The 208,447-nt window shown below is 44.0% G+C and overlaps 50 protein-coding genes across 50 annotated transcripts in view; 24 read left to right on the forward strand and 26 right to left on the reverse strand.

The window, feature by feature from the left end:
* Positions 1-10,357: 10,357 nt before the first annotated feature.
* INS49_006335 (uncharacterized protein) lies at positions 10,358-11,021 on the reverse strand (the record flags this gene model as incomplete). The annotated part of the gene is made up of 3 exons (XM_043167107.1): positions 10,358-10,557; positions 10,603-10,807; positions 10,884-11,021. The coding sequence occupies 3 exons, from the start codon at positions 11,019-11,021 to the stop codon at positions 10,358-10,360; spliced, it is 543 nt and encodes a 180-aa protein (XP_043028251.1).
* Positions 11,022-13,261: 2,240 nt separating this feature from the next.
* INS49_006336 (uncharacterized protein) lies at positions 13,262-14,669 on the reverse strand (the record flags this gene model as incomplete). Its single annotated transcript, XM_043167108.1, has 3 exons — positions 13,262-14,156; positions 14,218-14,335; positions 14,390-14,669. 3 exons carry the CDS (start codon positions 14,667-14,669, stop codon positions 13,262-13,264), a joined length of 1,293 nt encoding a protein of 430 aa, XP_043028252.1.
* Positions 14,670-16,134: 1,465 nt separating this feature from the next.
* INS49_006337 (uncharacterized protein) lies at positions 16,135-20,116 on the reverse strand (the record flags this gene model as incomplete). Its single annotated transcript, XM_043167109.1, has 2 exons — positions 16,135-18,959; positions 19,015-20,116. The coding sequence occupies 2 exons, from the start codon at positions 20,114-20,116 to the stop codon at positions 16,135-16,137; spliced, it is 3,927 nt and encodes a 1,308-aa protein (XP_043028253.1).
* Positions 20,117-21,715: 1,599 nt separating this feature from the next.
* INS49_006338 (uncharacterized protein) lies at positions 21,716-24,568 on the forward strand (the record flags this gene model as incomplete). Its single annotated transcript, XM_043167110.1, has 8 exons — positions 21,716-21,796; positions 22,030-22,246; positions 22,301-22,538; positions 22,627-23,112; positions 23,168-23,175; positions 23,315-24,194; positions 24,257-24,363; positions 24,468-24,568. The coding sequence occupies 8 exons, from the start codon at positions 21,716-21,718 to the stop codon at positions 24,566-24,568; spliced, it is 2,118 nt and encodes a 705-aa protein (XP_043028254.1).
* Positions 24,569-27,508: 2,940 nt separating this feature from the next.
* INS49_006339 (uncharacterized protein) lies at positions 27,509-30,606 on the forward strand (the record flags this gene model as incomplete). The annotated part of the gene is made up of 5 exons (XM_043167111.1): positions 27,509-27,595; positions 27,835-27,995; positions 28,049-28,440; positions 28,502-28,895; positions 29,004-30,606. The coding sequence occupies 5 exons, from the start codon at positions 27,509-27,511 to the stop codon at positions 30,604-30,606; spliced, it is 2,637 nt and encodes an 878-aa protein (XP_043028255.1).
* A 1,043-nt stretch (positions 30,607-31,649) lies between these two features.
* Positions 31,650-33,227, reverse strand: INS49_006340 (uncharacterized protein; the record flags this gene model as incomplete). The annotated part of the gene is made up of 3 exons (XM_043167112.1): positions 31,650-32,740; positions 32,799-33,106; positions 33,172-33,227. The coding sequence occupies 3 exons, from the start codon at positions 33,225-33,227 to the stop codon at positions 31,650-31,652; spliced, it is 1,455 nt and encodes a 484-aa protein (XP_043028256.1).
* Positions 33,228-34,979: 1,752 nt separating this feature from the next.
* Positions 34,980-36,173, forward strand: INS49_006341 (uncharacterized protein; the record flags this gene model as incomplete). Its single annotated transcript, XM_043167113.1, has 3 exons — positions 34,980-35,332; positions 35,397-35,943; positions 36,015-36,173. The coding sequence occupies 3 exons, from the start codon at positions 34,980-34,982 to the stop codon at positions 36,171-36,173; spliced, it is 1,059 nt and encodes a 352-aa protein (XP_043028257.1).
* Positions 36,174-36,376: 203 nt separating this feature from the next.
* Positions 36,377-38,476, reverse strand: INS49_006342 (uncharacterized protein; the record flags this gene model as incomplete). Its single annotated transcript, XM_043167114.1, has 1 exon — positions 36,377-38,476. One exon carries the CDS (start codon positions 38,474-38,476, stop codon positions 36,377-36,379), a length of 2,100 nt encoding a protein of 699 aa, XP_043028258.1.
* Positions 38,477-40,247: 1,771 nt separating this feature from the next.
* On the reverse strand, positions 40,248-41,249 carry INS49_006343 (uncharacterized protein; the record flags this gene model as incomplete). The annotated part of the gene is made up of 1 exon (XM_043167115.1): positions 40,248-41,249. The coding sequence occupies one exon, from the start codon at positions 41,247-41,249 to the stop codon at positions 40,248-40,250; it is 1,002 nt and encodes a 333-aa protein (XP_043028259.1).
* Positions 41,250-42,415: 1,166 nt separating this feature from the next.
* On the forward strand, positions 42,416-43,669 carry INS49_006344 (uncharacterized protein; the record flags this gene model as incomplete). Its single annotated transcript, XM_043167116.1, has 1 exon — positions 42,416-43,669. The coding sequence occupies one exon, from the start codon at positions 42,416-42,418 to the stop codon at positions 43,667-43,669; it is 1,254 nt and encodes a 417-aa protein (XP_043028260.1).
* Positions 43,670-43,849: 180 nt separating this feature from the next.
* On the reverse strand, positions 43,850-44,866 carry INS49_006345 (uncharacterized protein; the record flags this gene model as incomplete). The annotated part of the gene is made up of 1 exon (XM_043167117.1): positions 43,850-44,866. One exon carries the CDS (start codon positions 44,864-44,866, stop codon positions 43,850-43,852), a length of 1,017 nt encoding a protein of 338 aa, XP_043028261.1.
* A 945-nt stretch (positions 44,867-45,811) lies between these two features.
* On the forward strand, positions 45,812-47,325 carry INS49_006346 (uncharacterized protein; the record flags this gene model as incomplete). Its single annotated transcript, XM_043167118.1, has 4 exons — positions 45,812-46,237; positions 46,312-46,873; positions 46,984-47,176; positions 47,253-47,325. The coding sequence occupies 4 exons, from the start codon at positions 45,812-45,814 to the stop codon at positions 47,323-47,325; spliced, it is 1,254 nt and encodes a 417-aa protein (XP_043028262.1).
* Positions 47,326-48,974: 1,649 nt separating this feature from the next.
* INS49_006347 (uncharacterized protein) lies at positions 48,975-49,787 on the forward strand (the record flags this gene model as incomplete). Its single annotated transcript, XM_043167119.1, has 3 exons — positions 48,975-49,179; positions 49,238-49,621; positions 49,675-49,787. 3 exons carry the CDS (start codon positions 48,975-48,977, stop codon positions 49,785-49,787), a joined length of 702 nt encoding a protein of 233 aa, XP_043028263.1.
* A 2,711-nt stretch (positions 49,788-52,498) lies between these two features.
* INS49_006348 (uncharacterized protein) lies at positions 52,499-54,881 on the forward strand (the record flags this gene model as incomplete). Its single annotated transcript, XM_043167120.1, has 2 exons — positions 52,499-52,622; positions 52,690-54,881. 2 exons carry the CDS (start codon positions 52,499-52,501, stop codon positions 54,879-54,881), a joined length of 2,316 nt encoding a protein of 771 aa, XP_043028264.1.
* Positions 54,882-55,460: 579 nt separating this feature from the next.
* On the forward strand, positions 55,461-56,611 carry INS49_006349 (uncharacterized protein; the record flags this gene model as incomplete). The annotated part of the gene is made up of 3 exons (XM_043167121.1): positions 55,461-55,755; positions 55,816-55,933; positions 56,020-56,611. 3 exons carry the CDS (start codon positions 55,461-55,463, stop codon positions 56,609-56,611), a joined length of 1,005 nt encoding a protein of 334 aa, XP_043028265.1.
* A 464-nt stretch (positions 56,612-57,075) lies between these two features.
* Positions 57,076-57,993, reverse strand: INS49_006350 (uncharacterized protein; the record flags this gene model as incomplete). The annotated part of the gene is made up of 3 exons (XM_043167122.1): positions 57,076-57,110; positions 57,229-57,401; positions 57,545-57,993. The coding sequence occupies 3 exons, from the start codon at positions 57,991-57,993 to the stop codon at positions 57,076-57,078; spliced, it is 657 nt and encodes a 218-aa protein (XP_043028266.1).
* Positions 57,994-59,131: 1,138 nt separating this feature from the next.
* INS49_006351 (uncharacterized protein) lies at positions 59,132-61,715 on the reverse strand (the record flags this gene model as incomplete). Its single annotated transcript, XM_043167123.1, has 2 exons — positions 59,132-60,176; positions 60,250-61,715. The coding sequence occupies 2 exons, from the start codon at positions 61,713-61,715 to the stop codon at positions 59,132-59,134; spliced, it is 2,511 nt and encodes an 836-aa protein (XP_043028267.1).
* Positions 61,716-65,891: 4,176 nt separating this feature from the next.
* On the forward strand, positions 65,892-66,449 carry INS49_006352 (uncharacterized protein; the record flags this gene model as incomplete). Its single annotated transcript, XM_043167124.1, has 2 exons — positions 65,892-66,119; positions 66,171-66,449. The coding sequence occupies 2 exons, from the start codon at positions 65,892-65,894 to the stop codon at positions 66,447-66,449; spliced, it is 507 nt and encodes a 168-aa protein (XP_043028268.1).
* A 1,782-nt stretch (positions 66,450-68,231) lies between these two features.
* Positions 68,232-70,383, forward strand: INS49_006353 (uncharacterized protein; the record flags this gene model as incomplete). The annotated part of the gene is made up of 6 exons (XM_043167125.1): positions 68,232-68,356; positions 68,590-68,614; positions 68,711-68,782; positions 68,866-68,920; positions 68,985-69,763; positions 69,868-70,383. The coding sequence occupies 6 exons, from the start codon at positions 68,232-68,234 to the stop codon at positions 70,381-70,383; spliced, it is 1,572 nt and encodes a 523-aa protein (XP_043028269.1).
* Positions 70,384-73,495: 3,112 nt separating this feature from the next.
* On the forward strand, positions 73,496-75,322 carry INS49_006354 (uncharacterized protein; the record flags this gene model as incomplete). The annotated part of the gene is made up of 3 exons (XM_043167126.1): positions 73,496-73,655; positions 74,375-74,658; positions 74,783-75,322. 3 exons carry the CDS (start codon positions 73,496-73,498, stop codon positions 75,320-75,322), a joined length of 984 nt encoding a protein of 327 aa, XP_043028270.1.
* Positions 75,323-75,531: 209 nt separating this feature from the next.
* INS49_006355 (uncharacterized protein) lies at positions 75,532-78,085 on the reverse strand (the record flags this gene model as incomplete). Its single annotated transcript, XM_043167127.1, has 4 exons — positions 75,532-76,410; positions 76,483-76,612; positions 77,017-77,048; positions 77,105-78,085. The coding sequence occupies 4 exons, from the start codon at positions 78,083-78,085 to the stop codon at positions 75,532-75,534; spliced, it is 2,022 nt and encodes a 673-aa protein (XP_043028271.1).
* Positions 78,086-78,999: 914 nt separating this feature from the next.
* Positions 79,000-81,328, reverse strand: INS49_006356 (uncharacterized protein; the record flags this gene model as incomplete). The annotated part of the gene is made up of 2 exons (XM_043167128.1): positions 79,000-80,045; positions 80,095-81,328. The coding sequence occupies 2 exons, from the start codon at positions 81,326-81,328 to the stop codon at positions 79,000-79,002; spliced, it is 2,280 nt and encodes a 759-aa protein (XP_043028272.1).
* Positions 81,329-86,781: 5,453 nt separating this feature from the next.
* Positions 86,782-88,590, reverse strand: INS49_006357 (uncharacterized protein; the record flags this gene model as incomplete). Its single annotated transcript, XM_043167129.1, has 2 exons — positions 86,782-88,356; positions 88,429-88,590. The coding sequence occupies 2 exons, from the start codon at positions 88,588-88,590 to the stop codon at positions 86,782-86,784; spliced, it is 1,737 nt and encodes a 578-aa protein (XP_043028273.1).
* Positions 88,591-89,304: 714 nt separating this feature from the next.
* On the forward strand, positions 89,305-90,449 carry INS49_006358 (uncharacterized protein; the record flags this gene model as incomplete). Its single annotated transcript, XM_043167130.1, has 2 exons — positions 89,305-89,376; positions 89,448-90,449. 2 exons carry the CDS (start codon positions 89,305-89,307, stop codon positions 90,447-90,449), a joined length of 1,074 nt encoding a protein of 357 aa, XP_043028274.1.
* A 139-nt stretch (positions 90,450-90,588) lies between these two features.
* On the reverse strand, positions 90,589-91,879 carry INS49_006359 (uncharacterized protein; the record flags this gene model as incomplete). The annotated part of the gene is made up of 2 exons (XM_043167131.1): positions 90,589-90,690; positions 90,875-91,879. The coding sequence occupies 2 exons, from the start codon at positions 91,877-91,879 to the stop codon at positions 90,589-90,591; spliced, it is 1,107 nt and encodes a 368-aa protein (XP_043028275.1).
* Positions 91,880-95,687: 3,808 nt separating this feature from the next.
* Positions 95,688-97,565, forward strand: INS49_006360 (uncharacterized protein; the record flags this gene model as incomplete). Its single annotated transcript, XM_043167132.1, has 1 exon — positions 95,688-97,565. One exon carries the CDS (start codon positions 95,688-95,690, stop codon positions 97,563-97,565), a length of 1,878 nt encoding a protein of 625 aa, XP_043028276.1.
* Positions 97,566-97,924: 359 nt separating this feature from the next.
* On the reverse strand, positions 97,925-99,901 carry INS49_006361 (uncharacterized protein; the record flags this gene model as incomplete). Its single annotated transcript, XM_043167133.1, has 3 exons — positions 97,925-99,252; positions 99,324-99,563; positions 99,634-99,901. 3 exons carry the CDS (start codon positions 99,899-99,901, stop codon positions 97,925-97,927), a joined length of 1,836 nt encoding a protein of 611 aa, XP_043028277.1.
* Positions 99,902-101,847: 1,946 nt separating this feature from the next.
* INS49_006362 (uncharacterized protein) lies at positions 101,848-103,806 on the forward strand (the record flags this gene model as incomplete). Its single annotated transcript, XM_043167134.1, has 5 exons — positions 101,848-101,879; positions 101,931-101,971; positions 102,030-102,592; positions 102,671-103,147; positions 103,213-103,806. 5 exons carry the CDS (start codon positions 101,848-101,850, stop codon positions 103,804-103,806), a joined length of 1,707 nt encoding a protein of 568 aa, XP_043028278.1.
* A 5,906-nt stretch (positions 103,807-109,712) lies between these two features.
* INS49_006363 (uncharacterized protein) lies at positions 109,713-111,272 on the forward strand (the record flags this gene model as incomplete). The annotated part of the gene is made up of 1 exon (XM_043167135.1): positions 109,713-111,272. One exon carries the CDS (start codon positions 109,713-109,715, stop codon positions 111,270-111,272), a length of 1,560 nt encoding a protein of 519 aa, XP_043028279.1.
* A 1,822-nt stretch (positions 111,273-113,094) lies between these two features.
* INS49_006364 (uncharacterized protein) lies at positions 113,095-114,138 on the forward strand (the record flags this gene model as incomplete). The annotated part of the gene is made up of 5 exons (XM_043167136.1): positions 113,095-113,197; positions 113,248-113,341; positions 113,443-113,635; positions 113,750-113,765; positions 114,083-114,138. 5 exons carry the CDS (start codon positions 113,095-113,097, stop codon positions 114,136-114,138), a joined length of 462 nt encoding a protein of 153 aa, XP_043028280.1.
* Positions 114,139-114,372: 234 nt separating this feature from the next.
* Positions 114,373-116,032, reverse strand: INS49_006365 (uncharacterized protein; the record flags this gene model as incomplete). The annotated part of the gene is made up of 2 exons (XM_043167137.1): positions 114,373-114,830; positions 114,958-116,032. 2 exons carry the CDS (start codon positions 116,030-116,032, stop codon positions 114,373-114,375), a joined length of 1,533 nt encoding a protein of 510 aa, XP_043028281.1.
* Positions 116,033-117,763: 1,731 nt separating this feature from the next.
* INS49_006366 (uncharacterized protein) lies at positions 117,764-119,697 on the forward strand (the record flags this gene model as incomplete). Its single annotated transcript, XM_043167138.1, has 2 exons — positions 117,764-117,917; positions 117,986-119,697. The coding sequence occupies 2 exons, from the start codon at positions 117,764-117,766 to the stop codon at positions 119,695-119,697; spliced, it is 1,866 nt and encodes a 621-aa protein (XP_043028282.1).
* Positions 119,698-121,427: 1,730 nt separating this feature from the next.
* INS49_006367 (uncharacterized protein) lies at positions 121,428-121,977 on the reverse strand (the record flags this gene model as incomplete). The annotated part of the gene is made up of 2 exons (XM_043167139.1): positions 121,428-121,456; positions 121,551-121,977. 2 exons carry the CDS (start codon positions 121,975-121,977, stop codon positions 121,428-121,430), a joined length of 456 nt encoding a protein of 151 aa, XP_043028283.1.
* Positions 121,978-122,635: 658 nt separating this feature from the next.
* On the reverse strand, positions 122,636-124,237 carry INS49_006368 (uncharacterized protein; the record flags this gene model as incomplete). Its single annotated transcript, XM_043167140.1, has 1 exon — positions 122,636-124,237. One exon carries the CDS (start codon positions 124,235-124,237, stop codon positions 122,636-122,638), a length of 1,602 nt encoding a protein of 533 aa, XP_043028284.1.
* A 238-nt stretch (positions 124,238-124,475) lies between these two features.
* On the forward strand, positions 124,476-125,291 carry INS49_006369 (uncharacterized protein; the record flags this gene model as incomplete). Its single annotated transcript, XM_043167141.1, has 3 exons — positions 124,476-124,481; positions 124,686-125,092; positions 125,228-125,291. 3 exons carry the CDS (start codon positions 124,476-124,478, stop codon positions 125,289-125,291), a joined length of 477 nt encoding a protein of 158 aa, XP_043028285.1.
* Positions 125,292-125,981: 690 nt separating this feature from the next.
* Positions 125,982-128,375, forward strand: INS49_006370 (uncharacterized protein; the record flags this gene model as incomplete). The annotated part of the gene is made up of 3 exons (XM_043167142.1): positions 125,982-126,385; positions 126,445-126,620; positions 126,685-128,375. 3 exons carry the CDS (start codon positions 125,982-125,984, stop codon positions 128,373-128,375), a joined length of 2,271 nt encoding a protein of 756 aa, XP_043028286.1.
* Positions 128,376-128,905: 530 nt separating this feature from the next.
* INS49_006371 (uncharacterized protein) lies at positions 128,906-130,831 on the reverse strand (the record flags this gene model as incomplete). Its single annotated transcript, XM_043167143.1, has 1 exon — positions 128,906-130,831. The coding sequence occupies one exon, from the start codon at positions 130,829-130,831 to the stop codon at positions 128,906-128,908; it is 1,926 nt and encodes a 641-aa protein (XP_043028287.1).
* A 2,279-nt stretch (positions 130,832-133,110) lies between these two features.
* On the reverse strand, positions 133,111-134,076 carry INS49_006372 (uncharacterized protein; the record flags this gene model as incomplete). Its single annotated transcript, XM_043167144.1, has 1 exon — positions 133,111-134,076. One exon carries the CDS (start codon positions 134,074-134,076, stop codon positions 133,111-133,113), a length of 966 nt encoding a protein of 321 aa, XP_043028288.1.
* Positions 134,077-134,653: 577 nt separating this feature from the next.
* On the reverse strand, positions 134,654-136,794 carry INS49_006373 (uncharacterized protein; the record flags this gene model as incomplete). The annotated part of the gene is made up of 6 exons (XM_043167145.1): positions 134,654-135,229; positions 135,298-135,674; positions 135,736-135,816; positions 135,871-136,375; positions 136,586-136,680; positions 136,749-136,794. 6 exons carry the CDS (start codon positions 136,792-136,794, stop codon positions 134,654-134,656), a joined length of 1,680 nt encoding a protein of 559 aa, XP_043028289.1.
* A 252-nt stretch (positions 136,795-137,046) lies between these two features.
* INS49_006374 (uncharacterized protein) lies at positions 137,047-138,874 on the reverse strand (the record flags this gene model as incomplete). The annotated part of the gene is made up of 4 exons (XM_043167146.1): positions 137,047-137,654; positions 137,746-137,960; positions 138,442-138,605; positions 138,677-138,874. 4 exons carry the CDS (start codon positions 138,872-138,874, stop codon positions 137,047-137,049), a joined length of 1,185 nt encoding a protein of 394 aa, XP_043028290.1.
* Positions 138,875-140,749: 1,875 nt separating this feature from the next.
* INS49_006375 (uncharacterized protein) lies at positions 140,750-141,367 on the reverse strand (the record flags this gene model as incomplete). The annotated part of the gene is made up of 1 exon (XM_043167147.1): positions 140,750-141,367. The coding sequence occupies one exon, from the start codon at positions 141,365-141,367 to the stop codon at positions 140,750-140,752; it is 618 nt and encodes a 205-aa protein (XP_043028291.1).
* Positions 141,368-141,675: 308 nt separating this feature from the next.
* On the reverse strand, positions 141,676-144,179 carry INS49_006376 (uncharacterized protein; the record flags this gene model as incomplete). Its single annotated transcript, XM_043167148.1, has 3 exons — positions 141,676-142,143; positions 142,261-143,895; positions 143,955-144,179. The coding sequence occupies 3 exons, from the start codon at positions 144,177-144,179 to the stop codon at positions 141,676-141,678; spliced, it is 2,328 nt and encodes a 775-aa protein (XP_043028292.1).
* Positions 144,180-185,476: 41,297 nt separating this feature from the next.
* Positions 185,477-186,700, reverse strand: INS49_006377 (uncharacterized protein; the record flags this gene model as incomplete). Its single annotated transcript, XM_043167149.1, has 3 exons — positions 185,477-185,908; positions 185,982-186,111; positions 186,174-186,700. 3 exons carry the CDS (start codon positions 186,698-186,700, stop codon positions 185,477-185,479), a joined length of 1,089 nt encoding a protein of 362 aa, XP_043028293.1.
* Positions 186,701-187,447: 747 nt separating this feature from the next.
* INS49_006378 (uncharacterized protein) lies at positions 187,448-189,091 on the reverse strand (the record flags this gene model as incomplete). The annotated part of the gene is made up of 1 exon (XM_043167150.1): positions 187,448-189,091. The coding sequence occupies one exon, from the start codon at positions 189,089-189,091 to the stop codon at positions 187,448-187,450; it is 1,644 nt and encodes a 547-aa protein (XP_043028294.1).
* A 3,028-nt stretch (positions 189,092-192,119) lies between these two features.
* Positions 192,120-192,964, reverse strand: INS49_006379 (uncharacterized protein; the record flags this gene model as incomplete). Its single annotated transcript, XM_043167151.1, has 4 exons — positions 192,120-192,126; positions 192,211-192,383; positions 192,467-192,727; positions 192,806-192,964. 4 exons carry the CDS (start codon positions 192,962-192,964, stop codon positions 192,120-192,122), a joined length of 600 nt encoding a protein of 199 aa, XP_043028295.1.
* Positions 192,965-194,297: 1,333 nt separating this feature from the next.
* On the forward strand, positions 194,298-195,158 carry INS49_006380 (uncharacterized protein; the record flags this gene model as incomplete). Its single annotated transcript, XM_043167152.1, has 2 exons — positions 194,298-194,739; positions 194,803-195,158. The coding sequence occupies 2 exons, from the start codon at positions 194,298-194,300 to the stop codon at positions 195,156-195,158; spliced, it is 798 nt and encodes a 265-aa protein (XP_043028296.1).
* An 888-nt stretch (positions 195,159-196,046) lies between these two features.
* On the forward strand, positions 196,047-196,639 carry INS49_006381 (uncharacterized protein; the record flags this gene model as incomplete). The annotated part of the gene is made up of 2 exons (XM_043167153.1): positions 196,047-196,301; positions 196,373-196,639. 2 exons carry the CDS (start codon positions 196,047-196,049, stop codon positions 196,637-196,639), a joined length of 522 nt encoding a protein of 173 aa, XP_043028297.1.
* A 2,318-nt stretch (positions 196,640-198,957) lies between these two features.
* Positions 198,958-199,701, forward strand: INS49_006382 (uncharacterized protein; the record flags this gene model as incomplete). The annotated part of the gene is made up of 1 exon (XM_043167154.1): positions 198,958-199,701. The coding sequence occupies one exon, from the start codon at positions 198,958-198,960 to the stop codon at positions 199,699-199,701; it is 744 nt and encodes a 247-aa protein (XP_043028298.1).
* A 1,271-nt stretch (positions 199,702-200,972) lies between these two features.
* On the forward strand, positions 200,973-202,119 carry INS49_006383 (uncharacterized protein; the record flags this gene model as incomplete). The annotated part of the gene is made up of 2 exons (XM_043167155.1): positions 200,973-201,937; positions 202,005-202,119. 2 exons carry the CDS (start codon positions 200,973-200,975, stop codon positions 202,117-202,119), a joined length of 1,080 nt encoding a protein of 359 aa, XP_043028299.1.
* A 1,512-nt stretch (positions 202,120-203,631) lies between these two features.
* INS49_006384 (uncharacterized protein) overlaps positions 203,632-208,447 on the forward strand; it is a gene marked incomplete at both ends in the record, with an annotated part of 5,063 nt that continues 247 nt past the window's right edge. Inside the window, 3 exons of the mRNA XM_043167156.1 lie at positions 203,632-203,742; positions 203,809-206,853; positions 206,916-208,447. The exon at positions 206,916-208,447 is cut by the window's right edge and continues 247 nt beyond it. Of these exons, the coding sequence (XP_043028300.1) occupies positions 203,632-203,742; positions 203,809-206,853; positions 206,916-208,447 (4,688 nt within the window). The remainder of the gene's footprint in view (positions 203,743-203,808; positions 206,854-206,915) is intronic.

The raw sequence follows: 208,447 nt of genomic DNA on the forward strand, positions 1-208,447 counted from the left end.
TAATAAATATTTAAAATTAATAGTAATTTAAAGGAGGGATAGGGCAAAGCAAGCCTTGCTATAATTATTAATTAAGCTAGGTTTAGTAATATATATTGCAATTTTAAATAAAATGCTAAATAGCTTACAATATATTATCTTAATAAAAGTTATATAAAAGGACTTAAAAGATCCCTTTTTATTTTAAATACCTTATTATAAAAAAGTTATAAGCTTATTATAGCATTAATATAATAAGTAATTCTTAGCTTAGGAGCTATAGCCAGCGCTAAAACTAAAGCGCGCTATATGCATTAAGAGTATAATTAGCGATTTAAACCGCTATTTTAACCTTCTTAAGGAATTATTGCTAATTAAATATAATTGCCTTATAATAAATTCTATATTATAAGTTTTGCTAAATTCCCTTATTTTAAAGCATAGCTAATGCTAATTTATTAAATAACTATAACCTTATAAGTATAATAATATAAATATTAAAGATTGCTATTAAAATTAATTAAAGTATCTTAATTATATAATCCTTCTTTAAGGTTATTTTATTTTATTCCCGTTATAATAATATATTAAAACGCTATATTTATATCCTTAGGTAATATTAAAAATTATAATAAAAGAGGAATAAAGTTTTAGCTTATTAAGCTTGCCTTTTTAAAAGAAATTAAGGGCTAATAAAGTACTTAAGGTTTTTATAATTTATAAGTATTATAAATAAGCAAAATATACTTTAAAATATAAATAATTATACCTTTAAGGCTTTAATTATTATTAATAACTCTTTATTATAAATAATATAATTTTATTATATTAAAAAAAGCTTTATAAAGTAATAAATAACTAGGTAAAAAGCCCCCCCTTTTTAAATTAATAAGCATATATTAAAAGCTGTCTTTAAGTAATCCGCCTTTATTACTATGCCTAAGTTTAAATTCCATTTAATTAAGATTAATGCTTTTATAAATATTGCCTTAAGATAGCAAAAGGTTATATTTTCTTTACTTTTTTATTAAAAAGAAATCCCTTTAATAATAAAATAAAAGAAAGGGTTAATAATTTTAAAAAAGTTCTTAATAAAGTTATAATAAAAGTTTGCAAACCTTATAAAGCTTTAAATATTGCAAACTATTTATAATGCTTTCTATTTTTAAATTACCTTAATCTTTTTTAAGTTTGCTTAAATACTTATTTTAGCTATAATAATAAAGCCTAAGTATTTTACTTTTTTTATTATAAATTTATATTTATTTTAATTTAAATTTAGCTTAGTATTTTATAAATAGCATAAAATCTTTTATACCTTCCTTATATAGTTCCTTTTTAAGCTTAAGGAAAATATTAATATATTATTTAAGTACATTATTATATAGTTTTTTAAGATATTAACTAAAATTAAGTTAATATATTGCTAAAATATAGTGGGTGCATTAAATAAATTAAAGGGGTAAATTAACTATTTAAATAACTTAAATTAAATTTAAAATGCTATTAAATACTCCTATCCTTTTATTATTTATATTTAATAAAAAGCTATATAAATATTTAGCTTTATAAATTATTAAGCATTAAAAAGGAAGCATAATATTTCCTTAATAAAAAGGAAAGGGTAATAATTTTGCTAAGTTATCTTATTTAAGGCATAATAATTTATATAAAACCATTATTCCCTACTTACCTTATATATTAAAAGGATTAAAGCTGCTATAAGCAAGAAGCTAGCTCTTATTTAACTCTTATTATAAAGTTTTAAAACTTATTTTTATAGCTTAAGTAGCTAATTTTAAAGCATATTATATAATAAGCCTTATAGCAATGCTAATATAAACCTATTCTTTGCTAATAATAAATAAATATAATAATTAAATTAATTTTAATATAATAAAAGGGTAAAAGCTTAATTTTTATTAAAAAGGTTAATAAAATTTTATATTTCCTTTAGCAAAAGCTTAGCCTTACGCTATTTTACATTATTATTATTTCTTTCCTAAAAAGCTATAACTTAAAAAATTTATATAACCTTACTTAAGCTTATTTCCATTAAAATAATATTCATTATTTTATTATAGGATAAGCAATTCATTTATGCCCTTATAGCCGCCTTGGAAATTAATTAAGCTAAATTACTTATATTTTGCTAGCCCTCTTCCTTTATAATCATCTCTTAAGTCGCGTTAATTATTATATAGCTGTAAGCTGGGTTTAATAAGATATTATAATAGCATAATTAAGGTAAGCTTAGCAAAAGGAAATAAATTATACTTAAAATTATATAAATTAAAATAAAGACTTGCTATGCATTAATATCTAAGGAAAGCTATATTATATATATAATATATTAGCTTTATAATAAGTTAATAATTATTCCTAAGTTTCTTAAGATAAATAAAGCTATTAACTTTAATTTTGCCTTTTATACTTATTACTTACTTATAATAATATAATAATTATACTTATTATTTACTTAAGTAATAATAATATACTTATAATTTATAATAATAAAAATTAAGAAAAAAGGCTTATTTAATTTATTTTATATTTATTAATATTATTTCTATATAAATTAAGCTTATAAAGAAAGCTTATGCTCTTAAATAAAACTTTACTTAAAAATTAATCTTTTTTCTTAAGGCTAATAAGATCCTCTTTATAAGATATAGCCGGCTTTATAACTTAAATTTAGATTAACGTGGTTATAAGAAAGAGTTTATAATTCATTATAAAGTGCTCTTATTAGCCACAATATAAGCATGCCTTACATTCTTATTAAGCTTTCCTTTTAAACTTAAAAATCTAAAGCGCCTTAGCTTAGCTATTAGCTAGCTAAAAGAAAAAGGTGCCTTGCTGCCCTTATAGCCCCTTATTTTTAACGCCTTAGCCCCTTATTATACTTATTATAACTATATTTATTATTACTATATCTTAACTTATTATTTATTGCTTTTAAGCTAAGGGCTTTAAAAAGCATAAAGATAAGCTTGCATATTATTAACGCTTAAGATTTTATATTTTTAGCTTATAAGTAATTTAATAATATATATTTATTACCTTATTATAATTTATATATAAGATTAATACCTTAATAGCCTTATTATAAAGCTATAAAAAAAGCTAATTATAAAAGTAATTTAGCTTTACTTTGCTTAATTACTTAAGGCTTTTAATTTATATTATTAATTATTTAAATTAAATATAAAATTAAGCAAAGCCATTATAATCTTATATTTAAAATATTTTAAGCTTAGCTAAAGTAATTACTTATTAATATAAGTTTTTATAATAGTATTTTAAGTATTTAAAAAATTTATTTATATTAAAGCCATTTTAAAACTTACCTTATTTATAAAATGCTATAATGCATAATTATACCTTAATAAATAGCTAATTTTATAAAAAGATTTAATATTTTTAAAAACCTTTAATAAAGTTTATATTAATTCATAGCTTATATTGCATTATTATTTTCTAAATTAAGAAGCTATTTTAAATATTATTAAATAAAGGCTTAATTAAAAGCAGCTTGCATTAAATTAAGGGTAAGTTAAAAGGATTTATATATGCTTTAAGCTTTATAAATTAATAAAGCATTATTATAAGAAGAGATATAGCGATATTATTATTAACATTAATAAGTATTATTATAAATAGCTAAGAAGGCTAAGGCGCTTTTTAAGCGTTTTTATAACTTAATATTAAAGTAGGTTAAGGGATTTTTAGCTATATATTTTATAAGAAGATTAATATCTTAAGTATAAGGTTATTTACCTTTATAATATAAATATCCTTCTTAATATAGTTTAAAAATTATAATTTAATATTATAAGTTAGCCTTAAGTATTTGCTAAAAAGTACTTAAAAGGAGTTATAAATTGTAATATTTAAAAAGTAAGTTAAGCCTTAAAAAAGCTTAACTTTAAATCTATCTTTTAAGTATATGCTTTATTATGTAAGAGGGTTGAGTGCAATGTGGGCTTGATATAGGCATGCATTACAGCTTAGGCAATAGCCCAAGCTCATTACAAGAATAATATAAAGTTGCGGCTTTTAATTTACTAATCTTAATAAATACATTATAAGCATTAAGGAATAACTAAAAAAAAATATAGCCTTTATAAAATAAAAAAAGCTTAATAATTAAGCCTTTATTATATTTTTAAACTTAATATATTTAAGCCTTATAATATTTATTATATTATATAGAAAATTTTTTAATGCTTAAAAAATATTAGCTAATTAATTTAATTATAATATAAGCAACTTAATTATTTACTTTTTTTATTAATTAATAAACTTATAATATAAAGATAGCTTTAACTTATAAAGTTATTTAAATACCTTTTAAAATTTTTAAATAAAACTTTATATTAAAATTTTAATATTAAAATAATTAATTAAAAAGTTAATAAAGTTACTTTTTAAAAGCAATAAAATTAAAAGCTTTTTTTTTAATAATATTATTAAATATTATAAATAATATTATTAATAACTTAAGCAATTAAAACCTTATAATATTTTTTAAAATTAAACTTAAAATAATAAATATTATTTTTATATAAAGGTTAAATAATTTAAAGCCTACTTTATCTTTATTTAAAAAAGATTAATATTAAAACATGCAAAAAAGTTTATAAAGTTTACATTAATAAGTACCAACTTTATATTAAATAATAAAGAATATATTTAATGTTATGCATAAAACTTTATATTTATTAACTATTTATATATTAATTATATAAAGCTTATTAAATATAAAGTTAATTAAAAATAAAAAAAGAATAAGAAATAAATTATTATAAATTAAATTATAAATAAAGAAATTATTGAAATTTTTAATAATAATAAGAAAGATATAATAATATTATATGCTAATATTTTAATATATGTAATAAAGCTATTAATAATTATAAATACTTTAATATTATAAATTTTTAATTTTAATACTTTAAAGCATATAATAAAATATATAGAAAACTTTAACTTTTTATAATTATATTTAAGTATAATTATTATTATAAGCAGTAATTAACTTATTATAAAAGGCATTAACTTTATAAAAATCTTCTTATAATTATTAAATAAATTAATTATTAAAAGCATTTTTATTAATATTTTATATAATTATGCGCTAAGAAATATTTACTTATTTAATTAAATTATAATTTAAAAAAGGTTTTAATTAAATGCATAAAAAAATAATATCTTTTTATTATTAAAAAATAATAAATTTTATAAAATATTATAAGCAAAATTTTAATATAAAAATTTTAAAATTTAAATAGCAAGAAATAACTTTATAATGTTTATAATATATAGTAAATTTTATAAAGCTTTTAATTATAGTAATTTATTAAAATTAACTACTTAATACTTATATAAAGATAAAAATATTATATTAAATAAATTAATGAATTTTCATTATAAATTATATTAATTTATAAAGTTCGTTAAGAAACGCTTATATTTATTGCCGAAATGATAATTTATACAGCTATTTAAGTATATTTAATTTAATTTATTAAATAAATTCTTAATAAAATTATTAAAAGATTTTTAATACTTTATTTTATTTATTAATAACTATACTTAATTTTATTAAATTTACTTTATTACCTAAAAGGATAAAATTTTAAATATTATTAAGGAATTTTTAAATATAATTAAAACTTAATTTAGCGTAAAAGTTAAAATATTTAATTTAAATAATAAAAGTAAATATATAAATAAAATAATTATTATAATATTTTAAAAATGCAAAATTATTTATAAGAAATTACCCCCTTATTATTATAAGTTAAATAATATACTTAAAAGGTTTATATATATTATTATTATTAATGCTTATATAATAATTTATAATAAAGATTATTTATTCCTATAGCTTAAAGTAATTTCCTATATAATATACTTATAAAATTAAAAATTATACTTAGCCTTATTATATTAAATAACGCCATTTAAAGCACTTTAAAAATAAAAGCCTAATATTAAATATTTCTAATTATATTTTTGCTTTGCATACTTTTATATTCTTATTAAGGCTTATAAGCTAAAAATAAAATTATTAAATAAAGCTAAAAAGGTATACTTTATAAGATTTAAGGCTAAAGGTAAAACTATTTTTTATTTATTTATATTGCTTTAAAAAGTTATTATAATTATAATATTAAGCTATATTACTTAATTTAATTTAATAATAAAGATTATATAAATAATTAGCTAGCTAAATAAAAATATATTACCTAAGATAAAAGTATTATCAGCGTCTTAGCTAATAAAACTTATTAATAATGCAAGACCCGTAAACAAACCACTTAAACCTGCAAAATTCATTAATAAACCATTTAAACTTATAAAACTCATTAATAAATTACTTAAACTTATAAAACTTATATAATTATATAATTTTTAAGGGCAATAAATTTAGCCTTTATAAAAAGCAAAAGAAAATATAAACATTATTATAAAATATTTTAAAGATTTTAATAACTTAATATTAATTAATACAAACTTTATATTAAATCCTATTTAATTAACATTAATTAATATTAATTACCCTAATTAAATCTTTACTTAAGCATTACTTGCTAATATAATAAATATTAATAATATCCTTAATATATATATATAAGCTATAAAAAGCAATAAAAGGGATGCTTAATAATAAGCTATTAAAAGGGAACTTAAATTACTCTTAAATATAAGTATATAAATTAAAATACTTGCTATTATAAATCAATATATTATTAATTCTTACTAAGTATATATAAAGAAGTTTAATGCTTTTAATAAGCTTATTTACTATAAAGCTTAACTTATTGCTTATAAATATATATAAATTTATAATATAAATTATAATAATACTTATAGCCCTATAGCACGTTATAATAATTTAAAATTAATTATTACCATTATTATTATAATAAGCTAATAGCTTTAGTAATTTAATATTAAAATAGTATACTTATATAACTATTTAAAATATAATGTTTATATATAATTATTATAAGGGTATTAAATATTATTTAATAATTAATAAGTTATTTTAAAACTTTTTAATGCCTTATATAAACTTAAATAATTAAGCTATAAATAATTTAGTAGTATTTTTAAAAAGGAATTAATTAAATATTTAATGGAAATGATATTTAACTTTTGCGTTTTTATTAAAAACTAAATTATTATTACTATTTATATTAATAATATTCTTATTATTAAGAGTTTTTCTTAAGTTAACGAATTTTATATTAAGCTTATATAATGTTTTAAGTATAAAGATCTTAATCTTTATAAATACTTACTTGGCTTAGAAATTATATAAATTAATAATAAAATTTGCATTTCTTAAAAGAAATATAATTAATAAATTTTAAAATACTTTAATATATTTAATTGCAATTAAAGATAAACTTTTATAAATCCAAATTTATTTTTATAATAAGAGAAACTTAATAATATTATAAGAAATGCAATAATATATTAATTACTTATTAAATTTATTAATTTTCTTATTATTAAAATAAGATTTAATCTTATATTTTTATATAAAATGCTTTTAATATTTAATGCAAAGCCTGCAATTTATTATTTAAATATTGCAAAGGGGGTACTTTAATATATTTAGCATATATTAAATTATACCCTAAGATTTTTAAAATAAATATTATTATTTTAATTCATTATACTTAATATATATATTAATGCTTTTTATAATATTAATTTAAATAATTTAAAAGCATTTAGCTATTATAAGCTAGCCTTAGGTTGTCTGCCGTAAGGTGTTTAAATAGGGTTTATATTTAAAGTGCAAAGAAAAAGGTTCGCTCCCTATTTGCACTCGCGCTAAAGCCTATTCTTATAAGGCCAAAGCTTATTAACTAATTATAATAAGCAAAGCCTAAACTATAATATATCTTTCTTTTCTAAATTCTTATAGCGGGCCTTAAAGGGCAGCTATATAATAAAAATAAAGAATGCTATAATTTAATTATGAATTATATATTGCTCTTTGCTTAGCTATTTAATTATATCTTAATATTTCTTAATTGCATTAAAGGTTTAGCTTATTATTTATAATTAATATGCCTTAGCCTTTATAATTTAATATACTAGCTAAAGCAAGTTAATAAGAGATAATTATTTAAGCATAAGTTAGTGGTTAAATTAATAACATTTTTATAATTCTTTAATGCAAGCCTTTTATATAAGCTTCCTTACTTAAAACTTTAAGATTATGGATTTATTATATAATTTATAATTAATTAGCGCTTAATTATAAGTAATTTATTTTATTAATAAGAATTTCTTAAATTTTAAGCATTTTTATAGCGTTAAATTAGTTAATATATAATTAATTTATTTTAAGCTTAGGTTAATGCTAAGCCGGCATTGCTTTTAAGCTTTACCTTATAAAAAAAATTTTACGCCCCTTTAAATAAACTCCTTTCCCTTGTTAGCCTTAATTAATAAAAGCTATACCTTTATTTTTTTATAGTAATTAAGGTAATTACGCTTATAATAGCTAAGTTAATTATATGTAAAATACTTAACTTTACTTATTAAAATCGCTATAATATTAATATTTATTGCTTTGCCGTTTTAAGGTTAAGTATTATTCTCCCTTATTATAGCGTTAAAAACATCCTTATATTACCATAGGGTAAAGTAAAAGGCTTTAAATATATTTAGCTACTTCTTATAATTAAGCTAGGCTTTTGCTATAAAGGTTAAGCCATTAGCTATTAATAATATTATACTTATTTAATTAACTTTAAGCCTTTGCTATATAAGCTAATTAATTACATTAAGTAAGAAATTCTATTATCTTCTTCTTATAATGCTATTATAGTATAATTAAGCTAAGCTTAATATGCCTTTGCTTAAAAGGGTCCTTAAGCATAAAGCAAACCTTTTTTAAAAAGCTTTTTAGCTATTTTTTAAATATCTTTATAAAATTAATATAAAGTAAAAATTAATTATAAAAAGTTCTTAGCTAATTAAATATATAAAAGAATTAAGCCCCTTTAGCATTAATTGCTTTTTTATTTATTGCAAACTTAGCCCTTATCTTTATTAATTAAGTTGCTAAGTATTCCTAAGATAAGAGTTTCTTTAAATAAGGAAGGGCTTAATGGGCTGCTATTATTCTTTTTAAGTCTTGCTATATTAAGTTTTATATGGTTATATTATAGGTTTATGGTATAAAAGGACTTTAAATATATATTATAAGCTAGCCTTAGGTTGTTTGCCGTAAGGTATTTGAATGGGGTTTATATTTAAAGTGCAAAGGAGAAGGTTCGCTCCCTATTTATATCCGCGCTGAAGCTTATTCTTATAGGGCTAAAGCCTACTAATTAATCATAATGGGCAAAGCCTAAACCGTAACATTAGCAAATATATATAACTCCTTAATAGCAGCTTAATTACTTAATTATTAAAGCATTAATTTATTATTATAAAATCTATTTCTAAGGTAAAATATATAATATATTTATTAACATTATTATATCTTTATTAAATAATTTAAGCATTAAAAGATTTAAACATTAAGTATATTAAATATTTATTTATTTTATATATTAATAATTAGCTAGCATTAAACCTTATTTAAAATCATAAAGTTAATACTTAATTAAAATATATTATTATTTATTATTACTTTATTTATAAAGAAATTAAAGAAATATATAATATTTATTACATTGCATTTAAAGATAATTTTGCTAATATTTATATAAAAGCATTACCTTGCCTTACCCTTAAAAAAGCTTATATAAAATTAAAATTAAGATAAATATAAAATTTATATTATTAAAAGGGTATTTAAATAATTAATTAAAAATAATATAAGCAAAATATATAAATATTAAATAATATTTATATAATGGTTTTAATATAAATTATAGCGAAATATTTAAACTATATTTTTAACTATTGGAATAAAATATCTCTTATTATTATTAAAATGATAATACTTGTAATAAGGGGTGTATTAAAAAGTATAAGGGTTGTATACCTATATGCTAGCGCTGGCCTATAAATAGGCTCCTTCTAAGCGTTTAATAGCGGGGAGATTTCTCTCCTCAACAATAATAATCTACTATCGTTTGCTTAATTGCTTCATCACTGAGCACTGTCTATGCTGTGTAATGGGGTCAATTCACAATCTATTGTTACTGCGGCTGATGGAAGTCTAGCATTTCTACTTTCGAACGATGGCTGAATCTCATGCCTTATATACATTCTAAACTTGAGGATATGTGTCAAGAATGAAAAACCGCTCTCTAATGGATACATGTATCATCCCGTAGTAGCCCTGTCGTTGAAATAACTTGGCCACAACCTTGTTGCAATCTGAACCCCAACTTTAACCGCTCCAGCCATCGTCGAAGTAGCAAATAGCCTTCCCAATGTCTGAGAATCCAGGGTACGAGACCTGGTGTCCACACTTATCCTGCCCCTCCTGCGTATCATAAGGATAATTATTGTACTGGAAGCTCAAACTGCATCCCTGGTACATGCCTGCGGGAGGATTGTAGCACTGTGTCTCCTTGTCAGTTGGGTCTTCTGCGCAAAAGTAATGACACAAAGAAAGATATAGGAGGCACTTACCAGTCGCATTAGTTGGCGAGGAGAGGTACTTGCTGTTGAAGATACAGTTGGTGCAGAAATGGCCCGAATCTGTGTACTCGCAAGCATCGGGCACGACCTTGGCACCATCGCGGTCAATAAAGCTGAATCTATCAGAGAAGAACCCATAGCCGCCTTCTCCAGCACCGCCGCCACCACCAGGGCTGGGGATGATAGTCTCCTCGCACTTCAACCCCAATATTAGCACGATGTTTCAAGAATGGCCCGGCCCAGACCGACTTCTGAGAAACAAATACACATACCTGATAGATGAAACGCGAGTTTCCAGACTGATCGCTTGGGTCACGGCGGTATAGCTGCTTGGTGTTTTCGCTGTCCGCCGGGAGGGCACTGACCACACCCGCTAGCATAGTGAGGATGGTGAAGAAGTTGGTGTACATGTCGATTTTAGCACGGGTTGTGGATGAACAATAGTTTCAAAGATGAAATGCTGCAAGCAGGGGTTAGCTTATGTTGCGATGATGGTGACGAGACTTGGAGCATTGAGAAATTGATCATGTCCGTTTCTCTTATAGACGTCCAGACCATGACATCGTATCTTCACATCTCCACCAGAGCCTCATAAGTTGCTGCCTGCAACTCGGTGTTGCGCCGATTGTTACATGGTAGAAATCCCATGAGAGGATCAGTTGCAGATCACCATCGTGGTGTCAGTGTATTCCATTTGTTGTTGTGATGGATAGCCTCCATCATGGCCCAGCAATGAATCGATGATGTGGGTCACCGGAGAATTCTCCATGATTGCAATTCTCAGCCACCCTTCAGCCCTAATTGCCAAGGTTGCGCAACGATGATCGATCACCGGGGACCCAGCAGAGGCTGAAAACACGACTCCACAACACTGCAGATCGTCATTGGAACGCGCCGACAATCGGCTGAGGGAAGAACTTGGATGCCTAGAGTTCCAGGGTTCATGAACCGAAAAACAAGCTCATGGTTCACAAGATTTGGACGGAATCACTTCAAGTCTCAGTTGACTTTAATCCACCATCGCGGCCACTCCCCAGTTGAACCCCGTCCACAGCTATCCACTGAGCTTCTAGTGTGGTTATCCGGAAATTGCAAGTCCTGCGAATGCATAGACTACGTCTTGGACGCTTCTAATTGAAAGAATCGGAACATAGCCGCAACAACAGGAAACACGTGGGCGCCCTTTTCAGACTTTAAATCAGCCGAGAAAAAAAAAAGACAGGGCACCTAATATGCGAATGTTGCGCAGATTTCAAGTCTGAACAATTGCTTTCATGACCCTCTTCCACCTCTCTGAAGTATCACTCAAGTCTTCTTGCAACTTTTGTACTCGACTTTCGTTCCAACTCGATACATAATTCGGTGTTGAGAGAGAAATTTCGAGCCTCCGATCTCACGGACAGATCGTAGTCGGATCTACATGCACTATTGAACTCCTGCATTGAAGTGGGGACGGACGATCCTGGCTTCGAACGTAGTGTAGACATGGTGCGTAGAGCTTAAAGAGTACCCACATAACTAAAACATTAGAGCATCAATACTTCAGAAGACTTTGCTACGGCACGCAAAGAGCATGAGACTAAGTCCTCGAGGTGTATCCTTGGTTTTAAATCAGCCCGCATCATCTTCTTGACTGACGTCGTTGACTAACGTTGTTAATCAAGGTTCAAGATCTTTTTCATCTCCAACTCAATTATGTCTACACGAGCTTTGCTCAGGTGTCCGCTTCGCGACCACGGAATCTATGTAATGAATTTACATAGCCGTGAGGCCGTACGGCCCCACGGCACCTGCCAAATTTATTGCCCCCCCCCCTGTTTTTCTCTTTTCTTCTTTTTTCCAAGGAGTTGAAATCAAAGTTTTCTGGTGTAGTAAGGTGTGTTAAGCCACTTCTTGCTGTGCAGAAGGCAAGTAAGCCACACTTGGCTGCACTATGACGTCGCGAACTTTTTGAAAGTGTGGCGGTGTTGCGGGAATAGTTGTAGTGATGCCATAGCGAATAGATACACCCTGACTACCACTCTCGATAGCAGTCAGAGATGAGCGTTTGCTTGCCGGCACCAACGTGCTTACGTTGTGGGCGTTCACTTCCAAAGGCTGCATGTGCAGGACGTGCTGTCATGGCATTCACTCAAACGTCCCAGTCTCTGATATTTCCAGCAGCGTGAGGATCACAGAATGGAGCGCCGTAAATTGATCTACACTAGCACAAAAAGACGTCTCTCCCAGACAGAATTGTAGTGATGTCATGATACAAATTTGTCAATCCTTCAACATCCAGGTGCTCCATAATTCAAACTTGGGCTTAGAGGAACCCGGAACAAGCGGTATTGAATCTTGCAAACAGAGGAAACGTTAACGTTGCTTAATCTAGCACATAGCGACTGAGGCATTAGTTGCGCGGCACGCACAAGGATGACTTGTGGATCTGAAGCACATTCCAATCACAGAAGAGCTTGCACATGAACAGCAAAGTGGAAACTTGGCCATTCCAGTCAAGCAAAGGGTTACAGAAAGAGCCGACCATACACTGCTACACATTTTAGCATTGGACGGGTAAACAGCACTCAAGATTCTCAAATTACGCCGATAGATATTATGCATCGTGGGTTTATCTGACCTCAGGTCATACAATAGGGAGTTTTGGGACTCAACTCGACAAGGGCTTATTCGCCAGCCCTAGTCTCATGTTCCCCAGGTCAAATATCGCGTACTGCGCCTTCAGCGCGATACCCCCTACAATAGCAAAGTCGATGCCCCCCTGGGCCTGCAGCCCGCCATAGCACAGGGTGCCGTCGACCGTTCCATAGTTCATGTACCGTCCGGGCACGACGCCCTTGTACAGGCCGATCCCGTAGGTGAAGTCCGGAAGGACGGCGCTGCAGGGGAACAGCACCGCGGCCCACGAGGCGTCGTAGTAGGAGCCGGTGATCGGTTTCCAGTATGCATCAACGATGCTCTGAGGCAGCAGAAGCAGAGTCGTGCCCGTGTCTGCGATTGCCCTGAAGGGGAACGTGACGTAGCCCGAGTTGGGGTTGCCTGGTATCGTTGCGGGGCCTACCCGGTACCCTGTGATTGCGAACAGCCAGTAACTGGATGTCCGGTCGATAGGGGCGTACTGGATATTTCCCGAGTACGAGTTCGCGATGAAGCCGAACCCGTACGTCCCTGGTTTGCCGCTCTTCAAGTCGGCGGTGAACAGCGGCCTGGTCAGGGATGACTTTATGTTGTCCAAGAAGGTGAGCTGCGGCTGGGGCTTCACAGTGTTGCCACCGCTCATCCCCAGACCGAGCAGGCCCCAACAGTAAGGGTCGTCGGTGAACTCGGGTGAGACCTGGGTTGCTGACTCGACGGCCTGGCTGTTCGCAACGAAGCCGGCCACCTCGACCCGGTCGCGATACACAAGACCTTGCGCCCCAGAACCATCCCCGTAGCCGATCGAGAACGTATAGCCCGGTTGTAGTTGGGCTGTTGATGAGTTTCCGGGGGTGTAAAGATATTGGCCAGACACTTGACTCGCTTGTGTGTCCGATGAGAAGACCCATCTGGTACCATCAGTTGAAACGTTCAAAGTTTAGCTCCAGTATTCCTGGTAAAATGGCTTACAGATCTGAAGACCCAGAGTCAAAGTTCAAGTACATCGTCTGAGGCGGCGTGCCAATCTGGACAGGACTGACCCACTCATAGTCCAAGCCTTGTGGAGGGATCGCCTCAACAGTTTGTCCTATGCTCAACAATCAACACAAGGGCTTCATGAGAGAAGTGAGAGGATACCAACTCTTGCGAGATGCTGCGTAATGTGTATTGATCTGAACCGCCTTCTTCAACTGCGGCGTCAGCTCGACGCCGTACTTCTTGTACACATCGACCATGGCCTCCAAGCCGGACTTCCCCCTGTAGTGGGCGTTCCTCGTCTGATGTATCGAGAAAGTTCCCCCAGACTCCTCCCGGGTCTCTGTCGTGGGACCGGACCGCGGCGGGTGTAGATGGGCACCTCCGACGGCGTGAGCACCCAGCAGCATCACAAAGGATACTGTGAGGAGTGTTGAGGACGCCATCGTCTCGAGCCTGTCTGATGTATCCAATCCCTGGTGCGAGGAGGCGGAGCATGAAGAGAATGGACGGCTGAATTTGTCGGGAGGCCGGTCACCTGGGATTGACACTGCTACAAGAAAAGGTGGCGTACTGGCAAGTCAACGGGCAGGTGCATGAGCTTTGTTGATGGTGAAGGCGACGGGCCATATTAAAGGGAATTCTCTCCCTTCCAGTGTTTGTGCGGGTCAATGCCGCATGGAATGAGCGTCACTCGAAACATTGAAATTCCAGCATGCAAACACCCAAGCATTGGCAACGGCCCTAATGCGAGACATATGGGCTGTCGACTGTTGTGGTGTCTCAGATTCTGCACGCAGGAATCTGAACTCACCTATCAGGTTGGAACGGCAACGCCTCGGACTGCCCTTGATGCCACCCTTCGACTGGTCTGCAAAGCAACTTAAATCTCAAACGCCCTCGAGAATGCGTTCCCGCCACAAATTATTACTCCTAATCTCCAAGGCATTCTCACCTTTGCTGGTCCAGGCCTCCTTTTACCAGACCCTAACGGGTCACCGGGCAACCGTCCGGTGAATGGGAGAATATGCTCCCTAAATTCAGATCATCTTGAGAAAATACACTACTTGCCTACCGACCAACGGCAAACAACATCACACAGAGGCTCAGCAAGGACAGTGCTCTGCAACAGAGAAGACCCGACTTCTATAAGGCTCTGTGATATGGTGAATGGTGGCATTCATCCGAACCTCTGGCCACAGACCATTCCGACGAGTGTTTATAGCTTGGATAGCGGGCCATTTGGCCCCTTTTCGCTCTCACTTCGGTAGCCGCAAAGTAGCCACTGTTCGCCTGATTGTCCAGCTCACCATAGGCCCTCTCAAGGTGCCAGAACAGCATTGATACAGGAACATTTGACCATGAGTGACATGGCCAACCCAAAAGAAGACTATACAATACGTGAGGCGAGCCATTCCTGCCTCGGTGCCATTTTTCTGCTCTCGTTCGAGCCCGCTCAGCTCTGAGTCCCAGCTTGTCGGGAAACCAGGACTTTGTCCACGGACGCTCTCGCGTCTATCTTCAGTACATGAATCAGCAGTTCCTCTTCTCACCAACTGTTTTCAGTACTACGGTCGGCACAGATTGTGCCCATCATTAGGAAATACATGACCAAAATAAACATGGGGGAAGCAGACAAATTGCTGCAACCCAAAACGACACCCACACGCTTACAGTAACACACATTCGCAGACCTTAGTCCGCACACCATTACTCGATATTCCAATGGGATGGAAACTCCTGAAACGGTCTCATTGAACATAGCTTAAAACGGACATGTGGCCCATCGCCACAGATTGCCCCAGGGCGGTCGGCAACGACCACCAAGGCCAGGAAACCGACTCGTTGTCGATTCGACCTCAGTATCAGGAGTCCCGACTTCGAATCGCATCCAGACTCAATTGATGGTTTTCACGCATCATCTTCCTCGTCTCCATTTTCATTTCCCTCCATCCCAAAGCCCGTCTGGAGTTCGACGAGATGGTTGACGGCGCGAGAGTCGACCTTGGTAATTGCGTACATTGGCGATGTCAGCACAGCGGGCATCTTGCCCGCAGCAGCCTGTACTTCGTTCACTACTTGCCACTTGATGAAGCAAAGGTGCCAGCCTGCCAATTGCCAGACGAAGCGTGGCTTTAGCTGGTAGTACAGCTTGAAGGTTGTGCTGGCCTTGAGTAAAGCCCACTCTGAGGTCTGCGCATAGCCGCGGCGGAGACGCCGCAGAGTCGCTTTGGGAACATCTTCGCTTGGCTGGATGCCCTGCCAAGAATTGTATGTCCGTTGTACCATCTCAGAGAAACTGACAGAATCGTCGCTTGAAAGGATGTTCCACTCCTCGAGTACGTGGCCAATGTCTCGCTTCAAACAACGAAGGATGGTCCGCGCCGATTCTCTGTTGCCGGAATCGTCTTCCCATTCGTCGTAATGCCTTGCGGTGAGGTCCTTATCCCAAGGAACAACATTGCCGGCATTTTCCTCGGTGTAGAATTTGCGTAATTCTTGCTCGATAGCTGGCTGCGCAATCGCAAACTTGAGATAGTCAAGGATATGGCCATAATGCTGATCCGGAGGCTGACGCTCCTTTTTGTATAGCGGCTCTTCAAGCTGGTCGGGTAGGCTGTGAGAACGTTTGAAAGCCTTGAAGTCTTTGGCGCCAAATTCTATTCCCTGCTTCGGCGCGTCTACAAGCGTACTCAGGAGTGCACTGAGTTTTTTGGCCACCTCGTCATGAACATTCCCCCTGGAATAACACAGACGCTCTTTGTAGTTGGTAGCTTGTCCCAACATGTCTTTGGTCAGGTTGAAGGCGAAGCATTTCTCTATCATCTCCCCAATAGCTGCCCCGTATTCTTCGTTGTGTGTCGACAGGAGCTGGCGCAACTTGATTTTATCTTGTCGGTAGTAGTCGCGAAGATCAGGCTGAGCCTCCTCACTAGCATTAGCAAAGTTCCTGACCACACGATCGTCCCAGACACATAAACACTGGTCCCCATCATAGTCACCGCCACTGAGTTTCTCAGCAAGAGGTGTGTCACCTTTGGCCGAGAACACAATAACGTTTTGTAGTTGTGCCAGCTCAGGTTTAAAGACGGCTTTGACACGTTGTATGTCAGATGTGAAATGCGCTGGCGAACGGGCGACAAGTACATCCACGCCATGAACCATTGTTCCTTCCCAGTAGCCTGTATCTGCCCTGAAGCGGTCTGAAAACGCAATGTGGACTTCACCTTCCTCGAGCACGTCCTGGAAGTCTACCACCATGAAGAGATAGGCTGAGCGGCCGATTTTGATGTTGAGCTTCTTGCTGAGTTTCTCGCACATTTGAAACTGTGCATCGTAAGCCATCTTGTTGAGAAACATGTTACGCCAGGGATCGAAGCCTGCGTTGAGCATGAAAGCCATGATCTCCTCATCTTCCCGTGGCAGGCCACCCTGGAAGGGCACATGGCCGCGATTAAGCCGGTCTAACCTGTGACTCGAGTTTGCAGCTATCCATTTCTGGAATTGAATAGGGCTTTCGAGGGATTGTCTCTGGTCGCTGAGCTCCTGTCGAAGGTTGTCCTCCAATAACTTGCTTATGGTTTCACGCATCGCTCGCTTGTCAATGGCCCTGTCTTCTAGAACTGGGAGAAACTGGAGGTTTAGACTGGCAGATCGTAGCTTCTCTGGCGCCCAGCTGCGAATTTCCAGGGTCAGATGTTCTTGATCTGCAGTTTTGAGAACCCACTTGCGCTGGGACGGGTATGTTTCGATCCAGATATCATCTGTTGTATCGGTAACATCAACAATCCACATCCCTTTTGCAGAACCAAGTCGGCCCTGGACAGCACACGGGGGCGAGGATAGACCAAGAGCGGTCTGAATCATCTTTGCAACCTTTCTGCTCATTCTGCCCACTCCGTCGTTCATCACTTTCGTCCCATCAGTGGACAGCAGGTCTTGGCTCCGATGCCTGATTTGGTCTGGTTCGAAAACAATGGTTGGGGTAGTTTTGCTGAGAACAAGTGCCAGCCGTTGGAAGAGCTTGAGTACGGGCTGAGAGTCATTCCTGCCCCCTCTCAAGTCCAGAGCCCAGCTGATCATGGATTCGACAGGCGTCGATAGCTGGTCGTTTCTGGCAATATCAATGCCATCCTCGGCGAATAAGTAGACGCGGTCCGTGTACACGGGCTTAGGTTCTGGCCCGAATTGTAGATGTTTAATTGGCTTGCGCTGCCCGCCGCTTTTCAAGTAGAAAGGTCTGTAACGCCGCCCACAAAACGCGTGTGGCTCTTGCGTTAGCCAGTTGACAAGTTCTTCGTAGAAAGGCTTGTCTTTTATAAACCAGGGAAGATTTGAGGAGTCTGGAGAGGGCACAAGAAGCTCTAGGAAGCGGTCGGCGCCATATTTCCGGCCGAGGCGATGAGGTTGGTCGAGCTTGAGAGGTTGGAGTTTCAGACGCAGATGACCACCGGGTTTCATGCCGGCAAACTCGAGTGAGGCTGAAAACACAACATGCTGATTTCTGCCTGGTGAACAATTGGCTGCCATGGCCCAGGCATTCGGATCTGAGGCCGGCGGCAAGGGCTTGCCACGAAAAGCCTCGCCTAGATCACTGCGAAGGACCTTCTGATCTTTCCATCGCGGATCATAGGTTAGTGGTGCCGAATGCAAGTCAATTCCCATGTGAACACCGATCCGGAGAACCTCCCACGCTATAAAAAACGGCGCCGGCTCAAGCCAATCTGGTAAGGTTGCTGAAACAAGTTAGTGAGCTGAAAGGGGAGGACGTCTAGATACACCACAACGTACGCCATATGTCTTGGCCTAAGGAGGAGCCGGGGTTGTGAGCAGCCAGAGACTCAGTAACGGCTCGTTCGCCTTTGACCTGGGGCTCGTTATCGGGGGTGGAACGAAGAGCTTCCACCAGTGCTGATGAAGGCGGGCATGAGTAGTCTGTGGTCTGGGTTGGGGGGCAAGGGGCATTTTTGAAGCCTGTCTCCCTCGAGCGGCAATCGAAAGACGCCTCCTGGTCTTGAAATGATTCATTCAAGACATCCACCATAGTTGAGGTCGGCTGAAACTGATCTTGAGATGTTGAAAGACTCCTTCTCTGTTCCTGGGAGCTTGCCTCGACTGTTTCTTGCGTACTGAACTCCAGTTTGGCACTGGAAAAGACGAACCGTGAAGAAGCGTTGCTGGTGACACTGGTCGAGTATGTGGTGGATCTCTTCAATGCTTCAAGTGACTCTGGACGAGGGCCTTCTGTCCTGGCTGAGCCCTGTCGAGGCTGCTCGGAGGGTAGTCTCGGTGCGGCGAACAGGTCGCAAGTCTTCGGGAGGGCTGCTGGGTTAGGGACCTGAGCTGCACTGGCAGTTTGTCCTGCCGGCTTCGAACGCTTGATCGGCGATTTGGCCATATTGGTCTCAGCAGCCCTCTTAGGCTGAACAGAAGGGGATTTCTCCATTGAGAAGGCAGCCGGCCCGCTTCGAGTGCGATTGAAAGTTCTCTTTGGTTGGCAACGATCCAGAACTTTGTGGAAAAATGACTGCAAACATTCTCGCTGGACCTGGTTGGATGCTAGAGGACTACTGCCGGACGCAGGCAGCGTGTCAGGGTCGCCTCTGGGTTTCTTGACCCACTGAGAACAGGACTGTCTAGCTTCCGAGTCAAACTCCTTCAATAATTGTTGAAGAACTTCCAGCCCGCCTTGATAGAAGTGGACCTCAAGACGAATATACAGCCTGGTGGCGGGAGTCTCTTGCTCCTTTCTCTTGGAGGGGCTGAGGCCTGGATCCGGGATGGGCACACCCAGGTTGTACTTGACATTGAGCTCGTTAATGAAACGATGCAGGTCCTGTCGTGGGTGCCGTGGGTTTGGATCCAGAGCGTGAGGCGGTCTTGTGGCAGACATGGAGTCTGCAGCCTCGCAGGCGACGGGTCAGTCATTGGGCTCTCAGATATCCGCACACGGGCAGGACGGGGTTATGGGCATGACCGGTGGTAGATGTCAACATAGTGAGGTTGAGAGGAGGCAGGAGGCGAGATCGAAGTGATAGAATGTGGCAACCATCACCAGGATCCAGCCAGGCAGATCTATACCTACAATATCACTTGATCACCAGCACTGGATATCCACCACCTTTTTTCAAGGATCGAGCCAGGTCGCTGTCGTCTGCACAGGCAGACAGGATGGTGATGGGCCGGTAGCTGGGTTGGCTTGACAAGGTCCGACTGGCCTTCTCAGCCAGTGAGGGATGCGAAACCGGGTGGGCTGGAATGAACGCAATGCCGGAACATTGAAAGAGGCGATAGGTCTTAGCGTTTCCTGAGCTGGGTACAGACACGGAGGGCGAGTCTCACTCGAGCAAACGAGCAGTTGAGCAGCACTCACTCAACTCGCCTTGGGTTAATTGGATCTCGGGAAGAGCTGTTGGCGGGGAGACGAGTCAAGAAACCCTGGAGAGGAGGGGTGGAATCCGAAAAAGGTTAAGAGCGGGGTAGACTTGACCTCTCCTGCCCGTCTAGTTCGGTATCTTAGCTGGCAAGAGCAATCCCTACATCCATGTGGTGGAGCAAGTGCCGAGATCGATGCTCCAGACTAGCTTCTCTTTAAAATGGTAGCAGGCTAGAATGATGAGAAAAGGCACGACCTAAATCCCAGCACCAAACACCAAACTGACACAGCCTATCACCTCGGTCAGCTGAGCCTGGACAGCTTCGGCGCTGGGGCCGCCAGTGAGCTGAGAGAGAGAGAGCCTGGTCGAGCCTGGTGGTCTCCTGCAGTAGCGCAGACCACTCCAGGGTTCAGTCTTGGAAAGATCGATCTGGGACAGGGTACCTGGGTACATGCCGCAGCACAACGGCTGCCCTCTGCCTGCCCGCCTCCCGGCTGCCCGACTGAGAACCCCACTTCTGCGACGTCAGCCCGATCCAATGGGACCCGACCAGCGAACGTTGGAACCTTCCCAGGAGGCAAACCTTAATCAGCCAGTCCATGCCATGACAATGGACGGTCAGTTCTCACTCTGAGATTCAATTCGATGAGCCGTCTTGACCATCTTCGCCATCCTCGTGTTTCCTTACCACCACACCTCACTTCACCTCACCTCACTCAGCAACCAGACCGTCGTACGCCTCCCCAACCGCGTGCTGAGGAAGTTCATCTGTCGTGCCCTCGAGAAGCATCGCCGGCCGGCATCCGCCAGTCCAAACTCGCGGGTGGAGCAAAGCTTGCCGAGCTCATACACATCTCCACCCACTCACTCACTGACTGCACTGCCCCTCGACCGGCGTGAGTCTTTCTTGCTTGACCTGTGACGGCGCCACAGATCCGACTCGAGCTCTCACAAACCCAATCCGGCCCAGCCGCTCCCAGACCCTACCCATCCCGACCCGAATCGGCGCGACTCGGCTGGACTCAACTCGACTGGACTCGATCGACTGTGGCTTTGGACTCGATTGAACCAGTTTCTGGCCGTGGTTGCCGTCGCCGGCTCCGCGGTTCGCCGCCATGGCGGAGCAGCATGAGAGCCCCAACATCGATGACCTGACCCCGGAGGAGGCCAGCCGCATTATCCACTCGCACCGGAAAGTACGATATGGTACGCCGTCTTCTTTCATTTCTCTTGCCTATCTCCCCGGGCGACCTGTGCGACTCCAAGGCAAATTTCTTTCTGCTTCATCTCTCTGTCCTTCACCCGCTCATTGCTTGTGACTTGCCCGCGATATGTCTTGTAGCGCCTCTCTGAACTCGGGCACGCACCGTGCGAACCTTGCTTACGAGCCTTCTCTCCGTCAGGAACGGCGTGCTGGCCTTGCCGTCAGCGCAAGGTGAAGTGCGACAACAAGCAGCCATGCGAGAACTGTGTAAAACGGGAGCACCCCCAGCTATGTTCCTACAAGCCAAATCGGTCATCCAAGTCCACCGGAGGCTCAGACGTCACCTCGCACATCAGCAAGAAGAGGGCCCTTTCTCCTGATGACCAGGACACCCGCGAACTGAGCAGCGAAGCCAAATCTGATCCTGCCATGCGCGCTTTCGGTATTCCATTCCGCTCAAAACGCAAGGATTCTTCATCTCTGACACCAATCTCAGTTGACCCCGAATCAGCTGAGGTGACGAGGTATCTCGGACAGAACAGCATACCGGCCCTGTTGAGAGAACAGACCTCCCCCAACGATCGCCAAGCGGGTGTCGACAATATCCGACAAGACATGCGCTCTATCTTCGGCCTGGACAACTCGGCCCCGTTCCCGCTCATGTCCTCGCGCCACCTGGAGAAGCTAACCGCGGACATCTCTGCTGAGCTGCCGTCTGACCGCGAGGTTATGAAGTAGGTCTGGCCTGTGTGTGCCGCGTTGGTTCCGCTATTGGCGAGCTGGTAACGATCTCTCTCTGGCGTATGCATCTAACATCTCTAGGTTATTCCGAACGTACAAGGAGATACCGCAAGTCTTTTGGGGTTTTGTAATTGATATCGACGACTTAGAGTCGAGGTTAATGGTCTACCTCGAAGAGCGGGCAAAAAACGCCAGGAGTACGGTCAAGATTGCCAGGAGGCCCGTGTCAGCTTCCTGGCTCGCCATTTTGTTCGCAGTCCTCGCCGTGGGCTCGCAATACCACGACTCGCCCTACCATATACGGACCAGCAGTTCTCAGAAGTACCTGCAAATATCCTTCCATTTCCTTCGCATGGGCAACTTCCTCTTGCGCCCAAACTTCGACTCAATACAGGCTTTGCTCCTCGTGTCATTCAGTCTCCTCAATGATATGAAGGCAGAGGGATCTTGGGCCTTACTGGGACTTACCTGTCGTCTGGCATTGTCACTTGGTCTCCACAGGCTGAACAACAACGAGATCACGGACCCCGAGGCAAAGAGGAAGGAGATCATTCGACGCAAACTCTGGTAAGACCGGCGAGGCTGAACTCGGGGGAAAGGAGACTCAATGCTGACCTCACAGGTGGTGCTGTGTGTGGCATGACACTCTCACTTCGCTCTCATTCGACCGGTATGTCCATATCGCCCCCTAGAACCTTTTTCTGCAAATCTGGGCACTAAAATCTTGCAAGCTCTCCCATGACCAATATTCCCTGCTGTCCGATTCCAGTTTCACCGAGCGCTGAAAGCAACGGCCTGACCTATCTGGAAGCCATGTATCACCTCTGCCAAATTATAAATCGACGCCTCAACCCTGACGCTACTGCCGAGGCAACTTTTGTGCAGATACTCGACAACTGCCAGGCTACGGAACGGCTGCGTGAGAAAGTCATTCCGCAGATCCGGAGTAAAGAAGCCTGCAAGACCGCAGTCGACCGCCTCCAACATTTCGCCATCAGGCTGCACACCTGTTTTGTCGTATCCGTCTGCTGTCGCCCTGCCTTGAAACGAGGAGGAGAATCGGACGCCCTCGAGCCGTCCGAACGAAAGGTCTTGTCCGCAAAGTTTAGGGACAACTTGACGGAAACGGTCAGGATGTTCCTCGCCATGCACCAACTCTCGGTGATCCCGACCAGGTCCTGGGCGTTTACATACCACGGCCTGTCTTCAGCCGTGCTTCTGGGTCTCCTGCCCGAGACCAAGTCAGACCCTGAAATACGTCAGCTGCAAGGTGATCTCATCTCTGCATTGTCTGCTACTGCGGCCAAGGAGCAGTCCTCCCCGATCCCACACATTCAAAAGAGCGACAAGGACATTGAGCTTTCGGGACCATTATCACGTGCCCTCGCCGCGCTGAAGAACATTTACGACCACGGAAGTGTCATGGGATCTGCCGTGTTCAAGCGCGATAGCGGGACACGATCTGGGACACGCACGCCTCTGGGTATAGGTCAGCTGACGAACCCTGCCGTGGGCGCTTCGGACGGTCATAACCTTCTCCCCGGAGCACCGTATGCGACCTCTGGGCTTCAGAGTCTCGATCCTCATCAAGATGCGGCGATGGCGATGGCAGAAATGCAAAATGGGAGTGGCATGCAGGACTTTACAGGGTGAGTCTGACTTTCCCTCTCGCTCCTATAGCTACAATGCGACACCGCTGACTTGCCACCAGATTGCCATATGTCACTGGGGCACCGTCGCTCGAAGGCGCCGATCTGGCGCCGATTGATCCGAGCACCTATATCGAGCCTATGGAACTTTACGACTCCATCTTCTGGGGTAGGATGTCCTCGTGGACTCTTTTCACGCAGTTCACTCTCCTTGACTCATAAGCCCGTGTCACTTGCGACAAGGCTAAGCTGACCGTCCTACCACATTTGCAGAGTCCCCTGACCCGTGGAACTCGGGCCTGGATACCATGAACTTCGACTTCCTTGCACAACCTCCTCCGGGCCAGCCGCCACAACAACAATTCTATTTCTAAGAAAGGAAGGGGTCGTTGTCTGTCCTGTGCACTATGTAAAATTGTATTAGCTGTGTCCTCGTGAATCGTGTCTTGTCCGTCCTAGCCTCGGGGTGTTTTGGGTGGTCTGGAGATGGGAGCGGCTCCTGTCTCATTATCCTGGTGTTGTTGGCGGCGATGTGCTGGGGGATTACACTGTTATTCACACCACGCCTGGAGTTGATCTATCGCGTCGCGTTTGGGATGGACAAAAGTGGCTTTCTTTGATTCAAATATGGACCCGCAAGCTTTTCAGAATGCTGCGAAATGCTGATTGCTTTCTCGTCTTCATCTATTTGAAATGGGGTGAAGAGGTCACTCCATACGGTATTTTTGTTAATACTGTTGGACGCAGTTGGAACTTGTGGTGGAGGTTGGTCTCCTTCAGTATTCAGAACGGCAGGATCCTCAACGCAGTGCTGCGTCGAGTGGTGGTCTCTTCAATGAACATTGATATGACCACACACGATTTGCCTGGAAAGTCTAGTCTTGCGGGAGCCGTGACTACAGATCTGGGCTGTGAACAACTGAGCTTATGATATTCTACCCAGACACAGGAGCTTCTGTCTGAACAATCACGCCCAAGGTTACCACACAAAAGGTTGTTCTACAAAGTATCATCTGGTACGACAAAACATCCGTCCGGATGTCAGGCACGTCAGCAGCGTCAATGAAACCCTACTTGGGACATCCTCGTTTCTAGGATGCAAGAGTGTCACCTCCCAGACTGTCGGAAACCATGTGGCAACATGTAAGACTGCTATTATCCAAGGTTATAGATTATCCAGACAGATGGACACAGATGCAACTCTTCGGATCCACATTCTCGGGAATCTGGACCGATCACTACTACTATGTGGTAGTAATAAGTTGAGACGGCTGACCCGAGGACGACTGGCGGCTGAGCAGGTGGATACTGTATAGAGCACAGATGCAAGGTGACATGACAAAACCCAATGCGACAGCCTACCGTGGTAGCAGCAACGGCAGAGCTGTGTGAGGGTGTGTAGGTTGGCAGAAGCGGGGTATATAATGCGTGAGACTGCGCAGGTGACCGTCCGTACATATGCACGACATGTAAGATACATGCCTGAGATGTAATTATCTGCGGCCTTTGCCCGACGTCGAGGAGAGGATACCGTAGGCAACCACCATTAAAACGCAACGTTCTCGTCGGGGTGCGTAGCGTGGCTGTTGGCCGCCGGTGGCTTGCATCCGACGAGGACGTGGCGTCGCGGGAGTGGAGCTCTGGACTGTGTGTGTGTGTGCGGCAAGTAGAGGTTGGACTCGGGACGACAAGACAAGCCTTGAACGGTTGGTGAACTCGGGATGACGAGAAGCTAGCTAGTCGTCAGGCTACAGGATACACTGATATTCTTGTGGCAGGGCAACGTTGACTTGGGACAGAGGGTGTGATATTATGCTAAGCATAAGAGACAGGGAGTTGCTGGGGTAGCTAATCCCTTGGGCAGTAAATGTGAAGCCGCCGTGGAAGCATGCAAAGGAGAACTGGAATTGGAAGTGTCAAGCAAGGCAGATAGAAGTCTTGTCCTCGAGGGAGACCAACTGAGATCGTGAGATGGCGGCCGTTTCCCCAGAAAATGTTTGGGCAGGCACCCCAGCTAGCCGCACCCACAAGTTTACGGGCCAGATCCGGGGCGCAGAAGGAGGAGAAAAAGAGGAGGAGGAGGGAGGGGAAAAGGCTGGGGCAGTTGTCTGCGGGGAACAGCAAGGGGGCACAGACATTGCCTGACAGGATGGATCTCTACCCCCGCAAACTTCTCCAAGGCCAAGACCACAACGACACCATGGATACGAACCTCGACCCTCATTTACCGGTCTTCTCCCTGCGCCTAACGGCGGCGAGCTCCTCTTAGCGGCGAGGCGGGAACGCGTAGTTCGATATTTGCGTCCGCTTCCGGTCATCTCGACAAGCTTCTCATCGGCCCTTTTCGCGTCCCCATGGGCCCTGCCAGGCCACCATGACGCCCTCGTGCTCGCGGGCTGTCCTAAGAACATGCTGCCATGATACTGTTTGCGACACCGCTCGTCCAGCCTTGCTGCCCCTGCCGGCGCCCCCAAGAAGCCAATCACCGAGACATCCGCCGCGCGTGTGGGTACTGCAGTCGGGCTGTACGCCAGCACATCACACTCATAGGACCTGTCTCCTCATTCTCTCCCTACTTGAGTCTGTCTATACTTTAAATAATAAGCCTGACTGTAACAAGGAACGACTTGCTGCAAAACAGACCGGGGACATGCTGCGGTACCTGGTGTGCTCAGCTTGCCTCCAATCCCAACGCGACAGGAACGCCTGGGAGGCTCGGCTCGTGTCCACTCGGGCCTGATGCTACAGTACGCACACCCATTGTGCATCTCACTGCTTGAAGATGCATGACGGCACGGATGACGATGCGTCGCCAGGGATCTGGCCTGCCATGCGGAGAAGCCCCGGCCAAACTCTGATGGCTTCTGCCCCAGGCCGGCCTCCCCAATGCCTTTGTCCTGGCTTGGGGGACATGGGGGCCCTGCCCTCCACTCGGTGATTGGATCTCGTCCACTACGTCGCTTTTTTTTCTTGGGATGAACTATTCGCGTCTCCACATCAATATCCCACGCCTAAGACATACTTTCCACAACTTTGCTGCCTTCATGCGGTATGCCCAGAGTTTACTTAGTCGTCGAGTCACTCGCTCACCCCACCGAGAAACTCAACTCGCTTCTGGGCCCGGACCGCAGCGGCCTATAAATGATACTTGATCGCCGTTCCTCTCTCCCTCCCTGTTGTTTACTTGATGTAGAAGCTGCAGTCCGGCTCCTCGGTAGCACAACGTCGTTCCGTTAGGCTACTCGTCCACCCCAACATCACGGTAGCACCGCCGATACGAAATTATTGGCCGGTCCCTGACAACATTGGTCGCCATGAAGTCTTCGCCTGCTACCGCCCTTGTCTGGCTGGCGGCGAGCTGCGGCTCTGTCTCTGCCGGCACCATCGGTGGACCTGTAAAGGTAAGCTCCTGTCCTGTGTTGACGTCTGTTCGCGTCGGGTGCTACAAGCACAGCCTGCCAGCTCCGGCTCTCTCAAATTGGATTTAGTCGCTACCAGAGTTTGGACAAAGAGTTTACTCTGAGGGCCTCGTTGATAGCCCCCCAACTCCTTGGGGATTTCTAGCAACAACATGAGCAGTGTCAAGTCTCTGATTGCTGTTGTGGCTATTTTCCATCAGTTAGCTGACGCCTCTTCAAAGGTCCAACAGCGACAGACGGAGCTTGCTTACTCCCCTCCGTTCTACCCCTCGCCATGGATGGACCCAGAGGCCGATGGCTGGGCAGATGCCTATGCCCAGGCTAGAGACTTTGTCTCTCAGATGACGCTCCTCGAGAAGGTCAACATCACAACTGGAGTTGGGTAAGTGTTTTTTTGGAATCGTGAGCTTACACACAAGACTGACTGTAGATTAGCTGGGAGAGCGAAGTGTGTGTCGGCAACGTCGGTTCGGTGCCCCGTCTTGGTCTTCACAAGAACCTGTGCTTGCAGGACTCTCCTCTGGGCATTCGTTTTGCGGACTGGGCCTCAGCGTTCCCCGCAGGACTTACGGCAGCAGCCACTTTTGACCGCGACCTGATGTACAAGAGAGGCCTGGCCATGGGCGAAGAGCATAGGGGCAAAGGCATCGACATTCAGCTGGGCCCAGTCGCAGGCCCTATTGGTCGTGCCCCTACTGGCGGCCGGAACTGGGAGGGTTTCTCTCCTGACCCAGTTCTGACCGGCGTCGGTATGGCCGAAACGATCAAGGGCATTCAGGATGCCGGTGTGATTGCTTGTGCAAAGCATTACATCGCCAATGAACAGGGTAAGCGCTGCTCCTAATCACAAAACTACACTGGCGGCGCAGCTTCTGACGCGCAGCACAGAGCATTTCCGCCAATCCGGCGAAGCACAAGGCTATGGCTTCAACATCACCGAGTCCATGTCGTCCAACATCGACGACAAGACCCTGCATGAGCTGTACCTGTGGCCTTTTGCTGATGCTGTCAAGGCCGGAGTCGGCTCTGTCATGTGCTCCTATCAGCAGATCAACAACTCGTACGGCTGCCAGAACTCGAAGATCATGAACGATATCCTGAAGAATGAGCTTGGTTTCCAAGGCTTCGTCATGAGCGATTGGGGTGCGCACCACACTGGTGTCGGCGCGGCTGTTGCTGGCTTGGACATGTCCATGCCTGGTGACACAGCCTTCAGCTCAGGTCTCTCGTTCTGGGGTACCAACTTGACTTTGGCCGTCTTGAACGGCACAATGCCCCTGTAGTAAGTGCTTTATTCTCCAGCACTATCCTCCGTAATCCCGTGCTATATTGGAGGAGACTCTTGAGCAAGCCCCCAAGTCATCATTACAACATGCTAACCAGAGAGCAGCCGCCTTGACGATATGGCAATGAGGATCATGGCCGCCTATTTCAAGGTCGGTCGGACTGTCGACGAGCCTTATCCCAACTTCTCCTCTTGGTCAAGGGATACCTTTGGATACGTACACGCTGGCGCCGAGGAAGGATATCAACAGATTAACTTCCACGTCGACGTGAGAGGCGAACACGCGGCTCTGATCCGAGAGGTTGCCGCGAAGGGAACTGTGCTGTTGAAAAATACCGGTGCCCTCCCTCTGGACAAGCCCAGATTTCTCGCAGTCATCGGAGAAGACGCTGGGCCCAACCTCAACGGCCCAAATGGGTGCGCCGACAGAGGTTGCGACAACGGAACTCTGGCTATGGGATGGGGGTCAGGAACTGCTGACTTCCCGTACCTCGTGACCCCAGACACTGCACTCCAGAACCAGGCGCTCGCGGACGGAAGCCGGTACGAGAGCATCCTTGACAACTACGCAACTAGCCAGATCGAGGCTCTAGTTGCGCAGACCTATGCTACACCCATTGTTTTCGTGAACGCCGACAGTGGAGAAGGCTACATCAGCGTCGACGGTAACGAGGGCGACCGAAATAACCTCACGCTGTGGCACAGCGGCGACGAGCTGATCAAGAACGTGTCTAGCCTCAACAACAACACCATCGTGGTTATTCATAGCGTCGGCCCTACTCTGCTTACTGAATGGTACGACAACCCCAACATCACTGCGATTCTCTGGGCCGGTCTGCCCGGGCAGGAGTCAGGTAACTCGATTGTCGACGTTCTCTACGGCAAGGTCAACCCAGCTGGCCGCACGCCTTTTACCTGGTGTGCCACACGCGAGAGCTACGGCACAGACGTCTTGTACGAGGCAAACAACGGGGAGGGCGCGCCGCAAGATGACTTCACCGAGGGCACGTTCATCGACTACCGCCACTTCGACAGGACCAACGCCACCCCAATCTACGAGTTCGGCTTTGGATTGAGCTACACGACCTTCGAGTATGCGAACCTGAATGTTGCTAAGGGCACCGCGGATCCATATGTGCCAACCACAGGCTCTTCTCCCGCCGCCCCCATCATCGGAAGCTCCAACTACTCGACCAACTTGGAGGATTATGCCTTCCCCTCTGACCAGTTGGACTACGTTACCCGCTACATCTACCCCTACCTCAACACCACCACCTCTGCCGCTGAGGCGAGCCAGGATCCCTTCTACGGCCAGACGGCCGAGGAGTTCCTCCCTCCCAACGCAATCTCCTCCGACCCCATTGCCTTTGCCCCAGCCGGTGGCGCACCAGGCGGCAACCCGGGCCTGTACGAAGTGCTCTACACTGTCACTGCGGACATCACCAACACCGGCTCCCTCGCAGGCGACGAGGTGCCCCAGCTGTACCTCTCCCTCGGCGGGCCGGACGACCCTCCGGTCGTGCTGCGTGGCTTCGACAGGCTCAGCCTCGAGCCCGGCGAGACGGCGACCTTCAGCGTGGACCTGACGCACCGTGACCTGAGCAACTGGGACACGGTGGCCCAGGACTGGGTCATCTCCGACTTCCCCAAGACGGTGTATGTCGGGCGGAGCAGCAGGAAGCTGGACCTGCAGGCTCCCCTGCCTTAGCTGGGCGGGTGGCGTCTGAACTTGAACTTCGTTGCTGTCTATCTATCTGCCCATAGACCATCGTCGATCTAGTCTGTAGGGACTCGCCTGTCTGGACTACTAGTAGCGGTTGGGGCTGTTGGGAAGGAGTACATATTGTAGGACTACTTAGTAAACTTCTGTCTGTGCCAATATGGGTAGAGGATAGGCCTTAATAAATAATGATTCCACGAAACTTGCTCATCGAGCATCTCTTTACTAAGAATTCTCTGCTGCCTCATACATCATACTATTGACACGGAGATCAAACAAGATGCCCCCGCTCACCATCCGTCCAAAGCCAGTAGTGTAACTTCAGTCGCCTAGTGATCCATGAGAGCATGTCCTCTTGTTGAACAGACCGCACGTGATCCTTCTTTCTCTCATAAGTCAAGTCGACCAGCTTAATCTAGGTACGGCACAGTCGGTCACTCCCAGGGGAACCCCCATCCTATCATAACCCTTTCGCTTGCAACTCTTGCTGGGACTCGACTTTGTAAACATAACGTGTTCCTGTGGAATTGGGCTTCTATCTGATGCCAAATACGTCGAGGATGTAGTCGACCCATGGTGTCTGGGCCACAAGAAGCGCCGGGAAAAGTAGTGGATTGCTACGAACGGGCGCGCCACGCTGGTGAAGCTGTATGATTGCAGCCACATAATGTACAGGTACCGAATGGTGTATACACCAACATGATAATACAGTGTAAGGTACCTACCTTTAGAGCTTCGCCAATAAAAAGAACTATCCGCACAATATTGGACAGTATAATTAACACCAAATAGCCACCAACCTGCCATTACAACAGGCACAATAACGCCCGTGCCGCCCAAAGTCGAGCTGCTCCTGGCACGAAGGCGCAGGCAAGTATGCACAGACCATACGTGGACGTGGGAACGCGGATAGTTTGGCTGTGATTGTGTATCCAAATGGCATTTAAAGTATCTCCTGCCGTTCCCGATGGCGCTTCACCTCGAAGTACCAGGAAACAACAGCAGGGAGACACTGGTTGCCTTCCCACCATCTAGTAGACGTAAGGGATGATCCTCGAACGGACAGTCTTCTTGTACTTCTGCCAGTCCTCGCCATACTTGCGGTGGCACTTCTCGTCGTCGCGCAGATCACGGTGGACGAGCAGGACGGCGAAGTAAATCACATAGAAGTAGGTGAAGATGATGCCCCAGCCCCTCGCAGCGCCCTGGACGACCTCCCTGCCGTCGATCATCTTGAAGGCGCCCTCGGCGTTTGTGCCCGCGGACAGAATCAGGTAGCCAGCCATGCCCGTGGGCAGGCAGTAGGGCCACGCCTGCAGCCAGTCACCAAAGTAGTTGATGTGGCGGGCAACGCCCCACCAGCCGGAGGTGATGAGCCGGGACCCGGTCTTGGTCTCGATATACTTGAGGTGCGCGACGCCTGGATCGTTCGGGTTTGTGCGGAATGTGTTCTTCTGGGAGTTCGCGAGGCGGAAGATGGAGAAGCCCCCGATGAGCATCGCAAAGACGGCCGTGAGCCAGATCGGCCCCAGGGTGACGGGGTAGACCGACAGATACTTGGTCTGCAGGCTATAGGAGAAGGGCACCCAGACGAGATCGCCAAAGGCAAGCATGCATCCGAAGCCGTCGGTGGTAATGTCCATGGTAGTGAGGATAGCGGGCTCCATGAAGACGCCGTCCAGCACGTAAAGAGCCTGCACGACGGCAATGAAGACAATGCTGTCAGTGACGAAGCCATAGGTGCGGTACTGCTTGGCGACGAAGGCGCAGTTGAAGAGGATATAACCGAGCATGCCGGGACGCAGCTCCATGAATTCCTTGATGTCGATCTCGCCGATGAGCGGCAGGGTCACGCGGGGGTTCAGCTCGCGGCCGATAAACCAGTCGTATATAATGTTGCCGGAGTGACCGCCAGCTGCAAGCTCGCGAAGCTCCTTGTTGCCTGCCTTGACGGAGAAGGAACGAATGTATACAAAGGTGGCAAGCGCATAGGATATGAGGATGTTGGCGGTGAGGAGCTGGACGTAGTTGTCGGTGATGAAGGTCCAGACTGGGAAGTAGGCGCCCTGCTGGATGGTGCCGGCGAGGCAGACGACGAGTGTGAAGATGATGGAGCTGAAGCCTGTGATGCAGTGTTAGCGAGAGGCCTCTTATCGCAGTCCATCATCGGGCCAAATTACTGTTCATGCGGTACTTGAGCTTTCCGCCGCTGCTAAGCTCAACACCCTCAGCCTCGACTGCAGGCAGGACACGGTACAGCACGGCGTTGAAGAGGTAGTACGCCAGTGTCCAGCCAGTGACCTGCCAGCTTGCCAGGCCCCAGACCCCGTTGGCGGGCCATCCAACATCGCGTTTCAGTTCTTGGAGGTCGATGTTCTTCCAGTTGGTCAGGAGCAGCGGCGCAGGGCAACCGGAGACGTCGTTGCAGGCGAAGGAGAAGAGATAGAGCAGGATGGGCAGACCGAAGGAGACAGCGGCAGCTCCTGGGCTGTGTAGCGAGAGAAGGTTAGTCGGGGCATTGATCTCGTAGAGAGGCGGGGAGAAGACACATACGGTCCGCAGAACTCATAGCCATGGGCCTGGCCCGCGGCAGCAGTCTTGGGAGGCATCGCGGTGCAGCAGAATTGATTTCGCAGGTGAAGCTGCGCGGATGGTGTTGTCTGCAGCACTATACAGCTCGGCGCAGTGTAGCACGGGCAGTCGAGGAGTCACTGTAGATTAAAAGAGGAGGTGCTCGTGAGGGCAGCCGGATGCAACAGCTGCCGTTTGGTCCGATGTTGAGCGGTTGCTTGTTTGAGCGGGAGGGGACCCTGAAGCTCTTTGTGGTCAATCAATGCCAGCGACAAAATCAATGATGCAAACGAGACTTTTCGCCAGCTCCCTGCCAAATCAGGCTAGCGACAGGCGACGGGTGGAGCCGCCAGGCATTGGACCACCCCTGCCCTCCGCACTCGATGCAATGGTACTCTAGCACAGCAGCCGATAAATGGGGGAGCTCTCGACATCTTTGCCAACTCGCGGTACTCTCGCGGCAGCAGACTTCAGGTTGTGGGTAACGGCTGATAAACAAGAGTATCTAGCTGTCCGGGATGGGGAAGTAGGGGTCGAGATGTGAAAACCTCCTTGATACCAAGCCTAAAACATGGCAAGTGAGGGAGGGGGGCTGAAGATCCTACGCACAGCTCCGTACCACCTACGACCCGCCAAACAGAGAAGTCATAGGTCAATCAATATATCCAGATGCAGGTCCAGTTCCAAGTCCAGGCTCAAAATCAAGATCAAGACAATGTGCGAGCCTGCCGTGCCATCACTGGCTGCAGATACCCCCACCTGTGGCATGTGGGTGTACAGAAAGAAACATTACATGCACGTACTGCAGCAAGATCGGCCATCTGTACTGGATCATTCAATATTACTGACATCTGTGGGCACGATGGAGCGACTCGGCATGAGTGGGCCCTGTGAGAGAATTTAATGTCTGTTACGAGGCCCATTGCAGTCAAAATCCAATTCTGGACAGCGCCTTGCAGAAAGGCCAATATTGTAATGAGTCGGGCAGGTGGGAGAGAGGCTGTCGTCATTGGTGACGGTGCGTCGAGGAGGGAAACAGTGGAGGGGCTGGCAGGTATGTAGCTTTCGAGCCTGTCCTCTTGTGCCTCTAGGTGAAGCAATGTTCCGACATGGATTTCGATTTAAATCTTGGGACGACCATGACTCAATTGTTGGATACCTACTTCGATCATACCGTGGATAGTCATGGACCTAGGGAGAGCAGCAGAAGCAATGCGGTTGGCCAAACTACCTAGGACGAAGTGTGCCTGGGTACCTGGGTACCTTGGGGCCTGCTGTGCGACAGAGGGTCAGCCGTTGCTAATTCGGGCTACCGTCCTCCGTACTGTACTGTGGGTGAGTGACGGCAGTCCAGAGGGCTGTCACCCCTCGGCCCCTCGTCAGTCAAAATGCGACAGCTGTCCCCTGTCCCCTGCTCATCCCAATCCAACATGTTCGATGTTTCGGCTGACGACCTTGGGCTCCACGCAACGCCGCAAGCACTCCTTTGACCCAACATTCGACGACAAGACTGGGACGGACCGGACTGGACGAAGCACTCACTCCTTCATTCATCGAGCTTCCTCCCATCGCCGACTCGACTGCGTCCCTATCTTCAATCGCCACCTCTGCCAGAACATCCGCACGACACGACTCGTTTCCGCCACGCCGTGTCCACTCTTCACAATCCCGTCTAGCGGCCAGCACGGGGCAACTCGACGATCTACTACTCCACACTGGGCTGGATCTTAGAGTCCGATTCCAAATATCGAGCCAGATCGTACACGAACTCCCCAAGACACCATTCAACAATGGTCTCTCGATTGCGCCTGCTGCTCCTGACAGCGGCATTCTTTGGCGCTTCCCTTGCCGCCGACGAAAAGACCACAACCACGACAGCCTGCACAGCGACAGCAACTGGCGGAAAGGCATACTTCGACCTGCGACCGGACATCGCAGTTGCACCGACCAAGGATGGGAAGCACAAGCGCGCCAAGTCAGAAGACTACACGGCGAGGGGCTACGACTATGGCTACAACTTCACTCTGAACATATGCGAGGCTGTCTTAGAGAAACCGGAGAAGATCGTGGGCATCGACGAGGCTCTCTGGAAGAACGTCAGCGCATACTACGAGGGCAAGGATGGGAAGACATACTCCCTAGGGTAAGCCCTGCCTGGTCGAACGGAAGCAAGGGATTTCCCGAGTTTGCTAACCCACACGCAACAGACAGCAATCATCTGTCCTGACGCCAAGAGGAAGCCAGCTGGTCTTGCAATACTCCGGCGGCTCGCCGTGCGGCTCATCGTCAAAGAAACGAGACGCCGAACCCAACGATGCAACAGACGTCCCGCCGTCGGCCGACAGGGGCTCGAGCAACAGCGCCTACTCCAGCTCTCTGGATACCGTGACTATTGGAGACGATAACACCGTGTTGATCGAGAAGGCCGAGGAGATACGGAGGAAATCCGCAACCATCTCGTTCCGCTGCGACCGTGAGAGCGTCAGCCCTACCGCCACCGTCTCTTTCGTCGGCGCGGACCCGGATGAGTGCAACTACATGTTCGTCGTGCGCAGCCAACATGCGTGCGCTGGTGTCCAGCCCTCCAAGCCGGGGAGCGTAGGGCCGGGCGGGGTGTTTGCCCTCATTTTCCTCATTGCGATTGCGGTGTACTTTGCCGGTGGTGTCTTCTACCAAAGGACGGTGGCGAACGCCCGGGGCTGGAAGCAGTTGCCGAACTACAGCCTCTGGGCGGGGATCTGGAGCTTCATCTCGGTGAGCAATCATCCGGCCAGTGTCGTACGGAAGCGGAGAAGCTCGAGCGGCTAATCAATGTTGCGCCGTAGGATACCTTTATCATTCTGACCTCGTCATGTGCCCGTTTCATGCCCAGCCGGAGGGGCTACTCATCGCTTTCAATATCACCAAATGGGCGCGGGATGGGAAGAAGCAGAGAAGACGAGGACCGACTGATCGGCCAACTGGATGAGGAGTGGGATGACTGAGAGGCGTACCCACGACCAGAAATTGGCTCTGGGGGGTGTTGGATTTGATAGACAAATTGCACGGCGATTTTGATCGACTTGGGCATCTTGGGCCGTTGGAATATGGCGTTCACAGGGTAGACGGCGCAGGGCCATTGGTATATACATTTTCAAGCTGAATCCAAAACATAGGTACAGATTCCTTCCATCTTGGTCTTCAATTCTTAGAAGACCTTGAACTCCACGAGACGAACCTGTTTCCCAGCTTGCGGTACGAACACCAGCCGAACGTTGTTAGTCGTGGCAGATTTCCACTCGACGTTGGTGATACCGTTGGCCAGAGGCTCGTCCGCCTTGGTGGTCGTCACGTCGGTCCACGCGCCGCTGCCGTCCTGTATCTGCACGGAGTAGCTCGCCGGGACCGCGTACGTGCCCGTCACGCTGGCATAGGTGCCGTCCACGTAGGCGTACGTCCCCGGCTCGTCGCCCTCGTAGAAGGCGATCTCGGCGCGGCTGATCTCGGTGCTGGCGCCAAAGTCGACCGCGAACCACTGCGACGCGTTACCGTCGCCGACAGCGGAGTTGTACCCGTTGACGACGTCGGTCCAGAACCAGACCCGCCCGTCGATGGCGTCGTGGATCTGCTGCGCGTCGACCCCCGAGACAGAGCTGCTGCCCGCGGGGTACTGGGTGTCGCTCTGCAGCTGGATGGACTTCGCGAGCGGCCTGTCGATGGCCGGGGCCGAGGCGGCGGAGATCGGGGTGACGAGGCGGGCGAGCGTCGGCGACGAGGCCACCTCGGCCCCGTCGACCTCGACGACCAGCCCGGCGGAGCCGCCGAAGTGCGACCCGTCCACGTCCCACTGCACGCTGACGTCGTGCCCGTGGTACGGGACGTTGTCGACGCGGAACCAGGAGATGCTGCCGTCCACCAGCGGGTTGACCTCGAGCGAGTCGTCCGCGCGCGGCCGGATGCCTACCAGCCCAGACAGGATCAGGTCGACGTAGCCGGAGTGGAAGTAGTGGGGGCTGCGCGCCAGCCCGACGAGCGCGGAGCCGTTGTTGGGGTAGTAGTCCTCCTCGAGGTTGAGAACGCCCGCGCTGTCGAAGTGCAGCTGCGTGTACTGCCTCAGGAGGTCGACGTAGTCGCCATTGGTGATGACTGACTGATTGTAGTGATCGAGAAGGTTGGACATCGCGCCCAGGGCCTGGGTGGTCTGGAAGGGCCAGATTGGGCCGTTCCACTGGCACTCCTTGAGCTTCGAGACGCTGTCGTAGCGGTACTGCCGCATGTAGTACTCGTAGCTGGGCTCAGCGGTCCGGAGGCCTGCCTCGCCGCGCAGCTCGTCCGTGGCGAGGGCGTGCTTCCACGCGGCGTTGTAGTCGACCTCGGGCGTGGACGCCGGCACGAAGTCGAAGTTCCAGGGGACCAGGCCCACGAGCTCCCGGCCGCGGATGAAGTCCCAGTACTTCACGTACTGGTTGTCCACCTTGAAGCGGTCGATGAAATGCTCAAAGGTGCTGTTCCACATGCTGGTTGTGAAGTTGCCCTGGAGCCAGTCCGCACGAGCCGTGTACAGCTGCTCCGTGGCCGAGTCGCCCGTCAGCGCCGCGATGCTCGCGATCGCCTTGGCATTCGCATACATGTAGCTGTTGATACTGGGGCGGAAACTTTCCCCGCCGGTGAATCCGTCCTGGCCACCGCTGGCGTCGATGCTGCTGATGGTGTACTCTGTCGCGTCGGCCAGGGGCTCGACCCAGTACAGGCCCTTGCTGGAGTCGAAGTGGTCGTCCCACTGGTCGTAGATGGTCTTCATGGCGTCCAGGTGCTGGGAGACGGCGCCCAGGTCGCCGTCGACCAGGAATACGCGCCACGAGGAGTCTGCGATGGCCTCGCTGAAGTGCCTGTCGTTGCCGTAGGTCGAAGTCTCGGGATGCAACTTGTACATAAAGTCGACATAGTCGTGGGCAAACCGCCTGTCGCGCGACCACCGGCCCTCACCCAGGTGAAAACCCGTAGCGTCGTTGAGCGCGGCGAACGGGAGGAGCTCCCACGACACGTCGTCGATGAACTCGGTCGAGATGTAGCCGTTGGCGCCCAGGTCCCGCTGGTGGGCCCGGAAGATGTTCCAGCGGTAGTAGTACACATCGTTGAGCTGCGTATCACTAGACTGGAAGAGTGGAATCCGGGGAATGTACCATGCTGCATCGTTGCCGAAGTAGCTGGTGCATATTTCGGTGGCATTCAGCGGGGTTGACTGGGCGAGGACATGGACAGGGAGGAGGGCCAGCAGAGGGAGGGCAAAATTGGATAGGGAAGCCATGATGGGCTATGGACGAGGGTGGGATCACGCTCCTGAGTGAGTCGTGGGGATTCAACTATCTATCGTGAACGTGAAGCGGAACAAGGTCCTCTTTTATGTATGGCCCCTGGAGCCGGCACCGGGGGCCGATGCTTTCACCGTCGCGTGCGGGACTGCGGCAAGCACGAAATTAGCATCTTTCCCCATCTTGATCATCAGGCACAAGAGGAATTATTGGCAACGGCGTCGGCAGGAACGGGGGGACCCAGTGGAGTCGCGGGCAGATCATAGCAGCGATTGTTGCACCGTTGCAGGGCTTGGACGAGTTTAGTGCCGGGAGACCCACCCCATGGGGAGGTGCAAGATCTGGGGAAATTAGCCTTATTGGTGCGCATCCCAGGAATAGAATACGACGTCAAGGAACACGCGCGTCATAGCAGCTGTCCGGCTTGAGCTCTCACGAACATCGCTTGGCCCGAGGTATCTCAAAGACGCCGAATTCTCTTCATGATGGCAGTGCTATTAGATCGGAAAATTTGCAGCCCCCAGCTTGAGCAAGTGTTCCCGTTATGTGGTCTTTCGAGCAGTATTCCGTCCTCGACGCAAGATGTAATGCTGCCCCTTTTGTTGACAAGAAGCGAGTCAGTGGCTTTCCCTCCAGGGATTCCTCCGGGTGACCTTTTCCACAGACACGCGCATCATCGCCAAAGAAGAACTCATCTTCGCGTCTAAGCCAGTTGTTAGTGCTCTCGTTTCCTCGCATAGTCCCACTAGACTACTTTTCAGGGCTAGTGTGCAGCGTGATACGAAAATGGTTGTGCTAAACCCGTTTACAGCCATGCTTAATGCAGCGCCATGGGGTCGTCAGGTTCTACACAGCACGCCTGCCTTTGATTACAGTTGGGAACATCTTTGCCCAGGCTTGCACACCCGAAAGAGGACCAAGGTGGTCGCTGGGATGTAGGACTGGCGAGGCTCCTGTCGCCCCGCCCTCATGGTAGATGGGCTCCGGGGTCACCCTTTCATATATGAGGCTCTGCTGCAATGCACAAGGGGAAAATGTGGAGGATGAGTCTTGGCTGGAAAGCATGGCCGCGGACCTGCCAAACATCTCCAGGAATATCCAAGTCCCGACCAGAAAAGGACATGGTGACAGCATGCAGTGATAGCTTCAAGTGGTGTGAGCGAAGATGTCACCTGGGCGTATGCACTGGGCTGTCTTCGTAATTTAGTATGGCAATGATATCAGCTGGTATAGTCCTATGAGACTCCGTTTGACGCCCTGTTAGCTATATGGCACGGCCGTTCCTAGCCCGATACGTCGCCACTAGAGCTACAGTTGTTCACACCATGGCGATAGACGTGACAAAGATATAATTTCTACGCGTGCGGTTCAACTCATGTGTGTAGAAGTCCCCTACCACTGCTTTGGTACATCATCCTCTTATTATAAAATGTGTGAAGACAGCAGCTATAGCCACAAGTAGCTAAAGCATTGACTTGCTGCGACGATTTTGTGGTGATTTTCCAAGTCATGTGCAGTAATGTTCATGAGCGTTGTGTTCTCGAAACTCTCGAATGAAACAATAGTAGTGCGTACAGCTTGCGAATAAGCATCCTAAATATACTCATTGCTCAAATTATAGAAAAATGCCATTCAACTCTTGACACGATATAGGCGAGCCCTGAAAGATTTGAGCTTGTGATCTTGTAATTTCACCTGTGCGTCGAATCGTGGTTGCAGATAATGTTCACCATTACAGCTCATTAAAAAGTCGCTAAAATAAATGGACTACTTGTACGAAAACGCCCAAGATGCTGCCCTGTCAAACTGCGGCGTGTAATGCTCAAGAAAGGCACCCTTCTCAGCAGCCGCGGATGCAGCACGATCTGCAGCCCAGTTCATGTCTCTGGAGACCAGGAAGAAAGATATCTCGCAAGCCTTGTCTGCATACGACCCCATTATTGTCGACAGCTTCTCCCACAGGTCCCGGTCCGGTCTGGGTCTCCCGTCGGCTGTCTTCCACTTCTCCTTCCCAGCCCACTGACGCAGCCAGCCCGTGGCACCGTAGGAGAGCATCTCATTGTCGATGATGAGCACGACGCGCTCCCAGCCCTCTGCCCACCACGGCCGGAACTCCAAAGCCCCAATTATCGCCCGAAGTTCAGCTCGGATGCTGGTGGGCGGGTACGGCTTTCCGTCCGGGCCCCGTTTCTCGAGGGGGAAAGAAACGGTACTCGTGCTGCCTGCACCGTAGACGAACCCACAGCCGCCCTTCGCATTTGTCTTGCCGGCATCGTGACAAGCGCCGTCAGCAAAGACGCACATGGTTTTGATCCCACAAACTTGAGGGGCAAAACGTCGGCGAATGCAATAGCGCCAGCGGTATCGGCCATTAACTGAGGTATTGATAGGAAAGGACTTGAAAAAGTCCTTCGGCGGCGCCGCGATAGCTCGTGTTGGTGAGAGGGCAGAACCGGCGGACGACCAAGGGTGGAAATGGGTAGCCGTCCAGATCCCAGATTCTCCGCTGCCCATCCTCTGGCGGGTTCGCTTCACGGCCTCAATTCCCGGCACCGGCTGGACAAGTATGACACAGGAGAGATCTGTCCCCTTATCCGGATGGATCATGAAAGTCTTGGGCAAATTCTTCAGGCCATCGGCCAGTGAGAAGCTTCCATCGAGGTCCAGGACCTTGCGGGGCTGCTCTTCCGCGTCTCCCAGGGTTTCTTCGTCGCCATGGTCCAGGAGCAGCTGGGGAGGCACGTTGATGCGTTTCGTGCTGACACTCATCTTTGCAAAATCAAAGAGATGGAAGCGCCTGGAGGAATTCGGGTCACGATGATAACAGAGACAGCCGTCGGACGACGTCTTTCTCAGCGGGGCTAGACAAGTATATACGGTAGCCCTTTGACGCCTAACATCGTTCAAGGTTCTGGGTGTGCAGGTCTGTTTCAAAGTCAGCCACCGGCCTTGGTCACGAATGCTACCTTCATCCACCACGCTACATCTCGAAGGATGTGCCACACGTCCTTCATGCTGCATCCCTGCCAGTCATATCTTCGATCAGTAGCAGTGCAGGAACCCCAAAAGCGAATTCGCCAGTGTGGCTGAACGGGCCAATTACCCGAGGTAGTATCCGCAACGCCATCTGTGTGAATGCGACACGACTTTCATGTACTGCAGTCCACTCAATCTCCACTCGTCCAAGCAAGATACACAAAGCCAAACGCTGTCGTGAGAGGTAACTCCATGACGGTGGCCGACGGGGAGGCCATCTCGTCAGGATTGGCTGAATCCCAGCTCGGGCCTCTGATTGTGGGAAAATTAATATATTGAACTGCATTGTACGCCAGATACGGCCATCGACGTCGTATCGATCTCATATCGTGAACTCGCCACCCCCTCCGCAGTTCACAAGCTTGCACAGTCCGTGTAACTGACTGACGAGCAGCACGCCGACGCGCCCCAACACATCTCTTAGCGGGCGCGAGGGGCGGCCGTGAGTGATTTGAGGACAGTGCTGGGTGCTTGGGCCTTCCTTGCTCGTCATAGGATTCAAATAACCTTACGGCTTTCTCGGCCGCTTCTTGGCTCAATCGTGCATCTGCGACCGCATCATGATGTGCAGTGTGGCACGTGCCCATGCGACAACCTCACACGGCTTTCCGTTGCTATGTAAATAACATTCAAACACCGGAATGTTGAAGATCGCGGGAAACGGACAACTATTCTTGTCCGAAATCCGTGGAACTGCAGTGGAGGCCAACACCTGCAGTGCCAAGGATTGCCCGCTCCGCTTACATCGAGTCACACCGAATTCACCGTGACAAGAACCCCGGAAGGGTCGGAGGGCGTATAAACAGCATAAATATGTGGCATTCACGTCGCAGACCAGACCTGCTTGCAAACTTTCAACGACCCCCAAAACAAGTCTACCGGTCAACTTCTGTAACGCCATGTCTGAAATCCCTGTCATACAAGTGCTCGAGAAGGAGCGATACTTCACCCAGCACTTAGTCTCGCTACCTGATGCAATCCCCTATGGACCACTGGGCCCGTCTTCCGTCCGATTGCGGACGAAGGTGATGTCCCTCACCTCCAACAATATGACCTACGCAAAAGCTGGGTTCCTAATGAAATGGTGGAACATCCATCCCCTCCCACCCTCGACGCCGGCACCTTTCAACGACGCCACCAAGTACGGCCGCATCAACTGCTGGGGCTATGCCGAAGTGCTCGAGTCCACACATCCTTCGGTCGAGAAAGGCAGCTACCTCTGGGGATACTGGCCGATCGGAACACTCGCGCAGGACCTTGTGCTGGAGAAGGGGACGGTCCCGGGCCAGGTCTTCGTCAAGAATGAGTATCGGCAGGACATCTTTTCCATGTACAACCGTTACTTCATCTCCCCCCCTGATCTTGGTAAAAGTATCGAGGCCCGGGCGGAGAGCATCGCGTACGACGCCATCTTTCGCGTGATGTACGAGACGTCGTACTTGGTAAATCGCTTCGTGTTCGCGCCTGACCCCAAAGAGACCATCATCCCTGGGTCGGGCAGCGCGGCCTGGGACCCGAGCAAGGCGGATATCAAGGGAGCGACGATAATATGTCTTGCCCCAGGCGCCAAAGTTGCCCTGTCCTTCGCGCGGGAGTTGAGACATGGGCAGAAGAAACCGGTGGCAAAGGTTATTGGTGCGGCCAGCCAGTATTCCATCGAGTTCGTTAGGGGTACTGGAGAGTACGACGAAGTCATATCAACGGGCGAGGAGCCCTCCGACGTCCTGGCCAGAATCCCTGACAGTGGCAAAGTCGTCTTGGTTGACTTTGGCGGCCGCGGCGGCGTCGCCCAGAAATGGGCTGTGGCTATCTCTGAGGCTAGGAAGGACTTCCTGCTGCTGAACTGTGGCAGAGAGATCTCTGAAGAATCGTCAGCCAACGTCCTGGGTAGCTTCCAGAAGGCGCAGTCCGCTCCTCCGACATACGAGTCTGCTCAGATCAATGCTAGCGACATTCGGGACCTTGCTATCGCGAAATATGGAGAGGAGCTTTACTTCAAAGATTTTGAGGAGGCTTGGGAGGCGTTCAAGAAGAACCCGATAAAGGGCTTGAAGATTGCTTGGGGAAACGGCATGGAGGATGTGCTGAAGGGGTGGAAATCACTCTCTGCTGGAACGGTTAAGCCCAATGAGGGCCTTGCTTATGTGATATAACACTCTTTGTGTCCACGATGAGACCGTGAATCTTAGGCCCGGAAACAGTTTTCTCAGGCAGCACCACTACAGGCGGTATTTCAGAGAGAAGAATGAAATTGAACCATTCTGAATTCAAGTTGGGTATATTTCAAGCTGAACGCTAAGCAAAACAGGTCTATTTGAAGCGACTGGGCGCCATCAGAGATTCACCGCCGTGGCCATGGCAGCCACGAACACTGCCAGCAGCGACGCACGCAGAAGACCACTGCCGCTCCCACTGCCTCCAAGGCTACTCGCACTGCCCTTCATGCCCTCCTCAAACCCGGCCTCCTCGCCGCCCAGGTACAGAGCGCCGGCGTCTGTCAGCCCACCGTCGTCGTTGAACAGGGCCACGTTATCGCCCACCCATCCATTCACATCGTTGTCCTTCCGGAAGGCCCCAAACCAGGAGTAATGTTCCACATAGTCAAGCCCATCGAGGTAGGTCAAACTCTGGTTCATCATGGCCACCGTGTCGTCCTCGTCCTGCTGCGGCAGGGCCATCTCCGTGATCCAGAACTTGAGGTTGTCTGGGTCCACCGCGCCGCTATCCGACGAGTTGGTATAATACTCTCTTATCGTACCTATCCACGACGCCAGGCCCTCGAAGTTGCCGTACCAGTGCAGGGCCACAAAATCGGTCGGACAGCCGTTGTCCGGGTCGATGTCCCAGCAGGCCTCGTTGAAATCCCGCAGCCAGTCCAGCCCGTTCCCGGACCCCGTCACGCTGGGGTGGGAGATGTTCCAGCTGCGCGAGGATGAGGTTCGTAACGGGACGATGTGGTCTATGTACGACCGTGCCGCGTCTGAGGGAGAAATGGAGCTTCCACCACTGGAAGTAGTTCCGTCGGGCTCATTAAACGCGAGCAAATGAGTCGAGGATGCTGGAAGGGCACTGATAGCCCCCTGGACGTCCGGTGATGATGCATCGTCGACGCCGTGGATCAGAGGCACGAACGCGAGGGTCGAGTTCACGTTCGGGACTTGGCTGGCGGACCATGTGTAATACCACGATATCCTGGAGTTGGGAGAGAGTAGGAGGTTGACATCGCCCTGGTGTGAGTCGCCGATGTATGCAAGGCCTCGTTTTGATGCAGATCCCGATGCCTGCGAGATAGCCAGAGGCAGGAATAGTATGCTTGCCCCTAGGGCTGATGTTGCTGTTGTCCGCTTCATGATAAACAGAAAGATTGGCGCTCAAGTTGTTGCTGCTTGCATATGACCCGGTATTGCGGGAAATCTGGGGCCTGGCTCATATAAATACTCGGTGGCTGTTATCTTCCGCCAAGTTCACGGTGTCATTCCAAGAACCCCAGTGCTCAGAATCCCACCACTCGGTGAGCAGCGTGGTGGTGTATCCATCGCCACAACCTGCTTGGTGACGTCACGCGCGAACCCAGGGTCTATTATCATCTCATCCAGGGGTCCAGCCAAGGCACGCGGCACGCCGACAGGGTGAACACATCATCAGCAGAGCCCGCTCTCATCTTGTTGAGGGAGCCTTGCGAGCGAATCGATGCAGCAAATAACACTGTCCGGGTTGAGTCGCGCTTGTGCAGTTGCATTGATGAACAGGCGCCCAGTCTTGCTCCACTGAGGCGGCAATGGAATCTAGAATCCGCCAGCTGTGCCTCATCGCAAGCGAGCCTCAGCCAAGCGCGTGTGGGGAAAGTAGTTGTGGCCAGAACAAATCACTAGAAACCTTTTGAAAAAGAACGTGTAAGTTTCGTTAATCTAGACAACTGAAGACAGTGAACACGAAAACTCTTGATGCACGAAATATATGCAGTAGACCACGCTTTCTTCGCCCGCGGTTCATCCGAGCAGGCACGCGGGGCAGCATACTTCCGGGGAGCCGGGGCGCCCGGGCGCTTTCGGCAGATCGACCACCATCAGTAGCCAACCAGTCATCCACAGTGTTCTGATGGGGTTCCTTGTCCATGTGGATACACTACGACGAAGCACTGAACAGCCGCCGTTTACCCACAGCAGTATGGCGCCACGCCCTATTCCCAGGAGCCCGCGCGCCTCGCCCGAGGAGCCGAGTCCTGATTGCCCGCATCTCAACCGGTCTGGACTCATGGGCCTGCAGACTTGAAAACACATCCTAGAGCTACAGAAATGGACGACAATAATGCAGGCAACCTCCCCTTCGCACAGCCCCAGCCGGACTTTGGTACCCCGGCTCGGGGCCAACAACAGGACGAGCTCGGAAGTGGTCGTACGTTCGCCAACTCTGGGCCGACACCAAGTGCCGAACATGGCAGCGAGGCGGCCTTGAGCAATCCGGCAGGCCAGGCGCCACTATTCGGAGCTGGAAATGCCAATGTCCAATTTGACCCGTTCACCGGGGAGGTAGTTCAATCTGTCCCGGCCTTGGACTTCAACGGATTTGTACTCCACGCCGCGCCCAAACCGGTCCCGGAAGAGCTCCAGCGAGACCCCAGTGGGGCCTCCGTCGCGGAGCCCGACTCGGTCTTGGACGAGGAAAATGGACGGACATATCATAATTATCACGAGGGCAGGTACTACCTGCCGAACGATGCGGTATGCAATCAGTGACCCAGCAACGTCACGGTCCCCCAGGCACCTTGGAACTAGCGCTGACAACGTGACTTCAGGCAGAGCAAGACCGTCTGGACTTGCAGCACAAACTGTGGCAAGTCCACCTGGACGACGCTCTTTTCAAGGCACCCATCCAGTTGCCGCCCAAGAACGTCTTGGACGTTGCGACTGGGACGGGCATCTGGGCCATCCAAATGGCAAAGATGTACCCTGACTCAAACGTGATCGGGACAGATTTGAGCCTGATCCAGCCCGAGGGTCCTCCCAACTGCTCATTCATCAAGGAGGATGCCGAGCTCGACCAGTGGACCCTTCCGGTCATGTTTGACTACATCCATTTGCGGATGGTCCACACCTGCTTCGACGATTACCGGGCGCTCTTCAAAAGATGTTATGACAATTTGGAGCCCGGGGGGTGGATTGAGTTACAGGATGCCGTCTTCAAGCTGATGTGTACAGACGGCACAGCCGACGGCTCGTACATTGAGAGATTCTCTCACCTGATCTTACAAGCAGGCCAGTCTATTGGTCGAGACCTTGATATACCCAGCAAATATAAGGATATGTTGATCGAGGCCGGCTTTTTGGATGTTGTGGAGGACATTGGCCCTGTTCCAGGTAAGACGATCCAGTCAGTGCCTCAAATATTGACCACTTTCGTTTTCCCCTCCTCTTTTCATCCTTTGAGGGCCAGCCGAAAGGCGTTTCGAAATACTGACTCCTCCCAGGAAACCCGTGGCCAGACGAGGCCAAGTTCAAGTCACTCGGGTACTGGCAAATGATAAACTCTCATAGAGCTCTCCGCGGATTCGGCTGGAAGCTGTTTCGAAAACTTGGAATGGAGCCGGACGACATCGAAGAACTCGTCGAAAAAGCCAAAACAGACATCACAGATTCCCGCCTGCATTTCTTTTTCCCGATGTGAGTTGGGCTTCCCCGCCGCACCCACCGGGATCCATCCAGTCCACGTGAGAGGGGCTACTAATCATGTGCAAAGATATGTTGTTTACGGCCGAAAGCCATACGAATGGGAGCTGGAGCAACCCCCTCAGAAACGAGCGAGGACGTAGCCGATGGGAAAAGCCGGCACGAAATCAGTGAAATGCAAGGCGGGCTGTAGACATGAACAAGACTCCGTTGATGACCAATGCAAGACTGCCAATCACTTATCGACGATTGATGCGAGCTTGTGAATGCTGACAACCCTCACATCTCGGTCAGTAACCGCTGAACCAAATATGGCTCAGAGTGATCGCAAAGGCGGCCCGTAGCCAAAAATTTAGATTCACCAGGAGACTGGCCGATTGTTTATATCCAACCAATACCATGCATGCCCTTCGATGGGTCTTCTAAATACATAGACATTGCTCAATGTCATTGGGGCACCTACTTGAATGAAATCGATGATGCCATGCAACCCGAGATCTGGCACATGAGGGGTTGTGAGACAACTTTGGGATGATAAGAAGGAGTATTCTATGCAGTTTAAATCGTGTCCGGCGCTTGGTTCGGTCTAATTTGGAAATGAATCTGAGCGATTACAGGTGTACTATTTATATTCTCGGAGACCATTCCCGGCAGATCAATGTGACAGCTGATGGTGCGCCAGGCGAATCCGGCCAATTCAAGCCTGGCCACTGGTAATCAGTGTGGCAACACGTAGAAAGTCCATGGGACTTCTGAAAGCTTGGTAGTGGCATCGTCTAGTGATCGTCATTCTCAAAGGACCTTGAATGAGTTTCCCGAAGCTGCCGGTCAGCCGTCGTTGATTGTAATATGCCAGTACTCGTGACGGTGAATAGCCTCGAGACTTGGAGGGGAAAATAACAATTAAAGCAATGGTGATCTAGTTAACCCCGGCAATAGCCGTGTTTCCATTTATTCGGGAGAGTTTACCAAGATAAGCTACTATTCGGCAGAGAGGTCGCTGACATTCACGCCTAGCGACGACTTTTTCGTCCATTACAATCCCAACGCTTGGCTGTTTACTTTCGAACTTCCCAGGCTCTCATACAACTTTGGAAATCTGTGGGGATCTCTATCAATTTCTCCGTATAATCGGCCGGATTCCGCCTCGGCTCTACTTGCCGAGTAGAATGCCAAATTGGCTCTCCTTATCTAGCTATGTATGTCTTGAAACAGCCAATCTGTGGGCAAACAATCTGGAACAGATGATCCAGTCCAGCCTCACCCTCGGAGGCCTTATTGCCGTGAACAGGCCAACTGACCCACCAAAAGCCACTGTTGAATAGGATTCTCGGAGACCTCGCGCCGCATCCCAAATCATGCACAGGGAAGTGCAGTGGTGTAAGAAAAGCTTGGCCCCGTGTGCGCCGCGCTCATTGGCGACGGCGCTCTGGGCATGACGATCTGTGCCCCCTGCGGGCCCGTGAGTCGGTAGTGCTGCCGTTGCCAAGACGGTTTACATTGTTTATTTAACACCGGCTAATCAAGGATTATTGGGCGGATGAACTGAACGCCTCCATGCCTAGGATTCTGGCCGCCACGGCACAGCCGTGAGTGGTCCAGTCTCGAGGCTCACGCGCCCCATGCGGGAGAACTTTGGTTCCAGACAAAGAAGCCTTTAAAAGCATGGATGCCCGCGGTGTTAGATCACGGGTTGGCATGAGGCACCCGTGAACTCAACGTCTCTTCTCGACAGCCTTCTCGGATTAATATATGCAAAAAACTCTGACCTGCTCCCGACAACTGCTGCAAAATGAAGGCTGGACTCTTTCTCCTTGCCGCCGTGACCTCGGTCACAGCACACGCCACATGGCAAGAGCTGTGGGTTGGGACGGAGGACAAAGCCTCGACCTGTGTGCGGACCGTCAAGGACAACTCTCCCATCGCTGGCGTCACTGATGCCGCGATGGCCTGCGGCCGTAGCCCTGCAACCTCTTCCGGAATCTGTGAGGTCAAAGGTTGGTGTCACACTCGTATGACCAGAGGCCCAAGGTGAAATACTAACGCGTCCTGCAGCTGGCTCCAGCCTGACCGTCGAGATGCATCAGCAGCCTGGTGATAGGTCGTGCAGCAACCCGGCAATCGGAGGAAACCACTACGGCCCGGTGATGGTGTACATGGCCAAAGTCAGCGACGCCAAGACGGCCGACGGCTCACAGGCAAGCTTCTTCAAGGTTGCTGAGGATGGATACACTGGCACGACTGCTTCGTGGGGAACTGAGATCCTCAACGCAAACTGTGGCAAGCGAGCCTTCACCGGTACGATTCGCCTCCCCCGTTCAAACACGTCAGGAAACCCACGACTAACAATCTACAAGTCCCTGCCAGCATCGCACCCGGGAACTACCTGGTCCGAGCCGAAGCAATTGCCCTCCACGCTGGCGCAGGAAACCCTCAACCGTACGTTTCTTGCTTCCAGATAAACGTCACTGGTGGCGGTTCCGCGAACCCAGCAGGCGTCAAGTTCCCCGGGGCGTACAAGACCAGCGACGCCTTGTTCTCGACCGCTATATACGACGCCAACTTCAAGTACACTAGTGTGGGCCCTGCCGTTTACACTGGTTGAACACGTCGCCACGGACCGGAGAAGTGGTCAACCGCATGAAGAATGAATATGCCTTCTGATTCTGTACATACTTCGGACTACGGATAGAATATACTAGATCAGGTCCTCATGGCCTGCTGACATGGTGTGCTTTTGTTCGCGTGACGTTGTGTTCGAACTGGCCCGGTCTCCCTTGATACCATGTGCAAGAACCTTGCTTGGCACTTGCAAGTCTAAGAGTGATAAAAGAGTTGTAGGTGTGCGTTTTCTAATGGCTAGGTAAGCAAAGAAAAATATACCTAGAACCAGCTACATAACAAGCTCAAAGGACCTTTATACCGCCTTTTGTTAAAGCTTATTGATCATTTAAGCATAAAAGATTTCAGGCTAATACGCATCAGCGAAGCTATTAAATAATAAAAGTTGAGAAGATGGTGTTCTGGAGGCCGGGTTTGGCAAGGGCGGGATCCCGTTTTCTGGTGGCACGACAGCGAGGGAGGCGGGTAAGTAGGCGGTGGTTGCTCTCACGTACTCGGTACTTCGACCCCACCTGCTTAGATGCTGGCCTAGTCGACGCGGCCGCCCGTCTATTGTGCCCCGATCACCCCTTGCTCATGAGATGCGTTTTCTGCCTCCATGTGATCTAGTGATGAAGGCAGATGATGCCGCAGAAGCTCCAGGAATAAGTGGATGCCGTGCCTCCAGGTGGGAGCAGGCATGGCATACTTTCTTTGGAGTTCCGGGCTGGCGGACGGGTGCTTTTCTCATTCTTAATGCGGGTGGACTTCTCTAGAGAGGACTTCTTGCTAGGCTTCTCGCCAGGCTTCTCGCCAGGCTTCTTGCCAGGCGTCCTGCCTGGTGGGTGGCTGGGTGGCGTTTAGCGGTACACAGGCAGCTAAAAGAACGTGCAGTTTTGCTTTTGATTCCTCTATGTACGGAGTAGAGAGCCTGGCGAGATCACACCTGCAGACCGCCGGGGCTGTGCTTGTTACGCAACATGTTGCAAGGAACAGCGCCTCGGGCAAAGCTGCCTGGTCAATTGTTACACAGCACGTACTAGCAGCCTATATGGCAATTACTGGGCGCAAAGCGCTCTCGTTCAGGCTGACAGGAAAGCCCATAAGAAAACAGAGGACATTTGATGGGGCATGAACTGCCCGACAAAGTGATCGCATTACCCTGATCACGTTTCGGTTTGTATACCACAATACATATCGCCTCTTGTCTCGTTCTTTTGCCTGTCTCGCCTGTGGCTGATAATGCACCATGATGAATGCTAATCAAGCGGCAAGAGAACTGATATCAGAAATCTGGAAGGAAAACACTTTCGGCGGCACAATCGGGAGAAACAACTCCGCCAAGAAGGCAAAAGCTTCAGTAATAATCTACTGCTTGGATCATTTCCGTCCAGTTCTGCACTATGAGGGCTACTTCTGCAAGGACCAATCACAAGCCGTAACATAAAGAGGGCCAGCTAGTTAAAGGAGAGATAAGGGGAAGAGAGATAACTAGATATAATACAAGAGGGAAAGAAGTTAAGAATACTTTCAAGGGACACTGGCATTGGGGAGACTGGAATACCTTCAGTATATCTGTAGGTGGCTGCTACTAGGGATGCTTAAGTAGCTGCGTGATACTGCACTAGGAAAGAGGCTTAACCCGGGAGGTGCGACACTGACTTCTCGATATACAGATAGATGTATGTGTTCTGAGGCCGTGTGGTTTGATCACGCTCTCTGCTGGTTTGCTGACACAATTATGAACGGCAAATGTGAAAGCTGGTAGACCACACGCATTGTGCGTAGGGAGTTCTTCAACAACTCTGGCCGTGCGTGAGTATTTCTCCATAGAAGCCAAGGTCCTCCTGTTGCCACTGCATCCTTGATTCGATTCGAGGTCTCTGGGAGATGATTACCCGAGTCTTTCCCGGAGGATCTTTAAACACAAGTGGATGGCTGACGCGATGACACAAGTCCCCAGACTTGATGCAACATTGGTTTTCAATAGCCGTCACCGTCGTCACCGCCCATCTGCACAAAGCGCGAATCTCCTCAGTCTCTCGCCCACTATCTCCAGGCCAGTGACGAGTGATGCCTTGTTCGGGGGCAGGGGCAGTGGATCTCGCAGACTCGCACTCAACATTCGTGCCGTCAAGGCAATCCGGACAGACCGGTCTGTTGACAAAGTCTGATGATCAACTGATGAGCAGAAGCCAAAGTGGACTGAGTCGCGCCAGTTCGTCCTTTCTCTCCATCTGATTGAGTTGCACTCTCACCCCGCATGATCCTGGCCTCTCTCCGCATTCAGGTTCCCACTCCAGTCGGCCCGGAAGTCTGGGCATTGATACAGTTTGCTTGTTCTGGATCCATAGGGACTCCACCCCTAAATGCCACTAACCCAGCTCCTCGGCTCGCAGTAGCAACGGGCGAGAGGTTGGACCTGCAGCACAAGTGCCGGATATCTTCCGGCTCACCAGGTACCACCATGTTGGTTGTGTGGAGGCAATATTTAGCCATCGCGTCATTCTCCTCACGGATGAGGGGCACGATAGGTATGGAGCCTCACCCGATGCTAGCGTGGGCAGGCCACGCACGACGAGAGCAAAAGCCGCCGTCACCGGAGTCTGACGATCGAGTCCAATGCTTATATGAGCTATGAAATTCCTCTGGAGGCTTTGTCGAGACAAGCTCTCTCACCACACGGCTCCATTGTCTCCCTGAGCTCTTGACAACATGAAGGTCCAAGCCGCCTTGCTCGCCGCCGTGACGGCTGGTGTCGTTGTAAGCCAAACCAACGACACGGGGCCTCCTTCAGAGGTGCCTTACTATGGCCTCAGCCCACCGGTCTATCCATCTCGTGAGTTTACCACTGCCCGGCCAACAAAATTTACACAGCGGTAGACGATACTAACATTTGCTCACAGCCGTCGGAGGTGGAAAGACCAGCCCACGATGGTCCACCGCCTATAAACGGGCAAGAGCTCTCGTGGCGCAGATGACCCTCGAGGAGAAGGCAAACATCACACGCGGCTTCACTGGCGCGTGTGTGGGCAACACCGGCAGTGTGGCCCGTCTCGACATCCCGGCGCTCTGCTTCGCAGACGCCCCAGACGGCATCCGTGGCCAGGAATTTGTCTCTGCCTTCCCGGCGGGTATCCACGTCGCTGCAACGTTTGACAAGGACCTGATGGAAAAGTACGGCCGCGCCCTGGGAGAGCAGTACTACGCCAAGGGCATTAATGTCGCCCTCGGCCCCGTCGCTGGGCCCCTGGGCCGCATGGTCCGCGGTGGACGGAACTGGGAAGGCCTGTCGAATGACCCCTATCTGGCCGGCATTGGAATGGGCGCTATCACCAAGGGTATCCAAGATGCCGGCGTTATTGCCACACCGAAGCATTGGCTGTTCAACGAGCAGGAGCACCGACGTATAGCGGGCCCGGAGGGTGCTGCCATCAGTGCCGACGTCGACGACAGGACGCTCCACGAGCTATATGCTTTCCCTTTCATGGACTCCCTTCGTGAGGGAGCTGGGGCCCTAATGTGTGGATACAACCGCGCGAACCAGAGTTACGTATGCCAAAACTCGAAGCTGCTTAACGGGGTCCTCAAGACAGAGCTCGGGTTCGAGGGCTTCGTCGTGAGTGACTGGGATGCGCACGAGTCCGGCGTGGCCAGCGCCAACGCGGGACTTGACATCGTGATGCCCGACGGCGGGTACTGGGGCAAAAACCTCACCCAGGCCGTCAACAACGGCTCTGTCAGCACCGCTCGTCTCGACGACATGGTCACCCGCACGCTGGCCAGCTTCTACTACCTCCGCCAGGAGAACACATTCCCCAACCCCTCGGTCTATTCCAGCACGCAGAAGCACTTTGCCGTCAACGCACAGGCATGGGATCACAATGAGCTTATCCACGAGATCGGAGCCGCGGGGACAGTGCTGGTCAAGAACGTCAACGGCACGCTGCCCTTCAAGAGCCCCAAGTTCCTCAACATCTACGGCTACGATGCCACCGTCAAGGCCCAGGCGTGGGAGAACCCGTCGCGGTTCGGAGGAGGCTACGAGGTCAACTTCGGATGGGAGACGTTTAACGGAACATTAATTACAGGTGGCGGGTCTGGCAGCAGCACGCCTTCGTACGTCTACGACCCATTCATGGCCATCTCAGAGCGCATCCGCAAGGACCGAGGCACCCTGCGGTGGGACTTGTGGTCTGAGAGCCCAACGCCGGCATACTACAATGCCGAGCACTGCCTGGTCTTCATCAACGCTTATGCCTCCGAGGCCTTCGACAGGACAACGCTCAAGGATGACTTCAGCGACAATCTCGTGAAGAACACTGCTGCGAACTGCAGCAGCACCATCGTCGTCCTTCATTCCACTGGCGTCCGCGTGGTGGATGAGTGGATTGACCACCCGAACGTCACTGCTGTCATCTTTGCTGGCCTGCCTGGCCAAGAGACAGGCCGCTCGTTGGTGTCCGTTCTCTACGGAGACATCAACCCCAGCGGCCGCTTGCCTTACACTGTCGCCAAGAACGAGTCTGACTATGGTGACCTCCTGAACTCGACCGTGGTCGACGAGTACTTCCCTGCCACCAACTTCAGCGAGGGCCTGTTCATCGACTACCGCAAGTTCGACAAGGAGGAGATCGAGCCACAATTCGAATTCGGCTTTGGGCTGAGTTACACCACGTTCGACTACAGCGATCTGACGACCTCGCTCGTTGGAAAAGCCTCGAACGAGAGCTTTGCCGAGTACCCCGACCCGGAGATTGCTATCGTCCAGGGCGGGCACCCCGAGCTGTGGGACAATATTGCTGTGGTCAGGGCCACCGTCGAGAACTCGGGCGACTTGGACGGCGCCGATATTGCGCAGCTGTACATCAGCATCCCCGCGGAGGGCACGCCGGCCAGGCAGCTGCGAGGCTTCAAGCGGGTCGGTCCCCTGGCGCCGAGCGAGAGCAGGCGGGCCGTCTTTGAGCTGACGAGGAGGGACCTGAGTGTCTGGGACGTGGAGAAGCAGCAGTGGAGGCTGGTGAGGGGAGAATATGGCGTCCACGTTGGCAGGAGCTCTCGGGACCTGCCACTGACGGGGTCATTCACGATTGAGTAATATTCATAATCAAGTAATAAGTTAACCATAATGTTATTCCAGCCTCATTCTGAGTCCAGCAGCCCGGGCGTGGTCAACATGTCGGCATGGGTGGATGTTGTGAAGTGCTGTCTCATGCGGCCCATCTTGTTTGTGATCGGGTTAGTCGAGTATGTGCATGTGTGAAGTAGATGGGATTGTGCATTTCGGTTGTAGTCCAAGTCTTGGTCTCGCGTACAAGTCAAGGTCTAAATGGACGGGCGCAATTACGCCGGACGGGAGGAGCGCCGAATCGCCCCAATTCGCGATGCTCTTGGCATGAGTAACTCCAACCCAGGCTTAAGCCGATTGGGACGCTTAGGAATGGCTACGCGCACCCATGTAGATCACCGGAGAGCCGCTTCGGGACGAAGTTCGCGATCAACAATTACACCAAGTCGAGCCAATATTTATGCGTCAGCCCCAGTCTCGTTCCTCTATAAAGTTGTGTGTTCTCCGGCATCATCTGTAAAGCGCCCAAGAGTGGTAACTATATTGACTGATACTGTTCTCGAGCTCTTTGCAGTAGTGCCCGATTCTTTCCCAAGTCATTGCTTCAACATGCAGGCGTTCACATTACTCTTTACAGCTGCCTCAGCAGCGCTCGGCGTAGTGGCCAGCCCGACGCCAGTCAACACACGTCAGGAAACCAGCCACGTGGGATACCTCATTTCAACCTTTTCCGATGCCAGACCCGAAGTCCAACAGTACCTCTCCAATGGGAACAGTGCCTCGAGCTTCACCTTTCTGAACGGTGGCCAGCCTATCCTCGCGTCAACAGTCGGCACGAAAGGTGTCAGGGACATCTACCTCACAACAAATGATGACCGGTCTCAATATTACCTCATCGCAACTGGTAAGTGCTCTTTATTGTTAGTAGGCACATATATCGGCTGCTAATAATTATATCTGGCAGACCTCGACATTAACGCAGCCGGGTTCTCGTGGGACCAAGCCACCAGGACGGGAAGCCGCGGTATTGTTGTCTGGAGCTCTACAAACCTCGTGGACTGGTCTGAGCCTTCACTAAAGACGTAAGTGGTTCGCAAGAAGATGCTGCACAGATAGACATTTTTTTTTTCTTCAATTCGCGCAAGCTAACTCTTCATCCCGAATGCAGCATCGACAGCGCAACGGCAGGCATGGTCTGGGCGCCGTCGGCCGTCTACAACACCGAGGACAGCCTCTTCTACGTCTTCTGGTCCGCACGCCACTACGCCGACTCCGACACGGCCCACACGGGTACGGCGACCCTGGACAGGATTCGCTACGCGACGACCGCGGACTTTGAGACTTTCAGCGCGCCGCAGGACTACCTCGCGCTGCCGGACACGCCGCTCATCGACCAGGAGTTCCAGTATCTCGGCACGAGCGGCAACTACGTCCGGTTCCTCAAGAACGAGACCGTCAACCAGGTGTACCAGGAGACCACGACGGGCGGGCTGTTCGGGGAGTGGACGCGGATCCCCGGGTACGTCAGCAGCCTGAGCCCGGCCGAGGGACCCGCGGCGTACGCAGATAATGTGACGCCCGGGCTATATCACTTGCTGCTGGACGACTACACACAGTACAGGCCATTCGAGACGTCGGACATCGAGGGAGGATCGTGGTCCGCCTCCAGCACAAGTGGATTCCCCACTGGTCTGAAGCATGGTTCTGTGACGCCGGTAACTCAGGCAGAGTATGATGCTATTTCGGCTAAATACTTGTAATCATGTCTGTACTATGTCTTCTGTATCTATAGATGAGGCATTCCAGGGCTCAAAGCTTGAGAACATAGGTCTATAAATTGGATCTCACAACAGATCACGTTATATATGTTGGCCCTGTCCATCTCTTATATCCCGCACACGCGGACAGTTGCCAGCGTTGTCAACAACATAAGTACCCCCCGAGACCACGCTCCCAATGTCTTTGGTATATACATTGTGACTGTGCCACTATCTTGCATTTCGTTTGTGACCAACAGTCACTCATGGCGGACACGGTCCGTTCACATTTAGCGGGTGCCCAAAGTACGTCAAATGGGCGTTGTTGATCCCGGAGCCATTCCTCCCCTCTCCGCACTGCCTCTGCGTCTGGAAGTCGCTGGTGCTAGTACACACGAATGTGTTGTTGGCACCCACGGGGTCCCGCTGCCAGAACGAGTTGCGCGTCGAAGACTGATACCCGTCGCTCACGCCTGGGAAATTGGGACACCGTCGTCTTCATCTGGATGTAGTAATGAGCGATGGATTAGCCAGTGACTGAGACCCAAGATCTCCCCTGATCTGCAAGCCTATCCAAAACGTATCATGTTGATAAGTTTAGGAGGTGTGAATATGCTTACGAGTGGAACGGAAGTACCTCGTCGTACAAGGACTCGACGCAAGGAAGTTTGTCTCCACTGCCTGGACGTAAAGCGCATCGCCTGTTCGAGGCTCACCAAAGGTATACACCGTCAGGTTCGGGAACAGCGGCTGAAACTGCGTGGCAGCAAGTGATGCCATGGACCCGCCGAGACTGTGTACCGTCATGTTCGTAAGCTATTGACAACAAAAAGATAACGATCGCTGCCCACTTGTCTCGCTAACATAAAAGACACAGAAACAACGCTGGCAGAGGGAGACTCAACACACCTATGCCCAGTAATAACAACCCCATACCCAGGAAACTCCCCCAGCACCCCCTGGACCAACCCAAGGACCTGCTCCCGCGCCGCAGTCCACGCGAGGTAGAACCCCCCATGGACACGACAACCAGCGCAGTTCCCCGCCGCCGTCTCGAACGGCGCCAGCGTGATGTTGACGTCGACCTGGAAGTTCTTGTCGCTGGCGGTGCCGCGGAACACGACGACGGCCTCGCGCGCGGCGTCGTCGCGCAGCACCTGGCCCTGGATGTCGTAGGTCGTCTCGTTGATGAAGCCCGCGCGCGAGAACCCGGATGGGGCGTTGCACAGGGCCCCCGTGTAGACGTTCATGGAGAGGGAGGCCATGCGGTCCAGGCGCGCGAAGAGCGCTGGTGTTACCCCCTGTGTTATGTCGCAGAGGGATGGGGCCCAGAGGAGCGGCGTAGCCGCCAGGGCTGCTGTGAGTGAGGAAATCGAGGCCTTCATTATCGTCTTTGGTAGTCTAGGATTCACAGTCGTGAGCTAGTTCGGGCCGGGTGCTGGACTGACTGTGAGGAGGAAATTATCCGCCCTTATAGTTGCACATTGTTGTGTTCAGGGGCGACAGGTAGCTCAGCGAGGGCCATGTGGTTACATAGACCGTAGCAGAGTGTCGTGCGTCATCTCCTCCCCTTCGCTGTGTGTACAAGAGCTTCCATGTTATTAGTTGCTCTCCTACCCAAGCTCCTTCCTCTCGGCCGACATGTTCTTCTATCGTTCTTTTTCTGATCCCTGCCCTTATGCGAGACCTCCCATCTGCTTCGGCAAATATACCACCAATGACGTGGTCCGAGCCTGTCCGGGGAACCTGCAACGGCGGGATTTTGGAGTCAATTAGCACGTGGAGAACGGTTCGAAACATTTTTGGCCGAGGCCGAGGCTCGAATGGCACGGGCGAGCTGGCTGGGAGCAAAGGGGCTGGGTAAAAAAGCATAACTCGGGTTGATAGATGTCACGTCCATGAGCAAAGCTGGTCTGCAGATGCATGACCATGCCATCCGATCTGGGTCGTTCGTGGAGGTCAGAATGCCAAGCTCCAATCGCATCCCACACAGGCAGAAGAGGACGTCAACACAAGGAACAAGACATGCAAGGCTCTTATTAGAACCCAAACTCATCTAAATGTTCTGATCTATATGCTCGTAAGAAGAATGTAACAAGCGTACAATTGAAGCAAGTAGCCCGCCGCTCGCTATGCAGATAACCTCCTCCCAAGTTCCCACTTATTATGGCCGCGTATGGCCGGCCGAGGGAAAAAGCAAGAAAGCAAGTCCAGTATTGACAATAATAATGCCATGCTCCACATCCGAATCAGATTCTCCGTCCCAAAAAACGATTCTGGCCTCATTCGACGACAACCTGGAGGCCAAAAACCCGCAGCGCCTTGCGAAGCCCCTTCCTATGTGGGACTGACAGAACGGAAAGAATGATGACCGTGTTCGATGTTGCTTAGTGGTGACGAAGGATGGGACTTCTGGGGTTCCGTCGATGGCACCCCCCCTCCCCTTCGGATTTGATGGCGCATGCAGCTCCACGAAGTCGTCTGTACACCATGGCAGCTTCACTTTCCACCCTCAATCCATCCTTAGATGTATCCGACATCCTCCTGGACCTCAGCAACCGCCTTATTCTCCTCCATGGCGACTCTGTTAGCGGATTCACTTTCGAGCATGTCGATTCCCTCAATGCCGGCACCAAAATCCATGACCAAGATCTTGGGATCCTGTCCAGTAGACACGATCCTGCGGTAGTCGGATTTGGCGCTCAGCACCCAGCTGGCGTGCCATCTAGGGAAGTCCAGCAATTGGCGGCCTGACTCCATATCAAACACCTTGATGTCGGTGTCATAGGAGCCCGAGATGAGTCGTCCCGAAACACTATCTATGTGCAGGGACCGCACCAAGCTCTCGTGCGCCTTCATTTCTCGGAGGCATTCGCCCGTGTTGGCGTCCCAGATACGAATCACCTTGTCGTTACCAGCGCTGGCCACGTATCTGCCATCCTCGCTGAACTGGCTGCACGCCAAACCCTTGGTGTGGCCCTGGAACTCGCGGATCTGCTTCCCCGTGTCGATGTTCCACAGCTTGACTCGGAAGTCACCACTGCACGAAACAACTGTATTGCCGCGCATCTGCACTGCATTGACTGGCCCGCTGTGACCTCTGAGTTGTTTCAGCAGTTGGCCCGTCTCCCGATCCCAGACGCAGATGCTGATGTCCTTTGAGCAGGTCACGATGTGCTTGTCATCGAAGCAAAGGTCGAGGACGGCAGCGGTGTGGTGGCGCAATCGTCGCACGGGACGGTAGCCGCCCTTGACATCGTACACGATGCATGAGGCGTCGGAGCTTCCCGTAACGAGGATATTGTCGTCGTACTGGAGGCAGAGAATGGACGCTTTGTGGTGGGTCTGGAAGGAGACCGTTGTCGGCACCGAGGTCGTGCGGTTTTGGTCGGCATGCGCTCCAGTATGAGGCTCATGGCTCGCTGAGTGCGTTGGGTTGCCGTCCTCGTCGTAGAGCAAGGCGTTGTCCTTAACAACCTCGGGCGGACCAATGACCAGCTTGCACGCCAGGGTATGCATGTCCCAGATGCGGATCGTCTTGTCGCGGGAACCAGTGATGATCTTTTGCCTGTGGGGAAATGGTCAGTATATAATACGATACTCCCAGACAATATAACGAAGAGAAAGAGGAGCAGCCATACTCATCGAATTGCAAGCAGTATATGCTGTCCGAGTGCCCGTTGAGATAGATTGACGTGGCATGGCCCCGTTTCCATCTCTTGCCCAGCTCCTCAGTAACTCTGTACGCGTCTTTCCAGGTGATTTTCGGCTGGATGGCGGGCACACCTAGTCCTGTGCCTGGCTGGACAGGGCTGCTCGTAGCATACGTGCCGGTCTTCTCACGCAGGTAAGACTCCCTCCAGATGTGCTGAGTGGAGACCATGTCCCGCCACGACTGTGAGACTAGACTTGACCTCGCCAGATCTGCGGCATCGAGGTGGGCGAGCACTTGGATCGCCAATTCCGCGGGCAGCCTGTCGATGAAGTCGATCCTACTGATCTCTGGGGCACATCCATACAGAACCTCTGCACCGTCTGACGACACCATGTCCAGGTCCTGCGGGTCGCCAGCGTCAGACTCGGAGCTGGTGACAGCGATGCCTATGCCACTCTCCCGGTCGGTCTGGGTTGAATCGAGGGTCAACCGCTTGTTCTTCAAAACCGGCATCTCGGCTCGTCCCTGAGGGTGCACAGTGGGAAACATGTCGTGCTGCCAGGCGGCGGCGGCAGCCCGTGCGCCCGAACCCCCATTCCGCGGTATGACAGGCGGCTCGCCGCCCACTCCGGGTCTGGGAACCGAGTAGGGGAGGTCATCTTGTGGTTGGTAAGGGACCTCGTGGGCGTGCATTGTAAAGTCGCCGTACAGGACACGAGAGTGTCGGAAACTAGTAGCCTGTCGCAGGCGGTGCCACGTCGCATTGATGCCGTGGCTTGTCGTCGGACGAGACTGCTGTGTGCTGATTCGGGAGGGAGAGGAACCTCCCAGGGGCGAGGTTGGAGTGGTTTGGATGTGGTGATGTGAGTACGAAGGGCCGTGGCCCGATCGCTGCTGCTGCTGCTGGCGGGCCGTGTCGCGTGGCTCTTCGAATGTGTCGGTAGCGATGGATGTTCGACGGTGGACCAGGCCCTTGATGGAGACAGAGGCGCGTCTGAAGATGCCACTTATCCTTCCCTTGCCCTTTCCCTTGACAGTGCCTGTGAAGTCCGACGGCGTGGTCTCGTCATCAACGAACCCACCCAAGCCTGGAGCCGGGCCGGAGGCGGAGGCCGAGCTAGAGGGGGTGGCGGCCAGTTGAGCGGCCGTGTTGGCGCGTTCGAGGGAGAAGTCGCGGAACTTGGCCTCGATGGCGTCGGGCGAGATGATCTGGGACTTGGGCCGCCAAGGCAACGACATGCTTCGGTGTTGTTTTGTGGTGTGGCTGCGCCGGGGCAGGGGCGCGCAGCACGAGGAGGACGAGGGAGAGGGCGTGTAGGAGGACTGGCGCGGCTTGGTCGGGAAAGGGAGAGTGTCGATGGACGAGTCGTTGTCGGCTTCGGAGTACAGGGCCTCGTGGGCAGGAGCCCAGTCGGAGATTGGGAAGATTCGGCGAGCGGAGGGAGACGCCATGCCTGCTCTTGAGTCTGGGGCGAGGGAAGCAATGGCCCGAAGTGGGTATGTGCGAGTGCGTTACTGCGGTGTGGTGTGATGTGGTGCGGTGCAGTGCGAACTGAATGTCAAGGCTGTAGAGGAAGGAGCGGTCGTTCGGGTCCTTGCCTCTTCTCCTTCGATCTTCAGTCCTCAGTCCTCCGTCTTCCGTCTTAGTCTTCCGTCTTAGTCTTCAATTGCTGGCCACTCTGGCACTGGGGCTGGGGCGAGGATCGATGACAGTGTCGTTCGGTCGCGGATGCAAGTGCAAGGCAGGCAGGCGCGAGACGACACAAGGCGGAAGTACAACAAGACGCAACACGACCCGGCACGGCACGACAACGACAACAGGGCGAGGCGAGGCGATGATATACAGGGCGGTGCGAGACGACTAGATGGTGGCACGGACAGTTGGGCGGACGACTAGACGGCTAGGCTATCTCGGTTACATGCGAGCCACTCGCTGCGGTTTGTGGATCGTGGATCGTGGATCGTGGCCGTGGTGGGGGAACGATAATGTGATGATGGCAATGGTTGTGGTGGTGATGATGGAGACAGGACAGGGTAGAAACCGGACACAGCAAGATAAGGACAGGAACCGGGCCAGGAACAGAGGCGACAAAAGAAAGAAGAGAAAGGGGGAACCACTGGACGGTGACGAGATGTGACTCGATGCAATGCGATGCGATGCGCTGCGCTGCGCTGCGATGCGTTGTGACTGCGCACTGCTCTGAAAGAGAATGTGAAGATGCTGGCTGAGACGAGACACAGCCGGCAACACAGACAGACAGACAGGCGGGCAGGCAGGCAGGAGGGCAGGCGGATTCGGATTGGTAGTCAGACACACGTTGTTGACCCTTGAAAAACATACGAAAGATGCATGCAGTCTTGGTCCCGTCTCTCAAGCGACAGCCACCCAGTCACGGCTATGCTATGGCCACTGCAACCTGCTACATGCTATTATTCGCGCCTGCGTCTGACGTGCCATTTGCCCTGCACTGACCGCCCCGGACAAGGGGTACAAGGGGGGTTGGGCAGGGGGCCAGGGTGGCAGGGGTTGGGCAGGACTGACTCCGGCTCCTGCCTCTGAGGGGGACCTGAGCCGGGCCTGCCTGGACGTGTGCTCCTCCTTTGCCTCACAATCACATGTGGCTGCTGCCACTGCGCACTGCGCACTGCACTGGGCTCTGCGCTAAGGTATCCCGCCCGAGAAGGTTTAGGCAGGTCAGGCAGGCAGGGGCAAGGGGGCACCGATTGGGTCTGAGGGGTGTTCACTGTTCGGAAGGGCACAAGGAGCGACGCAACACGCTAGCAGGAATCGCAGGGTCCTGCCGCGAGCAGCTCCGAAGATCCAGCACCCAAGGCTATCCAAGGGTTAGGCGAAACCAGAGGGAGGGAGGGGAGGGTGGTCTACTGAATCCAGCATTCCAACTACCAGAAAACGGTATTTTGGGCATGTCAGCCCTGGCCTATTTTTACTCGTCTGTGCCGTAGACTTGCCCTGCATGGATTCTGACGAAACCCATTATGGACTGCATTCCCTCTGCGAGTTACAGACAACCACACGTACCGCACACGTCAGTGCCAGAGTCTTGTCCGTGTTTCGCTCCTTGGAGATCGACAGACATAACCTCTCGGCAGGCAGGTTGACAGCTCGGAGAAGGAGAGGCGAAAAAAAAAAAAATCATCAATAATTGAAAACGTTGCAGAGTCAGCAGAGTCATGTCATCGCCGGTATCAGACTGATTGTTCTCGCCCCAATCGGATCCGGGTCTGTGGGCGAAGGGGGCAAGAGAAACAAATTCAATGAGAAACAGGCCAGACTGCAATGCAATGCATTGGTCCATGTCTTCGATGGTCCCGGCTGGTCCAACCCAACCCCTTTTTTCCAACTGCCACCCGTCGTGCCGTTCCAGTTTGTCCCTGGACTGCTTTAGCTGGCGCGGCACAGATGGCTGCAAGCTAATAATAATGAAGCAGACGAAGAGAGCCCAAGCCTTGTCGATCCCACCTGGATGCCATGCACGCTTATTACAAGGCTAGCGACCCAACATTGCGAGGCAACGTTAGCTGCTGTGCCCTGGCCGAAAGCGGCAACTCGCAATTTTTTTATTCCAAAACAGAAACAGCCGGCAGTCGGAGCCGGAGGGGGTGGGGGGGCAAGCATCCACGCGTGCCAGGTGTTGACCGGGCCCCAGGACCAGGATCAGGATCGTGAGGATCTGTACGTGCAGTTAACTTGCATTCGCTGCCGGGTGCATGCGACTCAATCCATCCGGGGATCTTCGACGGTGAAGCCCGGCCTGCATGCGATTGCATGCCCAGCCGGCCAGCCAAGCGTATCGCACGGACACTGGCGATGGCGATGGCTGCAGCAGCGATGACGATGGCGATGGTGATGGCGACGGCGGTGTCCTTGTCCTTGGGACCAGCCCCGATTCAACGCGCGGCAACCGACCGTCGACAACCCGGCCAGACGAGGCGCGCTGCTGTGTGACCCGACTCGTGCATCTCGACCGCTTCCTGTTGGTCTGCTCTGGCTGCTCTGGCTGCCCTGGTCATAATTCGCCGGGCCATCCCATCGTTGACGGAGGGAGGATTTCGGGCTTAGCCGCGGGTCGTCAAAACCAGACGGTCCGACCTTCGTCTTTGCGCCAGCTGTGATTATTGGCTGCCCCGCAAGTACGTTACAGTGTTCTGCAGAGTTCGACCACTATCACCACAGCCCACGTGCACGGGCAGAGGCCGAGACGCATCCGCCAGAGGCCATTCCTGCCGGTGCCGAGGCCTGCGCAACGTGGTTGCGTCCCTCACCCCGTCCTGGATTGCAGGGCCGCAAACAAGCGTTCCGGCCTCCCCGGGCGGTGCAGCTCATGGTGCGCCAAGAGAGCGGCCCGTCCTGGCGGGTATGTATGTATCCCTCGGCGTACCGCATGCAACAAGCCGCGGCCAAGTCGGTCACTCTATCCTCGGATAATGGGGACGACCACTCAGAAACTTGGGCCGCAACGCCGGCGTGTACATCATGGTGCGTGCTGTTGTCTTGGTGAATATAACACGGCCTATCTGAGTTAGCTGCGAGAACGTACCTCGGCTAGGCGGCCAGCTCAGGGGCAGCATCGATGTTGCCCCCTCTGGGTGACAAGCTGAGCTGTAATACCGCACGCTGTGCCGAACTTGAGCTCGTGGCACCGCTCTGTCTGGGCTCGGCTCGAACTCCGAGTCGGTATCATGGCGCGGTCACTGCATATGGAGCAGGAGCTAATCCTAGACAATCAGGTGTTCCCGGTTATATAACAAGTCACTTTTGATGCCGGCTCATTGATCATGACCACAGATAAACACGGCGGCTTCCCGCAGCAGACCACACGTTGCAAGTGGCTCTAGAGTAAATAAACAAAACAATGCCCCAACGAGAGGTTCTCAAGGCCTCAGGGAACAGGTTGCCAACAACCATTCTGCTTACAAAGCAACTTAGGCTTCTTTGACTCTTGAGGTGCCACAGTCTCGGCGTGCCTTCTGTGCTGTACGCATGAGCTGAGAAGACTACGAAGCCTATGAAACTCCAGCCTCATAGAAACTCAGGCGAATGCCAGCCAGAGCATCTGAGAGGACATGGTCCATAAACCCTGTCCTCTAGATACAGCTTTTTCCCAGGTGTATCAATCGGAACGCGGATTAACCTGGTCGGAGCAGGGCGATGTGTAATGGCTCCAACGGACTGTGAACCCCTCCTCCGCCCTATCCGTACGAATATAAAGTTCACGGCTACCCACTTCACCGGATCGGCCCTTGTTTACTTACCGTACCGTGGATTTGGTTCGGATATAAGACAAAAACCGTTGCTGTTTACAACTCACTGCCTAGGTACAGAGAGTGTAAGTATGTAACAGTCAATTGCACCCGGCTCAAGGCTTGTCAGCATATCAGCCCATGAAAGAATCAGTGAACTGCATCACGTTGAAACCGTCACGATCCATTCCAACCATGCCTCTTGGAAGTCTATCTGTCAGCGCGGAGGGCGTGCCAATCTTCGCACCTGCATAAAGATCCATATACATTCATCATCAACAGAATCCTGAGCGTCTCGTACCGGGTCGCCGCATCGCAGGTCCGGCATCTCGTGCCAGACATGGTGAGCTCGAAGACGAGCCGCTGATGACGTCCTTCTTCATCGAGTACGGCATGACCCTCGTGGGGTCCTACAAGGAATACATCCACAACGTCGAGGTGACATACAAGGGTGAGAAGTTCAACTACAACGTCATCCTGATCCTCGACAACGAGTCCGCCATCTTCGCGGGCCGCGAGCAGTACGGCTTCCCCAAGGTCTTCGGCAAGGCCGAGATCGAGCCCCGGACCGGCGGCCGGCTCGTCACGGCCAACGTCCAGAGGCCGGCCGGCCGGACCGTCGTCGATTGAGAGTCCATCCCCGAGGCACTCGTCAACAACCCGCCTGCGCCGAAGAAGTGGTCCCTCAACCTCCGAAGTATCCAGCAGCCACACCCGGGTATGGCGGCCCCGATCCTGGAGCTCGTCCCCGTGTTCATGGATATGCACCTCACCGAGGTCTGGACCGGGAAGGGCCGGGTCGACTTCCCGCGCCGCTCGGCACATAATCCTTGGTGTGAGCTGGATGTACTGCGGTACGAGGGCGGCTTCCTGGCTAGGAATGTTACAGCCGCGCTTCAAGTCCGCGGCAGCCTTCCGTTTTAAAGGTGTGTTTTGATGGATGTTGATCTCTATGCCAAGACACAAGTTGGCACGGTTTTCAAGTAGGATAATGGGGTTCCGGGGATATTACGCAGTTGAGAGGAAGATGGAGGTGATATAGTTATCTCAACGCGCAGTTGGCATGGCCGCGAGATTGAATACTAACACATGTGTCGTTTCCATATTTTTCTTGGCTAGAGAATGGCACCTGAATCGATAGTAAGAATGATGATAATGTAAGACCGTGTTGGAGAAGCCTGGGCGAGACTCAGACGCACAAAAAGCTTCTCCTTGATATAGGGCCGTATCCTGTATATCTCGGTAGAACTGCAGGCAGTAGACTGTCCCAGAGCTCGTCATCATCTTTGCAGGTGATCCAAAAAGAGCAATAGGTTGTGATGATAGTACTTGTTCCAACCATTGATTTGACATTTCTATCCATAAATACTCCCATTCAGCCATTAAGCAGGATCTCTGCAGAGATAACAACTCCAACAAGGAAGACTCATTTTCGAAAAAGTTTCTGATTTAGTTTGTTAGCCTCTTCCTGTGGTAATTGTAGCCTGCGAGCAATTTCATAGCCAGTTGATTTATTACCGAGCTTCGCAATCCCTCCTAATTGCATTCGCCCCTTGAAAGGCCTTCCTGCAACAACATCTTGACACTCGCGGATACAGAACTTGGCAGTTAGAGTCTTTCAGATGCTTTTACCATATATGGAGGATAAGCTGAACATCAGTATTGTGGATCAAGCCAGAATCAGAAGTGGACCTTCCATGGTGCTCAAGAATAGCAGAGGAGGGAAGTCAAGTTGAAGGAGAACACTGTGTATACGAATTAGCCAACAATTATTTCGATGTGAGGAAGAAATGGGAACATTCAACGGCCTTGTAAGTATCCCTCCATTGCTCCTAAGAGCAATGTTGACCACTTGAGCACATGCGAGGCGGGCTTTTGACGAACCGTTGGACGACACTTGGGAAGAGAGGTTGTTTGGAGTCTCTGGGGATGGTCCACCGTCCGAGAAAAGAATGATGGGTCGGAACAAGCGATGATAGAAAAGATCGTCTGGAGTAGAGGGACGGTATCATACCCGTTACCTATCAAACGACGCTGAGCACTTGGAGAGACAGCTTCTACTCTTGGTTCCCTGGAGCACTTTGTTGATTTGCATGTGGATGGATGGATATTTAGTGCGCCACTCTAAGCCCGGGGAGAACACATAACAGGGAAACATAGTGCTGGTCGGAGTACCCTCCGCATGAAGGCCTCCATGAAGGCCTCCAGCACATGTATACTGTCGTCAGTGATCTGAAACTTGACAGTAGGCCTGGAGATGGACGACAAGGACTTACTGTTACTGATCTGAGGGCCCTTGCTGGCCTGCCACCCAGAACCTCCAGTCACTGGAGTTGTCCCCCCTTATCAATGCACTTGCAAGATGGATACGTACCTTTCGCTGCACAGTTTCTGCTAGTGAATGTTAATTTTGCCCATAGGCTGCCACTGCAAGCTGAAGCCCCGCGACTGCTCGCCACTTGGCAACCGCACAAAACTTCGCCGGACTCACTGTTGACCTCCATCTGATCCCCCACCACGAATCCACCTTCCCCCCCCCCCCCTCCCTTGCGTGCCGCGAGTTCAAGAGTGCCGCATATATAGCGACCTCTTCTCGACCTCCGGTACGATTTATATATACAATCTCCCTCAGAGCAACACGAGCAGCAGCCATGGACAACCAGAGAAACCAAGGAAACGATGGTCCCCCACAGCAAGGAGGCCAGAATGGTCGCCAACAGCAAGAAGGACAGAATGGTCCTCGACAGTAAGGAGCACAGGATGGTCCCCCACGGCAGGGATCACAGCGACCTAACCTTGGCAGAGTCACCCCTGAGCGCAGAGACCGCCGAGTCGAAGAGTGGTTGCAATACCTGAATAGAAGTCCTCCTGTCAATAGAGCCGGTCAGGGGATTGACAATCAGGTAAGACTCAATTGATTTTGATCCATACTTATAGCCAAGTCTTCTACTTTACCTGGTTCTCTCTCCCATAGGCGGATGTCTGTAACGGCGCCTACGCGCCACAGATATCAACCATTCCCTGCATATCTTGTTATGTTTTGTCTAACTCCGACATCCCCCAGGGACGAGGCATGGGCCAAGGACGAGGTATGTTCCAGGGTCGAGGTGTGGTCCAGGGACGAGGCATGGTCCAGGGGCGAGGTGTGGATCGGGGACGAGGCATGGTCCCAGGACGAGGCATAGGCCAGGGACGCGGTATGGGGTCGGGACGAGGTATGGGGCCGGGATCCTATCCCTATACCACTGGAGTCACAGGTAAGCGGGCATTTAGTCAGCCTGGGAAGATCTGAATTGTTGGCCGGACACAAGAGACTGATAATACTGAAGGAAATGGCCAGCCGCCGAACTTCCCACCGACGATGCTCCATGGTAATCCGCCGCCGCACTACGGAAGTACGTAAAGGACCGAGCCCTGCCTCTAAAAATCACGCGAATTATGATGCTAACGGAAGAGCAGCCGTCGGCTTCCCTCCTGTGCCCTTTGCGTCAGATCCTCGATCTTTTGGCCCCTTCTTCCAGCCTCCTTCACTACAAGGGATGAACAATGGCCCTGGTGTCCCAAACTTCCCGCAGCCGGGCCAACAAGGGGTCCAACAACCAATACCTCCCATGCCAATGGGAAGCCAAGGCAGCTGGCGAGGAGCTGGAGCTGCCTGGAACCCAGCACAGGTCGCCCAAGCGGCAAGCAACCTACAGCCGCGCAACCCAGCCACAGATAATGCGGCTTCCAACGCTCCAGCAAACATCCAGCAGCCTTCTGGCGGACAGCCTTCTCAGAATAGAACTGCTAGCGCAGCACCCGCTGGAAGCCAGCCGGCTCCAAAGAGACGGGCTGGCGAAGAGCCTTCTGGCCAGAAGCCTCCTCCGAAGAAGCATGCTGGCGGAGGAGCTTCTGGCCAAGAGCGTGGCGGAGGAGCTGGTGGAGAGGGACCAGCCGGCGAGGGATCTCCTGACAGTGAGCCTGCCAGCAACAACAACACCCGTACTGCACTGCCAAGCAATGCTCCTACGATGAGCATCTCAGAGCGCTTGGATAGGGGCCTGATCACAGATGTCGCTGGTCTTACCCGTCCAGAGCAGGATGAGCTTCTCGTTTGGGCGCGTGACAAGGGAATGAAGTGGAAGGACATGCCTCGCAAATTCAAGTTCAAGGTCAAAGAGAGCACTCTTCGAGGGCGATACCGCATACTAATGAAGGGCCGGCCCCCACGCAAGCCCCAGTTCACAGAGCGAGACGTAAGCTACCTCCTCGTATTCCGCTTTCCTTCGTTTCCATCCGCCATAAAACTACACAAATATCTCCTTCCGTATGCAAAGATCTCGAACTGATGTGTAGCCAGATCGAGCTCCTCCTTGAGGCGGTCGAGCACATAGCCGGGGGCCATCTTGACGACGTCGACAACACCAAGATCAGGCGGCTGTGGGTTAGTGCGCAGGAGTACATCAAGAAGCACGGAGGCGAGACCAAAGCCGGACCCTGGACGCTCAAGAAGAAGTACAAAGAGGTTACCGAGAGCACGGCTGGAATCCGTAAGGATCTGAAGCCGAGCAAGGCCAAGTGGGACCACAAGGCGTACAAGAACTTCAAGGTCCAGGGCCAGGAGGAGGCTTCTTTCGACGATGATGCGGAGGAGGAGCCTGCTGGAAAGCGCGATACCCGCAACGGTGGCGCCGGCAGAAACTTGAAGGCGCCGAACAAGTTCGAGTGGGACCACGCCGAGTACGAGAAATACGACGTCGAGTACGAGGAGGGCGCCGATTTTGGAGAGATGGAGGAGGACGAGAATGAGACGCCCGACTACGAGGAGGTAGAGGAGGAGGAGGAGGAGGAGGAGGAGGAAGACTCTGACGCATGATCTCTCCGAGATCTTCGGCCGGATAGACTATTCTGCTTGGGCTTTGGCCTGACCTGTGAACCACGGCACACATTTTGGACCATTATTTTGCAGCATACTCTGCTCCAGCGCTGCATATCGATCGCAGGCACCGTAAAATCATTAATTCCCTATAGAAAAGAATATAATTACTAGACAAAAACCCAGTTGAGGAGGAGCTGTCAATATTGCACAAGGCTGGGTCGCTTCTTGTGATGCACCATCTTCATAGACTGTCGCAATGGTGATGGAGGATACGCAAGAAATTGGCTGGGCCTGCATTTATCCACGACAAATTGACTGACGTATTGGTGAGAGCCACTCCCTGCGATCATCACGTTCAGCGCTCTCGCCCGTTTGGTAGGACTGGATAGGGCTAAATTTGTGAGTGTGTGGCCGCACTTGCATACCTTGCCCTACCCTCGTGACCCCCTATTTTGGTTTCGTGCGGATCAAACAACCAGACGCAACACCGCACACAATTTGGTTTAGGCCGATAATCAACGTCACTTCTGAGACGATGCCCCGCAACCCGAGCTGAGCCTCTGAGGTGTCACGAACACAGAGCTGTCGCAGGGTGCCCTTAGAGAGCTGTTCAAGTGTCCTGTACAAAGTCATAGCGGCCTTCCTTGACGAACGATGGAGATGATTAGCAGGTCCTGGCGAGCTCTCAGACGATTTATGCTGTGAGACAGCTGCAAAAACAGCCTCAAACCTCAATGTCTCGGCAGAGCATCTTCTTTCCAGCTGGCGGCCGTTTTACCGGGAGGCGAACCACCTGAACGCTTCCGCGATGCCGATATGGTAACGGTACCTGTACCCGAGGGCCTCGTCAGTGGGGCCATGAAGTTCTGGAAAATTTGAAGCATTCATTCCTTAAGACCCTCCTTAGACACCTATGTTGAGGTACAACTGCAGAATGCCAACCCGATGACCATGGGTATGGACCCGTACCTCCTTGATGCCTACCTGTAGACTTGGGACAGCAACGGCGGCAAGTTTGAATATTGCATCGCACCAGCAAAAGTACTACAACCAGTGCATGTGCGATGTAGCTTAAGCTTCAACAAATTGCCAATCCCTGAGAGAGTCATCAAATCTGTGGAATCCCAGAAAAGTTGGAGTACTGAAACAGCTGCCGACTTCAGAAGGCTCCACTCAAAGTTGGCTACCACGGCTCAGCGCCCGGAGTGGTTCACCCGTACAACGCATACGCCCACATTGTGTCTGAATAGATGATCCCACAATGTCAGCGCAGATTTAGGAATCATCGTAGATGTTTGAGACCCTCTCCTTCGTCCGACTATTGCGCTTGACAGCAGGCCGGCTTCCGTGGCCCTCTTCGTCCAGTCGTTTCCCACATCTATACAATACGAGCTTGGCGGGTGGACAATAGCTAATTTACCTTCCCTCATTATCACAATGAATATTCATGCGACCAGGTATTCTAGGTTATGTCAGCCACCAGCTACCAAGATGCTACGTCATCACAAATGGGACACTCTCTGTTCTCCTATCCAATATCGGATGGCCTGCTCCGTTCTTCAAGTCCCTCTCATCATCTTCCATTCCATTGTACTTCTGAGGCAGTGCTCTCAAGTTAAGCTCCACTCATACTTGTTAGCAGTATACTGACCGGAATACATGTGCCTGCCTTCTGTCATCATCCCTCATTTGGCAGGTAAATCTAGCGCTGGTCATATTCCAGTTATTCTCTACAAGCATACAATCATGGTCTCATAGGTCCTTCAGCATTGGCATTCTGCGTCAGCTTCTTGATACTGTATATTCTGTGATGTGACAGTCTGAGCATTAGACAGATTCTGATGCTTGACATAAGAACCCGAGTCTTTTGGTTGAGAAGTAGAATGCAGCGTCCTCGGAGGCGATGATACCTTTCCGGCCGAATCTCCGTTCACTTTCATACTATCATGAGAGTTTTTGCGAGGCTCCGATGTGACAGTGCCCATCCGTAAATATGAATCTACGCAGACGTTACCCATAAACGATAGAGGAATACCAGTTGCTCTCGCAAAGTAGCTTCTGCGCTTGTGTTCTTGGCACTACCATGGGTAGATGAAGTAAAATCCACGGAGAGCCCTTGAAGCCAGCGAGAGTACCAGAAACGGCTTAATCAAATTGCACAATAGAATGGTGTAAAGCAGTACGGAGCTGAAGCAAGGAAGAAACCCTCGTAATGGTTATCTGATGCTCCCAAGTTGATATCTTCGGAGCTCATTGGGCACCTGGGAATCTGTACCAAATGGTACAGCAAGGAAAGGGTGAACATGTAAAAGAGACCATGGCATGATCAATTTCGTCTTTGTCAATTAATTGGGTACATCTTTGGCACATCACCAGGCTTCTCACAGGTTCCTGGTGTGCACTTTTCTGGCACAGGACTCTTGGTACTAAGCGAGAGCAGCTGTCTGTCTTCTCATTCCTTGTCCAATACATGCTCCTCTGTGTATTGCCATGAGCTGAACCAGTAGATTGAATGCCTTGTGTCCTCCTTATGAATTGCTACAAACTCTTCATCGCGGTTTGCATGACCAAGGGCTCCAATTGGTCCGTCTATCACGAGTCTGAACGGTGTGGACTCCAGATCGCGGACTTTGACCAACTCTGCCCGGGATTGGTCGATCGTCAGTGACAATACCAGGCCAAAGGGACCTTGCTGGCTCCACCGGTCACCTGATCAATCTTTCAAGACATCTCTTACTTCCTCTAGAGTACTTAAACCCTCCACTACATCCAATCTGCCATCCTCCTCAACCACAAGTTTGAACCACCCCTCCGAGGCGTCTACGCCCTTGTTGGTTTCTCCTCTCCCCTGTCCTATCAACCACAGGGTTGGACACACCTCCAGGACGCATCACACCATCCTCTCTGCCTCTCTCTCGTCAACCACAGGGTTGAAGCAGACCTCCCGTGCCCCTCACCACATCCTCTCTGCCTGTCTCTCGTCAACCACAGGGTTGAAAGACATCCGGAACGTCTCACGGCATCTGCCCTACCATTCTCCTGTCAACCACAGGGTTGAACCAATACTTGGCGCCTCCCAAATCCCCCAACAGCTTCCAACAGCCCCGGAATGGCCCCGGAAAGGCAGCCAGACCTGCTAGCGGAGCACCCGCTGGCAACCAGCCTGCTCCAAAGAGACGTGCTGGCGAAGAGCCTTCTGGCCAGAAGCATCCTCCGAAGAAACATCCTGGCGGTCGTTGGCTCCAGAGGGAGCCTTTCAAACGCGTTCGGTAAGTCTCAATCTACTGTCTCAAGACGATAAATTCCTTAGAGATGTCAACATTGTTGGTGTAGTCTTCGCGTGCTGAAGAATTCCCGTCCAGCAAATAAAGATTCGGTGAAGAATGACCAGTCATGAGTCTCCATCGCATCTCCAATGGCCAGCCATGCGTGATGGATCAGACGGATCCACCCGGAGTCACTGGGATGCCAGTGAAGCTGGGATGCACAATCGTCAGTCACGAGGTGAAGATGGAACGTGCATGCCTGGGAGGATTAGACCTGGACCTGCAATTATAAAAAGGCACACCTCCCCAGGCAATCCTCCCCTGGATTCTTCCTACAAGGCATAGACACTCGACCTGGGGGCTCCAGCAAGATTCAAGAGCTTCACTAGACACTACGGTGACGTCTCTTGACAATCCACAGGTACGATGGACTGACTCCCATTTCTTGACGGCTGGTATCCTACTCCTTCACTGTCACACACCAAATGGCCCTTCGCTTCTTCCATCACACAAACTCTACACATTGACTTGGGCATACAGTGGCGACCGATTTCTGAGGGACTGCTGTCTGAATCCAAACACTCTGCCTTCCGCTTTATGCCTCACTCTGCTACCCCCCACCCAAACGTTGACCCTGGCTCGAGTAACAACATACCGTCACCAATTCCAAACATACATTCAGACCAAGTTCGACTGACAATAGCAGACCTCAGCCTCCCTAGTCAAAGACCTCAACTCCGAGAGCAGCCAAGACAATACAATCAAGATGGCTCCCCGTACGATCGCCGAGCGTGCTGCTGCCGGCGAGATCCAGAGCGTCCAGGGTCTGTCCCGCGAGGAGCAAGGCGAGCTGCTCCTCTGGGCGAGGAGCCGGCAGCCGCAGATGACGTACGCAGAGATCATCCGCCGGTACGGCTTCACTCTGACCGAGGGCGGCCTCCGCAACTGGCACTATTTACTCGTCAACAACAACCCCCCACGCGAGGCGACTTTCACCGCCGACGACGTAAGTTTTCCCAATTTTGCCCTCAAACTATTCACTACTATAAGTACCACCTATCTCTACCACTCCCGTTCACACTCCCATTCAACATATAAGCAAGGAGCTAATACGAAGTCCTATGGTACAGGACGAGCTTCTCCGACGAGCGGTCGCACTCTTCGCGACCGGCCCTCTCGACGACGAGAACAGCCTCAAGGGAATTTGGCCCTCGGTCCGCGACTACCTCCGCAAGAATGGAGCCGCGACCACAGCCGGGGTCCACAAGCTGAAGGAGCGCTGGGAGCAGATTCGCAACCAGGGAGGCGCCGCCCAGGCTGGCAAGGCCAAGGTCCGTCTTGCCAGGTCGTTCAAGGTTCCCAACAGGGCTGGGCAGAGGCAGGCATCTACTTCTTCCCAGACTTCCACCAGCCAGGCCGGAACGTCCAATGGCAACGGCTCGGCCGGCGCGGGGGCCGACGCCGACCTCGCCTGGGAAGAGTACGATCCTCTCTCCGAGAACGAGATGAGGGAGGTGATGGGAGGTGGCTCATCTGACGATGAGGACGAGGGCGAGGAGGATGGAGCCGAGTGGGACGAGGGCGAGTACGAGCCTCTCTCGGAGACCGAGATGAGGGAGGTTCTGGGTGAGGCCTCTTCTTCTTCTTCTTCTGAGGACGAGGAGGATTGAGCCGACGTCGACTAGGACTAGAGAAAGGAGACACACTGCTCTGGATCCCGCAAGGGATAGATGGCCCGTCAGTTCCGGCACAGCAGGGGAGGAGGACAAAAGGCGTATGGGAGGTAATACTATATATAGACCCTCGGAGACTCCCTCTACTCTGATAAAAATGGCACAAGCCGTCAAAAACCATCATTCTATCCTCTACCAAGGTAGACTCATCGTGTGGAACACCCAATCTTGCCCAAGATATTCCGCAATTGGTCCGGGTCGGCCCGTAGAGCATCCCACTCGGCCTCGCTCTTGACCAGCGCAGTACCCGCCAACACCGTGCCATTCAACGCCAACCGCCCGACTTCCCTCGCGTCCCTAGACCGGACTACATCCCCTTCAGCCACGCGAGGGCAAACCACCAAGGAAGTCCGCGTCATCCCGAGGTTGTAGCTTATCCTCGCCGGCGTGTCGTCAGCCGCGAGGTCCCCCAGCTCCCTCTCGTCCAGCCCCGCCGCGGCACACGCCCTGCGGTACAGCCTGAGGTACGCCGACCGCAGAGCCTCGGGGTCGACGTCGCCAGCTATCCGCTCAGCGAACGTGGCGAGCGGCAGCCCCGCACGTCCGTTACTTTCTTCACCATCCCCAGCGAGCTGGTCAGCCAGCACCGTCCAGCCCGCCTCTCCGGCGTCCTCTGTGGCTTCCGGCAGACCCTCGCGCATCTTGTCGACGGGGAGGAGCTGCAGGTGCCTGTGCGGCTGGCTGGCGCCGCTGTGCTCGCCCGAGTTGAAGAAGACGAAGAGCCCCCCGCCCCCGCCGTCGTGATCATGGTAAGCCCGTACGCACCCGTGCGCCGCGGCCAGGTCGTCCGCCCCCAGGAGGTGGGTCTGCTGCTTGAAGGCGCGGGTGACGAGGATGAAGTGCTCCGGCACGACGGCGAACTTGTTGAGCACGAGGCGGTGGCCCGGCGTGAGCTCCGAGATGAGGGCCGTGGGCGGGGGCTCCTCGAACGGGTTGAAGGGCTTCGCCTTCTTGTCTGGGCCGTCGCTGGCCGGCGGAGGGCCCTTGGGCTTGTTGGCCAGAGACGGGGAGAAGCGGAGTTGGAACTGAGGGGCGTTAGCAGGTCAGAGAATCCTTCTGGGGATTGTGGTGGTGTGACCGGGGCGTCTGAGACATACCGGGACTGATCCTAGCTTCAGGACAGCGACCTGTGTTGGGTAGAAGTTGACATCGCCGTTGGCCCTGGCAGTGTTGAATTTGGCCCTCACCAGCTCCGGTAGATTGGCGGGAACCTTTATTGCTGACATCCTGGCACGTAGCATCCGTCTATGAGCCTGGAATGAAGTTGTTCTAGAAGCAGTCCAGGCTACTTGTGGCCGCCGCACGCGACTTGAGCGCGCGCTTGAGCATGATGGCGAAGTTGAAGTTCAGTGGATTTCGGAGTATGACGTAATCGGGGGCAGGGACTCTGTGCGCTCTGGACGGCCATGAGCTTGAACAGGACGAGAGAATGACAGGGACGGAAGAGGGCAGCATTAATTGAGCAGTTTTGTCTGATATTATGGGCACTTGGGTATCTCCTGCGTGCGTATTCTGTTCTCAAGTATTCTCTATCCATAACATTAACCACATTCCAGCCTGTCTATATTCCAGGCAGGCCAACTATTGCTCTCAGGGGCGGCGCGAGTCTTGGTAGGATGTAGATGGCGTACAGACCCGCAGAGGCGACCAGAAGACCGGTAAGCTGTGAGAAATGGGTTAGCATGAGCGGCGCAAGGAGGTACAGAAAGACGAGCATACCTTCTCGATCCACGTGTGGAAGAAGATGGCCGTCATGAGGATCATCCACAAGCTCAGCACAAACACACCGCCCGCGAGTTTCCCTCCCAGCGCGAGCGCATCCCAGGCACCACGCGGACGGGCCGTGTCTCCCCCCTCCGAGTGGTCGCGCTCGCCCTCGACGGTGGCGCTCTTAACGGCCCCGTCGTGCATGATGATGCTCCTCTCGTCCCTCAGCTCGACGACACCGCCGGCGGCCCCTCGCCTCCAGTGGTTCAGATACACCCAGCCGACCTCCTGCAGCAGGAAGTAGCTCCCCAGGACCAGCAGGAAGACGTGGCCGCTGATGTCGTGGCCGCCGCGCCACTTCCCGCCGGCCGTCTTGCACGCCACAGCGGTGAAGATGTCCCTGCCGGTGACGCCCGCGCCGGCCTCGAGCTTCGCCTCGGCGAGCTCGCACCTGCCGCCCGTGAAGAGGAACGACCGGTCGATCAGCGCGGGGCCGAAGCACCACTGCGTGACGAGCACCCACCATGTGGTCACCAGGCCCCAGCGCACCAGGGCGCGGGTCTTTTGCTGGCCGGTCCGGACGGCCGGGTGCGTGAAGAGGAAGACGAAGAAGGCGAGCGAGATCCAGGCCCAGCCGCGCTTGACAAAGTAGACGTTAAACACGTTGGACTTGCGCGCAAAGTACGACGGCGACAGGCCCGGGTCCTGGCTGTGCGCCTGCATGGCGGGGAAGTAGGGCGCGTTGCGGACCTGCGGTGAGAGCAGCGAGAAGAGCGTGCCGAAGGTCAGGATTATCGGGTACAGCAGGAGCGCGGCCGCCTCGAGCGGCGTGGGCAGGAAGGGCGGGTTGCGCGCCATGGTCGGGCGGCGGCGGGAGGAAGAGGAAGAGGAGCTGCCGCCTTCGGATTGGGGTGATGCAGGCCGGCTGTCGTCGGGGACGGAGAAGGTCGTGCCCGTACGTTGTCTAGTATCCCGGGCTTGTGAGCCTTCCATGGCAGAGGCAGAGGCAGAGGCAGGGGCAGGGGGCCGGTCGGGAGGGAGGTTGGAGGTTTCGAGGTCGGACGCGAGAGAAGATCGGCAGAGGCCCCAAGCCGTGGGCTCGAGGTCGCAATGCACACGCAGCTCCGTAGTCTTCGTACAAGGCAGCAAGCGTTGCGCGTCGTACTTGGTCACCGGACTCGTTCTACAGCTGGGTAAGGTTGGGGAGGCGGCGAGGGTGAGCGCAAGGGGACATGCAAGATTTGGCCCTCGCCTATAAAACGACAGTCGCCTTTGTTGCCAGTCCTATTCGAGCTATGACGTTGCCGAAATCTTGGGGCGCTGCCACGGAGCTCGCTGGCCTCCCAGAAACTGGTGGGGCCTGAGAGAATCCAAGCTGCACTAACATTGTCTGGGTAAGCATCGGTGCAGCACTGTTAGCAACTGCCGGGCTAAGGCAGGCTGCCTCCACAGAGCACCAGCAAGGTCTTGGCACAATTCCTCGTCTTTGTCACTGACCGTTGCAGCATGTTCTACATCTAGAAGCATACCGTGACACACTGAATTTCAGGTTGAACATTTCAGGTCAGACAAGAGGCAAGGCAGTCATATTTGTTTGAGAGTAATCCATTGATCATCCTATGTACTGGCCCTCCCATCAACCGACGAGAACGGGCACACTGTGACCCTGGCCTTTTTCTATGTACTGGTCCTCCCAATTTGAATTTTTGAAAACAATCGATGGATTCATATCCAGATGGTATCTCCAGCTTCCCTTACGAACCGAAACGCCTTCCATGCTACCCACGAAGGGCCTTCATGGAGAAAGAAGAAGAGAATCGTGAAAAATGCCACTGTGGGCCGATCATAAAGAAGTGAAGTCGTCATCGCACAAATGCGAGAAGGTCTTGTGCTGCGCGTGTGGCACCCTAGGCAGTGCTGAAGTAGCTGAGCGTCGCGCAGAAAGTGCTGCGGTTGTCGGCGTCAAGCGCCTTGGACTCGCCATCGACAGTCACCATGTTGGTGGCGGCCTTGGTGGACAGGCCGAAAAGGTGCACCGCCGAGCTCTCGATCGAGACCATGTTGCTTTGGCAGTCCGCGGTAACGAGACACTCCTGGTTGTAGTCGTCGAAGAACGAGTACAGACCGGCACCGTACACAAAGACATCCTTGGAGTCCACGACACGGAGACCCCACGTGCGAGCGTCCTTGGATGCGACGCCGTCGAAGTTAGGATCAGTGTAGGTCGCGTTGATGGTGAAGGGTGTGGGCGCGACTGGGTTGCCCTGGAAGTAGGCAGTCTCGGTCTGGATGAGTGCCATGTAGACGGCCGAGGCGTTGACGAGCTGGTAATTGTAGAGGACGGAGTGCTCAGATGAGGTGCCGTACAACCAGACAGGGCCCTGGGACTCGATCAGAACGCCGCGGCCGTTGTAGATGTCGATCTGGGCCGAGTTGGCAGTGGGCTCGAGGTCATGGTCGGCAACCCAGAACCAGGTGTTCTCCAGGTAGACGTCAGCGGCGGAGCTGGTGACGTGCATCATCATGAAGGCACCCTCGCAAGCCTCGTTGGCGCCGTGGGTAGTGCCGTTGTTCTTGGCGCATTGTCCGACCAACAGGTCGGTGCCAGCGGAACCACCAATACGGTTGTGAACATCCCACATGCCCGCCGCACCTTGAGAAGAGGCCTTGAGGTTCCACTCGATCATGATGGCGCCTGGGGCGGGACCGGCCGTCTCAAACATGAGGTCGGTCATCTCGACGGCACCAGTGTCACCTGGTTGGCCGACCTGGAAGACAGGGCGAGGGGCTTCCATGTTGGCGAAGTTGGCTCCCTTGGCCATGATCAAGGGCCAGATCTCACCGGTGATCTTGATGTCCTTGGGAACCTTGACAGTGTCGGTGATAATGTATGCGCCGTGGTCGAAGTAGAGAATCTGGTCGGCAGTCAAGCTGTCCATGGCCTTCTGGATGGCTGCCGTGTCGTCGGTCTGGCCGTCACCCTTCGCGCCCGCGGACTTGACCCGAAACAAAGTTGGCAGCAGGAACGGTCTCGTACTGAGGCTTGCTGCGTGTGAAGACTCCGCCAGCTGAGTTGAGCAGAGACTCGGGCTTGGCCGCGGTCGACTGGGAAGCCTGGACAGCCTTGACAGGAGTACCTCCGGAGACGGTGTTGCCCTGAACGAAGTTTGCCACCTTCTGGTTGCCTGGAAGGATGGTCGCGCCGCTGCTGGAGTCCTTGACGGCAATGTCCACGCCAGAGCTCATGTCGACGTTCTCGATGATCAGGGTTCCGTTCGTACCAGTCTGCGTGGTGGCGTACGAAGAGTTGACGCCGATCGGGGTGTTGGTGATGGTGCTGTCAAGGAACAGAGCAGATCCGACAGTCTGCGCACCGGGGCCGCCCGTGCTAAGGTCGAGACCGAGTCCGCAGCTGTCGATCTTGACGTCCTTGAGCGTCCAGACCCAGTTCCAGTTCATGTAGATTGCGGTGTTACACTTGCTGAAGGTCAGGTTACGCGTGGTGAACTGCTGGTTGCCAATGAACATGCCAATACCGCCACCGGTGAACGACAGGTCGCTCATGAAACCGCCAGAGCCGTTGTCCATGAAGATGCCCTTCTGCTGGTTAGCAGCGTCACCACCCTGAACCATGTTGAAGTGGATGTTCTGCAGCGAGGTTGCCTGAGCCACCTGCCAGTGAATGCCCGCACCCTTGGACTGGTCGAGCCCGGTGAGATCGATGTTGAAGTTTCGGATTTGGCGGAAGAAGTTGTTCTGGTTGGTGTACCAGTTGCTGCCATCCTCGTAGTTGTAGGGGTCAGCATCGATCACGGCCATCCCCTCGAAAGCAGGCAGGGCCTTCAAGGTAGGAAGCTGGACTGCATCACCGACGAGCTGGGTGTAGTAGAATTGCACGATCGGCTCGCTGACCATGTAGGTACCGGGAGGGAAGTAAACGATGGCAGGTGTGGTCGTGGACGATCCACAGCCCTGACCACAGCGACCACCGTCCGAGATGGCCTTGTTGATGGCGGCAGTGTCGTCGGCAGCACCGTCACCAACGGCACCGTAGTCCTTGACGTTCCGGAAGACCTTGTAGTCTGCCGTGCCGAACGCCGGGGCGCCGTTCCTGGCGATGTCGGCGAGCCAGTAGCTGCTGCTACCCGAAGCAGCAGCATCAGAGGCCTGAGGAGCTGGAGCCGCCAAGGCGGGGAGCGCCAGCAGGACGCTCGTGATGAGCTTGGAGAAGATCATCTTGACGTAGCACAGCTATTCGTCTATGTCTTGTGGATGAAATGACTTGGAAGGAAAGTAAAGGTGATGTCTGAGGTGTCCGATGTCAGTAGGTTGCAAAATACGTGTTACGGATTGCGCAGTGTAGCTGTAAAGAACAGTTGCAGAATGTTTCTGGCTGGCAGAATCGATCTTTTTGTGAAAGGAAACAACGATTTGTGGATGGAAATGGGACAGTTGTGCAGAGAAAGAAAAAGTGAGATGTTTTGTATGGCAGAGGATTTCAAATGGTGAGGACTCGACTGGTGGTGAGTGAAGGGAAGGTAGAAGTAGCAAGCAGGCACAATAAACAGCACAGACACGGCCCCCATTGAATCACAATGCCATGGATGATTGTGACAATGCTGTTCTTTGTGCCAGGTCTGCCAAACAAAGCTGCCTCGATGGCATTGTGGGCAATGCCTTGCCAATGGCCCCAATGTGTGGTAACAATTCACTCGAGGTCGAGTCACCCGCCACCCCCACATGATCAGATATGAGACAATAAAGCTCAACAGGACAAGCTGCTCGCTTGCCCCCGTGGTTGCCCTTGCTTCAAGGTGTTGTTGACTTGGGGGGCGCAGTGGCAGATGATGGGGGTCTCGACACAGGGCAGGGACAAGTGATGAGTTGGATGTCTTGGTGGTTTGCAGCGGGTCATGACGAGGACGTCACAGAAGAAGCAAGAATGACTGTGATTGACGGTATGAATACTCACATGTAGAGGGTTTTTGAGACAGAAGGCTGCGATACTGCTTACTGCTCTGCAGAGTGGCGGATCGAGGTGGGAGGAAAGGAAAGAATGACTCCACAGGAGCGTGTAGCTGTCAAGAATGAATGAAGAAGATGTGATGAAAGTGGCAGAAGGGAAAGGAACTAAGGGTTGTAGTTGGGTCGCGTCGTGTTAAAAGCAAGGTGGGAGAGGCGGGAGATCCAAGGTGGCGGGCATGGTGTTGAAGGGGCTGCAGGGATGTGGTGATGGGAGGGAGGGTCCCATCCAGCGAAGGCGCCCACCCTGACTGTTGCGGCGCCAGAGCTCAAGCTCCCCTGAACCAGTCAACCCATCCCGGCTTTTTCGTGTTTCCACCTGTTCACCCCCTCGGTGCTGTGGCAGACCCCACCCGCGTGTCGAGTCGCTATTGAAAATATCCCGGAACCCTGCCCTATACTGTTCTATTATTCTGCCTGTTTGGTCCTCCGGTGTTCCTCGTCTGATGGTAGCGAGAGCAGTGTCCCTCATGCCCCCTACACTTTCGATCTGGACCTGTCCTTGATGCCTGTCACGAGCCGTGGAGATACTCACCGTTCCGCCGGACTTTCTGGCCCGAAATCAAGATCCAGGCATTCTCCGTGCCTAATCGGAGCGATTCTGGAGCAGGACGGGTATTTTGGGAGACGCCCGCGGGCGGCAACCCGCGAGCATCCAGGTCCGGGCGGCAGATGTCAGGTACCACCTCAACGAACGACAAATCTAGCACATCGGAACACGTATCTACTGACTGGTAGCTGCTAATCTACTTGTTAGCTGGCTGTACGGACGTACGGCGGGCGTATTGGGGCGATGCGGCATGAAGAACTCACCTGGGACCTGCCACCTGCCATCCCAACGCATGTTCTCGCACGCACACATGCAGACAGGCTGCATGCACGAACACGCACACGCACACCGTACACGTCTCGCAAGCAGGTGCCCAGCGTGGACAAGCTGCCCCTACTGCGTGTCAGACGAAGCTTGACATGGGACCAAGCTTCAGCAGGTGGTGCTGTATCGTGCTAGAGAAGAAGCCATCCCGGCGCCAATCAGCAGCGCACAGATCCAAACTCTGCCCAACCTTGTCCGGTGAGCCAAGTCTCTCTTTTCATGGTTCTGCCGCCACGGGGCCACGGCGATGGGTGGACATGGAATGTCGAAAGTAAAGTGAGGTTAAAGATGGGATGATGCAGGGTGCTTGATTGAGTTGCCGTCGGCCCACCGAGGACGAGTTCCTGGCCTGTCGTTGCGTGGTTCTGCAGCTCTTCTCATGCACCCGTCCCTCCCTTCCAAAAAGGGCAACCCTGCCCGTGTGCCGTGATTCGCCACGGCTCAGTGCCCCTGGATCTGGACTGCATCTGGACTCTACTGTAATTGTACACAGGTAGCGAGGCATCTCCTGCGTATCCCTGATCATAGCACTGATATTTCCCTTCATACCGCCCCCATCTGGTCTTCGCCTCGCTCGACTGCCAGTCAGCCAGTTGTGCACTTCACCGCCTGCAGCTTGTTAACGCCCCATCGTCAGACTCCGTCGGTTGACATAAGCACCGTCATGGCGCTTGCCCTCCCAAAATGGAACTGGTGGTCAACCTTCCGTTTCAGAAACATCCCGCGACAGGGGTGGTCCGTCACCCCTGTCGACTTAGCGCCGTTTGACAGTTTTAGTTTCCGTGCCTTGCAGGCCGTTGTTTGGCTAGCTTGGACCTCGCGGCTCGGTGGGGAGATTGAGCCTGTCAATATGTCAATGCAGGCCATGTTTGTACACAAGTCGTGGGCCCCCTTTTCGCCTCCTCCTCACCTCGCCTCTCGCCGTGCTGCTCGACTGGGCCACAACCAGCTCTTTGCCGAGTGTGACTGCCCCCAGCTGTATGCGCGTCAGGGCAGCAATGCGGACAAAGGCACGCGGCCGGGTGCCCAACCAAGCAAATCCTCTATCCGGGCTGCATGGACAGAGAGAGAGACGGCCACGTCAATTGATCCCGCTGGCCTAATCTGCTGGCCTCTGTTCGGGTTTATGCCTCACTTTTTTCTTTGCGCCTACCCGTCGACGAGTAAGGTTACCGGGCAATTAAGCCGTCTTGCCGTGGAATGGACGAACTTGTTTCGAGTTGGGCTTGTTTCGACAGCCTTGACTGGCTCGCACTGTTGTTTCTCACTCTAAGGTTAAAAGATTCCATTCGACAGCATCTTCGGATGAACGCTCGGTCACTCTCTTCCCCCGAGACGCTGTCACTCCTCGTTACGGGGAACAAGGGAGTGTTTTGAAACATCCCCACATCTGGCCTATCGTAACCTGCCGTCAATGCATGAGGGACCCGCACGGCCGCTCTCCCACTTGGGCATCCGAACCTGCAGAACTTGATGGCACTGCACAGAGCCATCTGCCAGACCAGGAGAGCAAGTCATGTTTCGAAACACAAATATACACAAACAATGCCGTATGGCCGTCTGCTTGTCTGTCCCTTGATGCATCGTCCGCCGGCCAGCCTTGCCCGGTGTCAGGGATTGACTGCTGCAGGCCCTCTGACTCGACCAGCACCTACTTGACGCCCCCGCATGCCTTGTATCCGTCGTGGCTGATCAAGGCGCCTGCTGATCCCTTGTGATTGTGCCCCAGACGACGACGCAATCCTGATTTGGATCATCGAGCCTGGAAGCCCACAAGGCGATTGCTCGCCCTGTCTGCCTGTCTCTCTCAAGAGGCGCGCTGCATTTGCCGCGCGTAATCGCCGCAAGGGTCCATCCAGATCGGCACACGCCCGCCCCCGAATGCGACGGGAGGCTCCAGATCTTGGCAGATCTTCCTCTCCGGCTAGCACAACGTCGCAGGCACTTCCCTGGCATTCTCCAGAGCATGAATTATTTTCTCCGCACAATCTTGTCTGATATGCGACCAACGACGCCTATAGCCCCTACATGCAAGGTGATGCTTCGACTCATGCATGTTTGCCACTGCCAACATCCGTGAGAGACATTTACCAGATATGGTAGTCGATAGTAGTCGATATTGCGGGGGATCTCGGTCACCCGCATAGACTATAACGCGGTTGCCCATAGGTGGCACAGACAGCCTGCCCATTAACCAATGCCTTGGCGCCAGCGCTATGCGTTGGTGGATGTGATGGCCCGAGTGGCGACCCTGCGTGTGCGACGTGGCGCAAATCGGTAGGCAATATGTATCAACAAAAAAGCACAAATTGTTTGCAGCGGCGCCGCGAACGGGCCGTTTCTCTCAGATCTGCCATCACACGCACCTAGTTGACGTGACACGGCTGTGTCACATGTTCCGGGCTTCTGCATGGCCGCCGATGGGGATGCTGTTCGGGAGCTTACTCAGATTCCGGTTGCGAATAGCGTCAGCCATTGGAGCCATTAGTACGATTGTAGCCGCACCGCGAGACTAAAGTGTAATTTCTGTAACGGCCGACGACCGCTCCAAGGTAAACTTACAATTTTAATTGCACCTGCGGCCTGTCTGGCCAGTCTCGTGACTCGAAAATCAGGATGTCACACTACGTTGGCTGCCTGACTGCCTGTCGTGTGATTCCCGAGGTCTTGTCTCCAGAGCGTCGCTTCCATGGGTCTGACCGGTTTGGATCTGGCCCTCTGCACTCCCTCTATAACCATGCCGTCTCGCAGGCTCAAGATGTTGTCAGGAAGCATCGTGCACACTTGGTTGTAGAGCGTACGCAGATCGTCTCATGCGCACAGGGTAATACGCACATACTGAGTAGATCCTCGATCAGCCCTCAGAAACTTTATGACAAGTAATCTACTTGTAGAAAATGGAGATTTACGGTATGATTACATCGTGAACATATAGCAGGACTAAATTTTAACTTCCTACATGCGAGCAAAGAATGTATAGACCTTTTTCGATATTTACCTTACATCTAAGTCCAGGCGTTCATATTGAGAACGGATATTTGCAAACGGAGGGTACACCCATACATCTAATTTACATGCCCAATTCGCATATTCAATTCATACACCTAGTTTACATATCTAATATCTATATGCCTCATTTGCATATTTAATTCATATGCTTAGGGCTAATAGGTATGCTAATCAAGTGTGTAGATTGGGTGTATGGGTGCTGGGTGTGGGGGTGCTGAGTGTAGGGTGTGTAGGTGTGCGAATAGGCCTGGGTGATGTGCTCTGATGAGCTGCAGCTATGGCGCGAGTGATGAGCGGGTGTACCCTCCTTTTTGGCGGGTACGAATACCCGTTCTCTTCATATTCATCCCGTGTCTTTGGGCTTTGAGACTCCTGGTTTATCCTGAATACAAGTCTTGCGAACCTGTTCACGCAGAACTAGCAGAGTAGATGGTTCGAGAGACATTGCGAAGGTGAGCCTTCCCACATATACACAAGATGAGAACACAAGGTGTCGCGTTATAAGGACCCGGGTGTACTGTGCATTAGTGGCGTCACTTTTGTCCTTATAGTATAGCGGCCAAATTCGTGACACAAGGCTTCTGGATTCATAAATGAGAGTTGGGTGAGGGGAAAGACATAGTTCAGAAGAAGATCGTCTCAGTCGATGTATGCAACATTCTGTAGTTCTATTTGTTATCATTCTAGTTCTCTAGGGATACATTGGCCACCCCTTTCTATATGTCATAGTCGCTTCAAATCCACACATCTCTGAAACCAACTCTGCATTATCTTGGCAGACTTGCTAGTCGTCTCTCAGACTACCTGCCAGGCTTTGTACTCGCCCACTTCCCACCTCCGCATCCGGTAGCAGGAGGTTCAAAAACACCCCGATTACGGCGGCAATGATGAAAGGCGTTTCCACAATCAAATTGACGCCTTGTAAGAAGCCAGACAAGCGCACGTTCGAGCCGCTGTAATCGAGTACCTGGCTGAACCAGGTCGGCTGTACAATGTCCATGAAGCCGATGGCCAGGGACGTCGACAGAATGAAACGATTCCGCCTCGTCCAGGGTATCAACGCCAGCACCCGCACGCCAGCCACGGCAATGGTGCTATACAGGAAGACTTGCATTCCACCCAAGACCGAGGGCGGCATCGAAGCGAAGATGGCACCGAACTTGCCGAATATGCCCATCAGTATGAGGAAGCCAGAGGCGCACCACCCTGCTCTCCGGCTCGCGCAGCCCGTGAGCACAATGACGCCGTTGTTCCCGGCCTGGCCAACCATCGGCCCGGCCGTTCCCAGCGCACTAAACAGACTACCCAGGCCGTCGCAGAGGATGCCTCCTTGTATGCGGCTGTTGAACCGGGTCCCCTCGATCTCGACGCCGGAGATCTCGGCCGTGGCCAGGACATCCGGCATGGTGCTGACGCCTTGGCAGATGAACATGATGAGTAAAGGCAAAATTAGAGCCCCATCTACCGAGAGCTTAAACGTCCTCACCCAGAGGAACGTCACCACAGGCGCCTGCTCGATCTGACTGGGGCTCCAGTACCCCGTCGCGCCCGAGATGGCACACCCCACCGCCAGCCCGCAGATGACGCTCGAGGACTTCATCAGGGGCGACCCGAAGAACTCGACCAGCACGATCGTCGCGAAGACGCTGAACCCGAGGCCGATGAGCTTCGGATCGCCCCAGGGCAGGGGCCGCGGCGCGTCGACGCTGGGGCAGAGCGCGTAGAAGCCCGTCCCGTCGTGGCAGCTGCTGCTGCCGCCCCAGTTCTGCATGCCGTTGCCGATGAGGTAGACGCCCACGAGGAGCAGGAGCGTGCCGGTGACGAGCTTGGGGAAGACCCTGTTCAGCAGCCTGGGAGGGACGAGCGACATTGCGATCTGGATCCAGACGGTGCACAGCAGCGAGCCGAGGAGGGCGCCGTAGGCGTCAGGGCAGGGGAGCTGGGTCCCGTCTGGGCCCGTGGGGCAGGAGCCGCTGGCGTACAACTTGGCCGTGTAGGCGATGGCGATGGCGATGATATCGAAAGTTGGGCCAACCACGGACAATAGGCCGGTCCCAATGAACAGCGGCGTCTTGGCTATGTGGATGCGCGTCACCTGGAGGGCAGTCGCGATGCCTGTGGTTATGAAGGAGGCGGAGACGAGGTACTCGGTTGTCGCCGTGTCTAGGTAGAAGGCACCGCCGGCGAGGGCAAGGATAGGAGAGACGACGGAGCCGATCATTGTCAAAGCGTGTTGTAAGCCGAGGATTATGGTTAACAAGATAGGCACCTCGTCGTTGAGACCGTAGAATGGAGGCTCATGATCCTTGTAAATCTTGTTCATGGGCCATATGTTTGGTGTAACGAGGTAGAGATAGTCCTTGGGAGATCATTGTCAGTGATGTCTGTGCGTGCACAACTCCAGGCTGGGACGGAGCAGACTACAACGTACATAATTCCCAAACCATCCCTCCTTGCTGGTAACGTATTCCCTGACATTTCGCCATCGAGAAGACTTCTCAGTCATGCCGCTGCCGCGTTTGGACGTTGCGTACGACTCGTCAGTGTTGTCGTCTCCCTCGCGCTTCAGGGGTAACTCGGACAGCCATATCATCACCACTTTTGCTTCGACCTTCTCGAAGACTTTCTGTCGCAGCTGAAAGTTCGAGGAAAGCCGGCTCTGATTTTGGTTTTGAATGATACGCTGCCTTTGGCAATTTTCTTATCATCCCCCTCTCGAAGGTGAAAGCCCTCAACCAACCGGAGTACTCCGAGGAACACGAATCCCCCGCCTGCCGGACGACTGATTGCTTAGAAATGCCGGAGAAGGACCGCATGAATGCAACTACCGACATGATTTTTTAAGATTTTAACTCAACACTGTGTTACACTGAAGACGATTACGAACACCGAGACTCGCCTCGTTTTAGGAGCCATGATGTCTACACTTTACCAGCATGCCACAATCATCACGGTCAACAATAAGCGCGAGATCATTCTTGACGGTGCAATTTTGGTTGTTGGCAATCGCATAGCCTTGGTGGACAAATACTCGGCCGTTACTGCGCATCCTGAGTTCCCAAGAGATCAAGAAGTCCAAATAGTTGACTTGGCTGGCAAGATCATCATACCTGGTCTGATCAATACTCATTGTCATACGGTTCAGTCCCTCCTCAGAGGTTTGGCCGAGGACTTATGGCTTCATCCATGGATGTGCGATGCCATCTGGCCTCTAGAGGCGTCTTATGACACAGACGATGGATATCACGCAGCTCGGTTGACGATTGCTGAGTTGCTCAAAGGAGGCACGACAACATTCCTCGAGGCGATGCTCACGCATAGCGCCGGCTTCGACAATGTTGTACGAGCTGTGGGCGAGTCTGGAATTAGGGCCTGCCTGGTAAGCCATAACATTTGCAAGGGACTTGAAACATGCCAGAATACCAGGATACTGACATATTCCCTCGCCAGGGCAAGTTGGTAAAACCACAGAGGACCGCCGCCGACACTCAGATTTCCGACGTCCGTGACAGGGATTTGGCGCAGATGTCCATCAAAGCCGCGCTCGCAGCCCACCAAGCCCACAACGGCTCCTTCTCCGACCGGCTCCACGTCTGGATGGCAGCCAGCACGCCCCGAGGGTCACCGCTCTCCGAGCACCACGCCATCGGGACCGCCTGCCACGAGCACGGGGCCAACCTGACCATGCACTGCGCCGAGGCGTCGCGGGACCGGGAGATCTACCGGGACTGCTACGAGGGCAGGACGCCCGTCCAGTTCTGCGAGGACGCGCGCCTGATCGACGCAGGCCCGGAGGGCTCCTCCTTCAAGACCGTGCTCGCGCACATGGTGCACCTGGACGCGGCGGCCGACCTGCCCCTTCTCGCGCGGAGCTCCCGGGGCGTCAGCGTGGCGCACAACCCCACGAGCAACTGCAAGCTCGCGTCGGGCGTCGCCGCGGTCCCGGACATGCTGGCTGCGGGCGTGAATGTCAGCCTGGGGACGGACGGCGCGCCGTGCAACAACACCTATGACATGTTCCGCGAGATGCACATGGCGAGCGTGCTGCAGGCGGGCACGAGGATGAAGGCCGATGCTCTGCCTGCCACGACCGTGCTGGAGATGGCGACTATCAATGGTGCGAAGGCGTTGGGCCTGGATGGGGACGTGGGGAGTTTGGAAGCGGGAAAGAAGGCGGATTTTGTGGTGGTGGGTGTTCCGATTAGTGCGGCACCTTTTGAGGAGGCGCAGATCGTCGAGGGCGGCATCGGTCCAGTGACCGTGGTGGTGCATAGCTGTACCGCGGCGGACGTGGAGTCCGTGATCGTGGGCGGGAAGTTAGTCGTTGAGAAGGGGCAGCTGGTGAACATGGACGAGGACGAGATCAAACGCAACGCAACAACAGCTATCAGAGGCATAAGAGACAGGTCAGGTGTGAAGGCTCGACCGTTGGCAGGTTGGGTAATCAGATAACAGGGGCTGTGGGTATATAAAGACTAGATCGAGAAGAAGAAAAATCGTTTCTTCCGTGGAAGCCATGAGCCATTCGTAACCAACACCGCACACGACGAGCACTTCAAAGTGCCTTTCCTCGTGATCCAGAGCCACTCACTCAATTGCTCTTGGACGAGCCACGCGTGAGCATCGACCTCGTGTCAGAGCCATAGCTTGGACTGTCCCTCCTCCTTTCGAATTCCTTCAGCATAGTATACACCTGGACCCAAGGTATTAGTTATGTTTGGTCTAGGTGACGACAGGCGAGTTAAGGGAATGGGCGCGACCAGGTAGGGCAGTTCCAGGAGCTTGTGACTCTGGGGCCGGGGCTCGTGCATAACGAGTGGATGCCCTAAGCGCATTTGGAGGGGGAAAAAATCAAGGTATCTTGAGGGTTCACTTACTGTGCCCAGTGGGATGAATTTTTCGATCACCTTCCTGTATTCCTCGGGAAAGTGGGCAGTCGCCACGTCGATCAACTCCTCGTTGCACCGATTCCACCGCAGCACCTCGGACCAGCTCACGATCTCGTCACCGACCAGGAACGTCGGGAAAGTTGCCAGCGCCAGCTCGTTCAGAATCCAGTCTCGCTGGAAGTATGGTCTCTGGAGGAATTTCGAGAGGGCGATGACGTTGGGCAGGTCGCAGAAATCCGTCATGCCCTCGGGCATGTGCCACAGGGGCTTGATCTCCTCCATCCAGACGTAGTGTGGTGGGTAGTTTTCCGGGTGAAGCTCCTTGTCCTCGGGGGTACCAAAGTGGTGCGGGAGGGCTCTGTCACAGGTTCGGATGACGTTGACGGCTATGTCGCTCATCTCGTCCTTGGTGCCCAGCCATCCCACGACGGCCTTGGCGTTCCGGTATGCGTTCGACATCATCCTGTGCTGTTCCTTCTGCTCCCGTGCGTCTCGCCGGTTGACGCAGACCGCGTCCAGCCAGACGAGCAGCGTTGTGCTCTGGTTCTTTGCGCGGTCAACTTCGGGTCGTTGGAAGCCAAGGCCGCGGAGGATGTTGCCGAGCCAGCGAGGTGGTTTCTTGTCGGGCTTTGGATCCTTTGACCTCCTCGCCTCCATCGAGGACCCCTCTCCTTCGGAGGCATTCGAGCTCGTGTCGGACTGCGAGAAGACTGCCCTCGCATGTCGTAGGGCCTGCCCTAGGTTGGCGGGCAGCGCGATGCGCTTGTTGTCTATCTGGACTTTCTCTGAGACATCAGTGTCCCCGTACAGAGCCGACACTCCGACGTATTCCAGGTCAGGAGTCAGCTGTCGGTTGACGAGGCGGGCGACGATTATGTCACTGATGTCACTGGCGGGTTGGATTTCCAGGAGGCGGATGTCGTGGCGGTCGCGGGAGAGGTTCTTGTAGTTCAGCTGACGAGTGGAGTTGCTGAGACCCTGCGCCGTCGCCATCGTGTCGTAGAGTCGTCCTGACGGTTCGGAATTAGTAAAGTGTCGGACGAGTATGAGATGTAATTTTATGCATATTGCTAGCGTACGCCTGTGTTTTGCTTTGTTTGCGGCAACTCCTCTGGCCGTCGATGGATCGCCCCTGGTTTCCTCGACCTGGCTTCTCCATTTTGATCGTGTTACGACCCCCGGGCAAAGGCCCTGTACTTCAAATACCATCAAGCCACGTGCCAGTCATGCCAGAAATGATGTCAAGCTCTATCCCTGCCGCCAGAGCCTGATCTGCGATATGTTGGCCCCAGGTTGGGGCGCTTTGGAGCGTGGTGTCACCCACAGTGGATCTAAATTCCCAGGGGCCCACCACCATCTTCTGGATTTTCAAGCGAGGAGCTCCTCTCATTGTGGACAATCTGCTATGGACTGACCGCCCTGATCCACTCTGGTGCGTCGAAGTCCCGAGGTCGCCTGCAGCACGTCCTCGACCACAAGGTAGAATATTGCTAGGCTGGTTGTTTTTGAAACTGCCACTCGGTAAGACCGGGCGAATAAGCAGGCGAGACGTGTGAGCCATGGTCCTCGACAGGAGGGCGGGAATGCTATGACTTGGCCGCTGGCACTTAGTTGGCCTTTGCCAATGCGAACTGGGTCGTTTGGCCCATCGTAAGATCTTCGTAACGCTGGCCTCGAATGCAACGTCAAGCAATTTATGCAGAAGATGGTGCAGCGAACCGCTGGTGGCTTGCAGGGTTTCTGACTAGATACTAGCCAGCGGCTTGGGTCCACTCCGTACTGTCATTCTCGGGAAAAAGCCTGTCAGTGGGCGGGAGCAAAACCCACATCCCCCTTGAGGTGATGAACGGCTTGCCGCTGCGGCCAAAAGGATCAAGATAAGAGTCTTGCCCTGCTGCATTTGTTCAGCTGCTCCCTTGGAACGGCGATTGATGCGGGCATCGTGACCACGGCGTTCCACCATACACATGCATCCGTGACCCTCAGCAGCTCAACGTCGACAATCGCACCGGGATTTTCGTCACAAGGTATCAAGCCTTGCTAGGCCCGAGGACGTCGAGACCCTGGGGGGTACGTCTTGTGCGAGTGAAGTGGGGACTCCCATATCTCGCAGTAAGCAACTCAGGCTTTGTCGCGACTCAGTGTGCAGGTCGCCATTGGACGCCCGCTTTTTCCCTGTTGAAGAAAAAAAAAAGGAAAAATCGGAACAACCACCGAGGAATGACGGGGACAGCCGCAGACGAACACCCTCTCGAAGACTGCGAACCAATTCCAGAAAGTTTCAAAACATGGCAAAAGAGAATGGTGAGTCCGACACGGCTTATAAGGTGAAGTCAGAACCACCCGGCACTCCTCGGAATTCAAATAGCTGCATCGATGCCGTTGACAGAAACGCAAAAGTACAGCTCGATTGTGTTTCCATAATTACACCAGGTCTAGGGCAACGACAACGAAAACGACAAGCTGATCTGAATTTGGAGGCGACGCCGTCGACAACACCCCGGCAGGAGTGGCCCGTGTCTCCAGCGGTCTTTGATCATCTGGACTACAAATTGCAGAATCGATGGGCGATATTGTGGGATTGAGCCTATCACCGGGAAGAGTACAGATGAAAGCGCCTGGGACAGGGAAAGGCAAGGGACAGGGTTCACCAAGACTGACCGGCTAGTGCTATTTTAGTCATGAAGGGTCCTGGTGCCGCCTTCGACTGAGGAATAAGTCAGCTGATTGTGGAAGTGAGGGTGGGTGAGCGTACTCACCGCTCCCGACGAAGCACGATTTCTTCCGTCTCGGTTGGACCGATGGTCTCTTTGCAGTCGATGACTCCAAAGTGCTCAGCCTGGACCCTTGGCGTGGGCTTCTGCTCGCTACCTGGACGGGTTTGATCGCGCACCACGAAGCGAGTGCGATGGCTTAATGCAGCTCGAGATTGATCCTCATACACGCTCTCGGCAGCGCTGAAAGAATGCAAGGCTGGTAAGATTGGGGAGCAGTGCAAATGGGGCAAGATTGTGCTGGGGGGGGGGGAGATCTGCCGTGTATTTCAAGATTTCGGAAGATCAACGAAGCTCGATCGTAAAAATGACGCGGTGAATCTTGAATGGCGTGAGCAGCATCGTGGGTATTGACTGCCGAGCCATCCCGTTTCACGCGGGCACAATCCGCTCCCAAGTCTTTTTAGCTCGACGGCAAGCACGATCACGCCTAACCCCAAGGCCCCCATCTTTTAACCTTAGTTGCGTCAGCTAAATTCGGTAATCTCCGCCTGCCTCACACCACTGGCGGACCCCTAACCCACACAAGATATATGACATTGAATGTGACAGACGTCGACTGTCACATAGACATCACATAAAGATAGCTGGGGTCTATCTTGGCGGCGGGTATCGTAAATCCTCCGGATTTATATTTGTATTCCATAGGCTGTCAGCCGATGATACGCATCCATAATGCGTGGACATGTGCTCGACGAGAGATGCAAGCCGGCACTATGAACCCTATAACCTAACCACAGCTTAGCTGTGTGGAATAAGGTAAAAGTCCTCGATAACTGGGGCGTTGCGAACCAAAAAATTGTTGAGAGTGAGAATGTGACTGGAGAAGAGCTAGTTAGCTGAAATGAAACCAAACAACGGGGACTGTCATGTGTCTTGCCAAACTTGGGTTGCCGCGGAACACTTGCGAGGATGTTGAGGCATCTCATCGAACCATGTCGGTTGAAGTTGAAGATCGAAAGCTGAGAAAGGATGTATTAATTTTGTGGTGGATCTGAAGAGGAACTTGAAGAGTAGTAAGGCAATAGCTCATGATATCCTGCTCCACAGTGTGCTTTGGACACCCTGCTTCATAGGTCAGATTACCTATGCATCTATTGTCATACATGTACATGTGCCTTCTTTTGTGAACGAATGTTGGCAGTTTGCTTGAAACGTGCTCGAACTGGCGTAAATGGTATCACAGCCCGGTATTGTATTTGCTTCTTGTATATTTTTGTCAAGATTGTCTTCTAGATTAGTTCATGAAATATTTTGTTGGAAGCCAAACAGACCAGTGAAGACGACCTAGGCCGCCTCTGGATCGATGTCCTGAGACGCGTTCATATGATCCGCCACGTGCATCATCTCATCTTCGGCCTTGTTTCTCAATCATTCACGTGGCCAGGTTGTCCAGACCTCCTTGGTCGCCCTAAGCAGGCATCACGAATCATCGACCTGGATCGCCTCGAGCTACTGCCCGTGTCTCCTCAACCATTAGCAGCATTGGATTTTAACAATCCGATATATGGGATTTCCATCAAGCATTTGCGCTGGATCGACGTTGCATGACGCGCTAGGTTCCGCCATGCCGGTATGGCCTAGACGCGATTTTTCAGCTAAAAGCATTCTGGCCCTCGTTAGCTGTCAGTGGCTTGCGCCATTCGTCATTGACGCACGAGTGCCGCTTGTTAGTGTCTCAGAAAGCGCACACCTAACCCATTACAACGCTGGCCGACAGCTCCAAGCGGAATGGCTCTAAAGAAGCGGCCCAGCTGAGGACAATCCACACGGCCGATCGTGGGAACGACATCATCTGTGGCTGGTCAAGCTGCTGTTGTGATGTCACGAACACTGCATGTCAATGAGCTTGGCTAGCATGCTAAGACAAGCTCGACATTGCCTGAGGAACGAGGTGGTTGGAGAACAAGCTTAAAGGTACAACTTCCCGTCCATCGCCTCAGTGTATTGTGCCCTCATCGTTCCAAGACAACCGCTCCACCCCTCATAACATAATCTGTTCCCCAATTTGAGCCCCTCGATCCATCATGAGCAACCTCGGCCAGAAGATCAAGGAGGCTTTCACCGGTCATCACGACCAAGACAAGAGCGATGTCAAGACTCCTGACGTGAACGCCCCTGGCGCTTTCCCTTCCGACGAGCCTTCCACCAAGCATCATAGCGATCATAACAAATTGACAAAGGAGCCCCCGCATGCAGGACACACTCATCAAGACAAGTCGGAAGATGTTGAACGAGGAGCGCTGCATCATACTGGGCACTCTCATCATGATCCCGAGCCAGAAACGAAACAAGCAACTAGCGAAGCTGGCAATTACCCCTACTGGGGAAACCTTCCCCGTGAGGGTGGCGAACACGTTCATCGTTCCGAAGGGCCAGACAGCGGTGCCACGAAGCAGCAACATGGGCTTGGCAAAGACTCAGGCCTTGCTACTGGTGCCCTGGCAACAGGCGCCAGCACAGCTGGTGCGGGATACCTGGGCTCGGAGGGCTCGAAGTATCAAGACACCAACAGGGCGGACGAGATAACTCGAGCTGATGCAACCGAGGACTCGAAGTATGACCACTCCAAGAGAGACGCCGGGGTTGCTGGAGCCGCAGGACTTGCTGGTGCAACCCATCTCGCGACCAGAGACAAGGATGATGCCGACAAAACTGAGAAGAAACCGACTCACGAGGTCTCGAAGACTCCAGCACATTCGGACACGAGCAAAACAACTCAACACACAAAGACCTCGACTACTACGCAAAAGCCCGTCGAGACTGCCACTCCCACCAAGACGACTTCAGCGGGTGATAACGAAAGTCACAGAAAGGAAGAAGCTCTTGCTGCTGGAGCTGGGGCCGCAGGTCTCGCTGGAGCAGGCTACTACGCCTCGCAAAAGGAAGACAAGCCGCACGAGGCTACGCGCGATACTGGTTCTCATGGTACACAGGGAAGCACCATCCAGTCTCCTAGCCAGACTGCCACTTCCCGTCATGACCCAGTGACCGAGGCTCAAAAGGCCACCAGTGCTGCGGGAAACTACCCGTACTGGAGCAACGACGACAATGCAAACAGAGCCACGCAGAGCACTGGGATTGCTGAGGCTGCCGCGCCGTCTAAAACGACCTCTAGTGGCGACAACGAAAGCCACAGAAAAGAGCAAGCCCTTGCAGCAGGTGCTGGAGCCTCGGGTCTAACCGGAGGAGGATTGTTGGCGTCGAACAGAAAAGAGGAGCGCAAAGACGAGGTGCCTAGCAGCACACGAGAAACTACCTCAGGCATAGCAGCTCCAGGCAGTCGAGCTCAACGTGACACTACGAGCCGTCAAGATGACCCTACGACCAGCGGTGGTATCCACAACACCGTCGTCGGCGCAGGGAGTTCCGAGTACTCGCCCCCCGTGGGATCCTCCACCACCACTGGTGCCGGTTATCAGACGCAGGCCTCCAGCCAACCAAGCCAGCCTGTGGCTCAAGCCGCCGCCCAACAAGCATGGAACAAGCAACAGCCCGCTTCTTCCAACACCGTTGGAGACACAGGCAAGGACAACAGGCACTCGGATCTTGGTTACGCAGCTGCAGGGACAGCTTTCGGTGCAGGGGCTACGGGTCTTGCCGCGAATTACGGTCAAGGCAAAGAGCATGAGACGAACCCCCGGACTGACACTTCCGAGAAGGTTGCAGATCGCGCCTTGGGCTCAGATGGCAAGCCGCATGCGCCGTCCTCGACAGAGGGTTTCAGCGGTGGAAACGACAAGACTGCGTCTTCTGGTTTGACATCAGGTGTTGCTGGCTTAGCTGGGCAGTCTGGGTCCAGCGGAACTGGGTCGAAGGTTCTTCACAAGTGTGACAACTGCGGTCATGATAATGACATCAGTCGTTATTTCAACAAGGATGCTATCTTCAGGTCTCAGCAGTAGGGAAATTTGAGGGTTTGGATTTGGGATCAAATCAAACAGGCCCACAGGTGTTTGGTGACGTCGGGAGGGATGGGTTAGCGGGAGTGACCTTGATCAGCGCGGATTTGCCTCTTGTGCTCCTTACGCTCTTGTGTTTCAAGTCGAATTTTTCATTTTCGAGTCTTATCACTCATTGCCATTGGTAATTACGTAGCGAATTCAATGATGAGTTCATGAAATTGAGTGGTATCTCTTCTCTTGCCATTGTTACCTTCTTACGAGAAGAAATCGGACAGGTCGAGCTCGAACGCTACAAATAATTATATACTGCTCAGGTCTAGTACCGCACGAAGCGAATCATTCAATAGTAAATCCTATCCTCAAACCACCGACTTGTCGAACTTTTCAGCACTGTCGGGGCTAGTATGAACGTCCACGCGCCTCTGCCTCAGATTCCCAGCTTCATCGTGATTCGCGTCCCACTCTGCGACTTGGTCGCGTGGAACGCGGACCAGACGGTGAGTTGTAGCGCCCCTGTTGTCGACATCCACGAGAATCTCAGGTCGTACTTCGTACTTGCCCAGTCGGGGCAGGGCATACATCCAAGCAATGTAGTAAAGACCACATACGATGAGGATGCCAATGCCCACAACACAATACGTGGCGTACCAGAAACTAACGTCACCAGCATATGGGCCCCCTTCTGGAGGGAACCACGGCATCACCAACAGGTAGACATTGGTCAGCAGGTAGAAGATCACAGCCACATCCCAGGCTTTGAACTCTGCACGCTCGCGACCGACTCGTTTGTAGCGGTATCGGAAGATGTAGACGCCTAGTGTCATCGCGACGAGGAACATACTGTCCGGGTATGTCTTCAAACTCACGACTGCATAACGGGTCAGTGTCTCGAATGACTCGGAAAACATGTGGGGCTTTTCAGACTCACCGAATTGGAAAGCATCTCCTGCAGGAGGACCAACAATCATGATGAACGTGACAGCCCATTTCAACAAGTAGGGTCCAATAGGGGTGCCGAAAGGCCTCGTAGAAACCCAGAATTGAGTCCAAGGCAATACACCTTGTCTTCCGATTTCTCGAATGAGGCGGGACTGTCCAATCAAAACCGCAAGCAGGTTGCCGAACGCGCTCAAGAGCACAAGCACGTTGAGCGCCTTGGAGCCCCGTGAGCCAAAGACAGCAGTAAAGAACACGCCGGCTGCGATCTCCTTGGACGCCGCGAACATCTCCTTCGGAACCGCCGCGAAGTAAGCGATGTTGCACAGCATGTAGAGCACGGCAACCAGCAGGACAGAGATGGTGGCGTATTTCTTCAGGGTCGGGATCGGGCGCTTGATCTCCGCGACGACGTTGAAGGCGTTCTGGTAGCCCGAGTACGCGAATGCGATATTGACCATGGCGCTGGACAGGTCGTTCCCGTTGGTCGTCGTCCCCTCGAACGCGTTGTCGAAGTTCGCGCCCGGGTTGGGCACGCTCGTGTGGCCGCCGAGGACCACGAAGCCGGTGATCGAGATGACAATGAGGAGCGCGATTTTGAAGACGCCCAGGACGTTAGTCGCCCATAGTGAGAACTTGTTGTTCGCGATCACGCAGATGACGGCCAACGTATAAGCAGCGACTGCCACGCCCTTGGATTCCCAGTCCGTGGGGGTCTTCTCGGCGATTCGCCAAATATAACGGGACAAGACTGGTTGGTGATCTGTTAGTACTTTCCACGCGCTCCAGAGTCCGTGTTCCCCTCCCAAGGTGCAAACTTACCAATAGCATTGCTGGCGCTGAAAGAGAGAATCACAGACTGGACCGCGAAAGCAATGGGGAAGAAGTGCTTGGGGCGCGGATAGGCCTGCTCGAGATAAACGGTTTCGGAGCCGCTGCGGTTGGGAAAATAGGCGGCCAACTCCAGGTAAACGGCTAATCCGGCTGCTGCCATGATGAACCCAATGACCCAGTAGAAGAGGGCCAGGCCAATGGAGCCGGTGCTACCCAAGATAGTTCCCGCTATGGGCCGCCGACGAGTTTAGCCACTGCAGTGTACCCATGAACCACGAGTTGGGATTGGAGCACTCACGCGTCGAGAAGATACCGGTGCCAACCATCTGGTTGACATTGAGGAATATTATAGTTACCCAGCCCACATTGTATCCCAACGGCGAGCGGACCTCAACAGGGGCGCCCACAGCCTCTTGGTACGTTGCCCCGGAGTCGTTGCCAGCTTTGGCGCGAGTGTAGGCGAAGTCGCCATCGTGAAGAATTGACGGCTCCGAGTCGGACGTGTAGTTGTCGACAGGGACCTCGGTCGTGCCCGCCGTGGGCCGGTTCCAGAACTTGTACGACATTATCGCACAAGAGAGGCGGCGCTCTGTGTCACAGCCTTTGATTGAAGACTCTAATTACTGCTCGAGCAGGACCCAGCAGTGCCACTGTCCCCTAGATCAGGTAGGACGAGTGGGTCGCACGGGAGTCGGTAGTCAAAGTCGAGGCTGGCCTGTGTGTGTTTCACGAACTATGCGGGCACGCGCGTGATAAGCGCACCCACGGACACGTCCTGGAGCCTACTTTATCAATGGCTCCCGACTCGCCTCCCACCTCTGATAAATGTCTGGGCTGGATTGCATAATCCTTAGCGCCTAGACCAAGGTTACCTTATCAAGCGCTCGCTTGAGCATGTGCTGTGCTTGACCTTCCGAAGTGAGGTGCAGCCAAGAAAGCACGCCATGAGTGCAGGGCATGATGAATGCAACGGGTCGTGTTTTTGGTAGTGTCTGAGTGGGCAAGCTCACAGCTAGCGTGCCTGGGATTTGGAAAACAGTCCTCTTCATCCCACAATCCCCCCACGGGTTGGATGTTGGTACGCCACTTATGCAAATTTGCAAGATTGTTTGTGATCCTTCATACTACATCAGCCGACACGAGGCTCGGCGAGCTGAGTGGGCTGGTATCGCTATATGAGTACATAAGAGCCAAGTCTTCTATTCAACAGCCCGAGTCGAGACTCAGCGGCCTGGCCGGATCCGAGGTGTGAACCTGGCTGACTTGGCGCATCCGTTTGAACCGTTTGGCTGGACTGCAAGGGGATGATACGGACAGGCAGTGGCAATGTCACATAACCTTGGAAGACCGCCACCGACGAGAACGCTGATCGCGCTCGAATGCCTCGTATTCTCCATAGATTATAAGTTACTTAAAGGCTTGCCCGGTTTTGTTCATGTACCTGTCTCTCACATGGCTTACAACTTGACTTCTATCATCGGCCACAGAGAATGTGTAGACACAGCTCTAACCTGGTGCCGGCGCGTCCTTCGACGACGCATCCCACACCGAATACACAGATAATGGAGAAGCGGCGCCCATAGTGCTGTCATCTTGGAATTTAGGTGCCAAGGAGCCCAGAATTGATCCCAAAAATGAGCGTCTGACGTTCCGGACGCAACTGCACCCTGCAAGTGACATTCACTAAGGGGCCTCTTGTCGACACTGTTTGAGAACAGGTGATCAAGAAACCCCATTCAGCACTGACTAACATTAATTCTGAAACTTTATATTGACCAAAACAGACTACTAGTACTTTCGAGATCCAAGAGAATGGGAGGATTGGATCCGGACTCGCTTCATCTCAAAAAGTCGTGTGCACGACAGGATGTGTGTACGCAGAGGCTCTCCGTAACTAAGTCCGTACCAGTGATCTACCGAATACTGTATTGACTGAGTGTCTGTGGAATTCAATAATTGTACTGTGCACAATTGCATCACCGGAACTGAGTATTTACATTATTGCTCGAGACTTGCCGGTCTTGCCAGGCTCGACTGGCATGTGTTTAGAGCCCGTCTGTTTCATGCCCTAGTCGTCAAGGTTGTGCTAATTTCCCCCTTCTTTACAACTTCTGGACCAATGAAGACTTCTATTTGGATATCTTGTTGGCATCATGCAAAAGCTCAATTTGAGGCAGCTCTCCTCAAATCCGGGTTTGCTTTTACCCATGAGAGACTCCTCTGGCCCCCGCATCCTCCCACCTCGAGAGCTGCGATTTCCATCCGGCTTCCCCCACAACGCTGCAAATCAATTCTAGGCCCCGCTCACCATGGAACTTCGACGTTACGACGCCACACGCCGAGAAGAGCATGCGGATTCCCCATGCACAACGACTTTTCACCTCCATGCCCATGACGCGTCCACCCCGGCGATTTGCCAATCTGCACAGTATCTGGCAATTCCGTGCTCGGATCTCGGACCTGCGTGGTAAAAACAAACATCATGGGATCTTTGACCGAATTTGGTCAGAGAATGGAGTATAATAGGTGGAGTTACGCTTTAAGGTTATTCTTCTAGCAGCCACTGACAAGCATCAGCCTCTCCCCTTCTATCAGCCCAATTGGAGCCACTACCAAACCCCATCTTGTGGTTAACGGTAAACAAGATGAGGTCTTTGTATTCACACACGGCATTTCTCGCTACGATTCTCCCAGTAGCCCTGGCAATCACCCTGGACGATGTTTGCACATCCTCCTATGTGGCAGCGCACCTACCGGCCAGCGGCTACTACGGCGATTATGCGATCAGCGTGAACGCAGATTCCGTTACGGCAAACCCGGTCACCAATTACACTGTTGGCCCTGTGGACTCGCCCATGTTCCCAGCCGCTAACTTCGACCATTGTAATGTGACCTTCACATACAGTCACGATGGCCGCGGAGACGCCGTGCTGTTGACTTTCTGGTTGCCCGCGCCCCATGCCTTCCAGAATCGATATCTGGCTACTGGCGGAGGGGGCTACGCGATCAATTCGCGGCTCGGGTCACTTCCTGGTGGTGTGATGTACGGTGCGGTGGCCAGCCAAACGGATGGTGGTTTTGGCCAATATCAGACAGATGCGTTATCTACCTTTCTGATCCAGAATGGCACCATACACTGGCAGAATGTGTACATGTTTGGGTATCAAGCAATACGAGAGCAGAGCCTGCTCGGAAGGGAATTCTCGAGACTCTTCTTCAACTTGACTGAGACAGACAAGCTCTACAAGTATTACCAAGTAAGTCAATTCAAGGCCTTGGCCTGCGAGTGAATCCGCCTTCTCAATGCACGCGTATCTGACTAAACGAATCTGCAGGGCTGTTCCGAGGGTGGCCGTGAAGGTTGGAGCCAAGCGCAGCGTTTTGAAGATGCCTACGACGGGGCTGTCATCGGCGCTCCAGCCTTTCGATTTGCCTTCCAACAGGTCCAACATCTATATGCCAACGTTGTCGAACAGACAATGGGGTACTTCCCGCCCCCTTGCGAGCTTCAGAAGATCATGAATGAGACCATCGTGGCCTGCGACCCTCTCGATGGGAAGGCTGACGGTGTAGTCGCACGCAGGGATTTGTGTACCGCGAACTACAACATCAACGCGACGCTAGGCCTGCCTTACTCTTGTGCTGCAGCGCCAGCGGGGCCGTTCACTTCTGCCACTCCCGCACAGAACGGTACCGTCTCAGCCCAGGGGATTGCCCTGGCACAGAAAACACTGGAGGGCCTGCATGACGACGACGGCAAACGGGCGTACTTCAGCTACACGCCGTCCTCCAGCTTTACTGACGCCCAGACGGTGTACAACAGCGAGACGGGGGGTGGGCAGGGACTGTCACGTCTCTTGGCGGCTCGTTTGTGCAGGTTCTCCTTAATCTCGAGGAGGGCGAGAACTTGGCAAATCTCGACAATGTCACGTACAGCACGCTCCGCGACTGGATCTGGAAAGGATGGAATCGCTACAACGACGTCCTCATGACCAACTGGCCCGATATTTCCCCACTCAAGAACTCGGGCGCCAAGATCCTGCACTACCACGGCGAGTCTGACTTTTCAATTTCCACCGCGTCTTCGGTCCGGTACTACGAGCCTGTCCGCTCGATCCTGAACCCGGGCGCAACATACAATGAGAGCATCGAGGCGATGAACGACTTCTACAAGCTGTTCCTCGTGCCGGGCGGCGCTCACTGCAACTACAACCCTTATGAGCCGAACGGGCCGTGGCCACAAACCAACCTTGCGCTACTGATCGACTGGGTGGAGAATGGCAATGAGCCTCTCACCTTAAACGCGACGATCCTGCAGGGCGAGAACCTGGGCCAGAGTCAGCAGATATGCGCATGGCCTCTCAGGCCGCTCTGGGCAAACAATGGCACCTCGCTGGAGTGTGTGTACGACCAGAGCAGCATTGACAGCTGGAAGTATGATCTGGATGCATTCCCTATGCCTGTGTACTGAGTGTGGATAGGGTCGAGTGGATGGAAAATGTTGCATGCACTGTAATTGTAGGACCATCGGCCCAATCGAACTGAATCATGGGGAGTTGAAGTGCCCTACAAACAGATATTGGCAGGGCGTTATCTCTGACTCACAGACCTCCCTGGTGGCGAAGCTAAGTGTGGCTTAGGGGCTGCACTTACGTAAGGTATAGCTAGGGAAAAAGGGGCGGCTTCGCGGCCAGAAAGGTTTATAATTAAATTACCACCCTTATAAGGATTAAGGTATACCTATTTACCCTCTTTAATTTAAACTTAAATTCCTTTCTTATAAAATTTTTTAAAGTTATATAAGTACCTTTCCTAAATTTAAAAGCTTTTATTAATTTATTTCTCTTAAGTTATACCTTTTTTATATAAAAATTAAAAAGTTAAGATTTAAAAATATCTTAAAAAATAATTAAAATATATTTTTATCTTACTTTATTTTTTTAAATTTAAAAGATAATTTAAAAGAAGTTTAAGTTTTATAAATTATTATAAATTATTTTATTAAATTTTAAAATTCTTAATTCTTTTAATTTAAAAGTTAAATATAAGTAATTAAAAATAAAAAGGGTGCTTTTTAATTCCTTTTTTTTTTAATTATATATATTATATTTTATAAAATTGTTACGGTTTAAGCTTTGCCCATTATAATTAATTAGCAGGCTTTAGCCCTATAAGAATAAGCTTTAGCATAAATATAAATAAAAAGTAAATTTCTTCCTTTACACTTTAAATATAAACCTTATTTAAGCACCTTATAATAAATAACCTAAGGTTAGCTTATAATATATATTTAAAGTTTTCTTATATTATAAACTTATAATATAATTATATAAAACTTAATATAGCAAAACTTAAAAAGAATAATAATAGCTTATTAAGCCCTTCCTTATCTTAAGGAATTTTTATCTTAAAAATACTTAGCAACTTAATTAATAAAGATAAAAACTAAGTTTATAATAAATAAAAAAGTAATTAATATTAAAAAAACTTAATTTTTTTATATATTTAATTAATTAAAAACTTTTTATAATTAATTTTTACCTTATATTAATTTTATAAAGATATTTAAGAAGTAATTAAAAAGCTTTTTAAAAAAGATTTACCTTATGCTTAAGAACCCTTTTAAACAAAGATATGCTAAGCTTAACTTAATTACATTATAATAATATTATAAGAAAAAAATAGTAAAATTTCTTACTTAATTTAATTAATTAACTTATATAATAAAGGCTTAAAATTAATTAAATAAATATAAAATATTATTAATAATTAATAACTTAACCTTTATAATAAAAGCTTAACTTAATTATAAAAAGTAATTAAATATATTTAAGGCTTTTTACTTTGCTTTATAATAATAAAAAGGCATTTTTAACGCTATAATAAAGAAGGATAATATTTAACCTTAAAATAATAAAGCAATAAATATTAATATTATAATAATCTTAATAAATAAAGTTAAGTATTTTATATATAGCTAACTTAATTATTATAAATATAATTATTTTAATTATTATAAAAAAATTATTATGGTTTAGGCTTTATTTATTGTAATTAGTTAATGGGCTTTAGCCTTATAAGAATAGGCTTTAATATAAATATAAATAGAAAGCAAACCTTTTCCTTTATACTTTAAATATAAACCTTATTTAAATACCTTATAATAAATAACTTAAGGCTAGCTTATAATATATATTTAAAGTCTTTTTATATTATAAACTTATAATATAATTATATAAAACTTAATATAGCAAGACTTAAAAAGAATAATAATAGCTTATTAAGCCCTTTTTTATTTAAAGGAACTTTTATCTTAAGAATACTTAATAACTTAGCTAATGAAAATAAGGGTTAAGTTTATAATAAATAAGGAGGTAATTAGCGTTAAAGGAGCTTAATTCTTTTATATATTTAATTAATTAAAAACTTTTTATAATTAATTTTTACCTTATATTAATTTTATAAAGATATTTAAGGGGTAGCTAAAAAGTTTTTTAAAAAAGGTTTATTTTATGCTTAAGAACTTTTTTAAATAAAGGTATATTAAGCTTAGCTTAATTATATTATAATAGCGCTATAGGGAAAGAATAATAAAATTTCTTATTTAATTTAATTAATTAGTTTATATAGCAAAGGCTTAAAGTTAGTTAAATAAGTATAAAATATTATTAATAGTTAATAACTTAATCTTTATAATAAAAGCTTAACTTAATTATAAAAAGTAGTTAAATATATTTAAAGCCTTTTACTTTGCCTTATAATAATATAAGGGCGTTTTTAATGCTATAGCAAAAAAGAATAATACTTAACTTTAAAATAATAAAGTAATAAATATTAATATTATAGTAGTTTTAATAAGTAAAGTTAAGTATTTTGCATATAGTTAATTTAGCTATTATAAGCATAATTGCCTTAATTATTATAAAAAAATAAGGGTATAGCTTTTATTAATTAAAGTTAATAAAGGAGAAAAGTTTATTTAAGGGGGTGTAAAGTTTTTTTTTATAAGATGGGGCTTAAAAGTAATGCCGGCTTAATGCTAGCTTAGGCTTAAAGTAAATTAATTGCATATTAGCTAATTTAGCGTTATGAAAATGCTTAAAATTTGGGAAATTCCCGCTAATAAAGTAGATTGCTTATAATTAAGCGCTAATTAATTATAAATTATATAATAAATTTATAATTTTAAGGTTTTAAATAAAGGAGCTTATATAAAAGGCTTGCATTAAAGGATTATAAAAATGTTGTTAGTTTAGCTATTAGCTTAAGCTTAAATAATTATTTTTTATTAGCTTGCTTTAATTAATATATTAAATTATAAGGGCTAAGGTATATTAATTATAAATAATAAGTTAAGCCTTTAATATAATTAAAAGGCGTTAAAATATAATTAAATAGCTAGGTAAAGAGTGATATATAATTTATAATTAAATTATAGCGTTCTTTATTTTTATTATATAGCTACCCTTTAAGGCTTATTATAAAAACTTAGAAAAGAAGGATATGTTATAGTTTAGGCTTTGCTTATTATAATTAATTAGTGGGTTTTGGCCTTATAAGAATAAACTTTGGCGTGGGTATAAATAGGGAGCAAACCTTTTCCTTTGCACTTTAAATATAAACCCCATTTAAACACCTTATGGCAGATAACTTAAGGCTAGCCCATAATAAAAATAAGGATATAACTTTTATTAATTAAGGTTAGCAAGGGGGAGGAGTTTATTTAAGGAGGCATAAAATTTTTTTATAAAGTAAAGCTTAAAACTTATTAACTTAATGCTAGCTTAAGCTTAAAGTAAGTTAATTATATATTAGCTAATTTAGCATTATAAAATATTTAAAATTTAAGAATTTCCCATTAATAAAGTAAATTACTTATAATTAAGCATTAATTAATTGCAAATTATTGTAATGGGCTTGGGCTGGAAGCCCAAGCCTTATATAGTGTGGCTAGGTAATTTAAGGGAGCTTGGATTATTACATACCTTTTGGCCTAGTTAAAAGGTTGCTGCTTTACAGCTTATGGAAGAAGGCGCTAGCCAGCCTGCAGCCCCTTTAAGGCCAGCCTATAATAAATAATCTAAGCTTTAAGGTTAAGGGTTTAAGTTATGTTTGCCATAAATGCAGGCACCCCTTTTATAAAGAAAATCCTTAGCTTAAAAGGCAATGTTATAGGTAAGCCTTAGAGGTAATTATATTACTATATAAGGAGGGAGCCCTAAAGGAAGGGGCTATGTAATGAGCTTAGGCTGGAAGCCTAAGCCTTATATAGTGTAGCTAAGTAATTCAAGGAAGCTTAGATTATTACGTACCTTTTAGCCTAGTTAAAAGGTTATTGCTTTGCAGCTTATGAAAGAAGGCGCTAGCTAGCCTGCAGCCCCTTTGGGGCTAGCCCATAATAATTATATAATAAATTTATAATTTCAAGGTTTTAAGTAAGGAAGCTTATATAAAAGGCTTAAATTAAAGGATTATAAGAATATTATTAATTTAGCCGTTAATTTATGCTTAAATAATTATTTCTTATTAGCTTACTTTAATTAATATATTAAATTATAAGAGTTAAAGGTGCATTAATTATGGAAAATAAGTTAAGCCTTTAACGTATTTAAAAGGCATTAAGGTATAATTAAATAGCTAAATAAAGAGCAATATTTAATTTATAATTAAATTATAATATCCTTTATTTTTTATTATATAGCTGCTCTTTAAGGCTTGCTATAAAGACTTAAAGAAGGAAGATATATTATAGTTTAAGCTTTACTTATTATAATTAATTAGCGGGCTTTAGCCTTATAAGAATAGGCTTTAACATAAATATAAATGAAAAGCGGATTTCTTCCTTTATACTTTAAATATAAACCTTATTTAAGTACCTTATGGCAAACAACTCAAGGTTAGCCTATAATAAAAATAAAGGTATATTAAAATAAAAAGAAATATAAAAAGTAAGTATAATTATTTTTTTTATTTAATATATTATTTATATTAAGATTATTAATTAAGAAGGTTATTAAATTAAGAAATATTTATAAGGCGTTTTTTACATTTTTATATAAAGTAATATTTAAATTAAACTTTTTTTGCATTTTAATTTTAAATATTTTTTTTATGCATTTAAAACCTTACTTATTTTGCTCTTTTAGCATAGCTACCTAAATTACTAAGAAAGCTTAGGCCTTAAGAACTGGCTAATTAATTTGAACGTGTGAAAAGGCATCTGAATATTTGAGATAAGCAGGGCGCTAGTTTCCCGCCGAATTTCTCCACCTGGCTCTGCTAAGCGGTCTCACATTAACGCTCTCATTTCTCCGTGGCGCGCTTCGGGGATAAAGCGCCCGAAATACCACCTAGAGGGGATGACCAGGAAGCCGAATGCTCCCGGCACCTGAATAAATTTCCCACCAAATTCTAAAAACTTAAATTCTATATAAAATCTTTAATACTTACATAATACTTTTAAATTAATTTTATATATAAAGGCTACTTATTATTATATAATATAAAATATTTTACTTAATTCGTTTTAATTTTTTAATAAAATAATAAGAATTTAAAATTAAAAACTTTTTAAAAATTTAAAATATTAGCTTATTAAATTAATTATAAATAAATCTTATAATAAATATATTAATATTAATATATTATAAAATACTTATTAAATTATAAAAAGTATAAACTTTATGTAATTTAATATTAAATTTTATATTAAAGTTATAACTTAAAATAAAATTTAATAAAAAAATAAGTTTTTTTTATACCCCTTTTTTTTAAAAGAAATGTTTTTTAATTTTTTTTTAAAGAATTTTATTACATTTTATATTTTATATATCTCTTTACATAGGAATTTTATTATAATTTTACAATAAAGTTTAATTTTATTTCTTAAAATTTCAAGACTCTTTTTTAATTATTTATTATTTTATAATATATTTATAAAAATGTATAATTTTCAAAGAATTTTATTCTCAATCTTTAGCTTTTAAATAATAATATAAGTATATTGTTTTATTATATTTCAAGGTTAAAAAGGTAATAAATAAGGGTTAAAGCTATAGAGTCTAAAAGCTTATTTTTGGTGGGGTTTGCACCCATTCAGGTGCCGGGACCATTCGGCTTCCTGGTCATCCCCTCTACCAAGAAAGGGGATGAATTACTACTATTAGTGGACGCTCAGGAGCTGCACTTGGACAATGTTACGCAGGATGGTCTTCTTCCATGCCGAAAGCAGAATGAATTCATAGACATTCACTTCCAGGCTTCATCCATGAGCAAATACTACTTCTAGGCGCGCTGGACGTTGTTTTGCTTCACTTTTCAAGTTGTTTTGCCTGGCGTCGCTCTTTTGTCTCTTGATCCACAACTCCCGAGATCGTCATGGCGCGACTTCTATCTCATCTTCGAGCGTGGCTCGTCACGGCTTCAGTAGCCCGTGCAGCCCTCCTTCCGCTCGAGTCTCGCCAGAGCAGCACCACTATTACCTCCACTGGGAATCCCATCTTGGCCGATGGCACGATCTACTCGGCAGATCCGGCGCCACTTGTGGTCAATGACACGGTCTACATCCTGGCCGGTCGCGATGAGGCTGGCCCGGCTGAGAACTCGTTCAGAATGAACCAGTGGCAGATATTTGAGTCCAAGACCGCGACACCCTCAGGTGGAGAATGGACATTGCACCAGAATGTTGCAGTGCCTCAGACAGTGTTCAAATGGGCGAGCCAGGGCACTGCATACGCCAGCCAAATCGTCCGTGGTCCGGATGGCCGGTATTATCTCTATGCGCCCGTCACCCAGGCCAACTCGCCCAATTCGGACCCATTTGCTATTGGCGTTGCTGTATCGAGCAGCCCTCTTGGGCCTTTCACAGATGCCCATCCGTCCGGGCCTATCATCTCCCAGAGCGTGCCAGTGCAGAACAACATCCAGAACATCGATCCCACGGTGCTCGTCGACACGGACGGCAAAGTGTACCTCTACTGGGGCACGTTCGGCCAGCTGAAGGGCGTCGAGTTGGGTACGGATATGATCACGGTCAAGAGCAGCACTATCGTGACTGTCAACTCCCTGAACGGGTTCTTTGAAGCACCTTGGCTCATGAAGCGCAAAGACACGTACTACATGCTCTACGCCGGGAACAACGCCGGACCAACCTCGCCATGCACGCCTACCAGCTACCATGCGTGCATCGCCTACGGAACTGCTTCCAACCCTCTCGGCCCATGGACCTACCGAGGCATTGCCCTGGGCATCGTCTCTTCAACGACCTCGCATCCAGGTGTGTTCGAGCAGCCAGCAGGCTCAGGGAAGTACTTCCTCGTCTACCACACCCGCGACGCCGCCAACGGGACGCACTTCCGCCGGAGCGTCGCCTTCGACCAGCTCAACTGGGACGACACCACGACGCCCCCGTCCATCAAGAAGGTGACCCCGACCAAGAGGCCCGGCCCGCCGCGCACGCCGACCCGCAACATCGCACCGGCAGCGACCCCGTCGTCGGCCAACGGCACGCCAATCCAGTACTGGATCGCGGCGATCAACGACGGCCGCGTGGAGGCCGCTCCGCTCCCGCCGGACTACTGGAGCTCGTGGTCCGAGCAGTCACCCTCCAGCAACACCCTGACGTACACGTGGAACACGACGGTGCAGCTCAACGGCGTGGCCATCGCCTTCTTTGCCGACTCGCCCGCGGGCGCCACCGCCGGCGTCGCGCCCCCGGCCTCGTGGTGGGTGGAATACCTCACCGACAACGGGCAGTGGGCTCGCGTCGCGAACAGCACTGCGTTCTCGACCGCGGTCACCAACTCCCCTGCCGAGACCAAGTTCACGACTGTCTCCACCAAATCCATCAGGGCTATTCTGAACCCCTCGGGCAGGAGTGGCGCCTATGCCGCTGTTGGAGTCAAGGAGTGGTTTGCTTATCAGCCTACTGCTTCGTAAGTAAGGCATGTGGGATAAAGGAAGGCGCTTTGAAGGTTTCTGTAGCGTCTCAAAGTGTTCTCACATTGAAGACATGAGTTTTGTATGCTCCGCGCTGGAACCTCATGTCGAACGCGAGCGGCTAGACCATAACTGTGCTCAAAGTCTGCATTCATTCGTGCGGTACATATTTAGTTGAGAGCTGTGAGGCAGTGTACATATTGGTAAGCGAGCAGTAAATGGTCTTCTCTTTTCAAGATTATATTGTCCCATGAATATGAGTCCAAGTGCCTTCCCAGCCAGGAATTGTGAATTGCATATTCATGGTCAGCACAGCGTCGGCCCTGTGATTGTGAATTGGGCATTGAGAAAGGTGTTGCTTATACATGGCATAAACAGGCTATGCAGGGATATTTTGGATATTTATGTACTATCTTACGCCCGTGATACCGGCACACTTTTGAAAATTCGAAACTATTATAGTCGAGCCACGTGTGGCTTGCTTACCTTCTGCACAGCAAAAACAAAGATGGAAACGTCATCATGTGGCTTGACACAGCTTATTACACTAAAGAACCTCAATTCAAGCTTCCCAGAAAAGGCAGAAAAAAAGAGAAAGAGGGGAGGGGGGGCTATGACATCTCGCAGCTGCCGTGGGGCCGCATGGCCACACGGCTATGTCCGTTCATCACATAGATTCCGTGGCCGCACGCGTAGCGGACACCCGAGCAAGGCTCATTATAAGCTCTGAAGGTCCCCGGAAAAAAGAGGGTGCTGCATACCACCGGCCCACCAGCTACTCGGCGTGGGGTAGCAGAAACCTACAAACCCAACAAAAAATACCAGCAGCTGACAGAGTCGCTCGATGGCTCTAAGTCGAGCTTCGGACAAGGCGACGCGGGATGCACACAGTCAGGAGAGTAGACAACCAACCAGCGGCGAGGTTTCTTTCGGGAGCTTCAAAAGTGTATCCATTCGGTGGGCTGCAAAAAAGACCTTCTTCGAAGAAAGACACCAATGCCGAGCGCCGTCCCGCAGCCCAAAGAAGCATGTAGTTTGCACCAGAGGCCGATGCAAGTGACACATGGCCCCAGAATCTGATGGCAGTCTCCACTCCGTCGTCGCCTCCGCCAGTCAGGACGACCTCGGCGGAAAAGAGCCGCGGATCATTCAAGTATATCGGAAGGCGGCACGACGAAAAACACTCTCGGTTGCAAGACAAATACTACGTGTTGTACAAAGAAAAAACACGTCAAATTCGACATCTTGAAGCAACTTGATCAATACCAAACAGAAGCCCTTGTTCGGACGCTTTTATTTTCCTTAAAATAAGCGAGGTGCGTTTTCTTGCAAGATGGAAGTGACCTTGAAGCCAGCAAGTGCCAAGCTTTTAAGTAGGGCTTTTCCTTCTTATTCAGGAAGGACATCGAATTTTCATGACAAGAAGAAGTATTTTTCGTCAGTCCGATCTGAAGACAAATTCATTCCTCTGGATCCCCACCGTGCCCACAAGAACAAGAAGCTAGCAAGATTGAAGATGGCTGTGTAGATACCTGGTGGGCACTGCAGGGTAGACTGATACGCCAGGTCGCCGGTGCCAGGGCTCCGGGTGCCGTGGGCCGTTGTCGAGCTGGGGCGCCGTCCTGACTTACACGGGAGAATCAAAATCTGATAGCACCCATCTAATCTGATCTGCTGATCTTATCTGATCTGTGCTTCACACACTGCTCCAGTTTCCTATATCACAAAGTACTAGCCAGCAGTCCCAGCACCAGGACGGAGGGCTGGAGACTATCATCGCTTGTTGTGCATACTTCTCTGCTCGTCTTCTGTGACAAGGACAATGGCGAGCCACGGAGAGAAGACCGGGGATCAGCACACGACGGTGGACGAACAGGAGCCCGTCAGTCATACAAACACCATCGAAGAAGCCAAGCGCTCTTCGGGTATGGCCGAATCTCTCCCGCACCGACGATCCACGCTGACACTTGTCTAGATGAGTCCAGCGCCCCAAGCCATGAAGTCCTCTACGCGGCCGGTATAGGCCTGAGAGCGGATGATCCTACCCTGCCATGCCTGACCATCCGCATGTGGGTGCTTGGTATCGGCTTCTGCCTGCTGGGCAGCGGCGTCAACACCCTCCACACCTTTCGCTTGCCGTCCATCACCCGTCCGGCACCAACTACGGCAGCTGGGCCATCGTGGGCCTGCTGTTCGAGCTCGTCGTCAAGAGGAGGCAGCGGGGCTGGTGGAGGCGCTACAACTTTGTGCTCAGCTCCGCACTGGACTGCTCCGTCGCCATCGCCGGCATCGTCGTCTTCTTTGCGCTGTTCTACACTGGCGCGTCGAAACACTTCAAGTGGTGGGTTACGGAAGTCCACCAGGTACGTTCTTCCTCTTGCTGCTGAGGAGAGATGGAGTTGCAATGCTGACGATCATACTCGGCAGAATACATGCGATTGGGACAGCTGCAGCTACTTGACTCGAACGAAGCACAGCGATTAGGTTGGGTTGGTAAGTAGCTTGCGTCAAAACCGTCCAAGGCGTATGCTCAATTTTGGGCCAGTGTCTGGGCTTTTCAGATCACATCTGAGTAGTGTCGGACATGTGAACTATTCCTTACACATGTATATAAAACTATAATTTTTCTTGAGCATCCGAACTCTTTTGGGGCATTGTGAAAGTGATGATAGCCCGGCTTTGGGGTTGTGGAGCTGGTCAGGGGGACCAATCCCAAGCAGCCAGAAGCCTTGGACAGAAATAGTGGTTCCCTGCATTCTTCTCAGCTCCAAGGCGACATTTATTGCAGAAATTCAGCTGACAGGATCTAGACAACAAGGGTGAACCTGGTTCCTTTATGATGAAGATCATCATGAAGTATCACTAGAATCGTCTCAGACGTTGGACCCTGACACAAGTACAAACAATCGCAGACGCCGTGTCGCTTAACCCCCAAACCCGCTATGCTATGCCAGTATCTCAACAAACACTATAATACAGATTTAGTGAATACCCAAGGGGGCTTTACAGCGCTTGAAGCACAATCTACACCACATACTTTGCACTTGCATGACACTAAGAGATAATCAGTCCTGTAGTAAATCAATATATCTGGGCATGTCTATACGACCGTGCCTTGAAAACGGAACGAGTCCGGGCCGGCATTGGACCAACCATCTGCGGCCATGTTAATTGCCTTTTTCGAGAGGTTGGGGTGGTCGATCCCTCCGGCGATACCAAAGCGAGAGAGCCGGGACAGGTGAAGGTAAGACTCACACTCAAGTATCCGCGTCCCGTCGCTGGTGAGCACGTACAGGGCGAAGTTATGGCTCAACGCGACCGCCGCCGCCCCGGGGCTCGGCGCCCCGGTGTTGACACTCTCGCCGTTGGCGAACCGCGCCGGGAGGTCGCAGCTGTTGTCCTCAAAGCGGCCCGTCTTGCCCCGCACGTAGCTCACCACTGCGCTGCCGGATCCCTTCAGCGCCGTCACCTGCACGACGCTGTTGGGCCCCGAGGGCGCTGCCGTCAGTCCGGGCGGTGCTCCTGATGCCTCGAGGCCTGTTGCCACGCCCACGAACGCTGCCATCGTGCATACCTGTCAGCGATCTGAGTCGGATGGCACATGGTGATGCTGTAGGGTCAAGGGGAAAGGGAGGAGGGAGGAGGATGAGAGGGCTGCGCGAAGGGGCTTCTCATTGCATCTTACCTGCATTCCACACCAGCGGCGTCTCGTCGTTGAAAAAGAACTCGTCAATGTTGGTATCGCGGTGGTAGTACAGCCGCAGCTGCGTCTGCTCAGCCGTCCAGTCGACGGCGCCACTAGTGGTGTTGACGTATGGGGCGGTCGTCAGGGCGAGAGGCGTGCCGATGTTGGCGCCCACAATGCGCGTCGGGGCATCAGACCAGTCTGGGCCGTGGACCGAGTATAGGTCGCCGCCGCTCGCCTGGAAGACAACGATACGGTCGCCGAGGCACCCGTCGTTGCACACATGCGCTGCTGCCGCCAGACCGGACATGGCGCCCGCTGTTACTGAGACGTTCCACAGCGGGCCCTTGTTCCACCTTGATAGGTCGTCCATGGTGCTCACTAGGTCGCGGATGTGGTTGCTGGCGTCGAGGAAATATAGTGCGAGGCTGAACGATACATCGGCGTCGGCGTTCCCACCGCCTAGGACGCTGGCTGCCAGCGGTGTTGCATTCATGGCCGCAACTTCACCCGCGGGGAACTGACCGTCGATGTCCAGCTCCGCCCACGCCGTCGTGCCATCGCTGCCGCCGTTGTGGCTCACATGCAGGGTGCCGTTGCGCCGGTAGAAGACCGCCTTGCGCTGTGCCCCGGTGCTGTCTGTCCAGTTGACCGCGCTCAGCTGGGGCTCTAATAGCTCTGCCGGGGGCGACGACGATGATTCCGAAGCCGGCGAGGCTGTCTGCCTCTGGCGACGTATCATTCCACCCGCGACGCCCCCGGCAGCGGCGCCGATCAATAGCAGCACAACCAAGACAGCGACAGTCCAGAACCATACAGGCCGGAGCCCACATACCCTCCTGTCACCCGTCGGTGTTTGTAATGCGGCCTGTTGTTCTGCTCGGTTGTGGTAGTCTGGATTGTAATGCGACGGCCCATATAGCTGGTTGCGAGAAAATGCCTCGGCGTCCCAATCTGACACTTGCTTCTCCTCCGAGTAATGAACCGGAATCTTGTGGTTGTCGCGATCAGGACTCGGAACCAACACCTGGGGGGCATCGGAGCCTTCGTCGAGGCTACCAGAACCATTGGACATCGCGACACTATATTTGATTAAAAGTAATGCTCAGATCAATGTGCCCGGCGCATTTTCGCTTCGGACAATTGGGACATGAAAAGGAAAATTAAAAATTATAGAACATACAGGGACAGCAAGGGCAAGATGCAGGCATGAGGGTGCCACGTTTTCGCTTATCTACCTTTATTCAATCGAATGCTCTTCTTTCCTCACAGCATACCCAGGCATCCAGCCCGTGCTGGCCTACTGTTGTCTCTGGAGTCTGAAACTGGCTACTGCAGAACGCTGGGTGTGGATGTGAATCCTTCACGGCTCATGCGACGGGCCAAGAGGCCACCCCAGACCATCTTCTCGCCCCCACGGCCAGGCAGTGAGGTGAGCTACCCATTCATGTCTTACACCAAGCCGCACCTCTTGTACACCATAAAGGAAGGATCCAACGCCCAAGATACGATGCCAAGAACGCTCGAGTGTGGGACCATCGTTGCACAAAGTACACAAAATGCACAACCGGCCTGGGCTGGCCTCGGATCGTAGTCCGAATGACTGGACGCGAAGTTTAGGCGAGGCTGAGACGTGGACAGGGAGGTGGATCAAATTGATTTACTTGCTTTATCGCTGCCATCTAAAACGCGGAAGGGTCTCTCTACCCCAAGCCCGTTCATTCGGGACCGGCGCATTCGGGACCGGTTTATTCGGCACCGTATTACTCGGCACCGAGAACGCGCCTGCCTGATGTGAGGGACCTACCTCAGGTGGACTTGGTATGACCGGAAAGCATGAGGAGCTCAACTACACATTGTTCTTTTCCGAGACTACTCGATGCAGAGCACATTGACCGCGAACCATGTCTTTTGCATACAATCCATGAGGATCAGGTCAGCCGCAGCCTCCGCTTGGTGAAAAACGCCGGCCCGGGAAATATCCCGGTGCTTGTCATTGAACACGGGCTCGAGCTCGCCGAATGTCTCGATGGCAGGCCCGGCATGGAAGGATTGCCGCCAGCTGAGGCGCTCCGGTGCCGTTTGACACGGTACTGGAAGATGAACGACGTTGAAAATGACAACCGCCACATCTGTTGCGAATCCCACAGCGGTGATGACCGCGGAGATTCAGGTGGCATCCCATACACCGCTTTAGGATCGAGCAACCATCAGAGCTCAACCCCACTTGCGTCCCGCACACCCCATCTTATATCCATCGGATATACTCAGGGAGCGGACGATCCTAGCGGGACGTGTGCTCCTGACGCATGCTGTAGTACACTTGCCGACTGGGAAGTGCACTTTGCCTGGGCTTGGCGCAGGGTTGAGGGAGATGCGCCTGGCGTGCTGGACGGAGACTCGTCACCACACCCGATCAGACGTCATATTGCGACTGTGACACATGAATCCATTTGCTGAGTATCATAGATTAGATCCGCAATCCAGAGCCGACGGAGCCAAATATTGGAGCGAAATATCTGATCTGAGCTGACGACAAAGCTCTCAACGGCAAACTAGTGCTATTGCGCCATCGACCCACACCCTTCCATCATTGCAAATACCCCCCTTGACTGCCTTGGAACCAGCACGACTCAAAAGTGGAATGCCGGCTGTCTTACTCAATCGAGAGACTCAGCGATATCCGGGCTGCAGGGGGCCAGTCGGACCGTCAGGAGAAGACGGCTTATATATGCGCGACGTGCCGCCAGCACTGCAACCACTTACAATGCCCAGATGACCAGGCGTTGCTGTCCCGACATCCAAGATGTATCGGTCCCTGATCTCGCTCGGTGCTTTCGCCGCGTCACTCGTTCAGGCGGCGCAGCCTAACATCCTCTTTGTCCTGACTGATGACCAGGACATCGAGCTGGGATCCCTGGACTACCTGCCCGCCGTGTCGAGTCGCATCCAGCAGGAGGGTAAGTGACACCTCAGCTGGGAACAACCTCAAAGCCAGTAGGGCCATGGATTTAATGTCGTGCCTCAGGATTCACCTTCAACAACCACTATGCGACTGTTGCGCTGTGCTGCCCGTCCCGCGTTGCCATGCTGCGCGGGCAGCAGGCACATAACACCAACAACACCGACGTCGCGCTTCCGGGAGGTAGCTTCCAGAAGTTCCAGGCCTCGGGGGGGAACGACAACAATCTCCCCCACTACCTCAAGAAGGCTGGCTACAGGACCGAGTTCATCGGCAAGATCATGAACGGGTATGCCATCTACAACTACGAGACGCCACCGGCCGGATGGGACCGGTTCGACGGCATGCTTGACCCCTGGATGTATACGTACAACACGCCCGTCTTCTCCATCGACGGCGCCACGCCGCGGTACTACGACGGCTCCTACCTCCAGGATGTCGTCCGCGCCAAGGCCGTGGACCGGGTGGACAAGCTCACCGCCAACGGGACCGGCGAGCCCTGGTTCCTCGTCGTCGCTCCCACGGCGCCGCACCAGACCTTCAACGACACCGGAAAGTGGCCGCCGGTGCCAGCTGCTCGCCATGCGAACCTGTTCCAGAACGTGTCTGCCCCGCGCACGCCCAATTTCAACCCGGCTACCAACGACAAGCCGTCTTGGGTGGGCAAGCTCCCGCTGATGAAGAGCAGCGTCATCGAGCGTGTGGACGAGGTCGCGCGCGCCCGTGCCCAGACCCTCCAGTCCGTGGACGAGATGGTCGCCCACCTGATCGACGTGCTCGAGGAGAAGGGGGAGCTCGACAACACCGTGATCGTCTACAGCGCTGACCACGGCTATCACCTGGGCCAGCACCGTGTGCCCTGCGGCAAGACCCTTCCTTACAAGGAGGACACGCACGTGCCCTTCTTCCTGCGCGGCCCCGGTGTCCCCGCCGGCCTGTCCACCGACATCCCCTCCAACCACATCGACATCGCCCCGACCCTGCTCGATTTCGCAGGCGTCGACGAGTCCGAGTGGCCGAGCTGGCTGGACGGCCGCAGCCTTGTCCCGTACTTCGCCGCCGGCACATCGAACGGCACATCTGACAGCACAGATGCCTCCCTCGTCGAGACCGTCAACGTCGAGTACTGGGGCAACGGCATCATCGAGATCTCCGACATGGGCTACTCCACGTCCGTGGCCAACAACTCGTACAAGACGGCCCGGATCATCTCCAAGGACTACAGCTACATGTACGCCGTCTGGTGCACCGGCGAGAGCGAGCTGTACGACACGGTGGCGGACCCCTACGAGCTGACCCCCATCAGTGCCAACAGCTCCGCGGAGGCGGGCCGCCTGACGTCCCGGCTGAACGGCCTCATGCTCCTGCTCAAGACCTGCATCGGCGACTCGTGCCGCGCGCCGTGGTCGGTCCTGCACCCGGACGGCTCCGTCAGGTCCCTCTCCGAGGCCCTCGACCCGCGCTACGACCTGTACTACTCGTCGCTGCCCAGCGTCCGCTTCGAGATCTGCAACGCCCAGTACAACCTGGCCAACGAGGCCCCCTTCTTCAGCTCCAACTACTCCACCTCCCTCGGCGAGCTGACCACCCCTCACCAGGACCCGGAGGACTACGGGGTCGGCTCCACGCCCGACCCCGGTGACAGCATTGGCTGGAACGGGACGCTGTTCGGCGCTGTCTATGAGCCGCTGGATGTCTTGGAGGCGAGGGCGAGGGATCTCACGGCCGACGAGCTGGATTGGCAGAAGACGAAGACCAGATTCAGGTACATGTCTTGAAGCCAACAGAAATGTGACAATAGTAATCTCTGCAGTGCCTCCTAACAAGGGGGCTGCCTAATGTTACATTGCTTCAAGTCCCCCTTCTGCTTCACCACTTCACAGCTATGCACTGTGCTGGTGTGTGTCACGTAGCAACACGCCATGGAGTGAATTGTAGAAATCTAGGTTTAGGAGCCGAGATTGACTCGAATCAAGATCGCCGCGTCCCCGAATCAATGAAAGGACGAGAATTCCAAGTCCTTGCGCCAGTCTCGACCTTTTGCGGCAGGGGTCTCCCGGCGTGAAGTCGATCTGGAGATTTCTCGGCAGATGCTCACGCATGTTTCCCCTGCCGGTTGGGAAGGAGAACTGCCTGGCAAAGGTGATGACATGGTCCAAAGCCACGGAATGAAGCAACTGACGACGTGGGCCTTCCAAATCGTCTTCCGTCAGCAAAATTGCTGGTCTTTATTGAGATGACAAGCTAAGTAGTAATAACGTCCAGAGCATGCAAGACCGTTCAAGATGTGGCGTCCTCGACCTCTTCCAAAATACATTTTTGAGTGCAATAGTCACCATGTCATGGCTACCAGCGAATAGCTGCGCAACAAAACATCTTCCTGACCTGGCCCCCTTCGCCTGAAAGTCCAATCATGCCAAGTACAACTCTCCCGACCACAATGCTCCGCGCTCGTTTTCAGACATCAGTACCGTGAAATACGCCTAAGCTGGAATGTCGTCTTGCTTCAGATATCATCCCCTGTCATTCACCAGACATAGCTGAAATTGCACACCTTTCAGAGCGAGCTCTTGCTTCACCTCATTCGCCAACTCCGAAGCACTCCAGCTGCCTGCGTTGTGATTCGCTCCAGAGAAGGCGTGTGGAGACATTCAACTCTTCTTAATTTTGACCAATTCTCTGGCCGGAGAAGAAAACGCGTGATGACCTGCAGCCATTTGAGAATGCTGTCAAAATGGCGTCTCGGTTCACTGTCGACGATGCGCAATGTTTCGATGCTGGAAGGGAGAATCTTCGAGACGACCTCTGGATCTTGCCACTCAGGCTCATCCCAGTGAGTTTGAGAAAAAAAAACGAGAGTCAAAACAGAAATGTTGCAGAGAACCTAAATGGCATAGGTAAAGTGGTATGAGCTCCGCGATGGGGTGTGTGCATGTCCCTGGAGACAACAGCACCTCGAGATGCTCCACTGATGGTGCATGAAAGCCGAGACAGAAACAGAATTCTCCCAGACGGAAGTCGAGCGCCTCTGAGGAAGAATCTAAATGGACAACCACAGTTTTCAGATGCCGCATTGGGCCGTTGGGAGAAGCGAGCAGGGGGAGGTATGAAACAGGTCCCCGGCATTCGAATGATGTCGCAGTGCCTGGCAATCCTCTCCAAGTCGAGTCAAAGCCGTAGCAACGAACCTGCGTCAGATTCGACGCATTACGCAGGACAGGTACCAGTTCCAGGAGATTGATGACTGGGTTTCGGGCGTGAAAAATAGTGCTTTCCGGCCCACATTGCACTTGGAGGGTTCTGAGGTTTGCCAAAGGAACGGGCTGCGTCAATTTGTGAGCAACCCGTCCTGTGATTCCAGTATCCTTGAAATCGTACAGTCCAGGCGAGCGAGGATAATGAGGGCGGTGACATCCGGACTTCAGAGAGATTGAAGTGACGTTAGGCAAGAGGCAGGCGAGTAAGGCAAAGAGTTGGTGGCTCATGGAAATGATTGGCCGGCGGGAAGTCATTCCGAAGGCGGCCTCGAAACCAAACCTGGACCCAAGATTGCGTTCGATCCAAGAGTCAGCTCTGTGGAGGAGACGCTTGGTTCTGATGTCTTTGCAGGCCCGAATTGTCGATAGTATACCGTAGTCTTTGTTCAGGGTGTCCATTTGCTCCTTGAACTGGCACGTGTCCCTAAGGTCGATCAAGCAAGCAAGATCTTTGACATATTGACGCAGCTTTGCATTGCTCAAAATCGTCCGAAGGAAATAAGCGAGCGTTTCGGCGCCTGGATTCTGACAGTGGGTCGGTAAAGGAATGTGAGGATCGGTCATGGGGCCCGTGATATAGATGGAACCGTACAGTGTCGGGGTTACGACATCGTGAATGCCCCGGCAAGTCAGGGAGAGTTGTCGGAGTGTGCGGATGTTGTCTCTTGTGCAAGGGCTGACATCGTATCCCTTTGCTGGGTCGTGCGGGTTGACGGTGAAGTAACCGCAAATGTCAAAGATGATCTCCGCCGGAAGACGTGGCGATTCGGTGCCAGTGTCGGCCTCGGCTAGCTGCCGCATACTGGGCAGAGAAGGAGTAGTGTCTGTCGTGAAGTGGTGGTCTTGGGGGCCCTTTAGTTGAAGTCGGCGATCAGTCATCCTTGGTCGAAGGCGGGATTGTGCTGTAGATGAAATGGGGGTTGCGTGTTTGCGTACCGTCGGGGCGATTTGATTGTGCATGGGGAGGGGTGAGGCAGTTCTCAGGAAGCGGGTTCAGCTAGCTGACAGACAACCTTGTGGTTTGGGGGAAAGTTTGCCACCATGACCGTCACTCCCGCATCAATCTGTCCAAGAGCCCGATGTCAGCGTGAGTGAGGAAAGCAGCAGAATGGGAATGCAAACCTGTGCACGTCGGATCAGCCCCGGCCTCGGTTAGCCAGAATCCGTACAAGGCTCAGAGGCCCATGGTGGTACTTTTGCAGAGTGGAGGCCAGTATCTGGTCTGGAGAGTGTGAGAGAGTCTTGAGAAGGCAGGATCAGTCCAAGGTCCGGTCGGCAATCCCCAGGCAGCGACGGAAAACCACCAAAACAAAAGGCAGTTACATTGCGAGGAAGGCAAGGGCACCGCTGAGCTTGTGAACATACGTCACCAACGTGGTGCAGCTGTGTTTGGAAGCAGTCAGAGAGGAGAATGAGACTTCTGAATCGAGAAGGCTTGCTGATTTCGTACATCAATGCATCAAACAACTCCTGGTTGTCTCGAGCTCAGCACCAAGGCGGCAGCTTCGATGCCAGCCCTCCTTCCAAATGTTGCCCCAGAAGTCAACCCACTGCCCCCAGGGTAGTTCTCGTAGAACAGCCCGCCCAGCATCTCGCCACAGCAATAGACGCCGGGTATCACCCTGCCTGTCGACTCGGAGATGACTCCTGAGGTTTTGGGGTCCACGGCAAGACCACCAAAGGTGAACGTGACACCACAGCATACCTTGATGGCCATGAAGGGCCCCTTGGTCAACGGCAGGGCCCAGTTCGACTTTGGAATCCGCAGTGTCTTGCCCGATGACTGTGTCGATAGCCCATCCTTGACTGCCGGGTCCCACGTCATGTCGGGGTGCTCCTCCCTGTGCCTCGAGGCTGCTTTGTTGTACTCCCTGACGGTGTCGACCAGCCTCGCCGCACTCTCGAGGCCTTCTTTCTTCTCCAGCTTCGAGGCCAGATCCTCGATGGTGTCCCCAAACGTCTTCCTCACAACCTCGTCGCGGTACTCCTCGCTTCTCAACCATGGGGCACCCTGACCGTCCCACAGTTGGAACGCCACGCCGCCTGGTTGGGCCAAGATTGCCTTCCCGAACTTTGCATAGGTGTAGTTCCTAATGTCGCTGCCCTCGTCAAAAAACCTCTCCCCAGCCCTGTTCACCGTGATGCCCAAGGGGTAGCCGCTTTTGGTGAACTCGTTGGATGTCTCCCTGTCGCCTGTGTTTGCAGGGCTGTCGGCGTCCCAAGCGACACTGTGACACCCACTCCAGTGACCAGCCTGTCTGGCTCCGAGGTCGCGCATCGAAATCTCAAGGACTTCTCCAGTGTTGTGCGGTGTGCCTCTCACGTGTCCCAAGTCCCATCCGGGTCCGAGATATTGTGCCCTCATCCGCGGATTCGCCTCAAAACCTCCAGCCGCCAGGATCATAGCCTTGGCACGGATCACAGACGCCAGTCCGTTCTTCCCTGCAACTTCGAGAGAGTCAAAGGCCCCTGTGGCTGGGTCTGTCACGATCTTCCTCGCGGCCGTTTCGTACATGGCAGTCACACCCACCTTCTCTGCCGCCCTCCGGTGGTCCTCCATGAGTCCCTTCCCACCATCCTGCGTCTTCAGACACAGCCCTCCCCAGAACTTGTGCCTATCCCCTATCTTGTAAGCCTGTCGATTGAAGCTCAGCTGGAATCGGACGCCGTGACCCGCAAGCCACTTGACCGTCTCGTTGCTGTCGTCCACCAACCTGCGGCCCAGTTCCCTGTCGTACTTCCCGTCTGTTACGCGGTGCATGTCATTCAGGAAGTCATCGGAAGTGTAGGGGTCCAGGTCGATCTTGTCCGCCGTCTCGGCCTCGACGTTGTTAACAAGGGGCAAGACGTCCGACAGGCCGCCGTGCACGCAGCGCATGGCGCCTGCGGTGAAATAGCTGTTCCCGCCCGCCCACGACTCGGGGCACTTGTCAATTATGAGTACCCGAGGACGCTCTGAGCCGGATTGGGAAAGTTCTTCCGCCGCAGATATGGCGGCGCTAAAGCCGGCATTGCCGCCTCCGACAACCAGAACGTCCCAGTCCTGGCTTGGCTGTGGCATTTTGAGCTTGTGAAGGCAGCAAGTTGATGTTTTTGAAGGTTTGCACAGGCAGAAGAAGCCTGGGTCGAGCAATACAGTTGGCAGTTTATTGCCTGTTCTTGGAAAAGTGTGGTTCGAGTAGCTGCCGCATCTCAGAGTGGAGTGCGGATCCAAAGCCGTCAATGACGGAGGCAATCGTGCACTTGGGCTCCGGTGCGGCTCCGGTGCGGGGAGCAAACCCCCGTCCAACCGACCCGCGATGGCAGTAGGCTTGTAGGCAACGGTAAAGCTTGTGCTTGATATAAATCTGATCAAGCTGTGCCGACAAGGCCTGTTTGTCCTTTTTTCCTTCTTTTCTTTTCTTTTTTGAAGCGGGGGAGGGGTTGGTTCCCATCGAAGGTCGGCCGAAGCGGCTTGGAACGGGCCATCTGGGCCAGCATTGTTGTGAAGCATATTGTCGTCTCGCCAGATCCTCTCGGGCGGCGCCATAGCCGCCATAGTGGTAGTCGTGCTCGCGGTGCTAGCCCTGGGCGCATGTTGGTGCCTCTGCTGCCGCGGGCGTAAGGGCAAGGGGAGGAACAATGACGGCAAGCAGGACAGCCAGAGCCAGGAGGACAAGTACAATGAGAAGGCCATAAAGAAGGTCCTGAAGAAGATCAAGAAGAAGGTCAAGAAGATGCTCACCAAGGACAAGAAGAATGATAAGAAGGACAACAAGGACGAGGAACACGCGAACCTCGACACCCCGCCGGCCTATGGTCAGGGCACCCACCCGGGCTACATGGAGCGCGAGCGGGCTTTGGGATATAATGGGGGATACAACAGGCTTGACGAGCATGAAGAGCGGGTGGAGCTGTCTTCAACTTCTATGCCTATGTAAGTACAGCAGTTAGATTTGGCAGCGATCAAAGCAAATTGGACGCTTCCGATGTAGCAGTCGCAACACGCTTTCTTGACTTCCAGGGGAACTGTGAAGACATATCGTCGCATATGCTGAAAAAGAAAAAACAGGGGTCTGTCGGCCAAGACCATTCCTTTCGATGCTTCGCCGCTACCTGGTACTTTCGGTATGTAAAGGAAGCTGGAAGCACGTCCACGTGGGCTTTGATTTTGTCGCCTTCTAGACATCTTGAGATGTACACATCGTGGACGAGCTCAACGCGGACCAAATGTAATACAATGCGTGTGAGCGGAAGCTTGCTATGACATGTGAACTTCAAAAGCATTTCCCTGCAGTGACGAAGCGAATTCTGTTTACATCCCTCAATCGGTGATCGAAAGCTGAAAGGCGAACCAAACCTACAACAATACTTATGTACTACGCTGTACATATCGCAGGTGGGTTTTGTGGTGCTCGGAGTGACTCGGAGTGCCGAGATCGCCTGCCTCAACGTATACGGACTGCACCTGCGGCCAACACTGCGCTGGGAACGCTCCTTCTTTCACGGCAGAGCGTGGTGTTGTTCAGGAAGCGACCTCCGCCTGCGATCAACAGCTGGCCGACCCACTCTCGCAGACTCGCTCACTTCATCCTCTCGCAATTCTGGACATTTCCCATTTTTCTCACACCAGGCGATCAATTCTACTCACACTGTTTTGCACTTGGAGCTGCATAAATTCGGTCACCGTCTTACCATTCTCTCAAGTATTACTGTTGCTTTGAGCGCTAGTACTCGTCAGATATCCCTTTATCACCGCCAAAGGCCCGCACGTCGGTCCTCAGAGGCCACCCCGATTGAACCTTTCCAAGTTTGAGCACGGCAACATGGCAGAAAACGTCACGGCGAGCGGCCCACATGGAGCCGACAACGAAAGCAAACCTTCTGAGCCCATGGATATCTCAGAGGTGTCGTCGCCATCGGACCCGAAATTGGGTTTCGGCATGACGCCCAACGCCTTGCCCATGTACGCCGGCAAGAAAGACGCGCTTGGTCGATTCCTGTGGCAGACTGAGTATCCTCAGGATGCTCGTGACCCTGAGGAAAATCTCGAGACTGGTGAATGGGCTCTAATCATCCGCCGTACCCGTGTCTGGGGCGATCCTGAAAGAAAGCTCGCGCTCCACTCCATCACCGTGCAAAGTCCCCTCATCAAGTTATTACTACAAGACGTGTTCAAAAATTACCCAGGCGTCACGGTATCTCAAAAGCCCTTGGAATTCCGAAGCCCGTAGGTCAACTTCAATGTCGAATCATACAAGGCTGGAGAGACACGCTGACTGCCCCAAGATTTCAACCACTCCTCCACCGTTGGCCGGCTTTGCGGAAGGCAATCGAGTCGATGCAAGAGGAACGCGGGGACAGAGATGATGATTCCGAGTTGAATGATCGCATCCAGCATGCCAGGCTGCTCGACGACCTGCTCCAGGAGGAGTTCGCGGACGTTGCCGAGGCGATGAAGGATTGTTCGTGCCTCACCATCTTGAACTTGACAAGCCAGTGTGGTGTTCGCTAACGAACTTTTCAAAGACAATACCAACGGTGTCATCACTTTTCAGCATCTCTGGATGATATTCGAGCCGGGAAGCGTTGTCTTCACCGCGGAAGAGGGTGAAGACTGGGCGATGGAGTTCCGCAATTGGAGATATTTGACACGGAACGACGAGCGTGCTTTTGAGTTAAGTTGCAAGTTCGCCGACTTCGATGGATATCGCTTCGGTTCGCAGGAAACAGCCATCTACGTGAAAGGGTTCACAGGCACCAAGTCAATCAACGCCCTGGAAGCATTTCCTATGACAAGGCACGCCCAAGCGGGGGAGATGATGGCGAAACTTATTGAGCGCGGTGGGAAGTTTGAGTCACTGGCTGGGAGTCACTTCCGTCACTACGACGGTCTGGGACTTCGCCGCAACAGGAACGGCAGCATAGAGCAGTCCAACGTGAATGGACGTGTGGTCATCGATACATTCGGCTTCAATCGGTGCAACCCCACCCAGTCTAACTGTTTCCCTCCATCCATGACGCCTGCTATGTCTGGTGACGAATACATTCCTCCGCAATGGACAAAGGAGCTCGATGATCGGCTCGAGGGTCGCAGAAAAGATGCTTCAGGCTTTGCAACGGAGGCTTTCGGAGAAGGGGGCGTACCACAAGATGCCTTCAGCGAGCAGAACCGCCCAAAGCTCAGCGACTATTGGAAACTCCTCTGCTCTCCCTACGTCAGAGGGTACGCACTGAACGAGAAGAAATGGCTGGTCCTGACCGTCAGCGGCGTCTCCGACATTACCTTCAATGAGCTGGCATTTTCCGACCTCAGGCTCGCAGACGAGCAGAAGGACCTCATAACCGGCATCGCTTCATCCCACCAGTCTTACCGGAATGAAACGGACGATCTAATCGAGGGAAAGGGCCGTGGTGTCCTTGTCCTGCTACGTGGTCCTCCTGGTGTTGGAAAGACTTTCACTGTAGAGTCAGTCGCCGAGAAGATGCAAGTTCCTCTTTTCGCCCTGACTCCTGGTGATCTGGGACTGGATCCAACAACCATCGAGGACAGACTGCGCGGACTCATTTCTATGTGTTCCCGGTGGGGGGCAATCATTGTCCTGGACGAAGCGGATGTGCTGCTAGCAGAAAGAAGCCACCACGAGTTGGAACGCAACAGGATCGTGTCTGTCTTCTTACGCGTAGTGGAGTACTACGAGGGAATCATGTTCCTGACAACCAATCGAGTATCAACAATCGACCCAGCATTCCAGTCCCGTATTAATGTCTCCTTGGAGTACCCCGAGCTTGACAGGAATAGTCGCAAGGGCATCTGGGAGACGTTGCTCAGGCGACACGATGTCGCTCAGGCAAATGCACGAGAGAGGCCAGCTCCGCCTCTTGATGCAGTGGCCAAATTCTCGACAAAAAGAGCCCTCAGCCCTCAGCCCTCCTCCTCAAATTCAAATGGAAATTCAAATGGAGCCCAGGCTGCAGAGGAGTTGCACCGCAAGCTGACGCAACCTCACCGGGTTTCTGACGAAGAAATCGACAAGCTGGCTGAGCTGAAGCTGAATGGCAGTCAGATCAAGAACTTCATGAGGACAGCGCAGCTAATGGCAATTTTCAAGGAGGACGCTCTGACCTACCGTCTTATCGACACTGCTGTCTCGGTAACGCATCATTTTCAGAAAGCAAAGGAGGCCAATGATGAGGCAGGCGAGAAAACCTATGGCTAGCCTTAGGCCTTTTGCAATGTGTCGAGAGTGGTTGACTTGCAGAAAACAGGAACGGACTTAGCATTGTTATCACGAGGAAACAGCATGGCAAAATGTTTTATGCAGGAAGTCGGCCAGGTGTTTCGAAATGAACGCAGTGGGCTTACTGGTTTTGTGTTTACGCAGTTTGTTGCAAGGTGTGAGCCAGCAAACGAAACGCTCAAGAACGAATATCCATATGTGTTTCCTTGTTTTGAAGACCACAGTTTCACTCTAGTTTCTCATGGTGAATGCTACCACTGTTGAAAAGCATCGGTTCCCATGTTGCGCCGTCAGCACATTTACGTGAAACTAACAGGTTGCTTCATGATCACAGACAGCGCTTTGCAGGCCGGACAACAATAAATTCATGATCTTTCTCACACGCATCTTGTTTGCGGAACAGTAGATAATGTTTGTGAACTCGAAGAAAGCTTATATCCGCCACCTGTCCTCTCAGAGATAAGAGCAGTAACTAGTTGTTGTTTTCTTTGACCTTGTAGCACCACCCTTCAAGTGAAGAATACACCCGTCTTGGGTGGAGCGACCTCGTCCGGATCAGCAAAGACGAGCACTCTTCGCCTTGCCGCCAGATCACCACGCGGGGCCGCGGCGTCATGGCTTTCCATTTCACCCCATTCCACCCTCCGTATTCCAACGGTCCTTATCAGATCCTTCAGGGGCGCGTTCGAACCCGTTCCCTTTAGCAGGGGCGCGTCAAAGGCCTTGGCCGTCTCGATCGGATCCAGCGTGACCTCTCGGCCGAGCTCCCACCATCCCGCAAACGTGGGCAGCGTCAGCCCGACGAACACCACGATGAGCACGACGCTGGCAAATAGGTACCTGTAGTCCGTCTGGTAGACCGCGACGCTGCTCGTCTGGTCCATGCTGATCAGCTGTGGGGCTGGAGGGGCCGACGTGTTTCGGTAGTTGGCGTCCGCGGCCTGCAGGGACACCAGGAAGGCGAGCTTATTCAGTTCGGTGAGGATGTGTCTTGTTGGGTCTTGCCAAGTCGACATGCACGGCTGTGCGTTGTCGTGGGAGACGCCATCTGGTGCGAGGAACTGATTGGACAGGGTGTCTGGGAGAGCCATTTTGTTCCCTCTCTTGCCTTCGTCGCTGTACGTAGCATTGGAAGCAAACATCATCCTGGCCGCAAGATAGATTCCTCCTAGGGTCCATTGTGAATTGATGTCGCCGGTGCTGAAATTGACATAGGGCGCCTGTAGTGCCTGGACTTCGCCGTCGTCAAGCATGTTCCCCAATGTTACGCTGTTTCGGTTGATGGTGACGGGATATCGCAGAGTGGCTGAGGCGAGACGGCACACGCGCTCCGTGCGGACTGCGAAGCACGGCAGCTGCCCACCCCAGACTGAATAGTTGTTGACCACAGGGTCCCAGTCGGTTGCGTTTTCTGAATAGGCAACTCTCATGGCCATTGATGGTGGGTCCGTATAGCCACCCTCCTCGGGGAAATCAAACTCAACGCTAAAAGCTGATTCGTTCATGCCACCCATCAAGAGGGAGTTGACGACGGACAGATACCTGATAGGCCCGCTCGTCGTATTACAACGTGCCGCGAGCCCGCCTGCCTCGACATACCCGGTGCAAAGGTCCTCGCACCCTGAGAACCCAGCATTGATAGAGGCCTGACCTGAGTACGCGTTGAATGCCGTGATCATGGGTGATTTCATGGCAGGATCTCCCCCCGGCCACTCGAAGCTCGTGAAACCCCAGGGAATCTCGGGCGCAATGTTGGCCGTCACAGTGACTGGCGACGTCCTCTGCACGACAGCCACCCTCGACGCACGCTGGATCAGCGGCTGGTCCACCACAATGAAGGTCGCAGCCATACTCGCCAATGCGATGTAGTTGAAGTCCCGGCCTGCCATCAGAGCAGACCACACCCCGTCGCCATGCGACCAACGTGTGTGCAAGTCGCGGACCGTGCCTCCGTGCAGCGCCTTCCGCCACCAGGCAGTCTTGACACCGTCACGGAAGGCGACCTTCGACAGAACGTTGGTGACGGTAGTCAAAATGGCGAGATAAACTGTAGGTGAGACGGCCCACTTCTCTGTTGGCTGCCCGTCTGACTCGAACAGGATGATTATGGACGCGGCTGTCGCAGCCAGGCAGCCGACGACTGACCAAACTGCTCGATGTGGGAATCTTGCCCAAATTCCAGGATGCCAGGCATGCCCCTGTTCCTTCTCGAGGGGGCCGTTCTTTCCAAGCGATGGTGTTCCATCTTCGCTCGTCTCTGCGCCTTCGCTTTGAACCTCACGGTTCGCACCTTGAGATATCTTTGGCACGACGCCCTCATCCATCAGCGTCGAAGCGTCAAACTCGTTTCGGGAGCCAGCGTCGTGCGATGTGTGTGTTGCTGTTCGTGACGGGATCTGCCGGAGGAGCGGAGAGTCAGGATCCATGGCTGGCATTCCGTCAAGACTGTCGCAGTGATCATCGCGGCAGCTCAAATTTGAGAAGACGGACGAGCAGCTGCTAAACGGTGGGGGTCGTTCAATATCTATATATATATATATATATATAATTATCTACACCTTTGGTGCAGTAACGTACAAGGCTTTGAGCAAGGAGGGTGTTCTGCATTCTCGGGTGTGAATTTTCAGCAGCTGAATTGATCGTTTCCAAGATCTACCAGCGGAAACCAAACGTGAACCACTGATGGCTACAGCTGAATATGTGGATGCTGCACAGTAAGCTTCCCAATATAAGCTGTGCCACCGACCGAACCAGTAGGATCGGGTATACAGTAGGACGGAAGATAACAGTGTCTGTGACTGAAACACGAAAAAGGATATTCACCTGGGGGGGCGGTAAATCCAGTCAGCTGCATCAGAGAGCCTACAAAAGCATGATGATGGACCATTGCTGGCGCCGGATGCCGCGTACTCTGGACAATTACAGCTGCCTCTTCAGCTTAGGAACACGATGCGAGCTTCTTCGACCATGCCCATCGTTCTGGCTTCGCTTAGCTCAGCCGTACACAGCCGTGGCAGTGAGACTGCTACTTTCGTTTTCCCTCCAAATGCGACCGGCCATCAACGAGGCTCCCAGCCAAACCTGACGATAGGTCTCTCCGGCACTATGGTCGTGCAGTGGACTGAACTGCAAGACACGCCTGCAATCCAGCTGCAACTGTACTGCTGGGGTGACATGCAAAGCGCGTCAGTACCTACTACTAACCTAACGGAACTCAGATTTTCAAGGCAGGCCTATTGGCTGTTCGGAGGTATCTGTAAGTCGTCCATAACAGTGTTGAAACTCCATTTCTTGTACTCACGCCTTGTGACCGAGGCAAGACCGCAACACCGGAATTCTTAATTACACATTCCCGAGTCCAGAGGACATTCTATACTCCGAGTCCGGCTTACCGTTTGACAACTCTTCGGAAACCCACTGTCACTACGTCCTGGCGAATGCATCGGCCGACCAATGTTCATGGGGACCATGGGGGGTTATTGCGCCTCCCACACCGCCGGAAGCCGACACAGTTTTGTTCTCTTCATCGGCCTTCACGCTGGTAAACCACATAGCTCGTGGTCCTACCAACGATTCTGTTTGGATTGACCCCTCATTGCAAGATGTAAATGTTTTGCAAAAGGCTGGAACGCCTCTTCCACCTTGAAGATCATGGCAGACGCCTGCCCGACACCGGCCGCTGCAGGAAATGTGGGTGGTCCCAACATCACCACAGCAATGGAATATCTTCCACCGTTGGGAACTGGTGTACTATACACAATACAAGATTAGCATATCCCAGTTATGTGGGGATATCGGTATTAATGCAATGGCCTTATTGTATGTTTGGTTATAAGGACTGTGTGTGAGACGTGAATGGCAATGGCAGGGCCATACTCGAGGGTACAGGCAGAGAGACGTGGCGTAGACACCATTGCGGAAGGTCGGCGTGGGCTATGATATGGAACTGCCTAAGGTGTGTGTCACAGTCGACGGGCTAAGCAATCGTCATGTATCACTTCGTCTCATTCCACCCACAGCCGAAGCTGAACATCTCGGCAGGGTTCTTGAGAGGGAGATCATGCAGAAGACTCCATAGATGAGCAACGGATAATCGATCAATGATATATTTTGATTCACGGCCGAGCCCCTTGGGATGCTGTGGCTCATTTGAGAGAAGCCTCAGTTACTCCCATCTCAGAGGTCGCTGAAGCCGCGTCTCATCTATTCCCATGCTTCATTTTGCTCTTTTGATTTGCAGCTGAATATTTAGGAATTTTCCAATTGGTTCCCAGAGCTGAATGGCGTAGAGTTTTCCTTTTAGATCCACCACCGTCTTGGATATTTATTTAGCGCTGTTCGCACATTCTTGAAATTGCGTCGTCTACTTCATTTATGATGTGGGCTTGTTCCTGAACAATTTATCTGTTCTGATGTTTTTGATCAGTACTCACTATGCAACAAACAAAGAAACGAAGAAAGATAGCGTAATCATACACTTGTGCACAAACTACGGAATGAAGTTTATCAAAATATCAGGGTCCCCGGAGACGGTAGGTACACAACGACAGTGGAAAGTAAGGGGAATATTAATGCTAGGGCCCAATTACAATAGTTTGATTTATCACATGTCGCTAAATATATAACCACAGCCTTTCTTGTCTATTCTGGAGGGGGAATCGAGAGTGTCCGCGAGGCTGACGGAAGGTTGAGTATCCACACACAGAGAAATCCCTTAAAGATCACAGCACTCGCCCTTCTCTCCGTTGTTGTTCAAGCCCTTGTTGATGTTGACGTGAAGAGCGAACTTCCAGCTCCCGCGGTTGTCGAGGGGCACGCACTTGAAGCGGTTGCTCTCGGTGGCGCGGTTGATGTGCCACTTCACCATGCTGCTGACGCAGCCCTGGGCATCGAGGGTGGTGGCGGACGACAGCGCCGTGGCCTGGATGACGATTCTGTACGAGTGGGTCTGGCGCTTCTCGGCCGAGACGCCGCGAAGCGCCGACGGCGCCTGCTCTTCCGCGGCCAGGGCCGCCCTGGTGCCCTGGTAGTGCACGATGCCCGTCTCCTCCTCGAAGATGTAGTGGTTCACGAAGGACATCTCGCTGCCGTCCTCGTTGGTGGTGGAGCGGGCGGCGACGGCACTGTCGGATGAGTTGAGCGCGGCGGGCACGGAGAACTTGTACTGCTTGGCCTCGCCGGCTCGCCGTCCCAGCTCGTTGCCAGGCTTCATCTGCCGGAGGCCTCGCGCAGTGACGATGACGTGGGCGATGGCATGGGTCCAGCGGACCAAGACCTCGGGCTCATACCAGATGGCCATTGCGCCACCGGTTGCCCACCAGGCCGCACGGGTGGGCATGTTCTCACAGAGGATCTGGGTGAATCCGGTCGTGTCCGAGCACTTCGCCTCCTGGCGGGTGGCAAGACCAATATTCTCAGGGGTCGGCGCATCGCTCGTCGTGTCGGAAACCCTCGCGGCGTCCTCGGCCGAAATCGCGGCCCAGTCGTGCGTCTCAGGCTCCTCGATGGTCTCCCAGGTGGTGTTCCCGTCGAAGCCCAGGAGCTCGAAGAAGCTGTTCATGTCTTGGAGGGTGCCAAGGTCGACAGCAGAATCAGACCGCTTCTCAACGGGGAGCATTGCCATGGCAGGCAGGACCGTAGCAGCCGCGAGGCCGAGGGTGACAAGTTTGGGGTTGTACATGGTTCAGACCGTCGCGGGAGTTTCGGAACAGCTTGGGTTGATCAAGAAGCCGGAAGCCGCTGAGGTGTTTCCAGAAAAGGTGGATCAAAGACATAGCTTGAGAGGCGCGATGATGAGCAGAAATACCAGAAGTCGAAAGGGACCTTGCTTCCTCTTTATACATCGATGTCTGCTGGACAACGGCAACAGTGTCGAGACATCACATTTCCTTTTCGTTTTGAACCAAGTTGTTGTTACTGCTCCCGGCATAGCTTGTAGCCCTGCAAAAAGTCATTGGTGTTCTTCTCCGTCCGAGGCATCCAAGTAACATCAGAGGACGAGAGCCTCATCCTCCGACCGGGCATCCTCCGTAAATTTCGTTTGAGATATTTGGCAAAATAACACTGCTTCTTATTTTATTTGGTACTAGTTGCGATCCTTTACTCCATCATCTGCTCAATGGCATGTTGGTGGTCAGTGAATAGTGTTGGCGAACAAGTGCACAATGAGATCAATAATACCCCCGGAAATGCAAGCATAATTTTTTGAATCTCAGCCTGAGTCACACTTAAACAACGTATTCCTCGAAACACCGATATCATCGCAATCCAGAAACCAGAGCATCTCTCTTAGCAACCCACTCGGCGACCGTGTCTCTGTAATCAGCTGGCCCGTACGGGTCTGTAATCTCAGCGAACCACCCCTTTTTGCGATGGTTCTCTAGGCCCAGGTCTCCCAGTAGCAGATCAAAGTATGGCACGGCGTCGAAGACAAAGTCTGGATAGTGGCTGCCACGACCAGCCGGATAACGCCACCTTCCGAACCTACTGTGAAGAAGCGTATCATATTTAATCTTCTCTGTGGCCTCATGATGCGTATCGTTATCCTGTCCTTGCACTGCGATATCCCCATCGAAAAAAGCCGAGATCCATAGCGCCTGCAAGTGGGCCGATGTCGCAGTGGAGAAGTTGGTAGCAAACGCCGCGAAGGCGATGTCCCTGGTTGCGAAGAATCTCGGGGGTGGCGGGACTATGAATCGGTAGAGTGTAAAAGGCGTAAGCTTTGTGTGGTTGGAGGGGTCAACCTCGTCTTGGATACGAGTAGATAGCCCCTTGGCTTCAGCCAAAGGGACGAGTTTCTGAAGTTTTGGCTGGTCAAGCAGGCGAGAAAGCGCCTGAGTATTTCCTCGTCAGCCTTATGGACGAGGTTCGGCTTCCAGATAGGCTCGTCATCCGATGGCACATGAGGCAGCCCAAGCTCTTTCTCGATTCCCTCGGGCAGGAACTTCAGGGGTGGTACATGTTTCCAACCAGTAGCACACAAAAGCAATTCTGTTTGGAATGAAGTCCCGTCAGAGAGATGCACAGTCGATGGGGAAAGCCCAATCAGATCTGCTATATGAATCTTGACAGTGCCGCTCATGACGTGGTCGAAGAAATTCGTATCATAGTTCAAGATCGAGAAGGCCGTGCCACTGAAAAACGGATCGGTCCATGGTTTCAACTTCTTCGTCTCCGGGTGCTTGTCGTATCGGTTCAGCGTAACGATGTCGTTGCCCAACACGCACCAGAATCCCCCGGGTGATCGCACGACCAATCCTTGTTTCGTGCCAAAATCGCCTAATGCCGCTGAAACCATCTGCATATCCCCATATACACGGGCTGAACCAGGTCAACAGACGAGTATTCACAAGTTTCTCGAGCCACTTCTTGAAAGGGGTCACGAATGGTGGTGCTTGCCAGATTGGGCCATGACCACTTTCTATGGAAATGTTAGGTTCGTGAAGATGCCTGGCAGATTGTGCTTTGAACATACCTCGTATCACCCAGTCGACTTGGACTCCCTTCGATGCATAGGCGTAGACTGCGTCCCAGGCTGATTTTGGTCCACCGAGAACTGTCACAGACTTCGCTGTGTCCAGAGTATCCGAGTATTTCGGAAAATGTTTCGTGTGTGCTATGGGTGAACCGAAAGTTTCCTCGCCGTCGAACCTTGGCAAGAACTCTTCCGATGACAGCCCCGTGGCAACAACAATCTTGGCTGCCCCAAGTTTGATGGTGTGGTCTCCGGCTTTGGCTGTTACAATCCACCCGCCTTCGTCTTTATGCTCAACACTCACCACTGCGTGTTTGAGCCAGATTTTATCTGCGATCTCAAACTTCTCGGCATAGCGAGACAGATACTCGTGGATAACAGGCCCAGGAATATGTTGGCCTCTTTCTATCCCAAATTCCTCGGGAACCAGAGGAAAGTCTGGGTACTCTAGAGTGCCAACCAGGTTATTGGTCTTCAAGCCAGGATACAGCCTTTCCTTGGCCCACTATAGTTTGTGAAGTCAGCTGCCGAAAGAAGATCAATGCCTACTGAGGCAAACGTAATCAACGAAAGAGTTCCTGCCCGCGCCGTTGGGTACCGACCACGACGAACCAAGGAAAGGCTGTGTAAGTGTAAGGAGTAATTCCAAGACGCAAACTGCGTGAAAGATAATGGATAACTCAGAGAGAAGGAAATGCCTTGAAAACTCTCTTACTGTGCCACCAAGACTCTCGTTCTGGTCCAAAAGCACAACAGAATGATCAGGATGCAAAAGCTGGTACGTCTTTGCATTTACTAGCCCTGCCCAACCTGTTTGACACTTGAGTTTAGCTGAGTGAAGAACAAAACCCGAGTTCCATTTTTGCAGCGTAACGTACCAGCACCAATAACCACAAGATCAACTTTATGCTCAATGGGGCCCATTTTGCATGGTTTGCATACGTAGGCAGTTGTAATTTGGTATAACAACGAAGCGTGTATCCAACGAGCGCAAAGCGTAGTAATTAACAGTGGAAGCACCAGGAGAGCTTAAACAACGGCACGGAAGAAATGCTGCCGGCCCTTATATGAAAAAAAGTGGCTAGGAGGTGCATATGCAGTGCTACCGTCCTTGACCAATCCGATCTAGCTGCTTACTGGGTACGAACTGTCCACCACTCCAGCCCCAGCAAGTGCTTACAGCACATGCTTGAACAGCGGATTCTTATCCCCCAAAGCGACCAAATTCGCGTCGTCATGTGGTGTGCTGCTGACCAACTTTGCCTTCCTTGCGTTGGAAATCATATAACTCCACTCCAAAGCCAAGGCTATCAGCATTGCATAAGCCCCGAAAGCCAGGCTGAGCCCAAATCCGGTCTCGTAACGCGGCGCCTGGCTCTCAAGGTACATGAAGCTACCAACAATGCCGCCTACACTTCCAACAGAGGAAGTCAAGGCCACAGCGACTGCGCGCCGGCTGGATGGCGCGATATTGTTTGCATTCCATGCCTGTGTTGCTGGCTGGATCGGGTATATGCCGACCACGGCGATGACAATGGCGGGCCAAACCGAGCTGGCGTTGGTAGAGATCGCCCCGTTCAGGGAAAGCATTATCGAGTATCCGACCAAGATGAAAGCGCTCGGGATTGCGATGAAGGGCATTCTCCAGTTGAATCGGTCAGACAGCTTGCCACAGACGAGAGCAGACAAAGCCCCAGCGACGTAAGGGGGTGCAGATAGAAACTGAGCGTTCATATTGCTGTAACCCATGGTCTTCGTAATGGTTGGGAGCGTAAATTTGACTCCTAGAGCTCAAGTCAGTTAAATCATCGGAGATGAAGTCAACGGCGTGGGGTGATGCCGCTCGGGTATCGATTGTATGGCGGTGCTGCTTACCGTACGAACATGCAGAATTTACGATCAGGAACGACCCATGGACGTAGACCCTCCAGTTCTTCAGGACATTCTTCACCTCCACCCAAGTTCGGGCTTCTTGTTCCTGCACCTCCTGCGACTTGCCGCCTTGTTTGATGAAGACCTGAAGCTCAAGAAATCGTATCTCCTCCTGATCCAGCCATCGGCGAGACAAACTAGGAGAGTCGACCAAGAGACTGAAGCAAGCTAGTCCTAGAACCACAGTGGCAGAACCTTCAACCAAGAAGATCCATTGCCAGCCATTGTAACCAGCATAACCATCCAATTGAGCAATGACACCAGCCAGGAGACCCGAAAACGCCCCTGACAAAGCAGCCGCGGAATAGAAATACGAGACACGGCTTGCTAGGTCTCTTGGCATGTACCACCGGCTGCAGATATAGACCGCCCCGGGAAAGAAGCCAGCTCTAGCGTATAGAGGTCAGCGGCGTCCGAATGGTACTCCGAGGTTGTCGAATTCCGTGCCAGGGGGGGGGGGAGAGGGGATGGGGTTCTCACTCTAACATCCCCAGGAGAATTCGGGTTGCAACCAATTCAGAAAAGTTGTGGACCAGGCCAGTGCAGGTCATCACGACGCCCCACAGAGTCATCAGGGTCCCAATGTAGAAAGATGGTCGGCGGAAAGTTTTCAGAACAATGTTGCTTGGCAACATAAACAAAATGTAAGGCACGAAGAAAATTGCCAAAGAGATATTGTACTCGGCACCCGTGAGCCCTAGGTCCTCGATCAAGCCCTCGATCTTGGCATTGCCGATGTTTGCGCGGTCGATGTGAGCTATCAGGTACAGGATGGTCAACACAGGGACGAGGCGGATGTCAACCTTGGTCCGGCGGTCGTGGTCAGTACCAGCTTTGAGGGTGGAGCGAGGTTCTGCGGATAAGTGTCCCTTACCTTGCGCACAACACGTTTTCGCCTTTGGGCAGAAAACCCAGTGTAGAATTCAATGTCCTCCGAGGATAGACCCAGCACTTTGAAACCATCGATCTCGACGACAGATTCAGCGCTGACATTGTCATCCGTCAGGCACCTCGAGCTGAAGGCTTTTGGCTCTTCCTTTTCGCTCCGGTCTGGTGAGTTGTTGGCAGACATGATGCCTGGAATTATTACATAGAGAGGAAGCACGGAAATGAGCTGTTATGATGAGATCAGCAGTGAGCGCTCTGAGATCACCATGGATGACGCGCACGACAGGCGCTCGTAAAATCGGACGTCGGAGTCCCAAGATTAAACAACACATCAGGCAAGCAACACGGCTGGTATATAAATTTGCAGCAAAATCTTGGGAGACCGTGTAACCGACTATGACCGAGATTGAACAGTGACATCAGAAGCCATTGAGTAAATGTCCGTGGGATACCATGCCGCCTCGAGTTTGACAATCATACTAAAGCTGGCGGTCATGCGCAAGGTGGTGGAGCTTCAGCAGCGTGTATGGTGTACAACGCAGATAAATACAGAAAGATGGAGTAAACAAGAGTCAGTGTACGCAACAACGCGATCATCTAGCGCACGAGGTCTTGCCGCCGTCACGGAGCTTAGATGTAGTGCTCTTAACTAATGGCTGCCTAAGCAACGGTTAGCGCAGCTTATCGAAGCGGACAACAATACGATGCCGATAGGATCAAGAACCAACGCAATGGCCCGTCAAGCCTTCTGCGATTGTGTTGAGGCGTACTGGCCACATGCACGGTGCCGATGAACGATCCGAATGGGGAGGGGGTGTTGGGCGGTCAACAGGAACGGCGAGGGCAGCTGGGGAGCTGCTAAATCTGCATGCTTCTCAATAACGTCGAGGGGCATTTCGATCGTGAAAATGGCGGTGATTAACTGCCAGGTTTAGTAAATACATTGCAAGGGTTGAACAAGCGATGAGCAGTGTAATCTTGAGCTACTCAGAAGGAGGCAGTCTGCAGATATAATTGGCGAGTTATCTCATGCAATTAATGTTTGATTGAATCACCAGCGCTCATCATGAACTTAACAGAAATGAACTTCTTGATAAAGTCGAGGGTACACACATGCCCAACTCCTACATTAGTGTCCCTGCTCAAAAACCGGCCTGCTCTTGAGCACTGGACAGGGCGGTCAACTGAGCAAGCACCTATCACATATAACCGAGGGCCGAGCTAGTCTTGCCAACGGTGCTCGACCGGTCCGCTATGCTCTTGCAGGTCACATTAGCTCGACGGCATGGCTTGGCCTGCAGAATGTGGAAAGTCAATACCCGATGAAACAACTACCATCAGAAACTTCGGGTCGTCCAAGGGCTTGTCCTACTCGTGTGCTTGCGACCATGGCCGGCACTGCAATTATACGACGGTCTCGCCCAAGAATGTGCGAGATCGATGCGGGTAAGAAGCGGCACGTATGCCTGGCACCCCGTTCAGCGTTGAGGATGACATTGGTGGTTCTCGATTGCACCGGTGAGTGGAGGGAACAGTTCACCGACGAGGAGATGAGACTCAAGGATTGACCGGCAGCAATTTCAGGGGTGCTGTCTTATTGTTGTTGGATTCATGTTAGAAAGGATAGAGGAACGCTTCGTGAAAGTGTTCGGCTGATGCATTCGCCAAGGACATATGCATAGGCTGGGTATCCTTTGATGTAGTCATTCTATCGGAAATCGTTGTGCGCCGTCGAATGTGGACTCTTGTCCTGCTTGCTGCTGATTTAGAGCCTCTGGCGTGTCAAGGCGGGGTCTGGTCTCAACTTTTGGGGGGCGGTGGTTGGCCGGAGGCGAATGGGAGGCTGGCTCAAAGCCTCGTGGCTCCAAGTGCTCATCTCCATGTGCAACTGGTGGACGCGTGTCGGCTTGTGTCCAAGTGGATCTAGTCACTTAGCCAATATTGAGAGGGCATGTCGCCTTCAGCGAGAGGAACTACAAGGAAACATCCAGGTATTCCGGGCTGGGTGACCCATGTCCCATGTACACCTCCCAGGTGACTCGCCGCGGCCTTTATCACGTCACGTGGTTGCCTCATCGAAGTGAGAGGCGACGTGGTGGGCAACAGCCGCTTCGTCGCCTTCGAATTCGCCGCAGACTGGGCAAGTCGCCGACTCAGGCGGCGCTCGGGAGTCGGTGGCTGAGTCACCGGCGGGCAGATCTTCCTCGGCATCTCTGGCACCGCTGGTGCTGCTGTTGCCTTTGCCCCGCCCGCGCTTCTTGGGCTTCTTCTCCTTGACATAGGCATCGAGCCCGATCTGCTGCGGAGGCAGGTCTTGGTCCTCACTGTATCTGATATCGCCGCCACCGTCTCGCCGGCGACCTCTGATCGGGCGGCTCCCTGAGGCGTGGCCCTCATGGATCATGGCTTCCTGCGTCCCTCCAGCGAGGGTGGTGGGGCCACTGGATTGCCCGGAGGTCGACGCAGCAGACGAAGACATGGTCTGCACTCTCCCTACCCGCCCATCTGTGAGCCGCACCTTGATGCCGCGCGGGTGGTTCCCACGCGTCAGGACATCGCCGATGACACCCTGCACGGTGCGGCCCGTTGGCTGGTCGGCTTTGAGCACGATGTTGACGCCAGCACCGGGAACCACCTCGCGTACTGTGGGCACTGGAGGGTGCCGCCGTCGATCCATGTTGTGAATGTGTTGGTGTGTCAGGGTGGGTGCTCCAGCTAGAACCAGAAGTAGAATGAAAAAGTTTAGGTTAGGAATGAGATGTTGAAGTCATCAGATTGAGAGGTGGAGCTCGCGTTTAGCAGGGCCTTGGATTGCGGACCTGTGCGGCGCTTGTTGCGCCAAGACAGTGGGTCAGTGGGTTCCGGCACTTGTGGTCTAGGCGCCTTTGACCACAACGGAACGCTAACCGCTAGCTTCCAAGGGACTTCCACACGCCGTGGAGTTGCATGAACTTCGATTCAATTTTTATATCACCGCCATCTCCGTCAAGTCCATTCCAGGAACAGCGGACTTGTGATGACCTTTCCACCGTCCCACTCTCGCCCAACAAGGTACACAGCCTGGTGCTTGCCTGGGGCCTGGGCAGAAATGGACACGGCTCCCGTTGCATGAGTCGGCAAAGGGACCTCGTCAACCAGCTCAGCACTGATAAAAAGCCCAGCACCCCCAGCAATCTCCCACCTCTTGCCGCCGTCTTTCCCAAGGTCCTCAGTTGAAGCTTCAAATTCGAATTTAGGCTGCTGCTTGTGTGGATTGCCCTTCAGGGGATCCCCAACCTTGACGTACCCGCCAAGCGTGCCCTGGATCTTGACACCACTCGGCAGTCTCTCGTCGCTTTCGAAAGACACCAGCACCCCGTCAAAATCACCGCTGGTACGAGTTTCGAACATCACAGAGTTGTCTGCTCTCCGTTCCACAACCTCTTCCGGGATATCGAGAACTCCGCCAAAGGGCTAGATGCTGCTGATCTTGGCTTCCCCATTTGCTGTAATGCTCCCGGCCCATACCCCCTCCCTGTAACGGTCATAAAGTCTGGCACCTCCCCATTTGACCACAAGTATCTTCTTTACCTGCGAGCCCGGAAGTGACGGTTTAAGTTCAGACCGCAAGTCGCGTTGCCAGATGATACCAGTGGCATCCCAAGCCTCGATCGAGGAGAACCCACTTGACCCATAGAATGCATAGTCAAGACTCATGTCGCCCTGAGAGCTTACTCGCACATCGTCACCCTGGATCGATCCCTCGCTGTCAATGGAGGCCAGGCCAACAAGCCTCTCGCCAGTCGTGGCAAACGTATGGCGAGCCCTGAGTGCCTTAGCGACCGCCTCACGCTCCAACGACGGGGCGAGAACGCCTGTCAGGCCGCCCTTTGTTCCAAACACCGCCGTGCCGGGTACACCGCCGCCACAACGGCCCCGGTGCTCGTCCGAGTTGGCACACACCCCCATCTTCCAGCCCCGCCGCACGGCGTCCTGCAGCAGCCACTCGAAGTGGCCCCACGCGCTGCCGATCTCCAGGAGCCGCTCGAGCCGCGGGTGGTGCCACGCCAGGTTGCACCTGCGCCCGCCGACATGTGGGATCAGGAGGTGCGACTCGGGCGAGTGCGCGTAGGTCGCGTATACCTCGTCGAGAGGCCACGCGCCTGGATGCAGCTCGGACGGGCCGTGTTCGTTCCACTCGAAGCTCCTGGCTACGTTGCCGTTCCTGTCGAGCGGGAACTCGATTGGTTTTGAGGGGTCGTCGAGGAACACGACGTTGTGGTCGCCGCCTGCTGCTGAGTTGCCGCACCATTCGGTGCCGGGGAAGATGACGACTTCACCTTGTTTGTTGGTTTCCTTGATGATGTCAAGTGTCTGCTCCCAACGATCCTTGGTGATGTTGAAGTCGTTGGCTGTATAGCCAATGATATCAAGGCCGGCGATCTTTTGGGCGTAGGAGAAATTGTACGTGGTTGAGTTCGTGCCGACCGTATCGTCAGAGTGGACGTGGAGATCAGCATACAACGGGCGGGGGATAGAAAGACTGCTATTCACAGAGATCTTGTCTCTGTGCGTTCTGATGGCCATGTCGTTTGCATCCACCAGTGTTACGATCACCAGATGTTCTCCCTCAGCCTTTAAGGATATGCTAGCTGAACCACAAGTCCATCCGTCGGTGCTCAACGGCACTTGTGCATGAACCAAGGTGGTCCCATCGCCCTCGAGGTTGATCTTGATCTTGGCTTGAAGACCAGATTGGTTGACTGTGGCATTGCCCCAGACATCTTCGGTGTGAACATGTACTGGGAAGTCTACACCGGGGCCAACAACCCTCGGCGTGATGACCTTGAGCTTCGCGATATCCCCACTGTGGATGTTGAAAGACAAGTCCGGCTTGATGGGCGCAAATCGAGATGTCCCAACAGGGTCGATGTACCACCTCATGCGGAACTCCTCTTCGACAAATGTCTGCACTCGAGTGCCTCTGGCGCCAAACCGTGTATCGCCGATACGTACGACAATCTTATCCCCAGGATTCAGATAACCATCGACGATGTCAATGATGATGGCCTTCTGAAAAGGTCTCTCGTGTCCCTTTTGGTCGAAGCGGACTGATAGCCCCTGGACCGTAGCAGGCGTCTGCGACGGCAGCAGCTCGCCTGGTTCGTATTCCGCAGATACATAGTTATCGTCCCTTTGGTCTGAAGTCTGTAAGAGAGCCCAGTCCTGCACCACTGTTCAGCAGTCGTTGGTTGATCTTCAATGGTTAAGGATGCAATACATACTGAGTAGAACTTGAAGGTTCCCTTAATCCATGCTCCATCGGCCAGTCCACTACCACCAACGGTGTAAGTGATGACAACTTCTGTCCATTGACCCGCGACGAGGCTGGTAGTATTGCATCGTAAGCTTCCCAGGAAAGGCAGCTCCTTGATGTACTGGTATGAGCCTTCGGGGGCGAAATAACTACCGGCCAGGGCGCCTAGCTCATCCTTGGAAAGTTGCTTCATGGCTGTCGAATAGTAGGTCCACTAAGTATGAATAGATCCATTTGCACAGCACCTTCGAATCTGGTCCTGGGCCCATTGATATGCTGACATGGCAGAGCTTTTTCTTTTGCCCCGGGATGGCTGCTCCGCGTTGCGGAGATGGTCCGTAGTTACAAACTGGACCCATGCCGGAGTCCGATTTTGCGATGACCGGGAGTCCTTCCACATTCCTGCTGTCGCGCCTTAACGGGTCCACTCCTGCATCCGCCTCTCGCATGTTAGTGCAATGGCGTGCTATCACGTCAACGTCCCCATCATTATCGTGTGCTCTGAAGTCGCGATGGGAGAAAAGGTACCACGAAACGGCGAGATCCGATATGCAATGAAAACCCTGCAGGTGCACAGCACCGCAGTGCTCAAACGAAGATGACAAGGAAACATTTGCGGGCAAGTGCCACGTCTAAGAAGACACTAGCTTGGGTCATGTATAGCTCCTGAGATCATGCCCAGCCTCACTCAAGCTCGGCGTAAAGCCAGGGACTTTGTTGACTCTGATCCTAACATCGGCCGTATCTGGAATGCGGGCGTTGCAGGCTCCAAGTCTTTGAGGTATGGCTTCAAGGGCTATGTGCTCGAGAAATTTCCCGTTCTACAATGGCTGCCGAATTATTCGCCGAGCTGGGTCTTCAACGACATGGTCTCGGGCTATTGGCAAGTACGACCCTCGCACTTGGAAGGCTACTTTAGTTATCCCCTCCGGGGCATGTAGCCTCTCAGAACTTAGACAGAACAATACCAATATATAATTGCTTCCCATATAATTATTATATATACGAAAAACCTATTAATACTAATTAATAGTTATAAGTATTATAAATTAATAAGGTAAAAGAGGCAACCTTATAAGGATTTCCCTAACCTAAAAATTATATCCTCCTCATTAATAAGCGCTATATAGCAATAATTGCTTCTTTAAGCCTCCTTGCATTATTAAACTCCCTAAGTAGATATTATAAAAATTAAATAAACTAAATAGTATTCCCTATAATATTTATATATATATTTATCGTTATTTAAGAAATATGTATTTATTATATATAAGACTTTATTAAAAATAAATTTATTATAAACTTATCTTTAACTCTTTTTTAAAACTTAATAAAACTTAATAAAGCTTTGTTTTATTAATAAATAAAGCTTATAATTATTATAATTATTAAAGTTAATATAACGCTATATTATAAGTAAGTATAAATTATATATTATACTTTTAATTAATATAAAAGGACTTAATAATAAGAAAAAGCCTTAGCTTTTAAAGCTTAAAGAAATTAATAACTTTTTCCTTTTAATAATTATAACTTACTTATTATTAAATTATTATTATTAACTTACTTTTAAATATTACTTATTTTATTAATATATCTTTATTTTATTAATCTTACTCCTTATAATATTTACTATAAAAACTTATAAGCATAGTTAATAATGCTAAAAAGCTATTAGCTTTTATTAAAAGGTATATAATTAATAAAATATTTACTTAAAGTTTAATTAACTTAGCTTATTATAAATATATTAACTTAAAATTATAATTTATAATCCTTATATAAAAAATATTAATAAAATACTTAATTACTTATTTAGCAAGTATTTTAATAAGCTATATATAATAAAATCTTTATAATAATAACCTTTTTATTATTTATTATAAAAATTATATAATATAAATATAAGCAATATTTAAAGCATTACTAAATCCTTGCTAATAATATTTAAAAATCTTTCTTTAAATATAAGGTATTTATATAAAATATAATAATTAACTTATAGCATTATAATTAATTATTATAACTTAAGCTAAAGAAAGATTAAAATAAATTAATAATAAGCTTTATAATACTTTATTAACCTTAAAATTAAGTATAAATAAATATTATATATAACTTTAAAAATAATAATTATAAACATAGCCCTTATAAAAGCTATAAATAAGCTTTGAATAATAATAATTATTAAAAAAATAATCCTTAAGATAATATTTATTATTATTATTAGCTTTAAGCATATAATTATAAAACCTAAACTTAATAATATAATTTATTAAAAATTAATATAGCTAGCAAGGTTTATTATTATTAGCAAAAAGATAAAGATAAAGCTTATATTAAAAATATATATTATATTTAATATAACCTTAAGTTACTTTAAAAATGCCTTTATTAAATAAAAAATATAACTTATATAAAATTCTTTCCTTATAATATATTCTTAATAAATACTTAAATTTAACAAAGTTAATATAATTTATAAGAATTTTTAATAATTCTTATAAATATATTAAGGATTTATATAATTTACTAAATAATAAGATAAAGATATTTTTTAATATTTATTATTATACTAAAATTTAGCTAAGTTAATTCCATATAAGTTTTCCTTAAATGCTTAAAAATTAAATTAAGGCTTATTATTTTTATTTTATAAATTAAATTAATATATTTATAATAATATATTTTAAAATTAAGATATATTTTAATATAAACCTTAATTATTAATATTATTATATAAATTAAATAATAATAATATTTATAAAGATAAAAGCATAAAACTTAAATAAAGACTTATATAAGGTTTTATATTTAATGCTTAATAAGCTATAACTTTATTAATAAGTATTAAGCTAAAATTATATTAAAAAAATAACTTAAAAATAATAATAATTAAAGCTTATAAAGAAGTTTTTAAGCTAAAAATAGCTTTTTTTAAGCTAACTTAACTATATAAAGAGTTATTTTTAAACCTAAAATTTATAATAAAAATATAGCTTAGCCATGTAATTATAATTTATATTATAAATAAAGTCTTAAATTAATATTACATTAATTATAAATATAATAATTAAAAGCTAAGGAAAGAATAATAATTATAATTTTAAGCATTTTAAAAAAATTAAAGATTTAATTAATTAAACTTAAGCTATTTAAGCTTTAAGCAGCTAAGATCTTATAGCATTAATTATAAAGCTTAAAGTAATAATACTTATAAAAAAGAAAGAAAATAATCTTAAAAGAAAAAATATTATATTTATAAAAAGAAGAAATGCTAATTAATTAAATATTTAGCTAATAAGCAATATTTAATAAAAAGAAGCTATTTAACATAATATAAATATAAAAGTTATAATAATAACTTTAATATTTTTTAAATAAGTTTAAGAAATATAAGATAAATAATAAAGATAAATTTTATAAATATAAAGATAAATAAGATTAAGATAATAATTATAATAATAATGCTTATATTATAAAGATAAAACTTAATAAGGAGATTTATTATGCAAATATTAATTTCTTAATTAATAAAGCATTTATGCCATTCTTTTAAAATGGTTTTATATCCCGTTTAAGGGATAAGCTTTAATACTCATTTCTTACCAAAAAATATTAATTTTCTTTGCCGTTATATAGTTTATACTAAATTGCTTTCTGGAATTTCCTGCATTTAATAAATATAATATATAAGTTTTATATTCCTTTAGCAATATATAAATTTAATATTTTATTAAAATTAATTCTTATTTTATTTATATTTTATATTAAAAATTTAGCATTTAGTTTGTAATTTAAATTTTTATATTTATATATTTTTAATTAAATAAGCATTACTATTAAACTTTATATTATTACCTTATTTTATTATATAAGTTGTTTTTTTAATTATTTTAATAATAAGCTTTTATTTTATAATACTTAAAGTTATTAACCTTAATCTTTTTTAAATATTTAATAACCTTATATTATTATAATATTAGCATTTATAATTATAATATTATTAATTAAAGGTTAATATATAAGTTTATTTAAATTATTTAGTTTTTTATATATGCTTATTAATGCATTTTAGCTATAGGTAATTATGCTTAAAATATCCTATTAAAGGTTTAATATTTCCTATTCTTTAAGATAATTAAAGTATTATTATTATTATTAATATAGCATTATTTTTAATTAAATTTATTTTTAATATTACGCTTTTATATTAATAGGATTTAAAACCTTATAATTTATTTAATTTAAATATTTAGTGAAAAAGCAAAAAAGCCCTATAGGTAATATAAGAATTAAAAGGGTTTATGGTTACTTTATATAATTAGCTTTATGCTTATTATATAGGTAATAATGCATAAGGCTTATATAAATTATTATTATAATGGCAAGGCTTATAATTATAAAATATATATATATTACTTTAGCTATATTATATTAAGTTTTTGCTAATCTTTTATTTTTTTTATGCTAAATGATTTAATAAAAGATACTTAATGTAATTAAAATTAAAAAAGGGTAAAGGTTTAAAAGGGGTTGTTTATGCTTAACTTATATAATGCTTTGCATTATTTAAATTTAGGTTTAAATAGTTTGCAAAAATAGTTTAAGTAGTTAATAATATAATGGCTTTAAATATATTTATTATTATTAATAATATTATAACTTTTATATAAAAGTTTTAAGGCTATAAATAAAGGTTATAGTATTATAATTATCCTTAAGCATAATATAATAAAAATTTATTAATTAAATATATATAATAAGGTTCTTTATAATATTTAACTTATAATAAATAAGGCTATTATAAATACCTTAAAATATTATTTTAAGGCTATTTTATAATTTAAAGTTAGTTATGCATTGCTTATATTATATATATTAAGTTAAAATTTATTATTTATATTAATTAGCTTAAGCGTATTTTATAATTATTATATTATTTATATAGCTTTAATAATATAATTATTATTCTTTAATAAACTTATATTATATGCATTTTTATTTAATATAATATAAGGTAAGTCCTTAAGGTATAATTTAAGGCGCGATTTATAATAAATTATAACTTAACTTATACCTTAAGATAAATTATTTTTAATTTTATATATATTAAAATAAATATTTATTAAGTAAAGCTTATATTAATATATTATAAGGAATAATATAATAACATAGTTTTTATATAAAAAGTAATTATTTTATATTATTATTTATAACTACCTTTTTAATATTAATATAAATTAATATTTTAATATATTTAAAGCATTTTATAAACTTTATAAAATATTAAGTATAATTTAATTACTTAAATTAATAGGCTTAAGCATTTAAATGCCTAAGAATATTTTATATTTAAATAAGGTAATATAAGCAATAATAAGATTAATATTATAAATTTTACTTAATTACGCTTTTAAGTTAATAATAATCTTTTTAAATATTCTTTTTTATAATTTATAATTTATTAAGGTAAATACTAATATATAAATAAGCTTACGCTAAATATACTCTTTTATAAGAAATTTAAACTTACTTTATATTAATTTTATTTTAATCTTATTTATAATTAATAAAATTTACCCCTTTAATAATTTAAAAATCTTAATATTTTATATTTCTTTAAACTTAAGAAAAATAGTTATTAGCGGCTTAAAATAAGTAATTATATTAATTTTAATTTATAATCTTACATTATATTAATCTTTTAAAATAATACCTTTAGCTTTAAACTTTATGCCATTTATAAGTTTTAAACTAAGATATTAATTTTTATTTATTAAAACCAGCATCCTATTTATATAAAAGAACATCCTAAGTATATTTATTTAGCTATTATCCTTATAATATATAATTACTGCTTTTTATAACTAATTTATATTAATTTATATATAATATAAAATAAATATTTAAATAACTTAATTTTAAGCTTTAATAAATTTAATAACTATATTTATATTTAGCCGCTATTTTATAGCATTAATTAATGTAATTACTTAAGTCTCCTTTTAATTAATTTATTATTTTATAATAATAACTTTATTATTTAGCTTTTATTACTACTTTTCGCTTAAGTTATTATTACGCAATTCTTGCAATATTTCTTAAAGATTTAAGTTCCTAGTTTTTATTTATTTATTTAATATAACTATGTTTTTAAATTTATTAAAGAGTTTAAAGCTTATTAGCTATTTTATTATTACTATAATGTTTTAAGGTGCAATATTAATTAATAATTTATTGTTATTATTATTAATAAAAGGGGTTGCTAATGTTTTGCTTTTTATTAAAAATATTATAAAGATAATATTAATAAGTAAGAATTAGATAAAGTTACTTAGCATTATTATAATAAGGGTTTATTTAAATAATATATCCTTAGCATTATAATAGCCTTTTAAGTAATTTAATTTTTTGCTAATCTTATTAAAAAGATAGCTAAAGATTATGCTAAGTTTATTAAGTATTAATATCTTAATTTTTTTTTATTTATTTATTAATAAATTTTCCATTTCTTATAAGTAAAAGCCTTTTAAGCTAAGATTTATAGCTAAATATATTATTTTGCCGTTAATATTTATTGCTATAAAGCTAGTGCTAATTGTTATATAAAGTAAATAGTGATTATTTATAACTTAAAATAACTTTTTAATAACTTAAATAAGCTAGCTCTTATTAATATTATTGCTTTTATTAATATATAAGAAAAGTTAGTTTTTTTTTATATTTTATATATTTTAACTTTTTATTATTTATAAGTATTGTATAATTTTTTTATTATAAGTAATTATTAAATATTAAGGTTTTAAGCTAACTTAATGTTATTAGCGGCAATAATTCATAAAACTATATTTAAATATTAAACCTTTATTAATAATTATATATAATGAGTTAAATTATTTATACCATTATTAATAATGCTTAAATAAGTAATATTTATATTTATAACTTATTTATTATATTATATTAAATATTAAAGTTTAGGATTTTATTTAATTATATTTTTAAGTTTATACTTTTATTTTTAAAGCAAGATTTAAGTATATTATAATTTATAATATATTATGTTTTTAAAAAGGTATTTATATTAGCTTATATAAGGCCATAATTTAATAAATTAATATTAATATCTTATTTATACCTTTAATTATTTATAAATAATATTTTACTTAATTTATTATATAATAATTAAAGAAAAATAAATTCCATTTTATGCTTAGTTTTTATTTATAAAACATTATATAGGATTTTTAATTATTTAGCCTTTAAGGCAAGTATTTTAATTACTTTATTTATATTATTAAGATTTTAATAATTATTAATAATATAGTTTGCCTATATATACTTATTTACTTAAGCTTTTATATTAATTTATGCATTTTTAGTTAATTAATAAAGTAAGCTATTATTTTTAATATAAAAAAATAATTCATTTTTTAAGTTTTCTTTTTATTATAATTATATCTTATTAAAATTATTAATATTATTATATTAAAACTTATATTATAATATAAAAAGATTAAGATGCTATATTTTAGCTTAAGTAAAGAAGTTTAAGTTTTTACTTTTAAATTATAAATTAATATATTTAAATAAATATAAAATAATAAGGTAAGCTATTTATATTTTTTATATTTATTATAAGGATAAATTACTTTTTTAAGGAAATAATATAAAACTTATTAATAAAAACTATATATTTTTTATAACTTATTAAAATATAATTAATGTTATATAATTATATAAATATAGTATTTTATAAATTAAATCTTAATATAAATAGGTAAGTAAGTAGTTAATTTTAACTTTACCTTGAGTTATAATAATATCCTTATTTAGGTTTAAAAAAGGGTTTTAAGCTAATGCTAATTCATAAGTATATAGCTAATACTTAAGGATAAAGATATATAGGTTATATATAAAAATAGTTAGTTATTAAGAGCTAGTTATTAATATTAGTAATATAAATAAGTTAAAGTTAAGTAAGTATAAGGTTACCTTAATTAATAATAATTCTTATTTAATATTAATGCAATTAGCTATATATATAAAAAACTACTTTACCTTATTAATATATTTATTATTTACTTATATTATTTTATTACCTTTTTACTCTTACTTAATTTCTTAAAATTATAAGACTTGCATAATATATATAAAATGCTTTTATATTAATAAATTAAATTTAATAAAGTAGTTAATTATATAGTATATTAATAATAGGCTTCTTACTTTAATATATATAAAGGTTATATTATAATTATATTAAAATACCAAGGCTAATACTTTATTATAGGTAATAATATATTTATAATTCCGTTTAAGCCTAAGTATATAATTATTTTTAATATTAATCTTATCTTTTTTAATTTAAGGATAATTAAAGCGGTAATAAGTTATTTTATATTTATAACAAGTTGCTATATAATAATAAAGCTATAAGGTATATATAATATAATTAAAATTTTTAATAAGTTCTTTTTAAGTAATAATTAAGTTATTATTTATTAAATTATTTAAAAAAGTATAAATATTAAGCTTTTTTATTACTGCTTGCATTGTATTTTTTTTATTTAATACTTAATAAAGTATAGTATTAACCCACTCTTTTATTTATTATTTTAGATTTTCTTTTAAGTATTTAAACTTTGGATTAAATTTATTTTAAGAAAATATTTTTAATATTTATAAAAGCTATAAATTCCTATTTAATTAAATTATGCTATATAAATAAAGCATGCTATATTTATTAATCTTTATTATATTAATATAATAACTTACTTTACTTAAGCTAAACTTTATGTTAATTAAAATAAAATATTAAAAGAAAACGCTAATCTTTTTATAAAAGAATAATATTAAGCTAATAAAGTTCTTAATATTAAATCTTATTTTATAATAATTATCTTTAAGGTTTTAAAATAAATCTTTAATTTTCTTTAGTAAGATAAATTAATATATATTAAGCTACTTTTTAATTAAACTTATAAAGTTGTTAAGATTAATTATAAATTAAATAATTAAAAGCTTAAAATATATTAAAAAGCTTTGCATTTTCTTTTGCATTTATAATTATACCTTTATAAATAAAGGAAATAAATAATTAAATAAAAATAATTATCTTATAAGCTCTTATATATCCTTATTCTTTATTTCTTTAATATTTTTTATTTCTTTAACTATGTTTTTTAACCGTTTTAATATAAAGAATTGCTATTTGCTTTTAAAGTAATGAAATAATATATTAGTTATTTATTATATATTTATTTATTAATTATTTAATTTAATAAGTATATTAAAGATTATAAACTTAAAAATAACATAATAAGCAAATTAACTATTATAATAAAGGAGATATATATTTAATTAATATTATAGGTTAAACTTATTTATTAAATACTTATTCTTTTTAAAATTATCTTTATTTTAAGTTCTTAACTTTAATAAGTTTTTAATTCTTACGTTATTAACCCTATATAGGAAGAGTATTAAAAATGTTTTAAGCTAAAATTAAATATTATTAGTATTTATAAATTCCTTTTTATAGTAAATATATATATATAGAATTAATATTTAAGTGGTTTTAAGTTTAATTCTTATATTAAGTAAATCCCTTATTATATTTTCTTTAATTAATTAGCCGTTAATTAATATTAAGCTTTTAATTATTATACTTAAGGCATTTATTATAAATTAAAGTTAGTTTATATTTATGCTTTTTAAAAAACTCTTAATATTAAATACTTTAAAAGAATTATATTTATAAATTATATTCCTTTTATTAATTATTATCTTAATTATTGCATTAATTAAGTTAAGTTCTTCTTAAGATTTTATATTTTATAAAATTCTTATTCTTAACTCTTATAAATTAATATTTTTAATCTTATTTATAATATTGCGATCTTTAGCTATTATATAATAAGTAATATTTATCTTTTTATTTATAATAAGCTTTATATGCTATATATAGGCATAAATAATTATTATAACTTATATTTTTATTTATTTAAAAAGCTCTTTAATATTAATAATAATATTGCTATATATAAGGTTATTTACTTTAAGCTAAAGTAATACTTTCTTAATTATAAGTAGTTAAATAATTAAATATATATAAAGATCTTTATTTATTAATTCTTTATAATTACTTTAAGTAATAAGAAAGTTTTTTATTATTAATTATAAGGTATGTAATAAAATATTAATTATTAAATTATAAATATTATTAAGAAAGATATAAATATAGCTCTTAATATGCTTTTTATACTTTATATTAACTTATTATAAATTTATATATAGCTTTATTATAAATTTAAATAATATATTAATATTAATAGCCCTTTCTTTAAGTAATATAAAGTTTATTAACTTTTTGGAATATTAATGCATATAGTAAAAATATAGCTATAGGAAAGATGCCCGCTTTATAAGCTTTGCATATTATTCCTTATTTACTTATTAAGAACTTATTACTATATAATATATTTTATAAGTAAAAATAAAGGATAATAAGTAACTTTTAAAATATTTAATTATAAAGTATTAATTATATTTTATAAGAATATATATTTAATTTTAAGCCTTTTATATAAAGTTCTTATAATACTTTTATTATAGCTAAATATTATTAAGAAAATCTTCTTTGCAATATATTATTTAATATTAATAATAATATATATATTTAGTATTTATTTCCTTTAATTCCTTTATAATATTATTATTTTTTTTATAGCAATAATTTGCTATCTTTACTTATATAGCTTTTAAGATAAAAAAAAAGCAATTAAAGTTTACTAAGTTTAATTGCTTTTTTGTAAATTTTATATATAAAAATTGGCATATTATATTAATAAGGTTTAATTTCTTAAAGTTAATTGCATTTAACTTTCTTAATAGTTAAGTATATAATTAAGAAGGGGTGTTATTTAAATTTCTTTTCCATTTATTTCTTAAATTATATAAATAGCCTTAAGTTTAATATTTAAAGGGATTATAATTTAAATTTAAAGTTAATAATATAATTATTAATATAATAAAGGTTAATAAGGTATGGTTTTTAAATTAATTATAATTCTTTTAATTTTAGGATTTAATTTAACCCTTATTATTTTATATTTAATTATGTATTTTAATTAATATAGTTTTATAATATTTTTAATTAGCCTTTAATAAGCCTTTGCATATTAAATTTCCTATTTTTATTATTATTTTCTCCTTAATAAAATTAATTTTAATTACATATCCTTTTATTATATGCTTTTTATATATGCTAATTCCCTTATTTAAGCTTAGTTTAAAGTTTTAAACCTTATTATTAACTTATTTATTATATATTATGGCTTTATTATTACTATATAAAATATAAAACGTTTTTAATAAAAGCATATATAATAAGCTCTTGCTATATTTTTTTAATATTACTCTTTGCCCTTATTTTTAAAATTTATTAATTTAATTAATTATTTGCTATATAGAAATATTAATATTATATAGTTATTATAGCATAAAGCATAAAATAATATAAGTAGGAAAGTAAAGTTAATATTTAATGCCATAATTCCTTCCACCCTTATATTAAGCATTATTTATTAATATATAGTTTATATCTCTATATTATTTAAATTACCCCTATTATTATATTTTTATTTTTAAAATTTTTAACTTTTTAACTTAATTTATTATAATATTAAATATTATATTAATTTTCTATAAATATCTTTAATTATATTTCTTAATTTTATTAATACTTTTATTAACCTTAATGATAATAATGTTTTTATTATTAGTAATAATGTTTTTATTTATAAAGACCCTTAAAAGGCCATAGCATTTAATAATAATAAGGCTAATATTTATATTAATAATAAAGGCATTATTTACATTTTAAAATAAATTATTGCTAAAATCTTAATTCTTTTATTATTTAATTTAATAACTTTTAAAAAAAGTTATAAGCTTTATATAATTATATTAGCTTAAATTAATAGGGTAAATAAGCTTTTTAAAATTAATAAAACTATATTTAAATTAATAAAGCACTTTTAATTATTATTTCTCTTTAAACCTATTAGCATTTAAGATAAAAAGGCTAATATCTTACTTAATAATAGCATAAGTTAAGATATTAATATCCTTGCCTTAGCTTATGCCCTTAATGCTTTAATTAAGAAATCTATATTATAAATATAAAATGTTAAAGGTTGTTTTTACCTTAATTAAGTTATATAAAAGCGCTAAATAGCGGATAACTTTTTTAAAGTTTTTATGAATTAAATGCATTAATTTATTGCAATTACTTATTTATTTATTTTTATAAATAATAACCTTTAAAAATTAATCTTAATATATTATTGCTTATTTAATGCTTTATGCATTAATATTTTTTATATAAAGCTAAAGCAATTATTAATAAAAGTTTTAAACTACTTATTAATTTTATAACTATTTATGGCTTTAATATTTATAATTTAAATAAATATTATTAAAAAGATACTTATAGCTTTTTAAATTAATTAAATAAAATAAAGAAAATTAAAACTATAGGGTTTTTAAGGATAAGCATTTAATTTAATATAAAGGAAGTTAAGCAAGGAAATGCATTAAAAATTTCGCTAAATAGCAATTATTCCTTTTATATCCTTTTTTATTAACCTAAATTTATTACCTTCCTTTATTTTATAAAATATAAGAGCTTAATTAATAATAAAGGGCTTAGCTTTTTTTATATAAATAGCTACATAATCTACTTTATAAGAAAGCTAGTTAGCCTTTTAAAAACATTATTACTTTATAACATTTCCTTAAGTATATTTATTTTAATTATTATTTCCTTTAATATAAATATTAATAAAGTTATTAAATTTAATATTAATAAAAGTTAATTTAATAATTTAAAGCTAAGAATAATATTTAAGAAGAATATAAAGAGCGCTAAAGGCTATACTTTTAATAAGGTTAGCATAGCATTATTTCTCGCTAAAACGTTTCCTTTTATAGCTAAGGCTAATTAAGATTATAAGGGTAATTTTAATATATAAAAGTTATAAAAAGAAAGATTAAATGCTTTTCTAAGTAATAAGTTAAATGCATTTTTTAATAAATTAATTGCTATTAATTAAACTTAAAACTTAATAATTATAAACGTTAATAATATTAATATAGCTTTATAATTAAGTATTATGGAAAAGAATTCCTTAAAAAGAAAAGACTTATTAAATTAATTTTATAAAGCTTTTTTATTATTTTAAATTTAAAATATTATAGTTAGCAATAAAGAAAATATTAATAATATTATTAATAATGTTAATAATAATATTATAGCTTAGCTAAGTATAAAACTTAAAATATAAGATTAAAAAAGGGTAAGGGCTAAAAAAGAAACTATAATTAAAAGATTTTCTATAAAGAAGCATATTAAAGCAAAGCATTAATTAAAAAATAATTATTATTAAATTAAAAATAAAGAACTTAATATAATTTAAATTAAAACCTTTTTACTTAAGCATTATATTAAAGATAATTATATAAGTTTATAATAATAACTTAATGTTAATAATAAATATAATTATATTAGCTAAAAATAAGTATATTAAATTATTATATTAATATAGCAGTTTGCTATAAAATATTAGCACTAACTTTATAGCTGCATTAAATTAATATAAATATATTAAATAATAACTTTAATATTAATAATTTACAGCAAACTATAAGTTTATTTATAATAATATAAATATTAAAAGTAATTTATAAAGTAATTTTATTATTTTCCTAAGAAACTTATTAATTATATAAAATATAATTGCTATAAAATTACTTAAGTATGCAATTTATTTAATAAACATATAATTAAGCTTGCTTTTAATAAATATACTTTAAATAGCAATATTAAGGCTTAAAAATATATTAATATTATTTTTAAATAAAGTAACTTAATTTAAAATTACTTAAACTTCTTTTTTATAATAAAATAATGCATTTATGCTATTAATTTACTAAGTTATAATTTAATTAACTTAGCATTTAATTTTTTAATATAGCTACTATTATAATTTATGCTATTAAATAAGGTTAATTATATATATAATCCTATTATAAGCAAGTTACCTTACCCTTATATTTTCTTAATAATTGCTAACTTCCTTATATGCTATATTAATAATCTTCTTAGCTATAATTAAAGCGCCTTTAAGCTTATAATACTTAAAAAGCTAATTTAGCTTTTTTTATAAATTTAAATTAAGCTTAATTTATTATTCTTAAATCTTTGCATTATTATTTATATTATTATTTTTTAAGAAGCTAAGGGTATTACTTTAATTTAAGATTAATAAAAACTTTAATAAAGAACTTTCTTTATAATTAATTAATAATTAAGTTTTTAGCTAACATTATTATATTAAAGGCTAACTTTATTATTATCTTAAGAAATTTATAAAACCCCTTTTTTATAATAATAATAAGGTTAAATAATTATAATAAGTATAGTTTAATATTATTAGCTATATTAAAAACCTTTTATATATTATATTTTTTAAGATTGCATTATATATTTACTTATTTATTAATAATAAGCTTATTAATATTAAGTAATTAATATTATTTTATTATTATATAATATTAATAGCAAGCTATTAACTTTCCCTTTTTAATTAAAATTAATTAGCATAGCTAAGATTTATTAACTTATAAGCAAACCTATTAATTTAATTATAGCATATATCTTTTTATTTACCCTTTTTAAAGGTTTTAACTTAATTTTTAATATATAAAATATATAATTTTATTCTTTATTAGCCTTTTTTAAAACCCTTATTATCTTTCTTTTATTTCTTTATTAATATTAATAGCAAGGTTAAATAATTATAATTTAATATAGCTTATTAAAAACTTAAAATAAAATACTTTAAATATAAAGAAATTTAATTATTATAATTACTTATATAAGATAATATTAAAAATAAAAGATAATAAGGTTTAAAAAACATAAGGGGTAAATAATATAAAAGCTTTTAATATATTTATTATTTATAAGGTTAACTAAGCTATTTTATAATAATTAAGATATAATCTTTAAAGCTAGCTAATTTATATTTTTTACTTTTTACTTATATTTAAATAAAATAACTTTAATTAATTAATTAGTTTTTTAAGCCTTATAATTAATATTTAAAGTAATATTCCCTTATTATAATAATTAACTATTTATTAATATTATCTTAAGCATTTTTTATAATATTATAATATATAGCTTATTACTATCCTTATTAAATAATTTATTACTTTTTATAAAGCAACCTTAATATAACTACTTAAAAACTTACCTTTTTAAATTTCTTAAAATATATTAAATTCCTAATTTATATTTTTAAAAGCTTAATGCCTTAAAAAGCTATACCTTTTTTATAGCTTCTTTTTCTTTTAAGTCTTTAAAGTTTTTAGTATTAAGTTATTTATTTAAAAATAGCTTAAAAAAGCTTTTTAAATAATTTATAAAACTATCTTAAAAAGGTAATAATATAATAAATTTCTTTTTTATTATAAATAAATAATTAATATTTATTAAATATAGCGGTTAATAATTAATAAGTTATTAATAATCTTTTAGCTTAGCTATTTAATTAATAATATTATCTTTAAAAAATAAGCTTATATAAGATTTCTTTTTTATTATATATAATTAGCTAATATTAATTATACTTAATAATTAATAGCTTTTAAGTTATTTATAGCATTTTATTATAGTTAATTAACTTATGCTTAAATTTATAAAATATATATTTATGGTAAATTTCTTTTCTATCCTAGCTATATAATTAATATTAATTTAGCTTAATAATTAATAATTATTAAACTTTAGTATTATATTTTATAAATAATTATTATTAAATAAGCTTATAAGCCTAAAGTTATTTTTTAAATTATTTTTATAATAATATGCTTATTAACTAAAGTTAAACTTATTATAAGTATTGCTAAATTTAATTATAAGTATAAAGAAAGATCTTTTTTAAAATTTAAGCTATTTATTAATAAAGTTTTAATATAATTTCCTCTTTACTTTAATAAATTACTTTTTTTTAGCCTTTATTAATGGGCTATTTAAAATATTAAATTATTAAGATATTTTTTATAATGTTAAAAATGTTAAAAAGGGAGTTAATAAAGATAATAATAATTTATTCTTATTAAATAAGCTTAACTTTTTATTATCATTACTAATTATTAATTATTAAAATAGCTTTACGCTTAAGGAAGAAAATGCATTTAATAGCATTTTTAATATAGTAATTATAGCATTATATAAGCTTAATCCTATATTATTAATATTAATTGCAAATTATTTAGCTAACTATGCGTTTAAAAATAAAAAAGCATTAAATAGCTTTTTTAATTTATTAAATATAATATTAAATAAGTTTAACTTTATATTATTAAATTAAAAATAAAATTATTAAGCTAACTTTTTATTTAAAAAGGAGGGTATATTACTTAATTTATATAATTTAAATATTAAAGTAAAAGCAAAAAGTTAATAAAAAGTAATATTAATATATTAATATTTATATTAAAATATTAAGAAAGGTATTAATATTAAATTAATAAAAGAAAAATTTAAAAGTTTAAATAATTTATTAAATGGTTTTAAAATAATTTATTTAAATTAAAATTAAAATTATAAGCAGCTTATAATATTTATATTTTATATTATTAAATATAAGTAAGCTAAAATTTACTTATAAACTTAAGAAAGCAGCTAAGGTTATTAGCAATTTATAATTAATTTAGTTATAAATAATTTAACTAAACTTAGCCTTTTTATTAAATATAATTACCTTAATATTTAATTAATAACTAAAAAATATAAATAAGCATATAAGGAATTCATAGCTAATTAAGAAATTAATAATTTTAATAAAGCCATCCCTTTTTATAGTATTTAACTTAAAACCCTTTTTAATAAAGAAAAGGTTTAAATATTAATATTATGCATTTTATATTTTAAAATATATACTTATAATAAATAGCTTAATTATAATAAATTATTAATATACTTATTATTTAATATATTATAATTTAATTTTAAGAATTTAAATATATTAGCTAATAATTAATAATATATAAAAAAGATTGCCTATTTAAAGTATATTAAAAAAAAGAAATTTTATAATGCATTCCTAAAATTTATAAAGAAAAATATATAATTTTTTTAACTTAATAAGCTTAAGTTTGCATTTAATTATAAATATATAATTAATATAATTTAATTTAAAATATTAAATATTAAATTTATTAAATATTAAAAAGTAAAGATAAAAAAATATAAGGAGTTATTTTTAATTATAAATTAAGCATTATAAGCTTTATAATATATATAAAAAGTAAATATAATTATTATAAATATACTTTTATAAGGTTTATAAATAAGGAAATATTAATTATTATAAAGATCTTATATTAAGAAATAAAAAATATAAATAAATTTAAACTTTTTTAACTTATGCTTAAGGCCTTAAAATAAAGTTATTATTTATACTTTTTTAATAAATTTATAATATTAATTATAATAAATTAAGCTTAAAGTAATTAATATTAATTATTACTTTAAGTAAATATTAAATAATAAAGGGAAAATAAAAACTTAAAAAATTAAAATTATAAAAATAAGATTATTATTTTATAACTTAATATTATTTATTTAAAATATTGCTTAATAAATAATAAGCTTATATAATATAAGCTAAACTTTTGCAATTTATAATAAATTATTATTATTAATATCTTATATTATATAAATTAACTTAACGTAATTTATATTAAATTATTATTATTAATATTATATAATAATTTAATATATATATTTATAGCAATTAATTATAATTATTAAAGGTTTTAATTATTAACTTATAATAATTACTTAAATTATAATAATAAATTTTTAAATATATAAGCTTAATTATTTAAGCTTTATTAATAAGCTTATTAATTAGCATTAATATTAATTTTTTATAAATATATTATTATAATGCAATATTGCTTATATTTTTAAACTTATTGCTTATTAACTTAATATTCTTATTTTATTAAAGCTTTCCCTTATTTTAAATTATTAACATAATATTATTTCTTAATAAGTAACTTTTTTTATTAATGCTAAAGTTAGAAATTAATTGGTTTTTTTTATAAATACTTTAAAATTTAGCGCTCCTTAAATTACTTATTTTAAAGCTATTAATATTTAAGGCCTTATTTTTAATATTACTATTGCTTAAGGCTTTATTATTAAAGGCGTTATTACTTAAGGCCTTATCTTTAAAGCTATTATTACTTAAGGCTTTATTATTAAAAATGTTATTACTTAAGGCCTTATCCTTAAAGCTATTATTACTTAAAGCTTTATTCTTAGCATTACTATTAATTAAAACTTTATTATTAAAGTTATTATTATTTAAGGCTTTATTTTTAATATTATTATTACTTAAAACTTTATTATTAAAGTTGCTATTATTTAAGGCCTTATCTTTAATATTATTGCTACTTAAGGCTTTATTATTAAAGCTATTATTATTTAAAAAAGTCTTTTTAAAATTTATATTATTAATATTATTTTTATTAATAATTATATTTATTAAAAAGCTACTTTTAATAAACTTTATAATATTATTACTTTTACTCTTTAATAATAAGGAAATTATATTTAAATTTATTATATCCTTATAATTTTTATTTTATATCTTAATTATTTAAAAGTTTTTATAATTATATTTTTTAACCTTATAATTAATATTTTTTATTTTATTCTTAATATTATTTTTATTATAATCCCCTTAATTATATAATAAATTATCTTAATTTATATTTTTATATATAAATATTTAAATGATTTTTAAGTTTTACCTATAATAATTTTAAGTATAATTATAGCTTTAAAGGTTTTTTAATTTCTTCTTTATTAATATTAACTTATATATTAAAATTTTATTATTATTATTAATAATAAAGTAAGGTTGCTTAAATATTTTATTAATTATAATTAATAAAATTAATAAAAATGTTTTTTAATTATATAATTTATTTACTTTAATCTTAATATTTAATATTAATTATTAATTATCATAATATATTATTTAAATAATATTAAATACCTTTATTTATTATATTATTTTACTTTTAAAATGCTAAATTAAACTTAAGTTTAAATATTAAAATTATTCTTTAAACTTATTAATAAATATTTATTAATTAAGCTAAGCTTATATTTATTATAGCTAAGTTTATAAATAATACTTAATAAAGAATATTTATAATATAAGCTAATTATAATTTACTTTTTTATTACTAAGATTAAATTTACTAAATTTAAATATAAAAAAGTATATTTAAAATATAAGCTTAAAATATAATAAATTAATATAAAGGTTATTATTTTAATACTTAAAGTAATAATAAATTTATAATATAAAGCTAATATATATCTTTAAAACTATAACCCTTAAGCTTGCTAAATTTTATTATATTATAATTTATATTATAATATAAGCTATAATAATTAAAGCAAAGCTATAAATAAACTTTATTATTTTAAACTTATCCTCTTTTTAAATAAAAATATAGCGCCTTAATATTTATTATAAATGCATTATATAATATATATTAACTATTAAATATAATGCTAAATTTATATATTTTAATATTATTAAGTATAAAGCAATAAGGATAATATAATTTCATTATTGCTTAAAGGATATTAATATAAGATTTAAAACTTTAATTATTATAAAGAGTTTTAATAAATATTAATAAATAATATATATTTTTTACTTATTAAACTATAAATTATTTTACTATTTTTTATAATAAAGCTTAGCTAATTTACCTTATAAATAAATAAGTTAATAAGGTAATAGCTATTAATATTTTATTAATTACTATTAACTAACTTATAAAAGTTTGCTTTTTTATAATGTTATTATTTAAATATTATAATATTATATATATAATTAATACTTACTTTATTATCTTATTAATAATATAAACTTGCTTTTAAATCTTTTTTAATAATATATTTAAAACCTATAAGGCGTTAATAATAATAATAATAGCTAATTTTTTTATAAAAAGTATAATTATATAAGTATTTCTTTAAGCATTATATTTAACCTTTTAATTTATTACTTATAACTTAATAACTTAATATTTAATACCTTTTTATTAATTAAATTACTTTATGCCTTTTAAGAATACTATATCTTTATAAATAAGTACTTTAATATATATACTTATAATGCAATTTATTTTAATATAAATAAATATAATTTGCTTTATAAAAGCAATAAAGCATAATATATAATATGCTTAATTTAAAAGCATTATTATATTAATATAATTATTAATATCTTTAATTAATTATTTATTATTTAAATAAAATAAAATTAAGGCTAAGCTACTTAATAAATAAACTTTACTTAAAAAGCAAAGTATTAAGATATTAATAAATAATATATTTTAAAACCTTAGCATTATTATTTTTTTTAATTAAGTTTAAGTAAGTAAATTTTAAAAAGTAGCGCTTAATAAGTTTTTTAATAAAAATAATTTTAATATTAAGCTATAATTTAAATATTTTAGCTATATAAAATTTAAAGATTAAATAAAGGCATTATTATAAATTTCGCTAAATAAGCCTATATATCTTTTAATTATAAATTTATTTAATACCTTAAAGGAAATAATCCTATAATTAAAGGTTAACTTTATAATTATATTAATTAAACTTTAAATTAATACTTTTAAACCTTATTTTTAAATAAATATAAGTAACTTTTTTTTTATTAAAGCTTAGCTAATTATATTACTTATTTTTTAGCTTATTACTTAAATTAAGCAATTTAAAACTCTTATATTAAAAAAAGAGTATTTATTAATACTTTATTTTATATTTATTATTTTTAATAATAATAATAATAATAAGTAAGAAATCCTCTTTATAAATAACTTTATTAAGGCTATTTATATAATTAAAACTATTTATAATAGCTACTTTAAGCAAGCTATAAAAGATAAATTAAATGCTAATTTAAAACTTTATAAGTTTTATCTTAAGATTTTAAAAACAGCTTTAATATTCTTTAATATTAATATTAATAAATAAATTAAATATATTATTAAAAGTATAAAGATTTCTATATATATTTAATAAATTCTTAATATATATTAAATATTTATAAATTTAATTATTATAAATATAAATAAGCATTATATTAACTTAAATATTAAGTATAATAAAATAATATTAATATTTTTATACCTTTATATAAAAGCTTGCCTTATTAGCCTTAAAAAGGTAATTTAAAAGAAATAAATAATAGAAAAGCTTAATTATTAGCTTTTAAAAAATTATAAGGGCAATAAATATTATTGCCTTATATAAAATATATAAATAATTTAATACCTTTATTTTATAAATTATAAAACTTAAGGTATTTTTAATTATATAATTAACTTTTTTGCCCTTATAATTAACTTATTAAATTTAAAAAACATATAAATATAATAAATAGCCATTACTTTTAAAAACTTTAAAAAGAAGAATTTATATTTATAGCTTTACTATTTTTATAAAAAGCTAATACTTAAATAAAATCTTTATAACCTTAAATAAAAATAAAATATTATTAAGAATACTTAAAGAGTTTTTAATTAAGAGTTAAATATTTTTAATATTAAAGCTAATAATATATATAATATTTTTCTTATTAGCTCCTTAATAACTTTAAAGCTATTAATTAAGTTTAAATAACTTAAAAAGCTAATTTTATAAGCTATATTTAGCATTATTATCTTTAATAAAATGCAAAATTTTAAAGGCTTTAAAAAGAATAAGATTAAATTATTTAAAGCTATATAAAAAATTATAAGTATTAATAAATATTTTATTATATTATTTATATTATATAAGATAACTATAAAAAAAGGATTTAATATTATAAGAATAATAATAAACTATTTTAAGAATTAATAAAAAAGGTTTAGCGTTAATAATAACTCTTATCTTAAAGTTAAGTTTAATAACTTACTTACTATTTTACTTAAGCAAAATTAATATATTATTAAACTTTATAAATAACTTATTTATAATTTTATAAATAGCTTTATAAATAATATTAAAAGGAATAAGATTATTAATGAAATTTAATTATATTATTAATTATTTATTATATGCTTTTAATAAAGTTAAATATAATATAAAAGTTTATTAAACTACTTATTAATATTTAATGCTTATAATATTAATATTAACTTATTTAATAATATTAAAATTAAAGCAACTTAATTAATACTTATTGCAAATATATAAACTTTAATTATTAAGAAGCTTAAGTTAATAAAAGTTAATTAAAATAAAAAAAGAAGTTAGTTAAAAAAAGAAGTAAGAAATTTTATAATAAAAGGCTAACTAAATAAGATATAATTAAGGGATAAGCAATTAACAATAACCATAACCTTATATAGCTTAACCTTACTTATACTTCTTTATACCCTTACTTAATAATCTTATAATAAATAAAAGTAATTAAGTATAAAATATTTAACTTTAAGAATAATTAAAATATTTTTATATAAGTTTAAATTAAATTAAAACGCAACTTAAAGATATATTATATAGATATTAAGGATTTTAATAAATAAGATTTTAAAAACTATATAGAAAAACTTTAAAATAATAGCCCTAAATTGCAGTAATTTTATAAATTAATTAATAAAATAATAAATAATAATAATAAAAATATAAAGCTAAAAAATAATTTTTATAAAAAACAATATATTATTATTTTTTATAATTATATTATTAATACTATATTAATATACTTTTTCTTAATTATAAATAAGGAATTATATAAAAAGATTAAGCTAATTTTATTTACCTTTAGCATTAATAATAAGAAAAGATAAAAGATAATAAGAAAAATAAATTAATATAGAAAATTAAATAATAAGTATAAGGTTTTTATTATTATAATAAATATTATAGCTAAAAGTTTTAATTTTTAATATATAAATAACTTTTAATTTATAAAAATCCCCTTTATATTAATTAAATATTTATAAGTAATTAAGCATATATATTAAATAAATTAAATAATAAAAGTTAATATTATTAAAATATTTAATAAAGATAACTTATTAAAGAAAATAAGCATTAATGCATTAATAAGCAAAAAGATTATATTAAAGTATATTTATAATATTAAAATTGCTAAAACTATATTTATAAAAGCTTAAAGTTATTAGCAATATATTTTAAAGTAAAAGCTTAGTAAATTACTTATAAATTAAAGCTAAATAATATTAAGAAAAGATAATTTTATCTTTAATTCCCTTAAATAAAATTTATTAACATTATTAAAATAATAAACTTTAAATCCTCCCTTAATAATAATATTATTTATTCTTAAAATTAAGTAATATTTATTAAGAAATAAAATAATTTGCTATAATTTATCGCTAATTATGCTAATTTAAACTATATAATATAATACCCCTTATTCCTTAAAATAATATTTTAATAAATATAAATTATTTTCTTCCTATCTTTACTTTTTATAAAACTTAATACTCTTCCTCTCTTTAAATACTTTCTTATATAATATTAATATTATTATACTTAACTTTTTATTACCCTAAGAACTAATTAATTAATTAATAAAATAAATAATGTTAATTTAAATATATAATTAACTTATTTATTAATTATAATAATAAATTATAAATATAAATATATTAATTAAGCATTACTTATAATATTAATATATTAATTTAACTTAGCCTTAATATTAATTTATTAAATTTTGCTAAATGCTAATTATATTTATTTTTATTATTAAAATTATTAAGTTAAAATATCTTATTAAGCGCCTTAATATAAGCTTTTTTTATTATTTATATTTTATCTTTACTTAATTTATGCTTATTTAAAATATATAATAACTTAAGCATACTATCTTAAATACTCTTAAGTAATATTATATACTTATAATGCTAATTATAATAATATTAATATAATTTATAATTATTACTTTATATATAATTTTTATTAAAGTTTTTATTAATTATTAATTTAATATAATAAAGATAAGGTATATTTTTTAAAATAAGTTTTAATTTAAGCTTTAAATTCTTTTTTTTATTTCTTTTTTTAATTACTTTATTAATATTTTAAGGCTTAGCTAGCATTTTTTTACATTTTAAGGTAATAATCTTATATTTAGCAAGAGCCTTAAGCTTTGCTAAGGCCTTAAGCTTTACTAAGGCCTTAAGCTTTATAAAAACCTTTGCTTTAGCTTTTTTAACTTTAAGTTTTATTTTTAAGTTAAATATATAAATAAAATAATTATACTTAAATATTTAAATAATATAAAATAATCCTTATATATAAATATAATTTAAATAAGAAACTTAAAAATATTAATAAAAACTTAATTATATATATAATTCTTATATTATATTTTTTAATAATATAGTTTTAAATTTCTTACTTTATTTATATATATTATTAATAAATATAATATAAATATATATAATAAATATTAATATTAATATACTTAAAAAGATAGCTTTATTTTTTATATAAAGAATAATATTTTTAAACCTTATATAATTAATTCTTAATAATAATAAAAGCTATATATATTTATTAAATAATGCAATATATTAATTTAAGATTATTATTATTAAAGATAAATAAAGTTTATTTAAATTAAATTAATTTAATAATAATAATAATAATAATTTTATAATTAAAAAATCATTTTATTAATTTAGCATAAATTATAATTAAAATTAATATAATATATATATAATATTTTAAATAAATTTTTATAAATATAATTAACTTTATAAAATTACTTTTAATAAGTTTAAATATACCATAATATTTAATATTACTTTTAAGGAAGAAGTTATTAATATAATAAATTAAGAGAATTTAAATAAAATTAATATCCTCTTTATAATTTCTAAGGGGTTTTAAATTTATAAGATTATATATTAAATATAATATACTTAACTCTTAAATTTCTATTTAAGGTTTTAAATACTTATTACTTTGCTACTTTAAGATGCCTTTATAGCTTTTAAATACCTTTAAAAAGTAATTTTTATAACTTTAAAAGTCTTTAAAATATATAAAAACTTTATTAACTTTATAATCTTAAAGCTTTTTTAAAGTATTAAGTATTATATAATTAAAAAATATTTATTTTAAGCTTTAAGTTACTTTTATTTTTAAGTATTTTTAATGCTTTTTATATTATTATAATTAATAATTTTATTATATATTTAAGGTTATTATTATAATAAGTTTATATTATAAACTTTTAAACTATTTTTATATTTTATAAAGTATATTAAATTTAGCTAATAATACCTTTTTAAAAGTATAATATTAAATTTAACTTACTTTATTTAATAATATTATTATTATAATAAGGTTTTTACTTAATAATAAGCGTAATATTATTTAAAGGTTATTAATAAGGTTATAAGAAAAATACTTTTACTTAATTTCTTAAGTATTATATAAAAAAAAAATAAAGCTTTTGCTTTTTAAAGTTAAAAGGGGCTTAATATATTATATATAAATAATATATAAACTGTATTAAAGTAAATTATATATAAATTTTAAGTAATTAATAAGGGCTTTAATATTAATATTAATATTATATAATTAAAAAGTAAAATTAAGTTAAAACTTTTAGCAGCTAGTAACTTTTTATTAAAATAACATAAGTATAGCTTAAAAGAATAATATTTTATTAAGTAAAAAGTCTTAAAGTATTTATTAAGTTAAACTTAAGTTTATTTTAAAAAAAAAGGCCTTACCCTTAAATAAAAAGCTTTGCATTAAATATTTAATTAAATAATCCTTAAAAAAAAATGATTTTATTATAAAGCATAATATGCTATAATATTATTAATAAAGAATTTTAAATATTAATAAAGATTAGCATTATATATTTAGTTTTTTTAATTTACCATAATTATATTTATAAAGAAAGCCTTTTTAAATATAAAGTGCTCCTTAAGGCTATTAGTAATTATATTAATTATTGCCTTTTCCTTATTAATATAATAGCGTTTTATATATTTTTTTTAAGCATTTAATTTAAATAAACTAATAAATACTGCTTAATAAAGCAGGTTATTAGCTATATTATATAAGCGCTTAATAATAATAAACTATATATTAAAGAATTAATTAGCTATTATTAAATAAATATTTATTTTAAGGTTTATTTATATAATTCTTTTAATAATTAATTAAACTAAGAAGCTATTAGTAAAATTATAAGGTTTTAAGTAATATATTATTAATATTAAGAAGATTGCTAAATAAGCTTATAATATCCTTTAAATATAAAAACAGCTTATTAATTGCATTTCTTATACCTTTATATTATATAAGTTAGCAGAAAATCTTTAAAACCTTATAAAGATTAATAATTATAACTACTTAAATTATAATTATACTTTTTGCTATATTAAACTTAATATATTTAATATAATTATATAAGCTAAAAGTAAGGGTATTATTAAAAGATATTATATTTAAAATATAATATTAAATAAAAATTAATAATAAATATAAAGAATTTTACTTAATGCTTAATTTAAAAATATATAAAATATATATTTTTAAGAAAGATTATTTAAATTTTAAAGTTAAGGTTTTTTTTATTTTAATAATAATAAGTTAATTAATAAGTATTAATAAATAATTAATTAATTATACTTACTTTATAAAATAAATAATAAAAAGTTACTATAACTAACCTTAAGGTAAGTAACCTTAAAAGTTAAAAGTTAATAATAAAACTTAATTTATTAAACTTATAAATAATAGTTTATAATAAATTATTTTAATTTTATTATAAAAATAGCTTATTTTATTAATTTATTATAAATCGCTAAAAATATACTTAAATAATATATCTTAAAATAATTAATTTATAATAAAGTATATAAATTTTTATATAACTTTATAAAATTATTATATATTTATTAATATTTAAACTTTTTAAGTTAAAAGCTTTATTTAAATAATTTAAGAACTTTTTAATTTACTTAAATATTAAGTTAGTTTTTTAAGGCCTATTTAATTTAAAACAATATTTTATTACCTTAATTAAATTTATATTAAGTTTATTATAATTCTTATTAACATTTTTTAACTTATATTTAATAGCTTAAATAAACTTTAAATTATAAAGTTTTATCTTACTTTTTTATATTTATTTAAACTTAATAATACTTAATTATAATATTTAAAATTAAAATAACTTATATTTTTTAAATATAAATTAAGTAATTGCTTTTATAATAAGTTTTTTATAATTCTTAACTTTTATTTTTATATTTATAATATAAAATGCAACTTTTTATAAACTTAGCTTATATATTAAAATAATAAATTAAGTTAAATTTCCTTTTAATTTTTTTATTTATATATAATTTATAACTATTAATATATACTTAAGCATTAATATTAACTAAATTATTAATATTATTATTAAGTAAGGTAATTATTATTAATTAATTATTATTATATATAAGGCTCTTTGTATTTAAGATATTAATTAAGTTTTATTAAAGATAAGTACTAATTATAACCCTCTTTATAATATATTTATAATTACTAGCTAAATCTTAACTTTAATTACTTAATATTAATAAGCATTTAATAACTTATAATATTATAATAAAATAATATATATTTATTTTAATAATATCTTTATTAATATTATATTTAATATTATATATATAAGCTTATAAGATTTATATATCTTATTGCTAATTATAATTAAAAGCTTAAAAATATAAGAAATAGTAATTTAATTAAGGTTTTATAGTTAAGCGTTTTGCTTATTATTATTAAATAAAGAGTAGATTAAGCTATTAATAATTATATTAAAAGCCTTTATTAATTAAAAAAGGGCTTTTATAATTAATATTATTAATAACTTTTATAATATAATAATTAAATTATATAACTTTATCTTTAAGATATTTAAAGAAGAAATTATTATCCTTATAAAAAAATTAGCAATTATAAGCTTTTTATGCTAAATTTTATACTTAAAATATAATTAATATTTTATAATAAAACTTTATAATTATAATATATAGTAAATTGCTTTTTTAGCTTTAAGTTAAAGCCTTTAAGGATTACCTTTTTATATAAATAAATAATAAAAAAATTAAACCTAAAGTAGTTTTTATAAATAGTAATTTCTTTTTTAATTAAGGTAATTTAATTAAGCTATAACTTAAAAAGTTATATTATATAAAATAATTATATTTTTTAATAATTTATTTACTTTTAATAATAAAAAACTTATATAATATTTTAATAATATTTTAAGTTTTAATTATAAAACTAAATCTTTATATAAAAATATAAGTATTGCTAGTTATTACTTAACTTTAATTTTAAGTTTTACTTATATTTAATATATTTTTAACCTTTTATATAACTTAAAACCTTTAAATATAAATAAGTATATACTTTTTTAGTTTTTAATTTAAAAAGGATTTATAATTTTTTTTTATTAATTTATAAGGTTTTTTTATATAAAAATAATATATTAAAAAAGGGAGTATTAAGGCTATAAGTACCTTTAATAAAAGCTAAGGATTTTAAAGATTACATAGCTATTAAAAATAATAAATTATAGCATATTTATTAAATAAAAAGAAGCATTTTAATTATTACTTTTATTGCTATATTAATAATAAATAAAGAATAATAAAGTTAATGTTAATACCTATAATAATGTAAATATGTTTTTAATGGAAACTAAGTTAATATTTTATTAAGGCTATATTATTAATAAAAATTAAGCCTAAATAATTTTAATATTAATTTTAAGCCTTATTGCTTAATTAGCTAGCTTACTTATAATATAATTTAATTACTATATATAATAAAATATTTCTTTTATATTTTATTTATTATTAATAAATATATTAACTTTTATATTAATATTATAATAAGCAAAAGCTTTAAATTAAAGGTTTTATATAATATATATAATACTTATATTTTAATATTAAAATTAATTAATTATTAAAGCTATAATTTATAGCTTATAACTTTTTTAAAAAGTTATTTATAAGTATTTTTATTTATAAAATTAAATTATATTAAATAACTTATAAGCTTTCCTTCCTAGCTTTTTATATATAATGTTAAATAAACTCTTAAGTATAAAAAAAAAGAAGGAAAAGTAATTAAAACTTATAATATTAATATACTTATAATCCTTATATCTTAATAACCTACTTTATAATAAATAAACTTATTAATACTTTATCTTTTATAATCTTACTTTTATTTTAAATCTTAATAATATCTTATTTTAATTATATATATAAGTTATTTTTATTATTAATATTATATTTTTATAATATAAGTTTAATAATAAATTATATTAAATAATGCTTTTTATAAAACTATCTTAATTATATATTAATATGCTTTTATTAAAGCTTAATAATTACTTATTTTCCCTTACCTTATATTATAATTCCCTATATTTATAAATAAATACCTTATAAGAATACTTTTAAAGGTTAGCTAAGTAGCTGCTTAGTTTCTTATCTTTAATAAGCGGTTTTTAAGATTAGCTAGCTTTAATAATTCCCATTTAACATAAAATACTTAAAAATAAATAATGCTAACTTATAAAGGTTATAATTTCTTAAAATATAAATTAAATTTAATTAAGGTTAAAAAAAAAGAAAGTATATTAATAATAAGTTATTACTTATATATTTACCCTAATTTAGCTTAATAATATATAAAATAAAGGCTAATTAATTAACCTACTTAATAATAAAAATATAAAAAATAAGCTTAATATCTTTATTATTATTAATAAGGTTTTTTATTAAAAATATAAAGAAACTATAATAATTTATATAGTTATAAGTATAAATAAAATAAAATTAAGCATAATTATAATTATATAAAATATATTATTATAATTAATATTATAAATAAATAAATAAAACTTAATATTATAATTAATATTATAAGCAAATTCATAGCACTTATTATTATAATGCATATTATATATTAATAAATAAAACTTAAGATTATAATTAATATTATAAGTAAATAAGCAAAACTTAATATTATAGCTAGTATTATAAGCCATATTAGCAACTTTTAATTAAGTAATTAAAGGTATATTATAAGCTTTATTTCTTAAGTAAATATTTTTATAATATATTAATAATATTTGTAATTAAAACTTTAATAAACATTTTAAATAATCTTAATATATTTATATTAAATTTTATTTATAATAATATCCTTCCTATATATATAAATAACTTTTACCTTGCTAAATAATATATAAAAAGGCTAAATTTTTTTATTAAAAGTAAATTTAAAAAGTTAATAAATAAGAACTATATTAATAATTATAATATTATTACCTTAAAGTATTATTTTAAATAATACCTTATTATATTAAATTATAATATCTTTTAAATTTAAGCTATTAAATATTTTTAATTTAAATATAGCATTTAATATATATTACTTAAAATTAAAATTAAATTATAGCTTAAATATTATATAGCTATAAAGTTTTTTTATTATAATTATAATAAGATTTATAATAAAAAAAGAAATAATAAACTTATATTTTATACTTTTAAGAATTAAGATTATTAATATATATTTAAATCCTTTTTATAAATTCCTAAATAAAAATAAAGAATTCTTAACTTAATATTTTAATATTATATAGCTTTATAATTAATATTTATTAGTTATAAAGTTAAAAAATTAAAAGTTTATAAAGAAATATAAAGAAAATCTTTAAAAACTTAATAATATTACTATTAAGATTTAAGAAAAAATTAAAAAGCAAGGCTTTAATAAAAATACTGCTATTACTTATTTTAATTAACTTAATAAAGCTATTATAAAAAAGGTAAAATATATTAAGTTTAATAATAATTTTAAATAATACTTTTTATTATTATACCTTATATTTTACTTAATTTATAAAATAATAATATTCTTTAAATATATATTATTTTTATAATAATAAATAATTTTATAAATAAAGTTTAAAAATATTTAGCTAAGGTTTTAAAATAAAATTATTAATTATATTATTATACTTTTATATATATAATATTAATAATATAATTTCTTAAAATTACCTTAAATAATTATATAAATTTTATATTTTTTTACTATAAATTTTACATTATTAATTAAATTTATATTTAAGGATAGCTTAAGTTATTATATTATACCTTTTTATATTAAGAATTTTAATAAGTAAGCTATATTATAAAATAAGGTAAATATTAAAAAAGCTTAGCAAGCTATAAATATTTTTTATATTATTAAAGATATCTTTAATATAATTATATTTATATTTATATAAAAAGTGCTTAAAAATAGCTATTACTTAAATATTATAATTTATTAATAATATAAAGCTAAATATATTTTTATAATAGCTATAAAATCTAAGGGTTATAATAAAATATTAAGCTTAAAATTTATTTTTAATAAGGCTAGTAAAAAATATTAAGCTATAAAGATTAAATAATTTATTAAAAACCTTTAAAAGTTACTTTTTAGCTTTTATATTAATATTAATATTTATTTTAAAAATATATAATTATTAAATATTATAATTATTACTTATAAGAATTAGCTATTTAATATATATAAGTTAATAATTAAAATAATAAAATTATTAAAGATGCATTTTAAGTATATCCTTATAATATATTAATGAAAATAATATAAAGGTTAAAATACCTTGCTTTTTATTAATATTTTTAAATTTATATATAAGTATTATATACTTTTCCTTAAAGCTATATTAAGGTTAATTTATAATAATAATTATTTAAGTATTTAAAGATTTATCCTTAAAACTAAAAGCAAAACCTTTTAATCTTATATATTGCTTAATAAATATAAAATAAATATTATAAAAAATATAATATATAACCTTAAGAAAAATTTTATATTTCTTTTATTTAATATTAATATTATTTTTTATTTAAGGCTAAAACTTAATTATACTTAAATAAAGAAATATTTTAATTAATATTAAAAAGATTTAATGCTTAATAATAATAAAAAGTTACTTTTAATATTAAAAATATATAAAGTAAGTTTAATTAATAATAAATATAATATAAAAGCATTATTAATAATAATAATTAATAAATTTTTCTTAAGAATTAATATAAATCTTAAAAAACTTATAGCTAAAGCTATTAATTAAAAGTATAAGGGTTTATAAAAACTCTTAAATCTTTATTTTAAGTAATTACTTAAATTATACTTTTTCTATACTTAATATTTACTTATAAACTTTTAAGCTCTTAAGTTAGCTTTTTTATAAATTAATTTATTATTATTTTATTAATTATTATAAACTTATTATAATTAAAATTTATAATATATAATAAGTATTTATGCTTTTAAGTAATTTTAAAAAAAATATTTACTTATTATTAAGAAAAATAAGTTTTTAATAATTATTACTTAATTTACTTATATAAATTAATAATTAAATTATTATATTTTTTATACTCTTAAATTAAAACCTACTTTATTAAATTCTTTGCTTTTTAATATATATTTATTTATTTAATTCTTAATTTACTTTTATAATGCTGCCCTTTTAAATATAATTTAATTATTTTTCTCCCTTATAATTATAATTTTCTTTTTCTAAAGTTAATACTTTTAATTATTATAACCTTTTTTAAATACTTTATTTATATTATTTATTTCTTTATAATTAAATTATACTTAATTATAAATAATACTTTATAAATATTATTGCTTATTAAAATTACTTTTATAATAATAAAAGCAAATAAAATTAATAATAAACTTTAAGTTATTAAGATAAAAAACTTAAATAATATTATTTATATTATATGCTTAAATTACTTTATTATAATTATTAATATACTTATTAATAATATTACTTAGCATATATACTTTATTAAGATATTATTAGCTAATCTTTAAATAATAATAGCTAAACTTAATAATATAATAATTTTATATAAATAACTCTTTAAGTTGCTAAATATTTTTATAGTAATAATAAATAAATATTATATATAATATATAAGAGTTATAAGCTTATTTATAATAAATTTTAAAGCTTAAGTTTTTCCTTACTTAAATATATAGTTATAAGCAATGCATTATAGCTATTTTAATAGCTAACTTAATTAAAAGCTAGTTTAAGTAAAAGAAAAAATAATAATAAGTAAAGCATTTTATTTTTTCTTTATTAAAAATTATAAAGAACCTTAACATTATAATTAATATATTTATAATTAATACTTTTAAAGTTATTTATATAATGATTAATAAAGTATATTTTATAATTATCTTTATGTTTTTTTATAACTTAATTATTAAATATAATACTTAAATATTATTAAAGCTATTATAATTATTTTTACTTTATAAAATATAATATTTAAATTTAAAGTTTTTATATAATTATTAAGCTTTAATTATAAAAAGAAAAGATAAATTTCTTAATATAAAACTTAAGCATAATGCTAAAAAGTAATACTTCTTATATATTATATTAATAAGCATTTTAACCTTAATATGCTAATTAAAATAACATTTAAATTATAATTATTAATTATATATAATTAAATCTTAATTTTAATTAACTTATTATTTATTAATTATATTATCTTAAATTAATACTTACTTAATATATTATTTTAAAATATTAAAATTAAACTAAGTTAATATTGCCTTATTTCTTTAATTTGCTAAAAATTAATTATTATATATCGTTATTTACATTATATACCTTGCTTAGTAATATTAATTAACATTAACGCTAAATTATTATAAATTAATGCTTTGCTTTTTTTTATAATAACTAACTTATATTAATATTTTATTAAGCAAACTTAAAATAATAAGCTTTTTAATTAAAATTAATTATAAACTTTTAATCTTTATATTATTTATTAAATGCTTTAATATTTTAAGGTTATAATATTTAATTAAGTTAATTATTATATTAACTATAAAATAAATAATAAAGTAAGGAAATTAATAAGTAGTTAGCTTTTTATAATAGCTATTATATTAAATATATATATATTATTGCAAATTTTCTTTTAAGAATTTTTATTATATTTTAATATTTTTAATTATAAAAAAATTATAATTAAATAAATAACTTATAGTTAGCAAGTTTATAAGTATAAGTTCCTATGCTATAATTTTATAAAAAAGTAAAGAAATTTATATAATTTGCCGTAAATCGCCATTTTTCCTACTTAAAGTATTAATAATGGTAGTTTATAGCGAACTATTAATTATTTCCCTTATTATGCATTAATTTATTAGCTATATATAAAACATTTTTATATGCTTAATAAAAATATAAAATTAAATAAATATTAACTTAAAAGTTATTCTTAAGCTTATTAATTATTATTAATAAGTTATATTTTATTATTTAATTATATTTAAAATCTATATTTTTAAATTATATTATATTTATAATCTTTCTTAGTCTTAATTTTCTACCTTTATAAATGCTAATAAATTATTAAAATAAAGCTTAATGCTATAATTATAAGCTTATTAAGGATTAAAAAAAGCTATAAAAATAATATTAATATAATTTTCATTAAAATATATAATATTTAAAAACCTTTAGCTAAATAAATATACTTAATGCCTATTTTTAAAATCCTTAAGGAGATAACTTTTTATAAAAAACTATTATATTAGCTAAAGGCATTAATTATGCTAATAATATTACTATTAACTTTATTATAAAAGCAAATTATAAAATTAACTTTTATTATAATAAAAAGTAACTATTTTATTAATATAAAGCATTAACTTTTAAGTAATAATCTTAACTTTTATATAGCAACTTTAATTTTTAAAATATTAGCTTTACTTAGCAAAAAACTTAATTTTATATTACTTAAAGCATTAACACTTTATAAATATATAATACTTAATAATATACTTATATTTTAATTAAAATGCAAAGCACTTATATAATTTCTTAAATTAAAAGCTAAAATATTAATATATAAGGCAAGCTTATATAATAATAATTTTAATAAGCATAATAACTTAATTTTAGCTTATAAAATATATCAAACTATATAATTATTAATTAATATAATAAGTTAAGTTAACTAACATTATAATATACCTTAATAAAATAATGCTTTATTATCTTTACTATACTTTACTTTAAGATTTAAGTTATTATTAATATAAAGTATAAGTACCCTTTAAAAGTTATTAATAACGGAAATATTATTAACGCTATAAAAATATATAATATATTAAAAACTTTAACTTTTAACTTTTAATAATAAAAAGTATATAAAATACTTATAAAATAATAATTACTTATTACTTCCCTTTTAAATATCTTTTTATTAATTATAATAATATAAAGCTAAGTCTTATTATAAGTAAATTATATTAACATTATTATATAATGCAATAATATAATTACCTTATTATTAGCTTTTCAATATTATAAATAGCAATATAATTATAAAATATAAAATTAAAAGAATGGCCCTTATAAGCTTTAATAAAGCTATCCACACAATATATATTAAATTACTAAAAATAATATCTTTTAAATAAAGATAATTATTATAGCCAGCCAATTTATCTTAAAAAATAAATATAATTAAACTTATTTTTAAAGAATCATATTAAATATAAAAGCATTATTAATATTTATAGCTAAATATAAGCAATTTCTTACATTATAATAAAAAACCCAAAGTATTAAATTAATATAACTACCGCAAAAAAAGCTAAAGTTAAATTTAATAATAAAATAATCATTAATTCACTTAGCATAATAAAAATTTCTACCTTAATTAATTATATTAATTTCCATATTATTTAAGCATAAACCCCATTCTTACTTTATTTAATAAATATAAATAAGCTTTAAATATATTATAATAACATTATAAATAAAATAGTTTCTTTTAATATTGTAACTATTATATTAATACTTAGAAAATGGAATTATCCATGGTTTTTCCTAAATTAAATTATTAATATTATATATTTCCTTTTAAAAATAAAAATAAGGAAACTCCATCATTACTTTAAATACCTATTAATAAATTAATTATATTAAATGCTTAAAAAAGCTAATAATTTAAATATTAATAAATAAGCAATAGCAGAAATTAAAAAGATATATTATTATTATTAAATAAATAAATTTATGCCTAAGCATTTTAAGTTTACATTATATAATAATTATAAATTTAACTATAAAATCTTAATTAATATAATATATTTAAGTAAACGCTTAGTTCTTTATATTATAAATTAAGCTATAGCTTTTTAAGGAGCGAAATTCTTAAAATTTATATTTATAAAAACTGCATAATAAATATTATAAATGCTTTAAATTAATATATATTAAGAATTATTAAATATTATTAAATATAATGCGGAAATAAACTTTATATTCTTAATTTTTTATTTAAAGGCATAAATAATAAAAATTAAATATAAATAAATCCCTATAAAGGCATATTAATTTATTAAGAAAGTTAAAAGATATTATTAAGCCCTTAAATAAATATATAAAATCCTATATATTAAGTTATATAATAATATAAATAATAATGCTATCTTATAAATAGCTATAAAAGCTATTAATAATATTGCTAAATTAAATAAATTAATCCCTATGCTTTTAGTTTTTAATGCTTATTTATAAATATTATATAAGTTATCATTATTATTATTAATATAAAAGTAAGTAAAAGCTATTTTAAAGGTTATAAAAATGCTATAAAAAATTATAATTAAATAATAAGTGCAAGATATATTAAATATTAAGGTTAAACTTATCTTTAATATAAAATACTTAGTATAATATAAAGTTTATATATAAAAAAAGAAAAAAGGATAAAAGGGTTTATATAAGGTTATTATTATAAATAGCTATAATATAACCTTAAATATGCTAAATAAAGCTATAAAATTTAAATTAATAATTATTTAATTATATTATTAAAATAATAATAAGAAAATGCAACTTTTATAAGCAAAAAACCTAGCTATAAAACTTTAAATATAACCTATTATATAATTATTATTATTAAAAATAAAAGATTACATTATTATATTATATATTTTAAAAAAAATTATAACTTAGCAATTAAATTAAAATAAGATAAAATAATTATAATATTAAGCTTATTATTTAAAGAGTTTAATAAAATGGAAATTAATAATCTTATTATTAAAGGTATCTTTTAAATTAAAAAATAATTAATAAAGTAATATAGTAAATATTATTTTTTTAAGTTTTGCATAATATAAAAGGTAAAAAGCAAAATCATAAAACTATATAAGAAATCTTAATTTATTATTTAAGGTTATAATAATAATAAAAAAGGATTAATCTTAATGTAAAGCTTAATTATTTAAAGAATAAGCTAATAAATAATCCTTATACTTACTTTTTTATTAATTTAAGAAAAAGGTATAATTCTTATACTTTAAGATATTATTTAAACCTATCCCTAAGTAAAGTTAAAATTATATAAAATAATCCTTATAAAGCTATTAAAGGAATTAAAGAATAAATACCCTTTAAGTATAATTATTTATATTATTTAATCTTTATATAGCATAGCAAAATTTAATATTTATTAATTTAATATATATTAAAAATATTATTAATAAAAGCTTAAGATAAACTATTTTATATATAATCCTTGCTTAATAATTATAAAACCTATATAATTCTTTAAGATAATAAATATATAAATAAATAATATATTAATTTTATTTATATTAAAATTTTAAAATAAAGAAAAAATTAAAATAAAAGCTATAAAATTATAAGGAAAATTAAAATAAAAGCTAATGCTTAAAAATTTAATAAATTATAATAAGGCTTGCATAATTATAAATATTATTAACTTAATTATTACTTAATAAAAGGAATAAGTTAATAAACTTGCCTTTATTAATATAATAATTAAAAACGCTTCCTAAAAATACCTTAAATAAAAAGTTTATAAAGTATATATAGCTTTAATTTATTAATTAAAAGCTTTATATAATCTTTTAATGGCTATATAAATGTAAAACCTAAAGGCAGGAAATTATAAAAGCTTAAATATATAATTATTATAATAAATAAATAATATTATATAAGGAATTAAGTATATATTCTTAAATTTTAAAATAATAAAACTTTTTATATTTATAAATAAATTATTTATAAATAATTAAGACTTAATATTTTAATTTAAATATATTATTATTTTTATAAATAAAATTTATAAAAAAACTAAGAAATTTATAATAATAAATAATATTCTTTATTAATTATTAATAAAGTATAAATATATTATTTAAAGCATATTAATAAGCAAAATATATAATATAATAAATAAAATAAATATTAAAATTTCCTTAATTATAATAATTAAAATAGCTATAAAATAATTCTTATTATTAAATATACCTTTAATTATTTATATAAACTTATATAACTTATATAAATACCTTATAAAGCTAAAAATAATAAAAAAAAAGCACTTTATAATTAATATTATATTATTATAAAAGTTATATAAAATAAAAAAAATTATTAAAGTAAGATAAATAAATAAAAAAGATAACCCTATTAATATAATAATAAAATTAACTTTAAATATTATATTATAAAAGCTTATTAATAATAATAAGCTTTATATATAAGTAAATAAATTAATTAAGAAACTTAAAATAACCCCTTTTTATTAAGGAAGGAGCAACTTACCGCTAGTACTTTTTCCTTTTAACTTTATTATTATTAATTATAAAACCTTATACTTTTAAACTTAAACCCTTAATATAAATTTTAACCTTTTATATTTTAATTAAAACCTTCTTAATACCTTATTATATATAAAAATAACCTTATAATTATTAATATTATTTATAATTATTATTTTAAAGTTAATTTTATTATTATTATTACTTTTTATTACTATTTATTAATAATAATATTAAAATTAATTTTTATTAAATTTATTTATAACTTATTAACTTCTTTTATAATTAAAAAATAAATTAATAATTATTATATAATAATTATAAAGTTTTATATTATAAATATTTATTTTAACTATTAAATTCCTATAAAATCTTTTCCTTTTCATTATAATAAAAAATATTAATAATAACTTATAAAAGTTATTTAATACTTTTATTACTATACCTTATAAAAATAATAATAATAAGTAAAATTATTTAGTAAACATTATATTTACTTTTTATGCTAAAAATATACTTAATATAATTATTATTATAATTATTATTAATATAATTAATATTAAAAGTAACCTTATTATAATTCTTAAATAAAATTAAAATTCCCTTATAAATATTATAATTATAACCCTAATTAATAAAATAAATATTATAATTATAACCTTAATTAATAAAATAAATATTATAACTATATTTTCATTAAGCAATAAAATAAAAATTAAAATTATTATTAAGGCTATAAAAAGAGCTAAAATTACCTTAATTAATAAGGATAAAAATAAGCTTATTAATTTTATTAATTTTTATAATAAGGTTATTATTAATAATACTTATTTAATAAATATTAATAAGGATATTAATAATGATAATATTTATTTACTTACTTATTTAATAAATATTAATAAAGATATTAATAATAATAACTCTTATTTACTTAATATTAATAGTAATTTAATTATTATTAATAATAAAAATAATTAAAATTAAATTAATAAAATCTTAATAAAGATTGCAAAGATTGCCTTTAACTTTATTTTTATATTAAGCATTAAAAAAAATAAGCTGCTTATTAAAATAAACTCTTAAGGAATTATTAAAATTAATAAGCTAAAGGTTATAATTATAGCTTAAGTAAAAATTTTTCTTAAATAATATTATTATAATAATTATTATTTAAATTATTAATAACTTTTAATATTAAAATAAGTAAATATTTTTAATAATATAATTAAAAAGCTATATATTTATATTAAAAGTATTAAAACTCTTAATATAAAACTATATAGCATCTTTAATAATAAAAATCATTAAGGTAATTACTATCTTAAATATTAAATCATTATAATTTCTATAATAAATAACTTAATAAAAGTTTTAATCTTAAATATTTTTTATATATATTAAATTAAAAAGATTTAACTATTAAAGAATTAAATTGCTATATTAATTTAGCTTTAAAACTTTTTATATTAAACTATTAATAAATATATATAAAGCTTATATATAAAGAAACTTATTAAAAAATATATATTATCGCTTAAGCAACTTAAGTAAAAGATAATTATTAAGGAAATTAAAAAGAATAATAAAAAGTAAAAAAAAAAGATAATAAATAATTAAGTTACTTATAATGCTTAATTTTAAAAAAATAAAAAGTAGCTAAAGAAAATTAATTTAAAGTAATATTAAGTATATTTTAATAATAAAAGTAAAAATAAAAATAATAATATTTATATTATAAAAATATATAATAAAAATAAATATAAGTTAAAGGGTTTAGCATTAACTTTATAAGTATTAATTTTTCTTATAAAGAAAAGATTTAAAATTAAGGTTATTATATAAAAGTTAATAATCTTTATAAAGAAGTAATCTTAAAAGCTAAGTATTAAAAATAATAAATATAATATTTAAAAAATAATATAATAATAATAATTATAAGTTTAAAGGGTAATATAATAGCAAAGATTATAAGTTTAAAGAGTAATATAATAATAAGGATTATTAAAACTTGCTTTAAAACTTATAAGTTATAATTTTAAGCTTTTTTAATAATGCTTTTTTATAATAAAGATTATATATATTTAATATATAATAAATTATAATTTTAAGGCTAATTATAATAAAGATTATTAATTATAATAAAAATTATATATACTTATTAAAAGAAGAGAAAAATTGTAAATATTAGCAAATATAACCCTTATACTTAAAAGGCTACTTTAGTTATTCCCTTTAAGGCACGTAGCCTCTTAAAACTTAGATAGAACAATACTAATACATAATTGCTTCCCATATAATTATCATATATACGAGAGACCTACCAACACGGGCATCACCCTTGGCTCTTTGTAATGGTAATTACGGCTATCGGGTCTCTCAGGCTGTAACTGTGGAAGATGCTTCCTGTGCCTTATATAGCAGCATCGTGAGATAAGTCACAAGCCGGGCACCTTCTTCCCTCTCTCAAGCAATTAATCATCGAATTCGTTGGACCTGGTCGCCTGGGATAACACAGTAACTGCCAGAAAAACATAAACTGAGGCTGTCCGCAGTTGTCCATCAGTGAAATTTTCCTCCAAGTCACAAATAGACCTCATGGGCTACACGCATTCGTCCATCTCGCCACCTGCCTGCTGCATTGCTGTTCCAATGCAGGCCTTTTGGACGCCTTTCTTGACAAACATGGTGCTGCTGGCCTCCATATCCCATGTGGAATTCGGATATGCCACATCAGTCCATGTGAAACTCCAAGAGCTGATGTCTCCACAAACGTTGATTCTGCGATGAAGGATCTCACCATCGCTTCCAACCCCGCCCAGCAGAAACCCGCGAGCCTTGACCTCCAGGTCAAACCAAGTACCGTCGCTCACGGCTTTGAGCACGGTCATGACACAAGTGTTGTTGGACCAGCCGTCAAACATACCGATACCCGATGCTTCGTAGAGCGATACTCCCGGAGAGTTGTACACGGGATCCTGGTACTCTGAGCCCAAGGGCACGCCAATCGAGCAGTTGGTACGGACCCATATGACCTGGTAGTGGAATCGTGTTGGTGAGAAATTCATAAAAAGACAAAAAGGTACTGCAGTTAAAAGAAAAACTTACAACACCATCAGGGCCACCATCAAGAGACCAGACTTGGTCATGGCAGACGTCCTGGGTCGTTGTCGTCTTGTTGAGACATTTCCATCCCTCCTCTGACGTGCCTATCTTGAGGCCACTTGTTACTGTACCGCTGCAAATATTCCTTAGCATCACTCAACTCGAGCGTAATGGCCTGCCGAGTTCTGAACTCACCAGGTGCGCTTCGTAACGGGTACCCAGGTGAAGTATCCGCACTCACCGGGCAGAGGCGTGATGGACCAGCTATGACCCTTTGTAATGCCCCAAGATGACCCAATGCCGCCCGTGATACCGATATCGAGGGCCCTCTGGAACTCCGCAGTCCCAGAGATGTACCCTACAAGAGACCACTTTGTCGAATCTGCCTCGCGAAGCTCACAGCGCATGGGATAGTGGCATTCGGACCTGAAGAATGGCGACTCGCGGGCCCAGACATAAGTCGTGGTAAGCTGACAGAAGCTCGCGCAATCTTGTTGCGGGTCTCCGGATTCCTCGCAAGCACCCTGTTCATCCAGGTGCTTGGGAGCGGGGCACAACGGCTCAGAGTAGTCCTCATACAGCGAGATTTGCGGGTAGTCCAGACCGTCACAGGGATTACGCCTGGCCAGAGGTCGTGTTTCAGCCTCGGTGTGGTGGTGCAGGATCCTGGACAGGGCAAGAAAAGGCGAAGTGGCGAAGGCGAAAATCAGGAGAATCAGCATGTTGGCTATATGGTCGGTTGGGCACTAACTTCTGAGAAGGTGGTATTCCGCTGGGTGAATGGAATTGCTCAGAATTGGTCAAGGACGTTGGTGCACACGTTTTTGCAGGTGTGAATGTGAGTAGCTTAAGCGAAAGGGAGGCGAACTTCCAGCCATGAGAAACCTATGCAGGTGAAGGGACATGAAATGGTAGACAAATGGATATCCTTGCTGCTGCGCTGTTTGCAGATTAGACCGAGTCAAACTGAGCAGGAGCGATGGTGCATCTTTGTTGCCTGTCAGCGTGCCTTCCTCTCTGTCCCTCTTCCGTGTCTGAAGCAACGTTGAATGCACACGTATACTGGCAACCGACGAACCCTCGTTGACAAGGTGGTTCCTTCCATGTCTTCGGCCGGGTATTTGGATGATCAAAGGCATGTAGAAGCCATGAAAATCAAAACCGTACAAGCAGCATTCACAGGGAAATGACCAAGTATGTTGCACCGTAATGACTGACTGTATTTTATTCGCTACCCGCACCTCGCTCATGCATTCATTCATGTTGGACTTTACACGACATGGTAGTCGCTTTTTGTGTTTTGAAATGATTTGTTCAGTCTGAACTCCCATTTACCCCAGCTTAATTAGTTTCCATTGTCGTATGACCAAATTTCCCGCCCTGATACGTCCCGACGTCAGGTCGAAACGGCCGATCATAGCCTCCAGGGCTGGTGCTGTGAACAGCTTCAACTGCTCTGGTCAGCTTCTCTAGAAGGAGCCGCCCATCTCTACGTCCCCGCCATTGATCTTGAACGTCTGCACCACCACGCCATCCTTCTCATCAAAGCTCATTCCGTCTGAGTCATAGTCATTCATGCCGCCCCATCCTGCCAGGTGCTTGTCCAGGACAAGTCTTCGGTTCAGGATGTCCTCATAGGTCACACGCTTCTTGTCGTCCGCAATGTTCTCGGCTTGGATCAGCGTCAGCAGCAGGAACCCTTCGACAATCATGGTCGGGGTGTTGCAGAGCAGCTGGCCTGTCTCGGTCCATTGCATGGCTGAGGCCACGATGAGCAAAGCAAACACAGTGAGGATAGATCCCCAGCTGGCCGTGGTGCTCTCAACCCATCTACCGACTGTCTTGCTGATGCGGATGTTGAGTGAGTCCTTGACCACGATCTGGCTCTCCGGCACTTCAATACCAATCAGCGCAAAGATCCTGCGGTCTTGCGCGACCAGCTTGTCAAAATGCTTCATGGACAGCTTGGCCTCACGCGCGTCGACGTTCTTAAGGATGAAGCCGTCGATGAAACCAATGAGTCCTGTGTATGTACCAATGATCAGGAACCAGTTGTCGTCAAACTCCATGGGGTCTCCGACCAGGATCCAGGTGCCAAAGACAAAGGCTGAGATGACGAGACCAACTGAGCCTCCAATGATGTATGCGTAGATGTCCAGACCCTTGACCCATCTGTTCAGCTTGGCAGGCTCGCTGGCGATGGTTGGGTTAGGGGTCATGTCGCCCGTCATGCGACGCAGCTGCATCTCGATCTCAGTATCGAGGCGCTCAATACCCTGCACAGTCTTGTCGAGGTGCTTGTCGTGCGAACTACGGACGTTCTGCAGGAAGACTGTGGTGAAGGTGATTTCGAGAGCTGTGGCTGTGTTGACGTCGAGCTGCCAAGTGTCGGAGAATTGCAGGGGGAGGCCCGAAAACACCCAGCCAATGATGCCAGCCCAGTAGATGCCCAGGGCGATCAGAGATCCTGTAGCCTTGGCCACACCGTTGGAGATCTTGTCGAACATGTCTTGCTTGTGTTGCAGGGAGTCAACGACTTCGGACCTGATCTTTTGTGTCGAAGCCCTAAGCTTCGCGCGCTGCTCGGCCGTCAGGGATCGGACCATGCGCTCATTAGACTCGCTGCGGGAGATGAGGCCGCAGATTCTTTGCAGAAGGCCGCGGGTATTGTTATTCTGCTGCCGCATGAGAAGCGTTGCAGAAGTGTAGGCCTGGATGGAAGAGACATCCTGTAGGATGACCTGCCATGTGTCTGTCGGTCCGAACACGGCACCCAATACACCCCACACCACAAGGAGTAGGAGAACCACGCCCAAGGTCCACCTCGAACCTGCAGCCCTCACGACGGCATCGAGCGCACTGCCCTTCTTCTTATCCGGTCGGGGAGGCAGAGGCGTGGTGCCATTCTGCCCTATCTGTTCGAGTGACTCGTGCGTGAAGTGCCGGCTCAGACGTGCGCTGGTCTCAAGGTAATGCACCTTCTCAGGCACGTTGAATGACTCCTGGCTGGGAAACTGAGTCGGTGCAGCCGCAGAGGTGATGTATTGGGCCTCGGGGGCATTTTTGAGGTCGTGGAAGAAGTTCTTCACAGACCGGAACGGGTTGAAGCCCATGGTGAAAAGAAGAAGAAAAAAAGAAAGCCTTCTAGATCATCTAAAGTGCAAGGATCATAAAGGAGTGACAAGAAAACCCCGGAACGCTCAGCGTACTACAAGGTAACAATAACAGAATCTGAACTATGTTGCAACATTGCACATCACAGATGGCCAAGAAAGAAAATCAATGAAAATCATGAAAGAATGAACAAGAATAAACGAAGCCAAGAACAACTAAGCAACAGCCAAGTTTATGTCAAAAAAAGAAGCCAAGAGAAGTGGATGGGGATCTACGCCACTTTTGTGGAGGAAGCCCGACGGCCGTGATGAGCCTCGTCATGGTATTAGAAACTGAGACTCCACGAGAGACTGCTTCAAAACATGCCAAGATACCACTTATGTGGTATCACGGATGATCTGATTACGTGCCGCTGAAGCAGCCAGGCCCACGTGATCGTCTCGTAGTGGGCGTCCAGAGCGGGCAAATTGCAGAGAAAAGGCAATGGCTTGTGCTATTATTGTCTGACGACGGGCGATCAAGAGCTTAGCATGGACGAAGGAAATCACACACTGGGGCGGGAGGCCGGGAATGCGCTGCCACAGTATATCCACAAAAAGTGCGGAAACCCCCATATTTGACAGCGCCCCCCCCCTTGTTTCCCGGAGAAATCCACCCGCAATGGCCCTAGGAGATTTCCATGGGCCAGTCAGTGATCAGCCCCGCTGCGACGAAGCTTGTTTCGTCTCGACGGCCTAAACCGCTGCCCGTCCCGGGCAGAGAGCCGCGCATGATTGCGACCCACCCACCCACCTTGTTTCCTGGGTGGTCCTGCGTACGGACCCTGAGCATCAAACTCCGGATGGAAGAGGATGACAATTTGTGCCGATGACAATTCTCACCGTTGGCCGGGGCGCGGCGTTTTACAAACAACGGCAATTCCTGTCGCATGCAGTGCTGGATCCGCCTTGATCGGTGCGCCAAGAAGGCTTGTGTCCTTCCGGTGGGCAAGAGCAAGCGTCGTCTATTCTTTCACGGGCAGCTCGTGACGATGAACGGCTCTGCAGATCACGAGAGCGAGAGAATCACAGGATGACAGCCACAACCCTCGGGCCACAGCCATGAGTACACATCTGCTGCAGCTGGCCACTTCATCGCAGGTCGGACGACGTGAATACTGCATGCTCATGACTTTGCTAGGTCACGGGCAGCCCGAACCCAATTGAATGCTTCGTCCAACGAGACTTGACTTCTAGAATTTTGAATCGTGTTTCTCTGTCAGCGATACTCGCTGGTTTCCATTGGCCGCAGCGCAAGAGCTGCAGCGTTGGCTCTCACATGCGAGGTATGCTTGGTGTCGGACCCAACGAGCGGATCCATGACCTTACTCAGGGGCTGCAACCCTGTGACGGACCAATTACTACCTGATGCCCTGTGAGCTGCATCACAGTAACATCAGATGAGTCCGATTCGGACCAAGGTCCACGGTAAGACTTATACTTCCGGCTGGGGTAGTCTAGTTTCAACGCGCGGCTGGCCGGGCAGGTGAAACCGAAATAGGAGATCATATATGTCGGCGACTCGGCGAGATGCACAAGAATGGGTCGGAATGTGTTCAGGAGGAAAAAGGAGGACGATCGCCTCATTGAGCACCGAGCCACAGTCACCGAGACACTGGCATAGAGTGGACCACCTCGCATGGCTATTCATGGGTGTCACGAGCGATATTTGTTGACTTGGGCCGAGACGCCTCAACAATCATCGCATGCGGTGTATACCGAAAGGGTTTTGATTTTGTGGAGTGGAATGCAGAAGTTTAGGACCCGGATGCCTAAGTTGGGCAGGCCATCTGTTGCTGCTGACCGGATCGAACTAGGACATGTTGATGACACTGTTGCCTATTTGTCAGTCATGCATGGGGGCGCGCCGTGTTGTTGGTGTGCTACCAAATGAGTATTGTCGCCACAGACTCGTCTTTACACACTTATCCCATGAATGACAGGAGCATACACCCACTGTGGTGGTCTAGCCTGATCGCGGACATGAGACATCACGTCGTCCCTGCACCGGTCAAACACACAGTCTCGTAGAAAATAAGGTCGGCTAATGGTTGCCAGATTGGTATTTTGATTGATTTGATTATTTACAACTTCTCGCGACGCTTGCCAAGAGGTATGCTGGGGCTCGCTCCAACAAGTTAGGTGCCAGTGTGGAAACTGGTGCATTCCATACAAGATTAGGTCTTCTATTTCAGTGCCTGCCTACCCCAACAACTCCTGTATAGCACGGGTCATCAACGTCGAGTCTTGATGGCTTTGCCCAGAACAGCTCTATTTCTTCCTCCAGTCCAGGGTTGACTGACACAACAGGAACATGGTCAATTGACCCTACTGAACCCCCTTCAGCAACGCGAAGAGGACGGCATCTGGCGATAGGTTGCAAGCTTACCATTAAAGAAGAGGACTTGAGAGCCAGAAAGGGTACAACATTGGACACCGAGACGGGCGAGGGCTTTCTCCTTATCAGGAAAATCCATTATAGTGCGTATCTAAGCTCTACCATTGCATCTCGTCATCATCTACACACCAACACCCATTCACATTCCGGGAAGAGTCGGAAGCCCTATATATGATCGTCAGAGAGGTCGAATAGACAGGTATAGCACATCGAGCATAGAGCTTACAGCCATCAACGTCCTCATCCACTGCCGACTTGATAGTGCAGTCGTTTTGGGCTGACATGCTCTGGGTAGTCAGGGTGTCACAGTTGACATAGCAAGGCGAGTCCATGGTCCTTTGCAGTGAGTCATCCTTCCATCCAAAGACGTAATCGCCATGGTTGCCATATCCCGTCTCATCATCCATCGACCACACGAAAGGTTGTGAGCCGTCAGCGGGCCAATCGCTTGGATTATGAATTGTCGTGTATCCCAGATCGTTTCAAACATGAGCTGTGGGATCCTGACTGGGTGGGAGGCAGGACAGGGGCCCCCGCCCTCAAAGGTCCCGTTGGCAGGATAAGACACATGGTCCATGTGATTTACTGAGTCTAAGTTCTCCCCGTCCCAGCAACTGTGTACAGTTCACGTTCGGTCAGAGGGCTGTCAATCACAAGGACGGTCAGGAAGGGGGTGTCTCACGTGGGGAATCGGACATTGACCATGATCCCAGCGGGACAAGGTTGCGAGGGGAAGTTCTTGGTCTCAGGATAACGAGTGTATAAGTCTTGCAAGCACGTGTAGGTCAGCTGGCGGTAATGCTCTGCCTTCTCCGGTGTACGAGCTCCCTGATCGCCGACGAGCATGCGGAAACCCTACGTGTTCGTTGGTGTTAGCACATAGGTCGGGTGGAGTCCGGCGGGAATCATGCTCGCGAAGTAATTCAAAGGGAACACACCGGCCTAAAAGCAGTGACTCTGCTCTTTTGCTCAAAGTCTGCTAGCCCGTCTTGCATGTAGTACACTGTCATTCCTCCGTTGGCGCCTTCGAACCCGACATTTCCGCGGATTGGCACCCGCTTGTAGGTTCCGTTCTGAGCCTTGAAGAACAACACGGCGGTCCAGTAGTTAGACAGGTCTTCCGCGAACTGGCAACTCGTGCACGTGGACAGACTTGGAAGGTCATGCGTGACTGGATCCATGGATACATTGAATGAGTTCTGCGAGCATGGTTAGGCTTGACATGAGCATGCTACCTAGGTATGGTGTTTGAGAGTATGTATGCAGGGTTCACGCACGCCACCGACGATCTGATGCAGATGAGGGGATGGGTTGACTCCTGGGTTGACCAGAGGATCAAGCCTCGTTACCGTCAACTGGGAACACCCGAACCGGATGAGTGCAGCTGATGGCAAGGCGGCGCCAATCGCCAACCAGGCCACGTATCTGAGGTGCATTGTGCCTTGTTGGTTATTGCTGGATCCTTCAGACGGATTCTGGTTCTGTAAATGATAATATGCTCCAGTCGTGAGCACGATAATCTGAATGTAAGAAAGTCTGAACCAGATTCATACCCAATCTTCAGGACGTCGGGGTGGACGATTTATTGTACCCGGCATCTCTGCGTCTTAACAACTGCCGCAGAGGAGCTGTTAAAAAGCCTGGTCTCGTATATTAGGATGTTTTCGTCTTGGATGCCATGCGGATAATATCCATTAATTGCCAATGCGATCCGTACCAGCGACCTACACACACGGAGGAGACTTAAATAGCCGGGCCACAACACGCCAATTCCAATCCGCCCTTTCCAGACCAATTTTGTCGATCCCCAATATATGAACACGTCGACACTGGTCTTTTCTAGTGCCACCATACGCAGGAAACAATTCTGAGAATACAAGTCACAGTGAACACAGGGTACCGATGGACCCACCTGCATCTGGGACATAAATTTACAGCCGCAAAAGAACCTCGTACCTGCTCGATTGTGAAAGCCAAGTTCTTGAGCATCTGAAAAACAGGTACCGCCGCGAAATTAATCCTCTTCACCCCCTGAAAGAATGGACTGTGATAAGAAGAAATCCTATCCCTTCCTCTTCGGCGTTTCTACCCCCTTCCCCCAAGCGACTAAGTGCTTTCAGCCCCGAACTACACAGCCACTGGCGGGCAAGAACGGAGAACTTCTGACAGCTGGAGGTTATCTGCATCTGTCTTGGACTTTCCTCCCGAAAGATTCAACCATGAAATCGGGTACTGGACTTAGCTGGATTACTGACAGCTCCAGAGACTTGTTTTTGCGAAGATCAATACAAATTTACTTGATCATTTTTATTGGATATTGCAACTGTTGCCCTTGTTCCACGTGGTTCTCCATTCGGCGGTCAAGTACCATCAAACTGATCGCAAAAAGAAAAAAAAAAAAAAAAAAAAAAACACAAAAAAAAAGGTGCAATGATGAAGAGTTTGACAACACATGCATTAATTGAAACACCCAAATCATAGTCTTCATTTTTCATTATGTTTGATATCATGTTGGAGTTGGTGCAATGTAGCAGAGCCGGCGGGTCAAAGCCGTGGTGGGAAATGGCTGGGGCAGCCTCCGTCCCGCATCCGATCCGGTACTTCAGAACAGCTCCACCTGAAATCCGCCGGTGCTTTAGCCGACATCGTCGACGTCCGCAACATCACTTCTTTTCACCGTGAGCGTTCGTCTTGATTTCTTCACCTTCCAAAACTTGACTGTCTGCCGTAGCCCTCGAAAAGGCCCCCTCGCCATCAAGTACCGCTATAATGCCTTTCCTCAACGTTTCCTACAAGCGTCTGCACTACACAGACTACCCGGCCGCATCCGATGCGACGAAGGGGACCATCGTCTGCCACCACGGCCTTGGCAGCTCCCAAAACTTCTACACGCCTATCGTGCCGCAGCTCACTCAGGCTGGCTTCCGGGTGATCACCTTTGACACTACTGGCGCAGGGCGCTCGCAATACACTCAGATCGAACAATCTGTCAACTCCCTCGCCGCCGATGTGCTGGGCCTCATCGACGCGTTGTCCGTCAAGGGCAAGGTCATTGTGGCAGGACACTCAATGGGCGGGATGGTGGTCACCCACCTCGCCGCGGAGCACAGGGATCGGATTCAGGCCATAGTTCTAATCGGCCCTGTCTCTCCGTCGGAGGGGGTCTCCAAGGTCTTTGAGAAACGCATCGAGACCGTTGAGAGGGAAGGCAGTAAGTTGTCCTTGAAGTCCCAGCTGTGATATGTATATGATCACTGACTAATGGTGGGAATAGTGGAGGCTATGGCAAACACGATTCCCACAGCTGCTACGGGAGCAAATGCGGGCCCCCTGGTTGCAGCGTTCATCAGAGAATTGCTGTTGGGTCAGGATAAGGCCGGATACCTGTCGAATTGCAGGGTCATCGCGAATGCCACGAGGCCAAGGTACGAGAAGGTCGAGTGCCCGGTGTTGTTGCTGGCTGGTGAGGAGGACAAGTCGGCGCCTCTGGAAGCGAGCAAGAAGATGTTTGAGGAATTTGGGACAGAGGGCTCAAGTAAGCGTCTCGAGGTCTTGAGTGGCGTTGGCCATTGGCACTGCATTGAGGCACCGGTGGTCGTAGGTGACAAAGTTCTGGAGTTCTTGAGCTAGGGGGCACTTCTGTCCTTTGCAATACCAACCTTGCTTCTTGCTGGGAATTGCTTGACTGCCTGAGAGCCTGGAAGTCTGGCACAACATGGAGACAACGGTATCACATCTTGGAAGGCCGTCGACTTCGTGATCACAACCATCCAGTCACATAGTCCACCGGCCGTGTGCATGGCCGCTCTTCGGCAGAGACATAGATCCAACCCACAGTAGATCTTTCCAGCATCGAAGCGCGTCATCAAAAGAAAGGAAACAATTACACATGAATGATCTGCTTCCAGGGATTCTCATCAGTCTACCTGAAAATGCGGGCAACTACCACAGTTGGGCATGGTTGCCGTGGGAAGCAGGGGCAGTCGGTCAGTCGGAGCATTTCGTCCTGATGTTTTCGATGTCTGCAAAGACTCACAAACATGGCGTCACTACAGACTGGCCAAGCTTCGTTAGTGCTGTTGCTTTTGCAGCAGCGATCGCCGCCTACTCGCCGTTTGTAGGCTGCTGTGGGACTGGTGAAGTCACCGACTGCCCAATTCTTCCCCCCGACGTCATCAAGCTGTCAACCACGGACCAGAGACACTGCAGTAGACAATATTAATTGCAGGTACGAGCCTGATGCACCTGTTGCACCGTGTCTACAGGGCAGGTACATACGTGTTTTCTGAAGCATCAGGCAGGCACAAACAAACAGTCTGAGAGTCAAAATAACAATTCAAAATGTCGGCCGCTCGATTTCTCCTCCCAAGCACCACTGGCAGACTTCTTTCCAGAGCAATTCCGGCGACAGAGACAACCTCAGGCACCATTTCCACACGTCTTTCACGCCAAAGTAACTACCAGAGCAACCCAACCCACAGCCACAAGTCCTCGTTTCACACATCACCACCGTCCAAGATGGCCAAACGCACTGTCGAGTCGGACATGATCTCCGAGATCACCCAGAAGGAGAACAAACTCACCGGCCAGGCCGACCCCGTCAAGGGTGGCCCTACTGCCCAAGCCCAAAGCCACGTTCACGAGAAGCTCTCCGGCGGTTCTGTTGTGAGCGACATAGCCAAGGGAGAGGAATCCATCACCCACAACGGCGCTCCCGTGGCCGGTGGCCCTGCTGCTGCGGCGCAGTCCCAGGCAGCCCAGGCTCGCAATGAGGTAAGCCGTGTGCCTGCCGAGCCCTTGGCATGGGACTCCTTGCTCCTTCGTGTGGCTTACAGAATCCGCAGGCGAAGGACGCACCCCAGATGCACAGCGGAAAGCTTGACGGCCAGACCATCTCGGAGATCAACGCGGCTGAGAAGGATCTCACCGGCCAGAGCGCTCCTGCCAAGGGCGGCCCCACGGCCCAGGCCCAGAAGCATGCCGGCGAGCCCATCAATGCGCAGACTCTGCATGACATCACCGAGGGCGAGAAGAAGGTGGCAGGTGACAGGGTCAAGGGCGGCCCAACTGCAACTGCGCAGTCTAAACTGGCAAAGTCACGCCAGTCCTAGTTTTTGACGATTTGGGCAACCACGGGGCGCATAGCCAGCGCCACAGTGCAGTTTTGGCCCGCAAGTCCGCAGAATGGTCGGTCAGGGAAAGACATGAAGTCTTGTATTAATATTTTCTGAACGGGAGCCTTTGGGACGTCCCTGACCGGATGGAACACAACCCACCATGTTGAGATGTTGCTATGAGATGGCTATTGTTTCGGTGCGTTGAGCCAGGAGGGATTCAGCCTTGGAGTGATACATCTTCAGATCTCACTGCAGCCAATAAATTTTCATATGCGTATGGCTCTACCCGAGGCCATCTACCGATAATGTCTCGTAACATATGAAGGGGGAATTTCAAAGAGACCACCAGTGTGGAGCCATTTCACCCTGCGCTGCTAGAATTGCTGTTATGTGTCGGTTGTCAGCATGCCTTGCTGGTTTCGTGAACAAGGCAGCACACCATGATAGGGCAGCCGTCAGCGAACTGTTTCAGTGCCGGGTGGGCAGTCTGACGGAGCGGCGACGCGATATGTCGGCATTCAAAGGGTCTGAGGCAGTGGTCAGCGCCGACCTAGTAATCCAACCCAAGCCGAGCCGAATCAGAAGCTTACGTTCTTGGCTTGTTGACACCATACCTGCCTGTTGAGAACTCCAGGCCTTGCCCCTGGTTGAACAAAGCCAAGTGCTGGTGCAGAGGAAACACAGTCAGGCACATACGGTCATAGGGTACCCATGAAGAGTTAGGAAGACATGTCAGGGCGATCAGATCGGTTCAGTGTTAGGATAGGGACTTACTAGCTGGTCGACCTCATGAGTTCGCCCGACAATTTACAGAAACTGTGATTGGAAGCATTACGGATGTTTCTCGTAATTGGAATGGTCGAAAATACACCATTCTCAAATCCCATCCCCTTTGTTTGCTACATTGTTTTGGGAGAGGATAGGATTCGGCCTTTCTTTGTTCGACCCCGAGCATCCGTACACTACCAAAGGGGAGACTAGCCCTAGGTGAGTCGACGTGTTCAATGATCCCGGGTCGTCCCAGTGCGTTGGCGGCTTCTGACAAGTGGAAGCACCCCCTGACATCAATCACGCCTGATATGGAAAGCACCTTGAACCCTCGTGATCAGCTAACGCCCTCTTCGGCTGTGCCGGGATGTCAACGAAAATATGTCAGTCGAATTTAAGATTAAGTAATGTTGTGTCATTCGCCACACCTCAATCTAGGAATCGGCCAGCGATTTCTATCGCCGCCGTCGAATTTTGATTTGCAAGCTTTATCAAGTGTCGGAGGCAACAAGAAGCCCGAGAGGAGGGTATGTTGAACATGTTTTGTAGCGGGCCTGCAATAAGCCGCTCGGTCCGTGCTTCACGACCGAATACCGCGGCGTTCGGCCCAGTAAATGCCTAAGCCGACGGGTCCGGATGCTTTTAGCGAGGCCAACGGAGCAGTCGGTAGAAGCAGAAAGACTTGAAGAGATTTGCAAGTTAGTGATAATCGAATTTCAGCATAACCTTTGCGCGAAAGTAGTACCCAGGTCCGGTATGGCTTCACGACTACGCAGTGAAACAATCAAGTAGGCAGATCGGATGATTTTTTTGACAGCGGTCGCCAATCTCCAGGCCGCAGTTCAAATGGAGCTTGTTCGCAAATCATTTTCGAGAACAGCATTAATCTAAAGTGCATCCCTCATTGGGGGCTGTGTCACTTGTCCAACGTGTTTTGTGACAGGGGTCTTGTTGATCAGTCCCCGTATGTAGCAAGCCACCTATCTGACCTTCCTCCTCGATGCAAAAATTATGGCAGCCTGGCCGAGGTTGACACAGACATCTAGTGAGCTGACACAGGGCGTGCCGAGTGATCCGTTTCGGGCGCGCACCGAAGAACCCGCCGCGCTTATTTCACGTTGACAGTCCGACTCTTGACCTCATCATTATGGTGGGGGCCAAGAAATCGTCTAACTATGTATATCCTAGGCTCCCCAGATTCGTCCGATGTCTCTCTCTTACATATGTACCCAAGTTCCAGCGCATATTCATAATCCTCTCTCTACACGGCACACTAATTTGTACACTTTGCACCACCACACTACCTTGCAACAATCATGCCTTCGCTTGTGGAGAGCAGCCCTAGCCCAGAGCTGGAACACGAAAACAGGAGACATTCCTCCGGGAGAAAGCGCAGGCATCAGGAGAATCCCTACAGATCGTATGCACTGGCGCACCCAGCACCCATTTACATCGACAAGACACACCTCGTAAAGCACCTGCGGTCGAGACAATTCTTGCAGATACAAAAGATATCTTCAGATACGAAACATTACACACCAGACATGGACGTGATATCATTCGCGCCGCCAAAAGACCCAATCAGGATTGTCTCCGCCCTGAAAGGCCTGCTGGAAGGGAAAATAAGCCTGAGAGATGGACGGCTTCTTCGTTTCAACAAAGACGATGTGTTGTTGACCAGGTATCGCGAGGATGATGCGGAGTCGGGAAATACAGCCCACCCGCCCAGGAAGGATTCGATCATGGCACCATTGGAGAAAATTGTCGGGAGGGAGGTCCTAGCAGTCTTGCGGAAAGACAAGAAGATCATCCTGGACGACGGCCGGCTTTGGACCGCGACGAGTCATCAGAACAGGTCGTTCGAGTTTATCACCATGGACGAGCACGGTGTGAAGACGGTCACGAAATGGGTCTTGTCAAAAAGGCGGATCTCTGGCCTTGACGACCACCCTCCCTCCTCGAGCCAGCAGCCAGACACCACGTTCCACTTCAGCATCATCCGCCCGAACACCCGCAAGCACGCCGTGCTGGCGTCGTTGACTCGGTCATCCCTTCAGATCAAGGACAGTTACAACGAGCCGGCAACCAGCTTTGGCTCTGCGGAGGATTTCGAGTCCGCCCCCAAAGTGGTGGACGAAGCTACGAGGAGCCTTATTACAGCTACCGCTGTCTGGGTAGTGCTTACCCTTGGATGGTCGCCGGCATTCAAGGCATCTGTTGGGGACCAACAGGACGCGTCCTGGAAATGTGCCCCGGTTCCTCGTCCAACGAAGCACTCGACATGGTAGTTGAGAAGTATATGTTGCTTATTAATGATTAATCGAGCTGAATTTTCTGAAATTGTCTTAGTTTTAGCCTGCAAATAGTGTTGTCGGAGTTTGCATCTTACCCAAACCCTCCTCAAATGAAGCCGTTGCATCTTGTATGCATGTCCGATAATATCAGCAACACAGATGTGATTGTTTGATAAGTGTTTTTAAGGGCTATCTATGGGATTTAAGAATTGTAATGAACTCACAGGCCCATCTGACATGTAGGATGTTAGCATTCACGTCGGTAGGCTCAGGGGCTCCGAAGAAGGGACTTGACCGATATCAAACACGCAACCTGTTCCTCGATGAGCACCTATAATCTACCATTAAATCTATCTGAGATGTCCTTAGTATTGGGCATATGTTTTGAGTGAATATTTCTTGCATCGATGATGAAGAACCCAAAGGCATCTGAGTCCAAGGGTCTCGCCATCTCTGAGGTACCCTGTGCGCATGCATGTGATACTTGCCACATCCACGCTCTCGGGGCTTCGAATAGCACACTGCGTAAAGACAAGGCAATGAAAATTTCGATTCGACCGCTTCACTGTAAACATTCCCCGTTCTTAATAAGGTTCGTTACATCAGTGCAGCGAATTTCTCACAGAGCGATGAGCACATTCCTTCTCTTGGGCTCGGGGTTCTGTATCTGTGTCAACCTCTTGTTCAATCAAGATATCAAATGCAATCCAAGCACATATAAAGAACTAACAGGAGATGATTACGTGTTTAACTGAATAGTTGACATTGATATGAACAGCCTAGAATGCTGCAAGCCAGCTTCGACAATGCTTGGCAACCTGACCCCAGAGCCTGTCGATGCTGCCACCAACCGGCACTCCACCACTTTCAGAGTGCCCTACACGACTATCTCCCAAATCAAAGGCTAATATAGTCTCAGCGATGAGTAACGAGGCACCAATTTAGCAGCCTAGCGGTGCCGTGAACAACTGCCTTAGAGAAAGGCGAGGAGGTGAGCTGTAAGTGCTGAAAGGGGTTAGTATCCGCAACCTCTGCGGGAGGATCGAGTTGGCATCCGCAGCTAGCTTTCCGCAGATGGGTACCTGAGCGCACCAATTCTGATATAAATCAACAGCGCGTTGCCTGTGGACTGAAGACACGTTGAAATTGTTTTACATGACATTTTGCAAATATTTGAGTCCCTCGATATCTACAGCTAGCTGATACGCTCTACTTCCAGAAAGCCTATATCAAACGAACCAGACGCACAATCAACTCCTGGATTTATGGAGCACCCCGATATCATAACGGCCCACGAGACTCCGGGCGGGCCTCCCCCAGGCTTGAGCATGCTCGGAGGACTGCGGTGGTCTCGCAAGCACCCGCCCAAAGACTACCAGGTGTCATTCGCAGGGAGGACGGTGCTCGTCACGGGCGCAAACACGGGCCTCGGCTTCGAGGCAGCAGTCAAGTATGCGGCCCTCGGCGCCGAAAGGCTCATCCTCGCCGTGCGCTCTTCCGCCAAGGGCGAGGAGGCAAAGAGGCGGATCCTCGAGCGCACCGGAAGCAGCAGCGGCAACGTGGACATTACCATCCTGACCGTCGATCTCTCTGAGTATGCGTCGGTCCAGGATTTTGTGCGCAACCTGGGCCAGGAGACACGGTACCTCGACGTTGCGCTCCTCAATGCTGGCCTCGGCAACCCGAAGTTCGAGCAGTCCCCCGCCGGCTGGGAGATGGCGGTGCAGGTCAACGTGCTCTCCACGGCGCTCATGGCCGTCCTGCTGCTGCCGCTGCTTCGATCCACCGCGGCAGCGCGCGGCAAGGCGGTGCACATGACCTTCGTCAACAGCCATGGTCATAACATGGTGCAGAGGGACTGGTTTGCCTCTGCGGATGGCAGCCTGCTCAAGGCGGCCAACGACAGGGAGAAGTGGGATGCGACCAGGAGCTACAGCATGGTCAAGCTCATGGGCGTGGCGGTCATGCAAGCGGTTGCAAGAGGAGCGGCAGGCTCCTCAGCATCCTCCACGAATCCCCAGCAGCCTGGAATCATCGTCAATGCGGTGTGCCCGAGCCTCTGCAAAACAGACCTGGGCCGTAACTTTGGGACAATGTCGCATATTTCGGGTTTCTTCTTCCAGGCCGCTTTCGCGCGTACCGCCGAAGAGGGTTCACGATCGCTGGTCAGCGCGACGGCCCTGGGTCCAGAGAGCCACGGGCGGTTCTGGCATCACGACATCTTGTTCCCGTGAGCCCCCTTGCTGTTGCGACAGTACAATCATCTGCTTCATCCACCTGAACTGACATCTGCCTAGGGTTGGAGATCTCGCAAAGGATGAGGCTTTGATGAAGCAGACCTGGACTGAGGTTTTGGAAGCTGTTTCTCGGGCACAGCCTGGTCTCCAGCAGATTCTCGACGGAGGGCCATGATGGCGCGGCTGGTTCTGATAGATCGGAGCACGTATCGATGGCGGATGAGCCTAGGAAGGAGGAATTGTGAGCCAAACGTTCTTCGCTCTGTGCTGCAGAACCCGCAATAATACGAAACAAGTTTCGACATCAGGATGTTGTTGATTGGGGGGGAGCCTGTGCGACGTCAATAATACAGACGTACACTGCGCCGCCAAGGTTTGCAGGGACCGGGATAAGTCCTAGGGTTGGTTGGTTGGACGGAGTGAAGATTGACTGGAATGAGGGCAGATTGCGGCTGAGAGAGGCAGGGGTGCGATATGAGATCAGCTTCTATCTCTCCATCCTAAAACACCAGTCTCGTGCGCTTCAAGCTTGTCCATTTTTCTCCTTTGTTGTCACATTTGTCACTGGGTCGGCTGGATTCCTTCAATTTGCTTGTCCTCACGCCGCGCGACGATGACAACAGGGGCATGGCCTGATTCTAGCTCCCACCTCGGGAAGGATCAGATCTCGCCCCGTTTCGCACTGCCACCAGAGTCCGAGCCCTTGGCAGCCTCAGCGACACCCACTGGTGAGGTTTGGCGCATGGGGCCTCACCGACCAACTTTGCTCGAATCGCGGAATAACTGCTCGGTTAACGGCTCTGCCGTCAAGGTTGAGTGTGACCAAGCTTTGTTTGACCATGACAGGTAGCCACAAGATGCCCCGCCCCGTCTTTGTGGTGCGCTGTACGACCGCATGACAGCTGAATGGCGAAGGGGACCCAAGAGGTTTCTCGCAAGATAGCGTTTTGTGCCAGATGGGGACGCGGCCGACGGAGTTGGGATTACACCAGGTATCACCTGTACCACGCATTGCATCAGTGGCCACGATGGGCCAACACGCGTCAAAGGTGGCACATGAGCAGGATACGAGTGTTGCTGCCATCACAGGCTAACCGCACCTAGAAAACACCCAGAAGCAGGAGGCACACAAGTCTAATGTTGTTGCTGTGCCCAGCGCTGCAGCTAACTGGGCCGAGAAACGCTGGGCTCTGGGCTCCTTCCTCGTGTGTGGGGGAAGTCGCCAGTCGGGGCGCGTCATTGACATGGCCCCTGTGGGCAAAACGGAGCGCAGCGGCTGCTTGGCGGGCCGAAGCCGAGCTCCCGCCTGGGCCAACGTGCGCAACGTTCGACGGTGCAATGTCCGTCCGCAAGGCGTTTCCAAACCCGACTCTCGTGTTTCGATTTCGCCTTCTCGCCTGTCGCCTCTTTTTTCCTGTTCTTTACTGGGCGTCGCGGGTCCCATTCCTGTACAAGCGTACTCTGGTCTTTCTCTTGCCAATTGCGCCTTTTCGCATTTTCTTCCCGGCATGATTTCAGCGGCGGTCCCGCCCTTATGACCCCCGTCTCCGACTTTCCCGGCCTTTCCGGGCGACCGATCCCCAGTTCAAACCCGACGTCGCATGAACCTTGTGCCCGAACCTTGACCGATCTCTCGGTAGCTTAAACGTTGAGCACGGCGCGGGCCTGCGCCGGTCGCTATCACATCATGGCATTGATGCGCCAGACCTGGACCCTGACCAAGAAGAACCTTCTCATCGTCCTGGTGCGCCATGGCTTCTTTACCACCATACGCGCCTTCCTGGCGCCAATAATATTTGTGAGCTCCCCCAGCCGCGCCCGCGCCCCGTTGAGGACCTTCCCTCTGCTAACAGCTCTGCTGTAGATGTTCATTCTGGCCTACGTCCGAAACTTTTTCGTACCCCCGAGTACCTTTGGTATAGGCTCGCCCACACCCATACGAAGCCTCGAAAATGCCCTCGCCGCCTCGACCGGAAACCACAACAAGGTTGTTTTTGTGACCAATGGGCACACAGGCGGGGATATAGAGTCTGTGATTAATGCAGTGTCTGCGCGGGTGGAGAGTGCTGGAAAGACTGTCCAGGTGGTCCAAGATGACATCGACCTCCTCACGACCTGCGCCAGCACCCTTCGTGGCTCATCTACTTGCTTCGGCGCCGCCTCCTTCCACTCCTCCCCCACCGAGGGCTCTTCTGGGACCTGGAACTACACACTCAGATCAGATGGAGTTTTTGGAGAGAGGATCTTTGTCGACAGGACTACCAACGACGTGGAGATATATGCGCTTCCCTTCCAGCGGGCTATCGACTCGGCCATTGGCTCGTTGAATGGCACATCCGCGAGCCTGGGATCGGACTCCATCGACGAGTACCCATATACCGACACGACCGCCGAGGAGAGAGATGCCCTCATCCGCAGGCTCTACATGGGTGCTCTCATCAGTATTTTGGCCGTGGCTCTTTTTCTGGCAATGTCCAATGTCACCTACCAACTTACTGGACTCATGGCCTCCGAGCGTGAACTAGGCATTTCGCAGTTGATCGAAGCCATGACTCCGGCAAAGAGGCCTTGGCACATCCAAGCGGCCCGGTTGCTATCGAACCACCTGGCCTTCGACATCATCCATCTCCCAGGATGGATTATCATGGGAGCAATCCTTCGAGGTCTGGCGTTTATCCATACCAGCTGGGGTATAATGATCATCTACCACGTTCTCTCCGGGCTGGCGCTTTCAAGCTATTCCATCCTGGGCGCCAGCTTCTTCAGCAAGGCCCAGCTCTCGGGAATCACGGTGACCATTACAGCTGTCATTCTCGCAGTCATCGCGCAGGTTGCAGGGCCATTCGATACCGGCGCTACGGCTGTGCTCAGTCTGCTCTTCCCGTCCATGAATTACGTGTTCTTCGTAATTCACATGGCGCGGTTCGAGCAAAAGGCTCTTGCGGCAAGTCTCGTGGGTAGTGCGCCCACTGGTCCATCTTCGTTGCCTGGCATTGCCTTCTGGATATTTCTAATTATCCAAATCTTCGTGTTCCCTTTTCTAGGGGCACTCGTCGAGAGGTGGCTGTATGGCACCATATCGCGAGAAAGAAAAACCACTACGTCCTCGCCAGATCATGCTATCGTCCTGTCGAACTTTTCCAAGCATTGGACTCCGAGCTGGCTCCGTAAAAATGTCCTCAGCAAATTTGGGCTTGCGGTACCCGAGACAGTGTATGCCGTTAATGACTTCAGTATCAAGGCTCGTCGGGGACAGATTTTGGTTCTCCTTGGAGCCAATGGAAGTGGAAAAAGTACCACCCTGGATGCCATCTCTGGGCTCAACACCATTACCAGTGGCTCAATCGAGATCGATGGCACTGGTGGTCTGGGCTTGTGCCCGCAGAAGAACGTGCTCTGGGATGAGCTCACTGTGTTTGAACACGTCAAGATATTCAACCAACTAAAGAGTTCAGCCGGCACGAGAGACGACAAGAACCAGACAGAGAACCTCATTCGATCTTGTGATCTCGGCCACAAGATCAAGGCCCAGTCCGGTACTTTGTCGGGCGGCCAAAAGAGGAAGCTTCAGCTCGCCATGATGTTCACTGGTGGGTCGAAAGTCTGCTGTGTCGACGAAATGTCTTCTGGACTCGATCCTCTTTCCCGACGAAAGATCTGGGATATTCTCCTCGCGGAGCGCGGCCAGCGAACATTCTTGTTGACAACTCACTTCCTGGATGAAGCCGACGTTCTCTCAGACTTTGTTGCCGTCTTGTCTCGGGGCAATCTGAGAGCCAAAGGAACGGCTGTGCAGCTCAAGCACGAGGTCGGTGTCGGCTATCGTGTATCTGTTCCAAAGCATGAGAACTTCGTCGCTGCGGAGAAGGTTCAGCGCCACGAAACTCTCGACAGGCATGTTTTCTGGCTCCCAGATTCTTCCGCTGCGTCAAAATTCATCAGCGAATTGCGCTCGGGCGGTGTGAAGGATTACGACATAATAGGACCGACACTAGAAGATGTCTTTCTGAAGCTGGCGGAGGAAATGGGTGACCACCAGCTTGGAAGCGATGCACCGCTTGCACTGAGGCCAGCCAGCGCACCAGATAACCTAGAAAAGCCCCCAAACTCCGACGCCTCATCGGGAGAGGAGCCTGGGATCCGAATGTCCGCAGGACGGGGGACAGGTATAGCGAAGCAGACCATGATCCTAGTCCGCAAGCGATTCACCATCCTCAAGCGGAACTACTTCCCCTACCTGGCCGCGGTTCTCCTTCCAGTGATCACAGCCGGACTGGTGACATTGTTTTTGGATGGCTTCTCAGCCATCGGGTGCGATCCGGGAGCTCAGTCCAACGCGCCCAGTGTGTCTGACCTCGGCTCCCTCGACATCACTCCTCTCATACCGATCGGACCTTCTAGCCTCATAACGATGGACACCTTGACGAACCGGACGGGGCTCAACGCTAGTTCCTTCCACCTAGTTGACACCCTCGACGAATTTAACGACTACATTTCGAACAACTTTCACAATGTGACCCCGGGAGGTTTCTACCTTCAGCCCACCCAGGACCCGTTGGCAGTCATGGCCTACATTGGCAACGGAGCAGTGATATACGGCATGCTCACACTCAATGCGATTAGCAATGTCATTGAGCAGACTTCCATTACGACAGCGTACCAGCCTTTTGCGGTACCCTTCACTCCAGGGGCCGGCAAGACGCTGCAGCTCATCCTGTACTTTGGCCTCGCCATGTCAGTGTACCCGGCCTTCTTTGCACTGTATCCGTGTGTGGAGCGGCTCAGGAAGGTCAGAGCATTGCATTACAGCAATGGCATCAGGGCAGCGCCTCTCTGGCTGGCATATTTGATCTTCGACTTTCTCTTCGTGTTGATTGTCAGTGCCGTGGTAACCGGCATCTTTGTCGGGGTAAGTCTGAATTTTTTTCTCGGGGCACGCGGTCGAGCATGTATGCTAATCAAAGTGTCCAGGCATCTGGTATCTGGTATGCACCAGGCTATCTTTTTGTGGTGTTCTTCCTCTACGGCCTGACCTCGATACTCCTCTGCTACGTTGTCTCGCTGGTCACCAATTCCCAATTGGCATGTTTTGCCACTGCAGCTGGGGGTCAAGCCGTCTTCTTCCTGCTGTACTTCATTATGTACATGAGCATCCTCACATATTCGCCTGCCTTCCGCGTCAACTCGGATCTGACCATTGCCCACTTTGCGTACGCGACTATCTCACCCGCAGGCAATTTGCTCCGGTCAATGCTCCTGACGCTTAACGAATTCTCGCTTCTCTGCCGCGACACATCGATTGCTTCATATCCCGGAGCACTCACCGTCTACGGTGGGCCGATACTATACCTGATCATCCAAGCACTCTTCCTCTTCACTGTGCTCGTCTGGTGGGACAGCGGGTACAAACCAACGTTCCTGACCAACCTCAGCCGCCGCCTGCGTCACCGCAAGTCCACGTTGAAGGACACCGACACTGAGGACGACGCTGCCCTCTCAACATCCGCGTCCTCGACCATGACCGACCCCGCCGTCGCGACCGAGATCAAGCGCATCGACGCGCAGTCCCCGCCCGACACCGACAGCCTGCGCGTGCAACACCTGCACAAGCTCTTCGGACGCACTAACCATGCGGTCCAAGACGTCACGTTCGGCGTGCCGCGCGGGCAAGTCTTTGCGCTGCTGGGCCCCAACGGAGCGGGTAAGTCGACGACCATCTCGCTGGTGCGCGGCGACGTCCGACCGTCCCGCGGCATAGACGGCAGCCCCTTCGGCGACGTGTTCATCGAGAACCTCTCCATCTCCGCCCACCGCGCCTCCGCCAGGCAGAACCTCGGAGTCTGCCCGCAGTTCGACGCCATGGATAGCATGACGGTGCGGGAGCACCTGCGCTTCTACGCCAGTGCACGGGGGGTGTCTGACGTCGACGCCAATGTTGAGGCGGTTCTGACGGCCACGAACCTTGTGAGATTCGCGGACAGGCTCGCGCAGAAGCTGAGTGGTGGTAACAAGCGCAAGCTGAGCCTTGGTATCGCGCTTATGGGCAATCCCGCGGTGCTTCTTCTTGACGAGCCCAGTTCTGGCATGGACGCGGCTGCGAAGAGAATCATGTGGCGCACCTTGCTCGGCGTCGCCGCACCGGGACGAGCACTTCTGATAACGACTCACTCGATGGAGGAGGCAGACCGGCTCGCTACAAGGGTGGGCATAATGAAAAGGAGGATGCTGGCCCTAGGGACTGGCAAGGAGCTGGGTGAGAGGTGGGGCGAGGGATGCGTGGTACAAATTGTGCTGAAGTCTGCGCCCGAGACCACCGAGGTTGAAATGGACAATGTGAAGAGCTGGATCAGCGAGAGGGTCAAGGGTGTCGAATTTGAGGAATGGGGTGCGAAAGGCGGTGCGCATGGGCTGTTGAGGTTCAGGGTGAAGAAGGCAGGGTTGGTGGAGGAAGGAAAAGAGGCCGACAAGGCTGGTGGAAGCGTCATCCAGGACGAAGCCGAAGT

The sequence above is a fragment of the Diaporthe citri genome, assembly GCF_014595645.1.
Source record: "Diaporthe citri strain NFHF-8-4 chromosome Unknown scaffold_2, whole genome shotgun sequence".
In the NCBI taxonomy this organism is placed as follows: Eukaryota; Fungi; Ascomycota; class Sordariomycetes; order Diaporthales; family Diaporthaceae; genus Diaporthe; species Diaporthe citri.